Source organism: Paralichthys olivaceus, chromosome 16 (assembly GCF_024713975.1).
Source record: "Paralichthys olivaceus isolate ysfri-2021 chromosome 16, ASM2471397v2, whole genome shotgun sequence".
In the NCBI taxonomy this organism is placed as follows: domain Eukaryota; kingdom Metazoa; phylum Chordata; class Actinopteri; order Pleuronectiformes; family Paralichthyidae; genus Paralichthys; species Paralichthys olivaceus.
The window spans coordinates 16,471,704-16,708,436 of NC_091108.1; the positions used below are offsets into that span (position 1 = coordinate 16,471,704).

Sequence of the window (236,733 nt, forward strand, 5' to 3'; positions counted from 1 at the left end):
ATTACGTGCTGGAATAGCGCTCCAGACACAAATGCCCCCAAAGCCCCTGGACCGGGTGCTGTCTCTTTTTGAGACGCTTGTTGTCACACAATCAGGCCCCCCCGCTGTTCACCATAATGCACCAGCACTTCTGCATGGCACCCTAGTGGGGGGCAAGTCTGCAGCCACCAGTGTGTGGAGGCTGCAGCTATATAGTCACAATGAGGCCAAGGCTTTTATGGAGCTGTGTGTGTTTTGGGATGGTTGCGGGCTTGACCTGGATGTAGTACCCCTCCCTCAGTGGCCAAGCGTGAAGGTGGGGGTTCATTATGTCCCCACGCGCCACGTGTACAAGTGATTGAAGTTGGCTCTCTCTCCCCCGCACCTTTCACCCTCATGGCTGGAGGGGGAAATTGAAATCAATACGGCCTATGATGAGGCGACTGGAGTGGGACATGGGGTGAGGAAGGAGGGGAGGGGGGCTTTGGCTTGATGGGTGGCTGGTTAAATCAATTCCCCCTGATGGATTGTTTTTTGGGGATGATCACATATGACGAACCTCTGCTCCTTATTTATGTTGGATTTCGGTAAAAGTGTTTTCAAACTAAAACGATCTCTGTCCACACAAGCATTTTGGCTCATTATCAGTTTTAACCCCGTCCATACTAACACGACTAAAAACACATGTCATGTGACCGCTCACGTACGCTGTGCATGCACGTGCAGGTGCAAACAGGAAGCATTTGGTTGTTTGTGAATTGTCGCAGGTTGATTGAATACAAGGTCAACACCTGTACGCATGTTGAACAACAGCAGGGTCAGGAATGCTTGTAAGTGAATAGTTTGGTAGCCAATGCAGGTTGTTTTCTTCTGAATGGGGTCATGTGATAGAAGACTGACGAATCAGCCAAGGCTAATTCGTGACCAATCAGCAAGTGGTTGCAAGCATCATCTCTTCCAAACATCTCAGTCTTTGCTTGTCCAGATGAAAACGCAGCCCCGGACTTCTCAAACTAAAAGGGATCCAAACTTCTTTTAGCGTCTCTAAAACTTCAGGGCAGCGTGGACGCCAGGAGTGAATGTGTGGACGAAGCCTTAGACTCTGTCCAGTGATGCAGAATCTGCTCTGTGCGCAAAACATCCTCACACCAGCCTGGGACATCAACATCTTTGTTGTTGTGAGAACTGGCAACTGGTTCCTCCTCCTCCTCTCCCACAATCCTTTATTTTTTTTTGAAAATATTTAATCCCCCCTCGTCCCCCTCCCCCCAATCCACGCATTCTCCCTCTGACGGACCCCCCTCCTCCTCCTCCTCCTCTCTCATCCACATTATTCTCTCCGTGCATTTTAATTTTTTCTTTTTTCCTGTCACCGGGGGCCCAGTTTCCCCGCCCACTCCCCTCATTTTCTTTCTCTTTTTTTTTTTAGCCTGGAACTAGAATAGTGGAGCCAAGAAATAGTTAATCTCTCCGGCTGCTGCTGCTGTGATTGGCCGCTGTACGCAGCGCTTCAGCCTCCTTGAATGAGAAACAGGGGTAACCAGGCAACTTCAGCGCCGGAGAGAAGAAGGAGAAGAAGAAGAAGAAGAAGAGAGAGAAAAAAAGGAGGAGAAGAAGAAGACAGTGCTTTTATACGGGATCTTAGAATTAAGGAGGAATTTCAAACATGTAACAGGCGGAGGCAAATGTGATTTCACCTTGTGTGTGTCCGGCAAATGGAATTAACAAATGGATTTTCTTAAACGCGCTCTCCCTCTCTCTCTCTCTCTCTCTCTCTCTCTCTCTCTCTCTCTCTCTCTCCCTCCCTCCCTCCTCTCATCCTCTCTCCCTCTCTCTCTCACTGGGGGGAATAGGGCGCTCAAATGAAGGAGACACAGATGTGGATTAAAACGCATAAATGGCACAGAAAAGCGTCCACTGAGAAAAGGTGAGTGTCTCACTTTCTGCGCTGTTTACGAGTTTAGTCTTTTTTTCCCCAAACTGTAGCGGTGTGTGAAGATTTGAAGCAGCCCAGCGACGTGACAGATTCGTGGATATATAGGATGCGTTACTGGCCGCTGAATGGAGATGGGTTGCGGACCAGTCTCAGTGTGGATGACTGAGACAGACATGTAGTGAAATAAAAAGAAATGTGAGTGAGCCCGTGAGTGAGATCATCGATGCTGCTGTGCTGGGTTTGAACGTGGAGTCCTTTACCGAGCAAACGCCGGTCGCCTGTCAAATAACCTGCTGTCCCACATTGAATTGCGCACAAACTAGGGATGGTCATTTGGCTTTGACATGATTTCGATGCATAACCTGCACGTATATGTTATTTGGCCTCACAATCGTAAAGAGACAATAATCATGTTAAGAAGAGACCAAACCATGTCTGTGCCCCCCCCTCCCTCTACACATATTCAAATGTCCTGCTGCAACAGCAGTAAATCATCTCCAAACGGCTGCGTGTTAACTCTGATGCTGGCTGGATGAGTGACTGATGACATGATGGCATGTGTTGATAAATGTATTGATCTTTGCGCACAATCGGTTAGAAAATGTTCGGCAGTCTGCGCTGGTGGTGGGAGAACCTGTGGATGGACGCTTGGATGGGAGCGCGCAGCGCAGCGGCACCGGTCTGACCGCGCTGAACCTCAGTCTGCCTCCATCCATGGTGTGAATACGGGCCTGCGCATGAGTCCTCTTGGTTCAAGATCACGCTTCATTGTGGGGATAAAACAATCCTGTTAATTGTGGAAGAGTCTAGGGATGGAGAGGGAGGGGGCGTCTAAACTGCGTCATGGTGTGCAGCTGTGATCATTTTAGGATTTTCCTGATTAGAAATGGTTGCATTGGAGCTGCTGGTGATCCTGTTTTTTGCCCTGGAAACACACTTTAGAGCCAGCACTGTAAAAAGACGTTCATGTTATTGAGCCATTTCAACCCATTTGAATTTTGTTTTTTTGGAACAGGGGATCTCAAAGTGGGACCCCCGAGGGTCCTTGAGGGGTCCCTGGCAAAAAAGGAAATAATTCGTTTTCACTATATTTTCATCCATACATAACACTCTGACTAAATGTTTGGTCCCATATTTCATATACTTCCTTTGATAAAGCATTGAAAAGTTAAAATCGTGTTATATGGGGGTCTGTGGTGAAGTCAGAGGGGTTCTTCAAGTGCAAAAGTTTGAGAACCACTGTTTTAGTAAAAGTTGGAAAAATGGAGTCAGAGCTTCAAACCATTTCTTAACTTAACTTCAGAATAAACTATTCATTGACTTTCTCATCTGCATTTTTGAACCTGCTCAAACCAGATATTGAGCCGATATCACCAGTTCAAATGCACATTTCATTATTGGACCATATGTTTGTCATGATGCCTTGTGTTTTCTGCTTGAGTGCTCATAAGAGCAGGACTGCACATCTCAGTGGCTTTGGCTATAGCTGTGGAGAAGCAGCAACTAACAGCAATTAAACACTCTTTTGCTGAAAGGCCACGGCTCACCTACTTCCTGTTGGCCCAAATGACAAAAAGTCATGTTTGTGTTATGTCTTGGCGGGACAGCATTAGCTTAGTGACATCCGTGCCAAAGTTCACCAGTGACTTCTGCCAGTCGGCCAAACTGCCTTTAGTAATCTCCTTACAGAGGATGTTCTGCAACAGATCCTAAGCTGCACTCACTGGCTTGATTGTAGGACACATGTGTTGCGCGTGCAAACGCACACACGCACGCTCTCACAGCACGATTTCCAGTTGTCATCCCAAGACAGTTCTCTGCAGCCCAGTGTGAGTTGTGGGGCTTAAGATGGAGCTGAACAAAACACTAGAGAGCATTAACTTCTCCTGTAAGGGTTTCTTTGTTAGATCTCCCAGTGGATCCCAGACACTTAATTTAGCTCCTGACAGCAAACGCAGTGAGGGGATATGGAAGCTGCATCTTGTCTGATTAAGGTCAAGATGCCTTTTTCCCCTTTTACAATTACTATAAAATATTGAGCGCTGTTTGAATATGTCCTTTTTGTGTTATCTCAGAACAGTTACAGCAACGCAGGGACAACATTTCAGCTCTTAGATGTTTTGCATTCCTTTAAAATCTCTGGGATTGTCTTGCCCACTTGCTGTAGTGTTGCTTCTTGCCGTATGTCTTGCTGAAAGCCTAGTGCGTTATCACATTTGTTGTTTCTCCGTATGTCGCTGTGGCACTACCTCGACGTAAACTTCCCAAGGGTTTCCCAAGTGCTCCGAGATAATGCATCTAACGAACGGGGGGGGGGGTTACACCAACTTTAATGTAGCTTTTTCTCATACCACACACGATTGCTGGAGGGGTCTAAATCTTTTATAAATGTGGTTTTAATGAGCCTGCAACATTTATGTCTGAGTTTTTATTTGGCCTTATCACATCTAGTCTATTCATCAATGAAGACGTGGCCCCTGGCAGAGGCAGGTCAGAGGTGAACTTGGTCGCTTTTTGTCGAACAAAAGGGGGAGATTGCTCAGATAGTGATGCTGTGTGGAGTGAAGAATGATGCACATCCTCCACTGGGGGTCTAATCAACATGACAGGTGCATCTGAAGTTGATAGTGCAGTGGGAGGGCTGTGGCAACTAAATGTGTCAGCAGCAAGACTCAGGCTACAAAGACTCACACTGCAAGCTGTGATCGTAGCTAAAGAAAAGGATCTCAGATCTCCCGCATCAGAGGAAAAGAAATAGTTTGACATGTAGGGAAATACCAGTGTAAGATGGGACGATCCTAACAGACACCAAAGTGTACAAAGGACCCCTTGCTGTTTAAAGGCGGCCAAGTGACAAGCTTTTTGTTAACAATGACTTTCTGGAGTCCTCACTGGTTGTCTTGCAAAAATTCCCAGCTAAGAATTATTCCATGATATTATTTTGCAGACAGACTGAACGCAATGAGAATTTCAAATTGCATGGAAACAACATCAACAGTTATGTAAGTTACGAAACCTGAAAAGGCAAAGAGTTGAATTATAATTTCCTAACCAATGTTTTGGCCAGACCTATTTTATTAATAAAATTGTCTACTATTGAAACTGAGTACAGCCACTCCACATTAACGACATTATCTTCCACAATAAACTTAAAGGTTTTTTTTCACTTCAAAATGAATGTGTAAATTGAGACTCTTATCTTTTCATTCTTGTTGCAAATGAATTCATTAAATTCTATTTAATATCTATTGAGAAATTATGCAAGCAAAATAGACCATTGGGTTTTCGAAGAGTGTCACACCTTATTAAAATGCAGGTCAATTAGTATAGTTTAATTGTATGATGAAGTAAGGGGGACACAGTGAAAAAGATAATGTTATTTTAAAGGAGTTCTCAATTATCACTAGTTGTCACTAATGGCAGCCAATGCTTATTTAATGTTTCCATCAATCCATATATCTAATTCAGTTAATTGTAGATTTATGCAGAAATTCTGCAAAAACAGCAGTCAAGCATCATTGACATCATTTTCCACATTTATGTCTCTAATCGCGCTGACCCTGTTGAGTTGAGAATGAGGCAGCGACCTCACCACCATACAGTGTTACTGGAATCAAATGGGGCTGGGAATTGCCAGGCGATCACACAATTACTTCCATTGTGTGGAGCTTGGTGGCTCGTAATCCTTGCGCCATGGCCTGTAACATCTGGTGAATGAGTGAAGTGTTCAGTGTGAAGCCAGCAGTGTCGGCCCGCCTCCCGTGTTCAACCGGAGCAGCCGTCACTTCCCGCTTCACTTCCAGAGGACTGGGCATCTTCAATGCATCAATGACACCAGCCATCACAAGGGACATGTACCATGCCAAACCAATGATTCATTAGGACTCAATTAACTGGGAGGCATGGGGCGCCCTGCCATATGCCTCAAGCTTCTATGGCAATCTGTACCCACTGCTTACGACTGTACTCTCAACTGTCTTTGGCACTGTACAGCCTGTACATGTGTGCCACACCAGTGCTGCACAGTAACGGCACGGGGGCTTTCTGCAGTTTGCTCCTTTCCACACAGCCAGATTCTTTGCTATTAAAACAAGTCAGCAAGATTTAGCAGCTCTGTGTCCAGCCGCCCAGCTCCTGAGCTGGAAATGAGGCACAATGACCTTCAGCTCAACTCGTGGTGCGCCAGTTGGCACCGTATGAAATACTCATCCATCTACTGGAGTAGGAGGCTGTGGAGCTCCAGATACTGTAAATCTTAGGAGGCAAGAAAGGCCCCCGCTCGATATCGACTTCACTTCGCTTGCCAAGAGGCGGCGTGCGCTGCCGACAAGATCTATCCACCCTCAAATCTAGTTTGTCTTCTTGTCTGTGCCAAGGTAAAGGACCCCCCATCCCCACCCCCCACCCTGGCCCCCATCCTCTGTGCCCCCTACCATCTCATATCGCTGCTCCACTACTCCATCCTGAGATTAATGAAATGAGATTTGAGTAATGAACAGGCCTAAACAGAACAAGAGCAGTGAACACACCCCACTGCAGAGATGTGATGTGATGTGTTGTGGCGTCATATGTACATACACAGTTGTCCATGCATGTCTGCTCCCATATAATAAGCGTTAATGATTGACACATGCACGTTCTTAAAGGTCAGTAGTTCCACTTTGAAACCACAGCTGCCAATGGGTTTTATGATACATCCATCCATTTATCCATTATCTATACCACTTATCCTTTTGAGGGTCTAAGGAGGGGGGAGCTGGAGCCAGTCCAAGCTTACAACGGGTGAGAAGTGGTGTACACTCTGGACAGGTCACCAGCCCCATCACAGGGCCAACACACAGGGACAAACAACCATTCTCACTCACACTCACACCTTCGGTCAATTTAGTTTGAGTCTTTAATTAAAACAATCCCTATCTGCATGAGTTTGGACTGTGGGAGGAAGTGGGAACAAAAGAGAGCATTGAAAGTCCATGTAGAAAGGCCTGGGCCAGACCAGGATTTGAACTGTGAACCATTTTTCTAAGGCAAAAGTGCAAACAACCACCATCTTGATATAAAAAAAAAAAATCACAAATGATTTTTAATTTTATATTTGAAATGCACAAAGAGGCCATAACACAGATACATAAAATAAAAACTTGTACATTTTTTTAATAAAATAAATAAATAAAAATAAGTATTTGACGGACCCTTTAATCTTTCATTCGTATCCCAAAAAATCTAACATCTGAAACCAACTTTTTAAATTATTTTAAAGAGGGAATACAATATTTTTATTTAGATATAAATAAATGTTTTAGTCTGGGGTCGTAATCATGATCAGGACAACATATCATGATTCTGTCCTTTGACTTTCGTGAGCCTTTGTGTTTTGATATTTGGGGAAGACGTTTGTGGACTCTGCTTTCCTTGTGTTTGGACATTGTGTTGCATATTATACTACTTTACTTCCTGTCTGCCAGACTTTCCCATTCATGTCATTGACCTCACCTGCTCTAATGTGTCACACCTGAGTTCTATTAGTTCCGCCTCCTTTTGTGTATAAAGTGTCCACACTCTCCTCCCCTGTCAGTGTGTTTACCCTCATGGATTTACCCTGTCTTCCTGTTGACCTCTCTATCTCCCGTGTTCTCTCGCCTGCCTTCAGAGACTGTAAGTCAATGTTTTTTTTACCAAATAAACAATACCAAGAAATGATGAGTCAAATGTCAATATACAGCATTTATCAGCAAGCCACTAGAGTTTTCATCAATATCAATTATCTGCTTTTGCATAAATATATGCATTAATCCAGAATTTCTGTGTATAGTTCTTATTAAGGAAAAAAGGACAAACACCATTTAACAAATTATTAGAAATATAAATCCTATTGTTCAAATGCTTCAAAAAAATACATTTAGTTCACATTTCCATTTTAAGTGGCTTGTTTTGAATTTGTGGCTTCAAGAAATCAAGGATCTAAGCATGTTATTTTGCAAATTAAAAGCAGAACTTTTGAAAAAGAAATGGTGCCAGGAGCACCAGAGAGAGGAAATCGAGTCAGGTTGGAGCAGCTCTTGCCCCAGTTGTAGGCACGTGCAGCCACCCAGCTGCACTCCTCCAGCATTTTCACCGCATTACCCAGAAACGCTAACATTCGTGTGACCCAATTTATCAGCCTCTCCTCCCCATTCATCTGCTCTCACAGATGCTCTACAGGAGGCTGCGTAGCATTCATCACCTTTTGAGTGGTGAGGTCCTCCGGTCTCATCCCGCAGGCCCGTTCTACAACCCTATTCCCCACAGGGAGGATGGCAGTTCCGTATGCGGCTGACGATTATAACAGTGTGGCAGGCTGGCAGCGGCAGGCAGTACAGTGGCTCGGATGCATTTGTGCATGCATTTCTGTTTGTGCTCCATAAAATATGTAATCAAATATGGGCTCGGGAAGGTTTTTCCTCTTCTGACAGTCAATTTAAATATTGTTTCTGCCACATCTCCTTCCCTCAGTACTTCTTCAACCCCCTGGAGGTAATTGAGATGTTTAGTTTAGCCTGGAGGAACTATCAGACTCAATTCTCCCGTGATTTCATATCCCCTGATTCATGTTTTTTTTTCTTACTGAGCGCAGTGCCGTTCCCCTGTTTCCACCATTTACAGTTTCCAGTAATCAAACATTAAATGACAGCAAAAGTTTGCTCGCTCCAAAGCAAACAACAACTCTCTTTCATGAAAGATGCTTAAAAGAGGTGTTGATTTCAATTGATGGTCATTCAGGAGGCTGTAGTTTTCTGTTTCTAATATTCAATATTAATCCACCATCACACATATAAAAGCCCTGTATCAAAATACAGTTCAAAATCAGCACAAACTATTGTTGTATATTTGAATAAACACCTCAAAACTCATCATAACATTCCCAGAGGAAGAGATATATTAGGTACATACTGAATTAGATTAGGCCGGTTGGTGGTCACTCTATTAATTTGGCCAACATTGAAGAGGAGGAGAATGGAGCAGCAATGTCATTTTTTTAAACAATTCATCTTTCAGTCACAACACTCAAAAGATGTAGATAATAGTATGAAAATATACAGCAGAGTTGTCTTTAGTAAGACCCTGAGACACCGAAGTCCTTGCACCTTAAACATGACAGATGTATACTGCTGACAGGAAAAAAGCTAAATTAGTTTTGTGAAAAACATAATGACAACAGAGATAAACTTAAAAATAAATATTAGTCAGAGTTATTATGTTAAAGATGATATAATGACAGTGCAGCAGCGCAGTATTGTGACTTTACTATTAATATGAATTACCAACTATACTCTATACATTTTACACTACAACAGACAAACACCAACTTACTAGATGTCAAAACAGCACAGGGCCATATTCAGCTGTTGACTGCAGGTTTATTCTTCAGAAGTTGTGCCGAACCATCTACGTCACGTTATACATTTGAGCATCAGATGGGCTCAACAGAAAATAGACATATCATAACATTTGACATTGCATCACCTTGAGAAATGTTTACAATGCAGGTAATCAACATAAGGTATTGCAAAGAAGTAATGTAGTGCTTTTAAACTTTGTTCACACATGCAAAAAGAGATTCTGATCCAAATCTTACTCTGTCATGTTGTTACAGTACTGATTATTTCACACAGAGACCTTATAACTCCAGCCTCCTACAAAGAAAAATAATGATGAGCCTTTCTTTTGAACAGCTCTCAGAGAGGAATGGAGTCATAAGATCCGGCTTCCTCCAAAGAGCCGAAATTCTCATTACTATTTCATTTGTTCTAATATACCTGTAGTGAATAAAGCACCATGAACTTATGTTAAGATGATCAAAGCTTATGCTTGACTATATGAAAAGATAATGAGATTAGTTAAAAAGCTGAACTGAAGCTTGAGACACAAAGAGTTTACTCAAGTAAAACTTGTGATGTGCAGTATAAAAAATCATTCTTCACTTGAAAAAATCAGACATCTCTCATAATGTATGTGGCAAAACCAATTAGTATACATCTAATTTCTAAGGAATAGGACTAATAATCAACGCATCTATCAACTAACTAACACTGATAAAGCAACATTAAAAAATTTCAATGCTGCATGTTTTTATTTGCGATCGCTTGTGTAAAAAATAGATCAAATAGAGTAAAATGAACCCAGAGCAGAGCTGGATGAACCTTCGAGGAGACCCTGAGGCCAAATTAAGTTGAGGGAGTAATCCGTTTGTAGCAGCGCTTCTCAAACTGGAGAGTACGGACCTCATGCTGGAGGGACGAGGATGACCAGAGGAGAAACATGGAGTGAAACTAAGTTGAATGAATATGATTTACGTCGGGAAAATAAACAAACAAAGAGTCAGTGGATGATGCTATCGTGCTGACATTTATTAAACTAAAAATTCAACTTAGATCCTTTTGTACAACTCTCTGTTTTATAAGGTATTTCCTCTATCATTGTTAATAATTGATTAAAAAAAGTTTGAGGACTGATATTTGGCAATTTGACCTCATAAAAAATGTGTTACAAAAGTAGAATAACTCACTTAAATTGAAACCTCTACCAAGGACCTACAGTCCCCTTACATTCAATTAAGCTACAATAAATTGCATTCACCAATAGATATATGTTTCCTAAATATACCTGGGGAATAAAATCCTGAATCCACCCCCTTAATCCAATTCCTTCCAAAATGTTACGGCTTCTCTCTTGGCCCATAACCCACCAAGTTCCGAGGGAATCGGTTATTTTTGTTTAATCAAACAAACATACAAACTAACCATTAAACAAACAAACAGACAGAGCTGAAAACATTAACCGTTCAACGGAGGTAGAAAGCAATACATGCACACAACATCATCCTACATTCAAGCAGATTCTAATCCCTTTACAAAATGATGCTTTGAGATTAGGTAAGGATCCAGTTGTCACTTTAATAGCCTTATTATTTCAGTATATAATGTGAACAGTGAACCTGGGACCCTCCAACTAAAGGAGCCAGCCTTGTCCCTGACTCATAAGCGGCTCCTCAGGGAGCTGACCCTTGCCTTGACCTCCATTGAGGAATCCATTCATGTCTGGAGTTGGTTTGTTAATGCATCATTATTATTACCCATTTATAAATGTCATTAGAAGCAAATGTCGAGCGGAAACTATATTTATCAGTATGAGCTATAGAATCTGGTCAAATGTAGGGTGAATAATTTACTGTTAATGGATGATGACATTTGATTTCTTTCTTTCCAGACTGAATAACTGCTGTTGTTCTTATTTGGTGCGCTTGATTTTTATTTTAATTAAAAACGTGCCTGCAGGTAACTTCTATATTTTTGTGATGTGGAGCTGCGCTGAGCGACAAGCATCTGGCACAGCACCAGCGGTCAGCATGACGTCTTCTGATGAGACCCTTTAGATCAGTCCTCATCAGAGCGTCACAGTTGGAGTTCAGCCTGATGTTTTACTCTAATCAGCCATCAAGTGTTACATTCAGAAAGCTTCACTCAGGCTCGTGTGTGGCCTTCACTTCAGGTTTACACAAAACAATGTGAACGACTGAAGAGACAACAGTGGCGCCGCTCTTGTGTGTCTCTGCGATCTTTGCGAGATCTTGACCTTGCGTTGCCATTGTTATGAGAGCAAGTTGAATATTTCACTTATCATTAGCAGCATGATTAGCTGCCAATGGGCTGTGCCTGGCATGGTTTAATCCTCCTGGTCTCCAGAGTGCGATAACATATGAGATGACAACAGTTTCACACCCAGTTTCACATCTCCTGTGGTTCCATAAGTCGCAGCAGCCTAATCACTCATGTGAGATTAATGAGAGACGTTGCGGTGTAGTGGGACATTCACTAATCACACCCACACATATTTTATTGTAGTCGGGGAATAGACGGCTTGTGTGTGTGTGTGTGTGTGTGTGTGTGTGTGTGTGTGTGTGTGTGTGTGTGTGTGTGTGTGTGTGTGTGAGCTTTGTTTAAACTACAATTTTACAAGGTACTTCTTCACAGTGGGAGAGGTAAAGCTACAACAAAGGTGTTCTCAAGAGAAAAGAAGAAATGGTACTTTGTGGATATCGTGATATCTACAGAATACTACAAAATCAAAAAGCCACTAATCAGAATGTTGTCATTTTCACTGTGCTTTGAGGAGCTTCTACAGCTGTAAAAAAACCTGAATCTGAATTATCACAGAATAAACTATTGGATATGTTAACTTGTCTTTGTAAGTAATGCCAGTCTTTTCAGATGCTACAGTACCAAAGATTTTTCATTGAGAAAGAAAAGAAGATTGGTATTGAAAAACAAATGTGCAAGCAGGAGGATACTAATCTTTCACGAACAAGGTGGATCCTTAGGGGCTGTAATGAAGTTAATGTTAAAAGAGCATCCATGTTAAAAATGTCATGTCCCTAGTATTTGTCTTTAAAGGCTGGATGTGGACATGCATTACCAAATGTGTGCCCCATTTGAAATGCTACATTGGATTATTTACTAATTATTTAAATGGATCAATAATTTTCACTATATCTGCTACATTGCTAATTATGTCAAACACAGAAAAGTGAGTTTATTTATCATAGTTTCACAAAATACAAATCCACACATAACCCCCTCCCCTTGATTCTCCTCCAAGCAAATTAAATTAAATTTAGCACTCACTCTTTTTCAAACCCTTCTCCCGTTCTCACAATTTTCACACAGTCCCTTAGTCGGCTCAAAATGACAACAATAAAGAGAATATAGTAAAGCTTGATTTAAGTGACTCCAAAATATGTCAAACTGCTTTCTCACTGTCATTAAGTGAAAGTACTCCCCACAGTGTGTGGCGTGTCACATCATGACAACATCGATAAAGCAGTTTGACAGTGGGAAGAAAAACAAAAAGTCGCTTGTTTCGGTGCTCCCGCTTCAGCTTCATTAATGCCGTCTTGCAGACTGCAGGTTGTGTTGTTGTGCTCAGCCGTTTTGATCAAGGCAACTTTCATCTCAGCCACACTGGATCTTTGTCGTGTTTGATAGTCGTGTTGCTAGTCGATGCAGTCTTTTAAGACATGAATACAGTCAGAACAACAAACAGTTACTCACAGTCAAGTTTCATAAAGATGCTGCCTGCATATCTTAATTATATCCATGACCCATGTGCAATTAAAGAGCAGTCCTTTTGGCTATTTATTTAGTTCAAAGAGAACACAAAGAGAGGGAAAAAACTAATTGTCTCATTAATTACTCTCTGCATGAAATAAAGAGCAAACCAAAGTATCCACTGTTCTTTTGTAACTCACAAAAGAAGGCCGGGGTGGGGGTGGCAGCGAAATAAAGCATGCTTCAACCTCTTTTCACAAACAGGCATCATGTTGGAAGAGAGGGAGACAATAAAAAAAAGGAGGGCAGGGGAGATCAGGGGTGGGAGGGAGAAGAAAAAAAGAAATGAAGATGGAGGGTTGTTTATGAAAGGCTGGAGAGATTAAAAATGATAAACACAGAACAAATCAAATAGGAAGAAAAGACTAAAAGGCTGTGAGTTAACATGGTGTTTCTGCAGCCTGCCCAGCTCTCTCTCTCCCACTGAACATGGTAAATAGCCTGTCTTTACACACTGTTCAGACACTGACACACTGAGCACAACAACAACCAAATCAGCAGTGAATAAAAGACTCGTCAGGGATGCCGCAGAGGAACATCAGAGGAGGTGTTTTGGAGAGCCACAATTAACTGTTCTGAGACGGGTCCAGCAGTCTCGCGCTGGTTTCCAGTCCGCCTGTATGTGCTAGGTGGAATCAGATGACTAAAAGAGGATATGTAGCCGATCTTGTTTTGGTGCTATTGTTTACTGTCACCACAGGGAAGTAGTGACACTTTATTAGCCTGAATACGTCTGTCAGAGCGGCAGAAACAGCCTGAGAAATGCAAACTTCCAAAATAAACCCCATTAATATTTGCATCTTGAGACCTCTGCTGTGCAAATGCGAGTGTATTTGTTCATTTATGTCATGTATCTCAGACTTGAAGAGACACCCCCCCCACGCACACACACACACACACACACACACACACACACACCACCATCACCACACACTGCAGGGCTCCGTTATCCTGCAGCTGAGCTGGTAAAAAGGATAATGTCAGAGCACTTCAGAGGGCGCCGCCCTCTCACTTGCCATGCCCGGCCATGCTGGAGCCACGCCTAACTGAGTGCACAGCTGCAAGGCCTTTACTGACATAAATCTGCACAGCAAAGCAACTGTGTGGCAACGCTTATTTAGTTTACCAGCTGTAGCTGCTGAACCCGAAGCAACCAGGCCTCTCTCTCCCTCAGAAAGTAAATGAGAGCGCTTCAAATGCCCAAACTGATTTTTTTTTCTTCTTTGTATGTATTTCTCCCTCTTTCCAGCCCGCTTGCACACTTGACTGTTCCATCGTCAGAGGCCCTCCATCTTGTCAGAATGAGGTGAACTAATGGGCCATGGCTGAACAGCCTGAGCTCAGAGGCTATCAGTTCCCCCTGGAAGGCCAGAGAGGCGGTGGAAAGCAGAAGAAAGGAGAGGTTCCTTCTCTTCTTTTGCTGCCATATTTTTGTTCTGCCTCAAATAAATCCCTGCAGAAATCAAAAGGAATAGCTGAGTTTATAGCACTATGCTAATATGGTGCAGTTGTCCCCATTTCTTCTGCGTCTATTTTATGTAAATGTTATTCGTATTTGCAATTGCTAAAAGTAATCTTAGTAATTTGCTCAGTTTCATCTCAGACTTTCACCAGGGCGTCGTCTTTAGTTTTTGTTTTTTAGCCACACCAGCAGTGTAGTGATGGCAGTGTGTGGTCGTCCCTAACAGCCAGTTTATGGATTGTCTTGAAATTATGTATCAACATTATTTTTCATCAAATGACAAAAGCATACTGATCCCCAGATGTCCACTTCCTCTACTACCTCCAAAGACACATTTTTTGTGTTTTTGTGTGAAATATGGATGGATTGCCATGAAATATGGTGAAAACCCTTATATTCCCTTCAGGGTGAATTTCAAACACGTTAGTGATCAGCTAATTGTTAATGTAGCACCATCGGATAAAAAAATTCCAACCGTCTAATAATTTGTTTATGACTAAATGCCTGCTAAACTGATGAGTATTCTGATTAGCCTCAGCTACACTGTGTGCGTAGATAAGTAAATAAATGTTGTTACTGTGTGTTTGCATATGTCCTATATCGCTGTGGCCGTATGCGCTGCCATGAGTAACATGATTAACCCTCTGAATCATATGGTCAGAAATGTTAATAGATTGCAGAATTACCCCCAAAGACCCAAATGCCAGTCAGCCACTTCCTAGTCAGGACTCTAATTAGTCCAACAAAAGCAAATTAACCTTATCTTAGATTCAAGGGCTATTAGTCACTTGTAAGGCCACAGGGGACATCCTTATTCTTGATTGTAAGCATGTGATAATAGAAGAATATGATCGAATAAAATAACACAAAAACATTTCAGAAGTACACAAATTAAAGGCTTTAGGTGTAAATAGGATATAGCAGGAGCTGCTCTGCTCTCCTTGCCATAGGAGACACAAGGTAACACAGCAGGGCTGTTTAGAGGAGCTTTGCTAGGCCACGTTGTGACAGTCATGTCCCACTACATAAGCTGTGGGGGTATTTTGTAACAAAGATAACCAGCGCGAGGTGCCAAAGCCAGTCTGTCGAACAAGCGTTCCACCAGCCCGGGGCCATGCCACCGTTGGCCAGGAAGACACGAGGATGGTCCGGGGAAGGGGGCCTCCCTGCTCCTCTGCAGCCACATGCAATCTGGAGAGCACAGACTGCGCCTTCCGTCGGGACCTGAGTGAATGGAGGTGTAATTGGCCGTATCCAGTGATAGATGGCTGTTCAACCTTTGTTACTCATCGGCGGCAGGATGCAGGAGGCTTGTCTCACAATATGAGGTTGATTGTGGAGTCTATTAAACACCAGTCTCAGGAGGAAATGTTGCTCACTGGAATGCAGGAGCTGAGAAGAATCTCGAGAATGATCTGATTTGAGCACGTGTTCAGTGATTGGCCATTATATCTCAGAGACGCAAACATGATTTAAATCTGATCAGAGAGTTAGAACTCAGTATAATTGTTGGAAATTACAACCCTTTGTCTCTGCAACATAAATCGCAGATCTAAATTATAGTTTTTATTTCATTGGAAACTAATTATCATGTCAAGCTAATTCCTTATTGTATTGTATGTGCATTAATTACATAATTAAGAAGAACTGAAAGCTGTATAAAAAACTAAATTCGATCTGTTTTTTATCAGTGTTTTGATTGACCTGTACTTCAGCTCACTAAAGGTTGTAGACAGCTTTATGATATAAAGATCAAAACAACATGATTACCCTTCATGAGAAAGATTCAGATCACATCTCATCCCGATGCAGTGATGCTGCTTGACAAGATGTATGTGCCTGCATGTTGCCCTGGGGGCCTAGTTCACCTTGCGAAGGTATACACTCAAACTCGCCCCCTGAAAAATCAGTGGCTTGCATGATTGATGTGCCTTATGCTAAGGTAGGAAGAGTTGTCATACATCAGGTGCTCTCACAGCATGTCTTGTTCTATAATCCAGTTACGTCAGTAAAGACACAAGCAGAAACCAACAAATCTCCAGAGATGATTTGTGAAATTCAGGCAGACACGCAGTACAGAGACAAAGGCAGCAGCAGGTTGATCGAGGGAAATAAAGAAATGCAAGCAGAATGAAATTCGCTTCCCTCAAGGAAGTTTTCCTTTGCACTTGAGAGAGGTGGGAATGAAATGAACACATTAATAAATAAAGGGCGGCTTTTGTCAAGGGCTTTTGACATTGTCTAACGGCTGAGAGTAGCTAGAGAAATGAGTGATGCTCTTTAACTCTGACCCAAATCATAAGAGACACTGGGAGCAGATTGGGGAGTCTGAGTGACCTAGATAGCATTGGTTTTGAAAAGCAGCCATACATCACATTAAATCGCTCTTCCGTCTAATACAATGAGGCATATCTCCCTTGCTGGTAATGAAAATTACATTCTGATAAGGTTCTTTGTGACATGGAAAATACCTCTACCATCACTGACACTCCAGGGCTCTCTCTGAGACGCACAGAGGGGAGATTTCCCCTCTGCCCGGACCTGGGTGACATTATCTGCCTCATAAACTCACATGAAGGGTGACACATGGTCTAGACAGCCTTGCACAAGGAGAACAGGAGGTGATGAGGTGACCAGTTGTTCACGGAAATTAAATTTGTCTTTTTTTTCAAGGGGAGGCAGATATACTGTAGTTGTAGAAAGACTTTTTCACTGATCCTTTTGTTTTACGGGTATATATATATATATATATGAATTGAAGCTCAGCATGATGATACGAAAAAATCCACCTCAACAACACCAATATATTCTCTCGCTTCACTCTAGTATGCTCAGTTTGCAAACACAGCACATATACAGTATATAAAGATGGATGATGCAGCTCTACTTCCTCCTACTATCTGGAAAAGAAGCCATAATACCCTGGGTATGAATGCTGCTATCTTGCGCATTTGGAGTCAGAGTCTGCGCACTAGCGATCAAGAAATAGAGCTGTGGTAGCGAGGTCCCACCTGTACACACTTGGCCAATCAGGAGTCAATCTCAGCTTATCCATGACGTTTCAACTCATTTGTACAGCATCAAAACCAAAGGTCCAGGAAAAATTTGCACTTGAACATACATCAGTTTGATAAGAACTACCTAAAATGTTCTGTCAATGTCCCATCTGTTTACATGGAGGAGACAGGGTTTATGACCTCTACCGCGGCCAGCGACCAGGTGGAGATCAAGAAGCTTTACCTTCACTTTTGGGGAACTGTTGGTTTTCATCTTTATATCCAGTCTATGCCTCAGCACTTCATACAGGCTGAACACACACACAAGCATGCTACACACACCCTGATGTTTGATGTCAGCAAGCTACAGGTAATTTTTATGCAGTCTCTACTTTGGCAAATAAACAAGCAGTGCAAAAATAGTACAAGAGTCAAATTTGTTTAAATGATGCTGAAAATTGCCTTTGTATTTGCTCACAACATCAAAGAATGATGCTCAACCTGGTTTTTGTTGTATCATTATTAGCCTACTATAATTATTATTATTATTGTAATTTGGGTGGACTAATGCACCTTAAAAGCCACATATTTAAATGTTTAAAGATTTAGTTTGGAAACAAATCAATGGATTAATGTAGAATACATGGTACTGTATAAAAACAAGGGCACTTGAAATTCTTTTTAGAATGACACTTAGACACTCTCATTACAGACACTCACAATGTCACACAATGTCACACAGGATAATGTGTGCCCAAGCTCGATGTGCTGCAGCTCTTTTCAGGCCAGGGTCGGCTAAAGGCCTCTCTCTCCAACAATGGCCCGTCACCATGCCAACAGAAGCAGTGCCAGCCACAGTGCCAGCTTGGCATGGCCCCCGTGTTAGCAGTAGCTGATTCAAGGGCATTAAAGCACAATGTGTGGGGGTCCTAGTTTATAGAGGGCTGTGCCAGGATTCCCACCACAGTTTGCTTTGAAACAGCCTGTCATTCAACGCTTTCTGCCACTTCCCCTCCTCTCGTGTTGTTGATCTGAGCTGGGAGCATGAACAATCCATCTTCTGAAAATTGTGCCTTGCACGCACAGAAGCGCCAGTCATGCTCTAATGTATGATATTTACTCACAAGCAGCACATAAAACAACAGCGTCAAATATTTCGCCACAGGTCTCCTTCAAGGGTGGGCGCAGAACAGCGAGCAGTTTCTGCACTCTCATTAAGGATTGATGATCCAGAAGAGACAATAACGTCTTTGTTGATTTGTTAGATTGCTGCCTGCCAATTTGATTGTTAGATTAATGTTGTAATGAGTGATCGAGGGGGATGTGTTTGTCATTAAAATTTTGAACCACCTCCAGGTTAACATTAACTCTTCTCCCTGTCTCCTCACCCTGCAGCGCTTGGAGCAAGTCACTGTGATGGGCTGTCGGACTACATCTGAAGTGCTCTACCAAAGAATAATATCCACTCCTGACCTACTCTGAAGAACAATATTTGATTCAATCAATGTCACAGTCTCTCGGGGGGGGACTTACACCTGAGCAATAGGTGGGACCTCAGAAAAGATCAACAGTGGACCATGTGATACTTGACCTTCACGGAGAGAACTCAGATACACTCCAGAAGATGTCAAATCTGATCTGAAGCTGCTCTCGAGAGGGTCGTATTTCAGCCATCTTTCCACTTGTGTTATTAAGCAATACTCAGACACCATGGGCCATCAGTGAAGGAGCATAGTAATCAATGCTGGATCTTCATTTATTGAGGAGTACCAGACATCTCACCATGGATGTGAAGGAGATTTTCTCCACCAAAGAGCGACTGTGAGAGAGACGGAACTGGGGGGAATTGGACTCTGGGAGTAAGGAGGATCAGCTAGTGTGCTGCTAACCCATGGTGCATCTGCTGTGAGCAGGACAAGGGACTCAGTGGTGGAGGATGTCAGCAGAGGCCGAGCTCCAGCCGGGTGTCAAAACCAGCCAGCGAAGGGAGTCCAGGAGGATTAAAGGTACGATAAAGATGATGTTAAAAAAAATTCCGAGCTTTTCGAAGAGCACAAGGAATATTTTTTTTAATATATTCAATGATGTGTGTCTTTGGTCACTGTTGAGATAACAGTTAAGAAGGAATGACTTACATGTGCACCTTACTGAATCAGCAATTGTGCATGGATATTAGACATATAATTGGCCCCTCTGTGTAAATTGTTTCCCCTTTAAATTTTAGATCCGCCACTGGCTCATATCGTATATTTGTATTTTGTTGTGGATTGAGAAAGTATAATATAGACATAGCCCATAGTGCTCGGAGGTACACTCAAAGACAACAAGAAACATGAAGAACAGGGAGACAAAATGGAGAAATGGCAGCTTTCCTGTGTTTGGCAGGCAGTGAACATAACTTTAAGCCAAGTTTGGATAAATAATGCTGAACTACATGGAGAAAAGCTTCAGTCAGACAAGCCCACCGAGAGGCTCCCTGTCTCATCCCAAGGATCCAGACGTAGTAACAGCTATTCCGTGTAGCCCCAGGGTTTGGTGCTGCCATGATTTAGGTGTCATGGACAGGGTAATTCACACCCTGTTGCTTTGATGAACAGCATAAGTGATGTAATAGGACAAGTCATTCTCCGAACGTTCACCAGGAGACTGAAATGGGACTGAATTGACTGAGAGGAGGAAAGAGATGGAGAGAGAGAGGCAGAAAGAGGGGCAAATCACAGGGAGAGGAAAGAAAGTGTGTAAGAGGAGGAGGAGTGTTCTTCTTTGCTATTCCTCTCCTTTTCTCCCCACATTTCTCCATCCATGAATAAAGCCACTCCAGCCAGTCCAGTAAATCTGGCTTCTGTGGGCTGGCTGTAACGAGGCCATAGGGCCAGGTCCTCTGTGGCTGTTTCACTGGCTCTGTCAGCTTGCTCAGATAAATGGCCGGGCTGGAGGAGGGCCCATCGATTTGAGTTAAGTGGAGGGGGGAGAGTGTAGCAAGGGGGCTATTACACACGTGGCAATGCGGCTCATCGGAGGGGGGTATCAGTGCAGGCTATCAGCCCCTGACTTTACCATGTTAATCACATAAGCTGCAGGGACCATTGTCACAATCCACCAAGATGCTATTTAGGTCCATATAAATGGAAATGGGGCAACATAAATGCATGCAGAGTGTCAAGAAGCGCCGATAGTGGTGGATATGAGTGGGCTGGGGACAGGTGAAGGACACCATCAAGGATCAGGTTGATGACTTATATTGAGATTAAGCTATGTTTATATTCATGTGAATTGAAGGGAACAGCAGATATTAATGACATTTAAAGGATAAGGTGGCTTATTTTATATTTTTCATCTCATCAACAAATCCTCATCTTAACTATATGTAAACCGTCTCTACCCTATATCAGTAACACTCACACCACATTACCAGCATTCGCAGATGCTGCCTCGTCCAATGTTACTCGGACCACAACGTTCTTCTCTGGTATTTGACGGATCAATGATCAACACCTACTGGGCCGGCATGCTTGTTTTAGCGTTTGCAGAGATATTTAGAAAAATGAAGGTCGTGTGGATGGAGATTTCTTTCTTAACACAGGGGGAAAGACAAAACAGCTTTGGGATTATCTAAAGAGTTAGGCTCAGGCTAGCTACCTTAGGATCAACTTGTTTTTGGTTTTTGTTATTTGGAGATTTGATAACAAAAAGAAAAACATCATCTATCATCAGTGTCATCCATTAATGAATGCTGAAAAAAAACATATCACGCAATATTACATTAAGATGACATATGGGTCACATCATCCTGTGCCTGGTTTTAAAGATGCTATATTGATATGGATGTCATATTTGGTAACATCAAATGTTGCTGCGGCAAACTCTTACTCCCATTCTGAAGCCAGAGCTTCCCTCTACCAATCGAAAAAAATGCTTTACATGCGTGACTTTACTCCATCTCCATAGCAACTGTTGCTCTCCCACTATAATCTGAGCACAAAAAAATATTCATTTCAAAAAGAGAGAGACAAGGAAAGAGGACATCAAGACATTGAGAGAGGGGGCCAGAAGGAGAGAGACACTGCAAACAGATATAGAAAGAGACAGAGCAAGGCAGGCTGAATCACCAGTGTCCTCTTCTACTGAATGAATGGCATTGAAAAGATTGTAAGAGACAGTACAATACGAACCATTTCACCCTGTGCAAACCCACATTTGACCATATTAGTTGCAACTGTTCCATTATACTGCTTCACCATCAGTGTGATAAGTGGGCCCCCCTACCCAAACAACAATCTCCCCCAGCAAGATCAATAACTGCATGTAACTCTGCACTGAGTCAATGGTCTTTCCACCACATTGATGATGTGCACAATACCCCTCATTAACTGTGTAACTGCTTTAACGATCCGACATTTAACCAAAACCTCGATCCCCTGTTTGGTGCCAAAGTTGGGTAAAGGCATTTTGATCCATGTGGTTTGGACAAAGGAACACAAGCTTGTAAATGTGTAACTGTGAGTTTGCTGAGGCTTATGAAGAGTATTTTGTGCACATGAGGGAGACAGATGGCAGGGACAGATTTGCCTTCCTCAGACGCCCATTCTCTTTACAACTGCTTAAAGTTGTCAGTCTCCTGCACCAACAGAACGTACCTTCGGTTTTCATTTCAGTACCGTCAAACATCCTGTTCAGAGTCACATCAAACTAAACTAAACTAACAAAACAAACAATGTATTACACACTGCATGTAGGTGAAAATAGAAGATAATAAGCACTTCAATACACTCAGATTATGGTTAAATTGATGGCGTGTGTGTGTCCCACTGACAAACAGAGACGCTGATCCAAAAGAGACAAGAAGACACAGATACACACTCAGAAAGGTTCGAAGGTTAAGCTGCCTCAATGCCGGCTCCCCAACAAAAAGTTTCTTGTTGCCAACTCCTTATATCTGGAGGGGCACTTCTGACTCTCCATCTGTTGCCATCTGTCCCTTCACTGTCCCCATTCTAGTGTGGCAAGCAGGAGGACGCAACACTATGATCAGTGAGACAAGCCCTAAAACAGTATGGAGCAGCACTCACAGTAATTGTTCGCTCCATGTTCCTGGTGCAAGGCCCTGCGTCAGGTGTGGGATCACAGCGTTTGATTAGAAGCCCTCTTACATCCTCCGTGTTGATTGCCAGCTCTTTTTCGAAGACTTTGCTATTGCTTTTCTTATTTTACAGTGTTTATTTGCAGGAAATAGGAGGAGAATTGGGAGGAGAGAGATGTAACAAGCATTCTAAAGCCCCTTTTCCACTGGTCAAAAAGACTTCATCTTGGCTTTTGTCTGCAATGGAAATGGATACAATCAACATTCACTCCCAGGACAAATGACTCTGAAGTAGACACAAGTTTTAATCAGCTGCGATGGAAACGAGACACATGGGTCAGTGCACTAATTTAGAAAGCTAGCGGCATGAGAGACCACCTCAGTCTGTCCTTCATGACATTAAATATGAGAAGAGGGCAAATCCCTCTATAGCCAATGGGAAAGGAGTTATCACCTTTTTTATTGGGTATACCCGAGTTTACAAAAAATATAGCTTATACCTGCTAATTTTGGTGTAAAAGTCGTTTAGCACAGGGCATACATGCACCCCAGATTACCAGGTCTCCCTGATGGCTAGTGCAATCTGTAGGATACCTTTAGATAGAGACACAAATAGTAGAAAATACTTCAGGCAACCCTCTGTCAGACAAATTAAGAGCATTGGGCTCATGGGCCAGAAATATTGTGAGGGCCACTCAACCTTGGGTAATTGTAAATCCAGAAAAGCAAAGGAATATGTGTCATCCCCCTCTTCACACACACACACACACACACACCTTCTCCCTCTCTCCTCTCCTTCCGTACAGTGTGTAACAACATGAAACAGCATGCCCCGCAGCTCTTTAGTTTCATACAGCACACTCGCTTGTCTTGATCTGAACCCAGAGCACGTAGCGTACGAGTTATGCCGCTGTGTCAAGACTCTCATTCGGTATGCAAGGCCTACTTTTTTTTTTGAGTATCTGTGCATAAACCTCTAAATCTCTCCTGAAGTGTTATTAGGGGAAATGGTATGCTGTATGTAAAGAAACAAATGCCACAGAACATCTGGTTAAAGCTCATCTGAGAGTGCTGCACTGAATTGGACCGATCATGTTTAAAATGCAACTGGAGCAGCATGCATTTTATATTACATTACAGAGTGTATGAGTCAGTAAAATCAGGATGGAATGCATAATACTGTATGAATAGACTAGAGCCGCTGCATGAGGGATGTCTTTAAGAAGGTAGAGCAATAATTATTGCAGGAGTCCACCTCTTTTTGCATCCGTCATGCAGGGTTTAAGCATCAGCACGACTGCAATCAAGTATAGTACATACTGTAAGTCAAAGTAACGCACCACAGTTAGTCTACATCAAAGTCATTATCAAAGTCTGAATGTTAATTTCTCTGCATGGGAGCTGTTTGCATGCCAAGCTGTGGCTGTTAACGTTCAGAGGTACATCGTGGCCGTATATAAGACTCATTATCCTCTGGCAGGAAAACAAGTCTGAATCAGACCCAGATTTGACATTCACTTGCTCAGAGACTTTAATGACTTTAGCATCGTCAAGCCCTCCCCCTCTTTTAGAGGATTCTGCCCTCATGAATTAGTGAGAGGGTGTGCATAGCCAAGACAAGCGCTTGCATTAGGACCAAGACACTTTTTTTCTCGATTTGCACAAGCCATTTAATTTGCTTGTTTTCCCCTGAATTTCCAATTTGCTTTTTTGATATTTTTTTTTCTTGGAAGTTGCAGGGATGAAAAGAGGGGGTAGATTTAACATGGATGGCAATTCCATGTGTTTCTGGGTGGAATAAGTTAATTTTCGGTTTGATATGGTCTTTGATGGCAGCCTAACAGTCTCTGTTAGGGATTTTAAGCCTCATCCTCTTCTCATGCGCAGCTTAAGCCAGCTACTTAAATGTGCCGTTAACTGATGCACTGTACAGGCTCGTGACCTAGAATTGAGCGACCAAAGGGGCTGAAAAACTGTGAAATTCGCCAAGGTGCTGGTGACCTTGATTTGAAATCCTTCTATCTCTTTGTGTGAATGCAGCAGGAGTGTTGAAGCTGAGAAACCCTGTGCAGATTATGAGGGGATGGTTTATACATTGTTGCATGCACGAGATGGCAATCAAGACTCGCACCCACATTATCAAAACAGCAGGAGGACAAACAACACAAAGATAAAATTAGAAAAGTGTCCCTGTCAAGGTGGATGTCAGGGCAGCTACAGAATTATCAACAGTTTGAATGGGAACAAAAAAAGGGAATGGATGACAATAGACGCGCCATCCTGCCACCACCCAACATCCATCACCCAGGAAGGGCCTTGTGGATTGTGGGTGGGCGCTGGACCGAGATAATTCCTATCAAAAGCCGCCATTCAAGCTGGTTTGTCCTAACCAATAGCACCCAAAGGGACTTTGGGCATGGGTGCAACGTAGGAATAAGCATCCCCCCCACTCAACCTTTCACCCTATATATTTCTGTGTGAATAGCTCACAATGCTCTGCAATAGGTGAGGGGGAAGTGGTCTCAGGCTTCCTCTTTTTTTCTCCTTTGGTCCACTGGCTTTAACCAACTTCGTTTTCAATTTCAAGTTCAATTTTCTTTCAATCTGTGCTTGCTGCTGATAATTTGTAATTCATTCTAAATTTTCTATTCCATAAATATTTATACCATTGAGTGTGTACACACGCACATACTCGCATCTGTACCTTAAACAGCGCATAATACAAAAGTTTTAGGAGTCTGTTGAGCTCACACATCCTTTTATCTGTAAAAACACTAAATACATTTTCTTCTACCTTTTTTTTGTTCTCTTTCTTTCATGCCGCAGGTCAGGACCGCAGTGAGGCGGGGCTTATTAAGCGTTTCCGTGGAGATGGCATGCGGTACAAGGCCAAGCTGATCGGGATTGATGAGGTGACAGCAGCGCGTGGGGACAAGCTGTGCCAGGACTCCATGATGAAGCTGAAGGTGCAGACTTCTGTGTGTGTGGGTGTGTGCATGTACTGTATGTGTGTGTGTGTCTGCAGGGACAGCATTGAGCCTCTTCATTCATCTCAGACAGATTTTGAAAAAAAAGCATGACTGTATTGTGTGTTGAGTCATGGGAGCTGTCCTCTCCTGTATATGACTCACTGGAACTCTGTAAAGAAGTGACCAAACGGAACAAATAACAGTCCAGGCATATTATGCTGCAGCTCTTTGTCATGTAGGAAGCTATTGCAGGGTTGGTTTTATATCTTGTGCGAAATGGCAGAACCTTTGTACCTTATTTTTCCTCTAATAGTCTGCTATATTTTTAGTATTGCTCAAAACTCTCCGCATTTATTCATAAAGATTTTTATTGACCTTGAAAGCAAAATGTCTTCCTGAGTATTATGCCAGTTAGGCAGAAGATTGTCACTTTTTAACCTATGACTGCAAGAACATTACCCACCCCCAACCCCCTTGTTGTATGTCTTCTAGTGTCAGTCACAGTTTTCTATTTTTACAACAAACTCCATACTTGTAGCACATATGCAAACTGGGATAATGTGACCCAGATAATATTTTAGCGAATGTTGAAAGTAAATTAGGTCAAATTCAGTACCTCACTAAGGCTGAAAGAAAATGAGCTCTGGTTAATTTGGAAGAATACGTTAAAGCTTATTTTAAAGTATTTGTACTAATTCACTATTTCTTAAGCACTGTGAACCTTTATTTTTTCGCTCATGTGCACTTTACAGCCATAACAGGTTCGAATCCAGATTGGGCTAGTGGGGTTTGAATGATCTCCCCTTGTTTGTGGGTAATCTGGTTTCCTCCCACAGTCTACATTTATGTGGGGGTCAGGTTAATTGGGAAGTTTTAATTGACCATGGTGTGAAGAGGGGAGGTAGGTGTTGGCCCTATAGTCCAGTGGTGATCTGTCCCGGGGATTGAACATTATCGCGCCCCAAAGAAGAGGCACTATAGATAATGGACTGATGGACAACAATTGTTTCTTGATATCAGTAAGAAACACACATCCTTCATAGCTGGTGTGACTTGTGTCAGTTGCAGGAACACTAGCAGATGCTATCAGGTCTAGTCAAAGAGCTGATTTAATTAAATTAGCTCCATGATTTGATTGAAATAGCTGTTTAAGCTAACTTTTTTATTGTTTCCAGCTGACCTGAGTATAAGGGGTCTTAAATATACACTTCCTGTGCGAAAACTACATGGTAAAATGTTTGAATCCTCAACCAGCAAAGATCCCCATAGAACATCCATCGATACGTTATCTATAGCACTCATCTTATGAGGGTTCAGCTGACATTGGGCTAAATGACAGTTGCACTGTCAAGATATTACTTAATGCTGTCTAACTGCTTAGTTTCTGACATGGATAAGCAGAGATGAGGTTTTGCATGAGATAAGGCTCTTTAATCAGAAATAACACTTTCTCGGATAACAAGTGGAAAAGAGACTGAACATCTCTGTACATCCAAGTGACAACAGACCCACTAACATTAGCTTGCCCTAGAGTAGTGTCCAAGATCAGCTTCTACACAGGCCTAATTATATAGACTGTATATAAAGACTCAGACATGACTGCTCCCCAAAAATTAAGGCAAAACCTCTTGATTGCCACCTAGAAGATGGCTGCTGTATAGGTTATAAACCTTTCCGCCTCCATGTTAACGTATGGGACATGGACCAAAAGTCAAAGTGCATGTCAATTTAAATGCATATTATTTATGTCATTTTAGGTAGGTCTTATCAAACTGATGTATGTTCAAGTGTTCATGTTTCTGGTCAGTTTAGTATTAAGTCATGGATTCATGCTCTATATACAGTATATTAAATGACATCTCACTGAGAAGTAACATGCTTCCAACTCTCAAAAATGTATTCTGTATCATCCTGACAGTTTTACTTTTACTAAAGTAAAAGGCAAGGAATACTTATCATTTTCTTTGTTCATGGTAAAAAAGCAGCACGTCTTAGCAGCAGGTGGCTATGGGACAAATCCTTCTCCAAAAGAGGACATATATGCATTGCTTTTTAAGTTTCTTCTTACAGATTTTGCTGGCGCTTAAATGTGTGGGCAGGCCTATGAAGAGAGCAGTATAGCCAGAAGGCAAAGCCTCTCATCGGCCATATTCATTCAAAGTGATATGTGCAATAAAACTACTTTTTCGCTGCCTTGATCTGACATGTCGGCAGTGTCCTCGGCTTGACTCCGGTAGTCAACAGCCACCAGCCAGTTACAGTCAATGGAGCAGTCGATACAGGCTTGCTATTATCTGGACAGGGGATAGAGGAGGGGACGGTGTTTCTATTGAGCTGCCTCTCACTGCCTTGAGGACTAATCCACCAAATGGAGAAGCCGATGGCTGATTGACATCATCCATCGACTCCCCCTGCCCGCCCGCCTCTTTCTCACTTACTTCATTTCTTTCCTGTTGCTTGCTCTGCTTTTTATCCTCTTCCATATACTGCTTCATCTCCTCCTTTTCTCATATGAGTCTACATTTTTGTTTGTGAAGATACATGTATTTTTTCTTCACCCTGCAGAAACGACTTGTAATGCCTGTAGTTTTGAATAAGAGCTTGGCTTTAACAAAAAAGGTCTGAGGTAGAGGTTAGCTGATGTACAGGAGAGGTCAAGAATGTGTCTGTGTAATTGCGATTGCAGTTTTGTCAGACATATTCAGCACAGCAGGCAGGTCTTTCTCATCTCCTCAGGTTTTCCTTCTTCTCTCTTCTCTAATGTTGCAGGCTTTGTTCTAGGAAAGACACGTCAAACACACAGGTCACATTAACTGGAACACGGTGGAGATGTTAATTGTCTTCTTTATTAGACTTGAGAATAAAAGCAAAAAGGGGGCTGCCGAGAACCATGGGAAATACATACTTCAAAGGGCGGATTGGTTGTTCACTCAGCACTATGTGAACACCGAGCTGGTCGGTCAGCATGAACAATCCATTCTGTCAGCAAATCTCACCCTATTGTTGTTAGCTCGCACTTGTGCATGTCACGTTGAAGTGCAGTGGAGCTACTTCAAGAAAGGGAAGAAGAAAAAAGGTGCTTGGGAAATAATAACAAGACTCGCTGCACAAGGTGACGTGTGAATTCCTGTGAGAGTGCATCTTCAAGAAAAGGCACATGAAAGAACATTCTGTCCTATCACACCTTATGTAACTCCTGCCTCCCCACCCCCAAAACGTTCTCCCGAATCTGCCCATGAACCACCCACCCACCCCCTCATCTCCCACTGTCACACTCACCTGAGTCGGAAGAGAGATGGGCTCACGGTCTTTAACGCCAAATTCACATTCTTTCATCTCCTCAAGTCATTTCCTTTAATCTCCTGCAGGGAATGGCTTCCTCGGCACGTTCCAAAGGGGAGCATAAGCAGAGAGTCTTCTTGACGGTGTCTTTCGGCGGGATCAAGATTTACTGTGAAAGATCAGGGGTGAGTAGCCTGTCAGAAAGAGAGTCCGACGTAGCAGAGCTGCACCGTGAGGTCACTGCCAGCTGCCACTCTGTGAACCTATATGGTATAGGACATCCAGAGGGCATACACTTGCACAGTTCAGTTCACAGAGGCTGCCAACGCTTCCATCTTGTAAGCCTGGCCTCCACGGTTGACCTGTTTGTACAATGGCAATACCTGCACACAAGTAACATGATTCACAACGTTGCGCTCAAGGAGCAAGAGCATAAACATACATTTTATAAATATCACAACTAAAATAAGCAACAACTGTCTTTCCACAGGACAGTTACCATTTAGTTCATTAATATTTAACATGGCAGCAGTGATTTACAGGTCTTGCATTTGATATTTGACTCTGAGTAACATACACTATAAGATGAGGAGTATGCTGCAGGACCTACTTAAGATCACTCAGACCCTGTCTGCGTGCTAATGATAGCGCAGTGAGCAATGTTTTGCAGTTTCCATATCCATCCTGGCTCTCACCCCCACGGACTAGGAGGCCTGCTGTTCCATTACAGGATGATCGAGGGGCCCGGCTCTTCCCCGTCCTGGGGCGTAGTGTTGGCTAGATAGGCCCACTCTGCTCATCAGCGCTAACCGATAATTAGCGCTCAGTTCCACCCCTTAATGATCATTGCCGCTAATGCTAATTACACCACGGCTCCACCTCAGCTGTCGTTAGCTCTAAACTGATAATTATGCAACAGCGTTGGTCCCGTGGTTGCCGACCCCCACCCCAGTACCAACCATTTATTCCCCCCTAAAAAACACCCATCTTTTATAATATCTCTTTTCAATATGACTGGTGGTGATAGCGGCGCATCTTTCGGCTGTAACGAAAAAGAACATTAAGCCTCGGCCTCCACCACCAACCAGCTCACAAGCTTTTGACAAGCTCATTTGTTGTTTTGGAAATCATGCCCCCTAATGCTCTTCATTTTATTTACTGATTACTGGCAGCAAATAACACTCCACACTTAATATCCCTCTTGAGTGATTATGGGGGAAATGGGGATCACTCCAGTGCAGGCAGAGTCAGCAAGCGTTTAGATGGAAATACTTGACATGATTCTCTGCTGGATCAAGTCGACTAGTCATATTAGTTTTGTATTTTACATTAATCTGGGGCGTTACCATCATTTACATATCGTCTAATATTCAAATAAAAGCTCCTCCCCAGTGCCCTAAGCTTATCTCTGTTTACAGGGAAGCAGCAGGTAGGTGTGCTTGAGTGACAGCCTAATTAATCTGTGTATATATATTAGTGTGTGGTTAATTTTTCTAAGCTTATTGGTTTCTTCTTTTTCCACCTGGTATTTCATAGTTTGCTTATAAATATGGTGTTTCTCGATGATCACAGCATCTCAAATCCTGCTGGATTTAAGATTAAAAGACCAGATCAAACAAAAGTGTCATGTTATTTGATTCTTATTTAAAATGAGAGAACCAGTTTTACAGTTATACCATGTTGCATAAGAGAAATGAAATGATCCTTGAATCTTTCCTCTTTCTGTCAGAGACATTTAGGCTCACACCGTGTTGGTTGGTCGTGTTTGGCTTAACAATATGCAAAGATGTTTTAAGTAGGTTTGACCTACTTTTTCTGCCAACACAGTGTACAGGGCTCCTTTTAAAACATTATATCAAAAGGAACATTTTCAAATGAAAGAGGACATGTTGTAATAAATCTTTAAAAATAAAAGATCTTCAGCAGTGCCCACATGGTCTTTCCTGTGTGAACACTTTTCGCCTCTGCCATCTATAGGTGCTTCTGCATCAGCACTCAGTCCACGAGATCAGCTACATCGCCAAGGACACCAGGGACCACCGAGCCTTTGGCTATGTCTGCGGGAAGGAGGGCCACCACAGGTTTGTGGCCATCAAGACTTCACAGTCGGTGAGTACCTCTCCATTCTCAAGACTCCTTGACTCATCTGCCAGTTTGCATGTTGAGATGTGAGTTAATTAAAATCTTCAAATGCTGTGAATTAAATGGCACAAGATTTTAACATTGTCCTCTTAAAGCTGCATTATACCTACAGATACCAAGTCCTTTTAATCCATACACCTGGTAATTAAATATTCAAGCTGTGTGTCTATGGGGGGGGGGGGGGGGGGGGGCGCCTGGCACTGTAGAGAAAAAAACATATTTTGGTTCAATTTTGAGATTTCACTTTTTCTTTTTGCCAAGTCTCACGTGAAATATCGAGGGAGTCAAATATCTTTTTCTGAAGAGTGACTCAAATTCTTCTCTCAAGAGTCACCTCTACAGATCTTCAAACTAGAGTGAGAAAGTGGAATAATGTAGAATACAAAACTGGTCTTTGAAAAGTAGGAAGGGAAGAAAAACATTTTCTAAAAATTGCTGTGTTGTGATTGCACTTTATACTGTATATTGCAGGTCAACACCCCCACTCCCTGCTGTGCTGAGCTCGCTGTTTGTTTTTGACTCAATCAAAGCTAGACAACAGACAGCCATGTACTGCATTCACATGATCTATTCTAAAAATGGATTGCCTGACCAGAATAATATTAAAATACATAAATACGAAAAAAAGATAAACGAAATACATAATGTCCATAAAGGTCACTTTTCATAACAAAAACATGTTTATTAAGTTTAAAGAAAAAGATTTCAAATATTCTGTAATTCAGTAAAATATCTGGAAGAAGTCAAAATATGAATATAAATATATAAATTCAATTTCCTAATTTTTACCCTCTTCTTCTTCCTCCTCCTTCTCTGTCCACTTCACCCATTCAGGCTGAGCCTCTCATCATCGACCTGCGTGACCTCTTCACGCTCATCTATGACATTAAGCAGCGGGAGGAGATGGAGAAGAAGGCTCAGAAGGACAAACACTGTGAGCAGGCGGTGTATCAGGTAGGACACTTAGAGCCCCTCTTTATTTTTTTGTTGTTTTTTTCTCACTTTCATTTCCCATTTGGAGGCGAGATCGCACATTATAACTCAGCCAGCGATGCATTCACACACCAGAAATCTTAACACTTTCAAGCTCCCTCTGAAGTGCACTGCAAACTGTGTTTGTCTGCACGACTGATTTCTGCGCTGAATATGTGACATGTTTAGATGAGATGTGTGTGACAGGGAATGTATGCGTTGGTGTGTTTGTGATACAGCAAGTCGCTGCTTCATTAAAACTCAATGCAATGTCAGTTTCTTACTATGCTTGGTTGCAGACTTAGATTTTTGCTGTTGGTGCCTCTTCTTCGTCCATTTCTTTCTTAACGAGAGTGCGAATTCTCAAATGACTGATGAAAGAAACACAATGTGTTGTCTGCCTTCTGTCCCAAACCTACACAGACCATCCTGGAGGACGAAGTGGATGATCCAGTTTACCAGGTAGGTCCACAGATACACAGATACGGAACATACAACCTGCCGACTCTGATGCTTTTCTAGCTTCACTGGTGCTGTTTTCACTCTCAAAGCTCGGGATAGAGAACAACAAATAATCCTCAATTCAAATATCTTCTCCAGTCAGTGATCCGCTTGAATTAATGATTCATGATATTCCACCATTCCAGTAATACACATCCGAGTGGACAGTTTTGTTCAACCATTCAACTCCCATTTGCCAGTGCAGTGTCGTAAAACCATATTTTTTAAGTTGATCTGTGTCAATGTTCTGATTTCTTCCAAAGATATGCCCCCCCACCCCCGGACTGGTTGTTACCCCTCTCTTTTTTTTTTGCCCTGTGCATTTATTTGGCTGAACATGATTTTCTTTTTTTCCTCTGTGTTTGCTCACACTGAATACAGACAACACTAACTCTTACTCTGAATGCTATGTTCAGTAGTACATCTAACCACCTCCCAGATCACCTCTGTTCTTTGCTCTAGCCTGAAGTGTGTTTTTGCATAATGTCATTTCCATTTTGCAGTTTTCAATTTAAGTTGATGTTGGTTGACAAAACTCCAGAGACTGGCCAGAGTCTTACATAGGAATAATGTGACATTTTGGTGAAATGCGCTTAATCTCTTTCTGTGTGAGGGTTGGATGAGTGGATCAATATGTCGTTATGTTAAACCTGCAGATGGATCCAGAAGCTTAGCATAAAGAGAAGAAAACAGTTAGCCTGGCTATTTTCAAATGTAACAAAATCCCCCTATTTAGGTTTCACCAATTAATACATTAAATCATTTAATCTATTCAAAAACCAAAGGGTTAAACATTACAATCGTGTTATTATAGGGCATTATGTGCAGGACTATTTCTTGGTTTGGACCAGAGACTTTCTGGAGTCACTGGAGTCTGCTGCCAAGAAATAGTTCACCACATTAACCCCTGCAAACCTTCAGTCTTTGTACAGATACCAATAACCTTTATAACAATAAAGTGTAAATTAGCTGTAATCACAGTTTGTAAGAGTCAGGCCAGCTGTTTCCTGTCTTTATGGGAAGCTAAGATAACCGGCTGCTCCACCTAAAAAGTAATGAAAAAGGTCTCAATCCTCTCATCAGACACTCTCCAACTCTCAGTTTTGGTTTCGCGGCGCAATTTAGGGAGCGGAATTAAAACATTAGGATTACGTCCTGTCATTATCGCCATCTTGGGCTGCGTCTGCCTATACCTGACAAGATCAGGAAAATAAATGTCCTTGTCGTTTAAGCATTATATCGTCAGTAGGGGAGACTGTAAGCAATCTTAGAAGCTGCTTCCTCCTCTTTCTTCTTCTATTGTTAAACGCTGTCTCAACTTTCTCCAAAGTCCGAATTATCCTTAAAACTATTTTCAATCTGTAAACAATCCGAACCATGGTTCAGTATGATCTGGACAAAGAGCACCTCTTTGGGTCCAACTGCAATGATCCGAGGTGCTTTCACACCTGTTATCTTGCTTCAGAATAAACAGAGATGTCCGAACAAACAAGTCGGGTGTGAAAGCACCTTGAATAAGTGTGTGTCCCAAAATGACAAACTATTCCTTTAATCAGAGATCCATAAATGCATTGATCTATATCAACGTGAGAAGAGATAACGACAGATTTAACTTGTGAGACTTCAGTCATGGATTTCAAGCCTAAGACCTGCCGGTGGAGCATCACGCTGCTAATGTTGAAGGGAGAACCTCGAGCTAAGACCTCCACATTGCCTTGAACTACTGCCTGACCTATTATACTTGTGCTCTTTCCTCCTCCCACCTCACTCCTTTTCTTTCTCTCTTCATCACCCTATTCCTCTTTCATGTGCCCCATTTTCACACTCTTTATGTTCCTGATCTCATTTAATTCCTCACTTGACGCCATCCTCACTCCCCTGTGCTTTCATTTATTCTCATCATGTATCACCCCTTGTTGTATCTCTCTGTTTTATACACCAACCTCTCTCTCTCTCTCTCTCTCTCTCTCTCTCTCTCTCTCTCTCTCTCTCTCTCTCTCTCTCTCTGTCTTCTCATCTCATTATTCTCTGCACCTCTACGCCTTGCCAACTACTTCTATTCTGTAGTACATAGTGTTTGAGGCTGGACACGAACCCCTCCGTGGCCCCCAGTCAGAGGAGAGCGTTTATCAGGTACAAATACAAGCATTGCCCCCTTCTTTTCCTCCCTCTTGATACCGTGTGAGAGATGATAATAGTAGCATTACTAACAACTGTATGACACCCTTTAAAAAAGGAGTTACAAAGTGCAGATTGTTTTTATGGGGATTCAGAAATAGATCAAACTGAGGTTTCTGTTCTGATGTGGCTGTCTCCTGTAGCTTCATTATAATAAAGGAAGCCATTTTTGTCAGTGGAATATGTTTGATGTACAGCAGCAGCAGCAGCTGTTTCCTCATTTTGCATCAGTAGTAACTCTACGTAGCTCTGGTATGAGATTAGGAAAAGTGAAGAGTAAGCAGAGAGATTGTTATCAATGAAATAACACTATAAACAATGCTGGATTAGATAGAGTTATCATTTCCTACGTATCCATGATGAATTTGGAGGCATTTTGAATGAAATAATAAAATCTACCACACCTAAAATAGCACTCGATAGAGCGCATACCTCCGCCAAGGCCCAACAGTTCCCTCAAATTCAATCAAATTCAAGCACTCTAAATGTTCTTGAATTTTTTTAATCAAGATCGATTAATTATTCCCTGGGAAAACTGATGAAAGCGCCATCTCGCAATGTTAAAGAAAGACCTGGATCTTTCTCCCTGATCCAGATCCGCAACCAACCGACAGGGGGTGAAAACCTTACCTCTTCGGCGGAGGTAATTATGGAGTATGATATTTTCAATGATTATAGATAAACAATCACTGACCATAATTGGTGTGAAAAATATGATTTCATTTTCAGAAAATCTTAACATTTATAATTTTAAATGTGCTTGAAATAAATAGGCAGCCTCTAATGTTTAAAATGTAAGATTCCTTATATAGCATGTGAAACAGCTGTAGAAGAGTCAAGGTCAGCCGGTAGTTTATCCACAGTCTGTACACCAGGCTCCTTTTATACATCCAACACTTTGACCTTTTGATTTTAGACCATTTGAAGGACCAGTTAGGACTCCAGGGACGTGTCGTATGATTTAATCCTAGCCCCCCGCCTCCCTGCCTTTCTCTCCCTCTCCTCCTCCTACTGCTCTTTTTTTGCCCCTCTGTATCTTGCCTTCCTCTAAAGATGAAAGATTCAGAGAGGGAGATTAATCACTTGCCATGCCATTTGATCTCAGAATGAAACAAGATCAATAGACTTTGGCAAAACGTAACTGAAAGTTAAGCAGACGAGGGAGCGTTAGGGCAGACAGGCGGAGAGGTTAAGAGCAACAGATAGTTCGGTTGTGAGGCAAATGTGCAGAGAAGACCAGAGCCCAGGCATTTTCCTATTATCCCATAAACTAATGGAGACATGCTGTTGCAGAATATAGGCTTTCTTAAAATTCCCTGTATCGTTAGCAATCAATATTGATTTAAGTAGAATTGATTCAACACTGCAACGATAGAATTTTCATAACCCTATTGCACTGAAAGGTAAAATTACACCTAAAGTTATAGATCAAAAATGATGTAGTGCACTTTTTCTTTCTCCATAGACATGTTTCAGTTCTGTAAGATCCTGTTTTAAATACCCAGACTGCTCTGTTACTTACGTTTGAATCGACCTCCGATCCAATGCAGGTCCCATCCAGTCAGCAGAAGGAAGGGATCTATGATGTCCCAAAACGCCATTTCATGACTGTAGGTGTTTTTTATTTTCTATTATTTGTTTCTTTGCTCTTCGACTTGCAAACCTCTCTTTGAGATCCTCTGGGAGTAAATGCCTTAAGCCCCCTATGACAGTGTCCATTTGTAATATTTTCGCTCCTCTCTATTCAGTTGCTCTATATTACAGCCAACAGGCTCAAAAACATTCCCACGCTGCCAAGGACAAGTCAGACAGGGGTCTTTGCCTACGTCCGCTCCCTGTGACAGCGTTGATGATGATGAAACAAAGCTGCATTAGTCATGCCGAGCCTGCTCGAAGAGATAGGACTAACTGATTGTGAGACCAAGATCAGATATGTCAGCAATTTCACAGAACATTAGAGAGGCAGGCATCGCTTCCAAAATCCAATCCTGTGCAGAATCTCAAGCATGTCATGACCAGATGGTCAAGATAAGATCGGCTTGGAGTGTTCGCTGGTCATTTCAGACCTTCGCAACAAAATAAAGGGGTGGCCAGTTCCATCTTCCTCAGAGGATAAGGACGAGAGGTTTGTAGGTGGAGTGGGTGTTGGGTTGAGCTGCATGCAGTGAAGTCATGGCTACATACAACCAAGGCCACCAGGGCTTAATGAATAGTAATTTATTTTTCCTCCTGTGAACGGGTTTGGTCAGAAAACGGTACCAAAATAAATCATTTTTTGATTTACCCCCCTGTCATCGAACTGCAAATATATTTCATCTCATTTTGGTAGGTTTTATGAGTTCTTCACCATCATGCTATTGCATCTCTCAAATCGCTTAGAAAACACATATTTGAGCCTATTTCACCCAAAATTTACACACAACCCCCGAAAAGAGCCGTAGCAAACTGTGTCTCTATACTCTTCACTGTTTGTGTGCTTGTTGCTCGGCATATCAAACAGATAAACTGTCCCCGGCCCCCCGCGTTATCTCGCCCAAACAGCCCATGCCAGTATAAGTAGCAGCGCTTCCATATCTCCAAGTGTTACTGCTTGTCTGTTCATTCAGTTGGAGCTTTTTGAGAGAGCCTCGAACTCCCTCGGTGTGTGTCAGTGCCTGCGGGGAGACACCTCTGTGTACAATGTTTACCTTTTTTTTTCCAAATTCGGACTCATTCTGTGCCCCTGAATGGATCCAAAGTGCTGTACAGACTGTGCGATCCTTTATGTCCCGGCTTATTCAAGAAAGACATAAACACCCTGTTTATGTGCAACACGGATTGCCTTTTCTTTCTTTTGTCAGACATGTTGCTTGTGTGTGTGTGTTTATTACAGCATGCAAATCCTGTGTGTTCCGTGTGTTTTCTGTGCCTTTACTGTGATCCATTGTCTGCTTGTGCATGGCCCCAGAGACATTTCATGCAACTTAGCCATCCCATGGTCTCTTTCATAGCCGCGTCTCCCTCTCCTTTAAGTAGTGCGAATGGATCACGGGGGGAGACTAGTGCAGGGGTCACATCTGCCTATAGGGTGAGGTGGCCTCATTGTCTTGGTGGGTAGGTCTCAGGAGCTTCTTCTTTCATTCATTTGATGAAATAAACACACTCCTCTGTGTGTATATCTGCTCATACAGTGGAACTATGCATTAAAAAGCATCCCAGGCTCTCACAGGCGCCCCTCATGATTGGCAGACATAAGAATATCTAATCAGAGCCTGTTTTATGGGACTGAATAGCCTTTTACCCACTCAATTATAGCGAGCCATGAAAGATTCATTTTAGATCCATTTTCTGATAATGAAACAAGGGGATAGTTGTTTCTCGCCCTCCACAGCACAGACTGCTTTTGTGAATAGATTTCTCTCCCCGCACCTACCCACCCTTGCAGCCACCGTACCCTATTTGGAGATGGTTTCAAGATTTCATAACTATGCAGATCTCATTGTTGTGATGTATCACTGGACTTTGTCTCTCTCTCTCCCTCATCCCCTTGATTTGACTCACAGAATATCAACCACTTCGATCTTTTCGGCGACATGTCCACACCTCCCTCGGTGAGTAGCACCACCAAAAAAATCTAACCTGCCTTTAAGTTTGCAAAGCTGATACAAGTTAGAGATAGTGCACACTATGTTATCTTTAATTCAACGATTTCATTAGAACTGATGCAGAAGATCTAAATTACTGGATGTTCCACAGTACTGAAGATAAAAGTTTAAATGTGCAGCACAGTGAATTTCTGTCGACTTTGTGTGTGCGTGTGTGTGTTTTCCCTCTCAGATGCCTCCATCACCTGCCAACACACTGGATCCAAGCAGGAGCAGCCGCCAGCAGCAGCACAGTCCTGCTGATATGTACGCCCCCTTCAGCCCCACTTCCGTGCCATCAGGTAGCGACCCAGACTGAAACTCTGCATCTTTTCCACAATAACCAATATGCATGAGTGGAAGAAAATGCTAGAAGGGATAATTTTATTGATGTTTAGTTTGTGAAAATATTTTGCCAGGATGTGAATTTATGGAGTGTTAATAAGGACGGGCACACACCATGCAGCTGTGTTATTATACTGTGAGCAATAGAGAGGTTTCCTAAACCTTGACATCGTTTATATTTATCCAAGATGAATCAATTTCAATTTTGCAGTGTTCTGAGTTTATTACCTGTCCAGGCTATACTCTGCCTCTAGCCCAATGTCAACTGGGATTGGCTCTAACCCCCCGCATCCCTCACAGAACAAGCAGTATAGACGATGGATGGATGGATGGGAATTGCAGACTTAAAATACCCTCGAAACATAAAGTCAGTCGGGGGGGGTGTAGCATTAGACCCTGCCTCCTGCAGCAGGAGCATCACCGGTGAAGAACAAACTGAAATGGATTCAGAGGAGGCCGAGACTTTTACTTGAGCTTTACATTCTGTCTATTCATTTGTACTTTTACTTCTGTACCACCACTGTCTTTATGATGTGAATGCGCTTGTAGGCAGATGTTGTTTATGTGTTGAACAAACATTTCAAAATTTTCTCTTTATAGCAGTCTAACAAAATAGTGACTTCTTCACTGCATATAACAGCCAAACTCCCTGCATCCTTTCCCCTTTGATAATAACACGTATGTAGTCAGTGCTTTCCAGCAGTAGACTCTCAAAGCACAGTTGTTGTCCGGAACAACACTATAAGTAGAAGTCTTCTTGTTAGTGTCCCCATTCAGTGGCATTACCAAGCCATATTAACATATGACTCACTTTTTGACTTTTGACTTTTGCAAAATATAGGTGATACAGCTGCATCATTCAGGACCACCAGTGTGGTCTATTCATTTAAGATACATGGTTTGACATTAACAAGAAAACACCTCACATGCTCTTATTGTCCGATTAACCTTTAATCATTTCCTTCCTTCTATTCTTTCCCTCTCAGGTTATATGACCATGGGCCCAGTGCAGGCGGCCCAGTGGGCACAGCAGCCATTCTCTGCTCAGGCTCAGACCCTGGCCTTCCCCGTGCAGGGCCCCCTCCAGGTGGCTCAGGTCCTCCCGGGTGGTCAGCCGGTCATCTGGAGCCAGGCCAACATTTTCCCAGCCACTCAGCAGCAGTGGGCGGCCATGGCAGCCTATATGCCGGCCCAGACTGTGGGCGTGGGGGGCCATGCTATCCCAGCTGCCATGCTCCAAGGCCTGGTTCCCATCACTACCATGTGCCCGCAAGCCTGCGACCTGTCAGCCCCATCCTCAGCCATCACCAGCCCCCAGCACACAGCCGACCCCACCTTGCTCCAGAGGCAGCTGAGCCTGGGTAGAGAGGGCCTCAACATGGACTCAGACGCAGGCGAGGGCCCCTCTACTTTAGGAGCCGGAGCAGAAGGTGTGGGAGCTGGCTTTGCGTCAGCAGGGGTGAGCAGGTGTGGGACCCCAGGCCTCATGAGCGAACCGGACACTCTGGCCTGCAGTCAGCTGCTGTCACCTTCATCTGCCACGACCCAGGAAGAGGAAGGGAGCTGTAGTGACCTTGATCTTTCGAGGATGACCTTGAGCCCAGGAACATCCACATCGCCATCCACGGAATCCCGTAAGTCATCTTACTTATTTTCCTCCTACACGAACACAGCTGATTAAACATCTTAACAACTTCATATATAAGCATAAAGCATTATTAAAAGTCTTAAATCTTACGTAGCCTTACAAGCATTGCTCTAAGGAAAGCTATGTCATTCTGTCCATTACCATGGAATCTACTACACATACTCATGGTCCTCAGAGGATGAAGCCTGCTAACCTTGGTGATAATCTGATTTTCCTTCTAGGATCTATTAGTAAATATTTTTGTTTTTTATTGAAATATCTAAACTACTGATTGAGTGCCATAAAATTTTGTAGAGATATTAATAATAATGGATCGAGTGATCCCCTGACCATTCAGTGCCAGTGGCTAGACGTAAGTTTAATTTATTCAATGAAATATTTCAACATCTTCAAAATGGTTTGTTACAAAATTACACATTCATGATTCCCAGATGATGTACCCCAATAAATTTGGTTATCCTCGTACTCATCCACTAGTGCTGTCAGCAGACTGACATTTGTGCTTTTTAGTGATAAACCTGTGCATTCTGCACTGGATCGACTGTAATAACTTTGGCGATCCCCTGATTTTTCATCAAGCATCATCATAAGGTCAAATGTTTAATTTGTGCGGCACTTTGATTCATGCCTGTAAAATGAGACTCATACAACTGAACAAAAAAGAAAACTGACCTATTTGTGTTTTATTTGAAAGAATGCAAAATGACGGGATGACACACAATAAAGGTCATGATCTAGATTTGAATCCACAATTCAATAGTATATCATATTCATGAAAACAGTGTGATGCTAAATTATAAATTTATTGGACAGATTAGCATTAAACAGTAAACATTGCACATTTGGGAAAATTGTTCAAACCAAAGTTGAAATCTCTATTTATGTTCTCTCATGAATATATTTACATTTACTGTTTCTTATTGCATCTCCTAACAGCATCCACCCCGGCGCCTCAGCGGAGCTGTTCTTCCGACTGCCCCCCATCCCAGGCTAGCGACCCCCCAACAGATCACTCCCCTGTCGTCCTGGAGGACAACGCAAGCAACACCAAGGAGGCACAATTGGTGAGCACTGCCTCCTTGGGTCACATCCCAGTCATTATGTTTCACAGATTTAATTTAACAACTGGCTGCCACGATGTATTAATCTATTATTGTCAAACGGATGATCAGTTCTCGACTACATCACTTGTAATTACAAAGAGTAGATTTCCATATGATTAATTTGACCAAACAGGATTGATTCTACCCGTTTTTCAGAAAAATGTCAGGTCAATTAAGCATGAAAGGTCAAAGATGATTCAAGTGTCTTGATTAGATCATATATAATAAGGTAAAATTATGTTTTGGATAATTATAGAGCTTCTGTCATTTTACTGAATGTTACGCTGATGTTTTTACTGACTAAATGGAAGGAAAAGATTTACATTGCGTTCATTAAATATACAGTATCACCTTCTAGATTGAAATTTTACAGCTTTCTCTCAAACGCACACGCTCTCTCTCTCTCCATCTTAGGGCTCTGTTGTTGCTTGCTCAGTCTCTCCGCAGCTCAGTGAAGCTCCTGATCTAACACAGGATCAGACCTGTCCACAGGAGGACAGCTAGAGTACAACAAACTGAGTGGGTATTTCACAGCTCCCTCCTTTCCAGTTTGCCTGACCCTATTCATATTGTTTCATGTCTTTTCTACCCTTTTCATCTCCAGTGTCCAACTACTCCTCCTCTCTGGTTTTTATTCACTTCATATTTTCAATTGTCTCCTTCCCTTGTCCTCCTTTTCTTTGTGGATGAGTGGTAGGCTGCCATTTGAAAAGGAGATTTATTTTAGTTCAACATCTTTGTGCCCCTCTGCTCTACACAACCGTGAAAGATGGACGGCAGGCACAATGTTGCCCCTCAGTGGTCAGATTTGTAACTACATCCATGCTGATTGTTTTCTTTTTAGGCGATGGAAGCTCTCAAGGCCAAGACAGAAGCTCATGAGAAAAAGAAAAAGAGAGATGAGATGACTGTTACCAGAAGCATCTCTCACAGCTGTGTGACGCAGACTCGCTCTGTTTTTTCAACCTTTAAAGGATATTTTGGCAGGTCTGTAATAAGCTGGCTATCCAAGGACTTGCTTTCCTCCAGAGGCCGCATACTGTACTGCACTCCTCAGCATGACAACCAGACTTTGGCTTTAATGTCCAAACAAATAAACTATCAACCAGGAAGTGACCTTTGATCTTTGACCGAAACCTGCAACAGGAGGAGACTGCGTCCCCCTGTGATGGATTTATATCTGTGAGGATACATTACAAGCCCATGGTGACACTGACGATGCAAATTCTTTTTTTGGAGGTGTTCAAGAGGAGCAGCATTCTGCCGTATGTGGTTGACCCTCGGTTTGTCAACTGCCACCAGCAAGACTGTGCGTAGCAGATGGATTTGCCAAATGTTCTCATCGTGTTACTCCACCTCTTGTCCATTTGCATGAACAGAGTCGATGTGGATTCAGCTGGCTCAGCTGTGAGCAAAACTGTTCTCTGCAGCTTCCTACTAGGTCTGAAGCTAATAAAAAGATATGATTTTTCTTTTTCTCATTTTATAAGCTGTGAATTCTTAGTTGGTGACACCGAGTCGTTAAAGGATATCTAAATGACTTGGAGGCATCAATGTTAAAAATAAAAATTTGCCAAACATCTATTTTGTAAATAAGACACTTCCCAGCCCCGATACCTGAGCCTCTGTGCCATAAGATAGCTCTCTGCCTCTTGGATGCCAACTACCTGTGTTTCTCTCAAGCAATGCCCTACCAGCACCTCTATTTTTGACGTCTGGATATTTGTTTCGCTTTTGCAGCCTTTTTTTTTATTATTTCTGAAAATGTCTTTGTTTCTGTTGGGTCGGTGAGGTATGAACTGTGAATATGTGTTACATGGTCAATGAAAAGAAAGCCTGCTGAACCTGTCTCACTCATTAAGAACTTAAGGTGAAAGAAAATGAAAGGGTTGAGACAAAAGATCTTACTACTACTGAAAGGTCACAGACTTTTTTTAGTAATAGGAGGCAGATTTTCCTGCATCTCTTTGTTTTTTAGATATTCTGCATTTACTAAGGTCACATTGTTTACAATTTGCCTCTCAAACTCATATCTCTGTTTGGTTCCTTGGATAACTGAGCAGAATAAACCTGTCCAGATATGACATTGCTTAACAACCACAAGCGCAGAGACAGTTAAATGCATTTCAATGCCTTACCAGGTTTATTTTTGTTTTTCCGCTCACTGCTCTTCTGATCAGCCCATTGTTGTTTTATGAAGCACTTGGCCATATCGTAGTTCCACTCTACCAAATCAAAAACGGTCAAAAGTAAAGGTAGCTTTATATAACAACAACAAAAGAGATATCACTATAAACTGCTAGACTTACAGTAACAAATGGGATTCTAACTGTACTCCTGCTCGTGTAAGAAAAATGAGAAATAGTCCAAAATATTTTGTAAATTTTATTTATGGAATTAAGAACTGTCATGAAAAAGAAAAAAGGGACTTTTGTACATCTATGACTTCCCCCATACACTGTACCCATGCCACTGTTCAGTCACAAATAAAATATCATGTGATTCCCACTTTTCTGCTTGCTTTGTTTCTATTTGTTGTTTAACCTGGCAGCATAATTTCTAATGATCTACTCTCAGTAGGTCACGAAGGCAACCAACAGATGATGCTCTAATCACACAAACATTTCAGAACTCCTGTGTAATAGTATGTGTCATTGGGACCTCTCATGTACTATATGAGCATAATCATTGTATGTTTATTGTGTTTATAATGTTCAGATCAGCTCCGTGTCCTTCAATATGGTATCTATATTAAATCATGACCTTAAAAATTAGACACTCTTCAGTGGAGGAAGATGTACTGAGATCTTTTTTCTTAAAGTCTTCCTTGAGTGAAAGTCAAGTTTTTAAACTTGTTAACATGTCCCCCTTGAGCCTTTTTAAGAAAAAAGAATTTGGGTAAAAAAGCAGCCAATATCTTAAGGTGCGGTCCAACATTCGCAAATGTATTAGTGCCGAACTTTTGCCTCCTGTTCCCCTCCAATAAGGCGGATACAATAAATTAGCTTCCTGTGGCAAGGCAAATGTCACAAACCTAAGAGGCCAATCCTGTCAACTTGTGGTCGGGGCTCAGTAGTGTTTGTATTTTAAGGCCATGAGGTACATTTTTAGGGTGTATAGGAGAATAACTTTAAGTAAAGGCACCTATACAAAGGTGAGAAATTCATATATTTGTTGAGTGACAAGCAAACTCACTTGTCACCACTACAGACATGAATTTACCTGCCTCATCCCATGTGCACTAACTGCAGTGAAAACAGATCTAATTATAGCATTAACTACATTATAAGTGATATCAGTAGTAGCATATAAGTACCAGTTATTCAGTTTATTTATTTGACATGGACATAACGATAGCTTTGGAGCTGCAATATACTAAAAAATAATAAGATAATAAGATGTTAGTTGTTATGACTATGTTGCTCCTTCCTGACTTAGTAAACTGTTGAGTCATGGAATTGTGTCATCCAGTAAAATCCAAAGCGAAGCAGAACAAAGTGTAAAGGTCATGAATATACAAACATGACTCAAATGATCTGACCAAACAAGCTTTTTAACAGGATTTTACTTTATTGCGAAGCATAATTCTTATCCACAACACTTTGTGTGATGTATTGTGTTGCCATTTCAGGTTCATCACATAACTGCTGATATTTATTTTGTTATTCTATATTATATAAAAGTGTGTGATGTACCCAAACAACTGTCAGGCTTAAAATGCTGCTGTCTTAGAATCAACATAGTTTTTGAGTTTTGTTTGCAGATGAACCAACAGTGTCCCATAGGTGAGTTTTTGATGTCTTCAAGGTTGTGTGTACAGATCCACCTCTCAGTCTAATGGCAACAGTCAGTTTATATCCAGGCCAGTATTGATCAGTGTGTGTTTACATAGAGAGACGAACAGTGTTGTCTCTTTATTCACAGTCAGGACACACAACCATGTTTCGTGTTACGATACCAAGGAGTGCGCTCAATTTGCACAGCTGTCTACTCCATGTCACTTTGAGCTTGGTGCTTATAAGGTATGAGTTTTATTTGTCTGTGTAATGGATAGTCTGTATTTCTTTTTTTTCTTTTTTGTCTACATAATGTTAATGATTGTCTTTCAGCTCCATGCTTATTGTTCTGTCAGTATGCAAGATATCGAAATTGGGAAAAATATTTGTTACTGTCTTGATTTGGTTTGCATCTCACAGTAAAGCTGCCATCACAACAGCGGGCAATGAGGACTCGGATGTTCGTGAAGCACGGTCAGTAAGTGATCAGCAGGTAGTTCATCCTGTGGACTGTGTCATATCGGATTGGAGCGCATGGTCACGCTGCGACACTTGTCAGAAAAAAAGAGTAAGTATGATGATGCTATGATACAGCTACAATTCGTAGTCTGAGATTTGAGGCCCAGAATGCAACAGTGCTTGCATGATTTGCCCATTTTAAACAAGGAATTACATTAACAGAAGTTGATTGTTGGTTCTGGTGTTTAACATGTTTGAATTACAAGTCAGAGACATAACTGCATATTTGCCATTTATGAAAAATAGTAATTGGTGGATATGCTCTTTGAAGAATTCAATAGTGAACCATTCCTGAAAAGTTTGGGATGAATATTGAGATATATTGTGTGTATCACTTTCTTACCAAGAGATAAGAAGATGGATACCACACTCATGTATGTTCAATAAAGGGGAGCCACAGATTGTGTGGTATAAAGATGTATGACTCTGAAAATATCCCAGATAAGGGTAACACCATTTTATGATTTTGACGTCATTTACAGCAGTTGGAAATCTGTCCCAGACTTTAATTTTGACTTTCCCAGACTGTCCAGGAGAGAGATTAGGTAGTCAGGGTATTTTGTTTGCCAGACTAGCTGTTTCGCCATGCCCATCTATGTGCTTAGCTAAGTTAGCTGATTGCTGGCTCGCTACTGTAGAGATATAAATAGTTGTAGCCCTCTCTGCTAAGCAAGTAAACAAATTCATATATTTCCCACAGATTCCTACACTTCCTCTAACCAAGACATTACACTGTCAGTAATTAAAATATACGAAATGAACAAAATACTGGTTATATGAACTGCAGTGAACCAAATATATGGCCAAAACTAAAGATTTGACAAATGTATCTAATCAACAGTAATGTGGCAGTTTAGGAGATACAATCAGATTCGGATAAATAAATCATCTCTAAATATCTCGGCCTGCAAAAACAGTTAAACTCGTGTGACCCCTGTGAGATGTTTTTCTGTGAGTAGGAGATGGTGATGGTCTCCATGGATGTACTGAGTGTTCTATTTCATCCACTTTACAAGGGGGGAGATTAATAACCCTGACATGACAAAGTGAAAAAAAACACTAATGTGATTTTGGCTATTACAGTTCCCCGGGAGCAGTTTCCGAGCTCTTTACACGCACATTTATTCTGTGTTGGCAAGCCTACCTCTCTGTTTGCTGCTACCTTTGTGTTTGTTACTCTCAACCTATCAGTATCGCTATGCAAAGCTTGACCAGCCGTCTCAGTTTGGAGGGGAGCCATGCCATTTTCATGACATGGAGGATGAGGCCTGTGATGTTCCAGACCGCTACACCTGTGACAGTATTCCCCTGTGTGAAGGATTTCTCTGCACCCAAACAGGTATTTTGTAAACCCGTCTTAATGTAGTCCACTTTCACTTGTAGAAAATCATTAAAAAAAAATACAACGTTTTGCTCTATACTTCTTCACAATAGTGCTGAAAAATTGACAAAGAATTACAATGACACAAAGAGTTGTAAAAGAATGTTAATATTTGGTGTCTGATGTGAATGAGTCATCAAGCAATTTCAGGAAGTTTCCAACTACTTTGCATGTGCGAGATTTGTTCTCAAAAGAAAGATGATATCATTCATATGTTAAATATGCACACACCAACATTGGCTGATCAGATTAGCATAGAAACTAAAAGCAGATGAAACAGTTCATATTATCTTACCGCTCCTCTTAACGCCCCAGAAAGTACACTACAGTCAATACTGCAGCACACAAACCCTTTAAAGCGGTGACACGTTGCACATCTCCTTCTCAAATCTGCTCAAAACTCCAAATAGAAACACAATGTTGTGGTTTTGTGATAAACTGTTTCTTGGTCAAATGCAGTTCCCACTGATTCCAGCAAATCTGCTGTTGGCTTATGCTTTATATTCAAATTTACTCTGATGTCGATCTTCTCATTTTAATCTAAAGAAAGCTAATAACAGTATTTCCAAAAATGGCATACAATATTTCTTAAAGAATTTACTACAAGTAAATATTTCTCTCCCCTCCATCAGGTCGCTGCATTCACAGAACTCTGCAGTGTAATGGGGAGGATGACTGTGGGGACATGTCAGATGAAGTTGGCTGTAAGAAGGTTCCCAAGCCCTGCAGACAGGAAGCTGAAGAGTACTGGGGAATTGAAAACCTTGCTAAAGGGTGAGTCAAATTCCTATTAGTCTACAATGTGAGTTTTTTGGGCAAATTCTTATGTAAACATGTGGCTCTTCTCAAATCAGTGTACGCATGTTGATGCTTTTCTTACAGAATAAACATCTTGAACAGTAACCTGGAGGGACTGGTGCTTGATAACAGATACTATGCAGGCAGCTGCTTGCCCCAGTACATTCAGGATGTCAGGTTCAGGAAGCCTCACAACTTGCAACAGTACACTCTTGAGGTGGGAATGACCAACAAACAAGTGCAAGAGTTATAAGAGTTATACTTGATACATATAACACTTTCTTCCAATTCGTTGACTTACCAAGAAGTTTGGGTTGCCGAATTGTGGAAAATTCAATCACTGCCTTTCAGAGCTGAAAAAAAAAAACTCATCACCTACTCACCACTTGCCAGAAAGTCGGTGGTTAGATCTGCGGCTCCTCTTGTCTGAATGCCAAAGACGCTTTATCTCCACATTGCCCCTGACACATGAGATATGGCGCTGCATGTAGGAACGCTGAATGAATGTGTGTGAATGTTGGAGAATTACAGTTGATAAATTAACATGGTCCTGCAAATTTTGCACTTAGAGCTAAGTTTTTTTTCTCAACTCACCTACAGACAAAAGGCTCGTATGATTTCAATGTTCAGTCTTTTGAGTCGTACTCTGACTACATGGACTACAGCATGAGGGAGCGTATGACACAAACGATTGTTTCCATTGGCTTTGCCATTCCTGGCATAGCTGAATTTGGCTTCAACTACAACAATGCCAAAGTCACCAGATCGATTCAGAAAATTCGTCGTGCCTCTAGCAAGGTAAGCTGCTCTTTGTTTTTTCTTTTCTCCTGAAAAACCACTGGTGCCTCTACTTTTCTGAAAATTTTGTGCGTCACTTTCCCATAAGTTATTTAAAAGAAATGAAAATGTGCATGTCAGTCTTGCATCTTTTACATGTCTCCCACTGATTCTCTCCTCAGATCAATAGCTTTGTGAGCGCCAAAGCAGAGCTGGAGTTGGCCCAGTACATGCTGAGGTCAGATGATTTGATGCTTCACCCTGAATTCCTGCAGCGCCTGCGCTCCTTGCCACAGGCCTATGTTTATGGAGAATACAGGCAGATATACAGAGACTACGGCACCCACTACATCACAGAGGCCGCCCTCGGAGGAGAATATGAGCACACCATCATTCTGGACAAGGAGAAGCTGGCGAAGACAGGTAAGAGGGCACCATCAGTAAAATCTAATTTAGTTAAATTTCTCACCTCCTTCATTTAAAGGATGTTCCACACAGATAATTTTGGGGTTTGCCAAAGCTACTGATATATTATCCTTTACGTTGAGTTTTTTTAGCAGTTAAACTGCATACAAGTTCAGGGTCCAGTTTTGTGAACTATAATATAATAATTAAAAAAGCACTCCATGACAGAGATTTTTCATCCTAGATTATTCTTTGGAAGACTACAAGTCCTGCACCCAGGCAGGCCTAAAGGTTGGAGCCAACATATATGGTGTTTACGTGTCAGCAGGGATTGAGGGTGGATCCTGCAATGGCCTGTTGAATGAGATGGGAGGTGAGGATTCTTTGTAAAATTCAGTCATATGAACTGATGCTAGAACACTGAAGTCACTCCTTCTCTTTCCAGAGGACACTGCAATCGGCAGCTCCGTGGAGGACTTTGTTGCTGTCGTTCGAGGTGGCAGTAGTGAGTCCATCACCGGCTTGGTGTCTAAGAAGCTTCCCACCCCACAGCTGATGAGGCTTTGGGGTGAGGGAGTACGTTTCAACCCTGACTTTATTCGCAAAACAGTGAGTTTCTCTATCACCAGTGGCCTGAGGCATAATGTTTATGGGTTGTATGTGCGTCCAACTCCTATGAACAAGATAACCAAGGAGCTCCTTGAGGGAATTTCTTCAAACATGACACAAACTATCCACTTGGACTCAATGATGACCTTATTAGAATTTGGCGGTCAAAGGTCAAGGTTTCCTGTAGCCTAAGAATCCTCTTTTTTCCATTCCAACACCTTCAGAGGATCCTTTTCAAATTTGGCACATTTGTTCACTATAACCAAATTAAGTGACCGTATTTGGGATGTTCCAAGGTCAAGGTCAAGTCTCAGGTTTTTGGCCTCTTGAACATGATCTCACAGGTCTGCCTTTGGGGAACCCCTGAACTAGCTCGCAAGCATCGCTCCATTTGTTTACACTACATGTCACAGTCTGACTTGTATTACTCTCTAATCTGTTCCCTGTTTCCAACAAGCTCTTGTTTTTCCTCCTTATATCTCCATCTCAGTTTGAAGCTTGAATGAAATTTTCTTCAGTGGATATGACCTGAATAATTGGGGCAGAATCATTTCCAAAAGAGTTGCAGAGTGGTGAAGTAGCTGACAGCTAAACCAATCAATAGCAAGCTGGAGATCAAACAGCAAATTATGCCAGATAACAACAATGCCAAATACAACTGGGCTGACTTACAACCTCATAGTCAAGTGTCAGCACACAAGGGGCTTTCCAGTTGACTGTCTGAAAACAACTCAATCCTATACAACTAAATTTGATTAGTAACAAGTGTTTGGTTTAATCATGACACTAGTTTCTCATTAGACCCGGCCGCTGTATGAGCTGGTGACTTCCAAAGACTTCTCCCATGATGCTACACTGAAGAGGAACCTGAAGAGAGCATTGTCAGAGTACCTGGCAGAGAGTAGTTCATGTCGTTGTGCTCCTTGCCACAACAATGGAGTAGCCGTTTTGAGAGGTAAGTCAGAGGATATTACAGTCTCCATACAGTCTACAGTTTTAATCACCCTCCATACTACTTACCTGAAAACACATATCACGTTACCACTCACACACACTGGGCATTTTTTCCAACCCATGTTTTACTTGTGTACTTTGAGAGCATTTTGTGTTCTTTTTCCATTTAAAGTTCTGGGACTATATTATATGGGTATTTGTATTTTCCTCCTTATTCCTCAGATATAGTTTTAGATTAAGTTGTAATTATAATGACATTAAGTGACCTCTGACAGATGTGAACTAAATGATGCAGCTGTAATGAAGATAATGAAGGAATTATTGTTCTTTCTTCTTTCTACTAGGCACAAGGTGTGACTGTGTGTGTCCCACTGGCTACACCGGACGGGGCTGTGAGATCACTCAGAGGAAAAAACGTAAAAAAACTATGGATCCAAAATACAAAACAAATTAAGATTATTTTGATTATGTACCAAACCTACTGAGACGCTGACATAACGATATCTGATGTTACTCTTTCCGACAGAAATAGCCACTGACGGCAGTTGGAGCTGCTGGGGTGCGTGGTCGTCCTGCAGTGGAAGAAAGATGTCAAGGAGTCGACAGTGCAACAACCCAGTGCCCAGCGATGGAGGCCTGGCATGCAGAGGACTGCAGCAAGAGTCGACTGACTGCTTTTAAAAACCTGCTCATGTCCACAGTGATGCATAGATCTATGTACATTAAAAAAAAACTATAGGAGAGTAGTCCGTGGTGTGTTTTGTCATTGGACTACCTAATGTGTCATAATGATTGACATTTGAATAAATAAAAAAAACAACCAGCGTGGAATGTCATCTAAGAATATTTTTATAAGAATACCATGGGATGTAACAAAGTAGATTTACTCTGTTATATTTTCAAAGGTAATTAATAACGAGATGGGAAGTGGTTGACTGATCCAATCAGAGGAGGCAGGTGACATTAGATTACGCCTCCTGTAGCAGTAGCATCATCGAAGAAAACACCTAAACCATTGCAGAGTCAGTCATTTCTATGACAATGTGTTTTCAGTAGGATCCTCTGCAGTATTCTTTATTATTATGACAAAGTCATTTATTATTCATACAACTAAACAATATACAAATATACAGTAAGCACAGCTAAATAGGTAGTAGAGCATTGCATTATGGAATAGGCACACAGCAAGAAACTTTTAATACTTTAAATATATTCAACAGCAAGTGCTTACTTGCTTTTGAATATATTTAGTAGAAAGGTTAATGTGGTACTTTTACTTTTATTCAAGTACATTTTTGTCCTTTTATTTGTGTGTTTTCTAAAGTTAAACCTTTTAGCACTTCACTGCATGTGTATAATTTCTTGACGATTACCTGGATTTGCTTCAGACACCAAACTGGATTCAGCATCTGTTGTTCCATATTTAACCTTAATATTTGATGCAATTTTAAAACAATGTCACACACAGTAAAAATGACAGTTTCAATAAAAATTACTTAATGAAAGCAATACTGACACAAACACAAATATGCACAACACACATTTCCATTTTGACATGTCGCGCAATGTGACCTGAGACAGGTAGATGTTATTTTTGCAATCAAAACTTAAACAATAGTTTTTCATTGTTTGTAAAAACCTTTATTGTCTCTTATCTCTCAACACTACAATTTGGGAGGAGAGTCACTTCAGCAACGCTGAGTGTAAGAGGAAGAGCCCATGCAGGTTGCTCCGCCCCCGTCTGGTGGGGGATGATTACAGGCTCTTGTTCGAGTTTTCCTCCCAGATGTGCAGGAGGACCAGGCCCCCCAGCACGACCACGACCCATCTGTCTTGGTATCTGTCGATTATCATTAAAAGGATTTTGTGTTGGATATGTATTGTGTAAGAGGAAATGTCTGCACACTGTTGTTAATCACATCGTCAAACACAAGCAGGTTCTTGAAGTACACTTTTGTATATTGTAACCAGACCCTCATTGTTATTAATAATTCAGTTATAGCAATGGTAAATGGGATGATATGATACATTTATATCAACAACCTTATTAATCATTGTATTTCTCCCCTACAGAGCTCTTTAAGTCCTCAGTTGTGAGTTGGCCCTGCAGGATGTTCCATAAAATCTAAGAATACAAGAGCTGAAAAACTCCACAGCCTTACAGTCCAAGCTGTTATCGATGAGGTGAGCTATGGATAGTTGACAGCTGCACCAAAAGTTTGACTCTCCAATATAATTGTCTCGTATTTGAAAAAAAGCATTTAAAAATGTCTGAACAAAAAGCAACCAGTCCTCCAGTGGATAAAACTGCAGTTAGGACAGGATGCTTCAAGAGACCAGATCTGAAACTAAACTGCAGAGTTTTCTGGAGCACCTTGGAATTCAGTATCTTGCCCAAGGACACTTCAGAAAGGAGACTAGAGAAACTAGGGATTGAACCATCCACCTTCAGGTAAGTGCCCAGCCCTCCCGATCTCCTGAGCCACAGCTGACCACTATAAGTAAATCTAGTTTGTGTTCACTGAGAAGCTCTCTTAGCAGCATTTATTTTTAGGAATTGAGTTAATAGCCGTGTATAGCTTCTTTTCATGTGTGAGCTTTTATTTCAGGCTGCACCAAAATCAGTTAAGATACCTCTTCCATTGTTTATGTGCTAGAATATTTATCAGAAAAAAATAGGTTTATTATTAAAAGCATTGCAGGCAGAAATAGCATTTTCATATATTCAAAGAACTTGCTTTTGAATGTTATAACCTCAACATTTTTTTTTTATCATGACGCCTCACCTCTTCTGAGAGTCTCTTCACAGGCTTGTCCCTGGTAGCCGGACTTACAGATGCACTCACAGGAGGTGCCCTTGAGGACTGGGATCCCATTATGCCTGCAGGGAGCACAGCGACAGGAGTCGAACTGCTGCAGATACTCATCCCAGCCCCTCTGCAGGTTGGCCAGTCTCGCACCTACATGCTTGGCGGCTGTGCTGTGGCGCACCAGCTCATAGATCGGCATAGTCTGAGAAACAGATGATGGTGCGTAGCTAAGTTTTTCCTGCGTTAAAGAAGGTATTCATTTTATGTGAAATTATATGTCACCTCATATTCAATGAGCGTTGGGTTGTATTTCAGAGTTGCTCCCCAGGCCCTATACGTTTTTGGATTCCTGATAGCCAACAGACCACTGCTGCTCACCGTGACTCCTCCCTTCACTAGAGTCACAATGTCCTCAATCACAACAGAACTGGAGTCCTTTCCTACGTGTCGAAAACAGAATGAAGAAAAAAAATTACATGACATCAACAATCCTTTACATGATTTTTCAGTTAAACAAAAATAAGACAGTTGAAACATTACCTGATAAACTGAAATTAAAAATTATCATAATGCACATAATGCACAATTTTGTAAAATAAATATGTATATTATATTAGGTTGTTATTATTAGGTATTGTGAGGTATTATATAAAGTGTTATGAGGACTGCAAAAAGGGGTGGACTCATCACTAGTGTGTGACCTTTATTGGTAATTGTATTTCTCTGTTTCCAGTTGAGTCTAAATTCAGGGGTTTCATTCTTCAGAGGTTACATATGAAGACAGATTTGGTCACAGCGTTGCAACTAGACTGTCCCATTTCGAAGGCTCTGTCATAGGTGTCAGACAAAATTGTCCTTTAATGTCAAGAAATGAAGGCTCTAAGGGGTTGATGCTTCCTCTCTCAACCTATCCCAAGATTCAAAAGTAATGGCAAAGGCAAGACATCCAATGCTTGAGTATCAGGCTTCATTTTAACCAAGCATATGTTACTTATCCAAGGAGTATTAAAACTTTCTCATGTCCAACTTAATAAGGGTGTGAGGAGCAATGTTTCTCAGTTTGGCCTTTACGGTCTATGCAGTCCTCTGAAGGATGCAGCCCCTGAATTGAGACAAAGGCTGCTGTCTCACCTTGACTGAACTTCCCGTCTTTATTGCATTCATTCCCACCCACTGTGAGATCTGCCTGTCCATAGACACCCATTGGATTGCTTAATCCAAAAGAGCCACCAATGCATCTACCGACTTGTTCACCCTCCATCTCTGTGAGCATTGGGGAAGATAATTAAATTAAAGTTACTTACATAAGATTAGATTATTATGTTACATCAAATGACCCATTGTAAAGTTCACAGTACTTGACTTGGCGATAGAGGTTTTGTTAATAACCACGACATATTCAAGGGTTCCTCCCATAGTTCCCTCTGTGACGTAGTGAGTGCCAAATGTGTTGAAGAAGCGGGAGTACATCCCAAAGTCATACTGCTCCGGGAGCTCCATCAGTGACATGTAGAAATCTTCATGAAGCATCAGCTTATTGGTTCTCATCTTGAATTGGGCTGTTTGCACTTTGGACCAAAGCCTGACAAACCCAAGGTCCTGTGGATAAAAGAATATAATAGCAATGATTAGGAATATGTTTTTATTTATCTTCAAGAAAGATAAGTTAAACTCTAACTGCAACTTATTAATACTCATTAATGCCCTCTCGCATGTTTAACTATTGGATATTTAGCTACACCTAGGAAGTGCTTAGCTTAGCTAAGCCATGCAACCATTCCATCCGCAGAATATACAAAAGTCACACAGAGAGATCCCTGACCTAACTGGGATTCAAGTCGTGAAACATCTTTCTATGAGGCAACAGTGTTAAAGTGTTGCTATACCCCGTGTATCACCCAGTGTCAGCTGGGTAGGCCCCAGCCCCCTGCAATCCTCAAAGGATAAGTGGTATAGGTAATGGATGGATGGATGCAGTTATTCTTACTACAGTTAAATTGCAACATCACTAAATGATATATTCAAAACAAAAAGAACGAGTAATTGTGCTTGTTATCTTGTAAGGCATGTTGATCTGTGGGTCAGTAGATTATACCTGGTTCTTATACTGTGTTATGTTGCTCAGAAACTCAGACTCTTTACTTCCTTTGAGTCCCACTTGCACGTAATAGACCGCTACTGTGACACCAGCATTGTAGGAATTCATAGTTTTCCTTGCTTTAAGCAGACTCGCCATATCCTCATAGTACTCATGAGAGCCCTCTGATGTAGCTTGAGCCTGTAACAGATCAAATCTTATGTCATAATGCCTCAGTTCAAACTGTACAGTTATTAAGGTGCACAAAGAAATGGATCTCAACATGACATTACCACAAAACGGTAGCTATGGTAGTTGTAAGGTTTCCGGTAGTTTTTATCGTCCTCGTTGTAGTGCAGGTTCTCACAGAATGAGTCATAGGTGAATTTCCTCCATTCGCCATTATAGACATATTCACACATTCCCCCAAAATAACTTGGATCAATTACACGATCCACAAATTCTCCAGTCAAGGCGTTGTAGCTGGATCAAAATACAACAATGTCAATTAGTCGTGCATATCTTACAGCTGCACATGTACATTATACCTTTGAAAGTTTTCTTTCATGTGCTATAGAAAGTGAGTAATAAGAAAAACAGCAGTAAAAGCTATTGCTTTATAAGCAATATATACCCCTGAGTGCCACGCTGAGCTCCAGGGATTGGCAGGAGGATGGAACACTTGTCGTCTCTCAAGTTAAAATTGTCACACTCATCTTCATCAGAAGAATCCTCACAGTCTGATTCACCATTACAGCGAAGTGACTGGCTGATACAGCGTCCTGCAAAGACACGTTCACATATACATACTCTATGTCCTCCATGTACACACACCTGATAAAACACCTCTTAGAGAGAATGTGTTTGTGTCTTAGTGGGATTTCGACGGGGCATGCCTGTGTCTTTGCAGGTGAAGCTCTCTCCACAGTGATCCGGCACCACACACTGTGAGGTGGCTGTCGGACATGCCAGCTGCTCCCACAGCGTCTCTATGCACTCTGTGCCTCCAAACTGTGAGGGTTTCTCCATGTAACGGAAACGGAACTAAGACAAAGTTCAAATATTAGTTAGCATCTAAATTCACTCACTATGTCCATTCTGTTGTCGTATCACTCATATATACAGTAGATTAGTTTGTAGTCATTTGTTAATGTATGACACTGTGGTACACTCCTTGTGTTCAACTTTAAAAACATATACAGTTAATATAGATTAATATAGATAATTAGCTATATACAATTTGGTAGCCTATATGAACAACTGTCCAAAGAATGACATAAAGTATACATCATCATCTCATCCATATAGTATTGATCTGAGCTACCTGATGAAAACTGTCCAGTTTCAGTCACAAGCCACAGATATTAAAAGATGAAATGACTATTTTCAATCTGCGTCTGCTTTGTGTAAATGACCATTGCCTTTTTGTCTGTGCAGGAGTTACAGGGAGTCCATGGTGACCAGCTCGCCAGCCTACAGTTGACGGGTTTCGGTCTGTTTACAGCTCTTGCCGTCCTCGTCCCAGCCCCCCTGACCCTGAAACACATATCATCATATCAATTCCAGTTCTATCACCCATGCAGCAGGACATGTGTTAAATCACAGTCATCAGGTGTTTTTTTTACTGAGTTCATAAAAGATATGAAGCCATAGCAGTACTGTACCTATAATCAGCAGGTCTCCATGGTGGTCTGGAAGCATCCACAGATGTGCTAAAATTGATAAACTGATGCAGTGCAACTAAACCCAGGAGCAAATGAATAAATACACTCATGTTGATGAATGAGTATATAGCTATGCCTTAAGATTAAAAAGCCACATCACACAAACAGCTGATGTGATCCTCTGGGAAGTTGTACCATTGCACTGTTGACCAACCACAGTGAATAATTGATTGAAGAGTAAACAAATGCTGTTACAACAGTTGGGGATTTTTTTTGACAATTTATTTACTCATACTCTCCACCCCCATAAACACCATCAGAACATTTCCCAGAACACAAACACTCAACAACTCAACCTGAAAAAAAGACATTGCTCTCAGACACATGAAATGATACAAAATATATACATATTTCTAATACTGTATCGATTAGTAGTGGCATTAAAAATCGTAGCCTAGTTTATTATGATTTTTACTATTATACTTATTATTATTCGTAGTAGTAGTAGTAATAGTATAAGTTGTATTATTATTAGTACTGTTATTATATTCAATCACACTTTATTTTTAAAGCACAGTTAGTACAGGTTCGAGAATTAAAGTCATTTATTATTACTTTGTTTGTTTGTTTGATAACGTGTGTGTCCCAATCTTTAAAGTCAATTAGTCTTATTAGTAGTACTTTTATTAGTTTTATTATCCCAGTTCAAAGAGATTCACAGTTGACTGTGTATTATAAATAAATCGCTATTGTTATTCACACCTATCTCACGAAGTGTCTGTGGACGCTCCTGATTCGTCGGTCAACCGACGTGAGCGCGCACGTAGGTCACGCGCGCCACACAGGTGCGTCACGCGCACGGCGGCGCTCTCAAATTGTTTGTTGTCGCCTCATCGCCTGAGACACCGAGAGGAGCACAGGAGAGGAGAGCTCTGTCCCGGCGCGCAGTCTGAACAGGGATGACCACAAGGAGCCACGATGGAAGAGGTAAAGTCTGCAGAGTTTCCTGAGGAACCTTTTAGCTACAAGTCACCTCACCCTGTGCCAGCCACTGCTTCACACACCGCTCTGGAGCAGTTTGCGTGTCCTGTGCCACTTAATTCATGTCAACACTCCCTCACCTGTCGTTGGTTCTTAGAATATTAAAGGTTAGTTTGTGTGGACAACACGGAGACTTAAAGGGCTAGTTCACCCAAAAATGAAAATTCCCTCATTATCTATTCACCCCTATGTCGTTTGATGGAGGGGCGGGTGAATTGTTTGAACATTTTTAAAGTAGGTTCCAGCCACAAACCCTTGGTCTGCAAAACTTCAAAAAGATTTAGATTTAAAGGTTCTAGCTGTTTCTGTTAACTTAATGATTCACTTTTTTTTTAGGAGGGGGCAATCAACTTCAAAGCTCTGAGGGCCAAGTTTCAGGAAGAGGCCCTTCTGGCTCAATCCAAAACCAGACGGCCAGCTGTTGCGGAGAAACCCAAACATCTTCCACCTCCTGGAGGACACTGCAGCTCTGTGGTTAGCAGTATCAGTATTGCTGTAGAAAACAAGATACCGGTGGTTCCCCGGGTCTTTTTCCAAGATGGGCTGCATGCATCTGGAGGAAAGCGACCAATTTCCTTTCCACCACAACCTCAGCAGATATCCCCCTCGTCCCTGCTTGCTAACGGAGACGGCACAAGGCAGTCCCTCAAAGAGCGACACATGCCTCGGGTGCTTCCTGTCTTGCCTGTAAAAGAGCAGAAAATAGAAGCACCATTCAGAAAGGAGCACAAACCGGAACCAGAGTCACAAAAAGGAGTCCTGCCGCGAACTAAACTCAAGAAGAAGGGGTTGCTGCTTCCTTTCAAGTCAGCCAAAGCATCAAAAGTCAGCGCAGAAAATGGAGAGGAGCCTACTTATGCTGATTTGACCATGAGACCCTCTAGTGCTCCTGGCGAGTTGCCCTCAATGGAGAGACAAACCACAGAAGACGGTTTTTCAGTCCAAAGTGATCAATCAACTGTCGAGTGGCCCCTGTCAAGCCCAGATACAGCGATCACCCCTCCGTCTTCAGAGACGAGCGTCGACTCCGACAACAGAATCATTAGCACCTTGGAGAGGACCAAGAAAAAGTTCTCACGCCGGCAGATGTTGTTTTCCATAAAACCCAAGAGCCTGCATTCCCCTGACTACGCATCAAGAGACAAGGCGTTCCCTTTGCCACCAAAGAACATACAAGGTGTTGAGCCTGACCTCCCCATACCCCCACCAGTCTTCTTGCCACACCTGGCTTGTATTTCAGCCCGGCCTTTCTTCAAAGCAAACCACTCTACACGTAGTAAGCTTTACTCAAGAACAACAGTTTTTGTCTGGAACACTTTTACATATCTCTTACACTGTTTATTCAGTCACATTTTCTTATCCATTTGCAATATTTTTTTCCCAATGTCCAGAGTATGCATTGGCTAAGCAGTTGGGCAGGGATCAAGCTGCATGTCCCTCTGTGAGGACGGCTGGACCTCATTCACCGTCTGCTCCTCCAAAGAAACCTCTACCTGACCTGAGCTTTCTGGGACGACAGCCAGCAAAGCCCCCCAGACCTCCATCAGTAGACCTTAGCCGCTACCATCTACCCACAGCCCATGGTACTGTATGTGAACTTTGCATTTTTTCCATTTCCCCAGCTTTTGTCTGTATTTCACTTTTGCGGCCACAGACTGAAGGATATTAAGGCAAAAGTTGTGTTTAACTTGGACATCAGTTACTGTGTTTTAGAAGTAATGCAGTTTACATTATCCTTATTTTTAGAAAGGACGAGCATCTGTTCAAGTGCTGATTTTTGTTTCTTTTTATAGCTGTGCCACCAGGTCCTAGCCAAGCTGCAACTGAAGAGCCAGAGTGTGAGCTCCCATCCATCCCCAGCCCTGTGCTGTACGCTCCAGAGTTTCCAGAGTTTGAGAATTCAGAGATTGAGGCAGCAGAAGGAGAAGCTGTCGATATCGCTGCGCTCGAATTGGAGGCTTTAGACTTTCTCAGCTCTGACCTACCCTTACCAGTCGACTTTGAGGTCACAGATTTTGAGGCATCCCAACCTGATTTGTCAGCGTCTGATCCCACAGAGCCCTGTGTGAGCTCCATCACCCAAGCGCTGAACAACGGCAGTCAAAATATAATACCACTCGATCCAGCCAGCTTCCTTGAACCAATAAACCTTTCAGAGTTCCCAGAGCCTGCTGCGCCAGAGCAGTGGTCTCAGAGTGAGGAGGCGATCTTAGATCCTCTTTCACACTCTCAGACTGATGAGGCTGATCTGGGAGCTGCTGAATGCCACTCGGTCCCAGAGGAAATGGAGCTTAGTAACCATGCGGAAATGAATGATGGTATTCAGCCACATCCGAGGTGAGTTAAGCTGTAACTGGAATCATAATTTCTACCTCCGCCAAGAAGGTTATGTTTTCACCTCTGTTGCGTTTGTTTGTTTTAGTTGTATTTTTAAGCAAGGTTACACAAAAACAACTGCACAGATTACCAGTCAACTTTATTATCACTTTCTTTAGCATTGCGAGATAGTTTTTATATATATATATATATATTTTCACAGATATCCCAGGGAATAATTCATGGGTCTTAATGGAAAAAAGAAGTCAGGCACATTAAGGGAACTGATGTTTATGAGTGTGTACAATTTGGTGCAACTTGATTCTAAAATTCAAGGGGGCTGTTGGGCCTTGGCGAGTTATTCACTCTTTCTAGTTTTCCACAATTATTTACATCACTAATTTGATGATTTGATTTCCTCCCTTCCAGTGCTTATCAACAGGACAGTTACTATGAAACATGTGATAATGTGTACGAAGATGTTGAAAACCTCAACAAAGCTATTTTGGGCCAGAACTCTCGTAAACGCAAAGCTGGTCTGAAGAGTAAGAGAATTTTCTTTTTTAAAAGATTCTTTGTTGTGGCAGAGATTTATTCTTTCAAATTTGACTACAGTGTTAATATTTTTTTTTACAGATCCGTATGCGGACAACCACCCAGTGGTAACTCCTATCAAAATCTTTTTGTGTTTATTATCATATATGATAGAAAGAGGTTTATGATGACAATGTGCAATGGGCAAATAATGTGCTATTAATTAAAAATCTGTTTATTTCAAGAAAGAGGAGGCGTCTCTAAACATATGGCCGCGGAATCCATGGTATTTCTTTTTTTTCCAAACATATAAATCCTGTGTTATGTCATTGACATTGATTTTTGCCAGATGGGAGGCAGCCATTGATTTTTCTCCTACTGTGGTAATCAAACTGCAGGGCCACTGTATCAGGAGAACATCCTCACTCGGCCTATAATCATGTCCACAGGTATGTTAGACATGTCACCCGTCACTCTCTGATGTTGTGATTAAAAACAGACCGGACCAAAACCTGATCCCTTTGTTTTCATGTTGAAATTTGCTTTTGTTTTCTTTTTATTCAGTTATTTTGCTCACATGTGGTTCCATTTATATTTCAGGTGGTAAATGTAAACATTATGGAAAATGAGATCCACTAGTCTGATTTGTTTTCAGTAAGGAACGCCAAAGCCCAAACACTGCTGACTGTAAAGAACACAAGAAGAGGGAGAAGCAGCGGTTGGACAAGGAGAAAAAGGAGCTAAAAGAGAGGGAGAAGAAGGAAAATGAAATGAAAAAGAAGTTCAAGGTGAGTCAGGAAAAAAGTTACATTGTGGTGAATACATTCTTTGTGTAGAGCTGTGTCTTTCTCAGTCTTTTGTCATAGGGTCATAATGATGCTCAATAAAAGGCAGTAAACTGCTCAAGGCAATCATTTAATTAGATTAGAATTGGGCCAATTGAACTGCGTAGCTGTTCTGGAGTCTGTCCCTGGCCACTCTTTTCTTTTTTTGAATGTTCAATTTCAATCTCTAGGTGACAGGCGAGGAGGAGCCCATGTATCACGCCAAGGTGATGGTGGCCAGTAAAGTCCGCAAGAATGATCTGCCTGTGAAGAGCGGGGACACAGTCAGCATCATCCGCACCACTAACTGCCCCAAAGGCAAATGGTTGGCTCGAGACACAGACCACAAGTGTGAGTTTAGACATATTGTGTATTTTATTTTAATTTTAATGTGATCCTAAAAAATGTTTTACATTTATATATTAGAATTCTATAAAGAAGAATAAACTTGTCTTAGTTGTTGAATTGAAGCTCTTTTACAGACTGCATGTCCCACAGAATGAATTCAATCTATGGTAGTTATGGAGGAGCACACACATGAAGTTAGAGGGACAGGTGCACAGACTAAAGAGTTAAAGAGCAGTGCTCTTGTGTGGGAACAATGGAGCAAAATACCAAGTCAGATGTCTCTTATGTTATTGTGAGAAGTGTGGAAATGTTAATGGTTCATTATGAAACTGTAGCAGGATAAATTAGAATATGGCGGGCTGCCACAGTGCAGATAATTAATGGGAAACAGTGATAGAATTTGATTAGTCCCATGTTTTCACATTTAAACCACATTGGTAATAACTTCTCAGCTGCTGTCTGTTACTGCTCCACTCTGGCTTTTTCAGACGGTTATATTTCTGTCATGAATGTGGAGCTAAATATCAAGGAGATGCTGGAACTTGGGAAGAAGGCCCAAGCTGCAGGACGAGGAGGAAACATGGACGGAGACACCATCAGCATTGGCAGCAGGTACTGGGCGGGTCACTGATTTACCCTTTAGAGCTCCTTAAAAAACATCTGGGACAAAAATGTCAATTACCAACAATACTAAAAATAATAATGTCAATTTGTTATTTATATTTTTCAAGCATTTTTGAAGAACACAATGAGCTTGAAAAAGGAGCAGTTTTTATATATATTTAATGATGTGTGGTTTTTCTCAAAGCTGTACAACTAACAGTGGATGGATATGCACCTTATTGAATCAGGATTTGTCCATGTTGGACATATAATTGGCACCTCTGTGTAAAACTTTATATATTCATATTATTTTTACTTTCAATTACTTAATATTTTTTATCTACATCAATCCTGATCAAAAATACCAAATATGTATATTTTAAGTATTTTAACCCTTTTAAATTACAGCTTTTTCAATGTAATTCCACAGTCTTTTTATATAGAAAAACACAAATTATTTTCCATAAATTAAATGAGATTATCTTGGAGGGTTAACACATCCTGGAATGTGTCACTGCATTATTATTTTCAATGTTGTGTCAAGTTAAAAAAAAAAACTCCCTCTCAGCATCTTAAAAGGAAACTGTTACTTAAATTTCCGACCTTTTGTAAGATTTATAACCCCAACTTGCTTGTCAGTCCATCAGTATGTGTCAACATGAACTATTTGTCACAATTTGTCCGTCTTTGTTTTGCAGATCCTCCAGTCACCCTGTGCTAACAAGTAGCTGTAAGTGTCAATAGGCTCTGCTGCACAGTGGATGTTTGTACTGTCACCTCCAACCCTCTTAACTTTGCATGAGCCGCTTGATCATTTCAACATGATAAACGCAGAACAAAGAATTTGACTAGCTGTTATTATGTGTAGACGTGTTGACAAGTTGACATGTGTTTGACAGCAATGTGTTATTCCGCGATTGTAAAGGAATTCCATGTAGGATGAGGGTTTCAGCTGCCAACCCTCTATCATCAGCCAGCACACTGTGTTTAATCAAACTAATTTGTTTCCCACAGTCACAGATGACAGCGAGGAGTGGGCCTGTGAAGACGAGACTCTCTCGCCCTCCAATGAAAGCCAGTAAGACTGAAGTTTAACATCCTTTACTGTGGCTTAGCAAGTGCTTTTTCTTTGAAGAGTGACAAACCATAAGCCACATGAAAGTAGTTTTAAGTTATTCCGTATGAGACTGAATTTTCATGATGCACAATATACATAATTGTTTTCTTTCTCTTTCTGTTTCATTTTGTATAGCAGTTTTCCCCAGCAGACCTCATCCATGTCTGAGATGTGTAAGTAGTGGTTTAAAGGGAAATGCAAGCTCTGCCTGTGGTTGCTTTGTTATACATCGTCACATGGAACACTGTAACGTGTTTGATGTGCTCTTCTCCCCCCACTCCTCCTCCATCTTACCGTCATTGCCTAACTCACACTCGCCCCAACCGCTCTCCAGCTTGTAGCCATGTCAGTGCCCAGCATACTCTCAGCGATGCCAACCTGGAGGACCTACACACACAGTAAGTCTGCATACACACAGGTGTTGAAGCAGATACCATGGTAGGTTTGGTTTTTTTTTTTGTCTAGATTTACAATTATATGTCTCAAACACAACGAGATTCAAGAGCTTTTGGTGATGAGGGTCGACGCCTGTGTCGATGTGGTGTAAACAAAAACGTGATTCCATGATAGAAGTTATACATCTTGTTCTTCCTCCTGCATGCTCTACCCAGGCACCACCCCTCACCTGAATGTCCCAGACATTGTCAGTTGTTGTGAATATGTCTGACCTCAACAATCTCAAATGTAAAAGACAAAACTCCACAAAATGTCCAAACCAAATTTTCCTGACCTTTTCCCATCTGAGCTTTAGAAATAAATACGGATAGTTATAAGCTTTGTAAATCTGGGATCCCTGCACCCCCTGCAGGTCATTAACAAGTATGAAATAAAGTAGTTGGAGGAATATAGAATGAGTTTGTTGTCTTGAATCTTTTAGGACCAGACATGAGGCCCTGCAGAAACTGGCCATCTTCTTCCAACACACCAAAGAGGATTTTTTCGAAGCTGATGATGTTGAAGGAGCAACACCCACAAAGTACAGTCTTCTCTTTTCCATGAAACATTAGTTTATTTAAAAACCCTGTGAGTAATAGAAACATCTTCTTTTTCTGTCCTGTTTAAAGTGCTGAACCACCAGGTGAGTTTACAGACTTATGTTTTTCTTCCCATGACTGTTGTCACCACTTCCGTCACACTCACTGATACTGGTGAAGCTAAGAGGACACCACTCACAGATCACTTTGAGGACACTCGAGTCTAAGCACTGGTTGGCGCCTCGCCTGTCATGGAAAATCAACTGTGCGGGAACATTTATCTGTTTAAAGTGACCTGGAGACATGATGTTGGACATTTTGCAGGGACAGCGGTTCAAAGTTCACGTTACCTTTGTATCTCCTTGTCTTTACTCAGATTTCTTGTGTGCTGTTGAGGAGCCTCCATATCCGTAAGTGTTGAGTCTGCTTCTAATCAACGGGTGATGCTCGGCTCAGTTTGATCTTTATTTGTATTCAAGTACTCGTAGACTTTGGTATAGAAGTACTCACTGTACTTGAGGTTCTCTGGCATCCCCTGACATGAACTGTGATGCTGTAATTTGTTTTGTACGACAGTGAACAGGAGGTTGACTTCACCAAGCTGGAACTCTTTCCTCCCCCACCACTATACGCTGACGCCTTCTGATTACCTCATCAGCTAAAGCTTCAAATGGACTGTTTACTCCTCTGGATCTGATGCTGCGAGGAAGATCTGCCATTGAGACGTGTTGACCATGAATTTCATGTTTTTTACCTTCAGTGGGCAGAGAAATGAAAAAATATATATCATGAACGAGAAATAAAGCTGCTGATGATACTGCATTTTAATCCAAATGCCACTTTGTTTACTTTGTTTTGCATATTGATGCATTTTCACTTTTGTGTTCCGCACTTTTTCTGTTTCTGAAGTTTCTGTTAATAAGAGCAAACTGCACAAAGACGTCACTGCTTTGTCCAAAGAGCAATCACAACTGTTCACTTGTAGCCCGTGTTTATGAATATGTTCTTTGCATTTGGATTTTGGTTTGTCTGTTACATCTAATAAATATTTCTCATTGATTTATGCTTCTGATAAGGTTTTTACCACATTGTTTTCATTCTCCTTAAATCGACACACTGCTACACAACTTAAACTGCCATAGACCTACAGTATGTACCGTTATCCACTCTGAACTATTGCAAAATAGAAACCCTTCTCTTAATCGTGTTTCTTGTAATAACACTTAACTCACCCTTTGTTTTGTAAAGTTATGTACAGTTACTGTACTTATGTATAATTATTTTCAGGTACTTTTCACTTTTGCCTACAAATATCTGTATTTTCTACACTTCATACTCACAAAGCATTCAAGAATGGATTTGAGAGGCCACTGCTGTGACTCAGCCATTATATAATATGACAATGCAAGTTTTCATTAGCATCATCTGCAGCTGCATTTTGTATTAATATGGCAAAGGCTGTTTGTTGTATTAAGCAAAATATACAGTAGGCACATGTTCATGTTATAGATTGTTACATCAGAGAATATGCAACTCTCTACAAGTACTTTTATCTATAGTACTTGAAGCATATTTAAAAGCAAGTACTCACTGTATGTAGGAAAAAGTAATGTAGTACTTTTACTGGAGCACATTTTTACCTCTGCTGAGGAGGTTATGTTTTCATCTCTTTCTTGGTCAGCAGCATTACACAAGAGGGTTATCACTTTTTTTAATTTGTGAGATTAACATCTTCAGAATTATCCGAGGGAATATTTCATTGATCATGATGAAAAAAATCAGGAATATCTATGGAACTGATATTTATGATTGTGTTTCATTTGGTGCAGCATGAATTTAAATGAAAGCCTTGGCAAAGGTATGTACTCTATTGAGCCCCATTGTAATTCTCTATTTATTTCTACTTTTACTTAAGTGAACTGTTTGAATACCTTTTCCACTACTGATATTTTCTTGCTTGAACTTTAAGTGATGTTGAAAAATGAATGTATAATCTATATGAAAGACTAAATGTCTAATAATGGTGGGGATTTAGTAAAAGAAATCAAATTCAATTCAGAAAGCACAGTTTAAAACTACCAAAGAGAGAATGTGAATGAGATTCAAGTGACGTTGGAGGCCTAATGTGCAGTTCAGTGTTTTTCCTCCATCATACTGTGCATCAGAGAGGCCCGGACTAAAGAATGGTGGGGATTTTACTTTACCAGAGTGTTTACATGACGGCACAGGAAGACAGACGTCTGCATAATTTAGAAAAACCTGTCTTAAATGTGGAAAACACACAAGTTGTGGTGCAGATCATATCCTGGGAAAAGCCTTTTTATCTGGTGACTTTGAGACTAGTGGAATCCCCCAGTGTGTGAGTGTGTGAGTGTGTGTGTGACTAGGAGCTGGCATATGGTATTAATTGAGGGGGGGAGGTCTCTGGAGGAGGGGCTTTCTTGGAAGGCCGTCACAGGACTCTCTCTACCCCCTCGGAAAGCAGCGGAGGACGGTCAGAAGTCAGCGGAAAGCGGGGTCTGTTGTGGTGGAGCCTTTTCTCTCACACTCACTCTCACTGAAGACGACTCCTCCTCAGGACCCACGTAGGAGCGTTAGCCGCTCGTAGCTAGTGTTAAAAGAAAGTCACGGCAGCGCAGTGAGGACGTTTAACCTGTTTGTTTTGACTTTATTTGCAAGACTCTTTTTAAATGCAACGCTGTTTGATATATGAGAAGACGATGGCAGCCGAGACGAGGAACGGCGGGAGTTCGCTGAACAACAATAACTGCAAAGACCACCGCAGGAGGAAGCTGCTGGTCGGAGTGGATCTGTTCTGCTTGTTCTTAGGTGAGTGTCATTTCAGAGTCAGTGCCACCATCACTGACATGTTGTGCTGCTGACAACTGGATGTGTGTCTATCGTTTCATTCAACATTGTTCACTCTGTGGGAGACTTGTGTTTAGATTAAACTACCCATGTGTTTATCTACCAGTTGATAATAGTTTAACCTTTCTTTCAATGGATTCGAAATAGTTCAATATTGTCTTTATGTGATTATCATTTTTAAATACCAAAATTGCCCATAACACCAGAGTCAAGCTATCTTAGAATATTTAACTTTAATTTAATTTGAACTATTATTTTCTTTTAGGGGGGGGGAAGGAAAATTAAATTAAACTTATTATCATATTTAATAACAACAAGCATTTTTTATGTATCACCTTTTATAGAAGCTTTCACAAGTAGTTCACAAAGGTGAATAAAAGCAAGAACACAGATCGTCAAATACAACAAGCAAAATACCACAATATCATTTTAAATCAAAAATGGCAAATGGTGCTCAGTAATGCAAAATCTAAAACAACAAATGAAGTAATTAGAAAAGAAAATGATAAAAGTAAAAAGACATTTGGTAGAAGTCAGTTTTGAGAGATGATCCTCGAGCAGACAGTCCTCATGTATTCCAGAGGGTTGGGGGGGCCCTGACAGCAGAGACCCTGTCACCCTTGGTCTTCAGTCTTGGTTTACACCTTTTGTTCGCCTGCTCCACAAGCTGAATTAATAAAGCAAAGAGTGATGCCCCATCAGCAGCTGTAGCCTACACAGTTGGCTGTTATTAATATAGCTACAAATTTTTACTTTAGTTTAGCTAATGAGTCTCCTTTTTCTTCTGCCAAAAAATGTTGTAAAGGGGGAAAACTAATTAATCATTGCCCCAGGAGGGGTACGTCTCTTTGGTCTCCACCCACACCTGTACTGTATCCCTCTGCCATTACTCCTCGCTATGTTTTCCAGAATGGTTCACATTCCACACCAGCTGGAATTCTTCTGATCTCAACATCTGGCACAATATATGTGTGCATGTTAGTGTGGAGTAATTAAGGGAAGTGGTGAAAAGGTCAGACCTGTGTGTGTGTGTGCGTGCAAGTTCATCAGCGAAGGTCCTGTGATGTTCGACAGCTGCAGTCATTGGGTTAAGGTTGTTATTGCAGGTGAAACATGTTTTCACACTGAAGTTCGAAGTCCTACAAAAGCTTTGCCACTCTCCTTAAACCTTTGACTGTTGCCTGATGTCACTTTCCAGTATGCTGTGGAACATTGATGTAAGGTAAACAGATGAAATTGATGAAACTGCATGGGAAAACATCAGACCTACTATTGTTAAAATCATAATAAAAAGGTGTTTTCTGACAATCCGTAGTTAGTTTCAGTCTAGTTTTAGTCTCTGTCGAAGGTAAATCCCTCACGATTTTCTCTGTATGATCTTAGTACCTTACCACAGAGAAGCTTGTCAACAAAAAACAGAAGTGTTTTTCTGCCAAAGATGTGGTTTGAAGGAAATGACCAAATGCAGGAAATGGTGGACCAGTAAAGTTAATCACCACTCATCCTATCACAGATTACGCTTCTACTATTGCTGCATCCAGGGATCTCTCTCTCCCACTATCTTAGTCACATCTCTAGTCACTGCAATCTCTGTAAACTAGACCATCACTGCCAGTAAAAATAACAATTGTAGGTATTAGTGGCAGTGACCCAGATTCAGAGGTGATTCGAAATAAATGCTGAGGAGAACAGAGGGCCACTGATTAGGTTCAGTTTACTGTAAGCTGTGGCAGGTGGCTTTCATGATTTCCAGTTTAATCGTCTTATAGTGTTATTGTGGGCTTTTGCCTTTGCTCAGGACTAAATAGAAGTTGGGTAATTGTTGGCCACACTGGCACCTATATTTTCAGTTGTGTGAAGACAGGAAATTAAGAGAATGATGTCGAAAGCAGTGGTAACTTATTTTGTAACGCTATGATCCCCGTGAGTTAGTGTATTTTGATATTTAGCAACAACAACAAAAACCTCAGCAAGTAAAATTGAAAGAATAATTTGGGTCAATGAAACCTCCAAAAATAATAAACATGAGCTGGATCTCAAAGTGCTGCCCAGTCAAACAGCAATTATGGACCTCAAATAGTGAAGGAGTCAAATCACAGACAAATCAAAAATCAAAATGCCACTGAGGCATCACTGATGGGTCCAGATTCAAGGAATACTAAAATGAGGTTGCATTAAATTTGATAAAAGAAACATCCAGATGTGAGATTAATATGTGATCTATTACTTGTAAGACAAAGGTAAATAAATATACTGTAGTTTAATTGAATTGTTAAAATGAAGAGAAGTTACGATGAACACGGTCAGTTGTCAGAAAGAACTGAATAATGTAACTGTAAAAGTTATTTTGTTTGTACAGATAACTGGTATAGCTATATATGTGCATACAAATGGTGTAAGTATCTGTATATACTGTGTATGTGATATTGTTATGCATAATTTATGTACATGGATGAATTGTTTGTGCAACTGTATTGTCCTTGTACTTTGTCTGTTTGTGTGTTTGTCTATGTTTATGGCATAGAACTGTATATAAAGATGGACGACATGACAGCTCTCTAAAAGTGAAGCCAAAGTGTCTTGATCACCACCTGGTGGCTGGCTGCAGTATAGGTCATAAACCCCACCTCCTCCATGTTAATTGAGTGGACATGGACCAAACTAAAAAGTCAAAGTACCACACTGATATATGTTCAACTGCTAATCGTTCTCATAAGATTGGTTTTAATTGACATTCGTATCAGGGACATTTTAGCTTCATCACTGGATAGTGGAAGGTAGTAGAGACGCCTCATCCATCTTTATACAGTCTATGGATTATTGGGGTTGTAGCTACTAAGCAGGAACAGATGAACATGAAGAATGTGAACTGTAGACCACCTTCTGTCAAAAAAACACTCCCCTAAAGAAATATGAATAGTAAATGTGGGTTCAAATGGAAGGTAATCGGCCCTTTTAGCGACTGGTAATTCAATGCAAATGTGATTTTTTATTAAACGCCAGCAGCAGGCAGACCCTTTTCCTTACTCCAGTGGAACTATGAACTAAGTTTTGCTGGAGGCCAGACTGACAGACAGTCAGACGGACAAGGTGAAGGTTGTGTGGGGGCTGCTGGGAGTAAAAACAACTGCATCTGTGTATACACCACAACTACCTCAGACATGTATACATTTATACGCCAGACAGTGAGAGATCCCTGCAAGTGGAAAATGTGTGTCTGTTTATTTTAACAGTCCCACTTGGTGTTTTGGCGAATGCTTCCAAAGTATGGTAGGGCTTTAACTCTACACTGATTCTAGTTTCCACAAACTGCAGCTACATGGAGCTGCCAGGGCTGAACTGGGAGAAAGGCTAAATAGACAAACATAGGAAACTCTAACTAGCAGGTCTTAATAGTAAGTTTTCTACCATATTTTGAGGTGCTCAGTTGTATGCTGAGAAAGTCATCATCCTCATCATTTACTGACTGTGTTTGCTTTTGCTTTTCACTTAGAAATCCCCAGTTGACTAAGCATGCTGCTTTACAGCAAAAACAAGTAGAAGACACCTGATGTTTACATTATGAACTGAAAAAAATCTCCTCCACCTTTTTGTTTGTTTCAGTTGAGCTAATGTAAAAGAAATACCCTCTCTTGCTGACTGGTGTTGTTGTTGGCAGGACAGCTTTGAGAAGCAGGAAGGGAGGAAGAGGGTAGGAGGGGAAAATCCCAAGGTGTTGTACACTGCTGATGCTGCAGTGCTACGACGGATGGACGGGGTCGGAGAGGGGCAAGAGAATAAAAAAAACTGCTGAATGTCTGGAAGACGTGACCTGACTCACAGGGTCCTTATTGTGTTTCCTCCGTCTTTCCAATCAGTTGTTTGAGGCGCTTGACCTCGTGCAGGTTATTTTACAAACTGTGGACACAATATTTCATCAATCCATGTTGCCGCCCCTCTGAGTCTGCCTATCAGCCTCTGACCGTGGTTTGTATCAGGTCTGTGAATGACTTTAGAGCCATTTGGAGGGGTCAGGACTCAGAGGTTAACAGGTTTCAGATCCAGCACTTTGAGCCCTGTATGCTTTTGTTTGCTCCGATTGCTTTATATCAGCATTTCAGGCAGAATTTATTAAGTCTCCTGTAAGGTCTGTGTGGGTCTGTCCTTGGCCAGACTAAGCAAACCAAGGATCAGACATTGAGGATAAAAAGTACAGTATATTTTTACAGTTACAGAACTCTTTAATACATATCACCCTCCTCTTTCTATTGCCCGTTCAGGTATTTGTTTTAAGAGCGAGAATGAAAACAGGAAAGTTAATAACGTGAATCCTGCTGAATGTGGAGGGAAGGTTGGTGTTCTGGAGTTCCCATGGAGTGTCCGAGCCCTGTCTGTAACCTGAGCTCAACCCAGCTGGACCTTCAAAGGCCAGTCAGCTGTGAGTGTGTGTGGGGGGGGATGCTGAGGGACCCAGCATCAACTCAAGACTGTTGACATGTGGTTTAAGAAATCATGCCCCACCACCACCACCCAGCCATCCTGCCTTCAGCAGCACCTCTAGGCAATGACCTCTTCACCCCAGTGCTGCTTTTTTGAGACAGAGAGCGAACATGTGTGAGCGAGAGAGCTGATGTTTGTTTTTCTTTGTATTGGCAGATTGAAGATTTATTCAAAGGGCGACTTGAATGCTCCGACATCACTTAAATGCTGCTTTGATGTGATTTGAAAGTGTGTTTTCCAAACTTCTGCCAGAGATTGGAGGCATCTCCTGGGTACCACACATCCTCACTCAGATTTCAAAGTCCTCCAGTGAATAAGCTGTCCTTGCATCTGAGTCACACCCACACACTGTGTTTGTTGTTAGGAGAACAACCGCCCACCCCCACCTTCCCATCGGCCCCCCCTCAAGGCATCTTAGTGGGTCTTTTTAAGTGCACTTGAAAGCCTCGGCAGGAAAGGAAGGAGTACACTGATAATGTTTTTATGTTTTTATTTTATTTTCTTGTCAGTCAGCAGTGATGGTCTCTCTTAAGAGTGTGACACATCTAAACCTTCTAGCATAATCTCTGCCAGTTAGAAATTAATTGATGCTATTTTAAGCATTAAAGATTCACTTAAATCTTAACTTTGATTTAAGCATTAATGCCAACTGAGTTTTTTTTTTTTTAATTTTCTTTTGACAGCATCAGTGTCAGTTTCGAAAATTGGATGAAATTAATAACTTATGTCTGTTGGGAGTTTTTGTCTGTCTGTATGACTGTCTTATTTGTATTTGTCTGTGCCTTTCATGTGCTTCTGTGTTTGTCTTCATGATGATGTTGCTGTCCTCTGTTTTGCTTCAAACTGGTCTGACCTGCGCTCATCATATATCTGTCCAACCATGTAGTGTTGCTCGTTGCTGTGTTTTTGCACAAATCTCCCTTCCCACCTTACCAAAGAGGATTCTTCTGCAACGACGACAGCATCAAGCTTCCCCATAAGAGCAGCACAGTGTCCAACACCGTGCTCACAGCCGTGGGCGTCACTGTGCCTGTGGCCTCAGTAAGTCCTGGTTTGGTGCAGCGAGAGAACCAGGGAGCATTTGATGAGACGCTGTCAATTCATCCAATGGTTGGCTTGAGACACTTCAGAAGTTATGATTAATTTGACAGAATCTGACTCACACGCAGTGGTGCATACATTTTGTACCTCACTTGCTGTAAATCATGCGTGCTGCTCATTGTCTGCCAACCGTTTTCAAAGCACATCTCTGTAAGTTGCAGACTAATTTTGTACCTCTTGTAATTTTAGGGTTTTAAATTCAGGCCTTACGCTTTGCTTTTGACATTTGTCATTAGTAACTTGTATTCCTACAAGACAGTATTTGAGATATAAGGTAAATATAGTCATTTTCAGACTTAAACTCCAGAAAACTCCTACGTTTGGCATCTCTTTTTCCCCCTGAGATATTTGTATTCGTTTTGTTGTTTTGTGTCCTTTGTGTGTTAGAAACATCATCAGTGATTCTACTTGTGTCGAATCCTCCAGATATCTCTTGCAGCATTGTTTCCTTTTACCTTCAAGTGCCCCTTCATTGTCATTTGATTATGATTATTATTAAATTAATGGAAACCATTGGCAGTCTGAAGACGCAGAGTTTGGTATAAAGATAAATGATGTGCTCTGGAAGATGGTTGGCAGCAATGTAAATCATACATGGCTGAAACATACAAAACAAAAAACAGGTATGGTCCTTTAATACCTACAAAGATGTGCTCAGAAGCCCCAGTTGATTCTGACTACATAAAAAACCTGGAGTCATTATTTCTTGATTAGTCTCAGATTACAGCCACAAGATGAATTGAGCCATCCCCAGATGTCCCCTTGTTGCCTCCTTGTACCTGTGACCCCAGTAATATGCGTTTCATTAACCCACCACCTCCATCTCTCTCTCTCTCCCTCACCCATCAATCCCCACCCCCTCCATTCTCTCTGTGCCGCTCACTGCTTCTTCACACTAGCCGGCCTGCCTTTCTTGGTCATTGAGACCAGCGCTGTTCAACCTTACCGTAGAGGGTTTTACTGCGATGATGAGTCCATCAAGTACCCGGCCAAAAACGGAGACACCATTAGCGACGGTGTGCTTAGCGCTGCTGGCATTCTTATCACCATCCTCTCTGTAAGTCACCTCACTTTGATCCCTAATGTCATCACTTCTTGTTGTTTCAGCAGCCTTCACCTTTACTAGCAGCACACACTGGCTCTTCAACTAGATGTCGACGTTATTAATTCTCATCCTGAGTGCACGGTGCATCATAGTATTTCTCAGGTGGCTCTATTTTGGTTATGATAATTGTAAGATTTCCAACAATGAAGATATTTTAAAACTGTATCATACTGGTAATGTCTAAGTACAATAGCAGCATGTGTTCATTTCTTTCTCCAACCAAACCATGCACCTTACCACTGCACTCAGGATCAGAGAAATACACTTGTGCACTATCCATCACACTTAACTTTCTGTTGGAGTAAACTGAGATTATCTCTCACGATTACTGTAACAACAACTCTCCATACCTGTGTTATCAGCCAATGTGATTGGCTCCAGCACAGATAACAGCCAGTCGACAATATTTGTTCAAGGCATCTCTTCAGGGGCTTTAGATGACTCCACTGATAAAAACACACTTTTACACAGTGTTCAAGGCAAGAATGCTGCAGCTTAATTCCACCTTGCTATTATGTGTAAAAGGTATGAACGTGAAATAGGGGGGGCATTGTTGTTCCGCCTTTAATTCCGGCACTAGAGTAGATCACAGAGCTGAAACGATGTCTGTATAAAAGGGAGAGCCGGGTAGCAAAGGTGGCATAACAAGGGTACTTAACAAGGGTTCTAAAGACACATGAAGAAGTGAAGTGTTGAAATGTTTCTCTGTTTGAAATCTCCTGGGTGAAAACCGTGAGGATATGTCCACAACCTGTTCACTTTACCATCAGGTTAAATAGTTAAAATAATTATTCTGAATATGCTACTGCTCAGAGGTGGAACTTGAACTCCCCGACTACAGACCGCTCACAACTTGGCAAGATCTTAGTTAACAACTAACTACCACAGACAGCACTAGTAATACTTAAAATAACTATCTTAGGACTGGGTAATACAACTATATCCATCAATATTGCAATATATATTCCATGGATATCAATATAACAAAAGTTCAATATATAAATAAATTGCTAATGCATTGCATTGTTTCTCTTTGGCACTATTTAATACCCACATTTAGCAATGTCTCACTCTCAACAGGTACTGACACATTAGCCACCACATATTGGTAATGTGTTAACAGTGGATGAGCAGAGGTAGATTCTAGATACATCATGCTGCAGTCACTTTGCTCTGTGGCATGACTCAGCACTGCCATAGCATGTGCAGTTATCATCCGGCAGATCTGCAGTTGGACAGTGTCTGGCCTCATGGGAAGGCTTCTCCATCAGCTCTCTCCCCCCAGAGAGCAGACTGCTCTGTGGGCTCAGGGCCACAGGGGTTTTCATGGTGAGAAGGAGTCCTGGCCCCATGTTATTATGGTTGACGCAATGGTTGTTGGGTTAAATGCTGTAATTGGTGGGGTGGAATTGTGGTGAAGGCCCCAAACAAGAAGAATTTGCCAAATATCTCATTTTACCCTGGCAAAACGTGACTTTACAACCCATCACACCCCCCTGGAGCATTGTGCCAACCTTTGTGTTTACTGAACCAGAGAACAACAACATTATGTCATTAAGTACCTCATTTTATCCATGAATAGAGCTGATAATCTGAAAAGGCCACTATCTTTATAATTCATGCAAATATTTTTAAAAGAAAGAAAAACAGCGTGGTGTCAAATACAAGATGTTTGACATAATTTAGTGTCTAGCCGCCATGATTATGTTTGAGGTTTCAGTGGAACAGCGACTTATCCTACAATGCCAGTTAATTTATTCGTTCACTTGGTTAAATTTTTCACACAAGGGAAACCAGATCTGTTTTCTTCCCCTTCTCTCTCTCCCTTGCCTGAAAGCAGCTGGTCCGTATCTAGCTGGCTCTAAAGGCCTGGATGGTGGAAGCAAAATACTCTATCAGCTTGTTAAATCTCCTAAAGGGCTATCCCTCTGCAGAGTATTTCCAAGAATGAGACTTATTCCTGAGCCCCCTCGCAAGAATGTCTGATGAAACCGAGATACTAACATGAAAACAGCCAGACGTCCCTTGTGAAACCAGAGACGTTTTAGAGAGGGAGCCGGAGCAGTGAAAAACAAACGTGCCCCCGACGTGGGCCTGGTGGAGTCTGGCCACCAAAATCAGACGCGTTGCCTAGCTCAGCGTTTCTGCTGATTAGAACCAGTGGTGCCTCCCCCACTCCCTCCCGACTCTCTCTCCTGCACAAGTCTTCATTCCTCCTTTCACCTTCCTCTTTCTCCTCCTTTCACCTTCCTCTTTCTCCTCCTTTCTCCTCATTTGCATTCCTCTTCTACTACTCTTTTTTGCTCCCTATCCTCTCTTCCTTTAACTGTGCCTTCCATCCTTCCATTTTCTCCCTGGAACTTTCCCTACTTCTCTTATTCTCTCCTTTCTACTTCTATCACTTGTGAGCAACTGAGAGACAACGGGGGAGAAATGGGAGGTTGGGAAGGCGTTTTTGAGCTTGAACAGCTGTTGCGAGTTATGTCTTTCTAACTCCCCCTAAGTGAGCCTCACCTTTCAATCTTCGGTTGTAGACGGTGGTTTATTTATGCTCTTACAGAAAACTATACATGGCGGACAGTTTGAGTTGCCTCCCACGTCGCCTCACTGTTTTGTACCAGAATCAAACGGCTGAGGTGAACTCAGTTAACTATTAAATATCCCTTTTTAAAACTATTTCAGAGGAAATCACAGCTTTCCATTTGAACTATCATAATAACAGAAGTTATTTTGGTCATATTAGTGAGTTATATTCTCCACTCTGAACATCAGAGCTCTTTATGGCCTGGTCCCAATGTCCATCCCCACAGAATCATCATCAATTGATGCACATTTTCAATATATCGGCAAGAGCTTAGTGCTGTCCCACTAAAATTAGCAACAGCTTGAGGGTTTGTTCATGAATATTGTGTCCTACACACTTTCTGTAATCCAGTAATACCTCATGAAAAAACTGCATTCATATTCAACTCATGTTCTAACATTGAAAATGGAACATCAGGGAAAGTCTGAAATCATAAAACCTTGTCTGGTTTCTTGGCCTGTGGTGATGCTGTTGCAGCTGTCTTTTTGAAACTGTAAAAGTGACCTGCAGTAATTGAGCCACTGACTCAGTTCACAGAACCCTGAAGCTGCACCACCACTGCTGCATAAAGAGCTGCTCACCTGTTTATTCTAAGTTCAGTGAAGCGTGACTCAGTGCACAGAGCCCCAAACTGGAAAAACAGTTTTCATTGCCATTTCCATGAACCCGCTAGTGATAGACGTCGTTCACGTTGGTGAGTCAGAGCTGCTACAGAGCGCTGGTCATCTGAATGTATCGCGTGTCTAAATCGCACCAAATTCAACACTGCACTTACTGGGGCCCTTAACAATTCACACGCCAAGTGTGAGAGCAATAAGATCTTATTTTCTCAAGATATTCAGACAGACATTTCTGGAATTATTTGACAGAAATAGGGTTATTATTTAATTCACATTATGTGAAAAGATGCCAGTTGTGAAAGGAATTATAGGTGAAGCACCACACTTACTGTTCCATTCTTCATAAACCAACACATTATCACTGAGGACTCAGGAGATGAGAAATAACTACTTAGGAATTAGAGTAATAATTGTTGGGACTGGGACTTTGTTAAAACCATGACTTTCACTGACATCACAGTCTCTTCTGTTCCTTTAGATCATCATTGGAGAAAGCTACAGGATCTACTTTCTGAATGAGGGATCTAAGTCCTTTGTAGGGAACCCCTACATCTCTGCTCTCTATAAGCAGGTCGGTGTGTTCATCTTCGGCTGTGCCATCAGTCAGTCCTTCACTGACATTGCCAAAGTGTCAGTGGGCCGCATGCGCCCACACTTCCTTGACGTGTGCAAACCAGACTTCTCCACTATCAACTGCTCCCTGGGCTATATCACTGACTATCAGTGTCAGGGGCCAGAGAGCAAAGTTCAAGAGGCCAGGTAGTGTAATAAAAAACAAAAGTGTGTAATTTAAACTTTATTGTTTATACTGTAGATTATAAGGTGTCGTAAATCTCTGATTGAAATCTGTCCCTCAGGAAGTCTTTCTTCTCCGGACATGCGTCGTTCTCGATGTACACCATGCTTTATCTGGTGGTGAGTTACTGAATTGTTTTTAACATATACATTTGTACTGTGTATACACACTGTATGTATACACACTATATAAACCAACTATTCTGTCTCTTCACCAGTTCTACCTGCAGTCTCGTTTCACTTGGCATGGAGCCCGCCTGCTGCGCCCTCTGACCCAGTTCACTCTCATCATGATGTCTTTCTACACTGGCTTGTCCCGTGTCTCTGATCACAAGCACCACCCCACTGATGTCCTTGTAGGTTTTTTACAAGGAGCCATGGTGGCCTACTGCATAGTGAGTGCTTCCATTAAGTTTCATTTTCATCCTACTATTGAAGATTTAAGATTAAAGACTACCATTTTGAATAAATCTCTTGTAAATGTTGTTTTCTTGTGTTCCAGCTCATTATAATAATGATTATAACTTCATTTGTGTAGCCCTTTTCAAATGACAAGTTTGATCATTCAAAGACACAAAAGAAAGCAGTGCAGATCCGCCAAAAGAAAGGAAAGAAAAACTGATCTCAAAGCTGCATCTCAAATAATCTTTTCTAAAATCCATCAAGAGCCAGTTCTTGAATATAAAGAAACATGGTGTTTTTTTCATGTTAATTAAATAAATAAAAGCTTGAGTACTGTTCTCTATATGGAAAAAATCTGAAGAATATGGTAGTTATTACTTTGTTGAAGCAATTTTGAATTATTAAATGTACTTAACCTACAAGCCTGAAAATAAGATCAGGGTTTACTGAGATTTTTAGACAGAGGCACTAAAGCCCTTTGTCTTGATTCAACTGAGAAAAGTTTCTGAATTAACATTTTATGGCAGTTATTTGAATTTTAAAGGTAAAAAGGTTCACACAATTGGCTGTTGTAGAGATAACGATGCAACAAAAGAATACATTTAAAAGGAGAGAGGCTGCATGTAAATGGAAAGGACCCAATACAGTATCTAGAGGAGGTGCGCAGTGTATCTGTAGAGGAAAGGGAATTACAAAAAGAAAACTGGAGCAGGAGAATTATGATGACTGAGGAGTTCATTTAAGTTTACTCTCTCCCTTCCGCAGGTTTTCTTTGTATCAGACTTGTTTAAACCCAAAGGCAGACGTTCAACCCTGCTGCCAACCCCAGTGAAGAAAGATCTTGTTCCTCCAGCAGACATCAGAGAACGAAGCAACCATCTCATCATGGCATAGAGAAGACTGCTAACAAGACTGTATATAACCCTGACCTGTGCCATTTAAATCACTACTATAGCCACTGGGCAATACTGGGTAAGGTAAAGCCCAACAATCTGGATAATGCAGGCAGATATGGAATCTTGAAAGGACGAGAGGAGGCTATGGAAAAACAGTCAAGCCAGTTGTGCCTTCTGAATGGAAAAGATCATCTTTTTCCTCAGTCTCACCAGACATTTTAATGTGGAAAATAGAAAGAACCAGGGATACTTGTCCCTCTTCTCCTGTTGTGACAGAGATCTGCCTTGTAGATTCTACTCTGTCAGGGCCTCTCTATGGACCGACGCCTGAAATGAAAATGAGAAATGGCAGCTGCAAACAAAGTTGTGTAGCTTCTCCCCTCAGCTTCTTTCAGCATGGGCGCTACAGTCATATTGCTGCCTCTCACTCACTGTGTTACTAATGCAAACAAATCATGCAAAGAAAAAAAACAAATTCCTTGATTTGAGGAAGGATTCTGTTTTAGTTTGGTTTTAATACAAACATAAGCATCGTACGTACATGTGATTTATAGCACTATTTTAGCTAAACTCAGTACTGTTTGTCACCACTTGAATGATCCTGAAGTGAAGCTTTTGGAAAGCTTTGTAAGCTTTTATTATGTCCATAATGTAGGGCACATGAGTTATTGTAGGTGGAAAGTACAGTGAAGGTTTAAATGGTGGATGTGGGCCTCTTTCTGCTGGCTGGGACGAGCCCCCACTGAGCCATTTAATGAAATGACTGTGTTATATGTACCAGACGGGTGCTCACAAGTGTAAGGTCAGAGCGTGCGGGTGTGTGAGCATCGGGTGTTTCACTTGTGTGTATGTCGCTGTGTGCCTTTTGTGTGTGTGTGTGTGTGTGTGTGTGTGTGTGTGTGTGTGTGTGTGTGTGTGTGTGTGTGTGTGTGTGTGTGTGTGTGTGTGTGTGTGTGTGTGTGTGTGTGTGTGTGTGTGTGTGTGTTAATGTCATGTCTATGTACTTCAGCGTTTAAAGCCTACAAGTTTGCCTCTCTCCAACCAGAGAACAGGCACCTGCCCCAACAGACGCGTGTAAACTCGAGACTGGAACACTGTGGAAAAAAAGCATAATCATCAGTACATTACTGTTATAAATCAAAGTGATCATTCACATCACTGAGAAATCCTATGATATACTGTATGCGATGCAGACATTTAGGCTACATCCTCACTGCTTACTTTTCGTTTGAAAATGCATCAGCTTGGTTGCGGATACTCCTGGTGTCCACACTACTCCAGAGAGCCGCTGAAACTGAGAAGTTATTAGATGCTGCTGGCCCCATTTTAGTTTGATAGTCTGCATCATTTCATTCTGGAGGGGCAGAAACAGATGATTGGAAACGATGACACTCACAACCACTTGCTGATTGGATCATTTCGGTCACAATGTAGTATTCGCTTTGGTCAGGCTCCTATCATATAACCACATACCAGAAGAAAATAACCGGTATTAGCCTCAGCTACTAGTTTAGAACCCAACATGGATAATCAATTACAAGCATTGCTGACCCTGTTGTCTTTCCTAAAAGCTTTTGTGCAGTTCAATTCTCCATTTTACAATGATTATTATATTACAATGATTATTTTACAATGTAATAGGACGCTTTAGCCTTCCTGTCTACACTGGCATGCACATGCCCAATGTATGTGACTGGTCAACTGATGTACGTTTTCATGTGTGTTAGTTACGATGCAGATTTAAACTGATACAGACAAAAACGCTCATGTGGACAAAGATCGTTATAGCTTGAAAATGCTGTTTCAAATGAAAACAAGAGGATTTAGCCTGACATGCTCCAAAGCAAGACAGAGACTAGAGCATTGGTTAGGTACAATAGCCTTTCTGTACCAAAGCACAATTTAGCAAAACCGTAAATATATATATCTATATATATATAGATATATATATATATATATATATATATATATATATATATATTTATATATATTTTAACTGCTTAATATTTCATTAAGTCTTTTAAACTAATGCGACGGGGCACGCAATGAGGCTGTGTATATCAGACGAAAATCATTACATTGAATTTAAAGAAATAGTCATGCTAATGTGTTTACATGATATAAATGTAATTTAGCAAGAAAATTAAAACCACTGACTGAAAGCATCATCTGAGAAAAACTTTAATCTGACGTTGATATGGAAACTAGTCCTTTCTTTTTACGTGTCAAAAAATCATTTTCAGAATCAGATCATTCTGCATCCTTACATTGTAAAATACTGTGTTGTGTGTGTTTGTGTGTTTGTCAGTTTATCCTTTTAAGAAACACCCACTATGACTTTGTGTCAAGACCTGTGTAAATGTTAAACATGCTGCTTTGAAGAGGTAAATCTTTGCAGACGTCATCCAGTATAGTTGACAACTTGTGAATTTTAAGTGTTAAAAAAAACAACTAAGTTCTCAACTTAGACAACTTCAGTACATTTTTATTAAAAATGCCTTTCGATATTTTTGTAATGCCATGTGATATTTTGTACAACAAAACTGTAAGACATATCAAAGATAAAGTGTCTTTATTAAAACCAAAAAGCTCAAGAGCAGCGTACTGTGATGTATTTTTTATTTTTTGTGTCATACATGACAGAAGTCTTTTTGACTTTTCTTTTATAACTGAGTCAGCCAGTAAGTGTGGTGAGGAGATCTGGGTGTGGGGTGATGGCAGACTTAGTGCTCAACTTCCTGTAGGGAAATAGTGTACATTCCAGGCTTTAACCCCTCTCCCCACTGGCCCTCTGGAATAATATAGACTCCACACAGAAACTATTCCAGAGTGGCAAAGTACATTCACACATGAGAATGCTTAGGAGCAACATATATATATATATATATATATATAAATGAATTTAGTATCGACCATCCACAGGTTGTATATCGTACAATACAAGGTTCTATGCCAGCATATCATGAGCCGGGTTTTAGGCCCATGTGCACATGGGCCATGGTATCCTAATCTGATTTGTTTCACTGTGGATCAGGCAAGTTGCCCAGAAGGAGATTAGAACTGATTAGTTCAATAAACTGCAAAATGTGTTTTGTTTGTATGGCCATATAATGCTATTGTGTACCAACCTATGGATGGTCTATCTACACTATATTCAGTATCATACATATAGTTTGTGGATATAACGCACCCTAAAAAGATAATACAAGAGACTAAAAGCCAATTATGTTGCTGATAGATTTGTTTTAATTTGTTATCAGATGCCATAAAAACAAAGTGAAACGTCATGAATACATCATGCGTGTCTATTGGCAATCACTACAACACCAACTGCCTCCTATGCTCCTTGCTCTATGCAAGATGGTGGTGTTGGTATCCAGGATATTTTGGCTTCATTTCTGGATAATGGGAGGTAGTCTGTCTGCTTAACATCAACCTTTAGCATTGTAATTATGAGCATTAGCATGCTGATATGAGTATTTGGCTCAAAGCTGCAGATGTGCCTCATGAAGGCACTGATGTGAAAGACCAGACTAAATATGACACTAGTGTGTAGCGTTTTTTTATGTTGTGATCAGAGTTTTGACCAGAACTTAATAAATGTTTCCTGTGGGGACAATATTACAAAATAGGGTGTATGTAACTCGGATATAAAATTCTCCAGCTTTTTCGGCCTCTTCCTCGTTCCAAACCAAACATGGAGTGTTTGATCTGAGTGATCGAATGAAGGTGTAAAGACATCTCTGCTACCAAACATGGCAGTGCCTTTACTTCCCTGAGTGGTGCTTTCCCTGTCCAACAAACGTCCACATCCAGTGCCGAAGGCTTGACATATTGTTTGTCTTTGTGAACCAGTCTTGACCCACTCCATTAAACTATCGTCGCTAAAAGATTTTCTCAAAGATATAGTCAGCTGTAATTGAAAGTGATAGAGGCTGCATGAGTGTATTTTTAGTATTCACCAGACCAACAAATGGCTCAGCCATGTTTCTTCATGTTTTCAGCTGGACCCATTTTCCTCATCGGGGTTCAAAGAGGCTTTCTTGATCAGCAGTGCTTAACATTGTAATAGTGGGATCCTTTTCATGTGGTTTGGAGGAAAAAACTGTTGTTGTGTTTTCCCACTGCAGTTTAGCCCCTATTATTTGTGTAGTAATTACCCTGTGTGATTTACAAATTCCTCGCATGAACTCTTAGTGCAGTTGTGGTTGCTCCGTAGTGATCAGTTATTCTCTTTCTTTCTACACACACACACACACACAAACACACACACTCTCTTTCTCTTAAATTCCAATTTCTTCTCTCACCAAAGCCGTTTTAAAACATGAATTAAAAAATTGTGTCCAAACATTTTTCTTAGTTTGCTTTTCACATGTGAGGAATGCAGCAGGAGATTGTCCAGGTCAGACACTGTTGACACAAAGACAGGAAAATGTCCAGAACATTCATGCAATGATACTTGGGCAGAGCCTGCAGGAGGCAGGACATGACATATACATTTTTGTTTCCAGCACCGGCGTTGGCCATAAAAAACTCTTTCAACATTTTTGGCATCTTCTACATGTGTGACCCCTATTTTTCATCCTGAGATATATGTATACTTTTTATTTTCACTTTTGCTTCCCTCATGTGTTAGAAATGTCATCAACGCAGGCAACCACTCACTGTGAGTTTCCAAAGTGTTTCCCTGCAGTTTTCTCACTCTGACATTTTCCTGACATTTGGGGGGGTAGCAGGAAAAGTTATGGAAAATGTCTCGAGCAGCTTACTTTGACATTTGCGTTCTTACAAATAAGAACATTTCAGAGAGCAGCTTAAGATTGTTGTCGGACTAAAATGATATATTCTCTCTCCATGCATCACATTGGAGCACTTCCCTTGGGTTTGTAGTGCATCTTAGAGTTGTTAGTGTCTAACCATTTTTGTCTTTTTCCATTTTTTGCTTTGGTCCGGCTATGAAGGAAAAAAGACAATAATCAACATACAGTTTTCTTTTTTCATCTTTTTATTTATAGTAAAATCAGTTAGAAGAAAAAGAAAAGACTTGGTTCATTCTTCTATAAAGGCTGTTTGCATCAGAAAGTTTGGCCAGTCTGCTCCAACAGTGAACTTGAAGCCTGTCATAGAGTCTGACGCCACATGACATTATTGGCAATAGTTGCTGAGGTCATTTGTTCTCCCTGACAGATGGATTGATGCTGAGAGGAAGTAAGGCACACCCTCCAAATACGCATGCTGATAAGTGACCTCATTACAGCTCCACTGGGCATTTTCTTTCTTACAGAGCACCATGATGATGACTGGTTCCTCAGGAGACCTCAGCTTTTGAGCGGTGCCAAGCTCTTGGACTTTCTGAGAGTTTTCCTTTACTTGGCTCATGGCACACAATCAACAGGACTATCTGGCTGAAACACTAACACAGAAATCAAACACATCTTATTTCCCTCTAGCTGTTTACTTGCACATTCATTGCTTGTAAATGTTTTGTTGGAGTGGACTGAAACAAAGGCAAAGTGGAGACAGCAGGCCTTTGACATGTTATGTATGTCTCCTTTGTCTGCCCCTCACTCATCCACATGAAATACATGCAAACACCCCTCATAAAAAGTACTCTAAACCCCAATGTTAGCCATAATATGTTGTGTCCGTGCCCAGAAGTGTTCAGACTTGGGGGACTTTGGGTTGCAGAGTCGCAGCTGTAAGTAATTCTCTCCCTCGGTTTCCATCTCTCCCTCATTCTCTCTTCATCCTCCCTTGTGTCTGGAGAATGTAAACATCAAGAGGGAGGCCAAGTCTCTGCCATCACAACCTTTCATACATCAGAGATGGAGACAGGGCTGCTCTGACCAGGCTCCTGAGCCTGCAGCATTCTAATGTACACAGAGGGTAAATGTGTCTTTTGGGTTCGGATTTAAATGACAAACATTTTATCGAGGGTCTCACTCTCTCCTGGAGGTTTTCCAGCCCTACATCAACACTTCAAACATCCATCTCATCTTGGGCGTCCCTTGCTGTGCTGGCTGTGAAACTCACAGCATGGATGCAAAGCTAACAATCAAAACCATTCTTTCTTTATAGCATCTTTTATTGCTGGTGACGGGGCCTCAGGGTGGTGATCTGGGCCAGTCTGTTGTCCCGGGCACAATATCTCAGGAACAACTCCTGGGAGCTATTACTGCTGTGAACTTTGTTGAAAATACTTCTGGTCCTTAAAACACTTTTCCTTACAACCACCACAACCTTTTGTCTGATGAAGGGATTGTCTTAACTTTATTTCAGATGTTCCAAAATCTAATTTCAGAAAACATCTCTTGGAGTTTGAATAATGACACATTGACACATTCTTGTTCTACAGAGGATGAACTCTTTTAGTTTGGGATTCTCCTTTATTTGAACATTGCATGAGCTTTACTCCATCAGGTGATATTTGAAACACAAATACTTACATTTTATTGCTGGATTTCCAACAAAGCTCTTTTGATATCGGTGGTTCTCAGAGTAAGACTTTGGATCTTGTTGCAGCTAATCTTGATGCTTGCACATGATAACAATGCAATAGGCTGACTGCTAACAAAGCAAAGATTGGGGTTAGGTTAATTGGAGACTGTCCAGGATATACTTTGCCTCCCGTCCCCCTCACAGGATAAGCAGTCAAGATATCGGATGGATGGAATAGAAGAAACCTGCTCCACAGATGAAGAACCTTTTACATTTAATGATTCGACAACATGTCCCATACTAAAATCCTGACCTTCCCCCTTCAGCAGCAGAAGTCTAAGAATAGTTTGATGTTGTTGAGTTCGTCCAACAACTATTCTGGGGAGTTATGGACATTGGCCACAGGTCAGGGGGACTCTCGTATTGTTTTCATTATGATGACACAATCATGCAACTTCCATTAAATCTCTAGGCTCATGCTATCATGTTACCTGAGGCTATTTAAAAGTCGTTTGTCACAGAAACCCCCAGTTCTCTGCAGCCCCAAAAGATGTGCCCCCCCACTGAGGCCAAACCTCTCAAACTGCTTTCCAGCCCCAAAATCCCAAGGCCATTCCCCCCCTCTTATTTCTTTTTCTGCTGAAGAATGTGAACAAATTACCCCCATATGTGTATGGAGGAGCCCCATGGGAACGGGGGCCAAGAAGAATATACTGCTGACAGAACACAAACATTGACTTCATCAAACATCGCGAGCAGCGTGCTGTGATGCAGTCCATATGCTCACCTGGCACCGGCAGCCACTTGCTGACAGTACAGCAACATCTCACCAGTGAGCATCTTTATCTTCTTACGCTACATGTTGTTTGGTATCTGACATGAGGGGGTGACTGGAGGTTGGCCATGGTGGTTGCTATCACCAGTGAGGCAACATGTCAGCGTATTGAGGAGGGTTTGTGTTTCCTCGGGCCTTCAAATGATAAGGTAGTGATGCGATAACAAAGATTTAACGTGTCAGTCAAATGTAAATGTATTGCATGTACCATACACTGTAATGTGGTTTGCAAAGTCCCAAAACGCTTCTATAGGGTCTTGTGTGTTTCCAGCCAGTTACCAGAGTAACAGCATGAGAGAGGACAGAAAAATTGAGTAAAACAAAAAAAAGGGGGAGAAAAAAGCAACATGGGGTATAACTTTACCTCAGTGATTAACTTTAAATTTCAAGTGTACCACATGCACTCATTCTCACGAAACCTGTATTTCCTTTGGCAAAAGGCCAGGTTATTCAGATCATGTAATTCAGCTGGCGTTTGGTTTTGACCTTTCAGGCAATGAACTGAGAGAAAGATCGCTTACAGAATGCCTCCCCATGCCTTAAAGTGAAAAATCTCCCAATCAAGTAGGGCAATATATTGCGCACTAACATCAATATGTCTGGAGATGTACTTCTTCTCCTCCTTAATGCTGACCTCCAGCATCAGGAATGTGTGATTCACCAGGGGAGGGAACGGGTGGACTCTGGTCCTATCTGGCGAGCTGTAGTATAACAGCGTCGCGGGCTGATCCAGAGGAATCCTGTCAGTAGGTTCTGCCTCCTCCCCCAGGCGTCTCTAACACCACAACATGCACACAGAGAGTAAGTGGGAGAGGCCATGAAGGATTTGACAATAACAGACTCAGAGAAGAAGTGGAGCTTTTAAATTGCAGGGGTTTTCGTTTAGATCCACAATATCCGAGCTGTTTGATGGGTTGTTTAATGGTGATGAGCAAATTAATTTAAAAAATGAATATACTCAAATGTAAAACAGTGTGAGTGCTTAGTAATGTCTTCTGCTGCTGTTACTCTGCAACACTCACAAATGGACATGAGTTAGTGCATGCAAACGAATGCAACAGCCACAACCGCACACGCACACAACTGAAACACAACCACAGCGCAAGTGAGCTACAACGGATGTCGACAATGACATGAGCAGTGTTTCTTACTGCAGTCCAGTCATGGATATATGGGTCAAGTGACCTGACATTTATACAAATCTGGACAAGATGCCCCTACTTAAAATTTGATGGTTCTCAATTTGACATATTACGGCACAGGTGCTTGGAGAAAGAAGAAGAAAACATGTACACACGTAACCTTCACCTGACATTCAAACCAAAAAAACAACTGCAGCAAGAAGCTCTGCTCGTTTCAGTGTCAACATCTGTTCTTTCTCAATTTCGTTGTGGTTGTGTTTCCGTTGTGTGGATTTTGTTAATGTGGTTGTCCCCCCCCCTAAAAAGTGACACAGTTGGTAGAGTGAAGTATATTAACACATTATCCTATAAATTTAATGATGTGATTATAGTAGTAAAAATTCTAATCACACTCTAAATGCTGATTTATTAATATTTGACAACAGCAAAAGTACAGACTGACTCACATTGCTGTTGTGATATTTTTATCACAGGATTAAGCTTGGATATGAGAGTAATGGTCAGCATCAAGGAAAACAACGACATGTGATGGTCTGTTCTGTAAATAATAAGCTGCGCTAACAATGGATCAAATCATTATATATCATGTGACTTGCAGTGTAAATCCCACAGGCATCTTTTAGCTTTAAAACATTACTTTTTACTGTACTCCACCTGGTTCAAGCTTACATCTCTCATTAGCCACGATTTTTAGACACAGCAGTTTGCAAAAGAAAATGCACAACCAGGCTACCTGCAGAACACTAAACAGCACACAAGGTCAGCAACAAGCTGGTGGAAGTAGAACATGAGCGCTGGAGACACAAAAAGAGAAGGGAGGAAAATTGATTATTGTTAAAATGAGATGCAGCATTGATTGATACACTTATATTCTCTCCCTGTAGAATCATTATTGATTCAGATTTGAATCAATATTGCGGTTGTTGTACATCTATCAGTGTAGCATATTTGTACTTCACGTATGTAGTATTGATTATAATCCATGTAAAATGACATGCTTAATGTTGTTTCTGTATGTATTGATTGCATCATGGTCCTCTGAGCAGTGTATTGATACAGTTATCTGTTGATGTTAATGAGGCAGTCTGAGTTATGTAGTAATAATCAATATATATAATTGATAACAGTAATGAAAGTTTAATGTAATTTGGTCTGAGACGTAATTCAGGGGTCATATTGGCTCTTGTTTCACCTCATCTGTATCAACGATGGTCTAAATACAGCAGAAACATTTCTTCATCCCACTGTAATGAAATGTGGTGACACTTTAAAATGCAACTGATCGTTTACAGCATCATTTTCTTGCTATAAAAATCAGCCTAGGTAGAATTTATTTAATTATTATTAAAGTGGTTTTGCTGTTGACAGTTTCACTGAGGGTCAAAGATTCAGATGCATTTGTACATGCACGCAAAGAATGATGAAAATGAGGATAAAGCCCGCCCTGCACCAGAAGAACATTAAACCACAATTACTAGAATTATTTCATGCACTTCTATTTATATGATTTTTTAGAATGGATGGGAGTATACAGGATTTAAAAAATCTTCTTCTTGGCACCGGGGTGCTTGAGCTCCTCCGTACCCGGGGCGATGGAAACGCCAGAGTGATTCCTGGCCGTTCTCCTGGGCTCTAGGAGGAAAATCCTGTTTAACGTCTCCACAATAACATTCCCTGGGGTTATTTATTCAGGAATGTTAATGTGCTTAGAATCTACTGGCCCCTGTGGCCTCTGACACGGGCTCCTCTGGGCTTTCCTATCAAGCATTCGATCAGGCAGAGCACAAGCTCTCCGGTGCCGCTGCCATCTGTTTAAACAACAAAGATTGATGCAGCAGGATTCTATTGATGAGCCTGTAGTCAGACAGCATGCGTTATTTGTTTGTGTTGAATCCTGCCTTATAGCATCCACACGGTGTGCAACTCTGCTTGTGCTCTCTTTTCAGTTTCACATTGCAGTATACCAGCTTTAGAAAGTGATGTAATTAAAATGTTTGTGAGCCTTCTCAGTAGAAAATCATGGATTGTTGGTGTTCCTCTTGTGAACTGTAAATACTGTTTTTATGGCTCTTCCCAGCTCCAGGATCTGTGGTTTATGTTTCAGCCTGAATAAACACAACACAATTACAGGATGTAAATGGGCCTCTCCATACATATGAGATCCATTACTTTTCCACACTCATTTAATCTCTCTGCAGGTTCCCTAACCGGAAACAGATGCACAGAGCAGCAGGATCACCTAACTAAAAATTCATGAGCAGTGGGAGTTCATAACTATTTCTCTTATAATCATGGGGCTTTTTTTACGCAGTGATAAGATGTCATTTAAATCCTTAAAGGTACAGTTCCACATGTTGGAGAATTTGCTTATTTGCTTATTCTTGCTGGGTAAAAGATGAGAAAATAGAGTTACTGCCAGCAAGCTAGATTGCTTAGCATAGAACAGTCACTGGAAACACTGGGAAACTGCTGTTGTTTATGCAAAACAACAAGACCTGCATGCAAGCACCTTTCAAGGAAAATGTTAGTGTGTTTGTCTCTTGGTAGAAAAACAATAAAAACAATTATCAAGACCCACTATTTTATGTGTGGCACAATTTCTTAATGAGAGGCAGACTTCATTGAGTCACTGCTGGTCAGGACCATGATAGTGCAGCCCACAACCCACCTCAACAAATCATCTGTTGTTTCTTACTTCTTATTATGTTTTAGTTTTTATGTTGTTACTGATTAAATAATTGACCATCGTTAATAAAGATGGACAAAGCGTCTCCCCTTCCTCCCACTATCAATATATGAAGCCAAAATATCCCTGATTCGAACGCTGCCATCTTTTGTATTTGGAGCCAGAGTCTGCACAATAGGGGATAGAGCTGCGGTATCAAGGTCCCGCCCATACATAAGCTTGACCAATTGTGAGTCTGTGTCAGTTGTCAGTCATGAAATTTCAACACTTAATTTTATGGCATCATATAAGTAATTAAATCCAAACTTGCTGAAAAAATGAAAATCTATGTGATAAGAAACTATAAAAGACTTAAAGCATCTTTGAGGATACATTTATTTGACATATACTATACTATACTATACTGTCATTTTAGTTCGATCCATGTCCCATTCACTAACAATAAAGAGACAGGGTTTATGACCTTTACTGCAGCCAGCCACCAGGGGGTGATCCAGATGATTTGGCTTCACTTGTGGGGATGTTGTTCATCTTTATATCCAGTGTATGGCTCAAACAAATGTGCTAGTTTAAGAGTTTTGGAGCTGCTCAGAAGCAAATTGTTAAAATGGAACTTTGTGGAACGTTTCCTTTAAACTCATCCCTGAGGGCAGGTCAAGTCTGTTTAACGCTGTGATTTTACACGGTAAATTAAAAATGTTCTCAAATGTTCTCAAATTCCACTTGTATATTTGACATGTGAAGATTTCCACTCTGGAGAGCTTATTTTTCTTGGGAAACTTTTTCTGGCCTAATTGTGCTGTAAAAATCCAGGGGTCCTGGCCCTCCGTGATTGGCTTTGTTTGCATGTGAGGACCTTCCACAGACCATGTGAACCTGGAGCATTTCCTGGCCCACTGGCCTCATTTGTAACATGATGCTGTTTTTCTGACCCTCGACTCTGTGCATGCAAACACACACGCCACACTTCAGGCTTATTCACAGGGGAATCAGGCTGTACCATGAGGATTCTAAAACATCTACTCCTCTTCTCTGATTAAGCGTTACTCAAGACTTGAGCAGGCACAGTCCACATCACTTGTTGTGGTTTCATGTTCGTCTTCCTGCTCGTCAAGTTTCAGGTGGTTTGGCAAAAACTCCCACCCCACATCCTCTTTATGATTCACAGTAAATCACATTTAATTGCATTGACAGATGCAATAAAAGCTTATCTACTCATAATGCTGGCCTTTCAATGACTTTCACATTTTGTCCATATTTTCATGTTTGCGTAAGTTTATGATTTCCCTAAAACTGGAAGTTGGAGGCCCTGACTCATAAAAACCATAACTCTTTCTGCGTGAAACATTTTTATGATTAGCCTCCGCCTCATGTAACGCTGACCTCGGGGTCTGAGCTGCCCCGAAAACACTTGTTTTTAATGTGGGTAATATTTTACTGCACCCTCTGGGGTTGCACAATCCAATTTATTTTTTAATCCACTTCTCATTTCAGCTTCTCACTTGCTTTTTCAGTTAATGAAATTACAAGAATGCAGAGTACAAGTATGAAAAATTATCTTTCTCTATTAGGCTTCTCTCTAAAGAAATCATGGAACGTGTTCGCAGCAGAGGTTAGCTTATTTTTCAATAAATCTGGACAATTAATGGCCCAGACTCCTATAAAATTACAGAAAGCATATTCTTTATGATTCTCAAATAGATGAGATGACCTCAGAGTATTGACTTTGGCTCAGTTTTCAGGGTTGCTGTGAGTTAGACTGCCTCGCTGGTGAAACTTGATCCGTATACGCTTAAGCAAACAGATTTGATGAATGAATTCCCAGAGGTGCAGAAATGATGGCTCGATTGTTCAACTGTCTGAGAAAGTCATCAAACACTTGGGTGCCCTGAAACTTTGAATGTCTGCTGCCATCTACAGGCCATTATAGAGAAGAACAAGCAATTTGAATTTAGGTGGCAAATATGATCCTGTAACATCAAGTGTGAAGGGAACAGTGATGTCTCCTATTATGTTTAAGTTTAGATTTAAACATTATAAAATGCTGTGACAATTATCATTTCAAACCAAATGTATTGAATCCCTTCAGATGTCATGGGTTTGTCTTGTTTTAGTTTAGTCCGCTTTGTTTTGTCCTGTTATACATGATTAAACAATTATTTCCCTCTCTTTTTGCTATACATAATAATGCAAATGTGTTTATATTTGATATGGGGTATGTAGGTATATGAGTTTCTATATATGTATAAATATATTCTATGAAATGTATTTATTTGTATTATTTATATTGTATTTATTATTGCATATATTGTTTGTACATGATGTACAATATAGAGAACAGGTAAACCACATATTTATAGATGATAGGAAGCTGGTTAATTATCAGAATCAGAATCAGAATTAGAAGGACTTTATGAATCCTCGTAGGGAAATTCAAATGTTACAGAGCCCCTGAGAAAGAGGTGAAACAGCAAAAGCAGGTATAAACATAGCAATATAAAATATAAAAATCAAGTATGGCTAAAAGAAATAAAAGATATACATAAGATAATTATTAATTAATGACTTATGGAGAAGGTTGAGATTAAATAAATTTGTACTTCTTCTCACTCCTTTTCGAATATGTAGATCAAATGATTAAGTGCTTGATTTCTTCTTTTTTTTTACTTCTTTGGTTTATTTTTTTCACTTGTTGTATAATTTCTCTTTTTTTTATTTACAACCTACTGACTTGCTGGTGAAGCTGCTGGAAGAAGGAAGCTCCCATAACTGCTGCCCTGATTTTAAAGGCATTAATATGGGGCAAGATGACAGGCGAGTAAAAATAATTAATCTATTTGAGTTGATGGCAGATGTCAGCTGCTTATTTGACCCATCTCTGTGTGTAAAATCTGACACTTTCCTCTTCCACTGAATTTAGATGGAAACATATCTCATCTCAGCGCATTTATACAAGAGGGGCAGATAATTGGTGACCCCACCAGACGAGGCACATTTCCACCGTGAGTCTAGAAATGTCTTTTTTTTTCTCTTCTGTCACCAAATGCATGAACTGTTACGTTTCTCTTTACCAGTTAGTTGTGTTTGTGTTGCATTTGGCGCAACACAAACACAACTAACTTGCCTGATTTAAAAGTGATCAGCTGCAGCGGCTCGGTGCGCACAGGTGGCACTGAAGCCTCTCCATGTGACTTGCTGGATTGATACTCCCTCCATTGTTCCGCACAAAGAGCGTTTCCACTTTCCAGCATCATTCTGTACATGGTTACACACCAGCAATTCCTCTGTAGCAGCGTGAATGGTCCCAGCAGTCAGCAGGACGCACGTTCACACTTCCAGCGTTTTCACTACTCGCCCTGCGCTTCTGTGGCAAGTCTGATCGTGACCGTGCTTTATTGTGGCGTGTGTGTGTGTGTGTGTGTGTGTGTGTGTGTGTGTGTGTGTGTGTGTGTGTGTGTGTGTGTGTGTGTGTGTGTGTGCGCGCGCCTCTGTGAGTTAAAGGTGAAGTGACTTTACGCACAAACTCTTCTTCATCCAAAGCATTGCCACTGAATTACTTGGAGGTAAAAAGGCTGTGATGGCAGAGGAGAACCTCCGGGACTTCTTTCCAGAGATGAGGGAGGTGGAAAATAAAGTCGGGAGGAAAACACCGGAGAGTCTTCTGAGGTGGATGAAGGATGCTGCGGACTGTGGAGACAGGTGTGATGTGGTGGACAGGGGGGACCACAGCTCTACCTTCAGTGGAAGCTTCTCTGACAGGATCAGCTGTTTGAAACAAGAGATGGTAAAACTCCCAGAAATTAATTTTTTCATATAATAAATACTATATTAATACATGCTAGATGACAAACCTGTGAGTGTGTTGTGTTTGAGTTGCATGTACGTGTCCATCCCTTCATATTTTCACTGTGACAAAACCTGTGCAGCTTGTTTCAGTAATCACAGCTCTGTTTCTTGAGACATGACACTTCACCTGCTGTTGATTTTTACATCTACTGACAGATGCTGTCTCTCCACCACACCCCTCACCTGGCTCCTCTCCCATTCACTTCTGTTCATTCTGCACATTCTGATTGGATTCCTCTGCTCATTCTCTCCTCATGTTCCTCTCAGTTATTTTTGTGATGTGTTGTAGTCAAATGAGCTCACAGGCAGGGGCCTTACTAGTGGTGGGGATAAAGTGCATTCTGTCAGGGGGGCCCCCAAGATAAAAGGGGCCCCATGAAAAGGACTAGGAATGTAACACAATGCTTTGTGACCTGAATATAAATCTACTAAAGTAAAGTACAGGTACGTGAAAAATGCACTTAAGTACAGTAACTAAGTAAATGTACTTTGTTACATCCCCCACTGCTTACATCAAGTTCAGGTTCAAAAATGTATATGATATAATCAGTCAGGTCCCCTCATACATACACATGTCCCTGCATGCATCACAATTGTTAATTCTCCATGTTGTCCATGCAGAGGTGGCTGCGCTCTGCCGATGTGAAGATTCTACGGCAGCTGGTGGCCGTGCACGAGGGGATCGAGGCCATGCGTTGGCTGATGGAGGAGCGGGGATCCCTGGCCAGTCGAGGCAGCAGCTTGACAGGAAGCCTGAGCAGCCTGGCCACTGTAGAGGAGCACGGACCCTCTATGACCCCCCGCAGGTAGAGTCGGTCATCTGTCAGAGGGGGGCTCTCAATGAAAAACTGCACTTAGACAGGATAAGATGTAGGTAAAAGTCTACCTCTATTTTATACTTTTCCTCATACTCATTTCAGAATACATAGATGTTTTCAAAGTACATTTGCACATGTAAAAATGTTTCCCCTCACATCAGAAAAATCTCAGACATCTATTTTCAGGTCCTGTATTTTGCTGGATTGCAAGATTAAGATTAAGATAGCTCTTTATTGATCCCATGGCAGGAAATTATTACAGAAGCCTATAAGTACAGAATAAATACAGGTAAAAATTAGAATGAAAACAGAATGGAATAAAATAGAACAACAATTAAGGAAGTAGGACATACAGCACTGATGTACTTGAGCTACTGGTGTAAACCATCATGCCCAAGTGTCCATGCAGTGTATCCTTGAGTTTCCAAAAAGTAAATAATGAATTTACTTCACTGCTGCTCTGAGTAAACCACTCAAAACAAAACATATTAGCGGAAATATGCTGGATAGGACTTTAATGCATTTTTTGCTTCACAGTCAGGATGTGAGTCAATATTCCAATTGTTTCTCCCATAGGGAGAGCCAGAGTCCGACCTTCCCTCAGGATTTAACAGAAACAACAGGTGAGGAGTCTGCAGGTCATCGATCACCACATGATGATGCTGATTCACTGCACAAGAGCTACTTGGATGTTCTGAGCCCCGAGTCTGCAGGAGTGAGACTTCCAAGTCCTTCCTACTCTGAGTTTGAACCCAACACACAGGACATGGATGCAGGTCAAGACTTCACAGCTGGAGCCAGTACCATCAGGAGAGCTCTGCTCAGATCTAGAAAGGCAAGAAAAGAAGTGAAAGCAGATATTGGTGGATTTACCCAAGAATCAGGGGAGATTCAGACAGAGTGCAGTCCACCTCAGGAGAGTTTCAGAGCCTCTCAGAACGATGTGATGGAGGACGAGGAGGGTCCATCAAATACAGAGACGGTTCTGCTGGGGTATGACGCTCAGTGGTGCTGGGTGGAGTCACAGGATGATGTGACGTTTTTATGATTCTCTGTAAGCACAACGGATACTGTTGCACTTCAACGGATACTGTAGTTGCCAGTAAATGCAGTGGGATTTCAAATGCATGGAGACAACAGCTTAAAGATAAATAGTGAACAGTCTGTCAGTGATTTTTTCGCGAATGTTATCTCTTTAATTGTGTTGTTGTGTTATTGTATGTATCCCAAAAAATTACAAATAACATGAATAACATTTAATATGAATGATAGAAACCTGCAATCTTGGCTGGTAAATGTTATATGCTCTTGGGGATTAGATTTTCTTCCTTTTATTGTGGGAAATAGAATCATTTTAGAACATAAGGCAAGATGGAGAATATACAAGGGATATGTTTATCATATAGTCATGTGTTCTAATATGATTCCAAAACTTATTTTTATTTTTTTTCTCATTATTGTCCTTTTCTCATTTATTGAGTTTATATTATGACACAATGAGTAATGAGGATTTTTGGCTTAAATTGTTATGCAATGAAGAGTCTAATATTTATATATTTTGGTAATAAATAAGACAGACATGTTGTCATGAAGGTTTCTCTTTGTTTCTCAACCCAAACGGCAGAGATGTGTGAATGTGCTGAATTAAAGTGTGTGTGTGGAAAATCTTCTTAAAGGTTCAGTGTGTAGGATTTAGTGACATCCAGTGGTGAAGTTGCATGTTGCAGCTGAATACCCCTCACTTCCCCCTCCCCCTCCAAACATGACAGAGAACCTGTGGTAGCCGTCAGTTGTCATAAAAACTCAAAAGGTGTTAAGTTTGTCCAGTCTGGGCTACTGTGAAAAACATGGCGGCCTCCGTAGAGAGGACCTGCTCCTGATTAAATATAAAGTATTTAAATATAAAGGGCCTATTCTAGGGTAAAGATAACAACAATTAGTAAAAATTTAGATGAAACACACTCGTGAAAACATCATTAGGATTAGTTTTGGTTTTTACAATAGATCCCTTTCACGTAAATCATACACACTGGACCTTTAAATATACAAATGTTAACTACAAAAATAAATAAACGCAGTAGTATAAAAAAAAGGATGAATCATTTTTGTATGAATAAGTAAGTAAGCTTGTAAATACATAAATGGCTTTTCCCTCACCAAACTGTATTTATGTATTATTTTGGCTGTTTCGGTCCTCGGTGCATACATGTGTGCGATGTTGATATTTCCAAGAGACCTTGAAGGCAGCACCTGACGGCTTTCGCAGCGTCACGTATTTCCACAGAAACCAGGAAGTGCCGTGAGAAATGATTTGCTCCGGATCAGTGTGACATTACAGCAGAGGTCGATGTGATGGTTCAGGCAGTGGGGAGGGAAACATGGAGGCTTGTTTTCTACGCGGGCTCCTTCTCTTCACTCTGACGACCTCGACATTAGGAGGCGGTGAGTGCTTTGTGTCTGTGTTCCTCCGCAGGAAGCGGCTATTAGCATGTTGGCTAACCGTCCCCGCTTGGTTCTGCAGGACCGATGCTACAGAGACACTTCCGCTCCACTGTTTACACAAACATGTGTCTGTCAGCCACATGTGAACACTTTAGTTTGAAGCGGACTGTGTGAATGTGTCAGTGTTACTGAGTCAACACACTTAAAGTTAAAACTTGACTGTACTTGTTAGTTTTTTTTAAATAAAGTTTGGCATCGAACAAGGTCAATTTAAAAACAACAACAAAAAACAATTTGAAACATTTAGTATTAAATTAGCATTTCTGTTGTCCTTCCGGTGGGTCATTGATTTTTTTAATTGATTAGCAATTGCTCCATTACACTATCTTCAGTTTAGCCTTTGCAGTATTAGCTCACTTTTGCTAAACTGCTAAGATCTAAACTTGCTAAACTCCTTCATGTTTACTGCTACAGCTGTGAAATGAAATTCTTAAACTTCTTAAACAGGAATGGGAACAATTTCCATTTCCCCAGATACAAACAAACAATAAACAGATGAAATGAAAAATCAGTCAACAGAAGATATCGAGGATCATACTATGTTTTGTTTTTTTTTGACAAAAATGTCCATGTTTGCTGTTTCTGGCTTTTCACACATGAGGATCTGATGCTTATCTTTGTCACACATGACATTAACTCAATAGTTTTTGGTGTTTAATGCTGTCAGCCATTTCCATCGTCACCTTGCTCTATAGAAAGTTATAACTATCATAGTTATGAATTTATTTTCATTTTACAGTTAAAACAATCATTCAAAAATGAATCATAATATTAATTGTTAAATGATATATACATATACATGTGTGAGGATGATCAAAAATTCCTCAACACTGTTTAGTTGAAGAATAATTCTAGATGCACTGCTCTGTTTAAGAGACATATGTAAACTTGAATACCCACAGTAGAATAATGTTTCTGTGCGTTTAATTAAAAGTTTGATTGTAAAGGGTTAATTCTCATATGGTTTTAATTTGTATTCTTTCATCAGTGAAAAACCTCTTCCCCACAGATGGACAGGTGACGTTCGTGTCAGAGCTCTCATCCAAACCAGCTCAGAAGTTGTCCAAGTACGGCTGGTACGGCAACGTGAGGCTGCAGAGGTTTCACATACCAGAGGAGACAGCCGTCGCTCGCTGGCTGTTTTCCGTCACCAAGCTCCACAACTTCCACTGTGGACAGAAAAACGTCACCATGTAAGAGAAAAGCACTTTACTCCACTCTTTTATTTTATTCAGTGACTTCTGCTGTGATGATTTTCACTCTCTCTTGTGTGAAATCAGACTTCCACTTCTTCTTTGAAACCTAAGACTTTCTCTCTTTTGCAGCCATATTCGATGGGGTGCCCCTCCAGTTATAAACCTGATAGGTTCAGTGTTTCCGAATGCAACGCTATGGAGTCCTTGCCTGTCTCTGACCCTTCCAGTAGCATCACACAGCTCCATAACTTTTAACCACTCCGACCCTGCTCCTGGTGATTGGTATGTTGCTGCCCACTTGCCTCAGGATGACCGGCGCATCGAGCAGAAGGTTCGTATCAAGCTGTGTACATATGACCCTTGATATTTTCTGATGTTTTTGTTGCCTTTCTAAGTCTCGATTTCTTAGAGTGATGTTTTTTTCCAAATCCCAATGTGCTCTAAAAAATGTTTTTATGAAGAAAGAGTCACCACCAGTTATTTAAACTGTATGTGACTGGGATGTTTTAACTTTGGCTGCATGCTTGTTTGTCATTTTTATGTGAACCCCAACCTGTTCCACTGGAGCACGAGGATTGTTTCTTATGTAATGAAGCTAGATCACATTCTTCTTTCTGTTTATGCAGCAGAGTAAGATTTATTGTTCTCTTTTTTACCAGTGGCCGGCCGTGAAAGAAAATTAATGTTTTTTTGTGTGTGGATATTTTTTTCTTCTGACTCTGACTCTTATCTCTTTTACAGTCACCTGTAAAACACTGCACTAATCTGTATAAATAAGGTTTCCTTGATTAAAGAGAAGTTTGCAACACTTAAGTTTAAACATTAAAAACACTTTCTCTTTCTTTGTCTGTCAGGGTTTTCCGTCCTGCACTTATTTCTTCCAGCCTCAATTATCAATCAGGAGAGCGGTGGACACACCTATTTTACAGCAGGGCACATTCCTCCAACAGACCGCTGCACCTGACAGACCGGCTCGCCTTAAGTAAGTAGTGTTCCATCCCCTCCTCCCATTCCTGTTCGCTCTATTGATACGGATTTTTTTTTTTCATTTCCTCATATCATACAGAGTTTTTTTTTGTGTGTGTCTTAGGTTGTATGTTCCAGAGTTTGCCTCGTCTCTCTCCGTCTCTGTGGCGGACTGTTCATCAGGGGAGGGAGCAGACAGTGGAAATTGTTCACTGGTCCTCAGGCTGGGCTCCTCCTCTCTGCAGCAGGGCCCAGTATCAATGAACTGCTCAGGGACTGGCTGCTCTGCCGTGCTATCTAACCCACCTTGGGGCACTTGGCTACGAGTTGTCGTTGAAAGCAGCCAAGACAATCGCACTGTAACCTTTAGTATCATCGCAAACTACACAGGTGACTATAGATACATGTCTCAAAATTAAGTTCCACACATATTATACACATGTTCTAATCTGCTGCTTGTGCATCTTTTTTCCTGGTTCTCATTTGTGTTTTCCTCAGTGGGTTGTAAACCAAAAAGTGTAGGCCTTAAAGCAGATGATGACATTAAGAGGCTCCGTGGAAACAGCAGCTATGCCAACTCAACAACAGCAGGCAACAGCTCACTGGCTACAGCCTCGGTCGCCTTTAGCAATGACTCAGCATCTCTGTTTACGCCGTTGTTGGGGTCCGCGTGCGTGTGGAGCATTCCTGTGCTCTACGAGGAGGTGGACGTCCTGTCGCTGCGGTACACCCCCGTCAACGGACCCAACGTCAGCGTCACAAACACACACCCCACTCTGCTCACTTACCCCCTGCACACGCAAGCCACTGGTGGAACTCTCAACCTGCAGCTCACACTCAACACTGTGCGTATCACTGAATTACAACAGTCACACACACCATTTTTTGAAAGCAGTGTGTTTAATACATATGTGTGTGTGTGTGTGTGTTTGTACGCAGACTGCTGTAATGCTGGGGAACAGTAGCAGTGTGGTGGCCTGTCTCTCTCAATGGGCTCCAGTCCTCGATCTCAACCAGTCTCAACCCTGCCGCACAGGTAACTGAAAAGAATCATATTTCACACTGAGGAATTCATTACATTTAACATCTGGATATAAAAGTGTAAGATAAATGATAAATATTAAACTAAATAAAAACATTTGGAGATGTTTCTCATGTCTGTATATGTGTGTGCAGGTTTGTCTGGAGGTTATGGCGTTCAGGTGAATGCCACCGTTACTAAAGCTGTGGTCAGGCTGCCGTTCCCTCAGTCAGCGACATGGTACCTCACCCTGCAGCTCACATGCAACAGGTAACAACACACTCATACATTTGTTCTTTTACAAATAAGTTATTTAATATTTTAGAATATTTTCTGCAACTCTGACACCATGTCCTCAATCAGGTAGAGTCAACAACATTCTCCACCAGCAGTAGATGTACACATTTTAATTTAGATTATTGCTGTTCGCACACAAAAAAGAGAATGCTTGTGTAATGGCTTGTTATAAAACAAATTATGTTAATTTTGACTCCATGAAAAAGTTTTTTTTTTCTTTTCCTTTATCCCGGTCCATGTTTAATTTAAATTTTTTTACAATACCACAATACCTGTGCCTACATTTTTCATATTTACAAATCTAAATGAAAACAATTTTTTTTTAAATATATATTGAAGAAAATGGTGTGAGAGAATGGTGATCTCAGTTCTAATCAAGAAAATCATGATTCTAATATTTTTCCAAAACCATGCAGCCTTTATACATCTCTATCTATTTATTACTTTAACTTTAAATTTGAGTAGGTCTGTGTCTAAAGTCTGTCAGTTTCTGTGGGTCTGTTAGATCAGGTATTGCTGTCTTGTTACTTGTTTTGTGTGTTTTTAAAAAGTAAGTGTGTTTGTTTCTTGCAGCACTGATTGTGGTAACACATCAGTGGTGCATGTGATCCCAGAGGTGTTTGTCAGTGCCTGTGTAGAGGATTGTGGGACATACGGTGAATGTCGACTACTGAGATCCTACAGCTATCTGTACGGGGCCTGTGTCTGCAAGGCTGGTACGTCATGCACACTCACACTCACACACACACACACACACCTACTGTGCATTATCTAAATTAATATCAATCAATGCACTCTCTCTGTTATTATACTAAAATGATAGTCCTTTCTGTATCCTTATTGGTAAAACATTTAATATTTCTGTCATGCCATCCATTTGGACACACACAAATTTCACTTTGTGCGTGCGTGTGTGTATATGTGCGTGTGTGTGTGTGTGTAGGCTGGAGCGGTTGGGGCTGCACTGATGATTCGACAGCTCAGTCGTATGGGCGCCAGCTAACGGCAACTCTGCTACTGGCTCTCAGTAACGTGATCTTCCTGCCTGTTATTGTGGTGGCCATCAAACGCTGCTACTTCACAGAGGCATCCGTCTACCTCTTCACAATGTTCTTCTCCACGGTAACAACAGCCCGCACATACATGTTGGATTGCTTTTGAGACATGTTTGTATTTTTTTTGGGGGGGGGGGGTCTCCTGACATTCTCCAGAGAGGTTATATATGGGAACGCAAATGTCTGTGTATGAGACCAACCTCCCAGACCCCAAAATTTGTACTGTGGTCACATCACAGCGATTCAGACCAATCACCTTACATAAAGAAACTGCTTTGTGTCTTTAGTGCAATAAAAGTGAGAAGTGATTATTCATGAACGACAATGACAGGTCAGGTTACTCTACCATGCGATCTCATTATAATAATAATGAACTAAAAGGCCTGCAGAACAATAGTTTATCATATCTATGTGTTTTTGAGACAGAGGTGAAGCAGGTAGCTGTGTCATTACATTTTACCTTCCCAGAGTGTTGGATCATAGCAAGCTAGTCACTGTTTACTATGTTTTGTACGGAGCCCCTAAAGGGACATGGGAGAAAAAAAAAAAAAGAAACGTATCTCGTGCGCACAAGAAAGTATGTCGCGAGCACGAGAAAGTATCTCGCAAGCACGGGAAGGTATCCCGTGCGCACATGAAAGTATCGCGTGTGCACGAGAAAGTATCTCGCGAGCACGGGAAGGTATCCCGTGCGCACATGAAAGTATCCCGTATGCACGCGAAAGTATCTCGTGCGCACGAGATAGTTTTCTGGTGCGCACGAAAAAGTATCTCGTTAAGCACATGTAGTTGACCGTACGCCTGTGCTCATTAAGATCATTAGCATCAAAGAATGGCTGCAGAAGTGGACTTATTCTCTTTTCTGAAAACGCGAAATATACCTGGCATGCAATACTTTCACGTGCTCACGAGATACTTTTTCGTGCGCACCAGAAAACTATCTTGTGCGCACGGGATACTTTCTCGTGCTCACGGGATACTTTCTCGTGCGCACGAGATACGTTTCTTTTTTTTTTTTTAACCCATGTCCCTTTAGGGGCTCCGTAGTTTTGCTATTAATAGCTAGATTGCACAAAAATTACCCCACATTTTCATCATCCAGGATTAATGTATACACCGGTCAAATTCATCACTGAAAAACATCGATGTGCATCATACAGTATGTATTTATGGGAACAACGACCTGTGTTGTCTTGTAGATTTAACAGTGATTACTCTTCTACTCTTTGTGTGTGTAGTTCTACCATGCATGCGACCAGCCGGGTATAGCTGTACTGTGTATAATGGACTACGATACCCTACAATACTGTGACTTCCTGGGCTCTGTCTGTTCCATCTGGGTCACCATCCTGTGCATGGCTCGCATCAGAGACACGTTCAAATATGTAAGACGTTGCTGATGACCGTTGCTATTCTTTCCATAATTCTGTCATCACTGAGAGTTAATATGAAACTTAAAGGGATAAGGTTACATGTGTGTGTCTGTCTGTGTGTGTGTTTAGAGTCTGTTTATGCTCGGGACTCTGCTGATTGCTATGTCAATGCAACTTGACCGGAAAGGCCTGTGGAACCTGCTGGGCCCCATCCTCTGTGCACTGCTGATCATGGTCACGGCATGGGTAGGAAACTAAAAGAGGGATTATGTAAAACCCAAGTTGACAAGATAACAAGTATCCGCACACACAGAACAGAAGAAAAGCTAAATCCATTACTCTTTCGGTGACAGGTGTCCCGAGGGGTGCGGCGGCGACATTGTTATCCGCCTTCTTGGCAGCGCTGGGTCCTCTACCTGATCCCGGGGGCGACCTGTGCTCTCGTTGGGATATGCTTGTATGTTTTCGGTGCAACTGAGGACAACTACTACTACACACACTCACTGTGGCACATCCTGATGGCCAGCTGCGTGATGTTCCTGCTGCCACCGAAGGAGAAGGGCAGGGAGACGTTGGGCTGGAGCAGGGGCTGGAGCTGGAACTGGAGCTGGAGATGGAGCTGGAGACCCCGGGTTTGTGGGTACACACTCTGCGAGAACGACAAGGATGAGCTCTACACTGTCACATAGTTTGACATATGCTGATTTCATAATCACATTCTCTTCTAGTGTGAAACTGTCCTCGTGGATCTTAAAAATTAATGTTCAGACATCATAGATACACTAACAACCCTGAAACCTGCTGAAACCTCCAAGGTGGTCCTCTGCACCAGCTTAGGAATAAATCAAACCCTTCAGGTAGCAGACCACCTGACCTTTGACCTCAAGACCAGGCGTTTGTACATAGTCTATATGTACATATTTTATTAGACTAGGCTATGAATGTTTGAAATATTTATAAGTAATCGCACTTTGTGGAACGCTTTTAAATCTTTTCTATTCAATCTGTCCCTGACTTTGCTCATAAAAATGGTGTATTTATAGTTGATGAAAACACTCCTCCTGTATTTGTCCCACAGACCGGGGTGGAAAATTTATGGTATGATTGAAGTCCTAAAAAAAATGTTTTGATAAAACTGGTTCAACTCCAAGTTTATCTACAAGCGTTTTGCAGAGCTTTCAAACCGTATCACATGGTTTTCACACACTAGTGTCCTGTTCCCACCTGAAATTAACATCCATCCTGAATGTGTCTCCTGTGACCGCTCATGATCAGATCTCACTTTTCATCTGTTTGTGTGTCGGCACATGAGAGAGAGAGAGAGCCAGCGGCATTTGGAGGGGCTGAATGAATCAATGCACAGCTCTGATATGAAGAAAAAAGTATCGATCATTATGCGGTGATCAGACACTGGGAGGACTAAAATGCATTTGATTCACTTTGAAACTGTGGGTCAGGACATCAGCTGAGTAGATAGTCCTTCATAAGTGACCATGGATGAATTTGCATTCACACAGCAAAAAGAATGTCACCAAGTGCGTCCCACTCAGACCTCCGAATGTAGTCTGAGTGATCAGATCTCAGGACGCATTCAGCATGCATTTGGGTGCGTTCAGTCCTTAACTTAGTGCTGTGTCCACCTGTGATGTTATCACTCAGGGCAGATGTTAGTTCCACGTCTAAACAGGGTCTAGTTAACTGCAGGACACTGAATAAGAGTTATAACAAACATTTACTTAACAGGAACTATTTCAAACCAGGAAGCCGCTTGTTTGCCAAAGTCTGATGAACCCTGTCTCAAATGCCTTCCCATCACACCGACATCAGCCTCACAACGTCCCTGCATGTTGCTCTGTATCTGACACTCAGCCACTGGTCGACTGTGCCGGTGCACAGAGCAGCAGATTTAGGTAGAGTGATTCTGATACAGGATGCCTCCTCATTACAATCGATGTCTTTAAACACCAAATGTCTCAAGGTCATGTTCAAGTACGCATACGCTGCTTGTGCTGAAACTTACTGTCTTCCTGTGTGTTTATCCTCCCTCTTGAAAACCTCACCTCATTTTACCAGCAATCATTCTGAAGCACTTTTATGATTATAAAGCTTTTTCCCTACATAATGGTCATAGCCCACACCGTATGTGTATGGATGGGCACTTAATGAATGTATATTGAGATTGCTGTGTGCAGTGCCTCCTGTATGACTGTGAATCTCTTTTTTCTTCTGCATACTCTTTCCACATTTATTTTCCTAAGCACTGTTTGTGCTTTGTCTATTTGCACTGTAATTTAGAATTTTTGCACGCTGCCATGCCTTCCTTTCTGTGTTTTTCCTCATGTGTGAGTTTAAATAATTTATTTTTTGTCACATTTAAGTAGGAATAAAAAAAAATCTGCAACGACAGCAAACTACTGCTCTCATTGCATTTAAGGATGAAGAAATGTAATGTTTGATGTAAAATATGGTTTTAAGTCCTACTTTCCATTCTGTTGAAAAACAGACACTTAGCCTATCAAAATAAATCCTTTGTATGAAGAGAAATGTTTTTACATTGCTTTTTATTATGTGGACATTTTTTTTATCCTCAGACACACACTCTCTCTTGCACTAAGAGTGGATTGGGCGAATAGAGGGAAGCAGATTATCATAATCCTCAGAAATGTTGAAAGGGCCTGTGTTGAAATACGTGTGTGTACGTGTGTGTGCGTGTGTGTGCGCTCGCATGTGTTGTATATCTTATTTCCATTAGTAAATGTAAAGGCCCTACAGAGCTGACATAGATCACCACTAAAGATCACATCATCATCTAAAAGGTGTGTAAAGTATTTATAATCTTATTCTAGTCTGTAATGGTCCCCCAGCAGTTTACTGTGGCACTCATGACAAATTGAAAAAGGAACAGTCAAAGCAGTATAGCCAGAGATATGCTGATTTCAAGTCATGAGTCAAGCTTCAGAAACACTGGGTCCTACACTTCCCATGATGCAACTTGCATTCTTCTTGTCGGCATCTTTAATACCCCACACTTGCTTGTAATGAAGGTTGTCAGCCAGATATATTTCTAGATCAATCCAAACTCTATAAGGCAACAGAAGACTATCCCACTGTTTACACAGGCAGAGCTGTGTCCTGCTGTAACACCGGTGTTGTTTTGACCTGAGATGTCTCCTAGAAGGGGACTTCACTCAACAACAGTCTACGTCCGGCTGTATTTGTGTGGATCTTGAATTTACATGCTATATTTACAGCTATGGTTTCCATCCTGGGGGTAGGAGCATCCCAAGGGCTCCCAAGATAAATGTGAGGGGTTTCATGATGATTAATAATGTATCTTTTTTTTCTCTCTTTTTCTTTTTAAACACTGGATATTTTTTTCAAATAGTCTGAGAAGTAAAAGTCAGAATTTAAAGCTTTGAACTGTTCACACTCAGTCCTTAATCTGGGAGGAAGGTTTAGACCTTTGTTCATTTTTCGAACACATGCAGCCAGTAGAGGGAGCCAATCCAGAAGAAGAAACTGCATCTTACTTAGGAAGATGAGAGGGAAGTGAACAGTGACAGTTAGAGTTTGTAGATTCAGACAATATATATGTTTGTATACAGTCTGCAGTTCAGTCACTGGTGGCACTGTAGAAAACTGGAACCAAATGTTACTGCTACAGTCAAAACATCCTAACACAAATAATGGTTCTTTATGTAAAAACCTGCAAATGAACAGAAAAGTGTTTGAGTAAGAGTAAAAAGCCTGATACACTTAGACACAGTTAACTTAAGAACACAACAAAACACTGAACACTGTGTTGACATTTTATTGGGATGAAAACATGCTCGAGCAAAATTAACAGCAACAACAATCACAACGTGAAGCTCCAGCATGAAATGAAGAAAACAAGTCGATAGTACGACACTCACAGACATGCTGAGCCCAGTTTCTGACTAAATACATATCACACATCACTATTCTATACAAACACAACCCCTGCACCTGAAACGGATGTGAGAGAGAGAGGATTCTACAGTTTAGAAAAGCTACTGAGGGAGAGAGGAAGGCTTGGTATTAGGAGTTCATCTCAATAACAACAGGCAGACGTTCTGGACTGAGATGTACAGAAGAGCGTTAGAGCCAGGCATGAGTAACAAAATGAGAACAGGAAGTTGTTTTCTTTCATTTTTCAAGTAATAAAGTTGGACTATATGAAATTTTGCATCTTAGAATAAAGTCGAAATATCAAGGCTTAATTTGAAATTGAGATTAAAGTTGAACTTTTAAGAATGTATCAATGTACTAATAGTAGCAAATATGACTCCCACACAAAACACCTTGTGGAGATGAATTGATGAAATGAAAAATGAAAAAGTGCATCTGTTCAGAAGGCGAAAACCACACAAGCTTGAAAAGATGGAGTATAAATATACAGATTTAGTTCAATTTGATTTTAAACATTTCAGCTTTATTCTCAACATCTCATCTTTAGTCTTAGCTTTCTGATTTTTTTCACAAAGAACACAACATCTCTCTCTGATTTAGTTTGACTTTGGCAGTGTTTTAACCTTACTCTCGAAAAGTAAGAAAAATCATCCTCTAATTTTTAAAAACATAAATTCCTCTGATTTAGTTCAACTTAATTTGAGACATTTCAACTCTAGTCTCGACCTCTATTTTATTCTTGACGAAATGCAGAAAAAGGAAAGAAAAATCTTCTCCTTCTCATTTTGTATCTTCTGTCCAACCCTAATCCTCCTCTGTAGAGACGGGATGAAGATGCATGGTGAGTATGCGGCAGTACAGACTTTAACAGTGGTCCTAAAAGCTTTTTTCCCTGCTGCCCACTGCTCGAAAATAAGATGTGAAGCTGCGATAGTATCACACAGTAACACCTGTGCTCTGTTGTATGCTCTGATCACTGACAGTGTTGCTGTGCTGAAAGAAAGACTCTGACTTCGTCTCAGTTTGAGATGAAACACTAAGCTAAGAGGACTTCTTGGATGGTTACTATGGTGACCAACAGAGACAATGGAGACGGACAGTGATTGGGTCTGACACCTTTTTTTTTTTTTTTTGGCCTGGTATCAGACACTGGAGCCGGCTGCAGAGTTGGTACCTGCTCGCCCGGCCCCCTTGGCACTGTCCTCCTCTGACGTGTGGGTGACAGCCTGTGCAGGGGACGGGCTAGAGTGGCGCTGGCGTCTCATGAAGGGGAACACGCTGAGAAGAAAGAGAGTGAGATGCTGGAGAATAAATGAGAGTTTAAAGGAAAAGCAGAATAATGTAACTGTGATGTCACCTCTTTTTGGTCTCCTGGGGGACAATAGCTTTGGCCAGCATGTTCTTGTATAGGTCAGACTTGAGATATCTCGGGAAGGAGTCCTAAACACACACACACACACACACACACACACACACACACACACACACACACACACACATGAGACAAGACAGTCACTGGTCTGCCAAACACTGCTGCTACACACAACCACTGCTGTCTGCAACACATGATGCTGCAATGAACACAGTTCTTACATCACTGCCCTGCCTTTCAGTGACTTCAGTTACCGATACGAGAACAGTGTCAATATAATGTTTCTCCTCTAGTGTGGAATTTGCAGCATACGTTAACTTTTGCTTTCTTGCTTCTGATTCTTTCAGGTTGAATCACTTAAAACCTGGAAAGCTTATTTGTCAGTGTTAGAATATGGTTCATGGTCATGCAGCTCACAACAGAGATCAGACCTTTTTCATGAGGAAGTAGATGTGCATTTGTGCGTCGTCCATAACAAAACGATGAGGGTGTTTGATCCCCTCCAGAGTTTTATCCATGGTCTTACTGTCGATGTTGACCCAGCGGGCAGCTCCAGGAGCCAGGAAGTTTCTGAATCACACACAACAGAGCAGCCGTCACCTGAGAGTAAACGTGAGAGTGTGTTTTCGCACGTTCCCCTGCTGTCACACTTACTTGTACACCTCCTCCACTTTCTCTATGATCCTGGAGCTCTCTCCGTGTCTGATGTCCTCGCAGGCCTGCCAGAAACACAGGTTCTCCGCTGAGAGCAAAGACACAGACAGTGAGGAGCTGAGGATGGACGGAGGTCAACAAAACAACGTGATGAAGGATGAAGTGAAACACGAGAATTTGAATGCACGAGAGGCCTCTGTGGAAAACCTTGGCCCCTGGCAGTATATCATAAAGTGCAGAATGGGCGGGTAAGAAAACCCATTTCTCATCTTCTGTCCTTGAGCTTCCTCTCTCCCTCTTACATCCATATACCTTTCCTCTCTCTACCCCTCCTATGTATTCTTTTCATCCTCCCGATAGTCATGAAATTAATTTTCTTTTCCACTTCCTCAACCCATCTCTCACCTCTGGGACTGGAAAATATAATTACGGAAGATGATGAAATTCTGGATCCTGATAAGACTTAAGAATTAATTAGCGGTAAATAGTAATAACAATGAATTGTTACTGTAATGAGCTTCTCAGTGATTATTGTATTATATTATATTTTTATTATTCAGGAGGCCAACCCAGGAATTCGTTTCCACTGTCTTTAAAATCTCAGCTGTGTATGGGGATATTATGTCTTTGCATTTGTAAACTATTAGTAGCATTTTAATGACTCTTGCTCACCACTGAACTCTTTCTCCAGATAAGTCATAAACTCCCTCCGCCCCATGGCATCGTTCAGAAGCTCCATGAAGCTGAAGCTCCAGCGCTCCACTCGGAGACGTGTCGGGGTAGGCACCCTGCTCATAGAAAAAACACACCAACAGCACAAACATTAACAAAAACTAGCATTTAGCAGAAGAGCATTAAAAAAGCTAATGCTTTATTTTAAACTTTAATATGATTGAATATGAAAGGGAGGTGAAAAAGTTTAAACCAGAAAAAAATAGATAGATTTTTGAGTATGTTTACTATTGTACCATCATAGACTGTAGAAAAGATTTATTATAAATTGTGTATTATAATGTGTGAGTGTTCTCTCACATTCCTGCGTTCATTGTCCAGTGTGCTGTGTCATCAGAGATCCAGGGGTTACTGGGAAGGCATCCTTGCATAATGGGATCGTGATTCTGGTACTGCTCGCTGTATTTCACAAAACTGCTCATAAACACACACACACACACACACACACAGTATTATTGTATTAGTGTTGCAGATCATAGGACTTAATGGCCACTAATTCCAACTTGCCTTAGGAAGAATCCATTAGTGGCTCTTACAGTGGGGGCACTAAGCCCTATAGAGTGTGTGTGTTTGAGTCTGTGCCAGAGACGTACATTTTGGTTCGGGCTGCATCACATCCATTAGTCCTTATGTGTGTGTGTACATGTGAATGTGTGTCTGTATATGTGCTTTCATCAAAGTGACACCAACCCCTCTAGGCAGATGGATGACTTTACACGGTTTCTTCCGAGGGCCCTTCTACTGGATTCAATCTGTAAACACACAAACACACACAGCTACAATATACACTCAATGTACTTAAAGTGATGATATATGAATTATATATGATGTTTACCTCTCTTTTGTAGTAGTCACTGTTCTAGTTCTGCAAATGGAAAGCGTCATCAGATTAGGTCATGCGCTGACATCTTTACACATTGATACTGTGAAATCATTTGATCTGTGTCTGTATCTGTTCACCTACACAACATGTGGTGTTAAATATTAAACAAGATATATTCTGATCATAGACCGTATATAAAGATGAACGACACTACATTCCTGCAGTGATCGGGGGAATGTAGTTGTGTTATCAAGGTCTCACACAATCGACCAATCACGAGTCAGTCTCAGCTGTCTATCATAATAATTTACCCTGTTTTTATCACATCAAATTAAATCCAAATTTGAATAGAAACTTTAAGGTACGTCAGTGTGACAATAACAACCTAAAATGACAGAAGCCATCTTTAAGAAAAATGTATTTGATGTGTTGCTCTCATGGAGGAGGTGGGGTTTACGCCCTATTCTGCAGCCAGCCACCAGGGGGTGATCAAAACTCTTTGGCTTCAGTTTTGGGGAGCCATCATGTCGATCATTGATGGTCTACCTTTGAGATTAAATACTGAATGTAATATATATATTTAATCATAATCACAGAAAGATATAATCTGTGGAATGCCAATTCTCATGTGGGACAGTGAATTTGCTATCATGTCATGTCAGGGCCTGAAACTAATAAAATCCATGATTATAATGGTAATATATTGTAATTGTCTACTCTATAGTATACCGTACCTCACTTGGTCACTTACTTTGAAATAATCCCAGCAGAAAGATAGAGGGAAAGCAGTAAAACAAGAAGAAAATAGATAGATAGACGAAGTGTTATTAAACTTAATGGTTCAGAGTGGAATATAAACAGGAAGTTAAGATATGTGATGATGTCACTGACCAGCGTAACTCGTGTGCTGAAGTTATTTGGTCTCTCGAGACCCATGTCCAATATATTATGTGTCCCAGGCTGGAAAAAATAATATACATAAATACACACAACAATAAGTATAGTGTGTTTGTCACTGTGTGTGCATGTGTGTGTGTGTCTGATAAGATGTGATGCGTGTGAGTGAGCACTTATCCTTCCCCAGGCTTTCCACTCCACTAGCACCCGGTTTCGCTTTCTTTCTTTTTCTCCATGCGTTCGTTCCTAATTCATAGGGGCCAGACAAGATGGAGTCCCTCCTCCAAACCTTTGTCCTCTGCTTCACCCTCTTCTAACTCCCACAGTACTGCTACACTTCCCATCATCCCTTTCCTCTTGCCTCCTGCCTCTGCCACCCCCAGCCTTCTGTCTGTCTGTCTGTCTGTCTGTCTCCCTGTCTCCATGCAGAGGGACAGAAAGTGATGTTCTCTCTCTCTCTCTCTCTCCCTCTCCCCCTCTCTCTCTCTCTCCCTCTCTCTCTCCTGTTGTCAGCTCAAGCTTTTTCCAGATGGGTTAAATATTTCATGCTGAATGCAGAAGGGACTGTGGGTGAACATTAGTGGGACTTCTGGCTGTTTTATATATTCTGTCTAGTATGGTATGGTATCGTTAATTATGGTGTGGTGTGGTGTTGTTTGGTGTAGTATGGTATAGAGGTATATTTCAGTACAGTACTATATTGTAGATTAAAGCAGAGTGGAGTACAGTAGCATTGTGTAGAAGAGCGTTGGGTAGAGTAGCGTAGAGTAGTGTTGGATAGAGTAGAATCAAATAGAGTACAGTAGAGTCATTTAGAGTAACATGAACATACCGGGGGTCTGTTGATGAGCCAGTAAGCCTGCTCCTGACATTCTAGAACAATGCGGTCGGCCTTCCGCCTCTGTTTGGATGCTCTGAAGATAAATCACACTGTAAGTTTGTCTCTGTCTGTGTCTGTCTGTGTGTGTGTGTGTGTGTGTGTGTGTGTGTGTGTGTGTGTGTGTGTGTGTGTGTGTGTGTGTGTGTACCTGAATTGCTCTCTTGCTTGCATCACCACGAAGTCCCAGGTGTGGTTGATCCTCTTGTGCAGCACACTGTACCTCTCCTAAAATAAGAAAAGGAAAGATGACATGGGCCCATTACAGCACACTCGCTGCTGCATAATTCATCATACACACACACTTTCTCACCTTTTCATATTCCATCAGCTCTCCTTGTTTCCTTATATTCTTTTTCGCCAAATAAATTGCTGATGGGGTAAAACAACAGAAAACCTGAGGGTGAAACAGATTCCTTCACAAAGATACATCATTATTTTTGCCTCCATACTCTAATAGGAACTCTTTCAGTTGGCATTGTTCTTACCATAGTCGAGTTCTGTGGCAGGCCATCGGGTACTAGTCCAGAAGTAAGGAGTCTGAGTACAACAAGTGACATTTTTAAATTTCTGACGGACATAGATTTTTAAGCAGGTGATGGAAAAGTGGCAGACGTGTGTGGGATTAGGAAGTGGGCTAGTGGAGGGAGAGGGTGACAGATAGAGAGAAGGTGACCATTTAGCTTGGCAGAAAGCATATAGGGATAATTGACTGACCTGGAAACGGTACGGCGACTCATCAGCACGTAACACAAGAGATCTTGGCTCCTTAAGAGGGTAAACGTACCCATATCTCACCAGCATACCTCCAAGGTGCAGAGCCTCTGTGAAACACCACATATAAAGAAGCAGAAGCCAAACTAATCAATGGACTGTTTTGCAGATTCTGATTCTTGAGGTGATTGACCAATTGTCAAAACTTTTGAAGTAATCATTGGTCTTTTTCAGGTATTCATTTGTAACAAATGGCAAACTATATTATAAGGTCTCATGTTTTGTAACACACTCCAGCTGCCAGCAATCTCTCTGAAATCAGGGCTTTGATCCAGTGATGAAATGCCCCATCAATCTTCACTCCACTCATCTGTTAAAGAGACCTCCTTTTTTGACTGGCAGTAACTGTAAAAAGCCGTGCAAAGCATTTTAATCATCACTCTCTTTTGCTGACTGGCTCTTCTCTCTCCTCCCTCCTCCTGAGGAGGAAATCTCCACAGGGACCTTAATCAAATCCAGATCATCAGGTGAGTTAATCAAACTGGGATTCCTCTGGGATTCACCCTGCTCCTGTTTACTGGAAACACCACCAAGTCAGCTTGAGAGAGAAAACACCATATCCCGGCAACGCATTGGCATAGACACACAACAATCCTGTCACACTGAACCTAGACAATCACAAGCAGGCCCTTCAACATCCTCTATCACATGCACACAGTGAAGTTATCAGTGAAGCTACTTACCCTCCTCACAGATGTTATATTTCTGGATCAACCATTGAATTACATCTCGACCTGCAGACAAAAAGAGAAAGAAGTCAAGAAAAGAGGACAAACGTTCTCCCTCTACTCTGCAAAGCTTGTGCTATTTTCCAAAATCCACTGCTGCATTATGCATGACCGCTGGGACAAACACCGGCTGCAATGTGCCTGTCCACACATGCACACACAGATGCCAATGCACACTGACAGCAAGGGGTACAGACATGTTATACATACATACATACATACGTACACACACAAACTCACCTGTCATGGCATGTGGAATGACAGTGATCAGCAGCCTCTGGTTTCTCATCTTCATGCCCATGTCAGGGTCCTGCATGGCCACAATCACTTTCTCCATCTGTCAAGAGGACACACACACACACACATAGATGGAGAGAGAAAAAGACAGAAGAGAGCGAGAGAGAGAGATGCACATATTTAACCATGCATCCAATACTTACTTGAATAGTACACAGAATGAAATGCACCCTTCATAATTTGTTTTCTTACAGCAATGCATTTATTAGTTTGCAAAAACCTGTATCTGCAGTAGTAACTACCACATTATATAAACACTCTGTGGGGGTATGGACCATTTTGCCTTACCTTTCGAAAGCATGCCATCTGATCCCGGTGCCAGCCTCCCTTGGTCAGGGTGTTGATGGTCATCTTGCAGGATTCTCGGGATCAGTCGACGGGACGGTGAAGTGCAGGACCGAAGTGCTGCCGGGAGCGCGCAGCAGAGAGTGCACCGCTGCTTCCTTTTTTTTTTTTTTCTTCCATCAGCAGGCGGTCCGGTGCCTGCGGGCGCGCCCCCGCGTAGATTAGAGAGGATTACAGTGTCACTTCCAATATGATATATAGTTTCTGTGCAGAGGCGAAAACAGCTCGACTACAAGTCATTGCAGTCTGACACGGAAAAGGTCAATCAAATCCATATTGCACCATAGAACACATGACGATTAATCATGCAACTCCACTTTAAAGTCTAGTATTTTTTCAATCAATCAGTCTTCTTTTATTTGTATCGCCCATACAAATCACAGTTTGACTGATAGGGCTTGAACAAGGTGCGACATTCTCTGTCCTTAACCCTCAACAAGAGTAAGAAAAACTACCAAAAAAACATATCAACAGGGAAAAACGTAGAAACCTCAGAGAGCCACATGTGAGGACCCCTCTCCCAGGACGGACAGAAGTGCAATTGATGCTGCGTGTAATTATGATATTTACAACATTTAATAGAAAACAGTTTTTAACATAATGGAGAAGTGTGTCAATGTTTAAAATATTCATATGAGAAAATGTCTGATAGAGACAAAGGGAGCAACAGTGACAGTTGAAATGGAGTTATTGTCAGTAATGTCAGAATATGTGAGCAGGCACATTTATATCAAGCAGTCTTGCTGTGATCATAGTCCATGATCAGCTGCCACCACATCACCACACAGTACTGCTATCAGCAATAATATCATATCATGTGCATATATAATATAATATTCAAAACAACTAATATCTATAAATAGTATTAAGACAAAAAAAGGAATGTAAATGTGGACGTGGACAAAAACAGCCTATATAGTAATAATAGTAACTTTAATTATTATTATTATTGGTATTAAGATGAATCGTTTTGTACAACGCAATTCTGTGCGAGACAAAAATAAAAAAAAGCTAAATTCGTTGTTTGGTGTCATGGCTGAGTTATAAATAACATATAAATATATAATAAGTCTGTATGAGAAGCGTAAATGCATAAAAGTACATTTTACATGCATGTGTTGTTTTGAAATGGTAAAATAATGTGTGAGTAAACACGGACTCCACAGTCTTTGTTGACATCGTTCACGCAGCACATGCTGTGGATGTCCACCGCACTGCGTTTGTCCCACGTAGCTTTCCGTAGACACAGGAAGTGATTCCGTTGTCGTTCTGGGATCACTCACCAGCCTGATCGTCGGCAAATTCATTAAGTAAAATTAAACGTCTCAAGGTAAGGGCTCGTTTAAGTGCACGTTTTGATCTAGAGAAGCCTCCTGTGATGATATAGAGTCGCGAGGGTTGTTGTGGAACGGAGAGGGATGTTTTTAGCTAACCTTGCTAACATTAGCTGCAGCAGGAAGGGACAGACTCAATGTGGGGCTTGTGTTCCGCTTGAATAACGTGACGTTACACCAGTGAACTTACAGCTGGGAGCACTTTTAAAAATATATGTACTTATTCTTTAGCCTGAAGAGCACTTTGAATAACCTTCTCAGTGATAGTATGCTAACTAAGTTAACGTGCTTTGACTTTGACGATCAGCTCGGGACACACGAGTTTGTAACAGATAAAGATAACATTTTACACATCAGTGGATACTGATAGTTATCAAGATGAAAGTTTTAATGTTATTTCTGTTATGTGCGGGACAGATTTCTGCTCCTGGGTGAAGGTTGTGATTTTAAACTCTTCTTTATGAGCTTCTAATGACAATCAACAAAACATTTTACAAATCTGAAATAACTAATTGGTGTGTGTGTGTGTGTGTGTGATCCTCAGTGTGTTTGTCCAGTGTATAAACTTTATAACTAATTGGTGTGTGTGTGTGTGTGTGTGTGTGTGTGTGATCCTCAGTGTGTTTGTCCAGTGTATAAACTTTATATTGATATAATGAATCTGTCATATTGCTCTTCATGAACATTATATTGACGATAATTATTGATATTTTGTTGTTACCTAGCTCTAGTTTGGAATTAACCTTGAATCTGAGCCCATCACATGGTTGTTCATTATTCTTCTTTGTAATATAGGCTGAGAACAATGTATTGTCATGCAATAGCTAGATATTTAAATTACACGATGTATGTAAAAGTAAAGTCTGCAACATCTTTACATTCTCATATTGAAATGGCACTTTTCACGTGGGTCTGTCAGGTGCTATGGGTGACATCCGTCAGTCGCTGCTGCCTCGGGATGTTCTGAGTGCAGCCAAGGAGCTGCTGTACCACTTGGACATCTACATCTGTAACCTGGTGCAGTCCGGGAGGCAGCCTCCTCAGGTCGACTCCAAAACCGTGGAGCTGGTAGAGGAGTTCATTCTGCACGCACCCAAGGACAGAAACACCCCTGGCAGGGTAAGACTTGATTCTGACATGCATGTGTGCAAGAAACACACAGCCACGCAAATGTAAACAGAGAATTATTTGTGTTTTCTCGTTTCCTTTAGAGAATGAGCGCTCTCCAGGAGCTCCAGCTCTTGGAGATCATGTGCAGCTGTTTCCAGGAGCAGAGTCGTGACACTGTCCGTCAGCTTATGTTCTCCGCCCTCTTCAGTCTCCAAGGCAACCAGGCTGATGAAAGCCGCATGGCACTTTTAGGCAAATTGGTTTCCATGGCAGTCGCTGTGGGCAGGATTCCTATCTTGGAATGCGCTGCCACCTGGCTACAGGTGAGGATTAAAACAGGCATGCAATACATACTTGAAACAGATGTGTATTTAATTGTGAGATTTGTGTGCATCTTTATATTTCTTATATTATATTTCTTTATATTTGATGTACTTAACATAAGCCTGTTGTTGTGTTTGTGTCTTGCAGAGATCCCACCGTTTGTACTGCGTACGTCTGGCACAGGTGCTGGTAGACGACTACTGTAGCATGGTGCCAGGCTCAGTCCCCACTCTTCAGAACATCCACAGTGCCAGCCCACGCTTCTGCTGTCAGTTCATCACTGCCGTCACCACCCTCTATGACCTCACATCAGGTACTTTGGTGCCACGACACAAATGTACAAAAATATTTACAAACTGGGATGTCCATAAAATGGAATTTGATCTTTGTAAAAAAGTGCGGAACCAATTCATTGTCAACATCTCTTTAATTGTTGTTTTTTTAACAGAGAAATAAATAAACTTATAAAAGGGAGAATGGCATCTCTGTCATTGCCACAGCTCCTCCTAACACTTAGTTAGGAATCTTACGTAAAAACTTATAATATCATCATGAAACTCTGGTGGGACAAATAAAGTGTAATAGCAAAAATTAAACTATGTATCATATTTGTACATAATACTTTAACCTTCCCAGTCTCAGGTTCCTTGGCCTGTTCCTTTTCTGTCAGCTTGTAAACAAATGCATGTGTGTACAGCTTACCATGGAGAGGCTCAAACCAAGAATGTATTTACAACTAAAACATGATAAAAACATGAATTACGCCCCCTACCTGAGTATAGATGAGCGATTGTTGTAATCTGTTGCTTTAAAAGGCTAAAAGTAGAAGTTACCCTAAATATTATCTCATGAATTTTGGCATTTCTTTTGTCATCTTAACGTGTGTGTGTGTGTGTAGAGGAACTCACCCCTCCGTTAGAACTCCTCCAGATGATTGTGTCGTGGATCCAAGATGACCCTCGTCTGGTCCTGATCACTTTCCTGAACACACCCCTCTCTGGCAGCCAGCCAATCAGCTCGCTTGATGTCACACCTTTAGGGGGTTTGGTGCGTTGGTGCGTCAAAGCACCGCTGACCTACAGGAGAGACAAGAAGCAGGTGCTGACCAATGGCAGCACTGAGAATGAGCAAGAGACGGGGCCTCTTTTCTCTGCTCTTCACCTAAGTGTTTTACAGGTATGTGTGTGTTCTTAAATTCAGATTGATGTGCAGTATACTAATCAAGTCTGAGACTTTTTTTGGAACATTTGGAACTCACTTTACATGTTAGTGTACAAAAAAGTGAAGGTTATCCAATTGTCAATCTGCTACATTTAGGTCCTCATGCTCCTGCCAAATATTCTAAATGAGAAGGGGCTTTTCGGTCGTCTGGCGCTGCTCCAGTTGGAGTCCTTGGCTGCGCTGACCTCTGACCTTTCCAGACTGTTGGACCAGGCTGACAAACATACGCACACGTCTTCCGCAGACACACACACGTTGTCCCAGCTGACCCTGGACAGGCTGGCACAGGCCCTGCAGGTGGCCTTGGCCAATGGAGCCCTGCTGTGCTCGAGAGGTAAGAGTGTGGATATGGGGGGTGGAGAGGTAGTGGATAGGAATATAGGAGTGGGTAGGAACTGGAGTTTGTCCTCCACTTACTAAAAATTGAGCAAGAGATATTCCAATCCAGCTCTGTTTATCTCTCTGTCCTTTTAGTCCTTACTGTCCTCCAACAACAAAATCTGAACCAAACATTTAAGGAAATGTCTATATTTAAATGTGGTAGTTTTTAAATTGACAAATCATTAATATTAGTCTCTACTCTTCTGTGGAATTGTAGATCTATTGAGGCTTATTGTGTCACGTTCATTCAACCTGTACATTTTACACCATGTTTGGTGACGTCTGGCGGCATCACAGTTTCCTCACTGGTACATTTTCCGCTATTCAAAATGATTATGAGGCTTTCACATAACTTGCTATATTCAAAACCTTCATTGCTGTAGACCTGCACGGGGAAATGGGTGAAAAGTTACAGATTTCCATCGATGGTTAGATAAGTAACTGTTTTGTTGGTGGGATTGTACATTTGTCACGTGGATTGTTCCATCGAGTGGTGTTTGAGCGTTTACTACGTGTCATATTGTTTCCATAGAGGATCTGAGAGCCATCTGTTCCCGCCTCCCCCACAACAAGTGAGAACCAAATCTGTGTTTTATTTCTGTCAGGACATAATTTCCACAGAATTGTATCTATCTAGAATTTAACAGTAATGGTGTTTAAGTGAGCTCTAGTAAACATTCCAGCTGAATAAAGCATTCTGTTAAAACATCACTGCAAGTCGACTTGCAACAAATACAGATTAAATCCCCGTAATTTAAAACTGGGGAATAACATATTTATTTAAGCAACCTGCCAGTGTCACAGTGAGATTATTGTTTAACTCATATGCTTTTACCAACTTTCTAAAATATTCTGTTAGTTTACTGGTAGAAGTTAGCCTGTTTAACAAGGGTAATCCAATTTTGAAGCCAGAAAGATAACAGTTCTCACGTAAGACTGAGCTGTGCAGCTTCATTGACAAAAAAAATTCTAATTTAATCTAAATTTAACCTGGGCCCTTTACAAATTATTGTTCTAATGAATTACTTTGTTATTCTTCCTCTCCTCGCTGTGTCTCCAGTTTGCTCCAGTTGGTGTTGTCCGGCCCGGTGATCTATTACAACAACATCCACACACCTCCGCTGGCCTTCAGCCCACACTCGGCTCACTCTCCTATCGCCTCACACCCCCCACACACACCCCTCGCCACCCACCCTTCCTCTCACCCTCAGTACCCGGCTCAGCCTTTCATGACGGGGATGCCCTTTCCCTTCCGACCCAGCCACTGAAAAGAAACCGTGTCCGTCGTGTTTGCAGATGTGAAGACGTGTGTGTTGATCTTGGGTAATGATTGCAGTTGTCTGTTTGTGGACATGTGTGAGTTTATGTGTGAATGAGAATGTTGTTGTGTGATGTTATTAAGCGCATTTGGGTCTGAGGAAGTCTGTGAGGCTTACGTTTGTTCATTAAATATTTTTTTACTACACTCTTGGTTGTTGTACTTTATTCAAACACTGGTGGTCACTGTTGTCAAGGTCTTTGAACAGGCCTGTACTTCAGAGCTTCATTTGAATTTATGTAAAGTAAAAAGTGGCATGGAAACATAACTGAGGTCAGCTTAACCGTGCTCACACTTTGTGCCAATATGCTCAGTATATTTTGTCCGTCGAAAAATATTGACAGGTGTATTTACTATTAGTTAGTTAGATTCACCCGTGGAAAAAAATCTACTTTCTCTTCTTGTATTTTAATTCAAGTCATATAAGTGCATGCACATGCCTCCAGAAGCACATACTAAGCACCAAAAGTCCAAATATCTAAAGGTAGTTTGTTCACATCCTTCTCAAGCTTGACATGTTTTATTACATAACCAATGATTGCAGAGTTTTTGGAGCCAAGCCTTGGGTGCAAGAGCTGAGCCGTGTTTTGGGACAGATAGGTTATCATTCGTCTACAGCACAGCAAAAAAAGGGCTGTTCAACCCTCCGCGGGACCTCAGCTGCCCTCATCAGAGAAGAGAATTGCATCATCCAAAGTTATCTCTCATCATTTAGCTCGTGGCAGTTTGGTTTTTAGGATCTAATGGGCATGCTACATCCCCCTCTTTCAATTTTTTTACATAATTTCTCTTCACTTCCTCATTATCTACTTTTAGGTTTCTTTTTATGAATACAATTATTACCATTCACTACTTCCTCATCAGGTTTTACTAAAGAAGTCTTAAGTGCAGCTGGTTTTTGTGCATTCTAGCATGAATGTATCCAGTTTCACATCCATTCAAAAGGAGCAGAACCAGTTGTCAGATACCATTGTTATAAACTAGTGTACAGAGGCTACTGTTCAAGGCTGATTGTAGTGTTCACACTGTAAGATTGTTCTGTCTGTGAGCGCCCCCCTACAGAGCCCATGGGTGGGACAGTGATAAGGATATCTTATTACTGTTTGGCTGAGGGAAGGTGCACGGCAGATAATATTCAAGTGAAAAAGGCAGAGAAAGAGAATGTGTGGGTGTTGTTTCTGTAAATCATACAGGTGCTGGTGGGTAGACTCCAGATTCTTCTGTTAGACAAACAAAACCAATTCTAAAACTAGAGGTCGCATAATATTTTACTAAAAGATCACATAATTTCCGCCCAGGCCCAAAAAATGTAATCAAGCTGCTCCGGATTTCAAAGATCCATTAATTATTCTCTGAGAAAACGGTAAAATATTTTAAAAACAGCCTTGCAAAGTTAAAGCAGTGGCTTATCTAGGATTTTTCTTAATCAGGGGCCACAATTTATACAGTGAGGCCAATTATATGTCCAACATCCTTCCACAATTCCTGATTCTGTAAGAAGTCATTCATTGTTCATTCTTAGCTCTATAGCTTTGATTCAAAGCCACACATCATTGAATATATTTTAAAAAAAAATATCCCTTGTTAAAACACATTGTGTTCTTCTTAAAATAACCCATTGATGGTAGTAAATGACTAGTTTTCAGATTTCAGCTTGACACCCTGAAACTGCCATGTTAAAGAAAGTGAGCAAAAATCCCTGGATTCCGGCCGCTGCTCCAGATCCACACCAAAATTCAATGGGTTCTTCCTTGACCCATCCTTCCAACATGTTCAGTTGTTTTTGTGTAATCTTGCTCACAAACAAACCAACTAACACACAAACAGACAGGGTTGAATACATAACCCTCTTAGAGGAGGTAATGTCAAGTTCAGAAAGAGTTTTCAAGTTCAAGTTCTATGATCAAACTGATGAAAAAGGCCGGGCATGTTGTTGGCTCTAAGCTGGTCACCCTGGAGGAGGTGGCCAAGGACAGAATACTGGCAAAACTACTGTCAATCATGGATAATGCTTCCCACCCCCTTCCAAAATACACTGGACAATCTAAAGAGCAGCTTCAGCAACAGGCTCATTCACCCACGCTGTAATAAGGAACGATACAGGAGGTCACTGTTTGTCTGCACTAATATCTTGCACAGCCAAATATATTATATATATATATATACTTGTAAATTCACCTGTACTGTTTTTATATTATGGTGTGTTATGTCATATCGTAGTATATGGTATTTTTTCTTTTAAAGGTCCAGTGTGTAAAATTTAGGTGAAAGGGATCTATTGTCAGAAATTTAATGTAGAATGATCCTCATGATGTTTTCACTAGTTCGTTTCATCTAAATTGTATGAATTGTAGTTTTCTTTACCCCAGAAAAGACCCTTTATATTTAAATACTTTATATTTATATGGAGGGGTCCTCTCTATTGAGGAAGCCATGTTTTTTACATTAGTCCAGACTGGACAAACTAAACACCTTCAAGTTTTTATGACAACTGAAGCTTCCACGGGTTCTTTTTCATGTTTGGAAGGAGAGGGTGAGGTGAGGGGTGTTCAGCTGCAACATGCAATTTCAACACTAGATATCACAAAATTCTACACACTGTACCTTTAATATGTCTTCTTGTGTTTTTATTTTCTAATATGTCTTTTTATTATTAGTGTACCTGCTGCTATGACAACTTAATTTCCCCCATGGGGGAATAATAAAGTCATCTATCGATCTCCCTATCTATCTATCTATCTATCTATCTATCTATCTATCTATCTATCTATCTATCTATCTATCTATCTATCTATCTATCTATCTATCTATCTGTCTATCTATCTATCTATCTATCTTTCTATCTATATGTGACTTTGACACTTTGAACATTGTGAGCTCATTTTTTTACCCAAACATGCTGGCCAGAGCTGTACGCCATACGTATGAAGAAAAGAGCACAGAGTCGATGGATTTTAGAGGAAACTAGGGTTTGTGTTGGTCTGCTTCCCCTCTGCAGGTGCCAGCTGTGGTTGTACAGGAGCCTGTGTCCGCAGCTGCAGAATCAGGGTTTCCAGTAAGAAGGAAAAACCTCCCAAGGCCAAGTGCAAAATTTGATCCATTGGTAACTCCAAATCCAACCATGAACCAGATGACTTAAAGTTATTTCTGAGACATTAGCCCATGAAAACCTGTTCTTCCTTTACCAGATGAACGAGGCTTTGAAAGGTTTCAAACTAATTCACGCCTGAAATAACAGGAAGGCAGAAGTGCTGTATATTGTGTTTTTAAAACAATTCAGTGGTTCACCCTTTCCCAGGTGTTCATCTATTTATTCTCCCTCTGTCACAAATACAGCAACTCAGTTTCAGGATGAACAAAGCACCTGGTAATTTAAGAGTATTAATGACACAGACATTGTCAGACCTTGAGAAAGACAAAGAGTGAAAACAAATCTCCTCCACCTCTTGTGGAAATCATATAATTAACAGTATAATGTAAATGAATAAATTCAACATTGTGTATCATTAACAGGCTTGTTCTGTCAGATCCTGCAACACAAGGCTTTATCCATAGAAGATTATACGTCCAGCTGTGGTTTCTGTAAGGATTTTCTTTTCCACATAAACAAACAGAACAGAGGGTTTTCATGCTGTTTAGTGGGATTTAGAAGCATTAAGAGAAACGGAAGACATTGTTGTTTTTCATACAGTCCTGAGCTCCTTCAAGAAACCTGAGGTTGAGAAAAGCAGGGTTTGTAAAAAATAAGTCCATGTACTGTCACGAAAGACGAAAATTAAAACCTTAATTTTTAATCCATAAAAGCCAGGTCTGATTCATCCTCTGGGGACCATGAACGCATGTACAACATTTCAAGGAAATCGATTCTTTTAGTTGTGCAAAAATGTGAAAATTGGTTATAATACAACTCACAAGGAGAGTTGTATAATATCAAAGACTATCTAACATTTCTGTATTACGACAGAGTGCGATAAGACTCAAGTTGCTAATGTTATGCTTCTGCTTTGGCCTACAACCAACAGTTTAATGAATACTAGCAGAAAAGATTGACACTTAATGATATTTACTGACAAAAGAGGATGCTGTCATGAGTGAGAGGGGACCTGATGATTTGGATGTGGTGTTTGGTTTAGTCCTGAGTCTGGAAACAAATTCTGTGCATGTGTTCCTTTAAGAAAAAAGGAAACCCCTTCATTTCCAGTGAAAGACCACTGTGCCATTTCTTCTGAGAAAACCTTTCCTCCACTGTTTTTGCACAGTTTGAGTTTTTATTACTGCAGTTACAGATACTGTAGGAAATCTATTCCTGCTGTGCTTCTCACCTTCGACATACAGTATGTAAGGACACAGGTTGGAACACAATCCCTTATTGCTTGACAGGTCTACCATCAGCCAGACCACATAAGAGTGTCAAGCAGTGATTACACATTCTGACTTCAGGCTCTATGGTAACTTTACATTCTTGGACGGTGATGGTGTTAAACTGCAACAACCACTCGCTGTAAAAAAGGATCCTGAACTTTCAGAACTCTAAATCCTCGACAGTGAGATTGCTGTTTCCAGGAGACGACAGAATAAATCCCCAGCATGTCCACTGTTGAGCAGGAGATATACGGCACAGCAGCTTTAAGTTTCTTTCATACAAACATGCATGTTGTAAAGAAAACAAAGTCTCATCAGCTCCTTTTTCATGTCACACAAAATGTGGGAAAATTACACTGCAAGAAAATGATTAAAACCAGACCCCAATGACTGGTTTGCACAAAATGTATGTTAGTGACCTGGCACCATGCAGGTATAAACATGCAATTACTGAAGACACCCAAAAGAACAATTATAGGCACAATAACAAAACCTCATAAAGACTTTGTTTTCTCAATAATCAATAATTAAAACTGATGGTAAATAAACCAGATTGCTAAACCGAGCATCAAAAAATAAAAAGTCACATGTTTACAAAGATTTACTAATAATTGACCACAGTGGCGTCTGCTTTGCTGCTGCCCACCCCAAATGCCCAATCACAGGGGTTGTTGATTTGTCAACCCCGTCTGTAAAACCCAAAGGGAGTTGTACTTTAAGCTTAAATTGTATAATACTGCAGCATATTATACTTCTGGACATTAACAATGACTTCATTGAGGGCAAACCAAATCAGCCCACACGTCTTTTCCTTTCCCAGAGCTGATATTTTCACAGGTGCTGAATGAAATAAATGTTATTCTGTGGTTTCAGCCCAAACATTCCCTGGCACATTGGTATTATGTTTGTTCTCGTTTCAAGGTGAGCTGCAGATGAGAGTCGCCAGTTTGTCTGTGACACGCTCAAAGTAAACCCCAGCCGAAAATCTAGTTCACTAGAATAATAATGTGATAATAGTATTTTAACAGCTATTTAGAAGGTTTCCCTGATTATTTGAAACAAAATGTACATTTCTCATTATATTTGTTTACTTCTTGATGAGAGCGGCCTTGTTATGAATAAAACATCCTTATATAGGTCTTAATATTAGTAGGATGCTATTTGCACCCATGTGTCTGTAGCTTTGGCAACCATGTTTTTTGTACTTTTTGTACCATGGTTGGCAACATATACCTTTGAGATTCAGGCTCTTTGGACCCCTTCAGTGAAAAGCTTCTGTCTTTCTATAAGTGGTTTATATTGTGAAAGGAACTAACTCTCCCAACCCCAACCTTAACCCAAACCACCATATTTTCCAAGGATGTTTGGTTGTTTAAAACCAAACACATGTTAGTTGCCTTTACATAAACAATCTTAAAAATGTATATTAAAAATTAAGATATGAAGGAAATAAGTCTAAAAAATAAGCCGATATCAAATGTTGGTTTCAAGGAGTCATTTGCATGTGTGTGAAGTATCTGATTTCAACTATAGGTGGCAAATAGATACTCCATTGTAATTACTGCCACATTTAGATGTAATGGTTATTAAGTTATATGACTTTAACTAGCTGAGCTAGCTCTGCAGGACTGTTAGTCGGGGGAGCTGAGCCACCAGGAAAAGTGGCAGTGGAGGCAGAGCAGAGTATTTATAGTTTACATACAGTAAAATTATGGAACACATGGTAAAGGAAAAGCCAATTTACTGTTTAGAGTAGCAGCAGCTATTGGGGGATTTTGGATTCAAAGTTTAGAGGATGAGGTTAAAACGTTAATACAATTTTGTTCTTTGACAGAAATGCTTTTAATGTCCTGTGGGAAAAAGACTTTTATTTAATTGTCCGATATTTTGCTTTTCTTGTACACCCTTTTTGTGTATATATAAAAACTCTGCTTAGTTACAAAGTGCAAAGTCAATAGCAAGGAGAGTCCTTCCCTTCCACACTCCTGAAGAAGTGGCTTGGCTTGGCTTGGCATGGATGCGTATAAACCAAGCCATTGTTGCCATGGCCACAGTAGTGTAGTGTTAACAGCTGACCAGGAAGTTTCTGGATAAGTAGCATGTCATTTCCAACACATGCTGATGTGGTAGAAGAAATTGAGACAAAATGTAAAATGTAAAAAAAAAAAAAAAAGGTTCTTTCTTAAAAGGAGACACAAGGACAGTTTTTTTGGAAGCTGCAAGGACACAATATAGAAACAGCAGAAATATTTTGTCTGTCATCCAACCACATTAAAATGTAATATTGTAATGAGGGTAGATGGGCTGGACATTTTAACATTATATTGCACTTAAATCCAGGTAAGTTTATGCATTTAGATGATTATATGTTGTCGACAGTAGAGCCCTCTGAGTCACAGACAAGTGAAACGCCACTGGCTCTGCACAGACAACAGAAACTGGAGTTTTACTGCTAAAAAACTCAGAGGTAGATGCTGCAAAAATCTTTACGACAAGCAACACAGTACATGCTGCGTAGTTACAGTTCAAAGTCACAAAACTGAAATGTTGAAAAGCACTTCAGATTTCTCATTTGTGTGTACAGTTGAGTTTCACTCAGTTTTAAATGCACTACAGTGTAATACATTTAATACATTAAGTATGTCCAATTTGTTATTGATAATAATGTCAATTTACTCTATAGTAATAGCATGGCACTGTGTTCATTGGTACATTAGATATCAGATATTGGAAATCCTATTTTAGCATCAACTTATCCAAACCAGGGGGTTCAAGCATTTGCATTTGACATTTGCATTGAATGGAGGAAACACGAGAGGTAAGCTATGAGATAAGTTGCACCTTTATATATCCACCATAGGGGAAATTAAAAGTAGCAGCACAAGGGTGAAATAATTAAAAGTAAGTAAAGAGTAAAACTTGAGATTTGCAAGGCTGTTTTTTCTAAATGTGCAATAATAAGTTAAAAGTTGTTATTGTAATTGTGCAATAAATAGTATGTGCAGCATACTATTTTAGCTTGAGCCTGTGGGGACTGCGGCGTTGTGCAGTCTGGTAGCTGATGGCACAAATCCATGAGAGGGGATGTCCGTGTAGTTTTCCTCTCATCTTCTCTGTCACTGCCTCTACACGATCAAGACACAGACACTGTGAGAGAAACTGTGGGGGTGTTCTAGACAGAGTCCAGACAGGTAGGCCACGGTCCAGCAGGAGGTGCGGAGTTTGTGGAGGAATCTCTTTATGGTCTGTGGGAGGAATAAAGATGAAGCCTCCGCCCAATAGGTGGCAGTGGAGCAGCCGCTGAACACTACAGAAGAAGAGAAGGCGGAAGTGATGAAGGGGAACAGCTCCGCAGCTATAAATAGAAGCAGCGTGGCCAAGGACACCGCCACCTCGTGAAAGAGCCCAGAGAGCGGGAGAAACTCCGAAGAGCTCCGCCGCGTGTCACAGTTCAGCCGGTGAGAAGAGAAGGTGAGATTCAGCCGCGACACCGGAGAATTAAACTGTTTAATAAGAGATCTAAACCCGGAAGCACGTGAACGAGCCCGCGTTTTTCTCCGGTAATAATAATAATCGTGACAATGTCGCGTGGTTTCATTTGTCCATTTTGAGTTAGCTGTCAAACTTGAACGTGAAGGATGAGACGCTAACGTCGTGGTGTGGTAGAGTGTGGCGGCGGTCAGGCCACCTTAGTGGAGATGAGGCTCCTCGCCGCTGTCACGTTGCCGATAGAACGGAGCCATCACGACTCGAGGCGGAAGTCACGCACGGCAACCCTACACTGGCCGTGTCCCCGCCAGAGCTGTCAGGACACTGTTTTACTGACCTTGCCTGACAACAGGGACATGCTAACGCTAACCCTGACCTCCAGCCATCACACTGCAGGTGGACATGCAGGTGAAGCTAGCGATGCTACGGGGACGTTAAGCTAACATTTGGTGGGGGAGTGGAACAGGAAATAGGTTCGGTTATGAGTGAGCTGTCATTAACACAGACAGCTGCTTGAATGGACCGTAGCTTTTCCTATATTAAGTATTGTTTGATAAAGCTGAACATTTGCACGGCCTCCATAGCGAAACACACTTGTACTTATTCCTAATGAGTGCTTTAGATTATAGGATATCTTTTCCTAACTTAAGTTTTGTGTTTTCGTCGAAATCCGTTTTTGTTAATGGATGCCTAAATTTCCCTCGGGAGCTATAAAGTATCTCTCTGTCCTTTAATTTTAAGATCAAGTTGCATCCGTTGTATTTTTAACTATGCAGAATTGTAGTTTGGAGTTTTGTAGTTTTTCCTCATTCTAGTTGAGTGAGTGTTAAACCCTATGAGACAAATTGTGGTTTGTGTGCAATACAAATCAAATTTCATGAACATATAGTAAAGTAGTTGTACCTTATCTCTATGCAGTATGTGTGTTCAGAACAGACATGACTGCATTTTTTTTGTACTACTAATACACTAATACATTTATATATAGTGGTTTGAACAATGCTCAAAGACACCTTACATATCGGCTTCCACATCATTCATCACACATTAAAAACAGATCTAAATAGGTTGGCTTCAGTGTCGGTTTAGTCTTGGTCATTTTAGTCTTAGTCATTTTTTACGGACACATTTCGGTTAGCCTCAAGCACAACGGTAAAGAGTGAGCCTGGAAGATATGTACACACCGAAGTCACCGCACCCTTGGGGCAGCAAGGTTTGGCACATTGAAGGAAGACAAGCCACCACAATCTATATCATCGCAAAGATCATTGGCTCGTCTGCGTCGAACACAGCTACGTCCTGTGTTGTAAGTTGTGTGTGTAATTCAGAATCTGCTGCATCACTGGTGCAGGCCCTTGATAAATGGGATTTGCCTGCCTCACTGTTCTACTTCTGCCTGATCTGTTTTTTTCCCCCCTTGAGCTTCTCAGGGCAGTTTTTCCCCAATGTGACTCTCACATGATTTGCCACTACACAATGACTCCGACTCCCCCCACCGACCTCTCTCCCCTTCGCCCCCCTGTTCCCTTTTTCCTCACCATCTTCGTTTCTCCCCCTTTTCTCTCCCCTTACACCGTCACACTGTTCCCCTTTTAACAATTTCCCGCGTCTGCCACAACAAAAATTTTTCCCCCTGGCTAGTTTACAAATTGCTGACTCGGACAATGGTCCGGTGAAACAAATTTGTGAAATTTCTTGTATTTGGGTCGGTTTTATGGTCTTGATTACTGAGGATTTTGATTGCAAGGATAACATTTAAAATAAAGTCCTAAACAAAGAAGAGAAGATGTTACATTTGCATATGACTTTGTTTATCTTTATAATTGCATGTGACAGGTACCATAATGTGTTTTTTCAGTTGCATTTGTGTATAAATTCACTCAAAGCTTTAAAGGAAACACACACACTCATTTTTTTCACTTGCAATTAACTGCCATGTTTTGTGCAATACACTACAATGGGAAGTATGATGCAAGGTTTAACTGCCGAAGACTTGCCCTGTCACCTGGAGGTTATCTGGTTGCCTCTGATCAAATAATAGATGACTGATTATAAACCACCATAATATATTTTACATAAAATATCTGTCTGTACAAATGTTATACAATGAATTATGTGTATTTCCATATTCTCAAATAATTCAACTTAATTTACTCTATTTTTGTTTACATGAGTGCGTATACTGCTCAAAAGAAGTTTTATACATTTCATTTTAATTTCCTTATCAGCTGCGTGTGTTTCAATTGTATGGTATTGGGATGCTTCATGAGTTAGTTGTTGATATGGCTCTTTTTAAAGAAGAGGTGGTTTCTTCTGACCAAATGGTAAATTTGATAAAATCAGGTCCTATTTTATGAATTTTGGTATCAGATCACTCTGGGTGATTTCAAGTGTTGCCAAGCATGTTCTTTTGCGACAACAGCTGAATATTCACAAACAACTTCAGTAAAGTACAGGTGTAATAACAGCCTGACCACTTGCTGATGGCAGAGCCCTTTAGATAAATAGGCTTGGTCCTCATCACCGTAATGATAGCCATCATGATGTTATGCCTTTGGCAAATGTGTCCAAGGTTGCAAGGTAGCTAGTTATAATTGTCATGTAATTTTGTTCTAAGTTGAGATCATTGGGAATTGTGTAGCATCAAATACATGACTGCACATTGCTGTCCTTTCCAGTGAAATAAGTGTGTTTACTCAGTGATGCTCAGTAGTAGTGATTTCATAATGTTAGAACAAAGGTTTCCTTGCCAAATGTTTAGCAACCAAGTATAAAGCAATGTGGTTTTTTTGTTGCTCAAAAGCAACTATTTCCAGTGTCTTATGTTCTTTTGCTTTTATGTTCATTATGGTCTGCAATATTCGTGGAGGAAAAAAAATCCCTATAACAGATGAGCATCCAGGGTGGTTTCACTTTATATTTGAATGGTCTTGATGTATGTAGATGTCCTTATCCTTTAATATTGTGAAGGCCACTTCATGCTGCCCTCCTTTTTTTAACAACGCCATCAAACAGGCCAAGCCAGCTTGACAGTCTTGTTCTTCCCAGTAGGGCGTGACTCAAATGTGCATTTACTATCTTTGTTGCACAGGCATGTCTAAAATTATTAAATGGAGATACAAGTCATATCTCTAAGTCCTAGTTCAGAGAGTGAACATTTACCTGATCAAGGATGCTTCATTTAAAGTATTTACATATACATTATCCAAATGTTTTATATTGCTAATATCCATATGTCTCTCAACTAAAAGTTCACATAAGCTGATTAAAGTATTAGCTCTGCTAAGGCCTGGCATGTTTGGTATGTAAGATTATAGACATAGTTCTGTTCACCTTTGAGAACAATTAGCTTTACAAAGCAACTAATCCTGGCCTGATGCCACTTTTTAAAATCTCTATTGGTGAATGTCTTCAGGTTGTGCTGAAAAGTAGGCTTATGTGCTAGCAATCTTCTTTGTCCATAAACTAGTTGTAGTTAACTTTAGTTTGTGACCTTCATAGGTTATGCTTTTTTGAGTTCAGGCTGTCTGAGGGCAAGCCATGTTCTAAAGTTAGCCGTGTGTCATGATACCTAGAATAGCCAAAATGTTTTGTGAGGCAAAGTAATTGTCTTGCCAGGTTCCACCAATCCAGCGCACTCATTTGCCTGGAGCGAAAGTTTAGGCTTAGTATTTATGTGTTTTTGGAAGCATGTTGTTGGGAGCTCATCAAGGCTATTTTCTGGCTCTGCTTTTAGGGGTGGGAATGTCTGCATGAGGGTTTGTGTCCCCTTTGGCATTTACCCACACAAGCTTTCCTCACGCAATGTCCAGTTTGGGATCTCCTTCCAGTGGAGCTGGCAAATTGGACCAGAAGGGTCATTAAGAATTTTTCTGTTTGGCTGCACAGCACACATCATAATCAATGCGATTATTATCAATTGTGCCTCTTGTTTAGCTTAACCTCTGTTCCATTACTTTGTTTTACATAGAACAGGTAATTACAGAATCTATTTAACAGATCATGCAACATATTTGGTCGTGAGCCAAATTTGACACCCTTTTAAGCATGTCGGTTTTGCTTGGTCCTACTGTCAATGAAACTGTTCTCAGTAACTGATTCAGTCCAAAGTTTAACTGGTTTAATCCCTGAAGCCATATACTTCTTGCATACAAGATTAGTTAAACGCTGTGGGATTAACCTTCTTTAGGGTTTGATAAGACATGGTTTGTTTTTGAGAGGTTTTGTTCTTTTCTGAAGGTCAGACAGGGCAGAAGAAGTCATGTGAGCTTGGTCAGTGAAATCATCCGGTCTGCTCACTACAACTGGGTTTAGGGTCAGATAAAGATTTCTTCTTTTACAGCATAAGGAGTTGACATACTGCCATCTTTTCACGGAAACACCTTTTTTAACCGGCATATGGTTAAAAATGAGAAAATCCCTTAAATGCATTGGTCTAACTTGTTTTGTTCTTTGGTGACAAGAACAAAACAAATTGCTTCAGGCAAGAGTTTAGAAACTCTTCGCATAATTTATTTAGCATTATGTACTGGCATTCCCTCAGAATATTTAAGATCAGGTTTATAAAAAGAAATGATGCAGGTGACATGTCAATGAAATCACATAATGTCTAATACTGAACTTGACATTCCGTAGGGTGCATACCTACACAAATAGTCCCCTTATATTCAGTCAAGCTGCACCGAATTGCACACATAGCAATCAGTTACCTAAATGTGAATGAATAATTCCCTGGGAAATCAGTGAAAATGTGAAAATCTTGGGATGCTAAAGAAAGTGATAAAACATTTCCTAGATCTGCGCCCAGTTCCTGATCTGCACCAAAATCTGATGGGTTCTTCTCTGACCCCTAAAGTAACCTCTCCACAAGTTTTGTGGTATATGTCCTGTAGTTTTTGTGTAATCTTGCTTAAAAACACACAAACTGCTTTCAAACATGCATTCGACTCCTAATGTTCTCGTGAATTTGTGAAAGTTTTTAGATTAACTTCAGGGGTTAATATGGTTCTATGATAACTTTCTTTGATTATATTTGCTATATGCTTGATGTATGATTAGACATTACACTGTACATTTAAGTAACAACAAAAACATTTGGGGTTATATTAAACTTTTGAATTGTAGTGTATTATTTCTGTAAGCACTGTAGACATGTATCATATATGAAAGCAAACAGGTTAGGATTATTATTATGTTATTGTATCATAAATGCTTTGCAATACTTATGACCTCATCTGACCTTCCATATTTGAAGCACCATACACAGCAGGTCATTCTCCTGAGGACTCTCAGATGCATGGCTCTTATTCCACAAGTTGTGCATTATCATATTTAAGAAAATATACAGAAGACTTGTATTTCAGTTCTTGCTCTCCTGTTAAGCTGAACCTTACTTTGTTTGGCTTGAGGCTTGAGCTGAAGCTTGTGGGAAGCTAGTTATTCTGTTATTGTATTCTTCTGGTGATAGAGTTCACATGGCATGGAATCTGTGTTGACCTGTGCAGGACACTGGTCTTTTGTCTGAAGAAACAGTGCAGTCTTTCTAGTTAGAAGCAAAGAAGGGTGTTTGGCCAATAGGTTGGATGTGATATTTGGACACCCGGTTCCACAAGTGAAATGGTAACACAATGTTTTCTGTAATGATGTAAAGCCTTCATGTAATACTCATGAGTGTTTAATTTAGTTTGAAATAGTAATTCTTGTTAGATTTGAATGTGGCTGTTTAAAAGTCATTATTTTATAGCCACTACACAATTCTGACTTTTTTGTTTGCATCCCCTTTCAATATCCTGTGAAGCAGCAATGGACCAGGCAAGGACAAAGATATCCAAACTTGTGAGTATTTGAAGTCTAACTGCAACCCAAATCCTAAAATCTATTTATCTAAATACATTTAAGTCATTTTAATCATTTGTACCTCTTGCCTTTTTTGAATGTGAAATGTCTGTTTGGCTGGTGTTAATCGTCTTTGCAGCATGACATCTAATATTACCAAATGCATACTTGTTGTTTTTTAATTGGAAATTCTTTAATCCTTGTGAATTCTCATAACTGCAGACTCGATGGGTTGCCAACTTGTGTAAGATGCTTGCAAGCAGAATGCTTAGGTTTTTGTATTGTTTACAAATTAAGCCCTCATTTTTGCTAAAAATGATCTGTCTAAAGTAGTGTTTTCTGTCTAACTGTCATGAAACTAGTAACTTAAGAACAGACTAATTTTCAGCCAAGCGCCTCATATGATATACTGTAGTTGAACTGAAGAACACAAAGCCTCATGCTAATATGAACTCAAGTGTTCCCACAATGTCAACTATACAACAAAATTAACTTGATTACTTCCTCTGACAGCTTTTTAAAGAAAACTGACTGAAATAACATATTTGCAAGAATGTGAAAGTTTTTTTGACAAATTGCTGTGTCTCAGCAGCAATTTGCTTGTAAAAAATTGTTTATTTTGAATATTTAAAGACGGGAGTGGTTTCCCATTTTCCGTTCTGCAGGTCCTCCCAGTTTTTAAGCTCTCAGAATGATGTTGCAATAGTTTTTGTTATGCAATTTGGCTTCTCAGAAGGAAGCTGCAATAGTTTTTGTTATGCAATTTTGCTTAACGTTCAATATTTGCAGATATCTTTTTGTGTTCATATTGGAACATGATGGTTTTGCGCTTTTGTAAATAGTCTAAGCTCTTAAGTGTTAGCAATACTGATAAGACAATTTACTGTTTACGTCAAGTGTTATCATACTGTGGAAAAAAAAATAAAGGAGCCTATGCGCACTACAGGATGATTTAAATGTGTCACTTTGTTTAAACTAAAATCAAAGCTAGCGAAAGGGAAAAGATGAAAGTGAAATGAAAAAATCTATTTTGAGTTTTTTGGAAAAAAGAACTGTTGAAACAAAATCCATTAAGTCTAACTTTAACTGTTAATCTTTTTTTTGGTGGTACTTACATAGAGGCTCTGAGTCTGTTTTTCCTGTATATACATGGTCAGATGATTCATCGGACAGGTCTAAAAGATAAATTGAAGTTCTTGCTAAATCAACAAAGCGACTAATGTAATCCATCAACTTATCAAATAAACCTGAACAAAGGGTATATTAGCATTAGTAAACCCATTCGCTACAACTTAGAAATCCTTTTGTCCTAAGTGTGGCTTATTAGAAATTCCGAATAGCTTATGTTACAACGTTTTAAGGATGAATATTTGTTAAACCTTCAAACCCATAGAAACATATTTCCTTGTCATCTGAAGCCAATCAATATATCACAAAATTCCATTGATCATTGAATCCATCTTTTGTCAACATAGTTTTACTTAAATTCATTACTCTTGACTTTTTCTGCCATTACAGCTTAATGTGGAGCCACACTCCTACACACGCTTCAACCTGACGCAGAACATGGAAGGTGACACCAGCCAGGTGGAGATGAAGCTGTCTTCTGACATGGATGAGGAAGTTGGGGGAAATGGAGTTGGAGACCATCTCAATCACAACTCCCCCCACAAACCCTACATGACTCAAAGGTTTAGACGCTCACCTAAGAACCTCTGCTTCATGGCAGCTGCAACCCTTCTCATCTTCATCATCGGTAAGCAGGGTTGTTGAATGAATGAATGAAGAATCTTTCATTAAAATTTCCGCAGTGATTACTGACTGATAAATATTGGTCTGTATTTGTGTTATTGGAATGTCAATTTATTCATATAGCACATATAAGACAACTTGGAAGACAGTATGTCTTTCCCAATCTATGCTTTGTGCACGGTTGTGGACAAAGTTATGCTTTTGTTCTCTGTTATCGACTGTCTTTTGGTAAGGTTGTTCCTTACTTGCTGCCACTGCGTCTTTCAGGGTACTTGATTGGCTACCTGGTCCATCGAAAAAAGGACTTTCCCAGCCCTCCAGTTCCCTCAGTCCGTAATCAAGTGAGAGATTCTCCTGTAGCCTACGAGACAGGTGCTGCCCCCCTCATGGACTGGGATGATGTCAAAAGCCTCCTGGCTCAAAAACTCAGTGCATCCAAATTTGAAGGAGCCTTTAGGTAAATCTAAATCCCTGCACACTGCCTGCAGAGTTTGTGAGGCCCTGTCTGTGTCTTTACAAAATGGCCACTCACGGATATTTTCTTTATTTGTATTATATCGTAATAATTAGTTTTTCCACTTTTTGCAGTGAATATTCCAGTAACAGCCACCGTGCTGGTTCTGCTGGTGATGAATTGCTTCGGAACAAGGTGCTCAATAAGTTTACAGAATACAGGATGGACCCCTGGTCTGATGTGCACTTTGTTAAGGTCCAGGACCCCCCAGCTTCTGGCTTCAACAAATTTGTTTTCAAGGAAGGGCCAGAGGAGCATCCAGAGGGGTTCCTGTCCTACAGTGCCACTGGAAACGCAAAGGTGAGCTACACGCTAAATTAAGTCAGGAAAAAATGTATTAATTAAGAAAAATGCACTCATTGATTTGTTTGTGTTTTTGGTACAGGGTACTGTTGTGTATGCACACTACGGACAGGAAAATGACTTGATGAGGCTGAAGGACAGTAACGTTAACCTGAGTGGCAAAGTTCTGCTGGTCAGAGCTGGTCATATCAGTTATGCTGAGAAGGTGGGTGGTTTCAGCAAGAAAAATTAGTTTAATTTGATGCAAATTCTAGACTTCATCTTTTCCATATCAAGAAGAAATAATTATTGAATTATATTATGAAAATTGTGTGAATATGTAAAGTTAATTTTCCATCTTTTTTGTTTTTGCTTACAGGTAGCCAATGCTGCAAAAATGAGTGCCTCTGCTGTGTTAATCTACGCAGACCCCACTGATTACAGTATTGGAGACAAGACTCAGCTCTTTGGACATGTGAGTGATGACATTTCAGAAGTATGATGTTCGAAAATAAGATCCAGAAACATTTAGATTTAGATTCTTGTGTTCATACGGTATTATACAATATATATTTATAGGTACCTTATGGAGGATTTCACTTTTGCTGGTGGCCAGCAATACATTGATATATGGGTTCTAGAGCTTCATGATATTTGGAAAATATGCGATGTTTTTTAATACTGTGATGGCAGTATGACTTGTGATAAATAAACAAATGCTCAAGTATATGGTGTTTAAGTCCTTCTGCTTTGGTTTCACTGAAACTGAGAAGCAATATTTCCATTCCAATAACGGTAAATATAATGGTTTTATTGAATAAATTCCATCTGGCCATGGACCCAGGGACAGCTCCACTAAGATCTGATCAAGAGTGGTCAGCTCTAAGTACACATGTACACATCTAGCAATCTAAATTCGATGTGTGGCCTGTGATCAGATTTATTGTTCGCAAAGACTAAATGATAATTTTTGGTGACAGTGTTTATGTGCTGGCGTGAGAGAGGGATGAGTAAGGAGAATCCATGATCTACGTGCAGCTTTGCTATTAGAAGACATTTTACATATTAGGAAAGAAATGGTAATCATTATGTGAAGGACAGTGTTAATATTGTGGTTTCTACAAACAAATCACTGTTTGGACACTGAGAAGAGTAAAAAATACTTAGATGCATTGCTAACTGTAGCAAGTCAGACAACAGCAGCTGAGTAGGCATTCCTTCAGTGTGGCCCAGAATGCATTTCAATCACACGGCAAAAAGAAAATGGCCACATACATCTCACACCACTGCCAAAATGCATTCGGGTGCATTCAACCCGGGGTGTGGTGCTGACCCCTCGGGAGCTGATGACCCAGACTACCTTTAAAGTGATTAGATCTCAGGACGGATCAAGGACACTTCTTTTTGTCTGTCACAGGTCCACATGGGTTCTGGGGATCCCTACACCCCTGGCTTCCCCTCCTTCAACCACACCCAGTTCCCCCCTGTCGAGTCTTCAGGCCTACCAAAAATCTTGGCTCAGACCATCAACCTAGCCATGGCTACGAGAATTCTAAGGTAAGGTGCATATGGACCATCTGAAACACTATCCCTAAAGAAATGGAAATCTTGAAAGGTCATCATGAATGTTGTGCCTTTTAAAATACTGTGCTTGCACTCAAAATTTTGTTTTAGGTAGCTTTCACAGTGTCTATTCTGTATGTCCTACAGGCAGCTGGGGGGTCAGGCTACACCGGTACAATGGGGATGCTACCACAAACTAGGAAATGAGAGCGATGTCATTACTTTAGAGGTCAACAACGTTCTTGCTGAGAAAAAGATAAGTAACGTCTTTGGCGTTATCAAAGGCTTCGTGGATGCAGGTAAAATAAGATGCTCTCTGAAAAAGAAATACTGTTTGTTCACTGAAAATAATGCAAGTGATGAGTCTTCCCATTGTCTTAAAAAATATATATATATTTTTTCAAATGTAGATCGGTATCTGGTCATTGGTGCACAGAGGGATGCATGGGGTCCAGGTTTTGCTGCATCAACCGTTGGCACCAGCGTCCTTGTTGAGCTGGCTCGTGCAATCTCAGACATGGTGAAGAATGGTAAGTCTCTTGTGGCTGCAGATGTAACATTTCATATGAAATGTTGAGATTTTGACCCAAAAGTAGTATTTATTAAATGGATGTGCACTTAACGTTCAGATCAGATCCTGCCTAATGCATATTATGGAGCTGGTAAAGAAACCCCTTGGAAGTAGAGTAAAAATAGAGCAGATCCCAAGCGAAACAAAATTACTCTATTTGTTAACATGCGTTTTTCATCCACTTTCACAGATGGATTCAAGCCAAGGAGGAGCATTGTGTTTGCTAGCTGGAGTGCAGGAGAATATGGGAGTGTTGGCGCCACCGAGTGGTTGGAGGTAAGAATTGAATGAAGAGTTTTGTGACCTCTTTTAGCAGCTTTTATGTAGTAATCATACTGAATGTGATTGTACTTCATTTGTTTTTCTTTGTTGATCTAGGGTTACATGGCCACTCTGAACATGAAAGCTTTCTCCTTCATCAACCTGGATGGGATTGTAACAGGTATTTATCTCCGTAATCAGGTTCTTATTACCTTGTTTTTAGCTACATAGTACTACGGGACAGATTACCACACGACTTAGAAGAAGGATGTTGTATTGGTCATTAGTGGATCAGGGGAGGATCCAAATTAAATTGCTTTCTATAACATTGTGACATGTTTTTTTTTCATCAATTTAACAAGGAATAATTTATGTATCTTGAGGGGAAAAAATCAGGCACATTTAGGGGGACTGGTATCTGAGTATGTGCAGCTTGAGTGACTTTAAGAGGGAGTTATACACTCTTCTAATAAGATAAGATTTTTTCCATATCTTCCTATCGATATCGTTCCTGGATATAAATTAAAGGTTCAGTGTGTAAGATTTAGGTGAAATGGATCAATTGGCAGAAATTGAATATAAAATAATCCTAGTGATGTTTTCACTGGTGTTTCATCTAAATTCTACGAATTGTTGTTTTCTTTACTACAGAATGGGCCCTTTATATTTAAAAATGTTATATTTACATTGAGGGGGGGGGGGGGTCCTCTCTGTGGAGGCTGTCATGTTTTTTTTTACTGTCGCCCAAACTGGAAAAACAAGTGACCCTGCTCCTCTGATGTTTTCTAATCACTCACACGTTCATATTTATGTTCCTGGATAAACGGGGCGTCGCTGCTTCTGCAACAATTCAGTTGCGTCATAATATGCGGGAAGAACTCTGTCTTGTGTGTGTCTGCTTGCCTCTGCCCCCACTCACACATGAACTGATAATCATATGTATCTAGTTATTAATCGATGATGTTGGATCATGTCTCCAGATCGTTTTTTTGTGCATAATGTCACCCCTATGCAGCAGCCCAAACATTAGTGCTGTTCCTGCTTCATGCTGTGCGCGTCAACCTAACCCGACGTAGCTGTTACTCTATTCCAGTCACACGATTGGTTTGGTGCGGTGCTATTCTCATTGGCTGTTTGTGTTGTCTGTTAAAACATGAACAGAATGAGTTCTATGGACATTATATCGATCATGTCTTAAATTTCTACAGAGAAAAAGTTGTATCAAGATAATTATTGCTATCGTTTTATCGCCCAGCCCTAAAGGTCCCCATATCTGAGATTGACTTATGTAAGAGCAGTTTAAATCAGTCCAAATGACAATTTAAAAATATGATAAAGGGAATGCGAGTAAAAACAGTTGTATACCAAATGCTCAATATTAAAGGGCTGAGGAACACAGTCGATGACTAGCTGCTGAACATAGCGGCGCCTTTAGCAGCTAAAGGTCCACACATTTCCCTTAGGAGTAGGTAGAGACTACAAGAGTGAATATTTGACTTGACGCAAGTGAAGAATGTTGCTCTGTTTCTGCTGGATGTGTAAAAATGACTGAATGAAATTGTTCTTCTCCAGGTCGCAGTGGATTTAAAGTAGCAGCCAGCCCCTTGATGCACAGCCTGATTGAGAGGATGCTGACAGAGGTAAACCCTCTCACGAGGACTTTGAATGAATCAAATTTCAAGGGGCATATCTCACAAGCCTGCAGTTTTTGTTCAGCAAAAATAAATCCATATTTCAATGTTTTTTCAGTGTTGAGATAATGTACATATACAATTGTTTGGTCCTCAGGTGGATGGCCCAAACAACGATGGCTCTCTCTTTTCTCAGTTTGCAAAAGGCAACTGGGACACAAATATGTAAGTCTGATCAGGGTGTAGCATTCCCATGCAAAGGTTTTTTTTCCTTATCACATCCACACTGGGATGTTAAAGGTAGCTTTCATAATCTATGCTCGCTAATGTCCACTACTTAATCTTCTCTGTCATTTGTTTTCCAGTTTGGAGCCTCTGAAGATGGATAATGCTGCATATCCCTTCCTTGCCTTTTCTGGCATTCCCTCGCTCTCATTTAGATTTGCCTCTGGTAGCGAAGTAAGTCATGCTCGACTAAAATAAACATATTGTATCTATAACCCAGGTCAACCTTGTAAATTTTCCTTCTCAGGTCTACCAGTATTTTGGCACAATGCTGGACACCCAGGAAAAATTGAACCTCGCCACCACCAACCAAGTCCCTCAGCTGGCAGAAGTAGCAGCCCGATTCGCAGGTCACATAGCGCTGAGGCTGGTCCATGATCATCTGTTGCAGATGGACCTGTTGAAGTACAGCAGGAGCATACTTTTTCAGGTGTCGCAGATCAAAGTGAAAGTCGGAAATATTCAGAGGGTGAGTTTCCAGTTATTATAATCATGCAAACTAATAACACTTAATCCCACTAAGACCTGAGGCATTGAATAAAAATGCACAAACCCTGAAACCTGAGGGTTTTCTGAAGACGTTGCTGACGTTTACGAAAGCTATAATTTCTCCACCTCGGAAGCAGATGGATATTTAAAATAAAATGTAAATAAAAAAACTTTTGATAACTTAAACATTTGGTTTCATTGCAAATCATTGCCCTTTCCATAAAGTTTGCTCAATTCTTCAATATCACTCCCATATCTTAAATCATAAGCCATTTTCTGAAATGCAACTTTAAAAACTCTTGTTGGCTTAGGCGCACTAACAAATAAACAAAGTACAGTTCTCAGTATGCATTTTACCTTTCCAACAAGTATTTCATTAAAACGATGATATTGTGGATGAGATGCCCATGTTGCATCCAGCTTTAGAGATATATACATATGTATATGTTGATTCTGAAGGTGTTTATACTGGCAGAAAATCTCAACTGCTCTTAAAGGTGTGTGTATATATGCAGACGTCACATCTGATCTTAATAGGTTATGGGCAAGTTGTTGAAGAAATAAAGGTCAACTTGGCTTAAAAAGACAAATAAAGAAGCATTTTAACATTGTGGATGTTGTCTTCCCAGATGAAGCCCCAGGTGTTGCCCAAGTCCCTGACTGTAAAGTGGTTGATCACGGCCTCAGGCTCCTTTAACCGTGCCACGCAGAAACTGGCAAAAGACATCGACAACAGTGACCTGAATAACATTGAGAAGTGCCGCATCCTCAATGACCGCATAATGACGGTAAGACTGCTATAGTTCAGGGCTCATTAAAGATTTCTGGAGCTCTTCATAAACATGGTGGCATATACCCCACAAAGCAATAACATGTGGGTAAAATTTAGTCAAGAGCTGACAATAATTTTTGAACTGATAATGAAAATGCAAGTTAGAGGGTTGTACTTTCATTTTTGTTCCAGACAAATAGTTCTAGCTGTCACAGTTCCTGTGTGGCAAAAAACATTTCCTTCTTAGCTTCACTGCTTCTTTAGTTTTCTCTAACTGAGTTAGGCAAAATTAGTCCAGTGATTTTGAAAAACAAAAACATTGAACATCTCCTCATTGTCCCGTGTTTCTCTGCTTGTTTCTGTAGGTGGAAAGGAACTTCCTGTCGCCCTACGTGTCTCCCACAAACAGTCCTTTCCGCCACATCCTCCTGGGCTCTGGTGCACACACTCTCGCAGCTCTGTCCAACCATCTCGATATCCTCAGGACCGACAGCCCAGAGGGGGACGCCGACCTGTTTCGCCACCAGTTTGCCCTGGCAACCTGGACCATCCAGGGCTGTGCCATCTCACTAGCAGGGGACATCTGGGCCTTAGAGAAAGAGATCTAAAAAATTAATCCTCCCTTGTTCATGGTTTGGACCTCTTCACAACTAGCATCGTGAAAACCAGTAGGCTGTTACAAGTCACCGACAGCCAGTTACAGCTTTTTGAATGAGTATTCTTAGGAATTGATAAAAGCGAAGCAGTTGCTAAATGGATACCATTTCAGTCATCACCTCTGTTACGTAATTTTCAACATTTCAGTGATAATCTGCTTCGTCTCCCTTTTAATTTCCCATTAAGCCATACGAAATTATACAGCAGCCTTCCGCCTTAATATTTAAGTTCAGTAGGTCCATTTTTTTCCCCACACTGCGGAGAGAGATTTTTTTACTTCAACATGTGGTACTTGAATACCACAATCGTCAATACGTTGGTGCTAATAACGGCTTCCTTTTTAAATTCCCACATTATGTGGCAGTACTACTTACATCGGTGCATGTAGATGTAGTGACAGCGATTCATTTTCAGCACAGTATTGGGTCATAATCACATGAATGACTGTGATAACCAGCTTTAGAGGTTCATGCAACATAAAAGTTCAGTACAATACAATAAGCTAATGAGTTTACATTGCTCTTTGGAACCTGAGCTGGGTTGTTGGTAGCTATAATTTCATACTGTGCTGAAATCTGAGGTCAAAATTGATTTACAGTAACACTGCAGAACAAACCTAGAATATTTGGGAGAATCCACTTTGGTTGCTGCCAGTTTCCAACAATCAAGCTGCATTAATCTCAAGTCCTCATTCATATGTTCCACCTCCTGACGTGAGAGCAAATCTGCCTTTTTAAAAAAAAAAAAAAAGCAAAGGCGAAGGTCTCCAACCACGTGGCACTGAAACAAAAACCGTATGTCTATTTATTTTGTTATTTATTTATCAGTGGCAGGGATCACTATAAATATATCTATTTTTTTTAATTGCGTTTTATAAATAAAATGAGTAATTATCGGGAGCAGTGTCTTCCATAATTATGACAGTAATACTGTCGAAATGACAAAAGCAGCATCTGCTAACAGAAGTGTTCATGTTGACCGACGGCCGGTACTGCACACAACATTCTGACACCTTGTAGAGAAGAGTCTGATTTTCAAACATAACTGACATGACATGACAAATGTTACATCTGGGCGTCCTGGCAGTGCTGCGTCTTTGGTACATGCACACTTCTTGTCCTAACATTATCGGGAGCAGTGTCTTCCATAATTATGACAGTTATACTGTTGAAATGACAAAAGCAGCATCTGCTAACAGAAGTGTCCATGCTGACCGTACAGACGGACCACACTGCACACGACAATAATCGGACTCTTCTTAGCAAACCTGTTCAGTTTGCAAATACATAATGACTCTGCATTGGTCAAACATCACAGCTGATCTCCGGTCAGTGCTTGGTCTTTGGTACATGCACACTTCTTGTCCTGACAACATTATCGGGAGCAGTGCCTTCCATAATTATGACAGTAATACTGTTGAAATGACAAAAGCAGCATCTGCTAACAGAAGTGTTCATGTTGACCGGCGGCCGGTACTGCACACAACAACATTCTGACACCTTGTAGAGAAGAGTCTGATTTTCAAACATAACTGATACTGGTTTGGTCAGACATGACAAATATTACATCTGGGCGTCCTGTCAGTGCTGCGTCTTTGGTACATGCACACTTCTTGTCCTAACATTATCGGGAGCAGTGTCTTCCATAATTATGACAGTTATACTGTTGAAATGACAAAAGCAGCATCTGCTAACAGAAGTGTTCATGCTGACCGTACAGACGGACCACACTGCACACGACAATAAGACATAATGACTCTGCATTGGTCAAACATTACAGCTGATCTCCGGTCAGTGCTTGGTCTTTGGTACATGTACACTTCTCGTCCGGCGTTATCGGGAGCAGTGCCTTCCATAATGTGGGGTAAAAGGTAATTCTTACCTACCAGTGTGTGTCTGTATCGGAGGCAGTGCCCTCCATATTTCACTGTAGGGGTGGATGTTTTATTATCGGGAACAGTGTTTCCCATAATTTGTGTATATATTGCTACACAATGCACATGTGGTCTGCAAGTTTTGATCCCTTCTTTGCTGTAATGTTATTTCCTCTCAGACTGCAGCGTACAGTTTCTGCTCACAGATAGTGTGATGACATTTCATCAACATCAGCGCTTATTCAAAAATTCCATCTATCTTATTTAGTAAGTAAATCGAACTGTACGTCAGTTCTGGGTTTCTTTGAGCTTTTTGTCTAATTTTTAATCGCATGTATTTTTTGTATGGACGTGATTAATTGACACAAACCTGTGTGGGGCAGCTGGGCTTAGTCGTGTGGTTCAATACTTGCAAGAAAACATGGCCACTCTGCAAATATGAGAGTTGCTCTTAATTATTAAGTCATTGTGAAAGTACATTCTATTTTATTTGTTCATTCTTGTTAAGCGATTTCCTCGTGCCTTTTTTTTTTGTGATTGCATTGTTGAAGTTTCAACACAAACAATACTAAAAGGTGTTTCGGCTTGTTTTTGTTTAGTTTTGACATTTCTGTATTTTCTTATTTTCCTGTTGACTAGAATCAAACGTTACTGGTGTTAATGCCTGTTATGATACAACACCTTTAGATTAAAAACAAGGTTACACGATGGATGAAAATTAAAAAAAATCTTGGAAGAGAAATCAATATTAATGTTACACTGAATGTTACAGTAGTTGATATGGTTCTTCTTCCTTCAGCGGCTAAATCTGGTCAGAGCATTATTAATTTAGTGCTTTCTTTATGCAAACCTCCTGATGTCATGCCTTTATAGAAAAACCTGTTTTAGTTCAGAAGCCATTTAAAAATGATCTTATGTGAGTGATAATCTGATCTGCTGGGCTGGAATGAGGCACATGGATGAGGAGGTTGCAGTTCTAATGCGCTTTTTCTGCTAAATTTGTTTCTGTTTATTTGGAGTGGCATTCCTAATTCTATTCAACTTGGATAAAGGTTTGAAGGTGTTTAAAATAAATGTGCATTGTTTCCCATTCACATTGTATACAATTCTGCTTAACTTTTTTTTGCAATAAACAATCATGTCACATCTGTTGAGCTGTGGTTTGATTATTAGTTTACACATTATCTTGTAGATTTACATGACTATAGGTTGTTGATGACTGAATATAAATCACTTTAAACCTTAATTAATTGGTTACTTTACAAAAAATGTAGGTGTTTAATGCAAAATTAAAATTGGAATATGTTAAATCTTAAAAAGAAACTGCATGACCCATTGTACAGACAAGAAACAAATGAGTTATTTAATATAAATTCACTGCAACTCTTGATGCCATCACTCCCATAGCATATAGTGTTTGCTTGTTACGGTAAAGCTAAAGTTACACAGCATGTATTTTCAGTTTTGTCTGAAAAACTAAACATGTGGGGGGGGCTTCTTTCAAAGTGCTATGTAGAGTTCATCATATTGATAAATTATGCAGTTTTTTGATTTTCAAATGATCGGCTAAGATGTGTTAACACTCAATACTCCTTATTGTGCTTACTGCTGTGATGACTGCATGAGGAACGTTCAGAGAATATAGTTGTAGGGACACTTTTTGACCACACGATGGGCTCAGAGTTAATGTTATTGTTACATTTTGGGCTCCCACTATACTGAGCTATTGATACTTGAATAGGAGGTGGTCATCTGATGGTCTGAAACCTTTTCCTGTCATAAATCTTGAAAAGGTTCTGTGAAGGGGCAGTAATTAGTATCACACTAGTTGTTCTGCAGTTTGAAAGTTTATAACCTCAGTAATTCTGGTCTGCTTGGTGAAAGAGCAGCCAATATTCTGAATTTAACATGTCTGAATACTTGCTACAAAGTTGTGTCAGTTGAGGCTGCAGCCACCAAGTGGAGTAATATGGCAAAATGGTTGCATGTCCCTTTAAGAGTGGGCTGATACCCTGAAAGTGCACCAGAGATGTGATAGAAGCAAAGATGGCTCACTTCGCTGCTGATTCTTGCTGCCACAAGGACATGCAGAACACAGACTTGTACCAGGACCTCCTGGCAAAGGTTAGCTGTGGGAGGTGAACACTGAATTTACAATAGTTTTAGTGTTTTTAGTTTGACAGACCTGTTATGCTGAGCTGCTGCAGTGTGAACAGTGTTGTTGACTGTTGATGATGGTGTTTATTAAGAAGATGGTTGTACTCCCTTGAGACATGATTTTCTCTTTTACCTGTTTGTCCAACATTCAGTTTCGTCCTTGAGGGATTAATCAAGTCTTCTACTGTATCATATCATATTATACTTGTATCGTGCTTGCATCGTATACAAGTATTTATATATGTTATGATACATTTGACCTTTATCAAAAAACTGCAGTTCCTACAACTTGGATATTGCATGTAAACAAATTCTCTAACTGCTATGGACACTGGGCAGGACCCAGACCAGATGATGTTTGAAGAGCCATTTTTTTACAGTTTGAATTAGTTTTATAAGTTATGAGTTATTTGATGGTATATAAACGAGGTGAAACATCACGATTTAAAGATAAGACTGACTCATGATTGTTCAAGCGTGTGAATCGACAGGACTTCGCTACCATCGCTCCATCCCCTGATTGCTACTGTGCAAACTCTGACTAATTGAAATTTGTTTGTATCCAGGGTATTTTGGATTCATTTCTGGGAAATGGGAGGAAGTGGGCACGTGTCATCCATCCATCCATCATCTATACAGCTTATCCCTTGTCGTTCCCTGGGGGGCTGACATTGGGTGAGAGGCGGGGTGCACCCGACTGACTGACTGACTGACTGACTGACTACATCTGCAGAAAAAAACAAGTGTTGTCTCTCCTCAGTGGAGTGATCCTTCATCTGACACACAGACGATCTTTGTGTCGTACAAAGACAGTATGGCACTGACGCAGCCTGAACACACACACACACCCGGGCTGTTTGTGTGTGTGTGTGCGTGTGTGCGTGCGTGCGTGCGTGCGTGTGTGAGTGTGTGTGTCAGTGTGAGTGTGTGGGTGGACGGGGCTGGTGACAGTGAACCATTCAACAAACTTTGATCCACTCCCCGCTTCACTCATGCCTCGGCCGCCAGGAGCCTTCACGTGGTCGGACATGTCGGAGCGAGTGAGCGTGTAGCTGGAGACGCACCGGAGGGACAGCAAGTGACAGACTGGATCTCTGAGGCTGAGTCTCTGAGGCTGGATCTCTGAGGCTGAGTCTCTGAGGCTGACAGGTAAGACACAGTACCTTCACTCACACACAGAGGCAAACACTGCGGGCTTCAGTTCATCAGTGTGCAGCTGCTGTCATGTCTCCAGTGTATCCTGAGGCTGTGGATGAAGGAACCTGCAGAGGAGAGCTGTCACTGTCTCTGTCGTGAAACCCTGAAGTGACACAACCTCAGGTTCTGATGGTTCGAGCTGCACACCCTGAGCTGGACTGTGTGTAGCACTGGTGTGTAGCTGCAGGTGTGTAGCACTGGTGTGTAGCTGCAGGTGTGTAGCACTGGTGTGTAGCTGCAGGTGTGTAGCACTGGTGTGTAGCTGCAGGTGGAAAAACACCTGAAGGGTCTCAGTGGAACGTTTTCCTGGAGACATGTTGACTGGTGTGTATAATGGATGATGGTGGTTGGTCAGCTGCTGTGGTTTCAGGTGGTGTACTTGATCACTCCAGCAGGGGCGGATCAGGGGGGGGGGGGCGGGGGCACTGGCCCCAGCTGAAATGTGATTGGCCCCTAATGTGCCCCTGTCATTTTTTATAGTCTATTTTTTTAACAAACTAGCCAGTGGGGTCTCCTCGATATGCCACTCCCTCCAGCATCCTGAGAAAAAATGCTAATTAAACATGTAAAACATAATTTAATTAGATAATACATTACTCCTACAATGCTCCCGATGCCTTTTAGCATCAATAGAAATTGTATTTGGTTAATTTATGTCTAAATACATATAGTTCCTGGTTATAGATCAGTTTTGTGGGAATCTGTTTAGTAGTTTTTGTGACTAACAAACAAACTCACATGAACCTCTTCTCCTAATAATGATCATAATATAATTGATATCAATATAACAAAAGTCTAATATGTATAATATGTATATAATGTATAGTGTAAGCACAGTGAGGAGTATAAAACCTAATTGATCGACCACAGATTTGTAAAATGTTTTGTTTTATATCAAGTGTTTGTCATCCTCTGCTCATACAGAAGACTTTAAAACTACAAACTTCACTCAGGGAAATAAACCAGTCTTAAAATAAATAACAATGTGACATGCATCATATTACTGATATCAACTGATCATCTTTGGCCATATTGCCATGCAGCCCTGGTAGCAAACATTGCCTGTAAAGCCATAATGCACGACTTGCCCCAGACATGGAGACAGATGGGGAAAAACTATGAATACATACACCACATGTATGTCTTATAGTTAGTGAGGGAGGATCCTCATCATGGGGAAGCCTGTTTTTCTGGGGACTTTTTGCAACTAATTGAATTAGTTTAATAAGATCCGCAAGCAGCAGAGCCACTTTGTATTTTAAATCAAAAAAACTTTTGCTTTGCCTTTTTTATACAACAAAATCTCATCTAAGAAATCAGATCTCCAAGGACAGAAAATATGTTTGACTAAATATGCAGATTAGCTTTTCCTGTTCCCACATGCTTCGTTTTTCTCTTTCATCCTATTTTTTTCTCTTTCTCTCTCACCCCCCCCCCCCTCTCTCTCTCTATATATATTTATTTATATATATATATGTATATTATGCTTAAATTTTCTTAATGGAAACACTATTTACCCTTTTCTCTTTCTAATTCTCATACATCAGACACACATTATCTGTCTTTGAGTAATGCTCATAGTTTTAGGCGTAGCATTATGTAAGCCATTTGCAGATACATTATATTTGATTGGTACAACTACCTGTTATGTTTCCAGTGTTGACTATAAAATCAAATTGACCCACTGTCAGTTTAAAGTCCAGGTCACTCTCGTACAGTAGACTGGTGATAAGTCAGGCAACACCACATGGGGTTAGGGTCTTTGTGATGGTTTGGTTGTTTGGTTGTGTTTGAAGCATTTCCATACCTGTGTCGAAAGATTACTTGAGTTGTGGTAAAAGTTGAAATTTGTAGAGAAACATAGTTGATTTCCATGTGACTGATTTGAGAACAAAGTCTTATTATTAGACCTCGACCTGTATGTAACTTTAGGGGCTGATATCGATATCAGGGAGGAAACATATCTGATACTGATATATTAGAAGATATATAAATTAAAAATACATTTGGCAATGATTCCTAAGATGTTCTATTCAAACCCTTATGACAAATACATCTAATTGAGGCTTCATATCTTGCAGTTTAACCATAAACTTATTTATAAATACTATAAATTAAAATGAAACACAAAAATAAAACGGTGTATTTGAATTAAGAGAATATTTTGTTATGTAAAATGTTAACACAAATGTAATTCATTTATTCATTGCGTAAAAGTTTTCTTAAAAAAACCACACCAGCAAGGCCGATATCAGCTGATGTTATAGGTCAACCCATGAATCGGTCAGGCTCTATCCATTATATTCTCTACATTATTCATTATCATGTGTTTCCAAAAGGTTGAAAACATTTGAGATATCTTCTCTTTTCACTTTTCACAGGCAGTAGATAAATGTTTCAGTAGTTCACTCTGTTACTTGCTTCCAGTGGTTAGTGGGCCTCGCTGGTCTATGGTGATAGTGGAAGTGCTCACATAAACAAACAGCTCGGTCTGTGGGATCATTTCACTCTTGAGAAACACCGAATCCTGGTTGGGAAACTGCACCATCTCTCTCCTTCCCGTAAAGAGATAATGTGGTAGTGTGTCTCATTGTCAGAGAGGGTTTATATATTGTCTACTCTTAATGTTTGCTTGAGTAAACTATTGAACCTTTGACTGTAGATGTAGATTTTGGTTTTGAAATTCTTTTAACAATCATCTTAATGCAGAATGATAACCTACAACAGGTTTCTGTGGAACTGATTCATACTGAGCGAAATTGCAATTATGGAAAAAGAGAGGGAGTATAAAAGAATGCACAAAGAAATATGTGTTTATCTTGCTCTTGTTTGCCTGTGTCAGACTGGTATGTCTACCGTGTCTACAGTGTAACCAAACATAGGGGTTTAAGGGTCCCTCTATTCAGCTGGTATTTATTGAGTAAATTTTGCCACAAAGGGAATATTTATGATTTAATTTGAGTGCAGACTATTTCAAGATTCTGTCCACTTGATACTATTGGAGGAGATTTAATTTACAGTTTTGTCCTGGAATAGGACAGGGACCAAACTGAAAGTTTGCCTCATGTGCCCCGTATCCTTCAGATGACCCAGATAAGATGTTGGTAGATGTATTTGTTTGAGGCAGACATGAAGCAAAATGTTTTGGAAAGAGGATAAACTTGTTCAGCATCTTTTTTGCCACAGACTTTCTGCTAATGTTTTACCACAGCAGTGGAAATGAGGGAGTTGTAACTAATCGATACAATTATCACTCATGGTGCTTCTTCAGTCTGATATATTGTATAAAAAGAGTCTTTGAAGATGAAAGGAACCAGATATATGTTGGCATTAAACAATTGTATGATTACAGGTGGACGTGTAAAATGGATTTGAGAGGAAACTGTTTATCCATACTGGCTCGATGCCCAGCGAGCAGTTAGCTCGACGGGTATTGTGCCAAATATGAGAAGTGCCAACTCTCTAACAGGATGTTACAGCTTGAAGTGTTGCACCTTCTTCCTGAATGATTGAAACATCCCTCATAACAGTTGATGAATCAGAGCAGATCAGGCTGTAGTTCATTCTGCAAGTCTAAATCAGTGATAAATAACGACAGCTAGGGATGTCGGTGCCAGAAAGACGTTCAATGCTGCCTCCATCTCAACTGTTCATCGTGTGAATAACAATATGAAGACCTGAAGCCCTTATGATTCTCTTACCGTTTTTCCAATGTTATTGCTCTTAACTTTATAATTTGTGTAGATGAATGAAGCTGTTCATTTTTTTGTTCTATTTTTACTATCATTGAATCCCCATGAAAAGATGAAAACCGACAACGAAGTAATCCTGTTTGTTCAACAGAGCCTAATCCTCTGTGCCAAAATGACTAAAAACACATAAATGAGCCACATCTTAGCAGTGAATTATTTGAAATTTTATAGTTTTTTCTAACAAAGAGAGAGAAAAAAAGAAAGGAAAAAACGGGGGGGCAGTTTATACAAGAGCTTATACAAGGTTTGAAAAAATAAAAAGCAAATGTTCAATGTAGTTTAATAAAATGTAGTCTGAGATACATTGTCCTGGGGATGCAAGGACTCATTAGAGCGTGAATTAATCCACTCTTTCCTGTTTGAGTAATGTTTAATAAAAAGTACAGTGCCCAGCTGTTTTCAAAAAATGACTAATCCTTTAAAAAAAAATGAACTATACACTTTGTGAGCCATTTTAGAAAAAATACAACTTGCCAGAGAATGGGAAATAAAGTCAGAAAGAATTGAAAACAAACACAATTTAAGTATTTTCATGAGATTATCTTTATTAGTAAGAGAGAGAACCCCAGACTGATTTTGTGTATAACCCTGTAATTTATCTATAACACTTGTATTGTCCGACAGCTTTTCAATGACCAACGTTGTTTCCACACATCAGTCTACATGTGTGGGTTGCAGGTATGACATCAATCCAGGAAGTATTAAAACAATGAAATAATAAACATTGTGTGCAATATCCTCTTTCTCTCTGCTGTATTACTCAAACCTAATGTTTGTGTGCGACGCAGCAGGGGGAGAAGTGGATTTCCTGTCTCCTTTGTTGGAGAAGATTGGGTTTCACTCACCTCTCCTCTTCATATTGTCTTCTCTACTGTAGAGAAAGTGTAGCTGTCCTCTGCTGTATCACATGTCCCACTGAAAGCAGCTTTCCTTTGTCCCCTGCTGAGAATACAGACGTCCTGACCTGTCACTTCCTCCCTCATTTCAACAATAGCATGATTATTGGATATCATTCAGTGTCCATATAAACCGCATTAAAACTAGATTAGTTTTGGTCCTGAGTCTTCTATTCTATCTATCTATCTATATATCCATTTTTATTCTATGGTTAAGCTTTATAGTTACAAGTACCTAATATGTTTCTGTTATATTTTTGCCATATACACACTGTTCCTCTGTAAGTAGTCCCACATAGATAGGGCAGCATGAATGAAAGGCTTTTCTGTGGACAGTGCAGAAAAAAAGGCCGCTGAAGACTCATCCTGAGCGCGTCAAACTGCAAACCACATCAAAATCGGAAAAAAACTAAAATAATCCACAAGTTTGTCCGTCTGCTTTTCCGTCTCTGTATATGGAACGCATGTCTCACAAACCATTCATCGTATGGACTTCATGGCATGTGTATTGTAAACTGCTCAGGGAAGTGCAGTACCGATTCTGCAATTTGGATATGTTCAGTAATAATACAAATTGAATGAACAGACGTCAGTGCTCTGTAACAGTCAGTGGTGAGCGGGGCGATGTGCCTTCAGTCTGAGTTGAACATCTCTTCTTCAGTGTCCTCGGATAAACGACAGCAGTGGTCGGCAACTGGGTCAAAGTCACTGCCAGATGATTTTGAACATTTATTTCACCATATCAGGCTGTGATGGTGGCTGATGTCCATCATGGTGACAACATTTGTAGAATCACTTCCTGTTTGGCAATGTTTTCGAAGGAAAGGTCAATGTTGGTTTTTGTCAAAAAAATTGAAATTGGGTGTGAAGATTGTGGCGATTGTTTAACAGACCTCTGAAATAGCCGACCTGCAATATATGAAAATAAATAACAGCAGTTAAGTAAATTATTCAAATTTGTATACAAACCACACGTGAAAAGTAATGAAGTAAATTCAGTTTCATGTTATGAAAAAAACTGACTGTAAAATCTATCTGCAGATATACCAGGTAGGACATTTTCCAACTTCACTCTGCAACATAGACTGTTGATAAAACACTATGCACACAACGTCCAGCACACACAATAAAAAGTGACATTATATTGCAGAACTGTTGAGGAGGACTCACTGATGACAAGGAATAATTGTGAAGTAGCTCCAGATCATCCACACAGAACAAGAGACCAGCCCAGGTTTACAATGGGCCCTGCACTAGCTGTAATAAAGAGATAGCGAACAGTGCTCTCTTGTTGACATTGCTGATCAGCTGGCCTCACTTCAGCATGAGAGCTGATCTTGAAGGGTTTGAAGTGGCCTCTGAGCTCCGCTGCGTGTGCAACAGTTTATTTTTGGCCTTTCGTACACTCTCTAGGGACAGGGTGGTGTTTGTTTGTCTTAAAGTGCCAGGGTGGGGGCTGCAGCCATGAACTGCCCTCCCCTCCCCGTCCTGCCCACTGGTGGAGTGTTGCATAACAAACTGTAAAATCCACTGGGGTCGTGTGATGTCGCCCTCATGACGGTTGTCAGTAGAAAAAGATGATGCTTACTGTTTTTACCCTCTGAGTGGTGCATGTCGATAAATGAATAATGGATTTTTTGTCACTTAAAAGCTGTCACTGTTGAGTGGGTGTATTTGTTTACAGCTCATCAGTTTGTACATGATCAGTGTGTTACTGCAGCGTGGTCATGTCACACTGTTCAGATACATCTATTTTCTCCCAGACAAAGGAGTCGTTTGTGGAGCGTGTGCAGGGTGGAAGAATAGCTCGGGTTTTCTCCGTGTTGTGAACTTCTCCTCTGACACTGTAGGCTCCAGTCAGCTACTTTACTAGGTGGTGGGTGGACTGTGTCCCTGTGTGTCTGTGTGAATCACATTGATTCATTCATACTGCCCTCTCCTGCACAGCTAGGGCCCCTCAGGCATTCCTACCCCAGCCCCCAGACCTGGCTTGGAAAAATGTCAAGTCAATTCACATCTAACATCCGGTGGCAGCTTCATGTGGGTTCTAGATGCAGCAGGTTCAAGTCAATCAGAGTTTCAAGTTCTTTTCAGCTACGTTTTCTATCAGATATTTATGAATTAATCCAAAATATCAAAATCATCCGACCACAATTGTTGAAGTGTTGCAGTTGTTTTTATCATGGGAGAGTTACTCATCTCTGTGGTGAACTCAGGTGTTGGCAGCGCTGTGTTAGGTCATGTGTCTGTGAGTGGGTGGAAGGCGGTTGGTGGTGAAGCAGAACATCCCCGCAGTAGATATTAAGTTTCAATTGCTTTGAAATAAGAAGGAAGTTGAACAAAGATGATGCGTGCATGAGGATTTTTTTGCAAACTTTTTTTAAACTAAAAAAGGGGCCACTTAAAGGGTAAAAACCCCTAAGATTTCGAGAACAAAGTCATAATATTACAAGAAAAAGTTGTAAATTTACAAAAATAAAGTCATAAATTTGTCAGAGTCGTTATCTTAGGCTTTGTGCAATTTTAGAGAGGGGTACCAGAAGATCCATCTGTCACTTACGTTAAAATAAGGAACTTGGAGCATCTTGTTAAGTTGTACTTAAGTTTCACAAATAACTAATAATACTTTTGTTGCATCATCACCATATTATCACAAATATCAGAACCACACAGAAATGGAGAAGGTTGCCTCCTTTGTACAGGAGGAAATGTTTGGTAGTGGTCGACTGTGAAGTTTTCATTCAAAGGGCTTTCTTCAAGAGCCATTAGTGCTGCCCACACAACACAGTAGACATATCAATTTTCCAGGATATTTTTACAAACCCTTTAATGTTTAATGATTGGAATTCAAGGGTTTTTGGATCTTCTTTTGTGGTGGTAGCAGCTAAATTTCAAACATTTCTTTGTTTCAGGGATCTCCTGCAGCATACACCTGGGTTTGTGTTGACCAATGGATGGAGATGAAACCATGTAAGTGTGTGCTGATCCTGCAGTGCCATGGACTCTGGGTCTCATCTGCTCGTGGTTGGCTTTCTGTCATCAACCTGAGAGCAGCATCTACAGTGTCGGAGCAGAGGCTGGACTCAGACCAGGAGAGAGAAACAGGTTTCTATGGCTCAAATATTACAAGACAATTATGCTTATGTGTATTGTATATGTGTTTGTGGATGTGCGTGTACATGCTCATACATTCAGTGTTCCAGACAACAGCACAGTGAGTTCACAGCAGCTGGGTGTGACTGTGTGCTGTGCAGGTTTTTGTTAAACTTCGTCAGCCCACTCTTTAAACACTCACACAAGTTTGGTTGTGTATCTGAAATATTATCTGCCATACCGTCTGTTTGCTATCCTGTCTTGGTGTCTCTCTCACTGTGTGTGTGTGTGTGTGTGTGTCTGTGTGTGTGTGTGTGTGTGTGTGTGTGTGTGTGTGTGTGTGTGTGTGTGTGTGTGTGTGTGTGTGTGTGTGTGTGTGTGTGTGATTGTTTTATAGCCCTGTGAGGACATGAACCTGAATACACAAACCATAGAGGCTTGTGTTGTAGATTATGTGCTGCTCTTTGAGGCTTGATTATTTAGTGTTTGGTTAAAGGTTGGGTTTAAGCATTTATTTGTGATGGTTAACATAAGGTGCTAAGGTGTGTGGGTGTGTGTGTAAATGAGAGAGCTATGCAGACATGAGATCATGCCAAACATTGACTGTGCTTTCCTCGGAGCAGGAAGGGCCTCAGACCAGCTCACAGTGTGTCTGAATGGAGACTATTCACCTTTTGAAGTGCGGAGGAGCAAACACTGGGGATGATGTCATGTTGGTTTTTCATGCATGTGTGCAAGACAGAATGGCAGAAAATCATGGAAAGTAAAAAACCACAGTAGGTCGATGCTGATCAACAGCCTGTTTGTGAATCCAAAAGGGACGTGTTGTGATTTATTTATTTCCTATTCGAGGGGAACAGTCAAACTTTTTTTTTTGTGTGGGGTAGAGGAGGAGGAAGTGAGTGTCACAGTTGAGCTTAAAGAGAAACCTCTGCAGACACAAACAGGATGCTGGCCAGCCATACACTCCCTAACAGGTGTCTGCAGATAATGTGGTCTGTGTCTGAGAGCTGAGAAAGCGAGAGGAACAGTTTGAGTGAGTGTATACAGTATGTGTGCCTGTGAATGTAGGAACCGTGCCAGCACGCCTTTGTGTGACTGGGCGCACTCATCAACAGTTTATATATGCTTTTGTTTTGTGAGACACCATGTGAATGAACAAGTGTTGCTACCGGGCAGGTTGTTTACTTATCAGCGACAGACCATCAGCGTTTAGCTCAGTAAATGGATCTATAATTGGAGCAGGAGGAGTGTTAAAGATGTTTATCTCTCAGTGCATTTAAGATCAGGTCAAAATAGACTCAACTCAAAACAAAGGTCTGATTGAGACATTTAATGTGATGAAAAGTCTATTCACTCAAGAGGTACATATAGTTCCTGAAGTGCATAGAGCAAAAAAAAAACGAGGCATGTTTATAGAATTAAAAAAAACCAGGGGGTCATGACAAAAAGCCTGTTTCTTCTGGTGTATTCTAATGTCACTGTCCTGTCTTCTACCTTTTCTTCTTGATTTGTGAATTATTTAAAAGTAACATTTTAAAAGGTTTAAGATAACAGAAACATTTGATTGCATGCTGCACCGCAACATGTGCACCACAGTCAATCACACGCAAACAAACATAAAAAATAGAACACTGAAGATTCCAGGTAGAGACGTTAATATTTTGAAATAAAGATTAAACAGCTTAGTTAAACATTTTCACAGGCTGTTTTGACCTCATGGTAGAAGTATAATTCACGCTCCAAGCATGATTGAGTTACTTGTTCCACAGAGTTTAGATAAACAGTGATGTTTGTGAGAACACAGGTGGACTAGAGAAAGTACGAGGATGGAGCAGAGGGGACTAGAAGGGAGTTGGGAAGCAGAGAGGAAGCTCCTAGAATAGCAGCGGTGAGCAGTGACTGTGCTTTTTGTGGAGAGCGTCTCCAAATGCTTGGAGGGCCTTGGGGGGGGGGGCAGACTGACAGAGGAGAACGAGGAGGAAAGGGAGCCTCTGGGAGCTTGTGTGTGTGTGAGTGTGAGAGGGGACAGTGTTATTTTAACCCTGAACTTGCATCCGGCTCTCACACCATAACCCCCACCCCATTGCTCCTGCTTACTCCTCCATCAGTTGTCACACACCTCACTGTCTTTTTCTCTCCTTTCACTTTAAGCTGCTGATTTATTTATTTTTTACTCCTTTTTTGGGTTCTGTACTTTCACCCATGTATTGCATTACCACCACCTCCCTCAGACTGTCGCTCCTGGGTGTATTGTATGCTGGCTGGTTTGTTAACGCATTAGGTCTCCAGATTCACTGACCCTGTAATAGATCACCTTGTCCCACTTGTAGCTAACGACCACAGACTAGAGCTCCCAATTTGTTTGTTATTGCATATTGACCACTATGTACCTGTGATCAGTCTTATAAACACGGTCTACTCTAAACTTTGTGTCTCACCATGTGGTTTCAAAACATCAAAACACGTAATGATCTATACTGTCAGTGGTGGAGCGAGGATTTTTCTAAATTAGGAGCTTTAAATGGGACAGGATTAATAAAGAGCGGTCAATAATATGTCAAACATCCATATTTATGTAATTCCTAGTTTACTGTCAGCTCTCTAGCTTTGAGCAAAGCCACACACCATTGAATATCCATATGACTATTGAAAATATGTTGATACTGAAAAAATACATATTTTAATTTGTTCCTCGATCAAGCACATTGTTTACTTCAAAAGCTTTGAAGATAAACTCTTAACAAATTGTCATATTTATTTTACACTGAGACAATATATAATGACATAAACCATAGAGAATAAATGTTAAATTGCTTCAATATATAAACCATGTAATATAAATCATATGCAACATTTCTGATGAAATGATGAGAAGTTAATGTCATCTCTTCATATCATCATGTTGCCCAACCCTATGTTATTGTAAATAAAGCAACCATTAACTCAGCAAGTTGATCTAAGCTGTATTGTTTACTTGAGCAACTTTTACTCTCAGTTAAATTGAATTACATTTTCTTTGGGATGGTGTAGCAAGCTCATGCTTCTTGCCTCAGTTAGTTTTGTTATTATAGCCAACACACACACACACACACACACACACACACACACACACACACACACACACACACACACACAGACACACACACCACACACACACACACACACACACACACACACACACACACACACACACACACACACACACACACACACACACACACACAGAGGGCCACAATGTGTTGTTTTCCGTCTTATCTCAGTCACACTCCTGGGTAGAGAGGACCGGAAGAGCAGCTTACATATTAACACTTGACACCCGCAGGGTGCCAGTGTATACTGCAGAGCCCATGTTACCACGCACACAAATACACACATACTTGCCCGCCCACACATACTGTGTCCTAGTTAAAGCAGATAAAGTGACCAGAATAAGGAGCATACAATTCTAAAAAAGTCTTTATGATCTTAAGTGAAGACTTACATGTTTTAAATTGATATTTTACAATGGCAGGTTGATTTTGTTTTTATGCTCTAGTTTGATGAGAGAGTATGTAATTGGTATTTGTATTACAATTGGTGTAATGTTTTTAAGCATCTCTGTTTTGCAAGGGGGGGTGTTGGTAGAAATCATTAAGCCGGCACAGAACAATGATCTCATGCACAACATTATCAGTCCTGGGGAGGAGCTTTGTTTTTTTTCAAAAAATAGAAGAGATCCTGTGCCTGGAAACTTCAGACAGGAAATTGGTGACATCTCACCTGGCATCACATGAAGCTGTGGCCTTCAGTCATGTTGTGGCATGCTGTTAAGTTACAATGGTTTCTACTCCATCAACTCCGGCTGCTGATCTCAAACACAGTGTTGTGTGTAGCTTGCTTCCGGTGTATGTTTATCTTGTGGTCTGCTGTTTGACACATCGTTCACTTGCTATGACAACATGAGAAATTTTTTTTTTTTGCTCTTGTTGTTAAAGCAGCACAATTAAGTTTTAAATTCATGATAAATAATCCTGTCTGTCTCCTTAAACAGGAACACTTTTAAATTAATTTTCTTCTCATTACTTCAGGCTGCCCTCATGTGGTCAGATGGAGTAATGATAATGGCAGTCAGTCAATCATCATGTATAAATTCATTTAAAACTGTGGCTGTAAACTTATGAGCTTTTTAGTGAAATGCAATAGTTTTTTCTCTTGCTCTGTTAAAATAGTTTAATGTTTGCAAGGTGTTTGACATGTTTGTCTGTTTTGATGCTGTTTGAAGTTACTGAACAAATCCTCTGTATTTATATAAAGCTTTTCTAGTATGAACGACCACCCAGAGCTCTGTACAGTTCAGTTTTGCCATTCACCCATTCACACACACACATTCATACTGTGCATCTGTGTGTAGCAATTTGTCTGTCACTCACTCAGCAAAGTTGGCACAGTTGTCAGAGGCAATTTGAGCTTCAGTATCTTGCCCAAGGACACTTTAGCACACAGAATGGGGGTGACTGGGTTCGAACTGCCAACCTTCTAGTAAGTGGACAGCCCGCTCTACCTCCTCCTGAGCTACAGCTGCCCCAATTAGTGCTGGTTGACAGCATGGCTAGAATAGTTATCCAGTTATTGGTAAAAGTATTTAAATGTTTGCAAATTAATTAATCAAATGGAAAAATGAATCAGTTACTGTCTGAAGTCAGAATTCTATTAAGTGATCACACAAACGTTTCATTTATCACAACATAATTCCACTGAAACATTAATATTGCATTATTATGAACATGGCTATAGATAGCAATGCAGTTTGAATGGAAGGTACACTGATTCCAGTACAGGGTTGGCATGTGAGCTGAAGGTGAGAATGAGTTAGTATGTTCAGTGTCAGTTCAATGTCAACACACACACGCACGCACGCACACACACGCACAGATGCACACACACACAGATTGATGAAAAGCTGTTGGCATGGTGTATGACCATGCGTCCAGATGGCAGTAACCCAGAGAGCTTGAGCTCCTGATGATTTGCATACCTTATCACCTGTGACCTTGGCACAAACGCACACACAGATTAAGTGAGACAGTGGGACCCTCATCCCGTCCTCCTGTCCCCTAATCCTGTTCGGGTCTGGCCTGGTTTTGCCCCCACAGGCTTTAGATCACCCTCTTAAATCTCACCTGTTTAGCCTGCAGGGACGAGGGAAAGCCAACACTCAATCACGTGCCCATGCAGCTCTTCCTAGAAAGACAGCATGAGAGCAGAGGACTGTTAAGCATGGAGGTATATCTATCTCTCATTCTGTCACATCCTCTCAAAGCTCACACTTTTCTTATTTTATTTATCACACAACTTTGTCCACAGTGGATTTATTGAACATGTCTGTCCCCCTCTGATTGAAGAGAAGTGGAAATCTTTCCAGGAAAGAGGTGATGAGAGAGGATTAGCCGAGGATAATATTCCTTCTGACGTAGGAAATATTGCGTGTTCAACAGTGAATGGAAATCAGTGGGAGGTTTGACTCTTTGCCAAACTCTGATTGATCCTGACTGAGCGTGCTGGACCACATTCAACAAATCCCTTTTCATTTAGTTTAGAGTTTTAACTTCAAGCTGTTGTGTTGTTGATGAAAAGGTGACCACTGGAAACTATAGTCAGAATAACATACACACACTGCATATTCCTGAGCATTCGTGTGTTATTCAGAAGGTCCCATTTCTTTATTCCTGAGTTGTTGTTCTGACTTCAATATGTTTATGTTTTGACACATCTTTCTGATATTTGCACGATAGCGAAGAGCAAAGAAAAAGGATCAGGTGTGACGCACAGGCATCCAAATCTTTGATTCACCTTAAAAACATTTGTACTGGCTAAAAAGTGGTTTTAGGTGTTGTGAGAGACGGTTTGCAAAGTGCAACATTTAACGACTTTATATTAAAAGCTAGTATTTTAGAGCTGACTCTAAAAATGGTTATAAGTGCTTATGTCAGCAACTCGTCCACCAAGGTTTTCGCAGACTTTCTGTGTTCCGACTTGAGGGAGTGTTTGCGTCAATTTTCTTAGCTGAGAATTCTGATAATCCAGACACCATGTGAATACACAAAAACTTCACATGTAGCATGGTCACGTTTCTTTATGCAGTTAATTCCACTTGAATACAAAGATAAATGGACAATGTCATTTATGTAAAAAGCACAGATCTTTATGTGCGCAGTTAAAATCTACTTTTATATTGTTTTATACAGTTCTTATAAGGCTTATACATGCTTTGTTTTTTTTGTTGCTTGGCCCATACCCCACCCTTCCACCAACTTTAAAAACATAGTTATAGTACTTTTTTTCTTGTAATCCTGCTAACAGACAAAAAAATTACTGCACTACTACTGTACCATTTCTCCACGGTCCACACCCTGACCACAGCTACATCAGCTTCCTCACCGGCCGGCTACGTATATGTCAACACTTTCTCAGGAGCACTGACTCAGCTCAGCGGTTGAGCTCATTGGTCAATCTGAACTCTTTTCATATAGTACGAGTGTTGAATCATGTGGTGTTTTTCAGCTTCAGATGAAGTCATCACTTAAGTCAACATCATTTGATCTCTGACCAGAAACTGTGAGTAGGTGTTGCTGCCGTGGCCTTTCAGGAAAAATATTTTTTTTAGTGTCACACGCCCAAATTGTTGTACAGAGGATTCATTTGCTGTCTTAGGAAAAACACATTTTTTAACCATAGCAAGTTTCATATAAAACATATCAAACTGTAAGAATCTGTTGTAATTACAATTGCACGTTTTACTTTACTTATGAAATCTTTGTTAAAACAAAAGAGTTTGTGTTCAAAGTGTGTGTACATGGTGGTTTCTGGTTTGGCACTTGATTTGTTACGACAGGGTTATAGAGGGGGATGAGGTTGTGAAGTAAATGTGTCTGCAGCTTGATGTGGTTTTAAAAGAGTCCAGTTGTCCAAGAATTCATCAGTTTTTGAAAAGTTATGAACACATGGATGTGAATAAGATGTGACTTTCTTGGTTAATTAATGGATGGTTAATTGGGAAACTAGAGACATTTTGACATTGGTTAAAAACAGCTTAAAGGTACAGTGTGTAGAATTTTGTGATATCTACTGTTGATGCATGTTGCAGCTGATTACCCCCTCTACCCTCCCCTTCCAAACATGAAGAAAAAAACCAGTGGTAGCTTCAGTTTTCATAAAAACTCAATAGTTATTTAGTTTGTCCAGTCTGGACTAATGTAAAAAACATGGCAAAAATTAATTAATTAAAACTACAAGAAAACTACAATTCATACATTTTTAGATGAAACGAACTAGTGAAAACATCATGAGGATTATTCTACATTACATTTCTGCCAATAGTTCCCTTTCACCTAAATCTTACACACTAGACCTTTAAATATTTTTTTTGAAAAGTTTTTTTGAAGGTTCCCTCTTGTAAGTTCCCTATACTGTGCTGAACTGCAGTTTTAAGTAGCTGGATTTCACGTGTGCAGTATATTAGATACGCACATGGGAACTTCATTTGGAAACCAGTATGTTCTGTGTAAATCACATTTTCTATTCTAATAATAAGATTTTTAGTTCCTGGGATTGTGTCAAGCAGTATAGATAATAAATGGATGGAAATTTTCATTAATGATAATTACTAACATTAGTATTTTAGTTGATCACATTAATTTGGCCTCTAGTACAACAAATTGCCCCTCTGGGATAATAAATTCAATCAATCAATCAGTAATCTGAGCATTTTTGCCTTTAGACTGTCAGAATCTTCTTGTTAATACAGATATCACATATAGGATCACTTCAATATGATAAAGTTCCAAAGAAAACGTAATAATTTCCACAGAGCCAACCTTTTGCTGCACTGTCTAGTTACTACCCTGATTATATTTCCACCAGATGAACCCCACATCGGTCGCAGACATCAGGGATTTTTGTCCCACTCCTGTTCAAAAGCTTAGTGCTGCCCCCAGAGTCTACCCACCAACAGTCGTAAAGAGACGGCACAGACCCAGGAGTCGGTGCTTTCAGTCTTCAAGGACTCTGATCGGTCTCTTAGAGGGAGGGTCAGAACAGCCTGTGGTGTTTGGGCTGGGAACATATGCCGTTTACACCCACAGCCTGTCTGCTCTGCTTCTTTATGCTCTCCATCATGGGGAAGAAGAAGGCGTTTACATGTTTTAACAGACTCGGCTTTACCTTCCCCCTGACATAAGATGGCTGACAAAGCCCCTGGGGTCAAAGGTCACAGTCAAGTATTTAGATATTAAAGGGATTTTTCCAGGTTTCTGGAAGAGAATTTGTCAAATGTTTTCCAAATCATCACCAACTCTGGAAAAGTTTTTTTTAGGAGATTTAAACAAAAATACAATAAGTTACAAAGTGCTTCATAAAAACTACAAATGTTGAGTCTGATGAAATACAATTTAGTGACACATTATTGTATAAAGGAGAAATAAATTGAAAGCAACCTAAGAAACGGCTCATAGCATGTAGTTTTATTGTTTTATATAGAATCTTTGAACATTCTTCATGTAATCCAACCTGTGTATGTACTGAAAATACGAATATGGAAATCTTATGTTGCTTCAAAATGCTTATTTTTTTCCAGCATGATGATGAATATCAAAATGATGAACACATCAGCACATAAATCAGAATTTCTGGTTTAATTTCAATCTTCAGTCCTGAAGAAAACCACTGGATGTGCGTTTGCACTGTACAACATGCAGGGTAAATGTAAAAATACTTCCCATCAGGTGAGATATATGGCACAAACAAGAGTTAGTTTGTTATGTAGGTTTACAAAGTCTTGTAATCTCACTGAGGAACATGTCAACACACTTCCTTTGACTCAGTTAATGAAATAATTGTCACATGGTCAGTTTGATGATATTCTCCTTTAGTGTAATGCCATCTGTAACTGAGCGTGTAAACTTGATCAGGGGATGAGCAGCAGTGATCCCACATGACACCACAGCTCAGCCACTGCTTACATTGGCCAACACATCACATTATGTCCCCTTCTGTAAATGTTTGGTTAAGTGTCCAAAGCAGCTTTGTGTCACGTCTCATCTCAAACTGAACTCGCTCACAGAGGCATCTAATAACAGGACAGTGTTATCTTTTTCATATGGGTTGCTCTTTAATATGAACAGGATTCTCAGCTGCATTGCCTCTGTATGTGTATCAAACAAAGTCATCTGTCATAGAGTGGGATGACAGTTCTCATTGAAAGAGCGGATGTTAATAAGCATGTTACTGACAGTTCAGTGTGATGTGTCCCTGTTTCATTCATTATATCATTTACAAAGAGATGCAAACAATGGATCATCCACAAATAGCACAGGGAGGCAGACACTGCTAGGATAGAGAGAGATGATGACAGTGATATTGACTGGCTGTCCATTCAGTTCCCACTGTACGAGCCAAATCTCACAGTTTATGTGTCCACACTGTACGGTCAGTTTGAGTGACACACCCAGACTGCATTGGCTCCTCCAGACCAGTTCAAAAGTTTTTCTTTAAGATGAAGAAGCTGAAATTTGTTGGCTAACAATGCTAAGAAGAAACAAACATACTGCTTCGATGATTGTGTACTGAGACATCCAAAAATAATGAACCCGTCAGCATATAGCTGATGGCTTGGTAGATGTTGTCATTTTGGTTTGGTTATTTTGCAGAAAGTAGGCAAACTATGTTTGAGGCTATTCTATTTTAAATTGTATAGCTACGCTCTGATCACTTTACTGTAAGAACCCTTCAATCTCCTTTTTTCTTGCTCCACAATTGGTTCCAGCCATAAACTACAGTTCCTACTTCTGTGTTTTGCCATTTCACGCAGACACAGTAAAGGAAAAGGTGCTGATTTCAGGGGAATTGACTCATGAGTCTGCTTCAACTGTGCAAGAGGCTGTCGACAGCTGACCAAAATTTCTAACATGCCATACATTAATTAGACCCCTTACCCCCTGTACACCGCAGAACAAACGATGCACGATAAAACGGACTCTAAAATGAGTCATTTTAGAGTCAGCACAATAACAAACCCCAGACACAAAGTCCCCTCAAAAGTATACATCCAAAGGCATGCAGGGAAAAGAGCGGTAGAAGGGCTCATGCATGTGAGTCTCTGTGTTATGTATAGTGTCTGGGCACAAACAGTTTGTTTCATTTTTGTAGGACTATTTGTTTGTCATGTGGGAGCCAGATGTGTGCGCATATTTGCGTTTTTTGAGATGCGACATTGCGTGCCGCTCACATGTGTGAGAGCCGGGTCTCCAGAGGAGCAGAGTCAACAACAGTGCAGAGGAATGAGAGCAAAAAAAAAAAGAATGTTGCTCAGCGGGCAGCGAATAACTGGCCTGAGGACATCAGCAGGACTTGATTAGACTCAGAGAGAGGGAGAGAAGAGGGGTGGTGGAGAACAGAGGAGAATCTCAAGAAACAGAAGAAAGAAAGTGTTAAGGATAGAAAAGAGGGTAGAATAAGGAGTGAGTCAGAAGGATGGAAAAGAGGTGCATTAGTCAACATAAAACCATTATTTTATACTGCTGTCATTTAGATGTGTCAAAGCCCTGGCATCAGTGCTCTGAATGCAATGGTGCTGTAATTGCACAACAGCTTGGGAAAGACCAGGAGAGAGACACACACACACACACACACACACACACACACACACACACACACACACACTCACACTCACACACTCACGCACACATTATTCTTTTATTCTGTTTTCCCCTCCATCCAGATGTCCTCCCAGCAAGGATCCAGATGGCCTGGATACCCTCCCTATAGTGGAGAGGTGCTTTTGACACACTCACACTTTCACACACACAGACACAAAGCAGCATGGCCGTGTTTTTCTCCCTCTCAGAGGGAAGATTAACTCTCCTCATTAGGGCTCCCCTGCCTCTGGCCCTCGTCTCTCCTCCCCCTTCCTCCCCCTTCCTCCCTTGTCGGCCTGCATCGCCGTCATTGGCTGCTTCTATCAGGACCGCTGCTGACTGGAGCGCCGTCACTACAGGACACAGGAGAGCAGGGAGGAGGTGGGATTGGTTGATGTTGCCACGGTGATAGAGGAGGCGATCATTCACCGAATCACTGAGCTGGGGCTGAAATGGAAATAAAATGAGTGGAGGGCTGCAGAGAGCGGGTTAGAGGGTGAAGGACTGAAAAGTGGAGAGGAGGGGGGAAAAACAATAACAACAACAGCGAGGGATTAGGCATCGACTGAGCAACCAGGAAGTCCATTTAGGACAAAGCAGCGTTAAAAATCCTCTCAGACTGTAGACGTGATCGTCATCGCTGCCCTGCCTGTTGGACCGGACAGCTGCTCAAGATCTGTGGGAGAAAAAATGGAAGCACACAAAGGAAGGATGAAATAACTCCTGGACAATCTCTCCTCTTTGCTGCTCTGATATTGCACTCCTGACGTGAAGTGAGAGGAGGTGAGCCGGTTGGAGTGATGCCTGGGCCACTGAAATAGAAACGAGAGAGAGAGGGGCATCGCTAGATATGAGGAGCATGCGTCAGCACTAAGGCGAGAGAGAGACAACAGAGATGAGCGAGGTGTAGAGTGAGGTATAGAGAAAGAGAGATTGAGGGTAGAGGTCATTATCGTGGCATTAGATGGGGCGACTGAAATCGAACCTGACAGATTTGTCACCTTCAAGCGCCACACCTTGTCTGCATCATCCCAACGCTCCATCCTGACTGCAGCAGCACTAAGGACCCACGAGGGATTTCCTCGCCTCATGGGACAATAACGATCAATAAATTATTTTTTGAATGATCCATTGTGTACCTTTGGAAGCTGTCTCTGAAGATTGAAACCATGTGAAAGGGACACACACTACTTCCTCATCTTCTTCTACATCTTTCAACAGAGGAGGAAGAATCCAGCACACATCAATGCAAAAATAAGGATTATGTTCTTGCTGCACGAAGAATCATTGTTTGCAGGGAGTCATCTGTAAAATCTGATCACCTGGTCAGTCAGTGAACACAACCCTGTTCTGACTGTGTGAAATTGAGGAATTCATTGTCCGGCCATTTTCTTCATATGCTGACTCAGCCTAAATGAGGACGACAATGAAGGTGGGCGTATCGGGAGGTGTCCAGCATCTGAAATAACGTAACCCTGCACTGTGAATGACATGCAGATCACTGTTCTTGTCATCCTAATGACAGTGTGGACCTCGAGGCAGGCTGACTGACCGACTGGCTGAGTAAGTGCGTGAGCTGCTCCCAGAGTGAAGCTGTGGCTATCTGAGCACTTTGAGGACACGTAGCCCCGGGGAAATACCAGCCGGGTGGTGGAGCCCCATGATGGGGGAGACGGCGGAATACCAGAGGCTGCAGGACACCTCAGAGCCTGACTACCAACGCGTGCCCAGCGATGATGACGAGGTAGACTTCTGCAGTTCTCTTGATTACACTGTAGTATTCCTGTCACACTGCATGAGACAAACATGGCTGACAGATAAAGAGTGAGCAGACAATTCAGCAGGTGTTAGTAATTCTATTGTGGTTGTCTCCCGGTGATTATGGTTCTCACATAAGTTGATCTTTAACATGGATAATAGTATGCATATTTGTTGTGCTTGCAGATGTGAATTTGGATGTGCAACATGTGTGTGTGTGTTCCATAGACTGTATATAAAGATGTGTGTGTTCCTGTGTGTTCCTGTCATTACCCACATAGAAAGAAACATTTGGTTAATTTTCCCAGGTAGCTGTTTTCTGGTGATGTGACTTTTACTGTGCAGTCAGTGGCACAGTGTGTGTATTTACTGTGGTGAGATTGTTTAGCATGTAACTAAGAATCATGCAGGGATGTCCTGTATTATTTTCAGGAAATGTATTTATATAAATTTGGCTGAAATAAGTATTTTATGTTTCATTTAAATAACGAAAAAGTAATATTGGCTAAATTCCATTTAGCTGCTTCATGCTTCATTGTGGGAAGCACTGTCATCTTACAGCAAAAGGGTTCCTGGTTCGAATCCCAGTTCGGCTGGTGTCTTTGTTTGTGGAGTTTGCACGCTCTGTGTCTTCGGTTTTCTCTGGGTACTCCAGCTTCCTCCCACAGTCCAAAGACATGCAGATTCAGGGTTAAATTAATATGATACTCTAAATTGTCCATAGGTCTGAATGTAAGAATGAGCCTCTGTATGTTGGCCCTGTGATATGATGCCTGCCTGTCCAAGGTTAACCCTGCCTCTCGCCCACCGTCAGCTGTTTCCCGCTCCCCCTGCGACCCTCAAAGGATAAGAAATATAAAGATAGAAGGATGGATGTTCGCGTCCTTGTGCTGTGCAAGCTGACTTACTGTCACACACCCATGGCTTATTGAAACACATGAAAATCTGAGAGCTATAATGCACTGCAAGTCAGATCCCTCGGTAAAAAATACCTCCTGGTTTGTCTCATTTGACTCATTCATCTGTCACACAGAACTAACACTTTGACACTTGTATGTCAACACCACCACAAATCCAGTGACACCCTACCCAGCCCTTCTCACCCACACAAGGCTGGTCCCAGTGTGTGCCGTGTTATTAAATACAAAATTATGAGGTGACTGATGAAGTGCTGCCCAATAGAAACAGTGGCAACGAATGACATTTCATTCCCTCCCACCTCTGACAGGCCGAGCTCTTATGTTGGTTTGGGTGAGGCCATTGTTACAAGGATGATTTTGCCTCTTTAAATCTTTATTTAGTTGCATAGTGTAGAAAGGCAGACAGGAAATGTGGCAAAGAAACAGAATGATATATACCAACATTTAAACCATAAACTTCAGTACACACTGTACTATTAGGGTGTGTCTTATGCCATTTTGCGTAACTTTGTCATTATTCCATAAAGAAGTGTCCACAATAATGCAAAATAAAGTTAGACTGATAAATAAGACAAACCAATATTTTATCTGATATCAATGTTCTGCAGATATATCGGTATCAGTGTGCAAGTCTTCCAAAGGTATCTTCAATTTTAAGTAGCTTTGGTCACAAAGTTTCCGTACTTGTGTGTGAGTATGTTAAGTCACAGTCTGTAGCCATTTTAAAGAACAATAATATGTCAAGTGTTTCTTAAATGTGCATTAATTGTATATGATTTTTAAAATTTTGGAGGGAAAATGTATTTGATTTGACCCGTCCTCCTCCGACCCAGTGTGCACTGCCATAGCCTCCAGTCCTGCGTGACCGTGCGCGGGTTAACCCGGTATAAAAAAATCCAATCGTTGGATGAATGTGTTGATCTGTGCACCAGTTTTAATGTCATGAATGTGGACTGTGTGCTGTTTAGAGTCTGTGTGCTAGTTCAGTGGAGTTAAGCCGATGGATGCTGCAGCTGTCCTGGTTACTGAATCTGAGTCTCTTTCTACAGCTGCAGCCTTGTGCTGAACACAGCAGTTTTCTCATCTACACACACGACCCACACACTGCATACGTCCACTTCATGTCCATCAGAGAGGAAGACGTGTGAACGGACCAAGGAAATCAAATAGAGAGAAGTCAGTTTTATTCTTGTGAAAAACTGCCTAAAATACCTTATAAATTATGAGAGCAAACTTACCTTTGCTCTGTTTTTCACTATAGAGCATGAGGGGATTAGTGAGCAAGCCTTGCTCCTGTTGTTCAACGCCTAGTACAGAAGTATTACTGAGCATCTGCTATATATTTATTTTCAAACGGAAGATATGGTGAGAATAATTACTCTCCGTTATCTTATTGTGGCACATGTTGTCCTAGATTTTTGGTCCACATGCTGTCGAATGTGTGCGGGAGGTCAATCGTGACATTTGACCGACATTTTTCACTAACGCCCTCCTTTCCCCTCTTTAACCAGCTTTAGGGGATCAGGGGCTTAGGTTGGCTGGGTTTCCAGGGTGCAGACGACACTAGCAAGTGTTGGTGGGGGTTGTTTTGGTTCCCTGGCATTATGCATATTAAGTCAAGGCACCAAAACAACCTGTGTTGACAAAAGGCGACACACATGCTCAGCTCTGGCCTGGAGGCAGCCTGTTTGTAACCAGTGCCCCATTCATTCTCACAGTCAGTTCTCCTTCGTGTGGACGCCCACCGTCACATAACGCCTCTCCTCTCCTTACTCTGTGAGTGATGAGGTGCTGCATGATGGAGGGATTTAGGAAAACATGAACACCAGACTCTGGCAGAGGGTTATTATCTGTGAGATCACAAATGACGCAGCTCTGTCTGTCTGTGCATGCAGGCCTCCGTCAGAGGCAGCGTGTGTGCGTGTGTGTATAGATGTTTTGCTTGCAGAGTTGTAATAGGGATTAATCATGCTTGTTCTATTACTTCACTCTGCTTTTCCAGTTTTTGGCATCCAACACCAAACCACAGATAAATGTTTTCCCACAAAATGGTTGCAAGTTATTTTAGAAATACTCTGAACGTGTGTTTACCCACATCCACTAAGCTATCTTAAATCCCAACATCGTACGTCAGTATGAATCCAGCCGAAGTGAGTGCATGCCTCTGCGTGCCTGCGTCTGTGCACAGTGAGCATCGTGTTACAGAATCACGCTTCATTCATGTGAGTGTGTTACAGTACTCAGACTTAATGCAGACCTCACAAGGAGCTTTGTTCTTCATAATCTCATTAGCTGGCTAGCTACTAATATGATGTCAATTCATGATAATACAGCTAGTGAGTCACAACAGTGTGTGTGTAGTGTGTAGAAGCAGCGTACAGTAGCTCCCTCACTGTGAGTGTGAGGGTCCTTGAAAATCTGGAACAAGAGCCACAGTGAAATACAAGAGTTTTATTTACAATGATTTCAATGTCCATGAGAAACAACCCGCTTTTAAATATGAACATATTCACCAGTTAAAAGGACAAAGTGTTGGAGCCCTGCAAGTGCATTTACATGCACATCAGTCTCCCACTTTGAGTCACATATGGTATTTACTCAAGAAATCATTTTTATATGTCACAGTGTTTCCTAAGGTAAAAGTTGTTGTGGTAAAAGATCACTGTCTAAAAAGACAAATGCTGTTTAGAGCGGGGAGATTGTGATCCATTATTTCTGGAGCTGCAATTTCCAGATGTCCCCTAAATGCCTCACACAGGCTCTCGATGGTTGATATAGGCGTCTGCACACAGAGAAGCTTTTAGTCTCCACTCAGTTAGTGCCTGAATACGCAGCTCAGACAGGTAGGTAGCTGTAAATTGTCTGATTTGAAAACAGTATAATTAAGAGCTTCAATAGAAACCAAGTGAAGTATTGATCATCTTTGCATGATCATATGTCCTTGTTTTGCTGATCACAGCAACTACATAACATGTTGTTGAGTGGAAGAGGCAGAAATCAATTAGCAGAAGTAAAACATGTCACAATTTCCTTATATAGGTGTCTCAGTTTTTCCAGGATTGTGTATGTACATGGACACTCAGTCTGTGCTCTCAGTGTGCTTAGTAAAGAGGACAAAGGGGAAACATTCATACAAGTTAGGCCAGATAATATTATTCTGAAGGGAAGAGATAACATTAACATCAGCTGAAGCTAGGTCCCCAGTTGTTCTCAATTAATAATATTTAAACTCAAGGTTCATATTGAATACAGTGATAGGAATACAATGGTTTAAGGCAGCACAACTCAGCCTACACACACTGAAGGGGCATGTGAATGGACTTTCACAATGAGTGTGTGAGTTTAATTGCAGAGGTAAATTTGAGGTTGAGATTTGAAGTCATGACTAATAACTTATTGATTAGTGTCCAAATCTATTTCTGGATGCAATATCTGTGAGTTAGAGCACTCACCACTCCCCTTAATGAGATTTAGTGACACCTCATGGTGTCTTGGTGGAGCTGCAGCCTGGCTGACTGACCATTAATCGTATTTGTCTAATCTCCTTTTGTCGAGAGGCAGCTGACTGTGACACATTCCTTTCCATTGATTTGACACAGATATCTGATAGTACAGTAACCCCCATCTCACATTCTCCACTAAACACAGTGCAGCTTCTACTGTCACTACCAGGCCTTCCTTTTCTTGAGCACCATCTTTATGTGAGGAATGATGTGTCCATTAGTCTGCAGACGCACACACACACACACACACACACACACACACACACACACACACACACACACACACACACACACACACACACACACACACACACACACACAGAGGCTTCTTCCTGCTGATTTTAAGGAATGTGTGTCTTATTTAAGTTACAGAAATGTTCCATCCTAAACTTAAAAAAACCTCTTTCCCTATTTTTCATTGTAATGAAGTTAAATTTACTCGACCTTTTCCCTCTCAAGTACATCAGCCAACTCATAGTCATAAAAGAATTTTCAGCACAGATCATGTGGACTTCAAGAATTTTTTACACCATGGATGCCATAACTCAGGGAGTTGTGTTTCCAGACTGTGTTTGTGTGAGCGCGCACATATGTGTTTTCAAAGGTTCTGTTCTGTCACAATCCATTCATCCATCTTCATATGTACTTGAAAATGTTGAGCCAGATTCATGACGTCAGCTTTGTGTCTGTGAGAATGAGACGAGTCCAGAAGGATTTCACACTTGACCTATAAATATGGACAGAGGTTCAGAGACGGACAAATTCCTCATCAAACGTGAACGAAAAATGAGATGATCTGTAGACTCGTAAGCTTTGTCGCTTCATGTGTGATCATGTCAGTGTTTGTGGTTCAAAGTCACCACCATTTCTTTAAGATAGATTAAGAAGCTTGGTTAGATTGTAGCAAAAGAAACCAAAAACGTAGTGTGTGTAGAATTAGTGTGTGTAGAATTACTTCATCAACCTTTGAGTAAAATATATCTTTACTGACACACATTGTCAGCAGGATTTGTGGCTAACAAGCTGAAAGAGTGATAGACTCCTTTCCCAGAGGAGTTTGCCTTTCTGTTTTTTTCCCCTGCTGAGTTATTTTCAGAAACATGCAAGAAACGGAGAAACTCTCTCACCTGATTTGTCATGCTAGTGTTGCATTCTGTAGAAGTGATGAAACTGGCTGACACTGGACCCCATGCAAATATAACACAATGATTATCATGAATACATTGATTTTCTTTTTACATCATTAAGAAGTATTTAGTACCTTTTTGAGTTGTGAATAGATTTACATGGATACAAACAAACTCATTAACACAGCACCACATGTTGAGAAAAGTCTGCTCTCCTGTCTTTAATCAAACACTTCATAACCTCCAAATTGTTGTTGTTTTCTCTTTCCTCTCCCTCCGTGATCTATTTTTCTTGTTCCAGAAAACCTCCTAATCAAAAGCAGAGGAGAGAGGCAGTGAACGAGACAGAGAGAGAACGACCCAAAGTGGAAAGAAAGAGGTCAAAGTCCAAAAACTAGTAGATCGATTGACTGTCAAAGGACAAAGTAAAGCAGTGAGAGCAGAGACCTGCGAAAAAAGAAAACCAAATCTGCTGAATAGTATGTGACGAGAGGCGGAATGAGAGGCGGATGGTTACTCCTGAGGGTCTGACAGGCAGCTGAGGGTTTGTTCAGTCAGCGGAGTGGGAGAGAGAGATAACATTTCTGGAGGATTAGGGGCAGGAAATAAAAGGCAGAACCAAATAAAGAAGAAAATGCGTTGGGTTGGCCAAAGTCAGGGAAGGAAGGAGAGAAGAGATGATGAGTGAAGGATCGGGACAGAGAAGATGTCACAGAGACAGAGAGGGAGTAAACTCCAATATGCCTGATAAAATTTAAATTAAAAAATATATATATATATTTAAAAAACTACACAATTTATATAGTCACAGGTGAGTTGAAAGTTTGGTGCTTAAGCTCAAAAATTTACTGAAGTAATACATTTTCTGTCAACTGACCAAATTGACTTATTGAATTGTCATTGCAGCTTTATATATTACTACTACTACTACTACTACTACTACTACTACTACTACTACTAATGCAACGACTACTAATACAGAATAAAAACTAAATCTGCTGATAGGTTTGTTCCTGGAGTAATATTGTTGGTTTTTAGTGTATAACAAAAATGTTGTTGATATCGTATTTCTTTTTTATTTCATAATTGTAATTATAATTTTATACTACAATATTTATCCCCAGGTTGCTGTATCAGATGTTAGTGGTTCCTTTTACACTCAAAAGCACAAAAGGTCCAATTTCGTAACTGTGCTGAATTTAAAGATCAGCAGGCTGAGAGAAGAGGAAAGAGAGTAGTGGGACAGGAGTGTGTGTGTGTGCCTGTGTGCGTGTGTGTTTGCGGGCGTTGCATCACAGGAAACAAGCTCTCCATCCTGCAGTTGAATGTTACCCTTTGGCCTTGGATCAAATGCTTCTCTGGCCTGAATACCATGAAGCCTCTGTCCTCTGCACCACGCACTGCTCTGCATTGCACGGACCGTCTGAGGGCCTGCAGGAGGGGGGGGGGGGGGCAGCAGAGCAGGGAAAAAGAACAGCAGGAGGAGGCAGGGAGAGGGGGTACATGGGGGAGAAAGCAGGAGAAACACAACAACTGAGTAAAAAGAGCACTCAACGTTCAGCGAAAGCACATATAAGCTGGCTGTAAACAAGTCGTATTATTGTTCTCTGAAAGCACGTAGACACACATCTTGTTAAAATGTGAAACCAGAGACCCTCACTCTCTCTGACTCTCTCGTCTCTGCTGCCTGCCCAACTGGCAAGCTGTTAAATTGGGGAGAAGTCTTTCCTATTTTTAGCCCCACGCTAGATGGAAGGAAGGAAAAGCAAACAGACAGAAGCTGCACGCGCAGAGACAGAGAGGCAGACACACAGAGAGAGAGAGGGAGAGAGAGGGAGGAGTGACTTATTTGTGAAGTCCTGCAAGTTTGGATGACTGGCTCATTGGTGTCTGAGGAGGACACATGGCTAGACTGGGCAGAGGGCAGAGCTTGGAGGTTTTCTCTCCCACAAACAGCAGCTTGTAATCCCTCTTCAGTCTGTTCTTGGATATAACAGAGCTGTTTAAGTTCTCCGAAGAACTTCATGAATGCCTCTTTGCCTTCTTGAGGGAGCTGAAGGTAAAGAAGCGGCTTACAGGAGGATTTCCCCGCCATGGAATGTTGTAGATTTTCGAACAGGATTGTAGGAAGTTTTTCTTCCCCCTCTTGGGTTTGGAGCTGTGGGTCTAGATCCGGAGAGCGTGTGCGCTTCTTAGAATTCCCTCAGAGACTGGGAACATTAAAGTGGGAGGACCGTGGCTCTGGTAATGATTTAATGGAAGAGCAGCCACCTCTGGCCATTTAAAACGTGCACCCACATATTTTTTGCACTTACACTCATCCAGACGAAGGAATTCAGGATGCGGCGCTTTGACAAGCTGAAAAAGTCATTCCCCTTCCTGGCACACTTTCACGTATATCGAGTAAGTCTGATGTCTGCTGCGCCTGTCAGCTCCGCAGTTTAATGCTTCTGTAATATGACATGTATCATGTGGTTCTCCCAGATGTTAGAATGCAACATTTGTATCTTGTGTGTGTGTGTGTGTGTGTGTGTGTGTGTGTGTGTGTGTGTGTGTGTGTGTGTGTGTGTGTGTGTGCTCACCAGCTGGACTGAGGCTGTCCTATGGGAGGCTTGTTGTTAGTGTATGTGTGCGTGTGTGTGCATTTCTCCACCACCATGTGGAATGATTTCAGGCCAGAGGCATTTCTCAGCAGGGGCATCATGTTGTTTCTCTGCGTATAAATTCCTACATCCCTCCTTCCTCCTCTTGCCTCCATGCTTGCTTTTATAAAAAAAAACTGTGCTCCTCACCACAACTTCTAGAAATAACATGATACGGTAGAGCCAAGTCCTACTTGGAACTTCTGGCCCTGGTGGGATTCCTCAGAGTCATTCAACAAGTCACACCTAACAGTTTGAACATAGCATTTCTCTTGCTGACCTCACACCTCTGCAGTATGCATCCTCCTCTTCTTATCCAATATAAAGATACAATTTAAGATGTTTTGCATATTACAATAAACCACACTTTACACTTTTTCTCCTCTAAAAGTGTCAGTTGGTTCAAATAGTTAAGATAGAGCCCATCACCATCTTAAGCAGCTCTATAAATGGATGTATGACATTGTATTCCGATGCAGCACCCTTCTCAAAACAAACAAGAGCAAGATAAATATCCTGGCTTAATGAGTTTTGTGGATGAGTTAGCGGGTTTACTGACATATAAGACAAGGCTATAGCACTTAGAGTTTTTACCCATATCCCCCCCGTTATGACACTGTCATGGAAAAAGGCCCAAGAGGAAGCTGACTTGCGTCTTTGGCACCGTCCAGTGAAATAACACTGACGTGTTGGCTGCCAGAGAAGATCAGACTTGGAGCTGCTCTGTGGAGGATCATGGGAGTAATAGTTCATGCCCCATAGACAGAACCCACAGATGAATATTTTTGTGCATTTATTTTACATTTCAACAAATCAACGTTTTAGTTATCAGTGGAAATCATCAGGATAAAAGGTGAGCTTTACACTTTATAATTATGAACGACAGATCCAGTAAACATGCCACATGCTAGCAGAGCCTCTGGCACAGCTTAGCACATATTGGACCAGCCCGACCAACTGTAGTATCGCCTTTCTCAGGGTAAGGGTCAGGCATGATGCAGCAAAATGCAGAATATGGTGATGGATTCAAATGACTGCAGCTGCATTCAATCCTAAAGCTGGACTTTTACAGGTTATTATATTACCTCAGATTATTTACTCGCTATGTGGGAGTACCTCTTATTTCTGCTCATTTCTGCTGTCAACAGTCACCAGGATTTATGTCCAGGCTAACATCAAATAATGATCTCTCAGTCCTCACAGAATTTTTAACCGGAACAAATGGACAAAACATCCTGCTGACAAGAGAGAGGAAGAGTCAAAGCTGCATGTGTGGACATTTCTAAAGACATATCAGTTAACCCACTTTTATGGGCTTAGCTATGAATTTGTATCAGGATACAGACATCTGGCATAACCATTGGGGATCCCTGCAGTCTGTCCTCACAGTCAGACTTTTGCATCTAGAAAGTACAGGACCAATCATTCTGAAGTGGCATGGTAAACATATAAACATGTGTATATTCAGTCTGTAGAGATTGATCATATGCAAACTGTATTTTTTATGAATTCCTGACTTGAAAGTCCTCTAACTCACAGTCACAGTCATTAAGCAATAGGAAGTGACCTCTAACCAAGCCCATTAAAAGTTTAAATGACAGAGAGGAAGCTGTGACCCCTCTGACATTTTCCTTTGGACCATGTAACCTTGCCTCAGCCAGCACAGGAAGTTCCTCAATCGCAGTCTAATTACCGCTCGGTGGACTGACCCCCACGCCCCAGAGCATCCACCCTGAAGGTCTCCCAGTAAATCTCAACAGATTAGGAATGTTTGTCATTTCTGTGTTGATAAGGTTGGTTGACGGGCTCACTGCGATGAGCCGGTGTTATGGGAGAGCTGATGAGCTCTTGTCATGGGTCTTAAACTCAGCATTCTGTGAAGAATGAGCTGGTTACATTGAGCAGACAGTGATGGATGACATTTTCAACTCTGGTGTTTTGTTTTGACGTTGAAGATTGATGGTCTGACTCAGTGTTGTATGGAGGGATGTAGTATATATATTGTGTGGTCAGAGTGGTTAGGAGCCTCTCATTTGTCTTCACTGACGTATATGGACACCAGATGTGCATCATTCATCTCATGTATCTCCGTCTGCAGGGAGAATGTGATGTCTGTGAACTATCTGGAGCATGGAAGCCCAAAATACAACTTTTTCATCTTTTGAATACAATCACACACACAGTAATACAGGATCTGTGTACAATAGTGTGCAGTTGTTTGTTGGCCCATTGACATGCAGCTCATGCTATATTTGGCCCCTTGCCTTGTGTGTCCTTGTTTATGCGATGGCAACCCTATCTCCTTCTCGTTTGTGGGTGTGTTTATGTATAGTGAACTGTAAATGTCAATGTTCGAGGATCTAAGCAGGTATTTCATTGCGCTGTGAACATTTACTGCTGTGCACACAATGGCCATGACCTCAGTTTTCTCTGTTTTGTTACAGAAAAGAATGGTTTGTTTGTTTCTTTCTTTCTCTCTGGCCGTATTTTGCAGACGCTGGAAGAAGCATTGAGAAAAACTGTCAAATGAATAATGAATGTTGAATGATTTAAACTCAGTTTCCTGTTTTCTGTGTGTTGGTGTGTTTTGCAGAAACTCGGCAGTAGCATGCAGTGTGAGGAGGGCACAGAATGGCTGCTGGAGCTGCTGATGGAGGTGCAGTTGCAGCAGTATTTACTGCGGATCAGAGATGACCTTAACGTCACGCGGCTGTCACACTTCGACTACGTGAAGAATGAAGACTTGGAGAAGATCGGCATGGGTCGACCAGGTGAGACGTGCAATTGTGCAAGTTTTGTCATGCTAATGACTTATATAAGAGATTTTACATTTGCAGGGGATATGTTTTTGTTTTTATGTATTTTCTGCTTGATCCTGAAGAGACATAATGTTGGACTGAACACCAACAAGGCAGTCCCCTTCAAATTCAATCAAGCTACACCAAATTTCACACACTCATAGATATCAGTTCCCCTAATGTGCCTGTTTAATCTCATCTAGATCCATCAGTTATTATCTGAGAAATTACATGAATATTTTATCAGCGTGTTAAGATCTATACCTCAAATGGGAGAAACCATTTCTGGAAAAAATTATTTGGTGTGATTATGATGTACAGTGCAGCCAGCCACCAGGGCGCAATCAAGATTTTTTCTGTCATATCGTTCATCTTCATGCTCCGTCATAGACTATGTCGCAATTCAGGGGTTGCATCCTTTGGAGGGTGCGGTCTACCTGGCCCACAGAGACTGCTTCCGTCACAGGCTGTGTCAACCGTGAAGGCCAAACCGAAATGAGACTCATTATTACTGTTGCCTAGCAACAAAGATGACGTAGGACACAAAGAGAAAGTTTAAATCCCTCTTGGTTTCTGTACGATTAGCTGTTGGTTAAGTTGAAGCATGCTCAAGCATTGCACGTCTCGGTGCTTGTCAGCAGCATTGTCCCTTTGAAAAAACGGGTTTCTCACTGAAGCGCAATGAATCCTGGGTTAGATTGTTGATTGCTAGATCCACTTGTTGGAGCCTTTGTTTCGCTGGGATGGAATTGTCGGCTGCATTTGAATGAGCCTTCGAAAAAGGGAAAGTATAGTTGCGCTACTGTAACGCAATTGGTTCAGATGCAGCTTCAAATGCACCTTGTGAAGGAAGCAGCCCTGAATTGAGACACAACTACTCTAAGACAATGAACATGGTTAACATTTCTGTTAACATCAGTATGCTGTCAACTCTGTGTTTGTCAGAATGTTACCATGTTGACCACTGGCTGCAGACGTCCATGTAGCATTTAAATGTCAATAATCTTTCACCTGAATTTTAATGTTAATCTGTTGAATTTATGTCACAAACACTTTCTGTAGGCGTTTCAAAATAAAAGCACTCTGGCAGATGCATGGCCTCATACTGTATAGTACTGGTATTTATTTGAGTACACAGGACAGTAGTCATATTTATGGCCATAATCCATGCAAAGCCAAAAACATTGTGCTACAGTAGCAGCTCCTCTGCAAAACATATTGTTGAACTGAGAAGCTAAATAGTGCACATTGAACAGATGCTGTCAATATGAATCGATATTAATGTGAATATTGTGCATTGAATAGATAAAGTAGCATAACTGCCTTTCGTTTTGTATATTTATGCCCGTACATTGAGCCTGTAACAGAATTTGCCAAAATAATAAATATGACCTGCTTAAGTGGGTTTTTTGCAAGATATCAGGGTGGTAGATCTCGGCTTACATTTGGAATTAAAAAGTAATCTTGTGCTTTAAAAGGTGACCACTGATCTACACTATGTGACCTTAAATACTACGTTTGTCTGCAGCAATGGCAGCTTGTCATTTGACTCAACACATAGCAGAGCTGGTGCAAATCCTCCTTCACTGATACCCCTAATGTCGTTTTAAAGTCACAACTGGTGATTAGGTACAATAATAGGACACCAGTCTTTTGTCTGTGAAGAGGATGGCGGCAGTAATGTTCTTAATCCAGTTACTGAAACCCTTAGGACTCCCTCGACTGTAGAGCCGCTTGAGTTTAATTACACCCACTTCTCCTGCATTCACTCACATCTCACATCCCTCTACTCCACACTCTACTTCTTTTCTTCTACCCTTTTTATTTGCAGTTCTTTTTAACTACAGCAACAATATGGCTGCTATTGTCTTCACTGTGTGTGTGTGTGTGTGTGGCGTTGTGAGTGTTTAAATGTCTGTGCATAGATATTATCACCACAATAGTGTTACAGTCATTCAAGATACCTCATTTAACTTAAAGGTCCAGTGTGTGAGATTTAGGTGGAAAGGATCATTGGCAGAAATTTAATATTATTATCTTAGTGATGTTTTCACTAGTGTGTTTCATCTTATTGTACGAATTGTTGTTTCTTTACCCTTGAATGGGCCCTTTGCATATAAATACTGTTTACATTGGGAGCAGGTCTTCTCTATGGAGGCTGCTATGTTTTTTACAGTAGTACAAACTGGACCTTTTGAGTTTTTATAAAAATTGAAGGTTTTCATGGATCATTTCATGTTTGGAAGGGGAGGGTGAGGTGGGGGGTATTCAGCTGCATTCAACATGCAACTTCCCCACTAGATTTGATTACATTCTACACACTGAACCTTTAAATAGGGTCATAATAAACTGAAGGCTGAGTTTGAAGGTGTGTGTCTGACCCATGAGTATTGAGTGTATGTGTAAATATTTTGTTATTAATACTGAGTACACGCTGGTGTCATCCCAGTGCAAAATGGTCTCTATACTTATTTCTCTTCTCACATTGTTTGAGTACATTCTCCATCTTTTCTTAGAAAGCTGTTCTGAGTGTTGTTTTAAATGATGGTATTGTTGGATATTATTTGAAATTCTTGTAATTTAGGTCGGAAGCGATCCTGTGGGACGGATGCAAGAAGATGCAGCTGCAGTGTTTGTGTCTTATATGAGATTTCCCACTGACCAGCACTGTATTCATCCTTTTTCTGTTACTCTCTTGATACAGGGCAGAGACGACTGTGGGAAGCTGTGAAAAGGAGGAAAGCCATGTGCAAGCGCAAGTCCTGGATGAGCAAGGTGACCGATATAGACACACACACACACACACACAATCACAGAACATTTATTATGGTACATAGTGTGCTTGACATTATGTGGCAATGTTTGGGTCTGTCTGTGGGAGGCTGAGGTCCAGGAGGTAACTATAGAGGTAGGTGGTTCATGTACCAAAGTGTCCTTGAGCACGACACTGAGCTCCAAATTGCCCCTGTTGTGCCAGCAGTGTGTGAGTGATGTGTGATAGAGAAAGTGTTGCACTTCGATGCTCTGTATGAATGTGTGTGTAAATAGGTATATGGGAAAACTGTGCAGCACTGCTTTGAGTGGTCATTCAAACTAGTGCCTCATTTACATCTCTATATATGGTATAATCACATTTTGCAAATTCTTGCTGAGCTAATTTTGGCATCATCGTTTTTTTAGGAACACAAATATATAAAATGACCTAGACACACTGTATCTGCTGGAATGTAGTGTTGCCAGCAGCACTTCATACTGTATGCTGTTTTAAACTGGGAAATGCATTTCAAGCAACAAATAAATTTAACTGGAGTCTGTTTCATAAAACAGTAGTGACCATTGGAAGGTTGTGGCTTTACTGGTTCATTTTAGGACAAGCTAGAGGCAACAATTTGGGGGAGGAGACCAAAGAGGTTTCTTATTGTTTCTTGCTGCTTGTTTTACTTAAGAAAAACACATCTGTCCCTCACAGATGTGTGAGTCTGTAGGGAACATTCCCCCCAAGAGTACAACAGGGCTTGACCCTTCACATGAGGAGGAGCACGTCCACATTCAGATGCAGACAAACACATGAACACACGAGTCAAGTCACAAGAGCCGGTGACACAGATTCAGTGCACGCTGCATTCACAGAAATGTTCTCAGGAAGCATAAGTCTCTCCCTTAAAGAGACAGAGGCGTGCATCATTATTCCTTCTTCACCTTAACACAGAAAACTTGTGTACCTTCTACACAAGTTCACAGAGAGACTGATCTGATGTACCTACACACAAACAAGTGTGTGTGTTGGCTGTTCATAGTGGATGTCGTGGTGCCCAGTGGACGGTGCTTGCCATCTATAATTACACCTGTCTGTTTTCGCGTCTGGCACCATCTTCAGTTTGAGTAATCTGCTTTCTCAGCCTGCTCTGTCTCCCTGTGTGTGTGTGTGTGAGGGAGAGGGAGAGAATTTCGAGCCTCCTATTTGAAACCCACTCACCACACAGTGACTAGAGAGGTGGTGGTGGTGTTTTTAAAAAGGTCTGTAGCATTATGTCATGTCTGGTCCAGTGTGAATGTGAAACCACACACCCCGCTACTGTTTATATCTGGCCAGTCAAATATGTTCGGCACTAGTCATTCATTGACACCTCTTTTTCACTGACGATGCCATTTGTGAATATTGACCTTTGTTCAAAAGCCAATCAAGAATTCATGTCGTTAATTTATTCATGCTTTGAATGAAATATTGTTTCACCTATAAGGAAGAAAGTTTTTTCATTTTTCATTTCTGACACGCTTCATGTTATTTATTGGCAGGAATTATGATGATGTGCAAATTTAGCTTTGTCTGCTACTATCTGGTATCAGCAGCATTCCTATGTGCATTCCTATTTTAGTAAACGGTCTTATTTAGGGCCTCTAAACAAAGCTTTCCCTTCTTGGCTCTGCACAGCACACACATTGTGCAGGTTCACATTAAGGATTTGAAAGCGCTCATACAAACACACGTATGCCAGCACACAGAAACATTCACTAAATCTAATAGTGCCTCCTAATGAGCACTTCCTAACGGCTAAGTCATTCCTGCTGTGTCATCAACGCTGTAGCCAAGAGTCAAGACATTTCTCTCTCCCCTAATGATGAGGGTGTGTTTGATACTTACATTTTGACTGACTGCAGATTCTTTAGTTATTTTTAAAAACACTCCACCATGTGTGTTTTTATGCTCATTCATAACACACATACAGTTCTTTTTCATAAGCCAAATCCAGATAATAAACTCTAGAAAATGTTTTCAGACTTTCTGCAGAGTTTTCCTTTTACATATGAAAGCATCTTAGTCTAATCTTAGACACATCAGCAACACGCCCACTCACTCACTCCTCCTGTTGTTTTGGACATTGGACATTATCTGGATTGTTTTTTAGGTTGGCAGGAGAAACTCTGTAAGTAGTCAGGTGAAGATTATGTAGAGTGTTATGCACATCTGAGAGCAGCTGTATGGTAAGAGTAAGGTCTGTATTTATAGTACTGGAGAACGAGAGATTACTCCGTGTGCCCTCAGGCCCGGATAGAGCCTGTGAGCATGACTCTGCTGTCCAACCACAGGCTCCTCACACTGCACATTCACCAAGTGTCCAGATGCAACAGAGGAGGAGGATGAAGCTCTATGTTTACGTTAAGGGTGAATTGAGGTCGTCATTTGAGGGGTTTCAGCAGCTACAGTGGATTTAGTGTCTCTGTAGGTATGAAGAGGCCCAAACCAAAGTAAGCCACATTGAAACTGTTACTGTCTGGCTCAAGCTTCCGTAGTTCTGGAGTGTTTTATCTGGGTAGAGCCAGTTCCACTATACATTTCCGAATGATGAATGACTGAAAGAAAAAGAAAACATACAGTTTTATCAGTGCTGATCATGCAAGGCACTTCCAAATAGTGGTGCCTCATGCAGGCCTCCAACAGTGAGTGGGTCAATCCTATGTGTGGGAGAGGAATGCCAGGGGGTGAGCAGAGGAAAGAGAAGAGATGGAGAAAGTGAAAGATATTCTTTTAAGCTTATAGAAATGGAAAAAAGCAGCTGTTAAAGTTAAGAAACATAAACGAGTGTCTGGTGTCGTCTCTTTCTGTCCACCCACACTCTCCAGTCCAGTGTCTCCTGAGCACAAAGTGACCGCGCAGATATAATCTCAGTATAAAGCACAAATGTGGAACTTCTCAGGTTTCAGCCTCTAGAGCAGTTGTTGACATTTTTTAAAACTAATATATGACTCTGTATTGTTTATTGACTGTACAATTCAACTCTTTATTGTCATTGTAGTCGACGTAACAAAACACAAATGTTTCTCTCTTCTTTCACTTCAATATTTGACTTTCTCACACATTTCACCTTAATATTTCCTCACTGAACTATTTGTCAGTATGTTTAGTTTCTTCTTCTGTTCCTCTCTAGGTGTTTAGCGGGAAGCGCCCAGACGGAGGAGACATCCCCCAGCAGGGCCAGCCGGCCTCCTCCTTTAGAAAGTTGTCCCCCATGCCTCCCCTGGGCCTGGGGGAGGGAGTCCTGGCCACACAGCCTGGTGGAGGTGGCGGTGGTCCCCTTGATGGGCAGCAGCAAGCTCTGACCTGTCTCATCCCTGAGAAGGACTTGACTTTGTTTGAGAAGCTTGGGGACGGCTCCTTTGGCGTCGTGAAGAGAGGAGAGTGGCTAACACCTGCAGGGAAGGTGGTGAGAAGATTTACACCTGTCATAATTAATAAGTTCTCTTACTGACATGCATGCAGACTGTATGTGACGATGCAAATGTCCGAGTGAGAGGCTCTGGATATTCTCTGGAGTTTCTCTTCTCAGTCCCCTAGTGAAAATGGCAGAATGAGCACATATGAGAATACAACAAGAGATTCTTGCACAGCATGAATTGGTGACATTTCTAACACACACAAAACTTTACCAAAAACCCCAAAAGAATACAAATAACTCAGGATAAAAAACAGATGCCATACACATAGAAGAAACTACTAAAGGTAGTTTTCAGAGCAGTTGCTGATAAGGATAATGAAAAAATACATATATACTGTGTGTATATATATATATATGTAAAATGTTTTTCTTCTGCCACAGTCTCTTAATGATACAAACAGACAGACAGACGGGGGTGAAAACAATACCCTGCTCCTGTGAATGAATCTGAAGCTGTCATGTGAAATGATTTTGACTGTTTTTCCAGCTGAATGTAGCTGTGAAGTGTCTGAAGACAGACGTGCTCAGCCAGCCCGACGCTCTGGAGGATTTCATCTGCGAGGTCAACGCCATGCATTCCCTGGATCACCAGAACCTCATTCGCCTCTACGGTGTGGTGCTCACACACCCAATGAAGATGGTAGTGGACACACAGAAAACTCACGCACACGGGAATGTACAGAGTCAGACAAACACAAGTTCTGTCTCAATTCATGGGCCGCGTCCTCAAGAAGGATGCAGCAGAGGCACATTTGAAGGAGCCTTCAAATTGGGACAGTCTAGTTGAGCAGCTGAGATGCAAGCAGTTTTCAAATGCAGCCTCCGAAGCATGCGGCCCCGATCTGAGACACAGCTACAGTATATGCACACGTGGACTTCATCCACTAGTCTAGATGTCTTTTTCTTTGCGTCCCTGTGCTCTCACTTACACCCACACTAACTCTCAGGCCCTCTCTAGGCTTTATGACCTTAAAGTCAATCTGACCCAGGTCAGGCCTCTCAAGGCTTTTGTCATAACAGGAGCTGGTTATTTCATTTATTTATTTGATTAGTTTTTGGACCGTGTTACTATCACCTATTGCCAGTGTTTCTTTCAATTCTTTTGTTTCTTCATTTTTTTCTCACGTTCTCTCTTTTTACCAATTTCTCTTCATCCTCTTTTCGCTTCTTCAAATCACACTCTTTCTTTTCTCATCAATATCCTCTATCCCCTGTTCTTTTTATTTTTATATTCTACTATTGATTGCCACTTTCCTCGTTTCACCCACCCTCTCTTTATCTCTCTCCATGCTGTGCAGGTGACGGAGCTGGCTCCTCTGGGTTCTCTGCTGGAGCGTTTGCGATGTGTCCGTCCACAGGGTCCAGTGTTGATCCACACTCTGTGTCAGTACGCTGTACAGGTGGCCTGTGGCATGGCCTACCTGGAGCAGAGGCGCTTCATACACAGGGACTTGGCAGCCAGGTGAGGGCCACAGTGATTTTTAATTTAGACCAAGGCTTCGGCAGCATTTATTTAATCTTCTTTTTTAGGACATTTTGTTACTGGTATGTTGAATCATTTATATTTCTTCCCCTTCTTCTCCACCCAGTAATTTACAGACCATTACAGGGAGACCTGGCACACAAGTAAAATGAGTCAGTTGTTGGCTGCCTGTACTGGGTGGTCTAAGTTAATGGTCTTTCCTAAATTAGTCATTTTCACTCAAGTGTTGAAACTATTCTGATGCTTAAATGTCTGGTAAACATGTGTAACTTTCCCAGTTAAAGTTGTGAGAAAATGGTGATGAGTTCACATAACAATACTAAACACTTAGATTTCTCTACATGTATTAAAATTCTTGAACATTAAAGTCCTGCTAGTTTCATACCCTCAGACAGTTATTGTCCTCACAGATTCAATATTTATATGTCGCCTACACTGAAAATCTATAGTAGCTCCTGATTGTGGCCATGTTCAGATTGGGATAACAAATATGTTTTATGTCGTGGGATCATATTTAAATGTAACAACACATGTTTCTTGGTCAATTTCCAGAATGATGTTGTGCTTTAACTTCTTTTAGGTTTTAATTTGAATCTGATGTGAATTGTTCTTTTCTTCTATCAACAGACAGTTATCATATAATTCTTGATTGTTGATAATTTTGTATGGAGAAATGCTAAGACTTGTGTTATTGTGCTTTAATCAAAACTTAACATTTGATAGATCAAAATAGTTTAAGCTTAATTCCCCACCAACACTCACTGTCTTTGGTAAAAGATGTATGTTTAAATGTGAAATATTTGAACGTGTTTCTTCAGGAATATCCTGTTGGCCTCGGCTCAGAGAGTGAAGATCGGTGACTTTGGCCTGATGAGGGCGCTGCCTAACAACCATGAGCACTACGTCATGCAAGAGCATCGCAAGGTCCCTTTTGCATGGTGGGTGGACTGAAGTCTCCACACAGTAACTAGAGCTGAACTTTGAAATAATCCAGATTTGAATATGAGCATTTTAGAGGGCAGGGTGTGACAATAACTCACAGAGAATCTGGTCAAAGCTGCATTCCATTCCAGCTGCTGTCTAAAACATAACTCACTCAGCTTATATTTTGTCTTAACCACATACTCTGGCAGTCAGACGATAAGTCTGTCCTGAAATCTAGAAAAGTGCCTCTTGAATTAATTTTTCTAGATTTGTAATATTAGTTACATTTCAAAACAATGCATCCTTTTAAATCCTTTTTTTCAATACATCCATTTTTAAATGGAGCTTTACCTCTGGACAAACTTGTACTGTAGATAACTGGTTAATGTCGTTTGATTCTTGTTTTCCAGGTGCGCCCCCGAGAGTCTGAAGACCAGAACGTTCTCCCATGCTACAGACACATGGATGTTTGGCGTCACTCTCTGGGAGATGTTCACACACGGTCAGGAGCCTTGGCTGGGTCTCAATGGGAGCCAGGTAAACACAGACTCATATATATATATATATATATATATCAAATTCATGATCACAAACAAGATGAATTATCAAAGACAGACGCACAAAATTTAATTCTTTTTTTTTCTCTTTTGTGGTAAAATGTTTATTTTATTTTAGATTCTGCACAAAATTGATAAAGAATGTGAACGCCTCCCAAAGCCAGAGGACTGTCCGCAGGATATCTATAACGTCATGCTGCAGTGCTGGGCACAGAAACCCGATGACAGACCTACGTTTGTTGCCCTGAGAGAGTTCCTGCTTGAGGTATGGAATTTCTTTAACTTGTTACTTTCTTTTTATACTGCTAAAGATTCCTTAATGTCAATGCAAACCAACTTAACTAAGGACATCAGATTGGTAGGAGCCTGGGCTCCATCAGAATCTATTGCTGCATAAATGGGCATTTAGCTCCACCTAGTGGACAGTTTCAGCAGAAAATGAAAAAAGCTGAAAATAACTGAGAGCCAGTTTACCAAAGGCCCAACTTGTAAATGTTTCCTCTGTGTGTGTGTGTGTGTGTGTGTGTGTGTGTGTGTGTGTGTGTGTGTGTGTGTGTGTGTGCGTGTTTCAGTCAATGCCCACAGACATGTGTGCTCTGCAGGACTTTGACGAACCTGACAAACTACAGATCCAACTCAATGATGTCATCACCATCATAGAGGGAAGGTGAGTAAATAAAGTTTTAGACGCATTTTACTTTCCAGCTTCACTACTGATAAATACAGTTTTAAATAAAAAACTGTTAAATATATCTAATTTCAGTCTACACTTAACATTAAAGATATTTGCACTGACATAACATTTTTGAATTTCTATAGATCTAAATGCCCTGTAGCGTAATTTTCAGGCTTCTAATTAGATTGAGTAGGATTACTCGATGCAGACATTAGACCCTTGATTCTCTGTGTCATAAGGTGTGGTTTGTCCTGTCTCATCCTCACTGTCCTCCAGGGCAGAGAACTACTGGTGGCGAGGTCAAAACAAGCGTACTCTTCTGTTGGGGCCATTCCCCAGAAATGTGGTGACATCAGTGGCGGGTTTGTCGGCCCATGATATCAGCCGGCCACTCAAGAACAGCTTCATCCACACTGGACACGGAGACAGCAACCCTCGGCACTGCTGGGGCTTCGCTGACAGGATCGATGAGTAAGAACTATCTTCTTGTTTACTAATTATCAACTTTTAGTGTTTTGTAAAAGGCACCCACAGAGGTTTTTTACATGTTCTGAATATGTCACCATTAAATAATTCATAAATAAGTATATGTATAATATAATTATAACCCCCTCATTGGACCATGATGGTCTTCAGTTTTTGCTGGTTTGTAGCAGTAATAACTATAACCACTAGATGGCAGTGAGATATTATTTTAAATGTCCACCTGCTTATTGCAGCATAATGACGTCCGGGTTATACAGCTTCACTATTTTGAGACTTATAGTAAAATAGAGTGTGTTGCTCTCCTCCCTGCAGTTTGTACCTCGGGAATCCGATGGATCCTCCTGACGTCCTGGGTTTAGATCTCAGTGGGACTCGACCCACACAGCTTCCAGGACGAGCTAAAAGTGAGTAGGACTGTTAGTAAAAACTATGCCAGAGTCATGATCATTATAACTGACAAACACTGTAGAATATGTATTCTTTAAACCTTTCCACTAACACTAAGATCAAATTGTTAAGTTTGGACTGATTTGTCAGGGCTGTCGCTATTCCTATAAATCAAGCTTGAATGAATTTGTCAATTGGCGCAATTTGCTTTAATATATTCAGAGTCAGATCAGGATAAACATTAGCCGCTGCCTGACTTGGTTGGAAAGCAAGCAGAAACAATTGAACTCACAAAGTCTAAGCTGTAGAACTCAACTTACTTCCACTAGCCACTTCTCAGAGGCTCTTGTGTCCTGATGGTCCACCGAGGACAGCTTTTGCTTGATAGCATTCTCCATTTTCATAGCATGACATGGTAACATTACTGGCTTATAGGTCAACAGGAAATGCAATTGGTCAAGGGGTCGCCCTCTGCTGGATCAAACTTCTTCAGCCATCAGGGTTAATTACAGGTCAAACATGAACTTTTCTCCCACATTTAAATGAATGTTTGAATTTCAATTAAAAAGTGACTGATATTTAGACTGATGTTATTACAATAAAGTTAATTAAGATCTGAATCTGTGCCGTGGCACTGGAAAGATAAACTTCAGACCTTCATTTCAAGGTCTGTTTGATATGATCATAAATCACAGGTATGTTTTCACTTTCTATGAGAAAAAACATTTCAATTTCTTAACTAATCCCCATCGCAAATATAGACCTGGTCTGACTACACATGTTACTGAACCAAATAAATATTAAGGAAAAGAAACATCTTCAGTGTTGTTAGTCCACTTATAAAAGATAGCATTAAAATTAAGGAAAATGTGATGGATAATGATATAATTAATATATTGAATAATAAAGAATACATTAAATAATATAAATACTATAATAAAATAAAAGTTGAAGAAGTGTAGATCTTGCTTCAGAAAAATGACTCTAAAACAGCTCGTGTCTAACATTTGCTTGAAAAGCGTATCTTACATTTGCCCCCTGCTTATTTTTCTAATCTTTAATATCCGCTCCTGTCATATTTTCTCCTTCTCTGCTTTTTGCTGCTGCGGTTTCTGTTTGTATTTCTACAGAAGAGCCTCCTCCCCGCCCTCCTCAACCAGCCGTGTTAATCAAGAGTAAGTCTGGTCTCTCTCAGCAGCTCCTCACCCATTGCTCCTGCCCTCTCTGTTCCCTCCTAGCTCCACTCCTCAAAGGTACATCCCATAGTTGTTGTCTCTCCTCAGCCTGAGTTTGCAGTGATTTTCTTATCCGCTTTTATTTCTTACCTCGCATCTTTGTTTCTTCATCCATCCACCCTTGTGTCCCCCCAACAGCTGTGCAGTGTCCTTGCTGTGCACCGTATGGCTAACTCCAAGTCTTTGTTGGAGCGGAGTGTATTTTGTGGAGTGAACTTGGAGAACCTCAGTGTCTGCACTTTCTAAAACTTTACAGTAAATTAATAAGAGTGTTTGTTTTTGTGTCTGCAGAGCCTTGCTACGATCCCGTAAATGAGGACGAGGATCTGACCTCCGTAGGACTAAAGAGATTATCACTTCGAAAGACTGGTTCTGTCAAAAGCTTAAAAATTAAACCTGCTGCGTGGGTCTCTGCTTCCAAACAGGGGATTAGCCGTAGTCCAGGCTCAGGCTACAACCACAACGGTGAAGTGTCCCTAATTGACTTTGGGGAAGAGTTCCCCCCGTCCACTCCCTCCCCCTCCCCTGTGGTAGAAGTTCAGATCCCCTCTCTGGCGGAGCTGGCTTTGGAAGCTGAGAACATCATGGACCGCACTCCTCCTCAGAGTCCGTCCAGATCGTTACCCCGCCCGCTTCACCCCACACCAGTAGTGGACTGGGATGCCCGACCTTTACCTCCACCCCCAGCCTATGACGATGTCGCCCGAGATGAAGATGATATGGAGGTACGGTAGGAGGTGATACAGCATCTTTCACACTATGCCAAAATTTAATGGAAATGTTATTTGCTTTTGTTATGTTTGTTCTATAGTGGACTGTACTGAAGCCGTAAATTGTTTACATAAGCTGTTTTCAGACATGAACTGTAGAGAATATCTGCAGAATAGGGTCCGGACATTCTCCACAGTTTGCCTTTCAAACATGAAGAGTGCAGCACGGGATTCTCTGGTCAGACACGGTCACGACAACACAAATCTTTAAAGTGTTCAGACGAGAGGTGGCGCAGCCTACAGAGGCGGGACATAGCGTCTCAGTTCTGTTAACACCGCATTGGCCCTTATTACCAAAAATTCTTAAAGCTTGTGGTCTTTGTTTTGTTTCCGTCACGTGTTAGAAACGTCATCAACACGCCTGTGGTGAATCCTGCTGTATTCTCACAAGGGTTCATTTGGACATTATCCACTGTTTACTAGGGGGCAGGAGAAACCTCGGACAATGTCTTTGGCACCTGACTCTGACTGATGTGTTCTCACATGTAGTCCCTCCAGATAATTTTAGGGGATTATCTAGTTCAGAGCATGTCTGAAAGCAGCTGTTGTAATAGTGAGAAATGTCTTTACTCATTCAGGTGAGCTCCATCAACAGCTCAGAGCAGCAGCATGAAGAAGAGCAGAGCGATGTTCTTCACCCAGATGAGGCTGATGTGGCTCCCTCCTCTGGACAGAAGGAGCAGGTTGATGCTCTTGTCTCCAGGGGTCCAGGTCTGGAGGACAACCTCTTCCTCCCCAGCAAGCAGAGCCAGGGCCTGTCCACATCTTTCTCCCAGTCGGCAGAAATCTTCCAAGAACTCCAGCAGGAGTGCATGAGGAGGCTCAACGTACCGAAAGGCAGCGCTGCCCGGTTGAGCTCGCCCTCCCAGACGTTTGTGTTGTTTCCCCACTCTCCTCTGACCCAAGAGGGAGAAGAGCAGAGCGTCTTCTCCTCCTGTGAAGACAAACCCCAAATCCCCCCTCGTGTTCCCATCCCTCCTCGCCCCATAAAAAGGGGTGACTACACATCTGCTCGCTGGTCAAGAGATCTTTCTCTTTCACCGACACCAGCAGACGCCACAGAGGCCGTTTCAGGCCTGGATCAGAACCGACCACCTCAGATCCCTCCAAGGGACCCTTTGTCTCAGCCGGGCTCCAGGACTCCCAGCCCCATGGGCCTGTTAGTGGGCTCCCCCCAGCAGAGAATTTACTCTGTCAGCCCCACCACCATGCAGGCTCCCCTTACATCCTGCCCCCCCACACACGCCTATGGCTCCTACCTCTCCACCTCTCCAGGTAAACTCATGCCTACCACACACAGCTTCGCCTCAGATCCTAAATATGCTGCACCCAAAGTGATCCAGGCGCAGGGGAAGGACCCTGCCAGTAAGGGCCCCTGCATCCTCCCCATTGTACGTGATGGACGTAAAGTGAGTAACACCCACTATTACCTTCTGCCGGAGAGACCGCCATACCTCGACCGATACGATCGCTTCTTCAGGGAGGCAGAAAGCCTTCCTGTGAGTGGTATGGAGGAAAGGCATGTACGGCAAGCCAACACTGCCACCGTCAGACCCATGGTGGTCAGCAACCAGACTGTCCAGGGACATGCCCAAGGACAGGGCCTTGTCCAGCTGGGTGAGCTGAAGGCTAATTTCTCCTCCAACAATAACAGCAGTCTGGGTGGACCACGGTCAGGGATGAGGACATCACTTAGTCTCCCTCGCGTCGCGTCGGAAGGGTTGACAGCACCAGCCGTCACTGGTTCCTGTACTAGGACAGATGGAGGAGCGAACTCAGCTGACAGGGTCAAAATGGTAAGGTCAGAGAGGTTGGGAGGACCAACTTCTTGAAACACATGTATAATTTTATGCTTTAAATCATTTGCTGAAAAAAACAAACATATATATATATATATATATATATATATACATGCATACAACTATGCAATATGCATTTAAATTATAAAGACTCATGTCCACTGCAGTGACCACGATGCGTAAAAGTTAGACAGAGCCATTAATTCTCTATGAGTAAATGTGTAGTTAGGTCATTATCACACAGCTATAAGATAAAATACCAGTGATGTTCAGAGTAACTAAACCTTTACATTTAAGATGTTATATATTTCAGTCAGTATATTTATGTTTTTTTGACTTATCTCAGTTTACACTTCCTCTATGAAGACTGACACAGCTTTAAAATGTATCTTGAACAAACAAAAACCAAACATGTACTGTATACATGTATGTTATTGTGCACAGCATGTTGCATTTGTTCATACTTTGAACACAAGGGGGCAACAGAAGATAATCTTTATTGGTGTGTGTGTGTGTGTGTGTGTGTTAATGGTGTTTAATTGCTCATATCTCTGGTTATTGATCAGATTACTTCCCTATTCAACTTCACATCTTTATCAGAGCTAACTTTCAATTTGAAGTGGAATTTACAAAAGCCAATGAGTTCGACTCATTAAACTGGTTAAAAGTTTTATTTAATATCTGTTGAGTTCAAAACTTGGTTGCATACAAACACGTTTATCCATTGCTGTCACAATGTATAAGTATAAAAATTTCTTATTTATGCTATGTCATTGTTCTCTGGAGACATATTAATTTTGCTGAGAATTGTATTTGAAGGACGAGGGACCACTTCGTTTTGCCGACCAATTGATTTTGACAGCGATTGAACCAGATTGAGCTAAAGTCAGAATCACTGCGAAACACTGAAGGCTCCACATTGATCAGCCACTTGGTATTTTGTAGTGGTGACTGAGATCTGTGGCTGCAGTGGGAATATAGGATTATATATAAATTGTACTGCAGAGGAGTTCAATGCAAGATATAGACAGTTGACCTTCATTGGCTGTTAGTTCAAACAATAGAAAAAGAAACAGGAGCTGATGTAACATTGAAAGAATATATGTACAATTACAATTATAGTACAAGTACAAATAAATACTGAAGGAAAAAAAACAAAAAAACATTTGTAGATAGAATTCCTGAATTCCCATCATGCTCACTTTTTGTGACATTGTGGAAATTAGAGTCAGTTTAAGGTGGATTCAGATAAACATAACCAGTACAGCCCAAACTATTCTAATTATTTTAGTGAAAGGTGGGGACTATTCAAAAAGCCATGTGAATGATGATCAGCTTTTTCAGGTGAAGGTAAAAGTGAACAGGAGCTCTGAATTCTGCCAAACGTTATTAGTTTTTTCTATGAAAGACCATGTGAACTATTTAAAGTCAAGTTGATACTGAAGATTTCATCATGAGAAAAGGACACAGTGGTGTGTGCAGGTGTCGATGCTGAACGTAGCACTGAGTACAATCAACAGTGGTGAGGAAGAGGAGGCAGTGGAATGTACAGTTAGGTGTTGGATGTTGCTCAGACTTACAGCACTGTTCTGTGATTTAGGTGCAGGAGGCAGTTCATGGTGTTACGATAGAGGAGTGCCAAGCTGCTCTGCAGAACCACAACTGGAACGTCCAGAAAGCTGTGCATTACCTAAAGGTGAGAATATTCATCAAGGCACTTGTGAAAAAAGTGAATTGCAGCCATTTACTGAACCCAAAATTACATCCAGGTTCTCATTGTCTTCCACTTATTATTCATGCTCCGGTCATGGAGGTAGCCGGTCAATTAGGGTATCTTAGACAGCCCTCTCCCCAGCTACGCTTTCCGAGGCATTCCCAGGCCAGATGAGATCAATCCCTTCAGGGGTTTTAGGTCCACCCCGGGTTCTCCTCCCGGTTGGGTGTGCCTGGTAAACCTCAGAGGTTCTATTTCGAGTTCCCTGCAGATGTCTGAACTCCTCATCCAATCAGAGCCCGGCCACACAACAGAGAAAACTAATTTCATCCGCTTGTATTCACAATCTTGTTCTTTCAGTCACTTCTATAACCAATATAAAAACCGATATAAAAATGTTCATTTCAATCGATAATGGATTTTTGCACTTGATAAACAGTCTAAGTCTAAAGTGGATAAATAATGCATTATACCTCCTGTGCTTACACAATAGCATTATATCAATATATACTGAACTTTTGTTATAATGCTTGTCATGAAAATGATATTGCAATAATTATTGATTTTGATTTAGTGCCTAACCCTATGAAAACCATGTTTCCTGCATATTGGTACTATGTAAAACGTGCATCCACTAAAAGTGAGAATGGTTTGTAGAATAATTGTATGAATGAATAATTGTTTATCCATTAATTCATGCAAAGTGAGGAAAAAGTAGAAATAAAAATCAACATTTAGTGTGAAACGTTTGCCAATTCTCCAAGCCACAGTTGTGCACAGATCCTAACACCGTGTCACTGGTGCTCCAAAATAATGGTCCTGTGAAGTGGATGATGATATTGCAGTTTTGTGGTTATTAAAAGAGGACCAGAGTCCTGATGGTAATGCTGCTGTGCTGCAGAAGAGACCTCAGAGATCCCTTTCACTGCTTCTCAGGTCCTGTTCTATAATAACTTTTTTTTGAACAGGATATATCTGCAAACAAGTGATTGTTCACAGTTCCCTAATGTAGTCTTTACTTCATATCAGGTTTTGGTAGCAGCAACCTTGTCGATCCTTAAGGGACAATCAGGTCATTACTGCTGCAATGAGCAGGCTATAAATAAAGAGCATATGGAGTCACTGATGTGTTGACAGCAGACCTCAGCACCGTCTTAACCGGCTGCGGCTGGGACCACGGTGGGGGATGGAAGTTGGGGAGTGAGCACGAGGGAACACTTGAGTGCTCCTTTATAGTGGCGGCAGAGTTTATAAGAGCATAACAAATGTAATGCAGAGGTCTCAATCTATGTGACAGAAGTGCTTGAGCAAAAACATTTAGTGTCTATAAAGAATGAAACAAGTTCACAATGTGCTTACTGCAGCAATAACACTCATAATAGGGAGTAAAGGAGATGATGTCTGTTTCTCCAGCTCATACAGTAACTTATGCTGTGACCCTTCTCATGCTTGCGCCCTCCCTCACTCCAGGCTTCTTTGTGTGTCTGCAGGTGGAGCAGTTGTTCTGTTTGGGTCTGAGGAGCAGGTCCGAGTGTCTAAAGCTGCTGGAGATGTGTGACTGGAACCTGGAAGTGGCCAGCACGCAGATGTTAGATAACTATGGATCCACAAGGCAGAGGTACTGCACTGTGTCTTATTGTAGTTTTACGGGTCACAGCTTCCCACATAGAATCTAAAACTTTTAATGGACCGTACTCTCTTATTACTGCCCAGCAGTAACTATCCATCTGTCCACTTTATTATTAATTTAGCTTTATCATATTATACAACACCCAGGGTGTCTAATCTACATATTTAATCTTGCATCTGTAGCTTTTTGTCTGTCGTTGTGAGAGGAAATTCTTGGTCAGTTAATTGTTGGATATCTTCCTCCTACCAACACTATATTATTACTTCTAGTTCATTAAGAAGTTAACAGCAGACAGGTAGCAGTGTGACAAAGACTCTGTTAACATGTGCACTAATATTCCGAGTATAGGGCTTATCCTGGTTTTGCTAAAAAAGAGTAGTGCCCTTTCTAAACCTGCCTGTTTGGAACAGGCTGTTAGTTTGGCTTGTGCTGATGCTCTGGAGCTACTTCATAATTGATTTGTTATGAATAACTTTTATAATTTTTAGTTTTTGTAAATGTTGTGCTCATCCATGCTTGGTTAATCTGCCATGAAGATTTGATTGTCAGTGTTTTTCCTGAAGTGAAACAGAATTTGCTTTATTAGCGCCAACTTTTGTGACACGTACACACGTTTGAATGATTAACTGAACGGCTGGCTTGTTGTTGTTGGCCTTTTCAGAGGTCTGTTACGCAATCAGCACAATTGTCAGACCCCAGTTCTCAACTTTTAAAAGCTCTGTAATTCACCTCGATGCAAACGAGGAAGTGATAAGTAGATAAATATTCAGGATATGGTGTTTGCATGGAACATTGAGAAATCTGGGTATTCATGTCCCCTATACATGATGAACACGAGTGTCCAAGTCACTGTGTGCTGGCACGTCTGTTTGATGTTACCATGGCTACAACAACACATCCTACTGTCAATTTTCAACATGTCCCCCACTTTGGTTGGTGGCATGCTGTCAGTGGTTGAAAATACGCAGCCATTACTGGTGGGATTTGGTCATCATGAGTTCAGTGACACAGAATGGAGAGAACATTTCTGTATATGTAGGGAATCATTTTACAGGCTGTCTGTCACAGTTGAACAGTTCATAAGACCATAGGAAAAAACAGTATGAGCATCAGTCGGCACAAGACAGAAACCAGGATAAGATGTATACATGCACCAGTATCCTGGCTACTTACAGAGTGCTCCAGCTAATAAATAGGGTTTGTCAAAAATGGGATAAGGGTTAAACCAGGATACTGAAATCAGGGCTTAAAAGAGGTTTTGATAAACAGTCTATGTTGCAGAGTAAAGTTAGAAAACTTTGTGCTCATCCTACCTTGTTTATCTGCAATGAAACTGTTGTGTGTTCATGATCAACTAGATTCAGTTTTTTTTATCACAGATTTTATAGTCAATATTTTTCATATAAATAATTATTACTGTTTTTATTACATATGTGGTTTGTATGGACTATTGACTTAACTGGCTTTATTTTTTCATATATTGAGTCCTGGCTATTTTCAGAGGTCATTAATAACCGGGATACAACTGCACATGTCAATGAGGCTCAGGCTCATATTTGGTTGTTAAACAAAGTTTTCTGTCTTGTTCGACTGTTCTGTAGAAAAGTATAAAATAATGAATTAATTTTATACTTCTAATGTGTGGCTCAGCTTAAAAGCCTCAAAGTTCGATCAATAAGTCGGTCTTGCAAATGAATGGAAATATCTTTCAAGTAAATTGAGGAGGATTTAGCGTTTAATCTCACAATATTCTCAATCTAATCTAAATCTTATTTATATTTGCAGACGGTGACAGAAATCTCAAACTGCTGAGCTCTGACTGGAACTTCATCCTCAGTAAAACATCATCAGAGGAGGTGATTCATCTCCTTTCTGCTTGACACCTCCAATAAGAAGACTGTTTGACTTATCACCAAAAACACAAATTCATTATGGTTCATTCATACTGACCATGGACACAGGAAATTAGCTCTGGGGCAGAAAATACAATTTTTTGACATATTTCAACTTTGTTCTTAAAAATGTGTCATTGTTGCACTTTCTAACAAGTTGTCTACCGGCATCCACCTTTTTTTCAAGGTTGTTAAAGGCAAAAAAGGGTCAGCCTAAAATGTGTCACTCAAACACTTCTATCAGAGTCTGTGCTACCAAACTGTCAATCATCACTGTACACTGATGGCCAAGTGCAGAGAGATACTTTAATGTCTTTCTATTGTAAATGTCATCAAACAGTCAGGTTGGGTGTGAAGCTGTAGATGAGATGACGAGCACAATATACACATTAGCACTTTCTAACCCTAGCTTGGAGAGCTTGCACTGTCTCAACTAAAGATTGTACAGTGAATGTACAGTTGGGTCTTTCAGAATGAACATCCTGCTTTGCAGCTGAGGAATCTGCATCACCATGTGAGGCAAGGGTTTCAAGAGCAGTGAAAAATAAGTCATAGACTTCCACATCTAGGCACAGCACATCACAAAGTTAATATTTGACTGGCAGGACATCATTTTGCCTGTTATTAAGAGGTGTGTGATCACAAAGATTGCCCGTGTAGTGTAACTAACAACGTGGGAATACACACTATGTGCTAAGAGACAAAGGTCAAACCAGTCCAGTGTTGACCTGAATCAAGAGAATGATCAGAGATGCAGTTTTTCCAATACTCACTTCTTTCAAAGACAGTTTATATTCAGAGTCATTAAACAATACTACCTTTATACAGAGACATGTATTGTATGTGAACAAAACATATATTTTGAACACAAAGCTTAGGGATAAGAAGAGACTGTCATGTCCGAGACTGGACAGGCCATTTTTGAAAACTGGGGCCGGTTTCACAAAGATAGACTGTGATTATAGCACAAATTAAAGTACTTGTAAGACCTATCTAAATTCATCTATTGCACAAAGCTGCCTAGGTCTTGAATATCTAATATGTGAGTCATAGTCTGAGAATTCAGGGTAAATTAAGGCTTTTTAAAAACTGAATCGCAAGAGCAAACCATTCTCATCGCTCAGCTCCATTCACTCTACCATAAATGTTTCAAGGACGTTTTACCCAGGAAATATAGCAAAGAATGTAACAACACAAAAAAACCTTCAACAGAAAAAACCTAGTCACTGTGCAGATTTGTAGCTGAGCTGAGCTGCTGTGGTTTTGAGCCACTTCCTCTAGTAACCTGTCAGTCAGACTTGAGGAAGATGCCATAGGTGAGAGAAAACAACTGAGGACATCACTGCTTTATATTTCCATCATGGTCATTAAGGTCTTCATAAGCAGCTCCACACACTTGTTTTCTTTGTGTGCCAGTGCTACTGGTCAGCAGTTGTCACTGACTGTTACCCTTTAAACATAGCTCTTAGTTGTAAGTTAGCTTGGGGGTTTAATGGCTGTTTTTTCAACCAATAAAAATGCAGTAGACAAATGAGCTAAATTAAAGGATAATTCCAGTATTTTTCATTCTGAGACCTATGGGTGTGTAAATGAATCCTACTTACAAAAGCTTTTTTGAATCAGTCCAGTAGATCACCTCCTTGTTTTTACCCAATAAAAGGTTGTTATTCTGGTTCTTTGGCAAAAAAGCACTTTTAAAGATGTTTCGTGGACTGTCACAGTTGCCCTGTATTAATAACACTGTCATCACTGCCGCCTTGACAATCTACTGGACTCAATGTAAAAGTTGTAAATACCATTCATTTACCCACCTACATTAACAAACCCAGGTTGAAAAATACTATATTTCCTCTTAAGGACTATCTTTGAATGTCTTTGTGCAACCGGCATCTGATCTGACTATTACTACTATGACTATTGCAACATAGTCACAGACCCCAGATTTAGTCTTTCCTTATTCCCTCCCTCTGAGCTCTTTGTCCACTACAAAACTCCTGTGCATCAGCTGAATACTCCGGCCATTTCTGTATTTTCTGCATGTTTCTGGACTAAGTTGGCAGCCAATAACTTCAAGGTAGAGAAATTAACCCCAAGGAACAGATCCTGTTCCATAATCATCACTTAAAAACACAACTGTGATATCTTCAGGGGCAATTATTGAAAACCTCCATGACATGTCAGCTCTGGCTGAACTCAGAGCTGGACGTGATACATTCTGCTGGTGTATTGTCACAGATGAGTCCTGAGCAAGGAATGCTTTAAAACTCAATATAGAAAACTTTTGGGCCTGTGCTGCTTTTTATTTCATATACACTTTGTATTTGAAGACTGGTGAAAGAAAGGGCAATAAAAGGCATTTGGCCAGCTTTAACCTCTAAAATTCACTTTTATATTGACAATACTGAGACAATGTTTGGTCATCACACATGATCCCTATGGTGCTTCTCTCTATAGCAACAAAGAACCGTCTTTGCCAACTGGTGCACATCCATGTAATTACCATATAAATGTCTATGGCCCTGGTTTTGCTCCACACAAACTAACCCCTCTGTATTCCCACAAAAAAAAAACAGTATGTGACACATCCGAGCCCAATCTGTTTGGGCAGAAACGTCAAATGGCCTCTGAAAAAAGCTTCTATAGAGCCACAACCAGTCGGTTTTCTGCCTGAGTGAACTAAGAGGCTCAAACAACTAAACAAAATAAAACAAAGGCTGTACAGGACTGATTTAATGAAAATAAAAACAGTCAGAGCTTTCTCCTGTGTGCAATAAGGCTGCTGTAGAACCTGTGACCTCCCAGTCTGTCCAACCATCAATGCCATCCTGTCCTGAAAATATCATGGAGCTGTCTTCTCTGTCATGATGTATCCTAGCGATTGAACGCACACCGATTTCAGTATCAAGTGTTTGGTGACTCAGTTTTCCTCCCTGGGGAAGGATGAAGCTGTTCTTAAACACTGATCCACAGTCAGTTCTGCCATTTCCCTTCTGGCATGTGTTTGCGTTTGAGATGACTGTAAATCAGTGCACGAGGACAACTGGATGTAAGGGCTGCCTCCGTTCTGTCCACGGGTTGTTTGTCTTTATACCAAGCTGCTGTAGTTTTAGAAGGACAGAACCTTGTGGTGTTATGATCAACCCAAAGAAACATTGTCCTGTTGTGGTGTTGACCCTGATGTTTGAAAAAACTGTTCAGCTCTTTGTTTGCCGGAAAAACTATTTCCCTAGAAACTGCTATTTTAAAGTCATTTGTATTGTTTTTGCTCTTCTTTTGCAATTTCTCTCATGTTTTGCTTCCCAGGATGTGATTTATTTTCAATGCCTACTGTACAGCTGGTTTTCATTGTGTCTCTCCTCCTGGGTCGATGGAAAAGTTGAAGAGAAGTTAATGCTGCCGAATTTATAAATGTATTTTTTATTAAAGAGTTAATTATTTTTTACCTCTTCTGCTCTGCTGACCAATCTTTTTTTCTGTTACACTGATAATCTCTGTAGATGACTTAAAACTGAATCAGTTGCTCCTCACTTTTTCCAGAATTTTTCCAGCCAGAGTAAAATGTCAGAGAGAGCGCATGTGAGAACACAGCACAAAAATGTCACAAAATTTCACAGCAAGTGAGTGTGTTAATGACAGACGCAAAAATGAAAAAAAAATCAAATATCACAGGATGAAGTTTTTTTTTTTCATAAGACGCTGACGAAATTGAAAAATTCGGAAAGACGAGATACAAGTGGATTTCACACGTCACGTCCTCCCTTCTTCATGCCCTCCCCTAGCGTCACCCCTCAATTGAATGTTCCAAACATTTTTCTGTTTTTGTGAACACATCTGAGAAACGTAAACGAAAAGTGAAAATGAGTGTGAGTATGTCAACTTCAAACAGAATTTTATGATTTGTCTTAGAAACATTTGAGTCTGTGGCTCAATAATGTTATGCCCCACCATTATGTGGCCCTATGGGACGAACAACATTGACCACCACTGACACCAATCAACAACAGAAAGCCTTTAAAACAGCCCAAACACTGGGGTTTGTTAATATCAAACAACACAATACACACGATGTCAAATCCCAGGCTGAGGCCCAGCAGAACCAGGAGTCTGCACACAGGAAGCCTCCCTTCTAATCCTGACACAGGAGTTTTTAAAGAATCTTCATTCACTGGCCAAGTGCACCTCATTGATGACCGATCGGTTAAATCAGGGTGGATCTAAATAAGGCGAACACATTTATTAATTTTAGCCTCTCGGTAAAGGATTTGCTGTTTTTATTAGTTAACGTTGATCAATCTGAAATCAATATTTTGAGGATTTGAACTAAACTTCAGACACAACATGGAATTCGAATTAGTCTGTATCCCACTGGTGTCTATTTTTCGATGTTTCATACTCTAGACGATGAGTCATTCAAACAAAAAATAATCGAATTAAACTGTAATGAAAACCATTGATCATTGTTCCCCTAAATGTGTAAATACAACAATCTGTTCTGTGGTTACTCCATGAACAACTTAATATTTAAGCAGCTCTGGCTCCACCGGCCCTCGTGGCCTCAGTTTGATGTAACAGATCGATCCCAATCAATGAGGCCGTGTTTGTGTTTGTGATCATTGACGTTGAGACGATGTGAAGCCTTGATCCCGGTGAGAAAATAAAACCCAGACCTTGCATGTGTCGACTGTGTATTGATCCTCACAGCACAGATATCAATTGACCTTCATATTGTATATTCATATCATCTGCTGCAACACTTTATGGTTCATATAGTTCATGGATTGTTTCTGATGTGTTAGGACCTAAATGAGCGTTTCACAAATCTATTTGTTTATTGATGAAAGGGCAGGAATCCTGCAGGTCAATGAAACAAAACTTTATCATGCATTAAGAGTGAACAATGCAGTTGAGCGTAGAAGGGTGCAGTTGAAATTTTAAAAGATCTCAAAGCCTAAAGAGCTGCTGAACCTTCAGTCGCAAATACAAACATTATTCTTTTATTCTCCCTTCCCTCCCTCACCAATCATCATCTTTCCTGTCTTCCTTTACTTGGAAGAGCTTCTGCTACTCATGAGAGACCCAGTAGGCCTTCCATTCATCTTAGTGGTGTGTTCATGTGTGCACGTAGGGTATCATTACTCAGTCCCTGGGCAAATTATCAATGCTTGTTGTTGTACTATAGGATGCTAGAGAAGTGGGCTCACAGGAGTCCCTGGAGAAATTATTGCAGTTTTCACCAAAGAGAAGAGGGTAAATAAAGAGGGAAGACGGACATAGGAAAAGCAGGAGAGCTGCCAGGATAGTGCAGAGGAGAAAATAAATCATCGCATATATATATATATATATATATATACAGTTGTGTTCAAAATAATAGCAGTCCAACATCACTAACCAGATCAATCAGTGTGTTTGGTAGAAATGATATTTCTACTTGGCAAATAATTTACTAGTAGGTGTAGTAGGGTTATAGAAAACCAACAGACCCAACAGTCATGACATGGATGCTGCTGATTCTGTGTAAATGAATCATTAATTAAAAGCGGCTTATTCAAAATAATAGCAGTGTGGAGTTCAACTAGTGAGGTCATTCATCCTGTGAAAAAACAGGCGTCAAACAGGTAGCCAATGTTGCACATGCTAGCTATGGAGCATTTCTTTCTGAAAATTTGAGTAAGATGGGTCGTTCCAGACATTGTTCAGAAGAACAGCGTACTTTGATTAAAAAGTACGAAGAAGTGCAGAAAATGATGGGCTGCTCAGCTGAAATGATCTCAAATGCTTTAAATTGGTAAACAAAACCAGAAAGACGTGGAAGGAAACGTAAAACTACCATTCGAATGGATCGAAGAATAACCACAATGGCGAAGACTCAGCCAATGATCGGCTCCAGGATGATCAAAGAAGGTCTAAAGTTACCTGTGAGTACTGCAACAATAAGATGCCTATGTGAAGCCAAGCTATCAGCAAGAAGCCCCCGCAAAGTCACATTGTTGAAAAAACGACATGTGCAGAAGAGGTTACAATTTTTCAAAGAACACAGTGACTGGCCTAAAGGGAAATGGCGCAACATTTTTTGGACTGATGAAAGCAAAATTGTTCTTTTTGGGTCTAGGGGCCACAGACAGATTGTCAGATGACCCCCAAACACTTAATTCAAGCCACAGTACACTGTGAAGACAGTGAATCATGGTGGCGCAAGCATCATGATATGGAGATGTTTCTCATACTATGGTGTCGGCCTATTTATCGCATACCAAGGATAATGGATCAGTTTGAATAGATCAAAATATTTGAAGAGGTCATGTTGCCTTATGCCGCAGAGGAGATGCGCTTGAAATGGGTGTTTCAACAAGGGTTAGACCCCAAACACACCAGTAAGTGAGCAGCATCTTGGTTCCAGACCAACAAGATTAACGTTATGGAGTGGCAAGCCCAATCCACGGACCTTAATCCAATAGAAAACTTGTGGGCTGACATCAAAAATGTTGTTTATGAGGCTAAACCAAGAAATGCAGAGGAATTGTGGAATGTAGTCAAACGTCCTGGGCTAGAACACCTGTTCACAGGTGCCAGAAGTTGGTCGACTCCATGCAACACAGTTCTCAGAAACAGTGGTTATACAACTAAATATTAGTTCAATTATTCACAGGAAAGCTAAATCCTCAAGCATTTTTCAGTTTATAAATGTTTGAGTTTGTAAAGAAAAATACAGACACTGCTATTTTTTTGAACAGCCTAATATTCCTTTTTCTTCAATTTCTGTAAAGTAATAACAAATTTTATACATTTTTCTTCATGTTTTGATTTGGAATAGAATGTGCAGTGTTCCCAATGGATTTGCGTGTATGGAAATAAAAGCTATTATAAGGATTTTGAGCTTTACTCACTTTTTTATATACATTGCTATTATTTTGAACACAACTGTATAAATATATATATATATATATACATGCATGCATGCATGCATGCATGCCTGTGTCTAGAGTTTGTTTTTCTTACTTTCTTTTCCTTACTTGCCTACTCCTGTCTTGTTTTTGAGAAGAAACTTAAGCTCAGAGCTACAGCACAGGTGCAGACGTTCAGCTAGCTGCGGAGCAGAGAGACAGATGATGACAGGATGATTGGGGAGAGGAAGATACACAGGAGAGACTTTTGAGAGGTCGAAAAGGAGAAAGAAGAAAGGAATCTAAAAAGAGACAGATGGGTGGAAAGGGAATGGTGGTGTGCTACAACACATGGATCTCTTTTATTCTTTATCTCTACATGTTGAAAAGACTCTTTGTGTTTTACCTTGCTATTTCTATTTGATAAGTAATTAAGTCAAAATCTGTTTGGAATGAGCTGTTCTCTTCTCTAGCTCTGAAACTACTTCAGAATTATTCCTTGTCAGTCCTCCTCAAACAGCTCTACAATATACTGTCACTTTTTATTGTTTGTATGCTGGATGTTGTGTTCGGAGCTTTTTATAAACAGTCTATGGTGCAGAGTGAAGTTAGGGAGCTTTGTGTTGATCCTACCTGGTTTATCTGCAAGTGAAGATTATGTAGTCAATGTTTTTTTAATAAAATGAAACTGAATTTATTGCAATACTGTTCTCGTTTGTGGTTTATTTATAACTTTTAATTATTTACTTAAGGGGTGTTATTTGAATGTATGCATGCAGCAGACCCAAGTCTATACCTTTTCAGAATAAAAGCTCTTTAATTCAGCTTGATGTAAAACATTACAGTTATAAATTGAATGCTGTGCTTTTGCTTTGAACACAGATTGCAAAAGAGGAAGTTATTCTATGAATGTTGCTTCCATGATGGTGATCAGCACCTGCTACACTGGTGAATATCTGTTTGATATGGTTTAAAAAAAAAAAGTCTGATAATCAAAATGATCTGGCGGGACAGATATTATTTGCTGGAGGCTGCCAGTTGCTGTTTGCTGCTGTAGTTTATCTGAGAACGAAGAACAAAATTCAACTGGGTCCATGGACTGATTGTTAATGCACTCCCTAACCCACTCCTTTTACTGAAGGTCCCTAAAAGCCACAAAAGCAATCTGACTTTTTTAGTACTAAGCTGCATATCACAACTGAAGCAGCACCATGAATACTGTTGAAGATATGTGGTATAATTATGCTGTTTTCAATCAGGCTAATTGAATATGATTTTATTACAACAAACACTGACATTACACAGTCATTCTAACGATTGCTTATATAAAAACAATACTTCAACAATACAGTTAAGGTGCAGTTTATTGCACGTGTGCTGTCGTCAGATCGACTGATTAATGATGTGTAAGGGAAGGACATGCTTTTGGCGACTTACATAAGCCCACTTGGGTAGCTGCATGAGCCAGACGGGGGTGGCGTGTTTTGTCATTGAGAGTGAGGACAAAATAATGAACCTCCAACCAATTAATCATTGTGCTCACGGTTAATGATAGCCCTTTGTCCAATGTCCCTGTGTGTGCCTGTAAGGTTATTATAGAATTATCTCACCTTTACTACTATTATCTAAATATTAATTACCTTATTTCAATTGATGCTGTCCAAACCTCTTTCTTGTAACACATTAACGTTATGCTGAATTTAATCCCCTAAAGGACCTTTAAAATTACAAGATAATTATATATGTCGAGCATGTTCCATTATTCTACATAATGAGACATGCATGTGAACGACTTATATCGGTACATTATGTGCATCTTTCCCCTGCCGACATCCACTCAGGGATGTAATTGGATTTCTGGGAAGTGCTGCTTTACACGTGCACACCTCATGTTGTACAGAACATGTGCACATGTAAAGTGCAGGACTCCTTTATATTGTATGATTACACTTCTCACTACTCATTTTTGACAGACAAATAGCCAGAGGGGCACAGTTTATTTGGTAGTGTGGTGAAAGTCACTATAGGGACATCAAAAACCCATTTCCTTTTAAAAAATAAACCTAATTGCAAATCCCACATGATGATTAGTTAAAAGATGAACCAATGGTGAGTAAAAGAGACAAACATGTAGTAATGGAACTGCTATTTTTGTCAGGTCAAGGAAAGAGCTGCACACCAATTAAAAGTATGCCATAATCAAGAAATTACAGAGAGTGATGATAGGTGTTGGAGGAGGAGTGGTAGACAGATAAAGGGAGTGAAGACAGGGTGTTTTTAGGAAAGGGTGATGAAAAGATACGTAATTTTCCTCAAAATTTGTAAATTGAAGAGGAGGAGAAGGTGATGAGGGAGCAGAGAGAGAAATGCAGAGGGGTTAGAGAATGAGAGGGAAAACAATACGTAGTGGAGGAAAATAGCAGAGAAACTGCTGTCAGCTGGACCTAAATGTATTCCTTTAACAAATGCTTTTGTTCAAAGCCTCATACAAAAGAGGTGCAATCAAATCCATAGTAGATCAAGGAGAGGTCTTTGAAAAGGGAAGCCATGTTTCATGCTCCACCTGACATTTCCATGAGAGAGAAAGAGCGAGAGAGCGCGCGAGAGAGAGAAAGAGAGAGAGAGTAAAGGAGAGGCAGATAGAGCATATTTTGTGTAGATACCTCTCGGAAGAAACATTTCCTCAAGTCATTTTTGAAGAAAGAGGGATACTGCTGTCCACATTAATTTAGCTTACTTAATTAAGAATGGGTTCAATAGTTTTCATTTATTTGTTATTTATTATTTTAAACACTCCTGAGGTGTGAGCTGTGAAGTGACCTGCACAGTAATAGGAGCAACACTAAGTCATGATTGTAGCACAAACACAAAATCCCAAATTATTTCTTCAAACTTAGAGCTCCTGTGTGCGAGTATCATTTGAGAAAGAACCAGCTCACTCATCTCTGCCACTGTAGTCGCAGGAAAGACCCCATCCACACTAACATGACGTGAAATATTCAAAGTGCCTAATATTTGCATATGAATAATCACATGACGACTTGTGTGAGATTCACATGGGGTTGCTTGTCGGGATGAATCAACAGAAATATATTGTTGGCTCCGCTGTTATTCAGCTCAATGTTGTTGGTTTTTCATCCTGCAGTTACCATCACTCTCAGACACTGCGTTAGAAATCAAACTGATCCACTGATGTTGAAACATTTAAACATTATTTGTACTCCAGTGTTCGCTGGCTGATTTCAGTGCAGCGCCTGCAGGTGAGCAAAATAATTTGTTCGGAGACTCTGTGTGTGTATATTATGTATATCTTTGTGAGGACCATTTTAAACATAGACCTAACAGAGCGAGGACCTTTTGGGAAAGTGAGGACATTTTGTCTGGTCCATTTCAAAGGGCTATTCAAAGAACAACAGCAGTAGTATAAACTATCTGTACAAGCACAATGCATGAGAATCAGATTAAATATTGGAATTAAATTGAGTTCCCTCAGTAATTACCAAAGAGTATGTATAAATCTCAGCTGTAATTATTCCTGCATTGTTTGAGTATGAATAAGTCACATGGCTATCAGAGGGTGCCAGTATGTGGCTGTGGCCTCCATCAGGTGACATGACTTTGTTTGTGCTGGTATCTGTATTGTGATTTAACAACTTTGTTAACAACTGTCAATTTCTTTCTGTCAGTGCTGAGCTATGTGCATTTTGTTTTTTAAGGAGCCACTACTTGTCATTAGCTTGCAAAAAGGTCTCCTCTCCTAGATAATTATGCTCCATAAATTATTTGGCATCTACATCCTGCCCTGTGGCAAATAATGAGGAAATTGGATGCTTATCAGAGGAGCACGTTGCAGAAGTAGACACCAGACATTCCAACTCTGCAATCTTCTTTCTCACTGATTTATTTTGCTCAATCAGGTTACTGTTCCAACCCGTGAGGACATGTTCTGTCTGGGTTTATTTTTCAGCATTTTGCTAAATTAAGGGTACTTCTTCCCTGAAGCTGTTCTGACCAGGCACTTATTCAGATTGTGCCATCGGAATTTCAGTCTATTATCTACTGCCTGAGAGGTGACTGACCTGCCCCTTATCTTCTACAGTTTTACCCACATAGTAAAATAACCATCACACTTCCTTGGAGACCTGGGACACTCATATTTCCTTCTGTCTGATTTATTACTACATTGTTGACACCTTCCATAATCTGTCATCCTTTTTCTACTTTATGACATAAAGACAGAAGTGTGGTCACTTGGACCCCCTTCTGAGCCTAAAAGATTTTCGATTTATATAATGTAAAACACTTTAGCGGTTTTATGGAGAATGATACATTTTTCATAAAAACAAAATAATGGACACACACTGCTGTCCTTTACTTAGCTCTTCTTTAGTTCTACACGGATCTCAGAGTGTTTCAATCAATAAGATCATCTTCAGACAAAGCTGACATTGGGAGATCGTGTCCATATAGTTAAGCTGTGACATCAGGACAATATGCCAAATTATTCAGTTGATATTCCCTTTCTAAGAAGAAGAAGGCAAAGAAGAAGAAGAAAACACAGTATACGGCGCTAATGCCACCTTGATGTTGGTTGCTGTCCGCCAATAAACCGAACAAAGAAGAAGATTGTGAAAGGTGCCTAAGACCGACAGACTAAAGTTTAGTCTGTGGTGGTTTAGGTCCACATCAAACACAACCATGATTCTAATGGGCTTTTAAAAGGTGTGAGTGGTTTGAGAGACACATCAATCTGATACAGGTAACTGCAGGGAGTGATAGAATACACTGGTCAAAGATTAAAAAAAAACTCCCAGTGCATAGACTTAGGAGCACAACAGAATGAGAGGGAACAACTGAGCTGCACTGATAACAAATTAAAACAGCAGTGCAGAGATGTGTGTTTCTCTTTATGTGCATGTGTTTACATCCATATTGGTTATAAACTGCAACATGGACAGTGGTACTTTAAAATGCAGTTATGGAGCAGTAGGGGATAACTATGTACATGTTTTGTGGTGAGTTCAGGCCTGCTCTAAAAACATGATGTGAATGCTCTGTGCTGCTGAGCAAAAACTAAACTGTCGATGTTAGAACCAGTTGCAGATGGGAGACAAGTTAATGTTTATACCTGAAGCTTAAATATGGCTTTATTACTAAAAGACTTTGAGGAGGAGTGATTTTGACAATGATTGAATTGTGGTTTCTAACATTTTTGAAATTAAAGCCACATTGAAGCATGATTTGGACTTTGTAAATTCTTCCGATCAGAATTGCACATTTTCCCAGCTTTTACTGTTTTAGTAACAATGTTGTCAAAGTAGAATTGAACTTTGAGAGTTTTATTTGATGTTTGAATATAATATATTAAAAAAGGTATGTTTAGCAGACGGTGAACAGAACTATATGAAACTTTAACTACAGCAAAGAAATCAGACTTTATTTTCTTCATATGAAAAAAATACTCTATAGGTTATTCTGTTTTCTGTTCTGACTGTTACTGTTCAAGTTTCACTGTTTCTGCCTGTTCATCTGATCAATGAGGTGACCCTCATCTGCACCGCAACATACTGTACGTGCTCCAGATGTCTACCTTCCTTACTGTGCTCTACAAAGCACGTTTTCCACACACGAGGGCACAAACATACACGTGCACACCTCGGTCCCATTGATCCATCATGCTGATACTGGTGGACCTAGTGATAAAGCTGTTAAACCACAACCACGCTTTGTTTCCTTCAAACATTATCTCTCTTACCAAGGAATGGCCAATATTACTCTGAGTAACTTCTCCCTTAATGTAAATGATGTGATAATTCTTTAATTAAGGAAGAGAGAAGGAAGGAATAAACCCCCAAAATGAGATCAACGCTTATTAAACAGTTACTCATTACTTTTCTGTGTCTGCTCTGGTATCAGTTCATTTGTTTCATAAAGTCCAAAGTTCAGAATAAAGCAGAACTGTGCAGTCTGCAGACTCCATCCGACCTGGTCAGAGTTTCCAATGCTTGAGATGATCTAAGTTTCTTTATGAGCACCAGATAAAGCAGATTGTATCTCTTAAAAAATAACTAAAGAACGAGACAAGATGGCAGCGAGTCTACACATGACCTGCAGTACAATGTATGGTCCAAAAGGACTGACATTAAGGAGAGAGAAGGTAACATAATAAAGATTTAGCCCAGAACAAAACCAGAGCAAAAGTAATAATACCCTCAGCTATATGGACTATTATATACCATTATGTGTAATTATGATTATTAACTTTTGTTTGGGGATCTATTTGTTATAATTACGATAATAATGGTCAAATATCAAATAAGTTCAGTAAAGACGTCAACGTCCAACTGCAAAGTCTACCTGGTAAAGTTTACTGGTAAAGTGAACAGGGAGTTTGGGAGTTCATTCACTTTCTTTCATCCACTTTCTTACAGGAGGGTGATGACCACATTGCACTGTGGGAGTCCTGAGGTCATTAATACTTTGCTTTGAATGAGGCACTGCCTCTGGTGAAGGAGATTTAAGCATTTTGGGGTCTGGTTCTTGAGTAAGGGTAAGAAGAAGTGTGCAAGTGACAGACAAATTGGTTCATTGATGGCAGAAATGTGGATGCTAAGCTTCAAGCTGATTTACATTCTGAAGCTCTTCTTAGGTAAGGACAAAAGCACAATATTTCATGAAGAGGCAGCAGAAATATTTCCTATTGGGTGGCTGAGTTTCCTCCTTAGAGATAGGGTGAAGAATGGTAATGTCTGGAAGGGCTTCAAGTAGAACTGATGCTCCTTTATGTTGAAAGGAGTTAGCTAAAGTATATTAGATATGTGCGCCAGATGCCTTCTGGATGGAGGTGATCCAGGAACTTTCACCTTGGCAAGAACTCAGAACAGACCAGAAAAGTTTCTACATAGATATCCTGTCTGGCCTGAGAATGTCTCATGATACCCTTAGAGGAGCTGATGTAGGGTTTAAACTCAGAGTCCTGTAAGAACTTGTAAGACATATTTATATAAATTCACGTGTATAGACACGGGAATGGGTAAAATTAAAAGAACGCAGGCAGGCAGCAGGTGTTAACTTAGGAATAATGATGACTGTGCGTCACCTTAGACCCCTTCACTTCTGCTCAAATAACTGTCACTATTGACAGCATCTATCTAGAACTTCACACATGAAGACAAAACTATCCAGTGATGAAAACATTCCCAGTGGCTTCGCTACTGGTAAAAAGTGCACGTGGCACAATAACACAACTCAGCCACCAAAACATGAGGACTAGGAGCCCATAACCCATTTGATGTGACTGTGTGCGTGGCATGTAGCAATCATGGGTGATTGGACTGCAAGTCTTATGTAAAGGGCTCTGGGCGGGTCTGAAATTGACTTGGATATGATGGCGGGTAACGGATCATATCCGGTAGGGAGTTCCGTAGGTGCCGTGAAGGGGTTCGCAAAAAAAGAACCTTGCTTAATTCATTGTTATAGCAAAACTGACCAGGATGAACTGCAAAAAATGGATGGATGGATGATGGTCAGAATCGATTGGAGGAATTGATGTGCTTCCAGTTTTGTGTTTGTAAGTAACAGCTGATAATACCACAGTGGTGTGCTTTCTGTGTCTGGCTGTGCTGATCACAAAATTGTTGCAGTGTGAGCATCACTCCTCCCCTCCCTGTTGTATGGAGAGCCTCTGGACCGGACACACAGCCATGTTCAATAATGAAAGACATCTCCCGACTCTTTAGTGACATAGCCCCAATTGTGCTAATTATTGTTTTGTAGGAAAACGAAATAATGAAACTAAATGTCATGGTGTAAGAGACATAATGACCCCTGCTGCATCCAGGTTTTTTTTTTAGTGAACATTAAAAACTTGCAAACTGTTTTGTTAACTTGAGCTTTCTGCTGTAAGTGCAGACTGAAGCAGATGGTAGTTGTTGGGAATATTGCTTCATCAGATACTTTAGATTTTTACCAACAACAAATAAAATATCACAAACCAATCAAGCAACTCCCTATCCAGCTCAGTTAAACACATAGTGTGACACACTGTAAAAACTCCTATCTGCAATTACATCCCTATCTCACACAATTCAAGTTCTCAGACAGTTGCACTCTGGAGAACTTCCACAATGGGTAGAGTGAGAAACAGACCTAAAGGATGATGATGCAGCAGTTTAAGGTTTGTTTATCTACGCTGTGCTTTATCACAGTTTACATCACATTGTTGCAATGGTATTTCACTGTGGTTGCCTGCAGCACGCATAGTCAGCCACAAATATTGACCCTCTGCAGCAGTGTCATTGCCTTAAAATTGAAATTGCTCCATAGCAGGCGCAATGCATTTCTTACACACACATAAACTATGTAGTGTTGAGTCCAAGTTTGACGGTTTTCTTTATTAATGGCTGTTTTTTTGTGCATTTTCTGTAGCTGATAACAACTCTCTCACACACACACACACACACACACACACACACACACACACACACACACACACACACACACACACACACTCACACACACACACACACACACACACACACACACACACACACACACACACTTTGGTCTTTTTGGAGATAGTACATTAATATCCTGAAAACTTACTCTGACACTAACCACCCAACTTTTTAGGGGGTACACAGCTTTTTTGCTGGGCAAACACAACAGGACTGGACATTTCCACAATAAGACTAAGATAAAAGCTATGACTCAATGTGTGGTATCAGAAAGAGTTAATATTCACTGCCAACCATCACTGTAAGGATGTTCAGGTCAGTGAAGTATGTGATATGCCAGCAGGAAAAATGAGTCCCTCACAAATATGGCTGTGCACCCACCATGCTGCCTTGACCACGGAGCTCTGGTATCGGACAGCCAATCTTTTTTTTGACCAAACAACTCAAAACTCAATCATCTGTCTCTGGGTGCGTCTCTCCATCTCTCCTACTTTCTCTCTCTCTCAATGCCCCATTAGTGCTATGAACAGCCATGAGGGATGCCCAGGGCTTCTGGGTAAAACACTGAGTGGAGTTGACAGGAGAGACAGAGGTGAGTGCATGAACCAGGAGGATAAGACCAGGGAAAGGAGAGATGTAAACTGCATGGGAGCATTGTTTTGCCATGGGGACATTCAATATAGTAAAGATATGTCTCAGGAATATACACAAACATACTGCTCCCTACATTACGTACTGTATCGAAACGTAAACATACAGAGTTTGAGTTCTCTGGGAAATTTGGGGGGATTTGAATGTAATGTTTCTGTGCAACTTTTTCACATAGAACCCCTTGACTTTTCTTTTTCAATTTTTACTCAGACAACTTCTTTAAATTAATACGGAGGGTTAGACATGTCAGGAAGAGTTGTGTGTATTGTTTCTCTCTGCTTTTTGTAAGACAATTTTGGCTTTTCCTTTGCCTCTTGCCTCTCACCTGGAATTGTTGCGACTTGCTTCTCTCTAAACCACAGTATTGACATCTTCTCTATAAATATATATAAAAGGTTTATATGGACAAATCTGAAAACAAGGGACAAACCAAGCTTTTAGTGTCACATGCGATATCTCTTTTCCTGACAGTGTTAACTTGTTGCAACTGTTGCATTGTTTCATTGAGGCTGCCTGCAGCAACCACAGTATTTTTAACATATGCAGGGGTCCACCCCAGCTGTATAATAAGCTATATACACATATATATTCAGAGTTGGGTTTGTATTTCTGCATGTATGTTTTTCGAAATGTACTGTATGTGCAGCAGAGTAGATTAAAAGGGCTGGCAGTTAACTAATGGAGCCTGGCAGCATCTTGCTGCCAGCTCTACAGGGAAAGTCTCTCCTCTTCTCTCCTCTCCTCTCCTCTCCTCTCCTCTTCCAAAAATCCAATTAAATCTAGTCTTTCCCAGTATTTCAGATCCGATCTTATTCATCTCTGTTTTCATGTGTCTGTGAGGCCTGATGTCAGTGATCCAGCTGTAGTCAGAAGGACAGCCTCTGATACAATATCACTGGGAACATCCTGAAATCTGTCATGTGCTTCAACTAAATCTCAGGATGGACATAAAACTTCTTGTAACCTGCAACTTACATGAAAAAAGACAGATGAAGGAGAAGAACAGACACCATATCATGACAGCTGAGGCGTCATCTGCAGCAACTGCTCAAAAAGACTCACAAAATAAAGATCTGCTTATTTGAAAGGGGTTAGAACCCTTCAGATTAATAAGGTTATTTTGAAGGCTTTCTGAGAGGAGATTGAAAAGGGAATCGAAGGTTTGTGTCTGCTGACAAGACAGTCTGTGCTCATCTGCAAGATTAAAGGGACTGTGCTCTTCAGTTTGATGTCTGACATATGTCTGTCATAAGTGTGTTTTTCCACAATATTTGGATGAAGAAGTTCAGTGATGTACGAACTACTCACAGAAATAATACAATCTTGGAGACAAATGGCTTCGGGGACAATGGCCAATATTTTGGGCCGGTGACAGCGGATATCCAGGCCAAGCAAGACTCTTTCTTCCATTTGCTGTACTCTGTTTACAGTCAGATGAGTCCACAGGGACACTATTTGTAGGTATTTTAGTTTTAATTTACTAGTAAACCCCCTGGTTGTGTGAAAATACTGGTGTTGTTTTGGTGCACTGCAACCTACAAAATAAAATATTTAAATTTATCTTATAATGTATACAAAGACCGCTTCTCGGAGTGCAGGTAGAAATAAAATAACAAGACTGTGTAGTACTTATAGCTGCGTCTGCATGCATTTGCACACTAATAAGCAATACTTATATGCATATTTAATGTATATTTTTTCACCTTTGAACGCTTATCGTTCTTCATGATGATATTGCTGCCAATGCCATTTTGACGCTTTTTTTTCAATAGAAAGAAAAAAAGCTTCCAAGGAAAATGATTTAATAAGTGCATCTAAATTGTTTGTCTAACTCGTTTCTTCATTCTCTTTGCCCTTTTGCGTCCTCCAACATGAAAGACTTCCATTTCACCCATGAAATATCAATAATTTGAAAGAGATAGCTTACTCATTTTCCATATCGTATAGCTCAACATTCAGAGCAGACGGCTCACCTTTCCCATCAAAGAGGAAAAGGGAGGGTCAAAGCACACATCATCTTTGACAAAATCTAGTCAGTAATGAGTTTCGCAGATGAGCGCAGACTTTCAGACTGAACTCTGGGACCTTCCCATGCTGGACGTCAAACATCACTGGTTCTGTCAGGCAAACACAACGAGGCTGATAATATATCTATATTAGCCACCACAGCTGCACAGGTCCCTAAGAGCAACATGGTTCTATGTGTGTAATTGTCCACGATGCACTCTGATTCCAAGTGCGTGTGAGCAGGATGAAAAAAAACTTTCATATTACAAGCAGACAAGTAAAAGTCATCTTTCATTGTCTGTATTCAACCTCTACATGCACAGTGTTCTCATGGCATATATTAGCATCCAAAACTGCTTTTATCTCCATATGGTAATGTTTCATGTTTGTTTTCTGTATGTGAGACCAATTTCTTTTAATATTCCTTTATTATCCAATATGTGTGGAGGTTGCAATAACTTACAAATTCCTCTGCATTTAATTCTCAGCAATCTCTCGATAGATTTAGCACCTAAAGTATTGAATGAAAAGTAGTTATCAGAAAGTCTCAATTGCATCAGGTGATGTTAAAGTGTAAGAAAAGCCTCAGGTTGTTGGAAGGTCAGTCTTACGTAATTAACCAGTAGTAGCTGGGAGTTTATTGGTTGTTGTGTTTGTGTTTTTGGGCTCTATATCAATCAACAGAAAGACCAACAGTACTATCGCTACAGCTATGACGCTAGCATGGCTGCAGCACGGCTACTCCACAATCTTTAATTCCTTCTTGCAACTGCAGGGCTACCCCCTGGGGTGCAAATATTCCTGGCTGAGAGTCACACCTGCACTTTTTCCATTCAAGCACACATGGGAAATCCATCCATCCATTTTCTATACCCTTATCCTTTGAAGGTCATGAGGGGGGGGAGACTACAATCAGTGTTAAAATACGCTGACTGTAGTCTATATCCTAGTTCAGTGAAACACTCACAAACGACATTTTAGATGTCCTTTTAAAACACACACAGTAGCCTCTTTGACTGATGAGTCAAAGTACTAGGTCATGGATGAACCTCCATCGTATAGCCTACTACTACTACTACTACTACTACTACTAATAATAATAATAATAATTATAATAACCTGTTTGACCACAAAAACAATTCAGAAAATGATGCCACCCATACCCTTCTTCCCTATAACGTCTCCCTCCCTCCTGAGATTCTTTAAAAGGGAACCATCGTTTCATACTTCGAAAAAAAGTGTGTTTTTATTAGTGTGTAGTGCTTAGGATTTTCAAACTACTGTGATCTGAGCCTGGCTTAGGGGCACATTTTGATTTCAGGGCTCTTGAGCTACAAGTAGGGAGTGGAGGAATACAAATAATCAAACTGCTGCAGTTTTACATCTGCTGAAAAAGGTTTTCCAAGATTTGTATTTCCATTCCAACTCACCGCATGCATAGGTAAAATCTGTATCATGTGCTTCAAAATAATTTATCTTAATTTCAATTCTACTTGTAACATCACATTTAATTTTAACATTTACCCAAATTTCCATTATTAATTTTGGAGACCTTGAGTACATTTCATTGGTTAATAGAGAATAGAGAAATGTAAGCAGCAAAATCTTGTGTCAAGTCTTCTGCAGCTTGGATTTTATCATGGAAGCAGTGGATTCAAACACCTTATTGTTAAAACTGTATCCTATTCATGTTACGCTGCCCCCCACAGCACAAAGGGCTTCTTCATCTCTCTCCCTCACACACTTAACCTACCAGTGCAAGACCTCACACAAAAGCGAGAGCTGGGTAAACATGTGGGGAAAAAAATCTGATTCAAGAGGTTTTTACCCAAGAGTCCTTCCCACAGACACTTTGATGAATGGCCTTGTGTTTGCTGCACGTGTTCATGTGTGTGTGTGTGTGTAGCAATGCACAGAGGTTGTCACCCCATGAAGCACCCCCCACCCCCCTCATTAAGCTGTCTGTGGATAATTAAACCTAGTTCTGAAGAGCGGCCGTGCTATCATTTATTTACTTGTTTGTCTCAGATGATACATGAGAAAGGAGAAAAAAGAGCGAGGCTTGGTGTGGATTCTGCCAAGCAAGGCATATTCAGGGCCATGCTCCCATTTAATGGAATAAAAGAATGAGGAGAAGTCATGTACATTCATATTCTATTGTGTGCATGTGTGTACGTGTGTGTGTGTGTGTGTGTGTGTGTGTGATCCAGGTATTACTCATGTTGTTGGGACCTTAATCTGTTGACATAGTCATATTTTGGGGACTTGTCTTACTTGTGGGGACAAAAAGCAAGTCCCCATAATGCAAATTATTCAATTTTAAGGTGAAAACATGTTTTAAAGTTTAGGTTCAGGTTAACTAAGTTAGCTAGCTTTAGTTTAGCTAAATGTAATGTCCTCTACTAGTCAGGAAGACAAGACTGTGCGTGTTTGTGTGTGTGTCTTACTGTTATCCTGCTACCTTTGGTGATAAAAGTGAATCACACACACACATCTGTGGTCTTGCTGCAGTGAAGAAACTCTGAGTGTGAAAATAGTTTAAAACAGGAACTGGTCTGCTGCCAGTGTGCGGTATAGTGAACCACAGAATTCTGACTTTATGATCCATGAGTGTTTATTGACAGACCATCTGAATGCTAAGTTGAGTTGTATGTGGTTGTGATGTGTAAGCCAAAAAATATTTTTTCTACATGGTACACTAATCCATGTGCAAAAGATGAAGTTATATCACCAACATTATTTACTGAAACTGCAGCAGTGTTGTAAACCTCCCCTCCCCTCAGAGAGCAGCTTCAGATACTGGCTCAAGTCTTTCTAAGAAATTGTCCCTCTACCGTTTGTAACAGGAAGGATGAATCATAGAAATTCTAAATCTTGGCAAACAAGTCTGAGTTATAAAAGGGAAAGGATTAAAAACAAGATTACTGCTCAGACTACTTTCAACATTAGAGTCAGACTTTTTCTCCTGGCTGAAATGACTTCTGTAAGATTGGACCAAGTTTGCACTTTGATATCATGTAAGAAGAAAACCTACTAGAATCACATTTTTTGAAATGCAAGGAAACAACATTTAGTAGAAATCATTTAATTTTCACTACAGCTACTGCAAACACTATGTGATCAGCTAATGGGCTTTCTTGTATTGATTTAGTAATTTTCACCCTCTATTGTAATGTTCAAGTCATGGGACTGTGGTTTTATTTCCCATCAGCTTGAGGTTGCTCATGGTGCATTTAGAGAATTTGCTGATATATAGTGAAGTGGCACAGCTTTCCCTGAGTACTTATGAGTACTGACTTAGCAAAACATTTATAGAAGCCATAATCAGTAATTAATTATTATTAATTTATTTTCACATTATTTCACAAGGAAAATCTACATTGTCCCCTTTGAGCACATTAATGTCCCTAAAACAACTTTATTGTGCAGGTTTTAGCTAATATTTCAAATATTTTTAATATTTTTAAGTCTCTTGAGTGTTGCTTTGTACTTGCTGTGGGCATGTTCAGCAACAAACATACAGCATGAGATGCCTGTGGCCCAGTATTGAAAGCACTGACAAGTTACAGCTGTTATATGGTGATATTAAAGTATGTAACATACACATATAGTGTAGAGACTATTTGAAAGTTGTAGTTATCTGTTTTAATAGATTCCAACGTTTGGTGCAAAGTAAAGATTCCATTACTAGATAATTAGACCAGCGTAATCCCATCCTCCAATCACAGCTTTTACCAGAGCCAAACCCCCCAACCAAAGGTCACAGGACTGTCAGGAACATTTTCTCCTCTTATTGACTTTTCAGAGATTACATAACAGAGAACAGAACATGAAAAAGAAAAGAGTGCAGCCCATTATTAAAACCATTGATATAAGCCCAACAAAAGCTATTATCATAGCTAACATTGATCCCTGGAGGCTAGAGTGAGCTTGCCTCATGAATGTGCTGGTTTCCCCCCCCCCCCCATAAAACTGCAAATTCCTCCTCTTGACCCAAGACTGTTAATGTGGTTGGAAAATTTGGATGATGACTGCACAATGGGCATCCATAAGGGACAGCAGCTCAGGTACTGTATGTGCCAAAGTGTTCCTTGGTGGCTCTGCTGAACTGCATGTTTAATACACAGCTCCCATGGTAAACCATTACTGAGTCTGCTGTAAGGCACAGCACTTACCCCAGGGAGGGCTGCAGCCAATTAAAAGAAACCCTGAACGGGAGTTTCTCTCAGGGTGGAGTAGCTGACAGTCTGTGGCAGGTGGACATAGGTGCCACTGTGAGATACAGCACATACGGTATGTGTGCATTTTCTGAGGAGAGTTATAAAAAAGACGTTATTGTGTTGGAGTGTTTGCACATCGGATCTTTTTCTGCATCTGTGCCAGCTGTTGAGAGAAAAGGAGCGTGATCAGAGTGTGTGCGGGGGGAGCCATCATGAAGTGGACATCAAACCTCAAGCTCATGTGACTGTTATTTATAAATAGTTCACTGTGTGCATTTCCAGGGCTGATGTACCTGTCACTCGCTCTGTGACAGTGAGTAATGAGCTCCACTCAACTCTGCATTTCATTTACTGGACAGATGCTCTTTCACTCACAATTATAGCTTTAAAATTGTGGTTTGACGGCCAGTAAAAGCGAATGTTTTAACACATTATTAATGGCTACAATTATTAAGATTGATGTTTCCATATTACTGAAGGCTACTTTACCGTTTTATATTGACAACCTACAGGACATTCAGACAGAGTGTATAGGTGCAGCTGAGTTATCATAGCTCTTTTTTTCAGCTTCTCCAAAACAAGCTGTCTGTGTGTGTGTCAGCATAAGAGATGACTTAATTCATTTTAAAATATAATCAATTTTACTCATTGAAGTTAGTAAGTTTCTTTATGTGTTGATATTGTGGCGTAATTTAAAACAATTCAACGTTTAAACTGTAGCGGGTCAGAGACATTAGCTGAGTCTTTATTGGTGTGTTTGTGTTTGAGAGTAATTGGAAGACAGAGACACAGAGAGAGAGAGAGAGAGAGAGAGAGAGAGAGAGAGAGAGGTGAGGAGCGGAGTCAGTGTGTGTGTGTGTGTGTGTGTGTGTGTGTGCGTTTGTTTGTGCATACGCGACTGCGCAATGTGATACCGTTCACAGAAAGGTTTTTCTCCTCATCAAACATAAGCTATAGGCAATTTGGTTATAGTGATCAACTGCTTATAGTGATCATTTTGGCGTGGGACGAACGTGATCATTATAAGCAGTTTCCACTGAAGTATTAAATAACTATTTAGTCATTTGTGGTTAAATTAAAAACAAGAATCATCAGTTGTATGCCACAGCGAGCCAGCGCAGTTTTTGTCTATATCAGTTTTTTTTCAAACTCATTGGAGGTTACAGTGATCTTTGACAACTGATATCTACCAAGTTCATCTCATATATACATTTTGTGAGGCCACTGTGACCGTAACCCAAATTTAATCAGTTACTCTGTGGGTCTAAGTTAACATTTATGCCAAATTTACAAGAATTCTCTCCAGGCGTCAAGAGACATAAAACAGTTTTGTGAGGTCACTGTTTCCTTTTCCTTTGACTTTCGGCCACCCAAATCTAATCACTACATCTTTGAGTCTTGAGTTGTGAATTTTTTTTTACAAATACCCTCAAGGTGCTCCAGAGATATTTCACTTACAAAACCAAAAAAGGTGTTTAAGGTCAGAGTGATCTTGAAATTGGCCGTGGGGCGGCTGTGGCTGAGGGGTTAGAGCGGTCTTCCTCTAACCAGAAGGTCAGCAGTTTGACCCCAGTCTTTCCCATCTTCATGCCGAAATGTCCTGACCCCCTAATGCCCTTCAATTAAAAAAATTGCTGCCCATAGATGCACTGTATGATGTGTGTGTGTGTGTGTGTGTGTGTGTGTGTGTGTGAAGCACCTACTGTAATCTACTATGAAGTGCTATGAGTGGTCATCAACACTAGCTGGTATTAGGAGCACTAAAAGTGCTTTGTGGAAACAGACCATTTACCACCAATTCATTATCAGTTTATCCATGAGTATAAGTGAACCATTATAACAACTGTAAAAGGATTCCCTGAAGGTGTTTGTGGGATATAGTGTTTAGTCACAGCAACATTGACCTTTGATCATAATTTAAAATCTAATGAGCACATCCTCGAGCATAGATTTGTGCCAGATGTTATGACGTTGTTGAAATGTTGACGGACAAACAGACAACTCAAAATAACAAACAAACTGTCTGTTGCTGGTAGGGAAGGCATAAAACCCCCTATTCAAGACTAACACCTCCACTGTTTAGCATCTTCTAACTGTGTGTGAAAGAGTTGATCATAAATGGTAACAGAGACTAATGTTGCTTATCGTTTTGAATTTGAGCAGCCATAAGGAAATGTCAACCAACACACCCATCGATGGGAAGGCCTTTTCTCTTGTAGTGTGGGAAGGATTCGAGTTTGTTAAAGGAGGAACGTGACAAAGCTAAGTTAAATCAAAATATGTGAAATCATATAATTGTCATCACAGGTGAGAGATCTCCAGTAAAGTATTTATTTTTGTAAATTAACTCATATAAAGGACACTATGACACAACATCACAACTAAGTCCCAGCACGCACATGGCCACTATCAGTGCAAAAATACATCTAAAGTACATTATCTGACTTCCCCACCCTTGCAGCCCTCATGCATCACGTACGTTTTAAATCATCTCATGACTAGCTGCAAGGGCTACCTTTAACTGAAACATTTAATTACTCGCCTTGATGGCTGGTATTGGTGGGTTGCTGGGAGGTGATCAATATCAGTGGATATCGATATTCTGTAGATGGATGGTTAGTGGCATGCAACACACACCCCAATTTAATGATTTATTGGCTTTTGTTGCCTGGTGAATGTCGGCTGCTATCGTGGAGTCATGACTTTGTTAATATCATTTATCAGACTTTTTAAAACATCTATGGAGTTGCTCTTAGGAGTTAAATGATCAATTTCCTCCTAGATGCCTGTTATCTGATTGGTTTTCCAATGTGCCACGCGACAAAATCAATTGATTTCATAACATAACCTAGTAGGTTTGGTTGATGTTGATCCTTAGCCTCATGATAAAGTAATAGTATAACGATAAGTGACAATGAGAAAATAAAAAAGTGACAGCAAAAAGGGCTTAACTAATTTAATTTTAAGGTGCACAATTTGAAATGGAATGGAAAAAAATATTATCAACCAAAAATATCAACTTATGTGTTTAAATAATAATTCAGCTAATCAATGTTGTACTGGAAAATGACATTTAACACTTCAAAACTCTTCACACACTAAATAAAAGTTCCAGTTCTTCATACAGCAAAATACTCAGACTCCAAACTCATCAATTGTCTCCTTGCCGCTGGCGCCAGGGATGCCTGCACTGGCTGCTGATGGGCTTGGTATGAGGTCATGTAAACAGTCAAACCCGTTGCAACCCTCTGCTTTCAAATGATTTCCCTCACTTTATGCAGCATTGTTTCCAAACACTTGCTGCATGTGTGTTTGTTGTTGTGTCGACTGAAAGGTACAGTGTGTAGAATTTTGTGATATCTAGTCTTGAAATTGCATTTTACAGCTGAACACCCATCACCTCACTCTCCCCTCACCCTCCCCACAACCTTCAGTTGTCATAAAAACTCAAATGGTGTTTAGTTTGTCCAGTCTGGACTAATGTAAAAAACATGGCAGCCTCCTTAGAGAGGACCCCCTCAATGTAAATATAAAGTATTTATATATAAAGGGCCTTTTCTGGGGTAAAGAAAACTACAATTCATACAATTTAGATTAAACAAACTAGTAAAAACATCTTGAGGATCATTCTACATTAAATTTCTGACAATAGCTCCTTTTCAACTAAGTCTTACACACTGGACCTTTAAGTTTGAAGTAGCTACAAGCTAGCTTTAGGCTAACGTTCATGCTGCCAGAGCAATATAACGAGTGTGTTGCTATCAGACTTAAATTAAATATTGCTTTTAAGTAGGGTAACTACCGAAGAAAAGCACAGAAATCTGCGTTGAGATTTGGTCCAATTGGTTCTGATCATGCAGGAAGCTACCTGACTGGCCTGATTGAATCCAGTACCTAAGCCAACCCCACAGTCATCATCTGAATGCTAATGTAGAGAATTGTTGCTGACCATGTTCATTCCTTTATAACCTCAATTTACCATCTTCTAATGGCTTCTTACAGCACGACGTACCAGGTCATAAAGTGAAAGCAATTACAAACTGGTTTCATGAACAACAATTGAACTTCTTGCCTCCCCTGTCACCAGATCTGAATCCAATAGAAAACCCATGAAGAACAGAAACTGCACAGCATGAATGTGCAGCCGATAAATCTGCAGTAAGGATGTGAGGCAGCTACGTTAACCCGGGGCAGAATCTCAAAGGACACTAGACAACATCTTGGAGAATCTATGCCACAAAGAACTGAGGCCGATTTGACAGCAAAGAGAGGAACCACAAGGTCTTATTATGGTGTTCCACATATAGAGCTCAACGAAAGGGGGGTATATTGCGGTGAATAGTTATACATTTTTAAAAAAGTATCATCTAATCTAACTGAAAGAAGCATCAGAGAGAATGTATGCACTTGTGTCTGCCCTCAAGTGGTTTGGTCTGTAATTTGTTTAAATTAGTAATAACACAAGATTATCGGTGGCTTTATGGTTTTCACTACAAAAACAAAATATCAGGCTGTAACAGGACATATATCAAGCACTTATGAGGAGATAAAGAGGAACTCATCGGATACAACAAATAAGTAGAACCTCATCCCTGTCAGGCCTCTGACTCTATATTTGCAAACAACTGGACTTTAGAGGCCAGAATCATATGGACTGTGTGTGTATTGTTTGGAATAAGCTGACTGTGACCCAAAAACAGAAACATACTTTGAAGATCATCTGTTTGTACTTTCCTCTTTGCTTCTGTCTCTGTGACATATACTGTCAAGTATTCTTGTCACAGGACATCAGTTTCTCTGTAGAAATTGGGTCAAAAAAGTACATTTGTCTGTGATCACTGCTGCGATTTCTGACAACCAGTGGATCTACGAGTCAATCAATCTATGAAACTACAAATTCATGAATCTATCAATGAATGCATCCATCCATATGCAGCACAATTCAAAAGACTAAGACCAATTTTACATTCACTTGAACGTGATGTCCAGTTATGTATCCAACACGATCTTTTCTCATTACCAAAGTGTGGCATTTGTCGATGCCACCTGGGTCTCCCCACAGCAACCAGAGACGAACCATGCACTTTTTAGCATGATTTTTATTTATAATATTGAGCCTCTGGTCTGGGTGAAGTTGCTCTCCCAGTTACCTCCACACAAAGTAATGAAGAAAAACCTGACTAAACTGGAAAGAATGACATGATATGATCGAGTAATAGGGCTGCTTAAAATGGAAAATAAATCTGAGATTTCAGGCTGAGATATTACAAGAAAAAATGTCATAATATTGCAAGAAAAAAGTCACAAATTTAAGTGAATAAAATGCTTTTTTATTTATTCTCATAATATTATGACCATTTCGCAGTAAAAATGACTTAGATCTTGTAATATGGAAATGTTTCTCCTTAAATTATGACTGTTCTCTTGTAATATAATAACTCTTTTTTTCTTTTTTAATCATGACTTTATTCTTGGAAAATATATATATTTTTTTCTTCATATGGCCTTGATACTTTGTCGTACAAACAAGCTAAAGCTTGACCGATCGAACCTCAAGAGAACAGAACGCTCATAAACCTGAAGCAGCTTAATAAATAAATCTATTATCCAGTCCAATTAATCAATCATCTTGGAATCATGTTAACCTGCCAAAAGGTTTTCTCAGGTCAGGAGCTCCCCGATCATATCTTAACTTTGTCAGACACAGCACCTGAAGAACATTTCAGACGTGGTGGTATAGGGAGATTTTAATTTACATGAAAATGTGGGGAGAAGTATGAAGCAGGCAGCAGCCGTCCTCTCAGCCTGCAGCTCATTCAAAATGACAGCGAGTGTGCAGAGGAAGTATGTCTCCAAGCTGAATGTCATCATGACCCAATATGTCACATCCTCATACAATGATATCCCTATGAATCTAGCTCAGGAATGTCAAGTATTAATATTTCAGCAATCCATGTGACTTTTCAAGGTATAGCATCTCTGCTCAGCTTCCCAAACGTCCCAACATATTTGACTCTCACTTTCCTCAGGAGCATATGTAGGGCGAAAAGGAGATTATCTCTCCTGCTTTACTTCTCTCGTCCCTGTTTTTCCCATGATGGTGTCCATTGAGGTATTCCTGCAGATGGTTTTCCTTGATTAACGGTGCATTTACTTTGAGTTATGTGACCTTAGCATGGACTGGTTTGGATATTTTTGTGTAAATCATGAAAAAACAAGAAAGAATGATCTCATAACAGTGTAAATGCACAAATACCCATGTAAAAAGCCAAACACATAGATAAAGCATGTTCATCTTGAGGCTTTTATAATCAGATGTTTACTAAGACTTGACATAAAGTGTTGCAAAGCAAGACAGATCATTTCTTTATGACAGATGCTTCGTGCATTTCTGAGCATGCAGCAGTTGTTTATCTAGCCTGTTAGTGTATGTGATACATATCAAAATACATCTCATTCTATGTGCCCTGACTTTTTCAAATACATCTCTCCTTTCCTCCTTGCCTGCTCAGTGACTGTTGTTTTTAATTGTGTTTTTATTTATGAATTACTAAGCAACTTTGTTTTGAGAAGTGCTTTATAAATAAATATATCATTGTTGTCATTTCAGTGCACAGAGTACATTGCGTTATAACAGTGTTCTTCAAATGTTGGTGCTAGTTAGACTGGAGTTGGGTAAAAACAGCTTTTAAAATCACTGTCCCTCCCTCCTGGAACAATGTACAGCAGAACTGGAAATTGTCCAAGCTCATTATTGGTGGTAAAATAAAGTCATTTTTAAAGTGTCTGTCAACCTGGTCCAATTTCCAGTGATTACTTTTCAAGGGCTATAGGGTTAGGGTTAGGTAAGGTATCGTTCCTACTTTATTTTAGATCATTTCTTAAAATCCTATCTATATGAATGTTAACTGGATAATGTGTATACTTTGTTGTGTCTTTCATGCTGTTGTTATCTATTGTTATAATATATATGTAATAATGCATTTTATATAAAATACTCTCACCTGGTAAATTAATCCAAATTTCAAATTAATAATAGTGACTGGACATGATTTTCAGAAGCTTTTTTGAATATATGGTGAAAGTATTTAGATAAGTAGATAATAAGCTATAAGATAATGGGTAATAAGTACGTAGGCAGGTAGCTTGGAAGGAAGGTAGATAGATCGGTAGATAGGTATGTAGGTTATAGGTACGTAGATTATAGGTAGGAAGGTAGGTAGGTAATAGGTAGTAAGGTAGGTAGGTAATGTATTTGATAGGTGTGTAGGTAATAAGTAGGAAGGTAGGTAGGTAATAGGTAGGTAGGTAGGTAGATAGGTAGGTAGGTAATAGGTAGGAAGGTAGGTCAGATATTTGGTAGGTATGTAGGTAATAAGTAGGATGGTAGGTAGGTAATAGGTAGGAAGGTAGGTAATATATTTGGTATGTATGTAGGTCATAAGTAGGAAGGTAGGTAGGCAGGTAAAGGGTAGGAAGGAAGGTAGGCAAATAGAAGGGTTGATAATAGGTAGAAAGGTAGGTAATATGTTAGGAGGGTAGGTAGGTAGGTAGCTGCAGCTGTAGGTTAATATGCTACTTCATTGATCTTGAGGTAAAATTACAGGCAGACAGGCAGAAGAAGAGAAGGGGCAGGTGAAGACACAGCGAGGAAGAGGAAGTCAGTCCCCTTCACTTCTCTTATTTGACTTTGGGATTTTTAAATTCTGTCCCAGAGAGGGTGGGGGCAAACTTTGTTTAGCATATCAATTTTCGGCTATGGAATATTTTTTTTTCATCAAATCTAAATCCATGTATACACAGACACCAAATTCAATAACCTAAGCACATTTGCCCTGGGAAATTCCCATCTGCATTAATATACTAAGATTACTGTGTAGCTGACTATTGTCTCTCTCAGGGATTCTTTCTACACCTCACTGTCAGTATGCATTACCTCTTACCCTGCAAACAACCTGTGTTTGTAGAATATATATTATATTAATCCTGACAAATGTTTTATTCATTAAAATGTTTTGCAAAAACATCCTACTTATTCAAGTTCCCCATATATTTACTCATCACTCGCTCGTTCAGTTTCATTTTTCTATTGACTTTTGAGTTCATCATTCAAAGATCAAATTAGGAAATAATTGTCTTCAAAAAGCCTGGATCATAAACTTTTGACATTACAGATCAAAAGCATCTTGAGACCTTCCCTGCCTGGTTCAAATTCCTTGGCTCTGGGTTGTTACTCCTGTACAGTTCTGTCGAGCACAAATAGAACCCATACAAACACAACTTTATTCAATCATAATGTTACATGAATATAGCTACAACAATGGGTCGGAACCAAATCCCAAAGTGAGCAGAGTATAGTACATGTTGTGCCTGAGTTTCCCACCACAGCAGTCTTATTATTGTTTTTTTAACACATTCAAAAGGATCCCCAAAGAGCCAGAGTTTTAACCTTGTAAACCCACCACATATGCGTCTCATCTCACATACAGTAACCCTTCTGCCTCTTAGGTACTTAGACCAAACATGTATTGCATGCACAAACCAAACCTTGTATTTGCCTTCTCTCTCTCTCTCTCTCTCTCTCTCTCTCTCTCACACACTCACACTCACACCACTCCTTCCCATTGGGAGTGTGTGTGAGTGTCTTAGTGTCTGCATGTGTGGTGAACCCTGTGTGTAGGTGTTCTTGTTAGATGTAAGGAAAGTTAATCCATAAAGTCTATCTCTCTCCAGGTTACACTTTTCTCATCCTTTGTTTTCCCACCCCCTCTTGTCCTCTTTCACCTCCTCTTCTTCTCTGTCTGCAATTTCTTCAGTTATTGATGAAATGGCCTTTTACTACAATCATATCAGAGAGCATATCACAGCTTAGTGGACCAAACATTCGCTCCTAAAACATGGAGGAGAGCCAGATAATGAGTGCAAGGAGGTTTGAACCATGTTTCCAATCTACTGTACAGTACAAGTCCCTATAGCTGAATGGTTCCAATTGACTGCAGACTCAGGTGTCCGCACACATCTTTGAAAAATGGTCCCTTCAGTCCAAGCTCTGCGTTGATTATACTATTCCGCCTATTCAACCTGTCCGATGCCTCTTGCCTCTCTGCTGTCTCCATATTAATTACTTTTGTCCTGCTCGTGTGTAACTTTGCTATTAGCTGAGTAATTTTGGCTCTTGTTTTGACAGGTGCACTAAAAACAAGCCACAACTACTATGAGCTGAGCTGCAGAATGCATCGTACGCAGACCAGCCTGTTCTAACCACGGCCCAATCAATGACACCAAACATATCATTGACAAAAAGAAATCAACTAATCGATGAAACATGACTGAATTTGTTATTGATTTCCAACACAAACGAAACACAGAAGATGAGGAAGATGCAGAAATAGACCATGAAGAGTAAGCAAGCGTTAATACATCAAACCTCACCCTTTTCCTTTGCCCAAACAGATAACTCAATGTTTATACAAATATAAGCCATGATGATCGATGGTTGTGAGCAACCTTTCTACAATCCCTATCATTTCTGTCACTAAACTGTATTAATAAAACTCAACAGCCTGTTAAAACATTATGTGACAACAGCAAACCCTAAATGTAAACTCCCCTTCTTCCCTCTCTTGTGTTTAACTCCCATGCTCCTTCTCTGAATTTCCATGATATGTTAAAAACAAGGGCGTTTGATGGATGGCTGTGTGCTTCGAAGATGACCTAGGGAAATCTCTACACCACCTACAATGTCCCTATTATATTCAGAACACAGCGATTACCTGACGTGTTTGGCCTTAACGTCTCTGAGGGAGTAAAGCTGAAGTCTCATTTCCCAGCTCAGAAAAAAATTTTCGCTTGCCTGGCTTTATTACACAGAACTATTTGTACAATTATACAAAAGCCATTTATGGATCACATGAGTCATATTAACCCATCTAAATATACTGATTTAATTTGCCTAGAATTGCAGAGTGCCTACTGACTCTGATGTTGAATTCAAAGATAACATTTTTAAAAACATCACAGATGGTTCTCTCTAAAGTCCTGTTTCAACCTAAAGTACCCAACACTTTTAGTCTGTGGAACTTTTTTCAAGGAACTAAATGGTTCCTGCAGACCATCGCCTTTGTTTCCACCTCAGTTAGACCACGGGAGATTGGGCAAATTAGACCGCAAATCCACAGATGCCACCAAGACATTTAAATATAGAATGGAGGTTTCGCTCACAGAGGAAACTGTGTTTGACATCTGCTGGTCTGATATGATTACCCCCACATTTCCTCCTTTCTGCTAAGAAATTTTAGCCTGAGCTCTCGAGCACCCACAGGCAATTCAAAGAAAAGTCAGTCACCTGAATCTGCACCTGTGCCTGAAACACTTATTTTTATATGCATGGCTGTTTAGGGTCTGGAAATCCATTATCAGGAGATACAATCATGCAACGCTTGCTACTTTTATCCATTTCCACTGGAGTAGGACAAAGAGAATTGTTTCTCTTTGAAATTATAACTTTTTAATTGGTATCACACCATAGCATCAACTTATCAAGAAAAATAGATGAACAATCATTAGGAGTTCTATATCTTGAACTCATGATGTTCAGTTTTACCCATTTCCTTCCACCACTCAAATCACCATTCCTGCTGTTTCCAGCCCTGACAGCGTCTGAGTGAAATTCTAACATAATTTATCTTTCTTGCAGATGAAAATTATATTTTTGGGATCTCCGCCACATTGGTAATGTCAAAAATGTGTTAAAAAGGAGAGTTAATTAGGAGAAAGAAAAAGTATAGTTTGTGAGAAAAGAAGAGTCTCAAACTAATTTTAGAGAAGCCACAGTGTCCAGGTAGGAGGCACACAGTGCAAGCAACTGTTCAATCACCCATCAGCTGCTGCAGGCTGCACAAATATTACAAATAATAGAAATTCACCTGCCTTCTGAAAATTCTGATATTTATATTCAATCTCAAAAGTGTATTTGGTAACACATTTTCTATACAGCCTAGGTATCATTACATTACATTACATATCATTTAGATGACGCTTTTATCCAAAGCGACTTACAATAAGTGCATTCAACCATGAGGGTATAAACTCAAAACATCCAGAATCATCAGTACATTAACTTAAAAAAAGACACACTTTCCTATCACTATGTAACACACATACATTCAGATGCAACATCCAAAAACTAAAACTAAATAATTAGATATTAAAATATAATAGACTTACTACAAACTTAGTTTGTCAATGATGATTCACTATTTCATAGTGAAAGACATTTGAACTGAACCTGATGATCTGGGAATATTATGGTGTGATGTACTTCTTGACATTATATAAAGGTAAGGATTGATTTCAAATAATGGCTTTTCAATTATTTACAAGTGAAAGGATACTATTCCATATGGGAAATCAGTCATCACACCACAGTAAATATTTGCACAGAGAAGTGATCAAACCCTGTGACAGAGGGAGTAGAGCTTTGAAAACTAATTTATTTGCTCATGGGGTCGGGATCATGGGGGTGGGGGTTGAGGTAAAACTATAACCCAGCCTTTCACAGCAGTGGTTTTTTTACATCACGCTTTTATACGAAGTGACTTCCAATTAGTACATTGGATTCGAGCCACCAACCTACAGGTTGTACCCCTCAGCCAGAGCCACCCCAGCCAGAGATTTTGAGGTTTGTAACTGAATCTGTGTGTTTGGAGTAAAGGTTTCTATTCCATCACTATAAGTCACAGATCAGCCTTTTTACTAATCGCTGTTCTATATCTAGAATGCATATAGAAAAGCTGCACATGTACATGTCAATACACTTTATAAATAACACTAAAGGTTCCTCCAGTTTCACTGAGGGCATAACTATCAAGACGCAAAAAGTCTATTCAGCCGGAAGAAATGAGAAAATGCATTTACTTCCCCAAACCTAAAACTGCCATGTGAAATAAGCAAAGTTATAAGCATTTTATTAGATTTCTTAATAGTTTGGAAAGCGATATTGGAGACTTTTTTAATAATGTAGCCAAAAATTGTCCTGCCATGTTGCACTTAAAAGTAAAGTACTTTATATTTCAAGACAAAACAGTGTTGCCCGCAGGGTAAAGGCCATTAGATGGTCAGGTCAGATTCACACGAAGAAGAGAAAATCCGACTGTTCAAGCTGCTTCACCAGCCTGCAAGTCCAAGACAATCTGTACTGAACCTCATTAACAGACAGTGTAGGCTCTGTTTAAAGGTCACATGTCCACTGATCTATTGTAACATCACTTTGTTTCACTGCAATGTCAGTGGTCCAACCTGAACAACCATGGCACGAAAATTCAATATCAGAGTGGAATATCTACCAACCTGGGAAAGTTTTCATTTGTTAGTATTGGGGATGTTTAGGTCATTGAGTTTAATTCTTCACTTCATATGTAGATATATTATTTATATTTTATAATTATCTCTCTGGGAAATAAGCTAATAATAAAAACTTTAACTGCAAATATGTTTTTTTAAGAAATGTAATTGTGACCAGACTACATTTACTATTAACATAATGAGGACACTGTTAATTCATGTATGTATTCACATGTTTTGTCCATTGAGGATGAGAATAAAAGCTCAGATCAGCACAATGCCCTGGTCTTCTAAGGGATAAACTGGTTTATGTTTATTTGACGAGGGAAAAATCAAGGGCTTGTATGATACAGAAAACCTTCACAGTGACTTCACAATCTGTTTGTTTACACTTATCCAGTCTCTTGTGTGACAGTTGTGCACCTATGCCGACCATCCATCCCAGCAGACTACTGGCAACTCCACTGCTGTTGATAAATGGGATGTTTTCAGTCATTTAAAGCAAACAAAAATCTTCGATACAAAACTTGTTTGCTGTTGCAATTCAGTTCTATAGAAATGTAATTGCTAGGAGATACATTGTTCTCTGTTTGGTGGGGACCAAAACCAGAGCAAAAACAAGAGTGTCTATTGGACATCAGGTGTGTTGAAGTGCTCCGAATATAGGGTCAATATTCATATTATACCCATGTTTATTCTTCCCCACTGCCTCTGCTGCAGGGACACTACATCACTTTAATGAGGCCCTTTGTACTGGTTACCAGTACACACACACACACACACACACACAAACACACACACACACACACACACACACACACACACACTCACACTCACACACACACTCACACACACACTCAAGTGGATTGTTGAAGGAAACTGAGAATTGAAATTAGTTTAGTTTAAGGCTGCAACATCGACACAGTGAAAAGAGAACAAGTCTGACAACACTTTCTGAGAGCCCTGTATAAGAGTCACTGCTGTATCCTCACTTATAGTTGCAATGCATTAATTAGCTGTTGGCGGAATATTTTAATGTGACTGGGTATGAGTATTGTAGTTTACGCACCCTAATGCTTTCAGAAACTTCAGTTAAATGAAGCCAAGAATAAGTTTGACCAAGGTTATCTTTGTTAGTGTTTTTGTAGCTGGGGAGGAAGCACTTTCAAATGCAAGGTTTTTTTTTTTTTTATTGTAATAAAAGTTTATTATTTTCTCATCATCTGAAAGTCGGGTCCTTTTTTACATACATGGACACATATCTCATCTATAATCACTATAGTAGCTTTCAGGATTTGTTTAAAGATTTCATGTATGTATTATATTCAAAATTAGTTTAAACTGAGGAGCACCAAAGGAGAAGGGTGAGGGAAATTGCCAAGAGTAGCACTGACTAATCAGTTGACTGCTTATGAATTAAACAATCAAGCTCTCATTTGAGCCTGCTGCAGTTAAACTGGTAATGTGCCAGTTACCTCATCTGAATTTCAAGGGTTTGGTCTGCCTGCACCTGTTTGATAATTTTTCGTCCCAGAATTAATCTGCCTGACCTGGGTTTGTGTTCATGCAGATTCGGTGGCACGCTGCAATCTCATTCTCTATTTTGGCTCAGTTCGTCGTCTGTAAACGTCTTTGCTGAATTTGTGGCTACAGTTGGCAAAAGCACACATAATGCATAAAGAAAATCACATTTCAATCGGCCAACTCGCATGGAACAAATTACAATGTGAATGTGAAGTCTGTGCAGAGTTGATTTGCGGGACCTGGGCTCTCACCTTATCACTTCCCCAAAAGGATTAAAAAAGCTCTTCGCAGCAGAGATTGGAAAGTGATGATAATAATCCCCACCATATACTTTTGTGTACTTTTGGCTTCAGCAGTCTGGCAGTTGTAGCAGGTGTCAGGAAAAGACAATAAATTTGCAAGGTTTTTTCGAAGCAAATCCCTCATAGAGGAAATGAACCTGCAACACCTCATCAGCCATTTAAAGGCTAGTCACGTAAAGGAACATGATGAGTGTTCAAAGCTAGCTACAACTAAGGCAGAGAGAGAGAGAGAGAGAGAGACAGAGACAGACAGAGAGAGAGAGGGAGTGTATAACAACTCAATCAACAGTCACTCATCTGATAGCAGCCCTGCAGCAAGGACACCCAGAAACCAAAATAAATATCTGCCAAAATAATGGATCTGTACGCACTGATCACCAGATGCGGTAGATCTCTTCTTTTTCTAGAATGGAAGAACTGTAACGTGACCCAGATTGGCAGCTTTGTTTGTGTCTTCTGTGACTCTTTTCCATCCTGAGATCTTTGTATTCTTCCATTACGCATGTCCGCTCCTAATTGGATGTCGGACAGCAGATATAGTTTCTTTGTGACCATTTCCCAGCTATTTATCTCAGACAATAAGGGTAATTTGCGAACATGAGACTGATACGATGATGATATGTAGTCACAGAGAAGACACATAAGTGTGTATACGCTTTTACACATTATTAGAAAAAAGAAAACAGACAGTCTCCTCTGAT

At 40.7% G+C, this 236,733-nt stretch overlaps 10 protein-coding genes and 1 long non-coding RNA gene across 33 annotated transcripts; 8 read left to right on the forward strand and 3 right to left on the reverse strand.

Annotated features, from left to right (window-relative positions):
* The first annotated feature begins 1,422 nt into the window (after positions 1-1,422).
* On the forward strand, positions 1,423-51,405 carry LOC109637277 (complement component 8, beta polypeptide). Its single transcript, XM_020099528.2, has 26 exons — positions 1,423-1,906; positions 18,913-19,523; positions 25,424-25,563; positions 28,935-29,033; positions 30,826-30,957; positions 31,825-31,944; positions 32,386-32,424; positions 34,531-34,596; positions 36,192-36,251; positions 38,184-38,231; positions 38,458-38,566; positions 39,596-40,243; positions 41,194-41,321; positions 41,775-41,859; positions 45,238-45,382; positions 45,557-45,704; positions 46,847-46,994; positions 47,669-47,810; positions 47,919-48,051; positions 48,435-48,632; positions 48,794-49,034; positions 49,261-49,389; positions 49,462-49,625; positions 50,427-50,580; positions 50,924-50,995; positions 51,106-51,405. Exons 2-26 carry the CDS (start codon positions 19,454-19,456, stop codon positions 51,258-51,260), a joined length of 3,573 nt encoding a protein of 1,190 aa, XP_019955087.2. The 5' UTR covers positions 1,423-1,906; positions 18,913-19,453; the 3' UTR covers positions 51,261-51,405.
* A 792-nt stretch (positions 51,406-52,197) lies between these two features.
* c8a (complement component 8, alpha polypeptide) lies at positions 52,198-57,357 on the reverse strand. Its single transcript, XM_020099517.2, has 11 exons — positions 57,131-57,357; positions 56,888-57,002; positions 56,363-56,510; positions 56,101-56,248; positions 55,760-55,949; positions 55,485-55,667; positions 54,748-54,988; positions 54,521-54,652; positions 53,672-53,829; positions 53,366-53,591; positions 52,198-52,419 (listed from the first exon to the last, which is right to left on the reverse strand). Exons 1-11 carry the CDS (start codon positions 57,238-57,240, stop codon positions 52,268-52,270), a joined length of 1,803 nt encoding a protein of 600 aa, XP_019955076.1. The 5' UTR covers positions 57,241-57,357; the 3' UTR covers positions 52,198-52,267.
* A 603-nt stretch (positions 57,358-57,960) lies between these two features.
* Positions 57,961-65,946, forward strand: LOC109637239 (FYN-binding protein 2). 3 transcript variants are annotated; one of them, XM_020099476.2, is made up of 19 exons: positions 57,961-58,117; positions 58,508-59,447; positions 59,563-59,754; positions 59,965-60,508; positions 60,917-61,032; positions 61,124-61,149; positions 61,267-61,307; positions 61,420-61,470; positions 61,677-61,809; positions 62,037-62,196; positions 62,682-62,805; positions 63,495-63,526; positions 63,811-63,874; positions 64,049-64,086; positions 64,248-64,311; positions 64,791-64,889; positions 64,978-64,991; positions 65,264-65,297; positions 65,464-65,946. In XM_020099476.2, exons 1-19 carry the CDS (start codon positions 58,109-58,111, stop codon positions 65,531-65,533), a joined length of 2,751 nt encoding a protein of 916 aa, XP_019955035.2. In that variant the 5' UTR covers positions 57,961-58,108; the 3' UTR covers positions 65,534-65,946. The 3 variants fall into 3 exon arrangements, with proteins under 3 accessions (XP_019955035.2, XP_069367112.1, XP_069367113.1); XM_069511011.1 differs by having other exon boundaries at positions 64,052-64,086; XM_069511012.1 differs by lacking the exon at positions 64,978-64,991.
* A 1,395-nt stretch (positions 65,947-67,341) lies between these two features.
* On the forward strand, positions 67,342-82,331 carry LOC109646992 (phospholipid phosphatase 3-like). 2 transcript variants are annotated; one of them, XM_020112774.2, is made up of 6 exons: positions 67,342-67,716; positions 73,121-73,275; positions 78,123-78,403; positions 78,502-78,559; positions 78,658-78,834; positions 79,607-82,331. In XM_020112774.2, exons 1-6 carry the CDS (start codon positions 67,578-67,580, stop codon positions 79,733-79,735), a joined length of 939 nt encoding a protein of 312 aa, XP_019968333.1. In that variant the 5' UTR covers positions 67,342-67,577; the 3' UTR covers positions 79,736-82,331. The 2 variants fall into 2 exon arrangements, with proteins under 2 accessions (XP_019968333.1, XP_019968326.1); XM_020112767.2 differs by lacking the exon at positions 73,121-73,275 and adding an exon at positions 74,235-74,392 and having other exon boundaries at positions 67,371-67,716.
* An 11,946-nt stretch (positions 82,332-94,277) lies between these two features.
* Positions 94,278-96,675, forward strand: LOC109642638 (leucine rich adaptor protein 1-like). Its single transcript, XM_020107504.2, has 3 exons — positions 94,278-94,622; positions 95,306-95,490; positions 96,079-96,675. Exons 1-3 carry the CDS (start codon positions 94,416-94,418, stop codon positions 96,548-96,550), a joined length of 864 nt encoding a protein of 287 aa, XP_019963063.2. The 5' UTR covers positions 94,278-94,415; the 3' UTR covers positions 96,551-96,675.
* A 1,096-nt stretch (positions 96,676-97,771) lies between these two features.
* Positions 97,772-106,456, forward strand: pgap6 (post-glycosylphosphatidylinositol attachment to proteins 6). 2 transcript variants are annotated; one of them, XM_069510991.1, is made up of 13 exons: positions 97,772-97,944; positions 99,014-99,197; positions 99,330-99,531; positions 100,055-100,182; positions 100,291-100,556; positions 100,665-101,011; positions 101,106-101,202; positions 101,343-101,457; positions 102,058-102,200; positions 102,428-102,606; positions 103,778-103,924; positions 104,042-104,158; positions 104,266-106,456. In XM_069510991.1, the coding sequence occupies exons 1-13, from the start codon at positions 97,881-97,883 to the stop codon at positions 104,599-104,601; spliced, it is 2,325 nt and encodes a 774-aa protein (XP_069367092.1). In that variant the 5' UTR covers positions 97,772-97,880; the 3' UTR covers positions 104,602-106,456. The 2 variants fall into 2 exon arrangements, with proteins under 2 accessions (XP_069367092.1, XP_069367091.1); XM_069510990.1 differs by having other exon boundaries at positions 97,773-97,944; positions 98,993-99,197.
* Positions 106,457-107,709: 1,253 nt separating this feature from the next.
* Positions 107,710-115,442, reverse strand: rgs11 (regulator of G protein signaling 11). Its single transcript, XM_020107506.2, has 17 exons — positions 115,285-115,442; positions 114,940-115,036; positions 114,655-114,705; positions 113,915-114,021; positions 113,686-113,737; positions 113,511-113,569; positions 113,349-113,425; positions 113,153-113,234; positions 112,315-112,383; positions 111,436-111,459; positions 111,291-111,352; positions 110,901-111,014; positions 110,541-110,656; positions 109,869-109,956; positions 109,646-109,784; positions 109,200-109,282; positions 107,710-109,120 (listed from the first exon to the last, which is right to left on the reverse strand). The coding sequence occupies exons 1-17, from the start codon at positions 115,345-115,347 to the stop codon at positions 108,985-108,987; spliced, it is 1,419 nt and encodes a 472-aa protein (XP_019963065.2). The 5' UTR covers positions 115,348-115,442; the 3' UTR covers positions 107,710-108,984.
* A 1,054-nt stretch (positions 115,443-116,496) lies between these two features.
* On the forward strand, positions 116,497-121,176 carry ints15 (integrator complex subunit 15). The gene is made up of 8 exons (XM_020107501.2): positions 116,497-116,671; positions 117,595-117,794; positions 117,887-118,108; positions 118,257-118,422; positions 119,008-119,285; positions 119,427-119,664; positions 120,244-120,283; positions 120,772-121,176. Exons 2-8 carry the CDS (start codon positions 117,600-117,602, stop codon positions 120,977-120,979), a joined length of 1,347 nt encoding a protein of 448 aa, XP_019963060.2. The 5' UTR covers positions 116,497-116,671; positions 117,595-117,599; the 3' UTR covers positions 120,980-121,176.
* Positions 121,177-128,708: 7,532 nt separating this feature from the next.
* On the forward strand, positions 128,709-146,511 carry LOC109641300 (transferrin receptor protein 1). 3 transcript variants are annotated; one of them, XM_069511924.1, is made up of 18 exons: positions 128,709-128,862; positions 134,681-134,715; positions 136,234-136,471; positions 136,735-136,924; positions 137,056-137,281; positions 137,367-137,489; positions 137,643-137,738; positions 138,681-138,820; positions 138,974-139,125; positions 139,237-139,356; positions 139,588-139,673; positions 139,776-139,839; positions 141,231-141,298; positions 141,447-141,514; positions 141,655-141,748; positions 141,822-142,043; positions 142,693-142,851; positions 143,201-146,511. In XM_069511924.1, exons 2-18 carry the CDS (start codon positions 134,683-134,685, stop codon positions 143,441-143,443), a joined length of 2,322 nt encoding a protein of 773 aa, XP_069368025.1. In that variant the 5' UTR covers positions 128,709-128,862; positions 134,681-134,682; the 3' UTR covers positions 143,444-146,511. The 3 variants fall into 3 exon arrangements, with proteins under 3 accessions (XP_069368025.1, XP_069368028.1, XP_069368026.1); XM_069511925.1 differs by having other exon boundaries at positions 128,761-128,862; positions 134,678-134,715; XM_069511927.1 differs by lacking the exon at positions 134,681-134,715 and having other exon boundaries at positions 128,731-128,862.
* A 1,808-nt stretch (positions 146,512-148,319) lies between these two features.
* tnk2b (tyrosine kinase, non-receptor, 2b) lies at positions 148,320-203,091 on the forward strand. Of its 17 annotated transcripts, XM_069511932.1 has the most exons (21): positions 148,326-148,671; positions 156,280-156,472; positions 167,217-168,565; positions 168,659-168,877; positions 179,677-179,854; positions 182,586-182,656; positions 185,809-186,081; positions 186,584-186,736; positions 187,395-187,558; positions 188,398-188,517; positions 188,914-189,040; positions 189,179-189,325; positions 189,633-189,727; positions 190,013-190,207; positions 190,535-190,626; positions 191,740-191,862; positions 192,136-192,569; positions 193,193-194,410; positions 196,014-196,109; positions 197,618-197,745; positions 199,543-203,091. In XM_069511932.1, the coding sequence occupies exons 4-21, from the start codon at positions 168,794-168,796 to the stop codon at positions 199,547-199,549; spliced, it is 3,705 nt and encodes a 1,234-aa protein (XP_069368033.1). In that variant the 5' UTR covers positions 148,326-148,671; positions 156,280-156,472; positions 167,217-168,565; positions 168,659-168,793; the 3' UTR covers positions 199,550-203,091. The 17 variants fall into 17 exon arrangements, with proteins under 17 accessions (XP_069368030.1, XP_069368033.1, XP_069368029.1 ...); XM_069511929.1 differs by having other exon boundaries at positions 148,320-148,671; positions 168,355-168,877; positions 185,809-186,084; XM_069511928.1 differs by having other exon boundaries at positions 167,217-168,877; positions 185,809-186,084.
* Positions 152,997-154,778, reverse strand: LOC138405181 (uncharacterized). The gene is made up of 2 exons (XR_011238865.1): positions 154,538-154,778; positions 152,997-154,276 (listed from the first exon to the last, which is right to left on the reverse strand). It is a non-coding gene; the product is annotated as an uncharacterized lncRNA (long non-coding RNA).
* Positions 203,092-236,733: the final 33,642 nt, after the last annotated feature.

Coding starts and splice junctions, on each gene's coding strand:
- rgs11 (XM_020107506.2), bottom strand. CDS start 115,347: ATGACCATCAACACCCTGACCAAGGGAGGCTGGCACCGGGATCAGATG. Junction 114,022..114,654: donor ATATAACATCTGTGAGGAGG/GTAAGTAGCTTC, acceptor GGTGTTTCACAG/AGGCTCTGCACCTTGGAGGT. Junction 113,235..113,348: donor CAAGCAAGAGAGCAATTCAG/GTACACACACAC, acceptor ATTTATCTTCAG/AGCATCCAAACAGAGGCGGA.
- LOC109642638 (XM_020107504.2), top strand. CDS start 94,416: ATGGCAGAGGAGAACCTCCGGGACTTCTTTCCAGAGATGAGGGAGGTG. Junction 94,623..95,305: donor GCTGTTTGAAACAAGAGATG/GTAAAACTCCCA, acceptor TTGTCCATGCAG/AGGTGGCTGCGCTCTGCCGA. Junction 95,491..96,078: donor CCCTCTATGACCCCCCGCAG/GTAGAGTCGGTC, acceptor TTTCTCCCATAG/GGAGAGCCAGAGTCCGACCT.
- LOC109637239 (XM_020099476.2), top strand. Junction 61,471..61,676: donor GCCTATAATCATGTCCACAG/GTATGTTAGACA, acceptor ATTTGTTTTCAG/TAAGGAACGCCAAAGCCCAA. Junction 61,810..62,036: donor AAATGAAAAAGAAGTTCAAG/GTGAGTCAGGAA, acceptor TTCAATCTCTAG/GTGACAGGCGAGGAGGAGCC.
- ints15 (XM_020107501.2), top strand. CDS start 117,600: ATGGGTGACATCCGTCAGTCGCTGCTGCCTCGGGATGTTCTGAGTGCA. Junction 118,109..118,256: donor GCGCTGCCACCTGGCTACAG/GTGAGGATTAAA, acceptor TGTGTCTTGCAG/AGATCCCACCGTTTGTACTG. Junction 118,423..119,007: donor CCTCTATGACCTCACATCAG/GTACTTTGGTGC, acceptor GTGTGTGTGTAG/AGGAACTCACCCCTCCGTTA.
- c8a (XM_020099517.2), bottom strand. CDS start 57,240: ATGAGTGTATTTATTCATTTGCTCCTGGGTTTAGTTGCACTGCATCAG. Junction 54,989..55,484: donor TAACACAGTATAAGAACCAG/GTATAATCTACT, acceptor TTTTATCCACAG/GACCTTGGGTTTGTCAGGCT. Junction 52,420..53,365: donor TGAAGAGACTCTCAGAAGAG/GTGAGGCGTCAT, acceptor GATAATCGACAG/ATACCAAGACAGATGGGTCG.
- LOC109646992 (XM_020112767.2), top strand. CDS start 67,578: ATGCAACGCTGTTTGATATATGAGAAGACGATGGCAGCCGAGACGAGG. Junction 78,404..78,501: donor AGCAAAGTTCAAGAGGCCAG/GTAGTGTAATAA, acceptor TCTGTCCCTCAG/GAAGTCTTTCTTCTCCGGAC. Junction 78,835..79,606: donor CCATGGTGGCCTACTGCATA/GTGAGTGCTTCC, acceptor TCCCTTCCGCAG/GTTTTCTTTGTATCAGACTT.
- LOC109637277 (XM_020099528.2), top strand. CDS start 19,454: ATGTCAGCAGAGGCCGAGCTCCAGCCGGGTGTCAAAACCAGCCAGCGA. Junction 38,567..39,595: donor CCCCACTTCCGTGCCATCAG/GTAGCGACCCAG, acceptor TTTCCCTCTCAG/GTTATATGACCATGGGCCCA. Junction 40,244..41,193: donor ATCGCCATCCACGGAATCCC/GTAAGTCATCTT, acceptor ATCTCCTAACAG/CATCCACCCCGGCGCCTCAG.
- LOC109641300 (XM_069511924.1), top strand. CDS start 134,683: ATGGACCAGGCAAGGACAAAGATATCCAAACTT. Junction 139,674..139,775: donor GCGCCACCGAGTGGTTGGAG/GTAAGAATTGAA, acceptor TTGTTGATCTAG/GGTTACATGGCCACTCTGAA. Junction 142,044..142,692: donor AAGTCGGAAATATTCAGAGG/GTGAGTTTCCAG, acceptor TTGTCTTCCCAG/ATGAAGCCCCAGGTGTTGCC.
- pgap6 (XM_069510990.1), top strand. CDS start 97,881: ATGGAGGCTTGTTTTCTACGCGGGCTCCTTCTCTTCACTCTGACGACC. Junction 101,458..102,057: donor CTGCAGCTCACATGCAACAG/GTAACAACACAC, acceptor TGTTTCTTGCAG/CACTGATTGTGGTAACACAT. Junction 102,607..103,777: donor TCACAATGTTCTTCTCCACG/GTAACAACAGCC, acceptor TTGTGTGTGTAG/TTCTACCATGCATGCGACCA.
- tnk2b (XM_069511929.1), top strand. CDS start 168,794: ATGATGGGGGAGACGGCGGAATACCAGAGGCTGCAGGACACCTCAGAG. Junction 168,878..179,676: donor TGCCCAGCGATGATGACGAG/GTAGACTTCTGC, acceptor TGTGTTTTGCAG/AAACTCGGCAGTAGCATGCA. Junction 179,855..182,585: donor GATCGGCATGGGTCGACCAG/GTGAGACGTGCA, acceptor CTCTTGATACAG/GGCAGAGACGACTGTGGGAA.